This window comes from Oryctolagus cuniculus, chromosome 6 (assembly GCF_964237555.1).
Source record: "Oryctolagus cuniculus chromosome 6, mOryCun1.1, whole genome shotgun sequence".
Taxonomy (NCBI): domain Eukaryota; kingdom Metazoa; phylum Chordata; class Mammalia; order Lagomorpha; family Leporidae; genus Oryctolagus; species Oryctolagus cuniculus.
In genome coordinates, this window is record NC_091437.1 from 163,187,279 (window position 1) to 163,475,636 (window position 288,358).

The 288,358-nt window shown below is 40.0% G+C and overlaps 1 pseudogene; it reads right to left on the reverse strand.

Annotated features, from left to right (window-relative positions):
• Positions 1–29,818: 29,818 nt before the first annotated feature.
• LOC100359027 (transcription factor E2F4 pseudogene) lies at positions 29,819–221,317 on the reverse strand (annotated as a pseudogene).
• Positions 221,318–288,358: the final 67,041 nt, after the last annotated feature.

Genomic DNA, 288,358 nt, shown 5'->3' on the forward strand with positions numbered 1-288,358 from the left:
CCACTGTTAAAAGCATGGAAACAGATAAGAATAGATTTGCAGGAATTTGGTTGCTGGATAAATCATTCAGTACATAGCACCACCCTGTGGAGCACATTTCTGTAACATCTGAGAAAACCCACATCAATCTTGTCAGGAGAGATGATGAGAAAGATGCACTGGGGACATGAAGTGACTCTTAGAAGCACAGAGAAGGGAGTGCAGTCCCTTACCTAAGGACATAGCATTCAGGGAAGTTTCCAACGCAAGAGGCATCTGAAATCTGTTTTGTAGGGCAAGGGAGAAACTGCTTCTCTGCTGGCTAAGAACTCCCACACATCCCACATTTATTGTGCTGCACACTTGGCTCAGAGTATCCATGTGCTTAATTTTCTGACAGTCAGCTGTAGCCTTTACTATCCCAAGATGTGAATTTCAGAGAGTTTAAGTGAACTGTCCAACATCACTCACCTTATAGCGTGTAGAGTTACTCAACCATTCAGGTCTGGATGATTCCCAAGCTAAGGGTCTTTGGCTATGGTCTTTCTAGGGCCTGCTAAGGTTTACAAGCTATAGGAAAGTCAGGTTATGGGCTATAGACCGTGGATGAGCAGGGTCTTTGTTGGGTCACTGAGTGTTCAAGTGGTGATGACAATGTGAGGCTTCAAGTGTTCTTCTGATCTTGTCACTGTCTCACCTTTATATCAGTGGCAATTACTTCAATAAAATAGTTCCAATGCTACCAACCAACTTCTCAGAATCTTCAGATGCTTAGGAACTGGTAGGTTGGAATAGGACTGCTGGAGAGGAATTCCTTGGGGTGGCAGTGAAGCCCATTAACTACACCGTTTTCACAAATGGATTCCTTCAGTTTTTCATTGGTCATTGTCTTGAATCTTGTCACTCTAGATGTGCCCTAAGATTCCCCCTCACTGACATATTTCCTTTCCCACAATTACCTTTCTTTCCTCCAACATCCTCTTGATATTGACGTGTGTCTGCTCTTTGCAGCCTGAGCTCAGGTGTCTGTCCCATTCAGATGCCTTTCCCTAATCTCTTGGGAGTTAGTGTGGTGCTAAGGCAACAAGCAGAGAGAAAAGGCAGAGGCCTACAGCAGTGAAATTTTCAAGACTAATAAAGTCTCTGGAGTGTTCCTGCACAAATATGTGGGCCTGAGGGTATGGAGACACGGTAGCTTCAACTTCAAAGTGTTTCTGAGTCAGCAAAGCAAGTTCAGGACTGAGACTTCCTGTCCACAGCACCTTGCATCTCTTTCTCTTTTATACCTGGCTGTTCCTTTCATCCCAGATTGACTTATACATGGAGATGCATTAAATTAGAACACCACGTTCATTATCTGAACTCAATTCTTTTTCTCTCTTGGTCTCTCCCTCATGCTCTTTCTGCCCATGTCCCATAAATCAGAACTTTTTCCTCACCATCTCAGGATTCTGAATTACAGAATACAGAAAATAAGGTAATCATCTTTTACTAGGAAACTCCTGGAGAAAGCAATCTCTGTGCTTAGAGAAGCCCATTTTTAGTACACCAGAAATGTCCTTCACTAAGCTAATGCTGAAGAATTTCGCAGTTCTGCACTCCAGGCACGATGATAGATATTGTCTCTCCATGTTACCTCTTCTGAGAACTGAGACAATGCAGTATGTATCCCAATACCTGGGACTTGATGGATTCCAGAAATATTTATTTACCTGATAACCCAGTAATCGTATACCATACTAACCTTTACAACCAGTCTTTGAGCCGAGGGTTACCGTCCTCTTTTCACAGGTTTCAAAACAGAAATGTAAAGAGAGAAGATAACAAACACATCAGCTTGGAGATTGTATCTTATGATTTCATATCTGGCACTCTTTGCACTACTCTTTGGTCCCTTCTCTAATGTACGGAAGTTCTAATAGTTTTAGTTTAAACAAAAGAAAAGAAGAACTCTATTTCCAAGTTTCTCTCAAACAGGATACTTCAATTTTATGAGTGTGGTTCTAGTCCCCTCTCCATGAGAAGGATCTTTAATTCCTCATCAAGTACTGTAGGGATAGACACTCAATAAAAATGCACAGGAGTCTGGGCAGTATGGATTATCTTGTTGCATCTATGAATGTGAGATGGAAAGGTTTGACCTATTAGATTTTCTTCACACTGATGAAATTTTGTATGGCAGCTTCACTTAGAAACTAAATTAACTAAAAATCTCGATCCTGTTCAGGAATAATTTGGGTTCTGAATGGACTACTTACTTTTCTGCCTAGTCAGACATTTGGCATCAGGAAGTGATTGGAAGAAGATCTGCTGGTCATCAGTTTTGGAATACTTTTGAACTAAGTATCAAAGTCTTGTTTCACTCCTGTAGTGTGGAAAATTCAGTCATTCATCAGAGACTCTGTTTACTAATTTATCGATCTAATCACTTGAAGATTATTTGTAGGATGAAATTCAGAGTTTAAAATCCAGGGAATTCTTGTTTCCTTTATTCAATATTAATTTTTCAGAATAAGAGAAAAAATGGGACCTGTGGACTCTTCTTCCTTTTTTTAAAGAGTTATTTATTTCATTTGAAAGGCAGAGTTAGAGACAAAGAGAGAGAAAGAGAGAGGTCTTCCATCTACTGGTTCACTCTCCAGATGGTTGCAACAGCCAGAGCTGTGTCAATCCGAAGCTAAGAGCCAGGAGCTTCCTTGGGGTATCCCATGCAAGTCGTTGGGCTATCTTCTACTGCTTTCCTAGGCCATAGCAGAGAGCCAGACCAATGCCCATATGAGATGCCACTGCAGGTGGTGGCTCTACCCACTGTCCCCGGGACCTGTGCAATCTAAAAGCCCATTGATTGAGGCAGTTTACACTTCCAAAGAAAACTCAATCCAAATTTTCAAGAAAGCAGGATACATGGGTCAATGAACATGTGATGAACACACATGCACTAAGGATAAATTAGAGACAACTTAAAAAGCTCTTGTCCCATAGTTTTTCAGGACCTGCATAGACAACTTTAGATTAAAGGCACTAGGGTCATGCAACCTACATCAGACCCCTGTTTCTTTTCCTCCTGCTGCAGTGGGAAGCTGAAGGGCTAATGGCACTTGCTGCCTGAAAGGTATTTCCAGAATTTGAATACAAAGAGGAAATAATTTGGGATTGATGAAAGACATTATGAAAGACATTATAATATTAAATGGAAGTGATATATATTTGGGATTTCTTTAATTAAACATTTAATTTTATTTATTATTAAAATATCACAAGAAATAATAAACATATCAGTTAGTGCTAAAGGCTTTTAACACAGTGGATTCAAGAAGCCATGCTTTTTCTTTGTTCTTACCCCATCCTATTCCCAGGGGGCAAGCTCTTTCTCTACTGTAATTTGTAAACAGAAAATGAAAGAGATAACAGACATTTGCTTAGACTTATTTAAAAAAAATTCTGCTTCAGTTGATCTGCTACCTATCACTTCTCCAGTCTTAGTTCATTTATACTGTATCTGATGCATCCCATATTCCCATATCAATGGCCTTAATTACATGTCTGCTGCTTTCAGTATTTGACTCAAAAAAATACTCACTTCTGAGTCATTAGTGTACTCTTATCAAATGCCTTTTATTTAATTATGCATTATCCCTGCAGAAAATAATTTGCTTTTTTTGGTCTGATATTTATTTGATGTTTAAGTCTTTCTTTTCTCTCTAAGAATCTGCAAAACATCTCTCCAATTCTTTCTTTACCTAATCTAAACTGTCAGATGGTTTAAGTCCCATTTTTCCCCATGTAGATAGGATTTTGGAACCATCTAACTTGTCTGAATGGTTTATCTTGAGATCTCCTTAGCTGTTATAATTCAGAAAATTATTTTTCAATACTGTCTCAAGCAAACTCACTTTGCTTCTATACTTTTGACATTCAGTGTTTTGACTCCTGTGCGTCCATCTCATTACCATCTGTTTTTGTTATAAACCTCACACTGAAAATATGGCTAACATTATTGACTTAAAATTCTTTGTTGAATATATGTGAGGAGTCTTCAAAACTGAATGGAAAATGCATATTATAAAAATGTGCATGTTGGGCCTGAATTGTTGTGCAGTGTCTGCTACTCTTGAAACAGGCATTCCAAATCCAGAGTCCCTGTTGTCTACTTCCTTTTCAGGTTCCTGATAATGCTCCTGGGAAGACAGTAGAAGAAAACTCAAGTACCTGGACCCAGAACCCATGTTGGAGTTGCAGATGGATCTTCTGGCTCCTGGCTTCAGTCTGGACCTGACTGAGTGTTGAGGATATTTGGGGAGTGAACCAGTGGATGGAAGGATCTCTCTCTCTCTCTCTCTCTCTCTCTCTCTCTCTCTCTCTTTCTCTGTTGCTCTGCTTTTCAAATAAATATTTTGAAATATGTTTGGATTTCAGAACATTTTTGCATCAACATAGCATCTTTTAATTGCACTGTCCATGAAATTTTTGTACTCCCTTCATGTTTAGAATTTGGATAAAAGAAGAGGATTTACTAATGTAACTAAGAAAAAAATGACCAGAAAGGCATGAGGAAATGTTGACAGGATGAGACTGATGAAGATAGTGTTTCATGGGGAAGAATGGTGGTCATTTTTGTTGAATGCTCCCCCAAAATTAGCTAAAATGAGAACCTCTAATTTCTACTAGATTTTGCAAAAGGAAATTTCACTGGAATTCCTTTTTTGTCCCAGAAACCTTTTATTTAAGATATGCAAACTTCATGCATTTCATAAATACAATTTTAGGAACATAGTGATTCTTCCCACTGTACATGCCCTCCCACCCGTACTGCCACCCTACTTCCCTCTCCCTCTCCTATTTCCATTCTTATTGTTTACTATGATCTATTTTCAATTAAATTTATACCCATAAGTATACTAAGTAAAGAGCTCAACAAATAGTATGAGAAAAAAAAAAAACTGTTCCTCATATTGATGGTTTCGCAGGAAATGATGGTGAATGCTGGATGAGAATAGTCAAGGAAGAAGTGTGCAGTGGGTAAGTGGAAATGGGGGTAGAGGACCCTTCAGGGGAATCTACACAATGTGAGAAGAACATAATTTACATGGTTCTAACAACTGGAAGTGGTACATTTGCTTGTTTGTATGCTGGACTAAGTAGAGAAGCCAAAAATAAAAACAAGAATGATTCAAGAGGGAAGATATAACACCAGAAACAAATCCACAGAGTGCGTAAGAAGCTATGAAAACCAGAAGTCAAGTAGAGGGTAAGTAGAAACATAGGTAGAAATAAGACTGTTATCACTTTTAAGGGGAAGGGAAGGAGACACAGATGCGGCTCAATATAGATAGAGGCAGGAGTAAAGATTACTTCAAATAGAGTTCTCTGATAGTGGTGATTACAAGCATGATTTTTGAAGCCACTTTAGAAAGAGAGGTCACTTACCAATTGGGATATAATCCAAAAACAGAGAATGTGGAAGATTCCTCCTATCCTCATTAGACATTCTGTTGTACAGAATGCTAGGGGACCATGACTCCAGCATTAACAATATAAAGACACACAGTGGTTTCAAAAATCATACAACATGAGAGTCTGATCACATAGCCAACAATAGCAGCAGCAACAACAAAAACCTATGAGTACATCCTCAAATATCTATTAAACACCTCTTCTATCCCAGGTAAATTCTTTGAACTGGGTGAAAACTAAACACACACACACACACACATACATTTCAACTTTCTGAAAATAATAATGTAGAAAAATGGAGTTTGCACTGGTTTTGTTTTAGTTACAATGGAAGAGAAAGCTTTCAAAGTAAGCAGTATGAGAATAAGATCTGAATAATATGAACATTCAAATATCAGAAGAGAAGACAGCCTAAAAGGAAAACCCAGCAAGCTGAAAGGACTGGAGATGAGAACGGCTTTGGAGAAGTGTTGCGTGTTGGCAGGACAGATACTAAGCTCTTTATGCATTTGATTCCAAGGCTCTCTCACAGGGCCAGATTCCTTCTGTACTTGTCGCTCCCCCTCTTCGTGGAGGAGCAACACTAAACCCTGCGTTGTTCTTTTGTCTGCTCGGCCCTCCCCGGGTTTGCTGCTGGTTCTTCCCGGGTTGGCTACTGTCCCTTCCACCTCCGTGGAAGGGCGGTTCCCCCTAGCCACTTTCCCCACTTCCGCAGGGGAGCGGCACACCGCCGGCCAGCTCTCTCGGGGGCTGCACAGGTGTTCCCCTTAGATGTTCCCTTTAGATGTTCCCCTTAGATGTTCCCGGTGCATGCCGTCTCTCTCCTCCTTTATAGTCCTCCTCTGCCAATCCCAACTCTGCTACCCACACACCGAGTACGCTGCTCTCCTCCAATCAGGAGCAGCTCCTACAGTTTATTGGCTGAACTGGAGGCAGCTGTGTAGAAGCTGTTTTCTCCTCTCCCAGCGCCATATTGTGGGAGAGCAGATGCATGGAATAAGTCTTAATTCCAGTAACTTAGTCTAGTCCAAGTTGCTCCCAGTTGCTCCCCACAGTACTCACTGCACTTACTGTTATATATTAATGTCAGCCATCGCAAAACACACCGGACACCGGAGTAAGGGAAAGGGTTTATTGGGAAACACCCTACAGACCGGAGTGAAGGGCCGGTGAAGGAAAAAGAGAGAAAGAGAATGTAAGAGAGAAACAGAAAGGAGAGGAGCTAGCAAGGAAAGAAGAGAGCAGAGAGGAGCCGAGAGAGAGAGCCAAGAGACCAGAGGAGGAGGCTAGAGAGAGGAACCGAGAGAGAAGAGTCAAGAGAGAAGGACCAAGAGCCAAGAGAGCACGTGGTCAGGAACAGGCCCTTTTAAAACTTCGCCTGAGGGCAGGCAGGGAAGCAGGAGCAGGGAATTCCATTAGGATGGGGGTGGAGCCTGGCTCAGATAGCTGGGCCATGCGGCCACCTGGCTAAAACTGCGCCAGTTTCCTAACACTCTAGAGACAGTCACATAATCTGAATGTCCAAGTGTGCAGTGTGGCTTCCAACATACTAAAACAACCATGCCCTGCGTTAATGCCAAGACACCATCCAGACCATGATTAGAGTCACAATATCACTTTATCCTCAATAAGTCCTATCTTATAACATCAACCAACAACCCCATCACAAATTCCCTCTTGCCTTCACTGGATGCTGGATGTGGAAAATGAACATGCTATACTTCCACCTGACTGTACAGCCTCTCAGCTGGATCCACACTTCTATAACATTTGTAGTCTTTTCCACATCCTCAAGATTAGTAATAATTAATCTTTCTTCAGTGTTTCCTTTTTAATTTTTTAATTTATATGCAGGGAACACATTTCATGAATTTCTTATATACAGTTTTAAGAGCATAATGATACTTCCCAACCTTCACTCCACCCTCCCTCACCCTTGTTTCTTTTAAGTTTTATAATGACATATTTTCAATTTTATTTTATTTTTTTAAGATTTTTATTTATTTATTTGAGAGTTAGAGTTAGAGACAGTGAGAAAGAGAAACAGAAAGGTCTTCCGTCCACTGGTTCACTCCCTAAATGGCCGCCATGTCCGGAGCTGCCCTGATCCGAAGCCAGGAGCCAGGAGTTTCCTCCGGTCTCCCACACAGGTGCAGAGGCCCAAGGACTTGGGCCATCTTCTACTGCTTTCCCAGGCCACAGCAGAGAGCTGGATTGGAAGAGAAGCTGCCGGGACTAGAACCAGCACTCATATGGGATGCTGACACTTCAGGCCAAGGCATTAACCCACTCTGCCACAGCACCGGCCCCCATATTTCAATTTTATTTATAATCACAAGATTAACCCTCCGCTAAATATGAATTAACTTATTTGAGAGGAAGGGAGAGTGAGGGAGTTAGAGATCCTCATCCATCAGCTCAGTCCCAAACACCCACAGAGAGAGCTGGGAACTCAGTCCAGGTCTCCCACATAGAGGGCAAGAACCCAATCACTTGAGCAAATGCCTCCCAGCATTTGCATCTGCAGGAAGCTGGAGTCAGGGACAGAGTGGAGGGGCACTGGACCAGGCAGGATGGGATGGGATGCAGGCATCCTAACCAGTGCTTTAATCTCCAGAGCAAACACCTGCTCTTCTTTCTTTATTATTAATATGTTGCGGTGATTTTTTTGTGGCCACCAAAACTCATTTAAAGTTAATCCCCATTGTGAGTTATTAAGAGGTGTGACCTAATGGGACTTTCAGGAAGTGATTTTAGAACATGAGAGCTCTGACCTTGGAGATGGCTGTAGCATCCATTCATAACTTACTAGATTCATGAGTTAATAAGGGTTATCTGGGAAGTGACTCTGTTATAAAAGCCAGATTGGCCCAGTCTCTTGCAAGTACCTTTTTCACCATTTGATGACCCTGTTGCAGGGACACAAAGAGTTGCCACTAGAAATAAGGTCTTCTCCATGGAGGACCCTTAGACTTTGAAATTTCCAGGCTTGAATAGTGAGTTGAATAAGCCTGTATTCTTTATAATTGACTGTGGTATTTGGCTGTAACAACAGAAAATAGACCATATTTTCACTATTCATCTTTATTCATTTAATTCCACATGCACAATCAAGGTGTTCTACATCACAGGGAGATTTCCTATTAACTATGTTAAAAGAAATAATGAGCACACCATGTCCCATTGTTGGCTGAAGCAAGGAGATAAAAGGCAAGTAGAAACTCCTCCTATAAATGTGCCTTGATATTCTAAAAGGAGAGAAAGAGGGGCCAGCATTGTGGTGTTTTGAGTAAAGCCACTGCCTGCAAAGTCAGTATCCTATATGGACACCATTTCATATCCTGGCTACTCCACTTCTAATCCTGCTCCCTGCTAATGGCCTTGGAAAAGCAGCCTTGGAAGATGGCCCACGTGCTTAGTCCCTGTTACCCACATAGGAGACCCAGATAAAGCTCCTGGCTCCTGGCTTTGGCCTGGCCCAGCCCTGGACCTTGTGGCCATCTAGGGAGCAAACCAACAGGTGGAAGATCCCTCTGGGTTTCTTCCTCTCTTTCTGTAACTCAGAATTTCAAATAAATAGATAAGTATATCATTAAAAACAAAAACAGAGATGAAGAGCAATGGATAATCTTTGTATGCAGGGGGCAGTGTCCCACTACCTTCCAGCAAAGAGAAACAAAACAATACAACTTTTACTCTGTTGAGACATGATGGAAAGGACCCCAGTTTCTCAACCAAATGTTCTGGAATGTAAATGTGTCTTCAACAAGAACCAGTTACACCTGGGGGTCTGTCTTTTAAGACCTGAAGGCACCTCCAAGGTCTGAGCTTCACACCCTTTTGAAACAAACAGCTGGAGCAGTGACTCCCAAATCTTCTTAGCAACTCAGGGCTTGACCTCGAGACCTAGTCAGGGCTGTAACTGTTTAGCTCTCTGGGATCAGAGGAATTAATTAGAAAAACTACTGCAGAGCTACTTCACAAGGCAAGAAGTAAAATGCTTCTAAGGGATGAAAGTAAATTACTCTATCTTTAAATTATATGAATTCCTTATCTCAGGCGGCTGGCTAGTTCTTTTTAAAAGAAAACTAATGCAAAGAAATTTTGTTTGGCCATAATACAGTTGTCAACAGCTTCAAAGGCAGTTAATTTCATCTTTAATATGTTCTTGTTGAAAATAGTGAGTATAGCAATCGTCTTAAGCAGCATCAGAGGTCAGTCAGTCACTCATGGGAAGGGATATGCAGGAATGTTTCACGTACAGGTGATTCTCACCACAACCCTGGGGAATAGAGACCACTATACCCTATTGTGAATACACATAAACTGAGATTCAGATAGAATTTCGCTGAGAATCTACAGCCAGTAGGTACTTGAACTGTCTTCTCCCTGAAGAAGTGACGCCACTCTAAGTGAATGTTTGCAGTATCCTCTAGTTGCTGGCCTAATGCAGACCCCCGCATTGCACAGACACTTTCTTCCTGCAACTCTGTCTCATCCAATATACAGGACTTTCCTTCTTATGACGCGTGTTCTGTCAGATCTTCTATAAGTCTTATCACTGTCCTCTAGATGCACTCCTGTTTTTCAAAGCCCTTTTTAAAATGAAGTGCTCTGAATTGAATCCAACTACCTTTGTGTGAAGATAAGGAGCTGACTTTTCTTCTTAGAGGTGATTGAGAGGCATTGCAGGGGAGTACAATAAGCAGATTTGCATTGTAGAAGGTCACTTTCACTACACAATGGAGAATGACCTGGCAGAGATCCAGTCAGTGGAAGAAAGGGATAAGGTAAGTTTGATGGTCACTGCATCAGAGGGGGACTCAGAGGCTAGCCTTCGCAGAGAGGAATGCCCCCTGTGTTAACTGGAAACCATTATGCTTAGTGAAATCAGCCAGACCCCAAAACGTAAATGTCGTGTTTGTCCTGATTTGTGGCAACAAATATATTGAATACAAAAAAACTTTAATGTACATGGGTGAAACTGATATCTTGTGATTTGACTTGTGTTCATCACCCTTGTCTATATTCCTGCGGTACAGTGGTCTTCCTACTTTTTTACTTATAGAACTCTTCGTTTAGAGAAATACTAAGATTGTGATTAACGTAAATTGAAAACATGTTATCTCAAAAAGCTTAAAGAAGGAAGGAGCAGTGAGGGAAAGAAGGAGGAAAGCATAATTATGTTCTTAAAATTACATCTATGAAGGGGGGCTGGCGCCGTGGCTCACTTGGTTAATCCTCCACCTGCAGCGCCGGCATCCCATATGGGCACGGGGTTCTGTCCCGGTTGCTCCTCTTCCAGTCCAGCTCTCTGCTGTGGCCCGGGAAGGCAGTGGAGGATGGCCCAAGTGCTTGGGCCCCTGCACCTGCATGGGAGACCAGGAGAAGCACCTGGCTCCTGGCTTCAGATTGGCACAGTGCCAGCTGTAGCGGCCATTTGGGGGGTAAACCAACAGAAAGAAGACCTTTCTCTCTGTCTCTCTCTCTCACTGTCTATCTGTCAAATAAAAAAAATTAAAAAAAGAATTACATCTATGAAATATAGGAAATCTGTTCTGTTTATATTAATAAATTAAAACCATAAAAATGAGGTAAGGCTTCTTCTGGCCTATGTAAATCTTATGTTAACATGTTTTTCTTTTTTTTAAGATTTATTTATTTGTTTGAAGGCAGAGTTACAGAGAAGCAGAGATGAGAGATAGAGAGAAAGAAATCTTTCATCTGCTAGTTCACTCGCCAATGGCCGCAACTGCCACAGCTGTGTAGATCCAAAGCCAGGAGCCAGGAGCTTCTTCTGGGTCTCCCATGTGGGTGCAGGAGCCCAAGGACTTGGGCCAATTTCTACTTCTTTCCCAGGCCATAGCAGAGAGCTGGATGGGATGTGGAGCAGCTGGGGCTTGAATTGGCGCCCATGGGGATGCCGGCACTGCAGGTAGTGGCTTTACCTGCTATGCCACTGAGCTGGTCCCTGTTAACATGTTTTTAGAGGTTTAATTATTTATTTGAAAGTTACAGCTACAGAGAGGAAGAGATGAGAGAGGAGAGAGAAAGCGAAGGTAGGGGGAGAGAGAGAGAGAGAGAGAGAGAGAGAGAGAGAGAGAGATTTTCCATCTGCTGGTTCACTCTCCAAATAGACACAAAGGCTAGAGATGGACCAGGCTGAAATTCATCCAGGTCTCCTATGTGGGTGTAGGATCCCGAGAACTTGGAATATCTTCCTCTGCTTTCCCAGGTGCATTAGCAGAGATTTAGATGGGAAATGGAGCAACTGGTACTTGAACTGCCATATGGGATGCCCATATGGGATGCCAGCACCACAGGTGGCACTGTTACTCACTACATAATAATGTCAGCCTCAGATGCTAACCTTTGAGATACGCATTGTATACATCTCTCTACCTGTCAATATTGCAAAATAGCCCAAGCAATCCAGTAGTAAGATAATTAAAAAGGGAAGATTCCCATGCAAATCTCTAATGAAAAATCATGCACATGCATTCAGGCAACACATAACTTATGGAGTCATGTGTACACACATAAATAAACTGCTGATGTCTGCTCAGATTTGTCTCTACATACAAACACACAGGCACACTGATATACAGAGAGATGAATGTCACACATTGTGATCTTCATGGATAACTGAGAGACATGCACCAGGACTTTCACTACAGCCCAAGAGAGAGGAGCACTTTAATGACTACAGAGCAAGACCACATAGAAGTCAGGTTCTCAAATAGAGTTTAAAGAGCCTGGCCTCCAGTTTGAGATTTGTTCCTTTGTTTGTATCCTCCATCTTCAGGAACTGTGAGATTAAAGCAATAATGTATATCTGAGCTGACCCTCGCCTCTGAGGACATTACTGACATCAAGGTGGAATTGAGATGGGGTAAGGACGGAGCCATGATGGAGCCAGCTGAGAGCTGCCTGGTTGTTTTTCCTGCAGGGGAAATGAAGTTTTCCACTTCAGTGTGGCCCCTAAGCTGGGCCACATAACATTTTAGCAGGTTGTCTCCCAGGATGGGGGCAGTCACTTGATATTTGAGGATTTGCCCATCTTCACTTCTCTTGTTCTCTACTTCCCCTCACTTCATTTTCATTCAGTTGCAGTTGTCTTAGTCCCCTGCCCACACCTCATTTCTGGGCTCAGATGACATTGCCTATTAAACCCTGGGCCACAGTACTGGTCTTGCTTCTCTTTAGTATTGCAACTAGATTAGCATATATATTGATCAATTCAGGCACACACTGAAAGATCTTTCAATTACTGAAGAGACATAGGAGAAACAGCTAAATCACGGACTAATAAAAAGTTGTTATTGATTTATTCTAAAAGAAAAGGTATTCCTAGGTATTTCCTGTTGTAACTACAGATTTAATTATAAAAAGCCAATAACATCAGAATTATATTTGTAGCACTTGATGGGCTAGGGAAAATGAAGTTATGTAAGTAGATTTTACCAAAGAAAACAGGAGATGTGATTCAGATATGTTGGAGAGTTTAAAACAATCAAAATTCACATTGAATATTATTTTATACTCAGCCTTTTGCTAAAAATGTGGTTCCTAGTTAGGAAAAATAGTTTAAAGGAAGAAACATTTTGAAATTCAATTCATATGGCAGTCACTTGTCTTCAAATAATTCCTTGAAATATGCCAACACTTTTGAGATTATAGATTTTTTAGTTATAATAATGAAACATAATAATATAAAGTATATTAAAATCTCAATATGTTGGAGCTGGTGTGTGGTGTGGCAGGTCAAGCCTGGTCAAGGGGCTCCTAGCTCCTGGTTTCAGATCGGCTTAACTCTGGTTGCTGCGGCCAGTTGGGGAGTGGGCCAGCTGATGGAGGACCTCTCTCTCTCTCTCTCTCTCTCTCTCTACCTCTCCTCTCTCTGTGCAACTCTGACTTTCAAATAAATCTCAACATGTTAAACCTGTATTGACTGTATGTGAATTAGAAAGACAACATTCCATATTTTAGGTTGATATAATGATATCATTTTCCTATTGAGAGTAAGCCTCGATAACATGAGGTAATGCCAACTTGGACTGTAGTGAATTGTAACTATTATTACCCAAATAACCTGATCTATTAAGAAGCTACAGATGAACTTGTGGCACTCACATGGATGTATGGCATGAAAAAAACATTCATTCTGCTTTTGAAGGCAAACAACACCCATTTGGTCCATGTTATCATTTTGATTTAGGTTTAAATAAGTATAGAGGTCTTCATTTAAAGATAAATGTGTGCTTTAAAGGATAGTACGTAATATGAATGCTCTTTGAACTCAACTCTCAGTATATGCCTTATTTTCCCTGTTTCCTTTCTTTTCTTGGGTCATAAAAAGAATGTGGCTGGGGTGCCACCTCTTGTGACATCAGCATTCCATATGGGCACCAGTTCAAATCCTGATGGCTCCATTTCTGATCCAGCTCATTGCTAGTGTGCCTGGGAATGCAGCAGAAGATGGCCCAAGTCCTTTGACCACTGTACCCATGTGGGAGGCCCAGAAGAAGCTCTTGGCTCCTGGCTTCAGCCTGGTCCAGCCCTATCCATTGTGGCCATCAGGAGAGTGAATCAGCAGATGGAAGATACTCGCCCCCACCCTCACTGTGCCTTTCAAGTAAATAAAAAAAAAAATGTAGCTTTTTCATATGCATGGTGACAGATTTAGAGAAAAATATCTCTTGAAACATATTTTCAATACTTGTAATAAATGAACTTTTTAATATTGATTTAATGGAAAGAGAGGGGGCAGCGAAAGAGAGTTCTCATCTACTGGTTCACTCCCCAGATGGCCACAGTGGTGGATGCTGGACCAAAGCTATAGTCAGGATCTGCAAAACCAACATTGTTCTTCCTTGTGGCAAGAACTGAACTACAGGAGCTTCCCAGTGTTAGGTAGGAAGTCAGCTATGAGCTTATGTGTGTGTGACATAAAGGCCTAAAGAGAAGACGTCTATGTCCAGCATATGCATCTGCTGACAATGTTTCCGGGGCAGCCCGGTATTCGCATCCTGCCCTGCCCCCTTCTACCTGATAACCTGCCAGGTGGGGGTCCCCGCCCCTTCTGCCTGACAAATCTTCCACAATCTTCCAGATGCAGCCCAGTATCTGCATCTCAAACACCCTGCTCCGGATCCCCATTCTCTAGGGGGTCCTGCTCGCCCTTCCTCTGAACCCAGGATGACACCAGCTAGGCTTCCTCCTGTCTGATACCTTCAAGGGAAAACTCAGATAGGAGCTTCTTAATATTTACAGCCATAAAATCCTTTGCTTCAGGAGGAGATGTGTGAAGACAAAGACCCATCTCCTTAAAAACCCCCGGCCTCAATCGGACTGCGTGCTCAGCCCTCTGCCTCTCTGCTAAGCCGCCCACCTGGCCTGCCCAGGTGTAATCTCTCCACTCAACCATGTAACCTCCACCACCCCCCAGTCTCTCAGGCTCTGTCTGGAGAGGTGCCCATCATCCTTAAGGATGTCCCTTCCCTAATAAACCTTGCTATTTTACCTCCCACTACTCTCTGTCTCACGCCTGAATTCTTTCTTACGCGAAGACAAGAACCCTGCAGTTTCTCCACTAACACCAGGATGTGCATTATCAGGAAACAGGACCAGGAGAAGGAGTCAAAATTCAAAAAAAAAGGCACTCCAGTATGGAATGAGGGCATCTTTAACTGGTGTCTCAGCCACTAAATGATCAACCTGAATTTTCTATACAGTTTGGGTACTAAGCCCTTATCAGATGTACAATTTGCAAATGTTTTTCTCCCATTCTTTATGTTATTCTTTCATTCTGTTGGTTGTGTCCTTGGATATGCAAAATTTTTAGTTTCATTTAATCCTATTTGTCTATTTTTAATTTCATTGCCTATACTTTAGGGGTCATATCAAAAAATATATATTCCCAGATCAGTATTGTGCGGCACCTTCTCTATGCCTTCTTCTAGTGATTTCATTGGTTTGTATCTTTAAATCATTTACCCGTTTTGAGTTAAATTTTGTATATAGTATAAGATAGGGGTCTTATTTAATTCTTCTGTATATGAATATCCAGTTTTTCCAACATCATTTAATGAAGAGACTGTCCCTTCTCCAATACATGTTATATTGGCAACTTTGTTGAAAATCAAATGCATGGATTTATTTCTTGGCTTTATATTTTGTTATGTTTACCTATGTTTCTCTGTTTATGCTAATACTAGTCTATTTTGTTTACCATAGGTTTGTATATTTTGAAGTCAGATGGTGTTCTGCCTCCAGATGTGTTCTTTTTGTTCTAGATAGCTTTGACCATCCAGGGGAAATTCTGGTTTCATATGAATTTTGGAATTTTTTTCTATTTCTGTGAAGAACATTATTGACATTTTTGAAAGAAATGACATTGCATCTACTGAACTCTTCGGGTAGTATTGTAATGGTGCAAATTAACTATTTCAAATCATGAACACAGGACATTTTTCCATTTATTCCTGCTTTCTTTGATTACTTTCATCAATATATTATATGTGTTACCAGTGTAGAGATATTTTACCTCCTTGACTAAATTTATTTTCCTGAGTATCTTTTAGTAGTTGTTTATAAGTGAATTGCTTCTTGATTTATATTTTTCAATACTTTAGTGTTGAAAATGTATAAAAAATTTTGATGTGTTATGATTTTGTATCCAGCAACAAGATTTGTTTATTAATTCTAACAGATTTTTGGTGGCCTCTTTAGGGTTTCCACATGTAACATGATGTCTGTAAATGGAGACCATTTAAGTTCTTCTATTCTAATGTGAATGCCTTTTATTTCTTTTTCCTGCCTAATTGCTCTGGCTAGAAATTCCAGTCACAAAGTGACTGGAAGTGCAAAAAATGGGCATCCCTGTCTTGTTCCAGATGTTGGAGGGAAAGTATAGGTTTTCCTTGTTCAATACAACTATAGCTGTGGGTTTGTGACCTTTACTGTGTTGAGGTTACTTCATACCACTTATTATATTTACTCTAGCTTTGACATCTGATTGTAGCAAGCTTTCCTCATTTGTCCTTTTACTTTTAGTACAACTTTATATTTTCAAGTTAAACATTTAAAAGGAAACCTAACTAGTTCCGGTCGGGGCGCCGGATTCTGTCCCGGTTGCCCCTCTTCCAGGCCAGCTCTCTGCTGTGGCCCTGGAGTGCAGTGGAGGATGGCCCAAGTGCTTGGGCCCTGCACCCCGTGGGAGACCAGGAGAAGCACCTGGCTGCTGGCTTCAGATCAGCACGACGCGCCGGCTACAGCGTGCCGGCCTTGGCAGCCATTGGAGGGTGAACCAATGGCAAAAGGAAGACCTTTTTCTCTGTCTCTCTCTCACTGTCCACTCTGCCTATCAAAAATAATTAAAAAAAAAAAAAGAAACCTAAGAGAGTAATTGATTGGCCCCTTTTGTAGTTAGGTATAATTGCACAACTGTAAATGCTGCATAATGCTCTGATTCCATCTGGTTCTTTGTGTTTTTCTATAACAGCCAAAGCATCCATCAAACCAGCTTCCTCCTTTGTGTGATTCTAAGAGTTGGGAGAACTTAATAAACCCACCACTGTCATAAAAAGGAACAATTTTGAAATTATAATTTACTCACATAAACAAAAAAACAATGCAAGAGAACATTGAGATTTCCAAATAGCTATTCTTAGAGTAGCTTATCTTCTATAAAAGTGATTAAAAGTAATCCAATTCTACATTTTTTTCTTAGTTTATTAGATACCATTGCATTATAAACCTATTAAATGGCAAGGAAATTTTATCTCAAACTAAAATATGGTTAAAGTAATATGAGCTTAAATAGGATTTAAAATTGAAATTATTCTTAGAAAGGCTACTAGGCTAGTTTCTAAAGAAATGTTTAACGATATACCCTGTCACTTTAGAAGATTTAATTTTCCATTGTTCCTAACTTTTGTGTGTCTATTAGTCACTCACCTGTATAAGAAGCAACTTTAATACATGCTTATGATTTATTTTACTTCTTATCAATTCAACATTAATTGGAAGTATTTCAGCTTTGATACATTGCTACTGAGAGTATGAAAGTGGGAACATACAATTCTTGCCACAGTGGAGTTGTACACCATCTGCAAAATCAATTTTTTAAAGATTGCTGTGAGAAAGGAAACAGTCACTATGGAAAAGGATGTGGAAGAAAGGAGACTTGCATTTTGGAAGAATTGTAGAAGGCTCTGTGGGGAAGATTGTACATCAAGTATGTCTTAAAGATAGCTTGTGCAGAGGACAGGGTAGACACAGTATTCAAGAAAAAAAAATTAGCTCCTAAAACAAATACACCTTAATCCTAGGGATCTGCCATAACCAAAGTGAATCTCTGGCTGTCTCTACAGCTAATGTTTCACTGCTTTCACAGGCCAGTTGGAGAGGGTAAGGCTGTGGATCAGCCTCATGCAGTAACCCAGGGACCAGACTCTCTCCAGTCGTTGATTGCCCTTTGAAACCATCACCCTGTCACCTTGGATCCACCCATTGCTCAGTGGCATTAGAATCTGGTCCTGAAATTGTATCCCTCGTTTCCATTTCCATCTAATTGCTGCAACCTCCTCCCCCCTCCCCCCCCCCCCCCCCCCCGCAGAATATCCAGAAGCAAAAGCTTGGGCACTGTAGCTTGGGGTTGGGCCAAGGGAGGAATGGGGTATTGGCCATTGGTAAGTGTAGACCGTGCCTCCAGAATGGACAAGGTGGGTCCAAGATGAGGGAACTGGGCTTGGAAATGCACAGAGAGAAGGAGAATACTGCGTGGTAAAAGAGGAGTGATGGGGTGGCTGCAAAGGGAGCCAGTACTTAGAACATAGTATTCACACCAGCCTTATAAAAGAGCTTTGATTTTATTATGAAAGCATCAAAAGCCTGTTAAAATTTAAATAGAAGAATGATAGGATCAAATTTACATTTATAGAAAGAATATCTGATGGATACATGGAAGATAGATTGAAAAATAATAAAATTAAATAGTTTGTGGTAGATATTTTAAAAAAACATCATTAAGGAATGTGTAATTCTTGTCTCCCTATGAACTGAAGAGTCACATAGTCCAAAATGTGAGTTTTTTTTTTTAACTTTTATTTAATGAATATAAATTTCCAAAGTACGATTTATGGATTACAATGGCTTCCCCCCCCGATACCGTCCCTCCCAGCCACAACCCTCCCCTTTCCCACTCCCTCTCCCCTTCCATTCACATCAAGATTCATTTTCGATTATCTTAATATACAGAAGATCAGCTTAGTATACATTAAGTAAGGATTTCAACAGTTTGCTCCCACACAGAAACATAAAGTGAAAAATAATAGATGATTTTTTTTTAATGATGATGAAATCAGATCAGACCTATTGTCATCTTTAATCCCAGTGAGAGTCAAGTTGGGAATTGATAATTTCTTTTTTTCTTTCTTTTTTTTTTTTTTTTTTTTTTACAGAGGATCAGTTTAGTATACATTAAGTAAGGATTTCAACAGTTTGCACCCCCATAGAAACACAAAGTGAAATATATTGTTTGAGTACTCGTTATAGCATTAAATCTCAATGCACAGCACATTAAGGACAGTGATCCTACATGAGGGGTAAGTGCACAGTGACTCCTGTTGTTCACTTTACCAATTGACACTCCTGTCTATGGCATCAGTAATCTCCCTATGCTCCAGTCATGAGTTTCCAAGGCTATGGAAGCCCTCTGAGTTCTCCGATTCTTATCTTGCTTAGACAAGGTCATAGTCAGAGTGGAGGTTCTCTCCTCCCTTCAGAGAAAGGTACCTCCTTCTTTGATGACCTGTTCTTTCCACTGGGATCTCACTCACAGAGATCTTTTGCCAGAGTGTCTTGGCTTTCCATGCCTGAAATACTCTCATGGGCTTTTCAGCCAGATCCGAATGGCTTTAGGGCTGATTCTGAGGCCAGAGTGCTATTTAGGACATCTGCCATTCTATGAGTCTGCTGAGTATCTCACTTCCCATGTTGGATCACTCTCCCTTTTATTTATTCTATCGGTTAGTGTTAGCAGGTACTAGACTTGTTTATGTGCTCCCTTTGACTCTTAGTCCTTTCATTATGATCAATTGTGAACTGAAATTGATCACTTGGACTAGTGAGATGGCATTGGTACATGCCACCTTGATGGGATTGAATTGGAATCCCCTGGTATGTTTCTAACTCTACCATTTGGGGCAAGTCAGCTTGAGCATGTCCCAAATTATACATCTCTTCCCTCTCTTATTCCCACTCTTATGTTTAACAGGGATCACATTTCAGTTAATTTTTAACACTTAAGAATAACTGTGTATTAATTACAGAATTAAACCAGTCATATTAAGTAGAACAGACAAAAAAACTACTAAGAGGGATAATGTATTAAGTTGTTCATTAACAGTCAGGGCTATGCTGATCAAGTCACCGTTTCCCATAGTGTCCATTTCACTTCAGGAGGTTTCCTTTTTGGTGTTCAGTCTGTTGTCACCGATCAGGGAGAACATATGGTATTTGTCCCTTTGGGATTGGCTTATTTCACTCAGCATGATGTGTTCCAGATTCCTCCATTTTGTTGCAAATGACTGGATTTTGTTGTTTCTTACTGCGGTATAGTATTCTAAAGAGTACATATCCCATAATTTCTTTATCCAGAATTTTCCCCATGGTTGCATTTTATCTTCAGATTAAGAGAATGAGACAAAAAGTGAATTGTTCTCTTTACATGGAAGAGTATGTTCATTTTCTGTAGGAGTGAGACTGTTCTGACTTAACTCACCTAAGAGAGGTCAGAGAAGACATAAAACAGTCATTTTTTCTTACATTCATCAATTTAAGATACTCTTTTTTTAAAAAAAGATGTATTTATTTATTTGAAAGTCAGAGTTACACAGTTGAGAGGAGAGGCAGAGAGAGAGAGGTCTTCCCTCTGCTGGTTCACTCCCCACATGGCCGCAACAGCCAGAGTTGCGCTGATCAGAAGCGATGAACCAGGAGCTTCTTCTGGGTCTCCCACAAGGGTGCAGGGGCTCAAGGACTTGGGCTGTATTCTACTGAATAGCAGAGAGCTAGATCGGAAGTAGAGCAGCTGGGACTTGAACCGACACCCATATGGGAATCCGGCACTGCAGGCAGAGGCTTTACCAGATACACCATCGTGCCAGCCCCCAATTTAAGATACTTTTTAGGCAAAATCTTCTCAGGAAAACTATGAATAGTTTCACACATGCTAGGCTGAGTGATGCCAGGTCTGTGCCTAACAAATATTTGGTGTTTGTGAAAGAAAGAACAAGCATCCATTTAAGGACCCACAAAGTACATTATTTCTTAGGAGATCAAAGCCTTATATAGAACTACACAGGGGCATTTCCACGGGAATCCTCAAATTCTTAATTCTCTATCAACTTTTTAAAAATTTACTTATCACTTTAAACGCATGGTGAGTGGGAGAGAGAAAGAAAAAGAGGGAGAGCAAGTGATAGTGACGGATAATCTTCCATCTACTGGTCCACCCACCAGATGCCTGCAAAACCAGGAATAGGCCAGCTTGAACCCAGTAGCCAAGAGCGCAAGTACTTGGGTCATTATCCATCGCCTCTCAGATGCATTATCAGGGAGATGGATGGGAAGTGTGGAGTAACTAAGACTTGATGTGAGCACTCTGATGTGGGTTGTGGGCATCATAAGTGGCAGCATAACCTCTGCACCTCTCTATCCAACAGTTTTAATCGCTTATCTAAGAATGAACCACAAATCGCCTGTGGACACACTAGTCATAAATGTAATAGTAGGAAAACATAAAAGCCGTAGTCAAATGGATATTAAAAATTTTCAGTCTAGGCATCAGAAGAGTCAAAAAGTAATTAATGATTAAGTTCAGAAGAAACAAAATGCATCTCTGATTCCACTACAGACGCCTTGTCTTTCCTGTTTCCTATATCTCTTATGGCGTCTGGGGAAGGCCTTGATAGTCCACAGGCTCCATTATAGACTCTCCCTAAACCCTGTATGGAGGAGGGTGGTGAACTCCCTGGAGAATGTGGTATGAAACCATTAGGAATTTTTCCAAGAGTTGTCCTTAAACCAACCAGAGACAAAAAGGTTGACATTGGAACATATGGAGTAGGAAGCACTTCCTTTGAAAAGAATATAAGCCTTCTACGTTTCTGCTGTTTATTATAGCACTAGAGAATGTGATAAATACAATCTGAAATAGAAAATAAATAAACGATCTTTAAAAAGCAATTGGTGTGAGGCCTGCATTGTGGCAGAGGGAGTAAAGCCGCCACCTGCAATGCTATCATCCTATACAGATGCTGGTTCTAGTCCCATCTGTACCACTGAAATCCAGATCCTTGCTAATGCACCCGAGAAAGCAGCAGAAGACGGCCCAAGTCCTTGGGCTCCTGCACCCATGTGGGAGACCTGGAAGCAGCTCCTGGCTCCTGGATTCAGTCTGTCCCATCTCTGTCCATCAAAGGAGTGGACCAGCAGATGGACAATCTTTCTCTCTCTCTCTCTCTCTCTCTCTCTCTCTCTCTCTCTCTCTCTCTGCCTCTTTGTAACTCTGCTTTAAAATAAATAAAATTTAATCTTTTTAAAAAGGGTTGGTGAAACAATCACAATTTGAGAATGACATAATTATAATAATAAAACACTTGACAACAAATTGAGGAGTTATCTCAAACAATGAAGGTGATTCATTGAGATAGCTGGATACAAATTAATATTCAGAAAACTAGCCTTCTCACATATAAACATGTGAGCAAAGATACAGGCTTTACAAATAGAACTGCTCATTCGTAACGGCAAAAATTTATTGCAGTAAATTCTAGTAGATAGATAAAATGCTTTAAAAATTCATGAGGAAAATTTGAAAATAGTACAGAAGAACACACAAAAGGTCTTGAAGATATGTATAGACATGCCATGCTGTTCAGTAGTAAGGAGGTGTGCTTAGAAGAATCCTATGTTCCTTGTGGAAATCACAGAGATGGAATCGATCTTTCCAACTTTCTTTACTGAAAGGTCGAGCAGTCATCTGCAGGGTTCAGTGACCTAACAACATCTAGCTGAGCATCTTCAGGATCTAGAGCAATGTTTTAGTCAACCTACCCTCTCCTCAGACAACTGGAAGAGGTTGAGGCACATAACATTGTATTTATTATCCATTACTATGTAATAAATTATCCCAAAACATACCAGCTTAAAACAAGAAACAGCTATTGACATAGTGAAGGTGAAATTTGGGTATGGCTTTGCTGTGTGATCTGACCCATGAGTTTCTCATGAGGCTGTTTTTGTTTGTTTTTAAGGATTTATTTATGTATTTCAGAGGCAGAGTTACAGATGCAGAGTGGTAGAGACGGGGCGGGTAGAGAAAGAGAGAGAGGTCTTCCATCTACTGGTTCACTCCCCAAATGGCTACAACTGCTGGAGCTGAGCTGAAATAAAGCCAGGAGCCAGGAGCTTCTTCCAGGTCTCCAACATGGGTGCAGGGGCCCAAGCATTTGGGCCATCTTCCACTGTCTTCCCAGGCTTTAGCAGAGAGCTGGACTGGAAGTGAAGCAGCCGGGACTCAAACTGGCACCCATATGGGATCCTGGCATCGCAGTTGGGTGCTTAACCTACTATACCACAGCACCAGCCCCAAGCTGTTTTCATCACAATATGTCTAGCAGTGAAAGTCACCAGATGGTCCCTGGGTCTGGATGTCAACCTGTTGTCAAATGTCTCAACCACTTAATTGTTGGAAAATATCTCCTGGGAGTAGGAGTTCTCAGAGATGCTTGAATGTGTCAGAAACACATGGCCTGTGGCTGTCTTCCTCCTTCATAGATCTCCTTCGCTCCAAGACAGAATGCTCTCAGCTGTGTAACTGTCTGAGGCTCTTATAACACCCCTTCCATCTCATCGGGGACTCCTCGCCCTCCCTGCCTATGCTTGTCCACCCCCTCCCTTCCTTCCCAGCCAGACTCGCCTAAGCATCTTTCACAAATCTTTGTTTTGGTGTCTGTTTCTTAGATGACTGAACTGAAATACTCCATAATTTAATCTATACATGTTCCATGATCCCAGTAAAAAACATCAAACGTATCAAAGGGGCTCAGAGTGCCTGGTGGAGGAACAAGTGAGAACATGGAGGAAGGAGGAGCAGTCAAGCCAGCAGGAGAAGGTGGGAGATGAGTCCCAGGCACACCCATGTGTTTCAAAGAACCCTGCTAATTAGAGGAACCACACAAATCTTGTTGGGTTTAAACTTGAAAAAGTCAATTCCAGGGTCCACTGATGACGAGATGCATCTACTAAGTTAAATGGCTTAGAAACACCAGAACTAGGAACCTGAACAGTCATGTAAACCAGGAAAGGAGTAGAATCATGTTGGATTCTAGAAAGTTGTGTTAGGTAAGAAAAAACTTGGTTTGGAGCAGAAAATATAGTGAGACTTACAAGCATCTAAAAATAAAAAAAAAGCTTCGAAAAGTCATGAAACGGAGTGAGCCATCTCTGCATTGTGAGACAAGGAACCCAGCTGGTCTGTATGCAGTATCATCTGTGGCAATCCTCCAGGAGACGGGCTGAGCTCATGACCAATCGACGGTGTCTGAGTCTGTTCATTCATTGACCTTCCCCACGCTACCTCACAGACCATACTGCAAATGTCGCTTCATTTGCTTTCAACTGCATTTCCCCCACCTTAATCAGTGGCCATGCAGCAATTTTAAGAAAATGGAAAACCTTTCATGTCTAACTTCATGCCTGTGTGAATTTTTTAGAATGCTTTTTATTGGAGAAACTCATTTGGCTGAAAGAGGAAAGATGAGATACGATAAAATGTAGTATTGAGATAAGTAAATTGAAGCTATTATATTTTCTATTCCTTTAGTATTACCCCAGCATTAATAAAGACCTGACCTCGGAAATTGGGGACCCCATTACTTTATTATGCTCCACACTATCGTGAACACTTCCCCATCAATCATATTTAGTTGGTGAGGAACCTTGAAAATGCTTTCTAATCAGCCTTCATGGCAATATTTTTGTGTATGTTAATTCATTTTCCTATGTCCTTTGTTGCAGTGAGATTTCTATTTTTGGTTTAAAGTAGAAAGTCATCATGCATTGCTGAGCTACTTTTTCTTAAAGCAGACACTAGCTATTTCTGGTCTTAGTATTTCGTTTTGTTTGTTTTTATTTTATCTAGACTGATTTATCTACATTCCCTATAGATAAAAGTTGAGGAAGTCAACAATTAATATGCCTACATTAAAATTTATTTTGTATATTTTTGATTATTGGATAATATGTTCAAAGTTTATTTTACTATTTTCTAACTGTAAGTAATTTTTTTTTAAATTTAGAGATTCAGAAAATAGGAATTTAGGAATTTCTTAAGAAAAAAAGTGGAGAAGGATGGGGAGAGGATGGAAGTGAAGTGAACAGCTAACCCTATTCTCACAGAGATGAAATGACTTAACGTCTTGGATCACACGCTCATAACATGTGTTAAGATTGGTGCCGTAAGTAAAAATGCAAGTCCATATACCATACATCTAGCTACCTAAAAGTCATATGCAAAACAAACACACCAAAATGAATTAATTTTCCTCTTATCATGAAAAATAGATCTAAAGAATGATCTATTTAAAGTTCAGGCTCAAAATACTGCGATCTGTGGGTCCTGGGATTTTTCTCTTCGAACATGGCAGTGTGCTGATCCAGGCAGCGGCCCATTCCACAGGAGACTTCACACAAGCCTGTGTCCATTCTATCCAATCCAACCAGCAACCAAATCCTGCCCTTAGCCTCCAAAACAATCATTTCTATGTCCCTTCTTCATTGCGTGATTTATTTTTGAGACGACAGATTTAGGAAGAAGGCTAACCATTTATACAGTGATCTCTGGATCACCTGGTAACTAAAGCACTATTGGGAAGGAGGTACGTCTCCTTGTCCCCATCACCCTTACATGCGAGGGCAAGGTCTGAGGAAAGCCCAGGGCAGGTTCCCTTTTCCAAGAGTTTGATGTTTGTTTATGTGTATTGCACCTGGTAAGTTTCTTTCCTGATTGTTTAAGCACATTATTACATAACTGTGTTCACATTAGACTTGCAAATCTGTATTTTGATTTGCTAAAAATAATTTCTTATCATATTACATATTTATTAAATTGTATTAAGCATTTATATCATTCCAAAAACCATGGTGTAAAATACTGTAAGTATCCAAACTCCTATTGTAGAAGATTTAAATTATGTATGTATTTGTGTGGCATAACACATACAAATAACATATATATGGTGCACAACGTTCCCCCTATTTAAAAGAACATGTATTTGGCATAGGATAGTTGACTTTAGGACTTTGTGGAAAACAGGAAATTGAGAGGAGTTAGACAATTCTGTCTAGAATTAGGGCTGTGAGAGATTAGGGAAGGAATGAATGATATTAGGGATGAACTTGGGGTTCAGATGTATGAGGCTTTTTCTTTGTATGTGTGTGTGTGTGTATGTGTGTGTGAGAGACAGAGAGAGATAGAGAAGAAAGACAAATTATTTTATGCTAATGAAAAGACACTACTAAAATGGAAAATGGAAGTTCTTGTAGATGGGGGAGGGTAAATGATGAAGCCATGTGAGGTCATTGGAAGAATAAAATTAGATGGTACCAGAGATAGTAAGTAATGGTAGGATGAAAAGCAGGGAGAGTCAGTCATGCCACCATTCCAAACATGGATGGTGAAATATAGGACGTGGATCCTAATGTGCTTTCATATTGATCTCAGAAGTTAAAGCAAGATCCAAGCACAGAGGCAATTGCCAATAAGAAGTTATGTGGTTGTTCAACTACAGTTTTATTTCTTTAAGGAATCCCCTCTGGGTTATACTGACATGTTCATGGTGAAATCATTTACCTTTATTTCAAAATTATTAATTATTTTAATATTAATGTCTTGAGGGTCCTTGTTGTCTATTTAGATAAGAATTCTCTGCTGTTTCTAAATGAAAGATCTCTGCAAGTTAGATCCCAGTGGAAAGAACGGGGCCATCAAAGAAGGAGCTACCTTTCTCTGAAGGGAGGAGAGGACTTCCACTTTGACTATGACCCTGTCGGAATAAGATCGAAATCGGTGAACTCAAAAGGCTTCCATAGCCTTCGCAACTCATGACTAGAGCCTAGGGAGATTACTGACGCCATAAACAAGAGTGTCAAATTGTTAAGTCAACAACAGGAGCCACTGTGTACTTACTCCTCATGTGGAATCTGTCCTTAATGTGTTGTCCAATGTGAAGTAATGCTATAACTAGTACTGAAACAGTATTTTACACTTTGTGTTTCTGTGTGGGTGCAAACTGATGAAATCTTTACTTAATATATACTAAATCGATCTGTATATAAAGATAATTGAAAATGAATCTTGATGTGAATGGAATGGGAGAGGGAGCGGGAGATGGGAGGTGTGCGAGTGGGAGGCAAATTATGGGGGGAGGAAGGCCATCGTAATCCATAAACTGTACTTTGGAAATTTATATTTACTAAATAAAAATTAAAAAAAGAATTCTCAATATTGACTGTTTATAATTGAATTAGCATGGTATGGTTTAGCATCTATTTTAGAGAGTGAGAGAAATACACAGGAAGGTGAGGGCTTTATAAAAGGGAGAATGGGTTTAGAAAAGTGAGCAGGGAATTCCGTACCAGGCAGAGAACAGACTAGGAGCCACGTGCGAGAAATCCACGGGCCAGAATAGCCACAGGTAGCTCAGAGTCCATAGGAAAAAACAGAAGGAGAAGCGGCCAAAGGCTGTGTGCCCTCTCGGGCTCAGGAGAGCGAGAGTAAGGCCTGAGCATTCCATGCCTTTTATTCACTTCCAAAAGGGAGTGGTTAGGTAGTCTGATTGGCAAGTGGGCATATACAGGTAAGATCAGGCAAGGTGAGATCACACAGGGCACAGGGGTGCTTTGTTTTCCAGCTCATGAATCTAATTTAATCCTTTCTGCCTACCATATCAGTGGTTCCACTCAATGTGCAACCAAACAGTAGGCATACAGCTGTGATTATTTTCCCTAGTAAACTCAGCAATTGAAAGTAGCTATGGGTCCTACAGACATGGACATAGGGTAAGTTTCATGTATGGGCCAGTGAGAAATCAAACAAAAAATCAAGAAGGTTTAAGGTATGAACAAAGGAAGGTAAAGCAATAGACCATGAATGTTAACCAATAAGTAAGAGAAGACAGGCGGCATTTTATAAATGCAAGATAAAATGCTTTACACTTGGATCCACAGCCCTAGCATTCTGAGCAACTTTTGTTGCTGTTCTGAGGAATCTCTTCAGTTTTCAATCTCATTGTGACCTCCCAACATTCTTTTTAGTTTTCTATGAGGTTCCTACCCCTCTTCCAACTCTATCAATCATTTTATAAAATCTCTGCAGACCCTGTCTAGGATTAAATTTTGTTCTCTCTTGAAGACCATGTGCCACCTGTCACTTCAGCAAGTGAATGGTAACTACTCTTCTAATTTCCTAAAAACCATTCATTCAAGAGATGACAGATATTTGTTCCCTATAATCACAAAAACAAAGGCCAAAACATTTGCTCAACCTGCACCTTCCCATAAGCAAAGACACTACCTAAAGAAGAAAAAGAACATTGGTGCAATTAAAAAGGTATCCTATAAATTAGCTGACCCGTCTTTATTCCCTGCCCATCTCATAGGACATGAGTCATCTGGGTAATTATTAAACAATGAATGTGACATTAGCGGATCCTCATCCTCCACAACAGTACCTTGCATGTAATCATTTCTTGGTCCTTGAAAGTGGCTTTTGAGCAATCTTTGAACCTTGCGCTGTGGGGATGGCTTAAATATCAGTAAATCACAGGCAAGTTTCCACGCATTATTGATTTTCTATTGTCATTTACTCCTTTGTTATGTTTGGGGAGTTTATTATTTATAATCACAACCAAGCAAATCAACAAGGTTGCCACAAATCAACCCAGTGGCTCTCCAAATAGTTGCCACAAATTTTTCTGACCAGCTCAAGAGCTTACATGATTATATTTCATTTCTAACTTAATTTTGAAGTACACCACAGATAAACTGCTGTGATGTCAGAGATACAAAGTACTTCACTTTGAATGTACGCCTGCAGGCATTACAATAATGCATTATGAAACTACAGTGTGCCAATATTCTGTTCTCTAAGTGGTTAGTCCATAAAGGCCTTAGGTTACATTAGGCTGCATTTCTTCCAAGGTACAATGCAAGTTATCTTGTTAAGAAGAATGCATTAGAACTCTGCTAAAATATTCAATTAAGGGTCCACAAAAGTTAAGGATCTAGTGATATTAAATATGAAGAATAAATGACATATGAGGAACAGAAAGTCTCTTCTAAGATTTTTGAAGGATTATCATGAAAAGAAAAAGAAAAAAATGTAGACTTACTCTTTTATATTCCAGAAAGAGGCACCAAAACCATTAGATGGAACTTAGTAGAACACGGCATTTTAGTCAGCATAATGAGAGGAGTTTCTAGGTAATAGAAACATACAATGAGTGAGCTTTCTTAGAAGATATTGAGTTCCCTGAAATGCTTATTCTTGGAACAAACCATGAACATTCACCTTTGTTTTTAACCTTAGGCATGGTCCTTTTTTCCCTTGGACACCATACAAATATCACAATTTCCTTTTGCTGCAAAAGTATAAAATAATCTTTATATAGGAATCCATTCGTTACTGTAGATCTTTCTAAATCTCTGCAAATGGCTCTAAATGAAGGCACATGAATAAACGGAAATCAAGGGGAGACTATGGGACACCAGGAGATGGGGCCCATCCTTAGGGACCTACCCACTCAGACTCCTAACAAGAGACCTCTGTTCCTTCTTGCTAGCACCCCCACCCACACCTGCAGGTTCTCAGGGCTCGGGGCCAAGCCGAAGAAGGCACGTGAGAGGTCGACGAGGAGCTGGAGCATGGGGTCAGGAAGCAGCAAAGGAAGCTGGGAGCGGTGCTGGCAAGTATCCAGCTCCACTTGTGGTTCCCTCCTGGGGCAGAGGGGCTGGACAAGGTGCCCTGGGCGGAGGAGGGGAAGGCAGGCCTGTGCCACTGGATGGCAGTGGAGCCTGGGTTGGGGAAGTCCCCAGGAAAAGAGAGGTGAACAGTTTGGCTCCTTGGTGGAGGGGGTGGAGCCACTTTCTCCTGCACAAGTGCCAATACAGGAGTGGGAGTTGTGCACAAAACTGCAGTGAGGGAGGGTTGGGGAAGCCAGGAGTCTGTGGTTCTCAAGCTATGGGGGTGGGGGTGGGGAGAGGGGGTCCCCAGGTGAGCCAGTTGGGTTCCAGTCACACAGAGCGAGTCCCTTGTCAGTCAGAGGTTGAGAACAGGCACATCAAAGAGGTCACAGATACCTTCAGTCTTGTCCAAGTTGTGTGTGCAATTGTGGTCTCCAGGGGGTGGAGAAAGACAGAAGAGGAGGGCAAACACTTTTGAGGACATCAACTCCTCCCGCAGTTCTGAGTTCATGCACTCTACTGTGGGATTGAAGATCTCTGGCAGCTCTTAGGGAGTTCCAGAACACCTGTGGGGTCTGTCTTGATAGGATCAAAGGAGGTAGAAGGGTTGAATGCAGACGAACTGCTGGTGCTGCTGCTGCTGCTACTGTCCAACAGGGCAGAAGGCTATAGTGGCTGAGAGTCCAGTATGGTCAGGCCCTGCGGGAGGGAGCTGAGCTCACCACTGTCCTTGCTCTCAGTTCCAGGTCCACCGCTCACTGTATCTCAGCTGATGGATCGGCCACCCCCAAATGTCAGTGCTCTCCAAGACAGGGACAAGGGAGGTCAGCTGAGGACTGCTTGGCCGGGAGGCTTTCAGGGTCTGGGCTGGGGCAGGCTTGGGCAGAGGCAGAGGGGTAGAAAGAGCAGGTAGACTCTGGAGCAGACCTTCAGGTGGTGACATGGACACCATCACTGATGGGGAGCCCCACACCTGCTTATTCCCCAGAAGCACCTCTGTGGGGCCATTCACATGCTTCAAGTGAAGCCAGTACTTCTGCTTAGTGAGACCCTCTGGGATGGGCACCTCCAGGCTGGTGCCCGATGGGGCTCGGGTGGCCAGGAGCGTGTCTCCAGCAAAGCATCTGTAGATGTCCTCGTAAGTCACGTGGGCCAAGCAGCCGTTCTGAACGTCTTCTGTGACGTTCTGGGTGCTCTGCTGCACCCACACCTTCTTCTAATCCAGTTCCTGCTCCCACTGCTGCAGCTCCTCAGTCTCTGCCTGGAGCTCCATCAGCTCGTCGCAATCTCTCGATTTTTTCTGGATTTTTTGGATTTTTTTCTCAATCAGCCCAATACCTTCCAGCACGTTGGTAATATAATAAATCTGCCACTTCCGGAGCACAGCTAGGATGTTAGCTGCCAGCCTGAGGTCAAGCACACTGACCTTGGCCTCCTGCAGAAGTGACACAAACTTGGTGGTAAGAAGCCCCGGGCTTCATCCACTGCATTAGATCCTTGACTACTCACCCAGAGGAGAGAGGGCAAACATCTGCCTTCACTCTAAAAACTGCAGCTTCTGTCTGATGTGGTCAAGCTTCCCCAGCAGGGGTTCAGGGCTGTGATGTAGTAGGCTAAGCCCCGCCTATGATACCAGCATCCCGTATGGGCACTGGTTCGGGTCCCAGCTGCTTCTCTTCCCATCTAGCTCCCTGATGATGGCCTGGGAAATCAGTGGAAGATGGCTCAAGTGCTTGGGCCCCTGCACCCATGTGGCAGACCTGGAGGAAGCTCCTGGCTCCTGGCTTCAGGTCAGCCCAGCTCCTGCCATTTTGGCCATTTAGGGAGTGAGTCAGCAGATGAAATATCTTTCTCTCTGTCTCTCCCTCTCTCTGTCTTTGCTCTACCTCTTAAATAAATTAATTAAAATTCTTTTAAAAAATAAAAATAAAGATTCCTAATTGTTCACCTACCCTTTGTGCTCCCAACCAGTGCCCTTTCATAATTTCCATTTTTATTTCTCAGTTTATTCACAAACACATTGAGTGTGTATCATGCATTAAGTAATCAGAGCACTTAGTGATGGAAAGGTAAATGAATATTTATAAAAATTGTTAAGACATTAAATACAAGTCTATTTTATAAGATTTAAGACAAGTTCAGAAAAAAACTTACTGGTGGTGGCAAGGATGGAGTTAATGAATCAGAGACGGCTTTCCAGTGAATTTTATTTATTTAAGTAAAAGTTATGCATTTATTTTATTTGAAGAGAAAGAGAAAGAGCGAGACAAAGAGAGAGAGAGAGAGAGAGAGAGAGAAACTCCCATCCTCCCACCCACTAGTTAACTCCCCAAATATCTGCATTAGCCAGAAGTATACCAGGCTAAAGGTAGAAACTGGAAACTCAGGGGTCTATCACAATGGTGTCAATAACCCAACTACTTGAGCTGTCACTGCGGCCTCCTAAGGTATACATTAGCAAGAAGCTGGAATCAGGACCAGAACAAGGACTTGGGTCCATGCACTCTGATATGGGATGTGAGAGTTCCAAGTAGTGTCTTCCTGCATCAAACAGTGGCCCCAAAGTGTCATGGGAGCTGAGATTGTAATGGAAGATAAGATTAGAATCTTGACAAATGCAGATTTTTAGGCAAATCCATAAAATATGAGATAAGAAGGAACATTCAGATTAACAGAGGAGAATAAAGTAAAAATACTTAAAAATCTTTGGGTGATTATTATTTAAAGAGTATTCTAAGTCCATACATGTACCAATTAACATAAGCCAGAATCCTGTATTTTATCATTAGTTTTATCATATTCCTATTACAGATGAGAAAACCATGTTACATAACATTTAAGAAAGGCTTAAAGGTCCTATCTAGAATACGCATCCATATTCCTTTACTAGAACTTGAGCTCTTGACCACTGTATTCAACTTTTTGTTCTTGTGTGTTCAAAGAGGAATGCAAATAGGATCATAGGTTCTGTGATATCAATAGGTCTTGAGTTTCTACCTTGAGAGTAAATATCTAAGCAATTTTAAGTACTGGAAAGATGATATCAGATTTTAATTTCTACATTTTGCCCCTAGACAGGAATGAAAATTATAAAAAAAATTTCTTTATTTATTTTTAATTTATTTTATTTGAGAGGTTGAAGGTGAGAGAGTGAGCTTTCTGTCCACTGTTTCACTCCCCAAATGCCCTAAATAGCCAGGGTTGGGCCAATCTCAAGCCAGGATCCAGAAACTCAAACTGGGTCTCACACATGCATGGCAAAGACCCAAGTACATGAGTCATTACTTGATGCCTCCCCATGTGTGTCTTAGCAGGAAGCTGCAATCAGAAGTAGAGCTAGGACTTGAAAAGGGGCTCCAATATGGGATGTGAGTACCTCTGCAGCATCTTAGCCACTGCCCCAAAGGCCTGCTTCAGGAAGAGGGTGGAGTGGAGAAGACCAGGGATCTCAGAGAAGAGAATGTCATCATTGAAACACAGCAATGCATGAGTCACTATGAGAATGACCATGGAAGAAAGGGTTAAGTGCTGTTCAGAAGAAAGGATGAATAGAATCATTGGAGACTGAGGAATAAGCAGACAACTTGGTACCTCACACCAGAGACCAGGTGGGAAGACAACAAATGTGGACTAGGAAAAAAGAACATTAATTTGTTTATGGATGTGTTGACATTGGGTTTCCTGTAGTGCGGATGAAGCCACATGGAGTAATCCTGTACATAGTAAAAACTGTCACAAACAAAGGTCAGGAAAATGGCTTTTTTCGAATGAGATGATTCCAGTTTGCTGATGGTGAAGCATTTCCTTATGACCACAATTGTTGACTTCATTTTACTCTGTGACCTTGTCTTTTATGCTATAAGTGGAAAACCTTGTCAAATTCTACAAAGGCCATTTTCAGCTCTGCCTAAGCACCCCTCATGCAGAGTAAAACTCATGAGTGTAAACATCACACTGTCAGTACACAAATGAGCCCTATACAGGAATCCAGTCTGCCATTTGTTCTCTTGAGAAATTCATTGAGAGTGAAGAAGTACAAAGCTATTAAAGTTATATAAAAACACATAATTATTCACTACTCCCATCTTCCATAATTCAGTTAAATGTCTCAGTTCTCCACTCACTATACTTGGATTGTGTGGGAATTTTTATTTATGTAGTTATGAAAGTATTTCTCTTCATTGACCAGATCTTTCTTGTATGCATGCTTCAGATCATTTCCTTCCTTCCTTCCTTCCTTCCTTCCTTCCTTCCTTCCTTCCTTCCTTCCTTCCTTCCTTCTCTCTCTCTCTCTCTCTCTCTCTCTCTCTCTCTTCATCTGTGGTAACTTGGCTTAATGAGGAAGTTCATTCTTCTCAACAGTTTTGATGTGATTCTTTGTGTTGCTCAAGGAGTAGAGTGTTATTATATAGCCACCCTGAATTATACTTACAGCAAAATATATTTAAAATAAGTTTCTATTACTTAATTGATGACTGTATATCAGAATTCCAGGGAGATGCAAAAAAAAAAAAAAAAATGTGTTCCCGGTTTTGTAATCCTATCCCTTTATAAAATGCCACTTAGGTGTTCTAATTATAATACGTTTGGGAAACCATTAGTTTATGATTATATTTCCTCATTTAATAAAATTATTACATTTCAAAAATATAATGAAGACATTGTTAGCTTCTTAGTTCCCTTGCTAACCCTTTAAATGGCTACTCTTCCACAAACCACTGAGAATATTTTCCCTATCTCCTTTGCTGGCACTATTTCCTACACTTCTTTAGATGTAAGAATTCTTCGTGATGCTGACCTTGGTTCTATATTTTTTCCTCTTTGCTGAATAGCTGTAGATACTTTTGTGATTTCACCTGTCACCTCTAGGCTGATGGTTTGGAAATTGAAACCTCACGATAGTCAAACAGAATGGTGGTGAAGAGTATCAAACATTCATGTATAAGGGCAGAGTGCTTTAAGGAGAGGACACTTTAAAAATCTCTTTCTTCTGAATTCTTCTATTTTATTTCCTTCTGGAAAGAGAAAATTCTCTTTTAAAATCCCTGGAATCTTTTCTTGCAGAACATTTGACAATTTATACTTTTGAATTTGTTTGCAAATGAGATTATAGGATAACATAGTGTTTGAAGAACTTACATAACATTGAATTATTATTTTTAGACAGAAAAGGAAACTGTATTTATCTCTGATTAACTTGGTGGCAATATATTTGAATTACTAGATGGATTTTGAAATACACAGGGTCAGGGGAAATTGATGATTGCCTCAAGGTTCTATTTTCCTCAAACAGAAAATGAGATAATAGAAGGAGATCTCAAGGTGGAAATGCATCCCTACAGTGATGAGAACTCTTAATGACATCTACATGGTGTGTCCCTAAAATGCAGATTTAAGAATGTCATTCCAATGAGATGTATGCACTACAGGGCAGGGAAATTCACTTTACATTCACCAGTGTACCCCAAGCACAATTAGCAGTTCCTAGCATGAAGTAGACTCACAGAAAACATTTGCTGAAATGGAATAAATGCCCTTTCTTTAAAAATCTCCTTGCAAGGCATAAATCCAACACTGAGTAGTCTAGCATGCAAGATGCCTTTGACTGCCTCCAACTATTTTGACAGTCTCATTTTAATGCACATCTTTACAAATTTCAACCAAACTTCAGAAACTGCTCACATTTCCCCGAAGTTGCCTTCTTTTTAATGAAAATTAAACTTCATACTTTTTGTGTTAAAAACATACTGTGTTTCATTCACCTGTACTTTCTGAGTACAAAACAGTTAAGGTGGCATCACCCTTGACTTTAAAGGATGGATAGTCTAGAAGAGATTGGAGACATAGAGATCAAAAACAATCATAAGGAAAGGAACACAGACCTCATGAAAGGGGCCTACAGGGACTCAGGAAAGAAAACAGATTTGGATGCCTACGAAAGGCTTTCTCGAGGAAGGGTACTTCAGCTGACACCTGAAAATTTTGAAAGCTTTTTATAAATCTTTTATAAATAGACCAGGGGAAGGGCCATCTATTGAATTTCTGAGGTCTGAGGCAAAATGAGAATCCAGGATCCTTCGTTCAAAAAACAGGAAAGCATGCCTCCTGATAAAGGTACTAATACGTTAATCTCTTCCTTGTCATCCATAGTTTCTCTCTCAACTGATTACAGTGCTTTTATTTGCTATTTGATGCCACTATATCTAAAAGAAATTTAAAAATTTAATAATTAGCATTAACATATCCCTTTTTCTCATTGTACAACATCAAACTTGATTGCAAATACAAGAACATTTAACTCATATGAAAATCATTGAGGGGACCGGGGCTGTGGCGTAGCAGATAAAGCCACTGCCTGCAGTGCCAGAATCCCATATGGGCACCAGTTTGAGTCCCAGCTGCTCTACTTCTGATCCAACTCTCCGCTATGGACTGGGAAAGCAGTGGAAGGTGGTCCAACTCCTTGGGCCCCTGCACCCAGCTGGGAGACCTGGAAGAAGCTCCTGACTCCTGGCTTCAGATAGGCAGAGCTCTGGTTGTTGCAGCCAACTGGGGAGTGAATGAGAAGATGGAGGACCTCTCTCTCTCTCTCTCTGCCTCTCTTTCTCTGACTGTGTAACTCTGACTTTCAAGTAAATAAATAAATCATTTTTTTAAAAAAGAAAATCATTGAAGTTGAAAAATTGGTTTCCAAATGTTTGTTCATGTATGTGTATTTTGTTTTTTCACCAAAAACTGGAAATGTTTCAGACAGCAAACTAACGCTACCATTTTTACTTCATGTCTTGAAAAATGTCTATTTTACCAACACTCTACTTCTAGCTTACTGATGGGTAAAAAATGATTTAAGATAAAAAGAGCTATCTTATTTTTTCCCTGTCCTTCTACTTCATTGTTTTCAGCAATTTCTGGCTCCCAATGAATTGTATCCTTTAAGGGACCCCAATCTTCCTGCTTACTCAATCACAAATGTACTTCTCTTGACATATTTTCCATCTTGCTGGGTTCCCATGCATTCTGCAAACCAGAATTCTGTGTACAGAAGGTGTCAGGAACTATCTACGCACATGGGTCAGTGAGGAGCAGTGAACAAGACTATTACTCCTTGTCTCCTGTGCTCAAATGCACGCTTCTTTTTTCCTTCAACCTTCACTTACAGAATATAAGTTCAAAGATAAAATTATTAAAAAACATCAATGTGGTAGAAGCAGAGCATTAAACAGAGTTTAATTTCCTCATGAGTGTGGACCCACCACTAATGCACAAATGAAATAATCTGAAGCCAGATCAAGCCAGAGACAAGAGAGAACAGAGCATGTTGGGAACTTTGCTTTATTTAGAATGGTTGTGAAGTGGGATTCGTAGGGTCCAGTTTTTTTTTATATTATTTATTTATTTTCATCGTACTGCCTTCCATGAGAAGAAGCACAGATACAAATATGGTGCGCAAAGTGATAGTGTTTATTTAACGGATGAGACAGCAGAGACACAAACACACGTGTGCATAGTGAAGGAGTAGAGTGAACCAGAGGGAGAAAAGGAGTGAGAGAGGAGAAGGCAGAGAGGGCAGAGAGAAGGGGAGGAGTTCAGAATCTCCTTTAGTCTTGGTCTTCAAAACAAGAGGAAAGAACCCCTCCAAGCACCTCCTTTTATGAGGTAATGTGGTCGCTTGCAAATTTTATGACACCTCCATAAAATTCCACATGGAGCTTAATGCACATATTTACATGGCGACTTTCCCCCAGATCCCAGATGAAAATACAGCATCCCAGGAAAGAAAGTATTCTGACTGACAAGTAGGATGGAATTACATGAGCTGGGTGTGATGGGGGTGGCTTGTTGCTTGTAGTTTGTGGGCAGTGTAAGGAGATCTCCATGAGGATGGAGATTTTGAACACAAGTCACTGAGTCACTACTGACTTCTGTGATGTGAAATAGACTTTTCAGCACAAGTCATCTGAAGATTTTAGCTGAATCTGCAAATTTCCATGACTGGCCTTGCTTTCCATTGTTCACCCTCCTCATTTCCCTCCCCACTTGGGGGGTGATTACTGACCTATCTTCTTCCTGCTGGTTCTGAGACATTGTAAGGGTGTGTGCTAGACTGCCTTCTGTCTCCATACATCCTCCCCAGGGAATCTCATTCATCTCAGAGACATCTGGCTCAGACTTCTTACCAGAGCACTGAGGCAATTCAGCAGGTGCCCACTGGATGTTTTTCACAAATGTCTCAAATTGTTTGTCTCCTCCTGACCACCCCTTTCCCAGGGCGATCTTTATCAGCATCCAGTTCTTTACTCTCTAAAACTTGGCATACTTTTTAATTCCAATCTGTTGAATTAACACTTTAATCTTTAAAAGTCTGCATATGTCATGCAGGTTTCGTTTCCACCTTTCCAGATTAAGCCTGTCATATGATCTCTTATTTCCATCTGTCCCCTTGTTCCTTGCTTTAATTCATATTTTACACAAGGATTAGAGGGCCATTAAAAAACAGAATCTGATAACATCACTCACCTGTTTAAGATGTCTTCAATGCTTTGCAAGCTCCTAAGATAAAATACAAGTTTTGCAAGCTGGTTTAAAAAAAAACAGCATTACTCAGCCTTGAGTGGCAATTTCCTGACCTTGATGATTTGGAATCTAGATTCTTCTTCTGTGTGATTTCAACAAGCCATTTAATTATTTGTACCTTAGCTTCATTCTCTCTAAAATGGAGATAATTTATATGTCCTTCATAGTATTGTTGGAAAATTCAAAGAGCTAATATACGTCAATACAAAACATTACGTAATTTATTGTAAGGTTGTTTAATTAGTCAACTAATTCTGGGTAATAAACAAACTCAAAATCCTGATAAGAAGCAGCACTCAGAGGTATGAAGGTTGGCAGATGGTTCGATTTGGTTATGAGTCTCTGTCTGTTGGATTCAGACTGCAGACCCACCTCGTGTATGCACTCTGGAACTCAGACTGAAGATGCATTTGTCAGCTGAACATGTAGAAGATGCTACTAAATACCAGGCTTAAGATTTCCACTGTGTCCTGTCTAGGCCTTTCAGTGACCAAAGCAGGTCCAGGGCCAAGACACAATGGTGAGGGAGGAAGTGGGGGGACTTATATCCTTCTTTTGAAGTTGCCACAATTGATATAATTAGTAGTTTCTGAATAATAAACTAATTTATTATAAAAATAAATTATTATTATAATAATAATTTTAATGTTCATATATCCCTAAGCATCTATAAGCTGTTGGTAGAATCAAAGAATTAGTGAGTGGTATCCAATGGTATTTATTGGTGACATTGTTTGTGAGTTTCAGAGATTTCATATAATGTAAAGTCAGGCCCTCCTGAGATAGTAGCTGAGTAATAAATGAAAGGCCCCAGAGAACAAAGTAGAGTATTAGTAGGAACTGTGGGGCAATTTAAAGCCTCAAGTCAATGGCTGACATTTAAGACAAGTGTCCAAATCAGAGGTCAATCTGAGTTCTCTTTTTAAGGCTGACACCAATCAGCATGAGAAACAGACACTAAGAAGATAATGAAGGCATTTGAGCTGATGATAGCCTGGCCAAATCAGGACTGACTTTCATTATGGAAGTTATATAGTAAAAATCATAACTAAGAAGGGTTCAATATAGTCAAGCCCAAAACTGGTGATAGAAATGGTCTATTAGGAGAACAAAAAGATTAAGGTCAAAGAAGGTCATAATCAGTTCAGGATATTAATGTAAGAGAAACTACATCACTTAAGAGTAAGTATGTGAACAGTGAGCATGCTAAAAGTCAAGACCTTTCCACCAATGGATGTAATATTATTGAATGGAATAGAACCAGGAGAGGACCTAAAGGACAGATGTGAATTAATAAGGGTAACGTTTTCATAAAATTATCTTTGATGTGCCAGGCAATGATGCAAGAACTTTGCACAAATTATACTACATTTTCTTCATAGCATCCCTACAATGTGCAATTTTTTACCACTTTACCCATGAGATATACAAGGCTCAAGTTCCAAACCATTACCATGGTAATATTGCTGGTAGTGTGCTGCTAAGATAAAACAGAAAACCAGGGTCTGTCTGTACCAATGCCATCTAATGATCCAACGACACTTACCCTGGCAATGACTTTGACAGGGCAATTAATGTCCATATGTGTACCCAAGGCTTAGGAGTGCAATAATTCTCCTTATTTTTGGCTTAACCCTAGGGAATATTCTATCAATTGCTATGTCTCCCTGCTAGCTTCGGGAAGGGTACCCTGAACCAGCTGACAGAAAATAACAGAAGTCTATAGTTAAAAGACACTGAGTAAAAGTAACTTCCAATTTTTGATACAGGACTTCTTATCTACTAGATCAATTACATGCTTAACCCATCAGGGACAATCAAATACCACTTTGTCACTGCAGGTGGCTTCAGTGGGATTTGAAAGGGACATATATTTGATTTTCATAGAAAATTGTACAGGTTTACTGATGTGCTCCCTAATGAAATCATCAAGAGAAATATTTGGTTTATTAATGGATATATGTTCAATTCCCTTGAATTCATTTATATTATCAGAATCTTACATTATCAAACTACCTGATATAATATTCTCAATATGATCTTTCAGGATAATTAATCTCTGTATTTGTCCAACAACTGTGCTCTAATAGGAAAAATCTTGGGTTTTAAAAACACAAAAGTTTAAAACATAAATGGCAAATCATCTACAAAAGCTAAACAGTGGAGTGAAATTGTAATGAAGGATTATCCATATTGGGTATAGCTATCACTTTGCAGCTCAGAATCTTTGATTTTTTTCTTCTTCAGACAATTCTAGTTGAAGTGAGTGGTGATAATATTAATAATGATCATAATAATCATAATAATAGCATAATAAATAAAACATCAACTCATAATTATAAAATACTTGCTATAGACTAGTATTTGAAAGTACCTGTCCCAGAGTTCCTAAGTAATTTAACTTGGATACTGCTGGTATTATAAATTTTCCCTTTTCAAACTAATGATTGACAACTTGATCCTAGATTATATAATATTTATGGATTCTACTATAAATTGTGTTACTTCAATTTTCCAACAGTCAGGAGACAAGAAAGTAAGGTCTCCAATTTTGTGCGCAATAGAGAATAAAAATTTCATTTTCTATGTCTCTCAGTCTAAAAGGAAGTGAATCTTCCACATAACTTAAGCCCTGTCTCTGTGTTGTGTCAGTGAGGGAGTATGATTGTCTCTAGGGTTTACACAGCTTCTAGAGTGCATGGGACTGAAAATGCTTTCCTTAATATTTCCAGCTTTGGAAATCATTGAGAATTTACCCAATATGTCTTTTTGATGAAATTTTTCATATTAAGCTAAGTTACATATAAACTTTTTATTCTCTACAAATCTTTTGTATCAACTATATATTGCTGCAAGCATCAGTTAGGATTCAGTGAGACTAGCAAAATGAGTAAGACATATTAAAGAGTTTTGATACAAGGAGATGGCTTATACAATTATGGAGCAAGAAAGTCTCCGTTCAGCAGTGTCTCCATGCATGATGATGGACTTTGAAGTCTGTGGAGCAGGAAGTCAGAAACAGTGGGCACCAGAAGAGGACTGTAACTAGGACAGATGGAAACCTGTGACTGTACTTGTTATCTCTGACTCTGGTGATGTGGAAACCCTACCAAAGCTAGGACTCCTTGACATAGAGCTAAACATATATATATGACTCAGCATCCTTAAAAATCAAAGGAGAAGCCTGGCAATATAGAGAAAGTTTAGCCTCAGAGGCTGTTTCATGCCAAAGAGGTAAATCAGCAGATATGGAAAAATGTGTGTCAGTGTCAAGTTGTTAATTATTTCCATTTTATCTTCCTAATACTGCATTATTCTCTCCTGTGGCCAGTGCTAGTAGGGGGCGTGGAGGAAGGGCAATGCCTTAATGTTTAAATCAATTTGGCGAGGCTGACACATTGCAGAGCCACTCTGTTAGATGAGTACCCTTTAATACACAATGGATTAAAATTGTAAGGTAACTATAGTAATTAAAACCATTACCATTTCTCTTGATTCAGTGGGATTATGTGTTCAATTATCTGGCCTGGGATAACTTGGCTGCAGCTTTATGATCTAGAATGATCTTACCTGTTTTGGGTCTGAACTAGATGGCTGCTCGATGGGACTTAAAGCACTATGAAAGTTTGAAGTTTGATATTAGCATTATAGTTGATAGTGATGTTTCGGAAGTGAATCTGGAGGATAAAGAAAATGAGAAAATGTATAGGTGCTCTGTGAACCACACTTCTAACTCTGAGAAAACAGTTACATAAGAATGGTAAGGAAAACTGTGGCTGGCACCACAGCTCAATAGGCTAATCCTCCGCCTGCGGCGCCGGCACCCCGGGTTCTAGTCCTGGTCGGGGAGCCGAATTCTGTCCCGGTTGCCCCTCTTCCAGCCCAGCTCTCTGCTATGGCTCAGGAGGGCAGTGGAGGATGGCCCAAGTGCTTGGGCCCTGCACCCGCAAGGGAGACAAGGAGAAGCACCTGGTTCCTGGCTTCGGATCAGCACAGCACACTGGCCACAGCGGCCATTGGGGGGTGAACCAACGGAAAAAGGAAGACCTTTCTCTATGTCTCTCTCTCTCACTGTCCACTCTTCCTGTCAAAAAAAAAATGAAAAAAAAAAAAAAGAATGGTAAGGAAAACTGTGAGGAAGATTGAAGTGATTTAGATTTGAGCAGCAGATACTAAGAATTCCCAGTAGTGATAAGCCTACTGAGCTCCAGGTTTTAATTTTTTAATATTAAATAAATGAGAGCTCCTTAGAAAAATTACTGATTGCAGATCTCTGGCTGGAAAAATGAGTATAAAGCAAGAGTAGGACATCTTTTTCCAGAAAGCATAGAAACTATTGAATTCTGATGGGAGCATGTCAAGTAGATAGAAGTTACTTTGAGGTTTAAACTCTAGCTAAATACCGAACAACTTGAAAATTAACAATTATTATCAGCAAAAAATTACAACAAAACATTATAATATGTGGAAGTTAAAAATCTAGAAGTCCACATACATACATAAACAGTGGGATGGGGTGCTGGGAGGAGAAGGTAAATTTCATCTTCATTAAGATGACCGCCTACAAATGTGAAAGGAGTCAGAATCGGAAGGGCATCTCACCTTGATTATATATCAATATCATTTGATTACACACCCTTTATTATTTCCATCAACTGATTTACTAAGAGATATGAATGGCATAAACATATTGTATTTTGACTGTGGAGCAAGGGACAGTTTTCCAAATTATTGCACCAACATGTTTACCTTGGGAAGACAATTCCTTTGAGCTCATATCTTTGTCATATCTACCTTTAATACCTGGTAACACATCTCAGAATTACTAGTATTTTAAATGAGATGGTATATGTAAAAGTTTTATATGATACCAGGCAAATATAAACTATTATCTATGAGGACCACAACATCAAGTTAAGAAGTATAAGTGAAACATTTGTCCATGAATAAACTTCATAATGATCTGAGCACCCAGAAGAGACCATCATGAATATTTAAAAGTTTGTCATGTCTTTAGTCTTTCTTTATAACCCCTTTCTTGATTTTTTTCTCTTATATTCTCCTTCACATATAGACAATACTGAGTTGGGCACCATTACAGAATGTACATCAATAGAAAGAAATTAATCTGAGAACATAAGAAGAATTCTTTCTTTCCCTTTCCACCCTGGCAATTTCTACTTTGGTGTTGTGCAATGCATTACAGGGGAAGATTCTGCTGAGCTCAGGCAGTTCACACAGGCAAAGAGTAACCTGCAAATCAGTAGTCTCTTGCAGCCACCCAGAAGTTCCTGATTGCTAGTGATGATAGATGAACCTATATCAAACCTTCCATGTTCATTTCAAAGTGTTGAGTAGTTCTATTTCTGTTTTGCTTGACCAGTGTTTTGTTCCTGGTCAAGAAATGCAGTGGCAGGAGGTTTCTTGATCTGCTATGTACTTTCTCTTATAATTTCTTTATTTCTGATACTTGCTTGTGGTGCAAAAATATATATATATATAGTCACTTCCACATCAATATTTGAAATTTCAGAAATCAACAATGTGCCAGCAACTAGAAAACATGTAATTGGGTGGAACGTCTTTGTTGTGCTTCGATATTTCAATAATAAAGGAAAGAATAAAATAATTGAGTGCAGTCAGTTCCCCTCCAGTGGTAAGACAGAAAATTGTATTTCAGAGGAAAGCATTATAACCATACACACTGAGTCGTCAAAATTTAATCTTCTTATTGCTGGAACTATTTGCAATGAACAAAGAATCCTTACGCTCTAATATGCTATTTGAACTCTTAGCTTGATTTTATCAAAACTGATCTATACATGAGCTCTTATGAAAGATGAATCAAGGAGATACCCATGACAGTTTTGTACACTTTGATTGGCTTGGCAAGTCAGAGATAGTTTTCTGTCTCAGATGCATTTTCTGCATATACTCTTGAGGGATTAATCTTTTATAAAAGACTTCTTTTATCCTACTCTTGTGATTCGATCTTTTCAGCTGGCCATTCTTGTCTTCGTATTTGAAGCTAAAGTAACCTACCTCTTGCTCAGGCTTGGTTATCCAAATGTATTATGGCTCTCAAGCTGAGCTAATCACTTCAGGCTCTACTTCTCTTGCTTTTTCCCTGAGATGTCAATTCAATTCTTCCTTTTATAGCTTCTATGTATAAAGCCTGGTTGACCATAGGCTGGCGCCGCGGCTCACTAGGCTAATCCTCTGCCTTGCGGAGCCGGCACACCGGGTTCTAGTCCCGGTCGGGGCGCCGGATTCTGTCCCAGTTGCCCCTCTTCCAAGCCAGCTCTCTGCTGTGGCCAGGGAGTGCAGTGGAGGATGGCCCAGGTACTTGGGCCCTGCACCCCATGGGAGACCAGGAGAAGCACCTGGCTCCTGCCATCAGATCAGCGTGGTGTGCCGGCCACAGCACGCCGGCTGCGGCAGCCATGGAGGGTGAACCAACGGCAAAGGAAGACCTTTTTCTCTGTCTCTCTCTCTCTCTCACTGTCCAGTCTACCTGTCAAAAAAAAAAAAAAAAAAAAAAAAAGCAAAAAGCCTGGCTGACCAACATATGGTAAAACAAACTTGCTTACAATTTGGTATATTATCCTCCAAGAATTTCCATGGCAATAACTGCTCTAGATGTATTATTACCATTCTGTAAGGATGCATAAGCATAACTACTGCATGATAGAGCTGAGATTCAAACCAGACTGGCTATCTTGCACAAGTGGAGCTGCAGTCCTAGGCTCCACCAATTAACCATGAAGGATTTCTCCAAAATTGGTGTCAACAGAGATCAAGTGGAAAATTTATACACATATCCTATCTAGCAGCAGCACCCAGCACTTTCTCTGCTGGAAGGGTGTCAGAGGAGGGCAGCTAAGACAAGGTTTAAATTAAATCCAGAGTCTCCTAACAAAATCCTCAAAATAGGCTCATTTCACTCTCCTTACCAAGAATCAGGAAAATCTCAAATTGGGTTTAAAAAGGCAATCAACAGAATGGTACTCCAGCATGACAGATATTTAGAATTACATGTCAAGAATCTTAAAGAAGAGTTGGGAGCACAGAAATATAGCAAATTTGAATTAAAAACAATAGAAAACCAGAACAACAGAGAGAAAAGATAGAAAAGAAGCATGAAGTCTCAGAGATCTGTGGGATTACAGCAAATGATCTTATGTTCATGTCTTCAGAGAACAAGCAGTAAAAGAAGGAGCCTTAAAAAGCATCTCAATGAAACAATAACTGATTTAGTGAAGACACACATCATCAGACTTATGAAACTAGTCAAATCCCAAATTGAAAAAGTCCAAAGAAATCTACTTCAGGTTTTACCATAGACAAACTTTTGTAAGTTAAAAACACAGGTGAAATGGCAGAATCAGTCAGCAGTAAGTGGCGGTTTACCTAGAGGGAAATACATTTCTAGAAAAAAAAAAAAGACATAACATTGAGGATATTGAAGACATTAAAGGGATAGTGAGATGACAGAGGTAAAACTACTGAAGTGTCAGCTCAGTTGTCTGAAATACAGTCGGTACAATATGCAATAAGAACATATCCCTTAAAAGTTTAAACTCTAATCAGATGAGTCCTGCTTATTGTGTATCAGGTGCTGCTTTATGCACGTTCACGTGTAAGCAGTCACTTAACCTTCACACAATCCATTCGTTATTGTTCTGGTGTCTCCTGATGAGGAAGTGTGTGGCTAAATACAGGTAAGTAATATAGTCCAAGATCACATGTCTAGGCCGGCGCCGCGGCTCACTAGGCTAATCCTCCACCTAGCGGCGCTGGCACACCGGGTTCTAGTCCCAGTCGGGGCGCCGGATTCTGTCCCGGTTGCCCCTCTTCCAGGCCAGCTCTCTGCTGTGGCCCGGGAAGGCAGTGGAGGATGGCTTGGGCCCTGCACCCCATGGGAGACCAGGAGAAGCACCTGGCTCCTGCCTTCGGATCAGCGTGGTGCACCGGCCACAGCGCACCAGCCGTGGCGGCCATTGGAGGGTGAACCAACGGCAAAGGAAGACCTTTCTCTCTGTCTCTCTCTCACTATCCACACTGCCTGTCCAAAAAAAAAAAAAAAAATCAGACGTCTAGAAAATGTCCACCTCAGGGTGTATGAGTCTGTTTAGTTCTGGGATTTATTATTGGAGTTCTGTATCACATTGTTCCTCTGTCATCTTGCATTCAACAGAGACTTCCATCAATCCTAAGTGAGAGCTGAGTGATGTGCCTGCTAAGGGTCCTGACGCGTACATGGTCTACAGGCACAGTGGAGGTTGGGAGAGGGAGAGAAATCTTCTAAGCTCTGAAATCTGGAGTCCACAGAAATAGCCATGAGTAACTCCCATAGATTGAAATAGCTGCTGAAATGAGGGGGTACAGGCAGTGGAAGAGGTAGCACTAAGCATCAAGCTGCATTAAGAATGCACTGGAGGGTGCATGGTATCTTACATTGCAGGAAGCCAGAAAAATACATAGATATTCCTAGCTCTGGAATCGCATAAATGGGTTGAAAATTGGCAATTATTGTGCTGTGAGGTCAGATTCAAAATTAAGGATTGAGAGATAAGAGAAAGCAATGTAGAATTTTGGAATGAGGTATGTGCTTCATCATAACTTATTTTTTATTTTTTAATTTTTTTTATTTTTAACTTTTATTTAATGAATATAAATTTCCAAAGTACAGCTTATGGATTACAATGGCTTCCCCTCCCCCATAATGTCCCTCCCACCCACAATCCTCCCCTTTCCCACTCCCTCTCCCCTTCCATTCACATCAAGATTCATATTTTTTATTAAAAAAAAAAAAAAGCCATTGCTGGGGCCAGCACTGTGGTATAGAAGGTAAAGCCATCACCTGTGATGTCAGCATCCCATACATGTGTCTATTCAAATCCTGGCTGCTCTACTTCTTTTTTTTTAAAGATTCATTTATTTTATTTGAAAGGCAGAGTTACAGAGAGGCAGAGAGAGAGAGAGAGAGAGATCTTCTATCTGCCAGTTCATTCCCTAGTTGGCCGCAATGGTTGGAGCTGTGCTGATCTGAAGCCCGAAGGCAGAAGCTTCTCCTGTCTCCCACATCTGTGCAGGGGCCCAAGGACTTGGGCCATCTTCCACTGCTTTCTCTGGTCGTAGCAGAGAACTGGATCAGAAGTGGAACAGCCCGGTCTCGAACCAGCACCCATATGGAATGCCAGCACTTCAGGTGGTGGGTTCACCCACTATGCCACAGCGCCGGCCCTGACTGCCCCACTTCTCATCTAGCTCCCTGCTAATGTGCCTGAGAAAGCAGCAGAGGACGGCCCAAGTGCCTGTGTCCCTGCAACCATAAGGGAGACACAGGAAATCTCCTGGCTCCTGGCTTTGACCTGATCCAGCCCTGGCCAATGAGTTCATTTTAAAGTCAACCAGTGGATGAAAGATTCTCTCTCTCTCTCTCTCTCTTTCTCTAACTTGGCTTTTTAAATATATCAGGTATGTCTTAAAATATAAGCCATTGCTGTTGAATTTATTTCTCATTTTGCATTATACACCTTCCTAGAGTAGGCACTGTGTTAAGTCTGTGGCTACAGCTATCATAACAAGACAGACACATGAGTGCCTTCACAAGACTTTCAGTCTAATCAAGATGAAGACTATTAAACAGACATTTTATCAGATATAAACATCTAATCATGCATACTAACCATATGAATTGTGTGTATTTATTGTATGTCAAAAATATAACCTATATTCTGCAGCTATGGCCAGACCTCCCATACTTCATTACAACTCCCCTATAAGTTAAAGGCTAAAAAAGGTCTAGGTAGCTTTACACCTTCAGACCAGCATAAATGATCTGAACAGTAAAAGGTCTAGAACAGATAAAAGGATCCCAGGGGTCCAGTACTGTGACATAGCAGGTTAACTTGCCTTCTGCAGCTCTGACATCCCATATGGGCACCAGTTTTAATCCGTTACTCCACTCTGATCCAGCTCCTTGCTAATGCGCCTGGGAAAGCAGTGGAAGATGGCACAAATGTGTGGACTCGTCCACCCATGTGGGAAACCTGGAAGAAGCTCCTGGTCCCCAGCTTCAGGTAGGCTCAGCTCTGGCCAATATGGTCATTTGGTGAGTGAGGCAGCTGATGGAAGATCTCTCTCTCTCTCTCTCTCTCTCAGTCTTTCTCTCCTTCTCCCTCTGTAACTCTGCCTTTCAAATAAATAAATAAATCTAAAAAAAAAAAAAGAATAAGACCCCAGTAAAAAAACATTTCAATGTCTTTTCTGTGGAGCACTCCCCACCATTAGCCATGGGTTCCTCACTTTTGCCCTCAGGAAGAACTGAGAGTTGGTGATGGATCCATACTGGATGAGGATGGGAGCAGCAGGGAGAGGTGCCTGATAGCAACATAATCTGGAGGATCTTGGTAGCCTAACAGTTTTATAGAAGTTTGAAAATAAATTAATCTGACATGAAGGAGTAGTTGGCATTTATATCAAGCCTAGATTTGTATTTTCTGGTGAGTCCAGGTGGAAAATTGTGTAAAATGTAAGACTTCATTGAGCAGCCAGATGCTGCATCTGAACTGAGATTCTGTGGGTCAATAAATAACCCAGACCCATAAAGTATGTGGTGGTAATGGGAAACACTATAATTTTTTAGCAGATCAGAAAACAGCTGGTTGGTTTTCCCTTTAAGAAAAAATCTTTTTGTATTTCTTTTGCAGAAAAAGTCAAATATCAACATGTCAGCATGGTTGGAAATATTGAGCTTATTATTCTTTTCAATCAACTGTCAAAATCACAGACATCTGACTTTCCAGATCATTGATCTAATGGGGATGCACAGTGAGCTTGCTTTTTGAGGGGCATTTTGAATCTTTACAGGGTCTATTTGTTTAACGAGGATTTGGGGTTAATGTGAGTGTATGTGGGAGGAATGGCCATTAGGCTCTCAGATGGATGGAAAAGATTTGGTGAATATTTTTACTTTTCTTCTCATGTTCATGGTAGAAAGTCATCCCCCTCTACCACTTTTCCTTTGGCTAGCCGCAATTCAATCTACACAAGTCTCCTTCATTATTAGTTTACAAAACACTACCAGATATGTCTCAAATATTTAAGTCCAGGTTGGAAGGAGTATGTAAGCAGAAGGGTGAATGAGAGGCAGATGAGATAACAATGGTCATAGTAGAAGTAGTAACACAAAGAGGACTTTGTTTTTTAATAGGAACAGCTTTTCAGCTTTTTTCAAAATCCAGTATTCTCAATTCTAGTTTGTGTGAGCTGGGATAAATCACATCCCTTACCCTTAAAAATATTGTGTACTTATCTGAATAAAATAAAACAAGAAAAATCTCATAGAGACATCTTTAAAATTGGGAGAATGAGAAGAAAATTGTTATTGGAAACTGATAAATCAAACCTCATGATGAGAAGTTGAAGTTTGGTGACATTTTTACCTGTGGTCTCCAGCTAAAGAGGAAGTTATTTAGTGTGAATTGTTTTTGCAGTGTTCATTTGTTTTGTTTTGCATTGTTTTTTGGAAAATAAATATCATTTTTCCCTCCAGCTTACTAAAAACTCTAAAAGTAATAAATTCTTGAAAGTCTATGATAATCTAAAGTAAACATTTGCAAACTTCTTTCTATAAAATGTCAAAGTGAATATTTTAGGCTTTCTGGGCAGATGCTCTTTGTTGTAACTAATCAGTTCTGAAATTTTGATGTGAAAGCAGCTAAAACAACAGAAAATTGAATGAACATGTGTGTATTAATAAAAATTTTATTTATAAAAGCATAAGTCAGGTTGAATTGGGCCCGTGAGTTATAGTTTACCAGCCTCAATGGGAAGTCCGCAGTTATCAAATCTCCTACCAAATTTCAGAAAGATTTGAAGGTGTGCTCTCAACAAGACACGTAGATTTTTAACACTCTTGAATGCATTGTTTTCAGGAATCTAATTTTCAACTAAGCCATACAGTAGCCCAGCACAAAATTTCTGAGTATGGCTTTTGTCTAATAAAGTGAATCTCAGTAACATTCAGAGGAAAACCACAACAGACTCTCTGTAGAATAAGGTATTGCAGAAGCATGATCAGCTTGGACTAAAGTAGATAGAAACTGTCCACAGTTAAATAAAACAACACACACACACACATTCAAGGGTCTCCAAGCCATGTTAGTTGGGATATAAGTTAAAGCGCCTTAGCTTGGAACATGGACCATTTCTTATGTGGATAGAGGAAAGGCACAGTGTTGACTCAGGACCCTAAAGAGCTGATTCAAAACCTGCAGAATCAAATCCAAGTAATAGGACTGTATTTTAATGCAGAAACTAGCAATATATGTCAATCAAATGTCAGAATTGCTATAGTAGTACTTATGTGTTTTACTTTTTCTCACATTTTGAATGGCATGGCCTATTGGGATTCCATCTTTGAATAATTTTTGCATATTAGTTATGTTGGCAATATATGCATGTCTCCTCAGTTTTTGAAATTCAAAATGAAGGTATGCTAATCTCATTGATAGGTAAAACCTAATCCCCTCTCATTTACACTGGCCTGGTACTGGTAACCTGCTTGACCAAGAATACAACAAAACAGGGTTCTGAGACTTCCAAAGCTAAAGACTTGCTTCTTTTTCCAAGGGTATTTCTGAGCTTCCTAAACTATATTGTGAGGAACTGAAGGAACCTGAGACCACACATGTAGAAGAGGCCTCATGTAGGTGTTCTGTTCAATCAGCTGGAGCCAGTCCTTTCAATATATCTCCCAATGTGCCAGATTTATGATGTAAGATGTCTTAGATCCTCCAGGCATTTGCATAGTGGACATGACTGGATACTGGAAGGTGTCCAGTGTATAACAAATCGTCCCAGTCAGATGAATCAATTAATTCACAGGCTTTTATTGGGATTCCACTCCCAGGCAAGGTTCACCAGCCCCAACAGAGCTGGGGAAGTCTCTTGTCAGAGGTTGGGAGGCCTCCTTTTATAGATACAGGGCGTGTGGGTTAAAGGTCGAGGCAGGTCTGATACAATGCGATTATACAATGATTATTATTATTATTATCATAAAGCAATGTATTTCCTGGGACTTTAATACATAACCAGCACAAAGTGTTTCTTGTAATTTATTTTGCAAAGTATTGGTATACTTTTCTGTGTAAATATTTCTATGTTACTATATAGGGTGATATTCTAGCCCACATTGCATGGGTTACCCAAAGTATGTTATATAATCTTTCTGAACCCTGGAAATTCTTCATTACAAAACCCATTTTGGGTTATGTTATGTTATGTTATGTTTTGAGTTATGAATTTTGGGTAAGGAATTTTGGAAATGCATAATTTTCATCAGGTCAACTTACCCTGTATCTGAAAACAGGAGGAGAGGCTGGTTTGCAGAGCTCACATTATGAATAAATCTCCAAGATGGACAAAAGTGTGTATAGTAATCAGAAGTTTCCTTTTCTTTCCAACAAAGAAACTTTCCAATTGGATGATTGAGAGTCCATCGATCTATGGTTTCCATCCTCAGAGGGTCCATTATACCATGGTATTACCTTGTCCACCCAAAACAAAGTGCTCTGTTTCTTTCTGGCAAAACAGTTCGATTCTCATCAGCAAACTTCCTCAACTACATTTCCCTTTTTCACATGCTTTAAGACTATAGCTCCTAAAGACAAAAAGCAGCCCCATGATCTCAAGTTTATCTGTTATCACCCGAAATGGTTCATTTTGGGTGAGTAATCAAGTAATCTTATCTACCCCTAAATAATGCATTGAGGTTCTGTATAGTTTCTAATAGTATTAATATGAATCATTTGGGCTCATTGGCAGAGTCATTTTGGGATTATGCTAACGTAATGCTCCATTTTAACATTTTCTCCCACCAGACCCTCTGTTTTCATTTGTCATATGATCTGAGCAGTTTCAACTGCCTGAATATTATTAATCATGTCTAAATTGATACATTGTTATATTTGTGGTCTGTGCATGTAACATCTGTAGAATGTAACTGACTAGGTTTGTCATGAATACATTCATTTTGGCTCTACAGTGTCCTTGGGCAGACCATGTTTGCGTAAGGAAAATTCAAATTAACTGAAAATTCTGAATGGTGGCCCAAATATGCTTTTCTGAAATGTCTACTGGCTGTCACTAGGCTTAACTTTTTGAGCTGCAATGAACAAAACCAACTCTTCTCTTCACAAGACCATCCTTTGTTTATTTAAGACAGCTTTCCAGTATTCTCTGATTGATGTCTGGTTATTTTCCTCCCTTGGGTGCACTCTCCTGTGAGAGTGGTGTTTCACACAAGAATTGCAATTGGTAAAGGAAGATGCCTCCTGTAACATAGCTTGCTTTCCCTAGCCTCTTTCCTTGGTTGTTATGTAGGTGTAGAGACACTACTTTGCCTTAGTGCTGTGCCTGCATTTCTGCAGGGTAATCTCAACAATAGAACTCCACAGGGAACTGGATGAGTTCTTATTACTAGTAGATCATGACTCAACTTTTCTCTGTGTTCATTTCTACTTTATTCACTTCTACAGAGCTATTAATCCTGACAGCACTCTCCAAGGAACCTCCTACTTCCAAATCTCCATCTCTATTTTTTCCTGGGGAACACACTTAAAACACCCTTGATCCTGGTCTGTCACAGCAAGTTTCATGGGGCCTAGAAACTTGAATTCTCTTGTTCAGGGTGAACAGTGATCTCTTTCTATCATCGCCTCTAGTCATGTGACACAATCACCCTTAGAACACAGTTAGGAACAAAGGATGAAAACTACAGGTGGCTATAGTAGAAATTTCACATAATATCAAATAGCATTGATCAGGGTGACAGAACAAAAGTATATGCTTGAGTTCTATCCATGGCAAAGAAGGTCAGCCTTCAAGAATATTTTAAGCTGTACTCTAAACCAGCCAAGCATGCATTCATTTGCTCTCTCTTTCTAATGCACTCTCACACACATACATACAAACACACCTTTGCAACTATTATGCATTTCTTTTTTTCTCAGATATATTATAGAGTCTGTGATACATAATATAATATGTTATATTTTATATATATTATATAGAATCCAAGTATGTAAGCCATCATCCATTGCCTCCTAGAGTATGCATTAGGACTTAGAGGCAGGACTAGATGCCAGGTGTTCTAATATGGGATGTAGGCATCACAGGTATTGTCTTAATCCCCTGCACCACAACAGCCACCCCGTGAATCCTATTGACAATGATGGGATTCATGCATTGGCTCCAATTCTACATGGCTGTTTGACAAGGCAGTGAGCTATAGACCGCACTTCCATCATGGTGTCCTACTGATAAGGAGGCTCTGCCATCATCCTGGAATCTAAAGTATGTTTTGCATGTCAGTGTATACATTGTGATCCTATCCACCTTTCCTCCATGGAGAGCACTCACCAGAAAGTAACTAACAAGGCGTCTCACAAAGATTGCCCTAAGGGAGTCATACCAGAGAAATACTAGTAGCAGCTGGCTTCTATGCGATGCAGGTTCACTATGCACAGACAAAGCATCTTTGAAAATGGAACACAGCCCTGTGAGGTACATGGCATTATTATAAAGCATGTTTTGCAAGTAATAAAACTTAGAACATTGACAGCTCTGGGCAGTGTTCACTTCAAGCTCTCAGTCATCTCAGCCCTGGGAGTCTTTTCTTCACGTATTGTATTCATTTCACGCGGCTGCTCTGACTAATTGCCTCAGATGTAATGGATTTAAACAATACTAAATTACTCCCTCCATTCTCAAAATCTGGCTTCTGAAATCTGTTTTACCAGGCTGAGGTGGAGTCAGAAAGATCAGTTCCTTCTAGAGACTCTCTGAGAGACTTCCTTTCCTTGCTTATCATCTTCTGAAAGATACTGAATAGCGTGGCTCTGTTCCTGCTTCTCTCCCTACATCACACCCATTTTCCTCTGACTTTAACTCCTCCTCCATCCTCCTTCTAGAGACAGTTATTATCCCATCAGGCTCCCTAGATAACCCATGTCAACATCCTTAACTTTATAACATCTCTTAAATTTTCTTCTGGATATGATATAGTATTCATAGATTCCTGTGAACAGGATGTGGGCATATTTGGAGGAGACCTTATTTAACCTGACACACAGGTATAGTGACGCATTTGTTCAGCTTAGGGGGAAAAAACCCAGAATTTGCAAAGATCATGAAAGTGGAAGGATATTCAGGAAAGTGTGCTGCTGTGCTATGGCTTCTGGAGTTCTTGCCTCCCCTGCAGCCTGATTCATGTCAGGTTACCTGAGCTGAAAACTGCTTTAGAGCAGTGTATTTTTAAACTTTCTCTCTCCATATGGTTGGCCACAGCTCATCTCTATATTATCAAAGACACCCAATAAAAAGGAATCAGCACTAGATTCAGCCCTCTTGAAAGAAATTGCCTTTCTATGAGTCTTCCAGGCACTCTGGTGAAATTTTATCTTGCTAAACATTAGGCACACATATGGAAAGAGAAAAACTTTTTAAAAATATTTTTATATGAAAGAATATATATATATAGAGAGAGAGAGAAAGAGAGAGAGAGAGAGAGAGATGAAGAGACAGAGAGAGAGATCTTCCATCTGCTGGTTCATTCCCAAAATCACTACAATGGCCAGCACTGGGCCAGGCTTAAGCCAAGAATGTCAGGGGCCTAGGCACTTGGGCCATCTTCTGCTGCTTTCCCAGGCATGTTAGCAAGGAGCTGGATTAGAAGTGGAGCAGCCAGGACACAAACCAGTACCTACATGGGATGCTTGCAACATGACAGAAACCCCACAAAGACCCTTTGATTGCAGTCAACAGACAATACTGTTTCATCTCCCCTTGCATGCAGAGTTGGACTAGGACAGAAGTGGGGCGAAGGCTGAAGGAGAGTGAAGTTGACAGGCACTGTACTTGGGTTCTGAAAACCCAGGCTTGAGTTGAGCTATCTCAACAGCTATGTATTTGACCATCCCTTCATGACTTTACTGTTAATGGTTTTATAATGAGAACTCAATACACGAGCAAATTATCACCTACATCATTTAATGCAATTCTAGGAGAGTGGCAAAGAATAAAATGAAGCCTCACTTATAAAAAAGGAAAAGAAGGTGGAAAGTAAATCATATGTCCTACTCCATTATATGCTGCTATAACAAAATATCATACACTGGGTGATTTAGAAAAATTAGACATTTATTTCTCTAATTTACCAAATATATAAATATATTACCTCCAAAACTCAGATGCTTTCATTTATTGTTTCAGAAAGGCTGTCTTCTGTAGAGAGAATAGACAGTGTTCTCACGTGGACGATGACATAGGGCAAGAGAGATGCACACCCTCCATCCTTACTGAATGGCACTAACTCAATTCATGAGGCAGGAGCCCTCATAACCTCATCTCCTCTCACAAGCCCACTAGACGTAAGCACAGTGACAATACTTGAATGTTGTAGGAGTCATTGAAACCATAGCATAGGGATCGTATGGGAAGGTGGGGAAGTTAAGTTCCTTCATCCCGACAGAATTGGAATTCAAGTTCATGCCCAAGACTTTTCTTTTCTTTCTTTTTTCTTTTCTTTTTTTTTTATTTTTTGGCAGGCAGAGTGGACAGTGAGAGAGAGAGACAGAGAGAAAGGTCATCCTTTGCCGTTGGTTCACCCTCCAATGGCCGCCACGGCCGGCTCGCTGCGCTGATCTGAAGCCAGGAGCCAGGTGCTTCCTCCTGGTCTCCCATGCGGGTGCAGGGCCCAAGCACTTGGGCCATCCTCCACTGCACTCCCGGGCCACAGCAGAGAGCTGGCCTGGAAGAGGGGCAACCGGGACAGAATCCGGCACCCCAACTGGGACTAGAACAGGTGTGCCGGTGCCACAGGCAGAGGATTGGCCTATTGAGCTGTGGCGCCGGCCCTCCCCAAGACTTTTCATACTGCTATCCTTTGACCTTCAGGTCATTCTGGGTAGCTGGTGGTCACTATGCAGATGCTGCATTGCAGAGATCTGTAGTGGGTGGTGTGAGAGTAGTTTTCAGTATCTGCAGTCATAGCCAAGCAGTTGGTAACAAAGTTGAAAAACAGAATCCTCAAGAATGGTTTCAGAGGAAACAGATTTGATAATCCCTCATTAATTTTTATTAATCCACTTCTGAACTGTGGAAGTAAAGGAGGGAGAGAAAAGTAAAAACGGCCCTAAGGATATCAGTTATAAAATTTAGTGTTTGGATTTTCTTTCCCTACCAATATTATTTTACATTTATATTATACAATACTTTTGAGACAGCCAAGGCTTTAGGATTTCCCTTTTTTCGTTTTTTTGTTATTATAAATGTTCAGCTTTATATCTGAAGCCTCTGGTGAGATGACATTATAATATACTATCTTTACTCTGCTTGTCAATACTGTTAATATCTCACGTTTATATAACATTTTTTCTCCTAGGAAGTTTTCACTGGAGGACTGACTTGTCCTTCTGAGGTAAAGACTTGATGGCAATATTACCTCACTTGTATCCTGCTTGGAAATAGAGGATAATTGGTGTTAGTTCCACTGCTTCAGAGCAGAAGCACCAGGGCATTTACCACTATGGAGTCTCCTTCCCCATTTCCACCCTCGCCCCACCCTTTCCCTCCAGAGTGTGCAATTGCCCTTCTCACCTTCCCACCTCTGTGTCTTTCCAACATCCCTTCCTGGAAAAAGTTCCTTTTCATCCCATTTTGGTGAACTTCCAGTCATCTTCTCATATCATCTTTCATACTGTAGGATAACACTCATCAGATTGATTTACATCGTTTTACTTGTTTTGTTGTAAATATGGTCCATTCTCTCTATCTCTGTGTCCCATAGACACCCACTGATCAAACCAAACCCAAAGTTAACATGTTTAATTTTTATTGTCATTTGTGAGTGTGTGTATTTGAAAGGCAGGGAGTCAGAGAGATAAAGAGATATTATTCATCCTCTGGTTCATGCCCCAAATGCTTGAAACACATGGGGCTGGGTCAGGCTGAAATCGGAGATTGGAACTCAACCCGGGGTTTCTCATCTGGGTGTCAAGAATCCAACTCTCTGAGCCATCACTTACTGCCTCTCATGCTGTGCATTAGCAGGAAGCTGGGATTGGTAACAGAGCTGGGGCACCAAATGCACACATGAGAGTAAAAATATTCAAAAACAAATGCATTTGTAGTGAACATGCACAGATTTTTTTTGTCTTTAGTGTCTAAACAATACAATATAGCAATCAAACAGCATTCATGTTGTGTTGGATATTACAAAATGTCTAGAGATGATTTAAAGTCAATGAAATATTAAGAGGTTATGTGAAAATATAATAAAGAATATGATGGGATTATGTGAAAATATAATGCCCTATCATATAAGAGACTTGAGCATCCACAGATTTTTGCAACCTGAGAAAGAGCATCCTGAAACCAACCCTTTGAGGTTACTGAAGGATGATTGTAATTCGTCCCATTGTATCTGACTAAATTTTATACTCATTTTTACAATAGAGTATCCCTTTTCCTAATGCATGTTGTAAAATTAGTCCATAAATAGACATGTGCACTGAAATAGCATTATTAATGGAATTATGTTTTATGAAAATTTTTGGGTCTAAACTTGAGTCTTTAGATTACAAGTGCAATTATTTTACAAGTGTATCACACTGATATAAAACCTGTAGTGATATTACTCATTTAAAATAAGCACCTGGCTCCTGGCTTCAGATCAGCGCAGTGCACTGGCTGCAGCGGCCATTGGAGGGTGAACCAATGGCAAAAGGAAAACCTTTCTCTCTCTCTCTCTCTCTCTCTCACTGTCCACTTTTCCTGTCAAAAAAAAGAACTATTTCCCAAGAAATTACACAATCGAACATTTTTTTAACTTTTATTTAATAAATATAAATTTTCAAAATACAACTTTTGAATTTTAGCGGCTTTTCCCCCCATAACCTCCCTCCCACCAGCAACCATCCCATCTCCCACTCCCTTTTCCATCCCATTCTTCATCACCATTCATTTTCGATTATCTTTATATACAGATTAACTTAGTATATACTAAGTAAAGATTTCAACAGACTGTACCCACAAAGACACACAAAGTATAGAGTTCTGTTTGGATAGTAGTTTTACCATTAATTCACATAGTACAACACATTCAGGACAGAGGTCCTACATGGGGAGCAGGTGCACAGTGACTCCCGTTGTTGATTTAACAATTGACACTCTTATTTATGACGTCAGTAATCATCCAAGGCTCTTCTCATGAGCTGCCAAAGCTATGGAAGCCTTTTGAGTTCACAAATTCTGATCTTGTTTAGACAAGGCCATAGTCAAAGTGGAAGTTCTCTCCTCCCTTCAGAGAAAGGTAGAGAAAGGTACTGCCTTCTTTGATGGCCTGTTCTTCCCTCTAGGATCTCACTCACAGAAATCTTTCATTTAGGTTATTTTTTTTTTTTTTTTTTTTTGCCACAGTGTCTTGGTTTTCCATGCCTGTGAAACTCTCATGGGCTTTTTTTTTTTTTTTTTTTTTTTTTTTTTTTTTCAGGCAGAGTGGACAGTGAGAGAGAGAGAGACAGAGAGAAAGGTCTTCCTTTTGCCGTTGGTTCACTCTCCAATGGCTGCCACGGCCGGTGCCCCGCGCTGATCCAATGGCAGGAGCCAGGTACTTATCCCGGTCTCCCATGGGGTGCAGGGCCCAAGGACTTGGGCCATCCTCCACTGCACTCCCTGGCCACAGCAGAGAGCTAGCCTGGAAGAGGGGCAACCGGGACAGAATCCGGCACCCCAACCGGGACTAGAACCCGGTGTGCCAGCACTGCAAGGCGGAGGATTAGCCTAGTGTCCTGCGGCGCCGGCCCTCATGGGCTTTTTAACCAGATCCATATGCCTTAAGGGCTGATTCTGAGGCCACAGTGCTATGTAGGGCACTTGCCATTCTACGTGTCTGCTGCACATCCTGCTTCCCATGTAGGATCATTCTCTCCTTTTTAATTCTATCAATTATTATTTGCAGACACTGGTCTTATGTAATCCCTTTGGCACTTAATCCTATCTTTTTGATCAATTATGAAGTTAAACTGATCACTTTAACAAGTAAGATGGCATTGGTACATGCCACCTTGATGGGATTGAATTGGAATGCCCTGGCACACTTCTAGCTCTACCATTAGGGGTAAGTCCGAGTGAGCATGTTCCGAACTATACATCTCTTCCTTTTCTTATTCCCACTCTTATACACAATCCCACAATTAATGATATCCTCCACAAATGGATCAGACAAGCCCAAGAGTGACTTTTTCAAAGGATGCTCAGACTCCAGTCAGGGTCCATGACAGCTAGACCTGTTTTCCTATCTTGCTTCCTTTCTTCCTTCGATTCATCATTCCCTTGCTTCTCACTCAATCTTCCCCTTTCTTGCTAACGTCCTTCACCTTCAAGCTATATGTTGAGCACCTGTGCCTTTGTGGCATAAAATGATGTCTAAAGTGTTGGTCGAATTAAAAGAGGTTTTAAATATAACTCTGGACTTGGGTGGACCAGCAATTACATTCCCCACATCGCACTTCAGGGTGACTGAGTTCAATTCCTGGCTCCAGCTCCTTACTCCAGCTTCCTGGTAATATTAACACTGGGAAAAATGGATGATGGCTCAAGAAATCATCTTCCTGAAACTCAGTTGGAGTTAGTTTCCAGCTTTTGGCTTCAGCCTAGTCCCAGCCCCAACTCAACCCAAGCCATTGCAGGCATTTGAGTAGTTAGCAGATGGGAGCTGTCTCTGTCTAGATCTCTTTCTTAAAATAAATAAATAAAAATTACCCTGAGTCACAAAATATAAAATCTGTCAATGTGGTTGTGAAAAGCATGACAATATTTTAATACATGTCTCTCTTCACAAGGAATATTAAAAAATCTACTTCAGTGTACTTAATAAGCTTCTGATTATTACAATAAAAATGATATGACCAGAGATAGAAAAATGTCCTATTGGGGAGCATTAGATCAGACTGAAAAAGGCATTTTATTTGGGCTTTGTTGGATGAGGGTGAATTTAACAAATAGAACTGGGGAAATTACCATTCAGGTATCTGGTAGACTGATTAAAAACTAACAAGATTGAATGAATATTTGGCACAGCAATTAAGAGGTGGCTTGAGACTTTGTCATCCCATATTGGTGTGCCTGGAATTGAGTACTGACACCATCCCATCCATCTTCCATCTAATGTGCTCCTGGGATTAAGCAGATGATGGTTCGTGTATTCGGATCCCTGACACTCACACTGGAGAATTCCAAGCTCCTGGCTTTAGAATGGCTCAGCCTCAGCTATTATAGGCACATAGAAATTGAACAAGTTCTATCTTTTTCTTTGTCTCTTTTTCTCTGCCTTTTAAACAAAATTAATTAGTAAGAACATGGAGAAATCCAACTGTGCAGCTATTTTCCTTTCCATTCAAGAGATAGCACAAGGAGTAGAGTATTGAACCCTAGAGGTACTAAAAAGAGAGATAGTTGAGACCAAAGTATCATCATCTCCCAAAGGTTGCGCTATGAGATGCTCAAGGCAGATGGGCTGGTTGTCATAGTGAACCAACTTTCAGTTTTATGCTTTGCAGGAGTTTTTGTCCTTTGCATATTTTCCCTACTCTCCTTGTGTTTCCTCAGTTTGTCTGCCTGGTATACACTACCCAAAAGTGGACCCATCAGCTCCAGGAGTCAGATTTCTTCTGTTATTTCCTTGGGGTTTCCCACTATGTTAAATTCTAGAATGTGGAGAAGACGCAAAACTTTCCATCTTGTGTCTTCACTTCCCAGCAATCACAGAACCAGGAATATTCATTGAATTTACAAAGCCCACTCCACCCTATTGGAATTAGTAGCAAAAGAATTAAGGACTGGAGAATCACAAATTCTGTCTTCCACATCTGCTTGCCTACATCAAGTTTCTTCCTTTTCCGGTGAGTTTTCTTAGCCTCTTATTTAGTTTTTCTGCCTTTATGGTGTGGATATATCATAGAAATTAAGGTGAAGAGGTGTAGTTTTAATTTGAGGATTGCTTTATTATGTGATTATTCATAGGTACACATTTCTAAGATTTCTTGTTAAAATATGTGTTATATATCCACCGAACAGCACAGTGTATTGGAGGCAAATCCAGCCACCCACATTTACAGGGGTGGATAGATTGTCCAAAGCTCGTATCAAGTACAGTGTGAGTCATGAGAACCCTGATGCATTTTCATTTCCTACTTGTTTTTTGAAATCCAAATGGAACACTTCAGGCCTCTCTTGATTTATCACCAAAAACAAAGCAAAGCAGCCAACCAAAAAACAACAAACATTAGTCAATAAAACAAGAGATAGGCATGGAGTAATTTTTAATTTTTAGAAATATTGTAACTAATACAAAATAGTATATATCAATTGGATACCAGGGGCATTTTATGCAATGCTTCAAAACCTATATCCATTGCATAATGTCCAGCCAAAGAAAACATATCTATCTCCTCAAACGTTTATCATTTCATTTCTATAAAATACTTTTAACTCTATAGGTTCTCCAGTAAAGTGCTTTTCTTAATGAAGGAACTTTACTTCAATGATTGCACATCCCCATACCTAGCATGGTGGAGGCATTCTATAAATATTTTCTAAGTGAATGAGCATCTTTTGTTTGTGCTCACATAACCTAACTATATCAATAAGGACATTAAAAACATGTCAACAAATTTACAAATTTCAAATGCAAATTGAAATTAACTCATCAGTAGATTATAGCCATCATAGAACAAAGCCTCACTTGGGTTCTTACAGCAACCAAAAAAAAAAAAAAGCATGGGTATCCCACTCTAAACTCAATTGCTTATAGCACAACTGGCATTTAGTTATAGTTACATAGTCAGTAAATTTTTATGAAGCATTGATTGCTTGTGGAACATATGCCATGTCCTGTGATGACTAAAGTAAATGATAGATAATAACCCAAGAGTTCAAGAGGCATACATTTTACTGGAATTTAAACTTTTTAAATGTTGCAAAATAAATTGAAATAAAACTACTTTTGAATTTGATAAATCTATTTAATAGAAAATATTCAAATAATACCAAGGTAACCATTCTACCCATGGATTTAATATTCTAAGAGATCATTATTTAATTAAAAGTGTACAAGTTAGTATGGAAAAAAAGATCTTGATGCCTCCAATACCAAACAAAGTGCTTTACCTAAATTGTGAAGTGATATTTGAGGTCGTGGGCAGAATTATCTGTGAGAAAGGAGAGAGAAAAACATTTTAAGTAGGGAAAAGAATATATAAGGCATGCTTAAGAAAAGTTAAGCTTGATGATAGCAAAGAGAGGAAACAACGAACCAAAGGTCCTGGAGAAACTTGAGGCACATAATTTATTCTAAAGAGTCAGCATATTGCTGGCATTTACCAAACCAAAAACATTTATATGAGGGCATAAGGCTGTATGAAGGATAATGTAATTTTATGCATGGGTGAAGAGTCCAAAAATGTTAAATCTGATTAAGAAAAGTCACCAGAAAATCATAAGTCATGTCATAATTTGTGTTTTCCTAACTACTTGGAATTGAGCAACTTTTCTTATTTATAGTTTTGTTCTAAATATACTCTTTTTCATCTTTTTTGCTAGACTTTTTGCTTTCTTCATATCAATATAGAGTAATTTGTACTACGGAAAATGTGACTTTTTCATAATCACCTTGAGGTGAGAATATCAATTGTAAAGTCAGAAAGTTAGTGACTTTTGAACTCAGAATGTTGATATCTATTAGAATAGATCTGAAAATTATCAAATTAAAGACATAGAATAGAATCTGCCCCAGAGAAAGCATATACTTTAAGTAGTATCAGCACACGAGTGGAATAATGGAAAGTAAAATAAAACAGATTTTTCTTAAGACATGAATGTTTTTGGTGCTGAATTTTTTATAGGGGGAATATAATATTACCCATAAATATTGATAAATACACTTGTTTTCACAGATGACATATAGATGTATGTATGTATGTATGTATAGATAGATAGATAGAGGTTTTTTACATGCTTACTTTCCACAGAGAAGCACTCATAGTAATACCTTGAACAAAAACACATTAAAAGTAAAAGAATTCTGTAATTAATACACAGTTATTCTTAAGTGTTGAAACTTAACTGAAAAGTGATCCCTGTTAAATATAAGAGTGGGAATAAGAGAGGGAGGAGATGTACAATTTAGGACATGCTCAATCGGACTTGCCCCAAACGGCAGAGTTAGAAACATACCAGGGAATTCCAATTCAATCCCATCAAGGTGGCATGTACCAATGCCATCTCACTAGTCCCAGTGATCAATTTCTGTTCACAATTGATGATAATGATAGGACTAAGAGCCAAAGGGAGCACATAAACAAGACTAGTGTCTGCAAATACTAGCTGATAGAATAAAAAAGGGAGGGAACGATCCAAGATGGGAAGCGAGATACTCAGCAGACCCATAGAATGGAGGATGTCCTAAACAGCACTCTGGCCTCAGAATCAGCCCTTAAGGCATTCAGATCTGGCTGAAAAGCCCATGAGAGTATTTCAGGCATGGAAAGCCAAGACTCTGGCAAAAAAGAAAAAATGACCTAAATGAAAGATCTCTGCGAGTGAGATCCCAGTGGAAGAACAGGTCATCAAAGAAGGAGGTACCTTTCTCTATCTTTCTCTGAAGGGAGGAGAGAACTTCCACTTTGACCATGGCCTTGTCTAAATATGATCAGAGTCGGTGAATTCAAAAGGCTTCCATAGCCTTGGCAGCTCATGACAAGAGCCTAGGGTGATTTCTGACGCCATAAACAAGAGTGTCAATTTGTTAAGTCAACAACAAGAGTCACTGTGCACTTACTCCTCATGTATGATCTCTGTCCTTAATGAGCTGTACATTGTGATTTAATGCTATAACTATTGTTCAAACGGCATTTTTCACTTTATGTTTCTGTGTGGGAGCAAACTGTTGAAATCTTTACTTAATATATGCTAAACTGATCTTCTGTATATAAAGAGAATTGAAAATGAATCTTGATGTGAATGGAAGGGGAGAGGGAGCAGGAAATGGGAGGGTTGCAGGTGGGAGGGAAGTTATGGGGGGGGAGCCATTGTAATCCATAAACTGTACTTTGGAAATTTATATTCATTAAATAAAAGTTTAAAAAAAGTAAAAGAAAATGGCAAGAGGCAGATGCTGCAAGCTCTTGGGACCAAGACTATCAGGAATAAGAGATTCTTGCATCAACATCATAGCAAATGAAACCTACATGATGCCACATGCCAGTGATACATTAACTGTCTCCTACATCTGTTGGATATCAAAGCTATTGATCCTCAGAGAGTTGTCTAGTGGGAATTCAACTATGAAAAATACTTTCTGATGAACAAGTGTTTGCAGAAGTGACAATTCTAATGGAGCTGGAATGTAGTATAAATTTCCCATGCATATAGTATCCAGTGATGGCAGAAATGAAGTCATTTATTAATGTTCATTACTATAAACATGTGAACATCTCACAGCCTTTATTTGACCTGTTACACACATCTAAGAATTCTAGGATTTACAAGCATACATATGAAATAAAAAGAAATGACAGATGGATATACAATAATAAAGTTAAAAACTTACAACTTTGGAAACCAATAATGGTAAGCTGAAACAAAATAAATATAACTTTCATCACTGTTGATATGTGAGCATTCTTTTTCGTTCCTTGATTGTAAGTTTATAATAAGTTACAATTTTGCAAATAATTTTTCCATTTCTTTAACTTTTATTTTTTTCTGAAGCATAGTATTAGAAGAAAAAATTTAAATATTGATAAAGTACAATTATCACCTTGTGGCTGTGTGTAAAATATGCAGTTGGATTTAAGAAAGTTTTAGTTATTTATTTACACAAATACAATGAAAATTATTCTGCTATAAAAGTAATGAAATTCTATCATTTGCAGCAAAATGATTATATCTGGGGAATGATCATATCTGGGGAATATCATTGAATGCAATAAACCAGACACAGAAATACAAACATTGCATGTTCTCCCTTCTATATGGGAGTTGAAATAAAAAGAGAAAAGAAAATGAAGAAAAAAGAAATGTCCACGTGCATCAGTTTTGCTGCAAGTAAAATGTATTATAAAACTTTGTTTTTGTGTTTACAAACAAATTGGTAGGAATTATTTACTACATGGTATTAATTATTTTTGTAACTATTTGAAAATTCACTTTATTTGAATAAAATTGAGTATCCTTCATTTGATTACTATTTTTTTCCATTTTTCTTTTTTTAATTATCTGATTTGTATATGAAGAGAACAGATTTCAAATATGACATATAAACAATTTTAAGCCCATAAATTATCACCTGTACTTCCATCCTTCCTCTCTCCTCCTTCCTTCCTTTCTTTTTTCTCTTTATATTTACAGTAACATAATTTCAATTTACTTTGCAGTCCCAAGCTTAATCCTCCGCTAAATAAAGAACTCAACAAGTAGAAAGGAGGAAGATCACTGTTCTACAGAATAGAGCTGTGAATAATAATCAAATCTCAAGATGTCAGTTTCACTCACATACACTACATTTTTGTACTCTATATATTATCTACAAATCAAAGAAAACATGTGATATTTGTATTTTTGGGACTGGCTTTTTGCACCAAGCCTAATGGCCTCCGGCTGCATTTAATTAATATTTAAAGATGTTCATAATTTTCCTGCTGTGTCATGGTCTTTAAGCCTTTGACTTTAATTTATAAAGTAAATTAAAATATATTATCTAAAAATCAAAATTAAATTTGAAATAACTGAATAGCATGTATTGAATTATAAATTCAAAGGGTTATTTTTGTGGTATGCCAATTATATAACAACAAAGATATCAGAAACATTATATGAGAAGTACAGTAAAAATTACATTGAAGTTTGAAAAAATAAAACCATGACTATTTCACCAAATTTTTCCAGGAAACATATATTTATTATATTTCCACTATAATATATAAATATATAATGTATAAATATATTAAAATTATATTTTTTCATATTATATTTCATTCTATATTCTATTTCCCACTATTTTTAATATAATGTGAGTTACAGATCCAACCTGATTTTAAAATATGGAAATACAGTTAATTATTCCACCAACATTTGTTGAAAAGACTGTGTTCTCTACAATGACAAGGATTTACTCCCTCATCAAAAAATGTTTGAATAATTGAGGGACTCTTCCTCACTGTAGTTAAAACACAGAATTGTGATCCAGAATTAATAAATTTTACACCTAGCTCTAATATTTATTTTTGTGAATATGACCATAAGCAAGTCAACTACATTTCTGTTCCTGTTATCTTTTAGTTCATATAAATAAGTGTTATCAAACCTTCTTCTAGATGATGATATTTTCTCTCAACATCAATATTTTTAATTATTGTTGGCCTTGGGTCTCACCCAAAATTCTGAGACAGGGATAAGTTTGCTAGAAACCAGCAACTCTCTTTTCATGTTTCAGCTAGATATGCTTGGGTCATCATTTTGACAATATTAACCATAAAAATTTAGGTTCACTACATGGGGTTTTAAACTGGATAAAATAGAATGACTGTCTTTATGTGATGGAGAAGACAGAAAAAGATGCCTGGAAATAACTTAAATCTTGAGGGAAAAAAATGTTTCTTTCGTTTATCTTCGAATGTATAAATCCCAAAGGGATGGATGTTCTACCAGAAAAGGCAACAGGGCAGTGGAAATCAGCAAGATTTCAGCTATTTAACCTACAGCATATTCAGAAGTTTCAGTACAGATGTGTGAGGGTCCCTCTAAAGGAACACCTCAGTGGCTTGTGCTATTATTCCTTTGATTAGGGATGAATAAAAGAGTAAAGAGGTGTTGGAAATAATTTGAAGCAAGATAACCGTCATTATATTGCAACACAGACTATAATTTATCTATTGTACCTTTTCTCTAGGTTTAGGAAGAGGAAAATAATTCTTGTAACATACGGTGACCATGACATGTGTTCCATGACCCATGGAAAGGAAGGGTTTCCTTTATTTGATAGAAACTGTTGCTCATGAGCTTTGAACCCCAATGATGAAAACAAAACACGTGGGTGTGCTCAGGCAGCTTGGGCTTTCCACAAGCTCTGAAATAAGAGCAGAAAGCTTGGGTAGTGTGTCATAGTGAAAATATTAGGGATTGGAAACCCAACAATCTTGAGTTTTGGTATAATTACCTACCATTGTGTGCCGCAGGACATTCACGGCCATTGCTTAACCATCGTCTCACTATGTGCAAAACAGATTAAATGATGTCTAAGAGGATTTGAAATGATTTTTTTGTAAAACAACTGACACTAAATTTATACTAAAAATTTAGCTATTAATCTATCAAATGTTTTGAAATAGCCAATGTCATTTTCAAAGGAAAACCATGGCTCTGCCTTCAGATGTGCCCTTAGATCAAGTTTGTGTGGAGGTGAGATGTGAGTACTACTGTTCCCTTCTTACAAGGCAAAACTGGGGTAAAACTCTCTACTGCCCCCAGTGTGTGTCAAAATTTATGTTTGTGCAAACGTCTGTTGAGGCAGGTGAATGCTGTGTTTAGGTAACCTCACCAAATAGCTGCTCACCATATTTTTATGGAGGAGTATAATATTTATCTTAGCTGAAAACCTCATACAAGAAAAACAACAGTTGCCAACGATCATGTCTTAGGATTGTGGTTCTTGGTCATTATTGCAAATAGTTTTGAGTACAAAACTTACTGCTGAAGCTGGTGCCGTGGCTCACTAGGCCAATCCTCCGCCTAGCGGCGCCAGCACACTGGGTTCTAGTCCCGGTCAGGGCGCCGGATTCTGTCCCGGTTGCCCCTCTTCCAGGCCAGCTCTCTGCTGTGGCCAGGGAGTGCAGTGGAGGATGGCCCAGGTGCTTGGGCCCTGCACCCCATGGGAGACCAGGAAAAGCACCTGGCTCCTGGCTCCTGCCATCGGATCAGTGCGGTGCGCAGGCCGCAGCGCGCCGGCCGCGGCGGCCATTGGAGGGTGAACCAACGGCAAAGGAAGACCTTTCTCTCTGTCTCTCTCTCTCTCACTGTCCACTCTGCCTGTCAAAAAAATAAAAATAAAAAAATAAAAAATAAAAAAAAATTACTGCTGAAACAAGTCAAAAGAGTACTAGAACACTGACTTTCATAGTTTTATCGTTGAAATCTTTACTTAGTATAGAGTTGATCTTCTGTGTATAAAGATAATTAAAAATGAATCTTTTTATGTAAAACATTAATTTTAAAGAAGTATACTCTTAAGTATTAGGAATATTTTAACATTTTTAATATTCATGATAAAATCTGACATTTTCCTGTCAAGGCATACATACTGTCTGTTTCCATCTATGCAAAAAGCATAATATGATAGAAATACATTTAAAAATAGCATTTTGAGATTGAATTTCTATATAGACTATAATTTTAAAAACAAGTAAGCTTTCATGACCCAATTTTTGAAATCCTTTCATTTTTCCCCCACAAAACCAATAATTTTTAAAATTGGTCATTTTCTAAACAAATGAGATAGGTTTTTTAATCAATTAAGTAGGTAAATTTCCACAAAAATATGCATTTCAGGTTTTAAGTGACAGCAAATTGAAAAAAAAAACCACTGGATTTAATACAATGATCTATAAGAGTACTTCAAAAAGCTCACAGATAAATGGAACTAAAAAGTTTACTTTGGTGCAAAAAATATGAAATTATGCATTTTCATTACAAAAATTCATGAAAAACATGAATTATGAGAAAACTACGCATGGATTTCAATTTTTTTGTGCCAAAATAAACATTTAATTCCATTTTCCAAAACCTTTTTGAAGTGCTTTTGCACATCCTTAATACTGATTATTTTATTATTAAAGAGGCAGAGAGACAGAGGGACAAGACAGAGCTCCCACGTGGTGGTTAATTCTCCAAATGCCAACAACACTTAGGGGGGAGTTGAAGCTGGGAACCAGGAACTCAACTGATTCATCACCTGTTACTTCCCCAAGTAGGAAGCTGCAATCGAGAATGGAGCTAGGACTAGAACCAAAGCACTCCAACATGGGATGCAGATGTCCCCAGCATCAGTTTAACCACTAGGCCAAATGCCCGCCAACACTCATTTCTGTAGGACTAGACACAACCTGGTTTTCAAGCAGCACTTTGACCAAGTAAATAGAATTCCTGGAATGCAAGATTGTGAAGGGAAATTTTACTGAATTATTATTTTAAGCTCTTCAGTGATGTCTTGCATTTCAGCATTGTGGTTCTCAATGTTTCTGCTAAATTCAGTGGTCTCCAAACTTTGCCGCCTATTAGAATCTGGGAACTTTTAAAAAATGCCAATACTCAGTCCACAGACCACAATGCCTGGGGATGGCAGCCTGGCATCCATACTCTTCAAAGGTCCCTGAGTGATAGAGTGTGCAGAGAAGTTTGGGAAACACTGATGAATCCCATTGCTTATTGTGGGCATTAAAGACAAGACCAGGAACAATTAGAGCAATTATAACCGGGTAACAGTCCCAAACCATCAAAGCATCTTCGTGGCATTCAGTTAAATTGTAAGTAGTAAAAACCAGGATGACTGGGTCACTAGCCCACTCATCTGATCTCCACCTTCAGATGTGCAAGAGGTTCACAAAGCTGCTTCTTTTAAAAGGGGAAAAGTGACATTTCATTTCTATTATTGGCTTAAAAACAGAAAAAATTGGAAGCACTATTATTTCTAATGAGATGACTCAAGGTCTCCTTTCAAAACTACAGCTATTTATACCAAATCCATCGGAGGCAGAGTATTTGAGTCAACAGTGCCATCTTGCACTGTCCTCTAATCAGTGAAGTGCTTTTGCTCTTCCAAGTTCACCTGAAGACCTAAAGCAGAGCAGGACTTGAAAAAATTGGGAGAACAAAACTGAGAGTTCAAGGTGTTACAAGTCAGTTCCGGGTAGAATTGGGATTAGAACTAGGTAAACACTCTTCTTACAAAATACTGCTCTTCCGAGATCTCTAAGATCCACTCCTTGTGCCTCAGCACTCTCCCAGGTGATTTTCCTCTGGGGGAAAAAGCACTCTTACTGTGTTTCCCTTACAGGTGAGTTCTGCAGAACAAGGGTAGTGTGCTGCAAAGCACAGAAGGGGTGGGAGCACGGAGTGTAGGAGGGCCTTGCGGGGGGGAAGAACACAGGAGCTCACCAAGTGCTCCCAGCAGTGGAGAAAGGGGCAAATGTTAACTAGGTGAGGTTAAAGAGTCAAGGAGACAATAGAAAGCCACTCAGAGCTTTTCCTTGGGTATTTGCTTACCTAATTTTTGAAGAAAGAAGAGATGATATGGATAGAATGTGACTTAGGAAGATTTCGAATGAGTTGGATGGATAGATGAGGGGGTAGGGATGTGGAAGACTAATGAAAGCTAAGTATACAGGCCCGAGATAAAGAGGAAACAGATCATAGCAGTAACAGTGAAAATAAGAGACTGACAAGAGTACTTGAAACCAAGGGAGAAATATCTGCAGCAAACAGAAAACACAGTTGACAGCATTTCAACAAGGTATCATCTACTTTCGACTTGATAGGTATTTATGTGTGGAGTGATGGAACACTTAATTAGGTGACCCATGATTTGTTGAATGATTGCATTAAATATCATCCTGGTATTGGTTTTGAAAAGTGAGGCAAAGGGTTGTTGTCTTTGCCTCACTTGTTGTTTATTGGAACAACTTGTTCATGGCAAACCTTAAAAATGAACCTTAATGAAGAATGGGATGGGAGAAGAAGTAGGAGATGGGATGGTTTACAGGTGGGAGGGTGGTTATAGGGGGAAGAACCACTATAATCCAACAGTTGTACTTTCAAAATTTATATTTATTAAACAAAAGGTTTCTATTTAAATGCATTTTGCCATTGCTTTTTCCAAGATTCCAGGCAGAGTTCCTAACATCTGAGAATTTCCTCAGTGATGGATTTGTGTGTGTTACTCGTCATAAGTCACTTTGTGTTACATAATCTAAGCTAATGTGAATGAGCTAATTTAGGAAGGAGCTCCTGGAGAGTTTCAGGGTGGAACTAGTCACAGAAGCCTGAGGGATGACAGAGTTGGAAAGGGGAGCCCTACTGAACAACTTCTAGAGCGAGGGTGGTGGAGGGGAAGCTGCAGATTGATCCCAGAAATGACATTCACATGGCTTCCGAGCTGGTAAGTGAGCCCATGTGCAGGGATGATGCTGGGCCCCATATCTACAGGATAGAGCCCCTGAACACAAAGCCCCTCCAGCCCTCACCCTGCACATTCACATCCTTTATAATGACTGGCACAATAAGCAGTATGCCATCCCGAATTCTGGGAGCCGTTCTGGCAAATCCGTAAACCTGAGGAAGGATTTGGGAGGATTCCCAGTTTGTAGCTGATGAGTGAGCAGAATGGGTCTGCCCAGATTTGCATGTGGAGTCCAAAGCAGGGGAAGTCTGGTACAGTGTAGCCTTGGACTTGTGGATTCTGACTCTTCAGGTAGCTGAATTTGCTTAAACTGTAGGACACCTAAGTGATGTTTGGAGAATTAGTCATTGGTATCAGAAAACATCCCAATTCTCTGTCCCCTTTTCCTATTAATAGTCTTTTTAATGAATTCTATGTTAGGGTTAAATGCCATTTCTAATGGGGACCCAATTCTTACAAGTAGCAGTTGAAAGAACTGGGGATGTTTAGTTGGAAAAGTGGTGGGCCCTTGATATTCCCTTACAATATCTGGTCGTCTTATGCACTTCAGAGAATGAGATTTTATTTTTTTCATTTTTTAAAAAAGATTTTGTTTATTTGAAAGGCAGAGTTACACATAGAAAGAGGGAGAGACAGAGGGAAAGGACTTTCATTCACTGGTTCACTCTCCAAATGGCCACAATGGCCACAGCTAGACTGATCCAAAGCCAGGAGACAGGAGCTTCTTCCGGGTCTACCAGGTGGTTGCAGGGGCCCAAGTATTCAGGCCACCTTCCACTGCTTTCCATGGCCATAAGCAGAGAGCTAAATCAGAAGAGAATCAGCCAGGATACCAACTGGCACCCATATGGGGTGCCAGTGCCATAGGCAGAGACTTAGCCTACTATGTCACAGTGCCAGCCCCAAGAGATTTTATTTTTAATAAGCTGAAGAAAAAGACAATAAGATACCTGGAGACAAAATAATACAAATGAATAAAATGTCCTCTACTGATTTTGAGTACTAAGTGATGGAATGAATTTCTCTAAGAATTTTCTCATCAGAGTATGAAAAATGTCTCTAAAATGCTAAGAGAATATACAAGAGATCTTTAGAAAGTTAATGGTAAATATATATAATGAAAAAATAAGCTTGGATTTAAAACATATTTCTAATTGCATTTTTATTATTATTATTCTTTTACTATAGAGGACAAGAACTAGAAACTGAAGGACATAGAAAGAGAGAAAGACAGGACAATGCCAGATTTATGTCCGGGGCCAGATCCAGAAGACCAGAACTCAATCCAGGTCTTTTGTGTAGGTGGCAGGCACACAACTACTTGGACCATCATTGCTGCTCCCCAGGACGCGCGTTAGCAGGAAGTGGGAATCAGGAGTCACAGCTGGGAACCTAGGCACTCGGATGTGAGACATGGGCATCTTAACTGATAGGTGAAATCACACCCACACACACTTTTTGATGTACCCTCAGACTCAGATTGTGAATTGTCTAAATTCTCAGTCAACCTATAATCCTATAGTTAGCATTAGCAGTTATCATTTCCTTATGACTGGCTGTTTACAAAGTGTTTTCACATTATATTTCAAATCAGATTCACAGAGCTTTGATGCCAATTGTGCAGTGATTCATTCTTGACATTCAGTAGTAGGTGGTAGATACAGATTCCCAATTCAAGCTTTTTAATTGAAATTCTTTGTTATGTCAGTTACATAAAATTATTTCCTGGTGGTTGAATTCACATGATTTCTGAAACCAATTCTGTGATATCATCTAGAAACATTGAAAGTACTGACTACTTTATTATAACAAAGTAGCATTATTGACTACAGCCAATACATTTTAGCAACACATAGTAGGAATAATCTCTGCTCTGGTAGTCAGTGTTCATTCCATACTGCAGTAGTCACTCTGAGAGTGAACTAGAGGTGATGCTTCTCTTGTGTCCATGTTTCAAGCCTAAAGCTTGCAGCCCTGTTTGAGAGAATATCCAGTGTGAGTAGAAAGCCTTGTTTCTTCTAACCCACGTTGACTATTCCTGGAACCACTTACTTCTCAGTATGACCACAAATTATTTGATGTGAAGACATATATGATACTTTCCTCCTTGCTAAGGGAAGATGTGAAGTAACAGCTACTTTCCATAGCTTGGCCACCATGCTAAGGCAAGAAGGTCAAGATAGAGCAAAAGCAAAATTCCGTTTTTTATGCAATAGCTAGTTGAACAGTCATTTTGTTGTCAGCAAGGTCCAAGTTAAAAACAGCTCAAATAAAAATCACAGAAGAAAATAACAGAATAACTTACATTAAAGAAGCATTAAGTAGCAAAGACTGAGTAAATAAAAGTGTGCTTTGCTTTCAATAACAGTTTATTATTCATGGTCACACTGGTATAGAACTCTACAAATATCTGTCTTATAGGTTTAGCACTTAGAGATAATCTATGCAAGTGCTTAAGGATAGAGACTATATACATTTTCATGTTGAAAGAACCCACAGATAGTTACAAACATATTCTTTGTAGCATCTTTCATGTAAAAAGACTATTATCAATTTGGGATGGTAGAAAATTAATAGTATCCAATAGTTACTGGCACTTTGGAAATGTTTTCTAAGAGGCTGACAAATGAATGAACAAATTAATAAATGTATTCACACAAAGTTTATATTCGTGAAATTTAAAGTAATATGAGAGAATTCTGATATGGGATTGGATTAACCCGTTGTCCAACAATTAGGGATGGGTGGTATTGTGGTACAGCAGGGTAAACTGTTTGTTTGTTTGTTTTTTTAAGATTTATTTATTTATTTGAAAGTGAGAGCTACACAGAGAGAGGAGAGGCAGAGAGAGAAGTCTTCCATCTGATGGCTCACTCCCCAGATGGCCACAACAGCCAGAGCTGTGCCAATCTGAAGCCAGGAGCCAGGAGCTTCTTCCGGGTCTCCCACACGGGTACAGGGGCCCAAGGACTTGGGCCATCTTCTAATGATTTCCCAGGCCATAGCAGAGAGCTGGATTGGAAGAGGAGCAGCTAGGACTAGAACCGGCATCCATATAGGATGCCGGCGCTTCAGGCCAGGGCATTAACCCACTGGGCCAGAGTGCCGGCTCCAAGGGTAAACTGTTAATTGTGACCCCTGCATCCCATATCAGTTCAAGTCCTGGTTTCTCTGCTTCTGATAGAGCACTCTGCTAATGAGCCTGGGAAGCAGCGGATGATGGCTCAAATACTTGAATCCCTTTCATCCACATGGAAGACATTCATGGAGTTTCACACTCCTGGCTTCAGCCTGGCAAGTCAGCTGTTGTGACCATTAGGACAGTGAACCAGCAGATGGAATCTTTCTCTGTGCATTTCAAATAAATAAGTAAATCTGTTTAAAATAGAAAAATATTGGATAGTCACAGAAATGTTCTTACAGATAATAGACACAGCAGTAACTCTAGTCTCATACCTGTGACTATATGATTTCCTCTGATGTGACTTCTCTGCTCAATAGTAAAGTGAAATATCACTCTGGGTTTCCAGTAATTGGGATTTTTTTCCTTAATTGAATTATAATTGACATACAATACAATGAACAGATTTAAAGTGTGAGAGTTGGTGTGTTCTGATATGTACTGATTTCCTGCGAAACCATAACCACAAGCAAGATTTTGAATGTAATCATCCTTCCCAAAAGGTTTCTGTGCAGCTCTGGAATTTCTTCGCATCTCAAGACCCCTCCCACAAGACTGATCACTCTTTTTCCTTACATCTAACTTCTCAGTTTTCAAGAGTTTTGTATGAATGGAATCAGACACTATAATTTGTCTCTCTTCTTTCACATGCCATGACTATTTGGGGATTTATTCATGTTGTCACAAGCAAATAGCTAACTCCTTTTCACTGCTGAGTGGTATTCCGTGACATGGATACACTGTAGTTTAAAGATTCAGCCACCCGTTGATGGATATTTGTGATTTCTATATAGTAGCTCTATCAAATGAAATTTCTATAAATATTCCTGTAGGGAATTTTGATAACATATGAATTGATTTTCATGGGATAAATTTTTAGGATTGAAATGGAGAGGTCATGTATTAATAGTAGGTTTAGGTTTTTAAGAAACTTGTAAATAACTATGTGTTATCAAAAGTGGTTGCCTACCAATGAATTAGATTCTGTCCTTTCACATCCCTGGCAACACTTGGCATAGTGAGTTTTTTGTTTTATTTGTTTTGTTTTTACTTTTTTACCTACTAAATTGATGCATAGTTGTAATTCAGTGAGCTTTACTTCCATTTTTCTAATGACTAATGACATTGATGAACTTTTCATGTGCTTATTTGACATACATATACCTTCTTTTGGCAAATGTATTTAAATTTTTCCTACTTTTATTGATTTTGCTTTTGAATTATTACTTTTTAGAGGAATTCATTATGTAGTTTGCATAGAAGTCATTTATCAGATGACTTTTTTGCAAAAAATGTCTAATCTGTGGTTTTATTTTCACTATTTTTAGAGAAGAAATCTGCACATGATCCAAGGTCACCAATGTTTTCTCCTATGTTTTCTTCAAGAAGTTACACTTCTAACTTACAGGTTTTGAATTAATTATTCTGAATCATTATGCGCTAATTCCTTTGTGTGATGTGAAGCATGGTTGAAAGCTCTTTATTTGCAGATGGATATGCAATCTCTCTGGCATCATAAGAAAAAAAGAGTATGCTTTCTTGATTGCAATCCTCTCAAGCTTTTGGGTAAAATCAATTGGCCACATATGATGAATCTTCAGATTCATGGAAAATGCATATTATGAAAACAATTTTACATGGATATCAAAGAAAATTACATCCAAATAAACTTACTTTTTATTTCTAATTTCTGCGAGCTTTTGAAATTCCCTCCTATATACAGTCTAGGTTCCAATAGCTGGCTGCACAATAGTAAATGGTGGTTTCAGATTTCATCATTTTCCTCTCTAACCCTGGACATTTTAATATTTAGAACCCTCCTTCAAAACTGATACTTTATTAAATCTACATAAAGCCATCACTGAAGAACTTAATATTTTGGTCTGCCTCATTCCTGGAAAGATCAGAAAAAATAGCATACTTTATTCAATCACAGTTTCAGTACAAATCTCCAAATGTCTTTCACCTTAACTTGTGTAAAAGTGTTTCCTTTAACCCCATTCAAATGGAAAGCTTAGTGCTGCTACCACACTGTTGACTGAGAACCCGTTCACTCTCTCAGGCTTCATGGTTAGCAACTCAGAGCCCAGCAGGCTGAATCAGATGAGTGAAAGACCTAAATGAAGGCAGCAGAATGGGTCTTACAAGGGCATCAACTAACATTGCAGGAAACTATGTCTACCTTCTGGCTCAATGCAAAGGGGAAAGGCTGCATAGCACCTTATGAATTAAATAGAGTTGTATAATTTATTCCTCTAACATTGCAGGGGAAAGAGCTCTAGCATTGAGAATTCATAATATGGAAAGAGTATGCTGAATACTTTAAAAATGTGAAAAGACATTTTTCCTATCTTGGATTTACATAAAAGAAAAACACATGTAAATCATTCAGCACCAAACTTGCAATCATTGCAGGAGGATTGATCCAAGTAACAATGACTGCACATCGACAAATGGACTTTTTATTTTTATTATCAAATTATGCAGCCTAAATTATACATCCCTGCCCAGCTAGCAGCACACTTCAAAAGAAAGATTTTTATAGCTGTCAAGAAAACACACAAAGAACAGCCAAATGTGAAATAGTCTTTGCTTGTACTTACTTTTTAAGCAGGGAAAAAGAAATAACAGAATCAGTAACTGATTAGGGTAATGGACTCTGGTATTTATTTAAATATTAAGGGGAAAATGCTTACATGTCAAAGAAGAAATGTTAGACTCCTTGGTTTTCAGTTGGAAAGATTAAAGAGCCATTGACTTAGTTATGTGTTATTCTCCTTTGTTAATTATTTCTGAAAACTATGGAGAAAATCTGGGCTGGTAGCTCCTCTCTCTGTACAGTAGGAGTTGAATAAGGTCAAAATAAAAAAAAATGTTTTAAATTTATTTCCAGAGATACCCAAAGATTAAGTCGTCTATACCAATTAAATGTGAGTTCTTAGACATATGAAAGTAGAATCCTGATGGTCATATTTTATAAAGCAAAATAAAAATAAGAAACATAAGATAGTCTAAAATTTTCTTTGCTTATTGTATAAGAGAGGATTCTCAAAAGAAAAAAGAATCAAAGGAGATATAGATGGATAGATAGATAGATGATAATAGATGATAGACAACCAGATAAAGACAGATTAGAAATATAGATGGATGATAGATACAGATATAGATAGATTATATAGACAATATAGAAAAAGATGTATTAGAGAATTTGGCTTATGCATTAATAGAGACCAAGAAGTCACATGACCTATCAGCTGGTGTAATCCAGTATAAACCAAAAGGCATGCAAACCAGGAAACCCAACAGTACAACTCCTAGTCCAAGCCCTGAGAACCAGGGTGGGACTAGGATGGGGATTTTCCCTTTCTCCACTGTTTCACTCAATCTTAGTTGTCCGTGACTTGGACAATGCACACTCATATTACTGAGAATGAATCTATTTTACTCACCTACTAACAGTATTAATCTCTTCTGGGAACACCACCACATATGCCCATTAATCTTGTTTTACCAGCTATCTGGGAATTCCTTAGCCCAATCAAGTTGACACAAATAGTTAACCGTCATACCTATGCTTACTACATTTTTGGACACAGAGACAATAAGGAGAGAGAAAAGGAGAGGAGAAGAGAGATAAAACAGAAATATGGTGAAATGTATTTGGGCCATGATATACTTTGGAAAATGCACATTACAATATACCCTTCCAATGACAGTTATTTTGTTTTACAAAACTAGGGATACTGATAATGAGGCTAAAATTTGGAAAATTTAGAATAACTTAACATACATAGGACTATAAAAATTTTGTCTTATAGATTTTAAACTGAGAAATAAAGGGAAGAGAGTAGGAAGGAAAGGGAGGAGGGAAGGAAAGAGGAAGGGAATGTCATTATGTTCTAAGAATTTTATCTACAAATCACATTGAATCTGTTAAAAACTATCAAAACCTAAAATATATTTTTTTAAAATTATAAAACCAGGAACAATAAATAACATCTATGTGTTTGAAAGCATAATCAAACATTTTGAAATAGATTTTAATTAGTGACAAATAAATAAGTGTTTTTTCTGATAAGCATGATTTTTATTTATAAAATAAATATTCATAATTTAATCTACAATGAAAACTTTCTCCAAAATCAATAGGGAATAGAATTACTGAATGAGGAGAAATAATGTGAAAAGCATGGGTACAAATGTTGGCTACACGGGAGAGTAGAAGAAATTAATTCATATTCTTTCCTGATCCAAACTCACTCTGCACAAATCTCTCACATATTCTATGCAATGACTTAATAATCCTCATGTTCATGGCAGTATGCACTTCTATCCAAGGGCTCTCTGTCTCATTGAAAATGGGGCATTTTAGACTACATTTTGTTTTCTTAATACTCATCCAATCAACAATCTGCTACAGCACTGAAAAGAATCCAGGCCATTCTGGTTACAGCCACAACAACAACAAAAAAGTGTTGAAAGGACAGCATGGAGTCCAGCCTAGTGTGCGCACAGATGTGTGACCCCCAATCAGCCACACTTGTGTTGTACCCATCCACCTTAACTAACAGCTCCATTGACACTCTAATTACACCTGTCACAGTGAGGAACCAGACCTCCTTCTTTTAGTTGTTCATGAAACAGAATGCACCTTCATGAAAGAGCTTTGGAGAACATTACCAAATCACTAAATGAAATCAAATGCTGAAGGTGAAGATCTGAGTGCATGCGGGTGTGTGTGCCTGTGTGAAACAGATCAAGAGGAAGAATTTGTGGGGTGAGGCAAAGACATCTTTTTTTTTTTTTTTTTTTTTGACAGGCAGAGTGGACAGTGAGAGAGAGACAGAGAGAAAGGTCTTCCTTTGCTGTTGGTTCACCCTTCAATGGCCGCCGCGGCCGGCACGCTGCGGCCAGCGCATCATGCTGATCCGAAGGCAGGAGCCAGGTGCTTCTCCTGGTCTCCCATGCGGGTGCAGGGCCCAAGGACTTGGGCCATCCTCCTTAGTTGTTCCAGGGTATTTGTAGGAAGTTGTATGTGAAGCAGAGCAGCTGGGACTCGAACGAGTGCTCTGATATGGGATGCTGGCATTGCAGATTATAGCTTATCTGACTGCACCACAACATCAGCCCCTGAAGTTGTATGTTCAATGTAAGCATTTTAAGCCAGATGACTCCACTTGCACTCTGATTCCTACCATCTATTGTCAACACAGCAGATACTTTTAAATGAACGTCATGTATTGCCAACCCTCTCACACACACACTCCTATGATAACATAACAATTACCATGTTTAAAATATGTCGATGACCCTCCATGATGTATAGAGGAAGGACTAAAACCTTCTTTCTAATGTTCTTAACATTCTCTCTAATGTTCTCTCTAAGTTCTTACATATATCGGGACTGTTCTTCAAATTCAATTCTCTTATCCCAATACCTGATGTATTACAACTATGTATTTTCTGTGGCTGAATCTCACAAGCCTTGTCTTTGTTCTAGCTTTAGAGCCTTCGAACACATTCACATTCCTTCTGCCAAGAAAACTCTTTGTTTTCATACATGGTTTTACCCAGTGTTCAAGTGTTGCCTCAAGCACAACCTCCTGATGTCCATTTCTGAACACACACACACACACACACACACGTTTATGTGTTTCAAGATGCCCTCACTATATATACCTACATTTCTCACTTGCATTCCATGTATAGCATTTAACACTATGCTAAGTAGTGGTTTTTGCCTGTGTATTACTTCAGCCATTCATTTATTATTTATAATCATCTAAAATTGACAGGCTAAATTGCAATTTTGCAATGAAAAATTTGCTATGCTGAATATGTAATGAATCTTGTGTTGCATGTGTACTGAAATCGATCTAGGTTTCTTTCAATAAGTGCCAAAATTTTGGTCATCCAAAAATCAACAAAAAAAAATAATAAATGCTGGTGAAGATGTGGGGGAAAGGTACATTAGTACTCCATTGGTGAGAATATAAACTAGTGCAACCATTATGGAAGATAATATAGAGATTCCTCAGAAATCTGACAATAGATCTGCCACTGGACCCAGCCATCCCACTCCTAGGAGTTTACCCAAACAAAATGAAATCAGCATAGGAAAGAGTTGTTTGTACCCTTATGCTGATTATAGCTCAATTCAGAATAGTTAAGATATGGAATCAATCCAGATGTCCATCTACTGATGACTGGATAGAGAAACTGTGGTGTATATACTCTGTGGAATACTACTCAGTCATAAAAAAGAATGAAAACCTTTCTTTTGCAACAAAATGAATGCAAACGTAAACCATTATGCTTAGTGAAATAAGCCAGTTCCAAGAATACAAATATATATTTTCTCTGATATGTAGTTTTTAATATAGAACACAAAAATGTATAGGAATAAAATGGTCTTCTTGTGATTTGATTGTTGTTTTTAAGCCACTGCTTATACTCTGTGAAGCTGATCTTTCTAATTTCACTTGTTGAACATTATGGTTAGTGATGTATTAAGCCTGTGATTATAGAGTGGACTGAAATTATATATTTTTCAAAAATTAAACAAAAAAAGAAAAGAAGGAAAATGGGGATTGAGGGAGGGAAAGAGGAAAGGAGGGAAGTATGGTTATCATTTTAGAATTGCACCCATGAAATACAAGAAATCTGTTTTCTCACTCTATTACTCTTCATAAAGTTAAAAATTTCTACATCCTTATTTATGTTTTGTTTTTTACTCAACCTGTCAGATGCTGTGAAGATTTTTCAGTGTAATTGAGGATTTTATATTTATTACTCCAAATCTATATTTTTCTTATATTATTAAGTTACATTTCAGGTAGAAAATTTCAAATATTGTGTGGTTTATTAGTGGAATCTTACTCTAATCAGGATTGTAGGTTTTTGTTTAAATTCTTTAAGATCTTTTTATTTATTTTTGGAAAAGTTTACAGAGAGGTAGAGACACATAGAAAGACATCTTCCATCTGTTGGTTCACTCCTCAGATGGCTGAAAGGCCAGAGCTGAGCTAGGATGAAGCCAGGAGCAAGAGCTTCATCTGGGTCTCCCAGTTTGATCATCTTCTACTGTTTTTCCCAGGCCATCAGCAGCTGGATCAGAAGTTGAGCAACAAGGACATGAACTGGCGCCCATATAGGATGCTGGTGGTGCAGGCAGTAGCTTTATCCCTAAGTCACAGCACTCTTCCCTTCTTTTTATCTTTCTTTTTAAAAAAATTTTTATTTTATTTATTTATTTTTTAACTTTTATTTAGTAAATATAAATTTCCAAAGTACAGTTTATGGATTACAGTGCCCCCCCCAAAACTTCCCTCCCACCCACAAACCTCCCATCTCCCGCTCCCTCTCCCATTCCATTCACATCAAAAGTTCATTTTCAATTATCTTTATATACAGAAGATAGATTTAGTATATATTAAGTAAAGATTTCATCAGTTTGCACCCACACAGAACATAAAGTGTAAAATACTGTTTCAGTACTAGTTATAGCATTACTTCACATTGGACAACACATTAAGGACAGATCCCACATGAGGAGTAAGTACACAGTGACTCCTGTTGTTGACTTAACAAATTGACACTCTTGTTTATGGCATCAGTAATCTCCCTAGGCTCTAGTCATGAGTTGGCAAGGCTATGGAAGCCTTTTGAGTTCACCGACTTAGATCTTATTCAGACAAGGTCATAGTCAAAGTGGAAGTTCTCTCCTCCCTTCAGAGAAAGGCACCTCCTTCTTTGATGCCCCCCCCCCTTTTTTTTTTTTTGCCAGAGTGTCTTGGCTTTCCATGCCTGAAATACTCTCATGGGCATTTCAGCCAGATCTGAATGACTTAAGGGCTGATTCTGAGGCCAGAGTGCTGTTTAGGACATCTGCCATTCTATGAGTCTGCTGTGTATCCAGCTTCCCATGATGGATCGTTCTCTCCCTTTTTGATTCTATCAGTTAGTATTAGCAGACACAAGTCTTGTTTGTGTGATCCCTTTGACTCTTAGACCTATCAGTGTGATCAATTGTGACCTGAAATTGATCACTTGGACTAGTGAGGTGGCATTGGTACATGCCACCTTCTTTTTATCTTTCTATTGCTTTACAAGTTAGCTTTATGTTAATTATGAGACATTGTTATATTAACTTTGTTTAGCAATATTTCCTTGGTTTGTCTCTAGTAGATTGATATTCATGTTTTGATGTCATTTTCCCTTAAATATTTTAATCACTTAAACAGAGAATGACTAGATATACTCTATGCTATAAAAATCTTAGATTTCACATCCTTTAATTTACAAAGATAAACTCAAGATGCTGGGTTTCATTTAATCACTAATCTTACTAGACTCAGTGCTGCCAGACTGTCTTACTTTCTACGCATCATCCTTTCACTTTTGTACTTTCTTAATTTCTCCAATTCACTATTTATTGTCTCTTATTGGAAGGATTCATTTTCTGCTTCTTTTATTTAACATGCCTTTGTTGAGGTTGAAAATCATCACATACTACAGAAAAATGACCAATATTAAAGAAACTTTTTCCTTGACCTACTGATGAATAAAATATAAACCATATCTCTGTTTCTCTTGAGTAGATTAATGCAGGAAAATTCTCTTGTATTTCCACATTATCATCAAAAGAATCAGAATGCTGACATTGACACAGTGCTGTTTTCTAACTGTCAAAACTATTCATAATTCCTAAGCCTCCTCTAGAGTCATTTATAACAAAAGGACAAAGTTTAAGATTAAATATGGCATTTATTTGGATTATTTCTTTAGTTTCCACTAGTCCTACATTTTTGTTTCATTTTTATAGTTTTGATATTTTGAATATTTTGTACAATGTTTCTTTTTGTTTCATTTTTATAGTTTTGATATTTTGAATATTTTGTACAATGTTTCTTAGTGTGGCATTATCTAGGTTTCCTCCTGGTTTGATTTGTTTAGGCAAATGTCTCAGGTATTATGTATCTTTGGGGCAAATTCTTCCCTTACTCATTTGATTATTTTCGTCTGTGATTTCACATTCTGTTAGAATCATAATCCGTGTTTTCTCCCATACATGCCCTGAGTTATGAAGCACCTTATAAAGGTTTTAATAGATCATTTGTTTGAATTTTCTCCTTTAAACAAGTACTTGGCCAACATAAACTATGCTTCACAAGGAGGCATTTGGCACAGTGGTTAAGTAGAGAGCATCTCATTTCAGGACGCCTGGGTGAGGATACCAGCTTCACTCACAAAGCCAGTTTCCTGCTATTTTGCATCCTGGAAGGCAGCAAATAATGTCTCAAGCAGTTTTTGGGTTCCTGCAATCCATTTGAGAGATTTGAAGTGAGTTTCCAGCTATTACCTTCATCCTGCACTGGTCCTGGCCATTGGGAATATTTGAGGTGTTCATCAGAGAATGTGAGATCTCTCTCTCTCTCTGTCTCTCAAATAGCTAAATAAAAATTATATGTAATATATAGGAATATGTATTTATATTCCTAGATTATGGGAAGGACATTTTATAATTATTTTCAAAAGCCTCTCATAAAAAACAACAACTTTTCACCTATGTACATCATATCACAGAATATGAAAATATGTGGAGTAAAAACTGAGAGTTTGACAGATGTACAATATAACTTTAATAGTTGAGGACCTCAGTACTCTATATCCAATAATTAAAAGAACAACTAGGGCCGGCGCCGCGGCTCACTAGGCTAATCCTCCGCCTTGCGGCGCCGGCACACCGGATTCTAGTCCCGGTCGGGGCGTTGGATTCTGTCCCGGTTGCCCCTCTTCCAGGCCAGCCCTCTGCTGTGGCCAGGGAGTGCAGTGGAGGATGGCCCAGGTGCTTGGGCCCTGCACCCCATGGGAGACCAGGAAAAGCACCTGGCTCCTGGCTCCTGCCATCGGATCAGCACAGTGCGCCAGCTGCGGCGGCCATTGGAGGGTGAACCAACGGCAAAGGAAGACCTTTCTCTCTGTCTCTCTCTCTCACTGTCCACTCTGCCTGTCAAAAAAAAAAAAAAAAAAAAAAAAAAAAACAACAACTAGATTGGTTTAAAAAAGGCAAAAGAAAGCACTGCTACACATTTACTAAAATACAGGCATACCAATACCTAGAATTCACTGTACATACACTGTAGAATACACAATTTTCATTGAACATGGAACATTCTTCAGGAGAGACCAAATATTAGGCCATAAATTAATTTCAAATAATTTTAGATTTATTGCAATATACAAAGTATGCTATCTAACTGGTGTACTGAGATTAGAAATCGTGATTTTTCACATGCATAGTTTTTAAATATTTTGTCACTTTCCAAAGGTTGTCTCTCCAGTGTTTTATTTCCTTCATTGTGCAAAATCTCCCTTATTTTTGTATGCTTTTATCATTATCTATGCTCCTGAGGTCTTAAACAAAAGCTCCACACGCAGACCAAAGTTGTGAAGCATTTCCTGTTTCCTTCTGTTCCTATTATAGTCAGGTGTTAGTCTTTAATGTATTTTTTGTATAGTTGGTGAAAGAAAATGTTCCAGTTGCATTTTTCCATATGTGGTAAGCCAGTTTAATGGATGGGCCTGGAAGACATTGTAGAAAACCAAGTAACTCTGGCACAGAAAGACAAATTCCGAATGGCCTCACTCCTTTGTGGAAGCTAAAATAAGCTGATTTCATAGAAGTAGAAAGTGAGCTGCTAGAGGCTGTGAAAGGGGGAGGAGAAGCGAAGCTGCACAACAGGTGCAAGATTGCAGGTGGCAGGGACAACTTCTGGTGTTTTGTTGCACAATTCAGTGACTATCACAACACTGCATTTTATATTTCAAAATAGCTAGAGGCCAGCATCGCGGCTCAATAGGCTAATCCTCCACCTGTGGCACCGGCACCCCAGATTCCAGTCCCGGTCGGGTTGCGGATTCTGTCCTGAATGCCCCTCTTCCAGGCCAGCTCTCTGCTGTGGTCCAGGAGTGCAGTGGAAGATGGCCCAGGTGCTTGGACCCTGCACCCCATGGGAGACCAGGAGAATCACCTGGCTCCTGCCATCGGATCAGCGAAGTGCACCGGCCGCAGTGGCCACTGGGGGGTGAACCAACTAAAAAAGGAAGACCTTTCTCTCTCTCTCTCTCTCTCTCTCTCTCACTGTCCACTCTGTCTGTCAAAAAAATAGCTAGAAAGATGGACTTTGAGTATTTTTATCAAAATAATTGATGCTGGAAGTTATGGATATGGTAAATACTCTCATTTGTTCACTGTAAATTGTATATAAGTATTGAAACACCACGCTGTGTATATGTACCCCAAACTATAGATAGTTATTACATGTAAATGAAAAATAAACTCTCCTTAGGAAAAAGTAAAAAATAGAGGAAATCTATAGATAGGTAGTCATTAAATCTGATTTCACTAGTCAACAGATTAAAGAAATCACAAAGAAATTTAGAAAAAAAATCAACATGAATGAATTCTAAACATAACAGTGTTTATGGAATCCAGAAAAACAAGACCCAGAAGAAAATTTTTTTGTGAATGTTGATGTTCAAAAAAAAAAAAAAAAGCTCTCACTTTCTCATTTCCATGATCTAACTCTCCACCTTAAGAAGCAGTACTGGCCAGTGCCGCGGCTCACTAGGCTAATCCTCCGCCGCCTTGCAGCACCGGCACACCAGGTTCTAGTCCCAGTGGGGGCACCGGATTCTGTCCCGGTTGCCCCTCTTCCAGGCCAGCTCTCTGCTGTGGCCAGGATGTGCAGTGGAGGATGGCCCAGGTGCTTGGGCCCTGCACCCCATGGGAGACCAGGATAAGTACCTGGCTCCTGCCATCGGATCAGCACAGTGCGCCAGCCGCAGCGGCCATTGGAGGGTGAACCAACGGCAAAGGAAGACCTTTCTCTCTGTCTCTCTCTCTCACTGTCCACTCTGCCTGTCAAAAAGAAAAATTAAAAAAAAAAGAAGCAGTACTAACAAAATCAATTAAACTCAATTCAAAAAGAAGATGGGAGGAAATAATAGAAGGTTAGTGTGGAATTTGAAAAAAAAAAAAACAAGAAAATTACATTAGAAAAAAATCAACAAAACCAAGAGTTGATTCATTGAAACAGATAAAATTGGCAAGCCTTTATTAGACTAAGCAATAAAAGTGAAATAACCATCAATGCATCATAATCAGAAACAAAATAGGGTGCATTATTACCAGCTTTACTTAAGTACAAAATATTATGAGGAAGTACTCTGAAAAATGTTATGAGTATAAGCTCAATAACACTGATATAACAAGAAAACTATAAGGACACAAACTATTAAAACTGACTCAAGAAGATATTTTAAAATCTGGGTAGAATTTTAGCAAGTAAGAGTTGAAACTTCTTGTGCCGGTGCTGTGGTCTAGTAGGTAAAGTCGTGGCCTGTAGTGCTGGCATCCAATATGGATTCCGGTTCGAGGCCCAGCTGTTCCACTTCTGATCAAGCTCTCTGCTATGGCCTGGGAAAGCAGTAGAAGACAGCCCAAGTCCTTGGGTCCCTGCACCCATGTGGGAGTCCTGGAAGAAGCTCCTGGCTCCTGGCTTCGGATCAGTGCAACTCTGGCAGTTGTGGCCAATTGGGGAGTGAATCATTGGATGGATGACCTCTCTCTCTCTCTCTCTCTCTCTCTCTCTCTCTTCCTCTCCTTCCTCTGTGTAACTCTGACTTTGAAATAATAAATAAATCTTTAAAAATAAAACTTGCGATGAGACAGCCTTTTGGGGCAGCTATTGAGACACTAGTTTGGATGTCTGCAACCTGTGTCAGAGTCCTGGCTTCACACCCAATTCCAGCATCTTACTAATACTCACTCTGAGAGGCAGGAGGTACAGACTCAAGTAGTTGGTTCCCTGCTACCCATGTAAGGGATGCAGATGCAGATCTTGGATCCAGCCCTGATTGTTGCCAGTATTTGGGAGATGAATTTAAGGATGAGATTTCTGTCTCTCTTATCTGTCTCTTTTCCTTCCAGATAAATAGACAATAATAATAAAAAAAAAAAAAAAAACTTCTAAAAAAGGAAAGTTCAGGACCAGATGCCTATTCTATATATTTTTACCAAATATTTACAAAACAATTAGTTTCAAATAGTCAAATAAATTTAACATCACAATTTCTTCCAAAAACACAATGAGGAATATATCTTAACTAATTTAATCATGCCATGTTTACTTTTTACCAAAATCAGGCAAAACATCACAAGAAAATTGTAAAGAAATATTTGTGTGACATAAGCACAGTAATCCTCAACAAAGTATTGGCTGAATATTGTGGGGAGCAACTCGGGACTAGACTAAGTTACTGGAATTAAGACTTATTCTATGCATCTGCTCTCCCACAATATGGCGCTGAGAAGGGAGAAACAGCTTCTACACAGCTGCCTCCAGTTCAACCAATAAACTGTAGGACCTGCTCCTGATTGGAGGAGAGCAGCGTACTCGGTGTGTGGGTAGCAGAGTTGGGATTGGCGGAAGAGGACTATAAAGGAGGAGAGAGACAACATGCACCAGGAACATCTATTTGAAGGAACACCTGTGCAGCCCCCGAGAGAGCCGGCCGGCAGTGTGCCGCTCCCCCGCGGAAGTGGGGAATGTGGCAGGGGGAACCGCCCTTCCACAGAGGTGGAAGGGACGGTAGCCAACCCGGGAAGAACCAGCAGCAAACCTGGGAAGGGCCGAGCAGGCGAAAGAACAGCGCAGGGTCCTGTGTCGTTCCTCCACGAAGACGGGGAGCGACAAATATATATATATATATATATATATATATATATATACACACACACACATATATGTATATATGATACTTATCCAAGAAATGCAAATTGATTCAATACAGGAAGATCAATCAATGCAATTACCACTTTGATTAAATAAGAACCCCCTAAAAAGTACATGCTTATTTTAATAAATATAATAAAACATTTTTTAAAAATCCAAGACTCTATCAGAGTAAAATAAAAACATACAAAAACAGCAACAACAAAAACTCAGCAAACTCAGAATGAAAAGAAAAATCCTCAGCCAAATAATAGCACATACGAACCATCTACAGCTATTTCCATGATTATGGGTGGTAGAAAAAGAAAATTTTCCTCTCATCTCAGGAATAAGAGATGAATATAACAAAAGAATTGTGAAGTCACTTTGGGAATCCATTTGGCCAGTACCTCAGTAAGTGAAACGCACATTTCTATGTGATCCAGAAATTCCAGTCCTAGGTATGCACCATAGACAACTGAAAGTATACATTCTCTAAAAACTTACACATAAATATCCAGTGTTATTCAAAATAGCCCCTGAATGGACACAAACCAAATAGAAATCAACAGATAAATTAAAATATGTGGTATAAACATAAAATGTAATATTAATTAGTTGTAGGAAGATTGAAGTGTCATGTATTATTGATACAGAGGAAAATTAACTACATTATGTTGAGTCAAAGAAGACTTACAAACAAGTCATGGATTATTCAATTCCAGTTGTAAGAAATGCCCACAACCATCAAAGTTAGGAAGGGAATCCAACTTCAAACATGCCTTTGTGTGTATGAGTGTGTGTTTGTGTGTGTGTGTGTGTGTTTGTGTAGGGAGTGATGGGAAAATTCTGGAATCAGGAATGGTGGTGGTGTAACCTGATAAATACATTAAAACCCACTAGGGGCTGGCTCTGTGGCATAGCAGTTAAAGCAACCACCTGTAGTGCTGGCATCCCATATGGGGGCCAGTTTGAATCCTGGCTGCTCCACTTCCAATCCAGCTCTCTGGTGTGGCTTGGGAAAGCAGAGGGAGGAAGGGGGAGAGGAAAAGAGGATAGAGCTTCTGTCCCAGCCCATCAGGACTATCCATAACGGCTAGAGGGAACAGCATTCTAGCTTTATTGAAAATGAGAAATAGATGTTAGGGAAGGGGATAGTATAGTAGAAAACAGTTCCAAACACTGCATTGAAAGTATCAAGATACAGATTGCTTATTACTGAAGAATCTTTGTGGATGCCATGCACATACACTTGAGTATAAGCCATGTACCCAATTACTCCCCATACATCAATGAAAGTGAATACAAATTAGCCTCTGAAACCCTTAAGATAGAAGGAGTTCTCTGCTTCCCTGGCTATTGTACTAGTTGGAGGAATGTACATCTGGATCTAACCTGGTTAATCAATGTTCTCACTTCTTGGAAACAACAAATGTTTTGAGGAAAGGATATGTGACTCAAGCTTGATTCATCTCTTTTCTTCTGCACAATTATCCTACTTGTATGTTACGATAAGAAGTTTCATTGTTTGCTAGCTAAGAAACTAAAAGAAGAGGCGGGCGCTGTGGGACAGCAGGTTAAAGCCCTGGCCTGAAGTGCCAGCATCATATATGGGCACTGGTTCGAGTCCCGGCTGCTCCACTTCTGATCCAGCTCTCTGCTATGGCTTCGGAAAGCAGTAGAAGATGGCCCAAGTCCTTGGGCCCCTGCACCTGCATGCATACCTGGAAGAAGCTCCTGGCTCCTGGCTTCGGATCGGTGCAGTTCCGGCCATTGCGGCCATCTGGGAAGTGAACCAGAGGATGGAAGACCTCTCTCTGTCTCTACCTCTTTGTAACTCTGTCTTTCAAACAAATAAAATAAATCTTAAAAAAAAAGATCCTTACACCGTACAAGTTATTTTTTGTTGTTCTAAATTATTCATCACAAGAAGCTTCCAACATGGCATGACATTGTCCAGTATTTAGGTGATAGAATTGAAGGTTACAAAAAATAAGAATCTCATTACCACCAAAAGAGCTGTTAAACAAATCTAGTTGTAATTGTGAAATGTTTGAAGTTTGTATCTGTAAAACTGTATAGTTATGCATATATTCCTTTGGAATTACTTCTAAGGATACAGTTTAAAAACTTGCCATGGGATCTCAAATCTCCTTAAACTGGGTGGTAAAAATAGCATTTTAAGGATTAAAGTGGCATATGCATAGGATTAAGTGTTAAAGTGATCATTTAAATAAGATCAAGTGTTTGGTAATAATAATAGGTAGAATTGAAAAGAGTGAATGCTCCAATATGGGAAGCAGTCTCACAGAATGACCATCATTTCAAGTAGCAGTCTGACCTCAGAAACAGCCCTTAAGGCATTCTTGTCTGGATGAAAAGCCCATGAGAGCATTTCAGGCATTGAAAGCCAAAACATTGTTGCAAAAAGTGTCCTACATGAAAGACCTCTGTGGGTGAGACCCCAGTGGAAAAAAGTGGTCATCAGTGGCACTTTTCTCTGAAGGGAGGAGAGAACTTCAGCTTTGCTTATGGGCTTATCTAAATACAGGAGTTTGTGGATTCAAAAGGCTTCCACAGCCTAGGCAGCTCATGTCAAGAGCCATGGGTGATTGCTAACATCATACATAAGAGTGTTAATTGTTAAAAATAACAACAGGAGTCACTGTGCACTAGCTTCCCATGTAGGACCTCTATCCTCAAAGAGTTGGATTATGAGAGTTAATAGTAAAAGGTGTTCTCAAAGATTTACTTTAATGTATTAAGTGGAGGATATTCGTATGTCTCATAAGCTAGAGTTACGTCTAAGTGCCCACACAAGATGTATCATTCTTTGTTTTTTTTTTTCAAATTTAATTAAGTTTACAAAAAATATAAATCAAACCTCAGAAAATTTTGCTTTCACTGAATCAAAAAGTAGTTTATTTTCCTTATTGTAAAAATAATCCTTCTGGTGTTCAATTGCACATTAGGGTAACAATAGTTAACAAGAACATATTACATTTTTTCTAAATAGCAAGAATAAAGACTTTTGAATGTTTATACCACAAAGAAATCTTGAATATATAAAGTGATGCATGCTGATTATTCTAATTCAATCATTAAAATGTATGTATGTATCAAAATATTACATTGTATCCCATATAAAATTAAAAAGAAACATGATCCAGCAATCCCTTAACTGGGTATATATCCAAGGCTTGAACACAACATATCAAAGAAATACCTGCACCAAAATGATGATAAGCACTGTTACAAAGAGATCAAGAAACTCCACAACAAGAAAACAAACAACCCACTTAAGAGATGGGCCAAGGACCTCACTAGACATTTTTCAAAAGAGGAAATCCAAATGGCCAACAGACACATGAAACAAGGTTCAGGATCACTAGCAATCAAGGAAATGCAAATCAAAACCACAATGAGGTTTCACCTCACCCCGGTTAGAATGGCTCACATACAGAAATCTACCAACAATAGATGCTGACGAGGATGTGGGGGAAAAGGGACACTAACCCACTGTTGGTGGGAATGCAAACTGGTAAATCCACTATGGAAGTCAGTCTGGAAATACCTCAGAAACCTTAATATAACCCTACCATACAACCCAGCCATCCCACTCCTTGGAATTTACCCAAAGGAAATTGAATTGGCAAACAAAAGAGCGGTCTGCACCTTAATGTTTATTGCAGCTCAATTCACAATAGCTAAGACCCGCAATCAACCTAAATGCCCATCAACACTAGACTAGATAAAGAAATTATGGGATAAATACTCTATAGAATACCATACAGCAGTAAAAACCAATGAAATCTGGTCATTTGTAACAAATTAGAGGAATCTGGAAAACATCATGCTGAGTGAAATAAGCCAGTCCCAAAGGGACAAATATCGTATGTTCTCCCTGATCGGTGAGAACTGACTGAACACCCAAAAGGAAACCTGTTGAAGTGAAACTGACACTATGACACTATGAGAAACAATGACTTGACCAGCCCTTGCCCTGAATGTTGAGGAACAACTTACTACTTTATTCTTTTTAGTATTTTTTGTTCTACTTGATACTATTGGTTGAAGTCTTTAATTAACACACAATTATTCTTAGGTGTATAAATTTAACTGAAAAGTAATCTTTGGTAAATATAAGAGTTGGAATACGAGAGGGAGGAGATGTACAATTCAGCACATGCTCAATTGGACTTGCCCCGAATGGTAGAGTTAGAAACATGCCAGGGAATTCCAATTCAATCCCATCAAGGTGGCATGTACCAATGCCATCTCACTAGTCAAAGTGTCCAGTTTCAGTTTATAATTGATCATAATGATAGGATTAAGAGTCAGAGGGGTCACATAAACAAGACTAGTGTCTGCTAATACTAACTGATATAATTAAAAAGGAGAGAATGATCCAACATGGGAAGCGGGATACACAGCAGACTCATAGAATGGCAGATGTCCTAAACAGCACTCTGGCCTCAGAATCAGCCCTTAAGTCATTCAGATCTGGCTGAAGTGCCCATGAGAGTATTTCAGGCATGGAAAGCCAAGACACTCTGGAAAAAAAAAAAAAAAACACCACCTAAATGAAAGAAAGATCTCTGCGAGTCAGATCCCAGTGGAAAGAATGGGTCATCAAAGAAGGAGGTACCTTTCTCTGAAGGGAGGAGAGAACTTCCACTTTGACTATGACCTTGTCTAAATATGATCAGAGTCGGTGAACTCAAAAGGCTTCCATAGCCTTGGCAACTCATGACAAGAGTCTAGGGTGATTAATGATGCCATAAACAAGAGTGTTAATTGTTAAATCAACAACAGGAGTCACTGTGTACTTACTCCCCATGTAGGATCTCTGTCCTTAATGTGTTGTACTCTGTGAATCAATGGTATAATTAGTAATCAAATAGTACTTTACACTTTGTGTTTCTGTGTGCTTGCAAACTGTTGAAATCTTTACTTAATATATACTAAATCTATCTTCTGTATATAAAGATAATTGAAAATGAATCTTGATGTAAATGGGATGGGAGATGGAGTGGGAGATGGGAGGGTTGTGGGTGAGAGGGAAGTTATGGGGGGGAGACACTGTGATCCAAAAGCTGTACTTTGGAAATTTATATTTATTGATTAAAAGTTATAAAAACAATAGGCAAAATATGGAACCTACCAAGGTATCCAACATCAGATTAAAGGATAAAAAATTGTGGTATATATACACAATGGAATATTCTATATAAAATAAAAAAAAGGAATGAAATTCTTCTATTGCAGTCAAATGGAAGCAACCGCAGGACATCATGTTGAATGAAATAAACTGGACACAGAATGACAAATACCACATGTTCTTCCTTATATGGGGAGCTAAATTTAAAACCAAATAAGAGAAGAAAGAAGAAAAGAAAAGAAATGTTTGAATATATCAATATTGTTGCAAATAAAGTTTTGTAAAACTTTGTTTTATTTGTTTATCAAACCAATGGCTTAGAATATTTTATTACTATAGAGTTAATGATCTATGGTTACCTTAAAATTTACTGGATATTGGTGAAAAAAAATCTATGCACAAATATAAACACTCCCTTTCTTAACTCTAAGTATTTAAGAGATATGCATAAGATGTGAGATATTTATTTGAATTGCTGAAATTTAAGGAGGTACTAGATGTTAAAATGTTTTTTGCTACAACATGGGCATAATAGAATTCGACTTTAGTTAGAAAATGAAGCAAATGCCATATTTTTTGTTAACATAACTCTCTCCTTACGTGTCCATGCCTTTAGTTTTAGAAGTGCATCATAGAGAACCTACTCCAGTCATTTTAACTTATAGATAAAAACTCGGGACTCAGAAAAATAGTGTTCTTCCAAGATTAAATGAAATGTTAAGTTAGGGTCTCTAATTTTGCCTCCTTGGAATTGTCTGCTTGCTATATGGAAGTGTAAATTCTATTTCTGGTGGCAAATCATGATTCCTCTTTGTACTCTTCAGTGAAATTTCTTGGACTAATCATTTTGGTCAATTTATTTTAAACATTAATATGCACTTTTGTACATTATTTATATATTCCATAAAACTTTGAATTAAGAAAGTCATGTTCCTTTCATTAGTTTTCATTAACAAATGTTTGATTAAGTTATGACCTTACAGAAACTTGACCCTGATGGAGCCTCACAGGGAAGCTTAATGTTCTTTTGACAAGGCAAAAGCTAACAGAACAATTTTCGATGTTAAAAAAATCTTCAAAATATGCAGTTTCAGGGGGCCGGCGCTGTGGTGCAGCCAGTTAATGCCCTGGCTTGAAGCGCCGGCATCCCATATGGGTGCCGGTTCTAGTCCCGGCTGCTCCTCTTCCAATCCAGATCCCTGCTATGGCCTGGGAAAGCAATGGAAGATGGTTCAAGTCCTTGGGCCTCTGCACCCACGTGGGAGACCTGGAAGAAGCGCCTGGCTCCTGGCTTTGGATCAGCGCAGCTCTGGTCATTGCGGCCATCTCGGGGGTGAACCAGCGGATGGAAGATCTACCTCTCCGTCTCTACTCTGTAACTCTGTCTTTCAAATTAATAAAATAAATCTTTAAAAAAAAAAAAAATAAAAATAAAAAAAAAAAATAAAAAAAAAAAAAATATGCAGTTTCAGTTTAATGGTTGTGAATAGCATGTTATATAATTTTAATGGTTCAATTATAACATCCATTTCTAAAATGAATCAGAGTTATTATCATTTAAGGTATGGCATAAATTCTATATTGCAATTACTTAGAGACTTTCCTAAAACAATGGTATATCCACATCATATCTGGAGTATGCTCTTGAGTTAATAAACTGAGAGAAGAGTTATCACAAACCCAAAATAAAAATGAAAGATTAAATGAAATAGGAAGAATACTGTAAGGATCTCATATTTATACAAAGTAAAATTTAAACTGAAATTAAAATAAAGCATTGAAAATAGAACTAATTTCCAACTTCAAACTCATAATCTTTACTGTGAATTGATGGATCTGTGAACATTTTTAGTGTAGAAAAGATGTTGGAAATTGTTTAGACTAATGAATTACAAATATGCATTTAGCTATGGAGCAGCCATTTACAAGTTATCCATAGTTCAATGTAAAAAATAGTTAACATGGATTTTAGGAGATTAAATCAAGAGTAAAGCTTTCAGAAGTTTTGCCTTTGAATCCTATTCTGCCTCACCATCTCATTCCAATTAAATATACTCAAGTCACCAATGTACAGTGAAAACTCCTCAGCTCTCTTCTACTGACCCAACCAAAACTATTAGAACAAGAAAATGGGTATGCATTTCCCTATAATTTAAACTTAATTAGTAGAAAATTTAGGACAAGAAGGCAGGTGTTCTGGATGCTTGAGAGAGAAATTTCATTAGATTAGTTATTGTTCAGCATCCTTTGGATTTCTCCTATCTGTACATAATGTCTTTGAACTTGTAAACTTCTGTCTTTGTTAATGAGCATTTGGAAGCCCAGTTATCACCTGCCAAATATATAGACATATGAAGAGTCTACCAGTGAATCTGACAATAACTAGGAAATCATTTTAAAAAGATAAATTAAAATTGTTTATGCACCATAAATGAACAAATCAAGGAAATTTAATATTTGAAATTGAAATAACAAGAGTTTTTGAAATATTTTCATATGCCTTTGAGTCAGTATTTTTTTTTTTTTTTGACAAGCAGAGTAGACAGTGAGAGAGAGAGAGAGAGACAGAGAGAAAGGTCTTCCTTTTCCGTTGGTTCACCCTCCAATGGCTGCTGCAGCCGGCGATCTGTGGCCAGCGCACCATGCTGATCCGAAACCAGGAGCCAGGTGCTTCTCCTGGTCTCCCATGCGGGTGTAGGGCCCAAGCACTTGGGCCATCCTCCACTGCACTCCCTGGCCACAACAGAGAGCTGGCCTGGAAGAGGAGCAACCGGGACAGAATCCGGCGCCCCGACTGGGACTAGAACCTGGTGTGCTGGCACCGCAGGCAGAGGATTAGGCTATTGAACCGCGGTGCCGGCCAAGTCAGTATTTTTTAAAACCAATTAATAATTTTCATATAACCAATTCAAATTAATGACCTGCATACTTGTGCAATATTTTATATATCAAATTAGTTCACTACTTGCTATATTGATCAGAGAGATTTCTGTTATACCACCTTACATTAATCTTAGTGGGCTACAACAACAAATACTTATTAAATCTTCATAGATTTGCAAGTCATTTAGGGCAGGTAAGTTTCAGTCTGGAAGTTTTGTTACTCACATGTCTCTCTTAGGCAAAGCCCAAGAACTCAGTACCCTTGGACTTTGAAGGAAAGTCTCAATTTAGATCATACCCACCAACATCCAATTGACCAATGTAAATCACATTGGCAAGCCCAAAGTCAATGAAGCGATGAAGGATCACTATCAACTTAACCTGATGGATATTCTCCCAACTCTCCATAAAGACTTTATAGCCACCTCTCACTCCCTGTGTTTACACTTATCCTAGTTGGGATGGATTCCACTGTTTCTATGTTCTTAAACATAGAAACATAGTGTTTGGAGCACTGGTTTATCCAATATTTGGGATACCCAGAAGTTTGAGTTTGAATCCTGGTTTGAATCCTGGGTTTGAATCCTGGTTCTGCTTCTGATTCTAGTTGCTTGCTAGTGTGCACCTTCAGAGGCGACAGGTAATGTCTAATGTTTCACAAGGGAGATCTGGATTGAGTTTTGTGCTCCGGCTTCTGTGTTTCCCTGCCCTATTGTTACAGGCATTGAGGGATAAAACAGTGGTTGGAAAATTTCTGTCTCTCTGCCTTTCAAACAAATGGTCATTTAAAAATAAAATAATAAAAATAACTCTATTTTTTAAACAGTTAATGAAGTGAGAGAGGTATATACACTGCCTATTCTATTAGAAGAATTTTCAAACCACTTTGAAAACAGTGGATATATAGTCCTTTTATAGGGAATGAATGAAGAATTGGGGACAATCTTCTAATGTAACAAAATCTTCTCCTACCCTGGTCTGTTGATGCTGGTTATGTATCAATAAGCAACAATAGTGCAGCTTGCCTTTATGTAATTCATAGTCCAGTGAAGACAATATGTGAGTAAAACAAACTGTTATAAAAATAATTTAAAATTATAAAATACGCTGAGATATTTGTAGTAAACAATGGAGTGCTACTGAAATATGTAACAGGATTTCTACTCTGCATTAGGGTTTCAGCTGAGCTGTGACTCTAAGCAACTCTGAGCTTAGAATCAACTTCAAAATACTTCACGTTCGTAGCACAGATGAATCTCTTAAGAGCTCCTTGAACTATGTAGCAGCTTCCTTCACACTCTTGAATATCACTTGCTTGGATGTTAGCTGAAAGGATCAGTATCAACTTAACCTGATGGATATTCTCCCAACTCTCCATAAAGACTTTATAACCACCTCTCACCCCCTGTGTTTACACTTATCCTAGTTGGGATGGATGTCACTGTTTCTATGTTCTTAAACAAACCTCTGCTAATAAAAAAGAAGTCCAAGACACCCACACGACATGCTTATACAATTATGCATTGAGAAAAATCTTCCTAAAGACCAAAACATTGAGTCAGATATTGTGTGTGTATAAAAAATCTTAACAAATGGAACTTGAATTATCTCAAGGATAAGGTGGGCTTCACTTAGAATTTTCCTTTTAAATTCTAATCTTCTTGAGTGAATAATAAATTTGCAGCATGATTCTACACATTCAATGGCTTTTGATATATGAAGATCAATATAGGGTCATAGTGCATTCAAGAAATTTTCTTCTGTTTTTATTGAACAATTTCCACCAACCAGCTTTTCAGTTTGTACCACATCCTGACTCTTAGCATGCCAGTCTTGCATTGTCAATCATCCTCCAGAGAAAATTTCTCTTACCTCACAAATATATCTTTCTGTGTTTTTCTTTCATTCAATAGCCTACTTTGTCCTATGCCTAAAAACACTTCTAGAGGTTTATGTTTATCATCAGTATTTACCTGACAGCATGTTATTGATTTTTGTTCTCTGAAAGAATACAAACCTCATGAGGATTTAAAAAAATATATCTATCTTGCTGGCTATTTTATTGCTAGGATATAGATTATAATACCTGGTAAGTTGTAAGTAATATGCAGGATATCCTGTGCAAACCAAGATACTTATTCCCTTTTCTGAAATCTGCATTTTAGCACCTGGTCCTGATGTAACTGATTAGCTACTACTTGTACTTCTTGCTTCGCTTATTAATTCCTAAACTCTCTGTATCTGACTCCTTTAAGTGGCTGTGAAACCTTGGAGTTCAAACCCTGTCTCCTTTTCTGTCTTTTCTTGTCTGAGCATGAAGCTCCTAGTCTAAAAATCAACACTACATGTGTTCAAAATGTAATTGCAACCTACCTACAGGTTCTTTCTCTAGCATAGTCAAGCTCTGTTGGTTCTTTATAGATTCTTCTGCTTCTATGGAGATAGATGGATGTAGCTATTACTATGTAGGGCCAAGGATTATAGGAACAGAGGAAGTAGGAATTAACTTGGACACTCTCGGCACAATTAGCATCTAATGAATCTATCCTCAATATAGACCTGCTACAACCCCATTAGTCCAGAGTCATAGCTGCTCATACTTCACATAATAAGATGTCAAATGATAACTCACAGCAGGGACTCTAAAAAGAGCTCCTGGGGATGAAATGTTTACTGAATAAATAGTCTGGTCACCAGGGAGAGAATGACTCATTTGTGATTCCTGTTTTAATGTGTGAAAATGTTTTCTGATCGAAAGGGACTGCATTAAGGAGCTTGGAGGCATTTTGCCAGACTCATTTGTGAGTGGTTTAGGATATGAATAAGATTATAGAATTGCACATTGGGCATGAAGAGGAGCCTGGGTTATGTGTGCACTTCCTCTCCACTTTCAATGAAAACCCATGTTACAAGGCTTAATTTTCACTCTGAAAGGGCAGAGTCTAAGGATGTCTTCCTTTAAAAAAATGGGGGTGGGGGGAATGAAGTTTCTAAAGGCAAGGGGTTAGATCAAGGTTACAGAGTGAGCAAGTGAGTAAGCCGAATATTGAATGTTCTATTTCCTGACATTTCTCAAGGTCTTGTGCCGCCTCTCATTTACCCAAAACCCTCATACAATTAGAGAAAACTAACTTACATAACATGATAGAGTTTGGCAGCTTCTTGACTATTCATGAAAAGCACAAGACCCACCAGCAAGGAATGGAGAGTATGATGGAATACATGGCCAGGAAGTAATTTCTAATTTGATCACCTTCTGTCCTCACAAACAAGCAAACCAACAATAACAAAACGCAGAAAGGATAAAGAAAGAACCATTCTCCCATTTGGTATGACTTCTTTGTTGTTTTTTAAACTTTGATCCCAACTTAATTCTTTTGGTTCAAAATGTGTTGCTTCTTCCATTAAATCACACTGCTTTGGGGAAGAATGTGTATGCCTTATCAAACTGCAGTTGGAATATATTATATCCTATCTCACAATCTCATCATCATCCTTTCTAGTAAAGCCATTGTGGTATCAGCCATATATATGTTCCATGTTGTCTGTAAGCTCCTGGTGTCAGTGATACTGGTCCTATCTTGCCCTAATCTGTGGCCTCTTTGGTGCAATAGCAGCACCAGGTCAAGAGAGGGGATTAGCACTCTTGGAGAGTGATATTGACAAACAGGGCATGAGAGTCAGTGGGAAAAGGATCCCTCCTCCATATGTAGATCACCCTCAGGCATATTCTCAGTGAAATTTCACACTAACTTCTCTGATCATAACCAGCTCTTTCATTCACCCTTGTATGGGATTTCCCTGTTAGCTTCTTTCATTCTTCCCAGTCCATCCTTATATTTTTTCTGTGCAATTACTTTCTAAAACAAACCACCTGCATGTATATGTTTACATTCCATTCATGGCCAACTCAGGCTGCAAAGGGCAGTGTCTTCTTTTTTTTTTTCTTTTTTTATTTTTGACAGGCAGAGTGGACAGTGAGAGAGAGAGAGACAGAGAGAAAGGTCTTCCTTTTCCGTTGGTTCACCCTCCAATGGCCGCCGAGGCTAGCGCACTGCAGCCGGCGCATCGCGCTGATCCGAAGCCAGGAGCCAGGTGCTTTTCCTGGTCTCCCATGCGGGTGCAGGGCCCAAGGACTTGGGCCATGCTCCACTGCACTCCAGGGCCATAGCAGAGAGCTGGCCTGGAAGAGGGGCAACCGGGACAGAATCTGGCGCCCCCACCGGGACTAGAACCCGGTGCGCCGGCGCCGCAAGGTGGAGGATTAGGCTATTGAGCCACAGCGCCGGCCTGGGCAGTGTCTTTTATACTTAGTGGATATATCTGCCAGGGTCCTTCAGAGGAAAAAGAAACAAGATCTATATATCATCTATCTGTCTGTCTATCTGTCTATCTATCTATCTATCTATCTTATATTGATTTACTAGACAAAATCAGCTCATGCAGTTATAGAGGTGGAGAGATCCTAAGATGTGTAATTAGTAAGGTTGGAAGTCCAGGAGGGTTGAAGGTGTAATCCAATCGAAGGCTTCAGGAGATCTGAGTTATGTAAGTTCCAATCTATGTTTGATTCCAAAAACAGAACAAAGTCCCACCTCAGGAAGTCAGAGTTCCTTCTCATTAGCCTTTTTGTTGTATTTTAATTTCAAACTGACTAGATGAGACTCACATTGAAGAGAGAAATCCCGTTAGTCTACCAATCTAAACACTAATTTCATCCAAATTATCTTTACAGGCATTCCCAGAATAATGTTTCACCAAATGTCTGGGTACCTCATGATCCATTCAAGTTGACACTTGAAATTAAATATTGCACTAACCATACAATCAAAAAATTGCTCTGTTTGACAATGTTTATATGCTTTACATTAAGAACTTCCCAACAACTAGATAGCCATTTTATTTTATTTCATAGTGAAAAAATTACTAAGGAAAAGATGGATTGGATAAACTATGTAAAGTCACACAGCTGTTTACTGATAGTAAAAGGATTCAAACCCAGATCGATATTGGATATTTTCCAATAATTAATGCTATCTTTCCAGTGAGGTCAAAGATATGTCTCAAGTATCTTAAATTATATAATTTTTTCAGTCAATATATAACCACTTCATGGTACCAAGATTCATTATGTTGGGTATAATGCCTACTCATCGTTATTTATTTACTTTGCTCATTCCAGTATCACACACATATACGCTTGTTTGAAGTCTCTCTACCTAGAGAAAAGCCTCATAATTGTCTAAGCAGACCAATTTTATTTTCTACTTTTCATACTCAAAACCATTGGTTATGGGGGGGAAGCCATTGTAATCCATAAGCTGTACTTTGGAAATTTATATTCATTAAATAAAAGTTAAAGAAAAAAACATTTGGCAGGGCCCAGCATTGTGGTGTAACAGGTCAATCTGCTGCCTTCAATGCCAACATTCCATATTACAGTGCTGGTTCCAGTGCCAGCTGCTATGCTTCTTAACCAACTCCTAGCTAATGTACCAGAAAAAAATAGGGGAAGATGGCACAATTATTTGGGTCCCTGCCACCCACATGGGAGATCCAGATGGCTTCTAGACTCCTGAGTTTGGCTTTGGTCATCCTTGGTCATCCTTGGTCTCTCTCTCTCTCTCTCTCTTTTTTTCTCTCCCTCCCTCCCTCTCTCCATCACCCTCTCCTTCACCCTTTCCTTCTCTCTTTGTGTTTCTCCCTCTGCCTCTCCTTCTCCCTATCCGTCTCTCCCTCTGTCACTTCACTATCAAGAAATTAAAATAAATGTCTTGTTTTTTTTTTTTTTTTTAAAGAACTTGAAATATCCCCTCCCAGAGAGGGGCTATCTTGCCTTGGTGTAGCTGTAGGGCCTTCCTCCTTCCTCAAGTGTCACTCAGTGTGATACCTTCTTAGATCCTGCTTTCCACACTATCTCTCCTAATACTACCAGCATGGCAATTATCACATCATGTAGTTAAACCCTTCCTGTCCTTCTTCACCTTGAAATAAAGACTGCACATCTCAAGAAAGGGAAAAGAACATTTAACTCAGCATTTCCCATGACTAAACAAAGACCCAACATATTGTAGAGTATGTATCAAATTCTATAGGCAATGTCAAGAAAGTTTAAGGTGACTCAATTTTTCATTTATCATTGGAGAATTCCATAACAACATCTCTACCAAGCTGTTCTGAACTATGCCAAGCTACATTCTAATGCATTTGTACTTAATCTAGTAGATCACAACTTCTAAGCTTGTGTAGTCCAGCTTTTCAGTCATCTTCTCTTCTCACCACCCATGGATTCCACCACATATCATGTAGATCCAACAAAGAGGGTCTACTCTATCCTTTCCCATTGACCAACTACCACAGATTCCTTTCTCTTCTCCTACTCTGGTAGTTGAACCTACTTCTCTGAATACAGACTTCAGAACCTCAAATGTCACATCTGTTTCTTTTTATCTGAATAAACTTGGAAAGGTTTCTTTCATTTCTGCTGTAATTTCCTCATTGGTATATTGAGAGGAAAGATTATAAGGTCTATGTCAGAAGATTGCTGTCAGAAACTAATATGATAATTTATGTAAAGTACTGGAAACACAGTACACACATTTTATAAGGATTGTTTTTCTATCTCTTAGTTTTGCTTTCTTTTAGTCAAGAGTGATTGACATTTGATGTATCTCCAATATTGTGAGGAGTATTGTGAGGTTTTGAATTGACAGACATAAACAAGACTTACTATCATTGATGTAAGACAAGGATTTTCGGATAGAACTTAAACATGAAAAAATGGACTGGAAAATATTGTAAATAGTATAAGTTTCTGTAGGTTATTGAACTTATGGCATCAGAAGTGTCTGTGTTACCTGATATCCTGTCCTCTCAGTCCACCCTGGCTTCAGCTTTGATAGACAGTTCCTTGTACAGTGAAATCCTCCAAACTCAAGAACCCGTGATCACCTCAGATTCTTTGAAAACCTTGGAGGGCATGGATCTGAGGCTTAGCAGGATTTTTAACTATCAGGATCAATTTTCCTCAAGAAAAAACTTCAGAGACTCAATCAATCAGTAAATGTCCTAATCTCTCATTTTTGAAGCAAATTTTGAAGCTTCTTCACGTTAATCACATGAGGCCTGCAGTGAAAATGAACCCTAGTTGTTCATAGCATTAGGTAGTCCAGCAACATCTCATTTATTGGATTTCTCTCCTTCTCTATGAGACAGACTCACTCAAACTTGAAGGGATCACCTTTCAAACAAGCCATCATAGTCCATACCCTGTTGTGAGTGGTTCCAACATGAAGACAGCAATAGCAAGAGAAGCATTATTTGTATGAGAGGGAGTATTGATGTATCATAGCAGGAAAGATCCATGTGCTAAATTTTTGAGAACTGTGTTTCCTTGAAAAACAGAGTGCTAAAGAAATCTGAGATAATATTATTTCATGAACAGAGACAGAAAGCTTGGCAAGGGCTTGATTTTATCACAGAATTGTTAATGATCCAGGATCAAGTTAAGGTAATAATTGGTTGAGGGAATTGTTGATTATGGAGTTTTAGCAGAGAAATCTCATGGTCTCATTAGCAATTAGCTCATCTTGGCTTTGTGGGGAAGGAGCATAGGCAAGGAGGAAGATGCTCATATAAGCTTAGGTCAGAGATATTTGTGAAAAGATAAGACCTAACAGAGGGGACAGAAAAATCAGAAATTACTAAGGTTTCAATTCCATGAAAATTTGTAGCTGAACATATGTGGTGATAAAGATAAGAAAAATATAAAGAAAGCCCCTAGACTTACAGTTTGACTAAAGGGATGATTGAAACCAAACACTACCAAATTCCATCAGTTTTTTCATCCCACCCAGAATCTATTAACTGCTCCATAGAACCTTTACAGACACACACACACACACACACCGAGACCTATTCACACACACAGACACATACACACAGACACACAGACCTATTCACACACAGACACACACACAGACCTATTCACACACACACACACAGACCTATTCACACACACACACACAGACCTATTCACACACAGACACACACACAGACACACACACAGACCTATTCACAGACTATTCACACACAGACACACACACAGACCTATTCACACACACACACACAGAGACCTATTCTCATGCTGAAGCCTCCTCAAGAATTCATCTCTATTTTGTCCTCTATTCTGAAACTTATCCACTTAAAAGCCTAAAATGCAGCACTCTGCATGTGTATAAATCACCAGTCATGGAGAATCAAGAAAGTTTGTTCATCTTGTAGTCCTCTGGTCTTCTCCAGAAACTGCAGTAACTGCGTCTATCCCTGCTGAATTCCAGGGTACACAATAGCAGGAAGCTGGAATTTTGAACAGATTCAGGACTTGAACCCTGACACTGTGAGGGTCTTAACTACACTAAATGCCTGTTCTTTGACTTGCAATTTTTATTCACAATATATTATGTGCAATTTGGTTCAAAAATGAGAAACCATAAATTTCTGTACATATCTATTCACAGGAAATAATGGATAAAATAAAATATATAATAAGTGGCCAACTCATGAAAATTATAAGTTACTGCCTATGATAGTTTATATTTCACAAATAGCATTATCAATAGTTATAAGAACATAAGTTGACCATAATGACTAATTTCAGTGTTCCCTTTCTCTGCTGTTGGTAGTTCTTCCTCTGAGACTGGGGAATGGGATATGGAGTGGTATTGAAGGAAGATTTTTGAGTTTATTTTCCTTTATTTTCAAATATATTTTCTCTTAAAATTTTTAATTGTAAAAAGGGAACAAATTTCATGTATTTTGTATATGCAGTTATGAGCATAACACTTTCCATCTTACCCTCCCTTCTTCACTCACTCCTACTCTCCCTCCTTCTTATTTTTCTTTTAGTTTTTACAATGATGTGCTTTCAATTTTCTTTATAATCACAAGCTTACCCCTCCATTAAATAAATAATTCAACAAGTAGAAAAGCCACTGTTCCTCAAGAGTACAGTCAAAGGTTATAAATAATAATCAAATCTCAAAATGTCAATTTTGCTCATATACATTACCTTTTTGTGCTCCATATATTAGTTACCACAAATCATAGAAAACATTGATTTTGTCTTTTTGAAACTGGTGTATTTCACTAAGTATATGGTCTCCAGTTTCATCACCTCTTACTTCTCCACTGTCCCCCATGTGGCCCATGTGGAGGTACTCCTCATCAATTTCATGCCCCAAATAACTATTTTTATGTGCCAAAAACTTAGGGAAGAAAGTGCTCTGGCAGATCCAGGATAACTCATTCAAGCATGGTTATATCCCGTGAAAGCAACCAGTCTTGCCAAGGACAATAAGAAAAGTTCCTCCATGATTAGGAGAAAGGTGACATGTGGTAAGTGCAGTGACAGACACGGGGTGCGTTTCAGAGAGGTGTCATTCCCAGCTGAGATGAACCAGGCAAGGCTGGAGGGCTGAAGGGTTGCTCTGTGGACCTGAATATAAGTAAGATCTTAAATGATAAGGGGAGAATATTCAAGGCAAACGTGAGTAAAAGCCACTCCTTATGGTTATTGTGAATACACCACACAACTGCAGAGTGAATTAATGGGACCTGGAGTATGAAAATCGGGAAATACATATTGTGCCATATTGAAAAGTGTATTGAGTAGCATTTTAAATATTTTATGTTTTATTCTATTGACATAATTTCTGAGGGATTTTCAATTTTTTAAAATTTTTATTTTTTTTAAAAGACTATGTATTTGAGAGGCAGAGCTACACAGAGAGGAAGAGACATAGAATAAAGTCTTCCATCCACTGGTTCACTCCCCAAATGCTGGGCTGATCCGAAGCCAGGAGCTTCTTCTGGGTCTTCCATGTGGGTGCAGAGGCCCAAGGACTTGGGCCATCTTCCACTGCTTTCCCAGGCCATAAGCAGATAGGTGGATTGGCAATGGAGCAGCTTGGACATGAACCAGTGCCCATCTGGGATGCAGGCGCTGCAGATGGAGGCTTAACCTACTATGCCACAGCACTGGCCCCCTCTGAGGGCTTTTAATGCAGGAGCATTTATGATAGTCAAATATGCAGTTTGTAAATTTCTGGCCTTTGGTGTGGTGACTTAGCTTAAAATTAGTCTTCTTAGGATATGTTATTAAATACACCTATTTGTTTACCAACTCTTTAAGCTCCTTCAGTAAGCAAGTTCAGCTGATCTAAACTGAAATCCCTCTAAGATGTTTGCTGTGAGACTTGAGGCACGAGTGTTACAAAGAATGTTGGACATCAGCCACCTCCACAGGCAGGCATCCCCATCCCTGAAATGTATAAGGAAATGCCTTGTGGGGTCACCAGCTAAAGGGTGAGCCCTGCCAGGAGCAGGTCCTTCTGCGTCCTGAGCTGCAGTTCCTTGTCTGAAGAGCAAACTCACAGCAGGTTAGCAATGAGAGGTAGAAAATCAGGTGCTTGGCAGATGTTTCATCCCTCTAGGCTCCATGCCTCCTCCTCTTTTCTCACCATTTTGCATTTAAGTAATGGGGAGCAAAGGAATGCTGACCTAGTGCTGCCAATCGTACACACAGAGTGAAAGATTTCATCTCCATCTTTAATATGTTCCCAAACTCCAGACCCAAGTGTACAACTCTATGAAATATTTAACTATCTCACTATTTCATATCACACTCAAACCAGGTATGTCTCAAGCTGCCAAAGCACACCCCCAGCCTGTCCATAAGTGGACTATGTATCCAGGCATTCGATTCAAAGCCCTTCACATTCTTCTCCTTCTAAAATAGCATTCTTAGTCCTATGCTTCTATTTGCAGTTTCTTTATCCTCTGGAAGAAAAATTGATTTCCAATTACCTGCATGCAGCTGCTAGCAAAGTATCAGACATAGAGGAAGTGTATTCAAGTTTGTTCACTTGAATAAAACTTTGATTTTTACAGCTTAGTATTAAAGGGATCTGTGGGCTAACCATAAAAGAAATAAATCAAGATTTGTTGCTAGCATCCAACGACAGAAAGTCAGACTGATAGAGAACCATTCAGAGAGTGGGGTCAAATAATCCGTTTATTTTCCCCAAGGGTAATGTTTCCAAAAGAAGTCATAAAAGGCGTAATGCTCATTTGCATCTCCAGTGGCTGCTTTAAAGAGAACTAACTACACAGAGAGTGTGGTTTCTCTCCCAACAGGACTTACATAGAGATTTTAATGAATTCTTTAATTCCAATCATTCAACCTTAAAACAGGTCTAACTTACTTGCCTTGTAACAGCACATTTAGTGCTCTAGGACGTATATTTCCCCAGATGATACTAAAATTTTTTATTGCACTAAAACTAGAGAATAGAAATGAGCAAGACAGAATGCTCTAGAATGTCAAAGAGCTCCTTGACTTCCTGAGTACATTTTAGATCCGCCAGTCTTAAGAACGTCTCTTTCACAGTTTCTATAGAGAATACAGAGGGCAGAAATCAGATTTTTTGCATGTGGTCTTCATTGTTGGACTCTAGTAATGAAACACTTAGTCATTCTTCAGGATTCTTTGATTTAGAAAAGAGGGCGTAGTATAGGAGACCTGTAAAGGTGGGTATAACCATGAACAGGCATTACCCTACCTTCCAGCTACTGATATTTGAAAGCCTATAACGAAAGAGGCAGCCTATTAACTGTTGGGTATGCACAGAAGGTATAGGAGTCAGGGCAAGAACACCAAGCTTGGGCTTAATGTCATGAGGGCCTGAGAAAAACTGCAGATGGGTAGAAGCTGTATGTCATCAGGAACAGAGGATGGCCAGGCACTGTGCGTCATCCGGAAAGGAAGAGGTGCAAACTCTGTATGTGGTCAAAATCTGCTGCCTGTGGACCTCTGCTGAGTTCTTGACCCATGGAACCCCCAGTTCACTACTCTCTTCTTTAGCAACCTCATCCTTTCTCAAGTTGTAAAATTTGGCGATAGTTCAAAAAGTTAGTGGAAAATTGAAGATAAATTTATTTGCAAAAATACTTTTGAAATCGATGCATGATATATCTTCAAAGCTCATGAAAAATGCATACTATGAAAAAACTGCATGGATTTCAAATTTTTCTTGCACCAAAATAAACTTATCTTTCAATTCCATTTTTTCACAAACTTTTTGAAGTACTTATACATTCTAATATTCACAATTCCTATATTTATACCTTCTTCTTAAACTTCTTACTAAATTTCAAACTCTTATGCCCAGATCTCCACCTGCTGTCTGTACTAGAACATGCCTCATGAGTGACTTAAACTCAACACGTCCACAACTAATCTCTCATCTTGAAATCTCATCTTCCTATCACAACTTTTTTTTTCTTATTTCCAGTCAAAGAAATGGTATCACTTTGACACACGTGACCATGCTACAAAAAGCTGAAAATCATTCTAAACTCTCTTCTTTGTCAGATCGCATATGCAACTTTCACTTCACTGTTTATTTTACCTCCAAAATCTGTTTTGAATGTGTCCATTGTTCTCTATGTTCACTGTCACTTCACTTAGTGGATGCCACTGGCGTCTCTCATTTTACTGCAGCGTTTTATTTTATTTTTCTGATCATCCACTTTACTGCCTTATAAACAGTGCTATGTTCAGCCACCTAAGTGATATTTTAAAATACCAAACCCTCTTTAAAGTCCTTCAAAGGATAAATAAGCATCTTTGCACTTAAACCGAATCCTAAAATCCTCATATGACCTTCGCGGTCCACAAGATTATCTCTTGCCTATTTTTTCAATCAACAATTTTTCAGTTCTTTGTGTTTAAGCCACAGGGGCTTCCTTTCTCCAATCTCTTTCCAATTTTAAGAGTGTCTAGCAATCCATTGACCTCAGATCCTCTTCCCTGGTTGTGGGGCTGCTTCCTTCTTCTCTATCATATCTCAGCTTACATAGTACTTACTCCAAGGGGTCATTCAAGACCACCTAATATGAATAGGCAAGGAATAAGACATAGAAGCATCTCTCACTTTTTCCCTTCTACTCTTTGCAAGGTACATGCATACTTTAATTCTCCTTATTATTTCCCATCCTCAGTAAATTCATAAGCTTCATGGCAGTAGATAAAAATAAATATTTACCACAGTATATAACTTGCTAGTCTCTGTAAAATAGTGGGCATACAGCACTTATTTGAGCAACTATTTATTGCCTTACTGAATAGATGATTGAATGAATTAGGGAATATTTATCTTCCTTTAGTCTGGAAGTCAGTGGCTTTAATAAATAGAGTCTTTGTTCAATCCATGCTTTTATTGTAGGGTAGGTGTCCCAGGTCACAAGATTCTCCTAGAAGACTTTCTTTCAGCCATGACTTGACATCTTTATCTTGTCATTCTCCCATTTTTAGATTCCAAGGGTCCTCTCCTTTCAGCCCATGGACAAGGAAAGTGAACTGGAGTTTAGTGTGAGAGGGCATGATAGTGAAATCCTGGAATGTATCACCACGACTCTCACTCTTCTGGATACATCTGTCACATGACCCATTTCATGTCCCTGTCAAACTGAAGGGAAGATTAGAAACACAGTCAAGCTCTGTGCCTGGAAGGTAAAGAGCTTAAGAGACAGTCTGTCCATTTTGACATAAAATCTTAATCTTAGGTTTGTGAAGCCCTATGCTACACCTTGGTTGTTTCTTACATACTTACCAGCGTATGTATGAACTCAAAGTACAAAGGGAAACTAATAGTTAATCACTTGCATATTTCTCCTATATATTTTCAAACATTGAGTTTGTTTTAAAGTATATGCAGAAAGATCATCCAAGTATCAAACCTCTGAGTGGCAAAATAAATACTTTAACTTTTATATACATTTTACGTTTTGCTGAACAAAACACAAAAAATGAGATGAATTCCAGAGTTCTCATGCTCTCAAATTGGACCTAAATGATTTACTACCTGCCATTATATCAGTCATTAAATATCAAATTCTCCCACATGCAAGAATTTCTGATATTAATATAAGATGTTATGGTAAAAAATAAATTTGGCATCAGAGGTAGGAGTGATCAAATTATTTCATGCATTCTTTTTGGTAAAGGCAATGATTCTGTACATGAAAAATGTAATAGAGATAGCCCCTTATAATTTCCAAGTGACATGAGAGAAATAAAAGACCACAGGGCAGGGAAAATAATTAAAAAAGTCCATTCACAAAGCTCTGAAAAATGTGTACAGCAAAGGAGATGTGAGTGACAAATTAAGGACTACTTGGTAGCAGAATAAAAGGTAAAAGGAAAATGTATGCTGGGGCAGATACTCATGCCGTTAAGAGAATTGTAAAAAAATGTACTTACTCCTGAGACCCTCACTTCAGGTTACTGAGTGGAGGATGCAGAGGGAGAGGAAGGAGGAAGTCTCCATGCTCCCTGATGTAGGGGTGGGGAAGGCAGAGTGTGGCCCCTTAATTCCTCGGAGTCCTCTAACATCTCAGGCTGTTTTGGAACAAGGTCACCACAGCCCTGAGACCAGGGTCCACACTCCAGGAATAAAGTAGGATAGAAGCATTGACAGCCTCAAAAATATCCGCTCAGTGCAGCTATAAACAACATTCTGTTTTCACCTTAAGCACTGTCAGGACAAGGTTGTGGTGAGAGCTCTGAGCTCCGAGCAGATCATCACAGCCCAGACAAGCAGGAGCTAGAGTAAGGCTGCCAAATGGTGAAATGACACCATGAAGCTTTAATTCAAGATCAATAGTATTTTAGTACCTCAAAATTTTATTAAGCACACTTTACTAAGTAATGCCTATTTACCTATGTATTGTACACATACATATACACAGAGATACTTCAAAAATTATTGGGAAAATAACAGATTAGTTTGTTTTGGTGCAAAGATTTCAAAATCCATACATCCAATGATAGTTCAAAAAGTCTGTGGAGGGGACAACATTGTGGCTCAGTGGGTTAAACTACAACCAATAGCACTAGCATCCAATATTGGAGTGCTCGTTCAAGTCCTGACTATTCCACTTCTGATCCAGTTCCTTACTAATGGGCTTGTGGAGGCACAGTAAGATGGTCCAGGTGCTTTGGTCCCTGCTGCCCACAAGGAAGACCAGGATGGATTTCCTGGTTCTTAGATTCAGCTAGGCCTAGACCTGGCCATTATGGTCTCTCTCTCTCTCTCTCTCTCTCTCTCTCTCCTTCATCTCCATTCTCTCTCACACTGCCTATGAGGTAAATAAATATTTTTAAATTTTCTGTAAAATGTGTAAATAAACTTTGTGTCTTTTAAAAGGAACATTTTGTTTCACTTTTCCATGAACCTTTTTTTAAATGTTTAATATAAAGAGAATAGATTTCATGTATCTCATAGATATAACTCTAAGATTTCCATAATTCCCTCCCTCCCTCAATTCTCCTTCCCTTCTTTCTTTCTTTTTTTTTAATTTTTACGTTAACATGCTTTAATTTTTCTTTATAATCAGAGGATTAATATTTCATTAATTTTCATGTTCAGCAAGTAGAAAGACCACTGTCTCACAGGTAAAAAGACAGGGCTATAAATAATTATAAAATCATACAATGCCAGCTTCATTCTTGTACATTGATTTTTTATTTTATGTCATCTACCACATATCAAAGAAAACATGATATTTGTATTTTGAGGACTGTCTTTTTTCACTAAGCATGATAGTCTTCAGTTGCATTCATTTTGTTGCAAAAGCCAGGGTTTCATTTTCTTTTCTGGCTGAGTACTATTTCATTGTGTATATAAACCACATTTTCTTTATCCAGTTATCAGTTGATAGACATCTAAGTTGATTCCATATCTTAGCTATTTGAAGCAACTTTGCATATTGCGTGTTTGTGTGTGAGTGTGTGTGTTTCTATGTATGTATGTGCTTATGTACATATTCTTTTGAGGATACTTCAAAAAGTTCATGAAGAATAGAAGTAAAAGATATTTTTACTTTGGTGAAAGTTTTTAAACACATGCGCACAAGTTTCATTAGAAAGTTCATGAAAAGCACTTATTATTAAAAAAAGGCATAGATCTCAAAAAATTTCAGTCCCTACCAGACTTACACATTAATGTAATTTCCCACAATCCTTTTACAGTGTCCTCATATTTATGTGAAATTCCATTCTGGGAGTACACCAGCACCTTGTGTTATATTTGCTAAATCTGACAACCCTGAGTGAAGAGATGTGGAGGTTGAAGACCAAACCAGAGCCTTAGAGAATCCTCCTCGTGTCAACTCCCCCTGGGTTCAGTGACACACATGTACTTAGCAGGCTTCCAGACCAGGAAAGCTAGAGGCAAATCCATGACTTAAAGTCTGGCCCACAGAAGTCAGCCAAAGTGCATTTAGGAGACAGCATCCTCTCTTTTTCCATCCCTGTCCAGTAGGTTGAAGTGGCCCCTCCAGGAGTGACTAGGTGTGGTTTCTGCCATTTCTTACTAAACTAAAATTATCACTGCCATACAACTATCTTGGTAACTCTAATTATAGCATTTGTGACCCAGTGGAACCCCAACTACAGATGTTTGAGGTAATTGATATAAACTGTGTGATTTCATAGGTAATTCAGGTTCTGACTTAATCCCTTTGATAAATATAGTTCATAACGGACTTTCTCCAAGAGCTGAATTATAGGCATGCAATTTTAAAATTCACAAAACATTTTGTCTCAGAAATTAATCCCAGGATTTTAAATTATATGCATTCTTTGATGAATCACTAATATTTTTATTTTCATGATTTCTCACTGGGATTTAAAAATAATCTATTTTGCTCTTTCATATGATATTATTTTAGTTTCTTTCCCTGCTGTGAATTCCTTTACAATAAGATTGTCTGCTGAAATCCATTAGCAATTCGTTGATGGATGATGTTGGACTCCTGTGTGTTTGAACAAATATGCAACAATGGGGTTGAAGAGGAAATATGGGAGGGAGAACAAGAAGATTTTTTTTGTTTGTAGATTCATTGAAAAATAGCATTGTTTGTCTCTGCTTGTCAGGAGACTAACCATGGAGAAGGTAATCGTAGCTAGAGGCCTAAGTGGAAATTTAGAAACTTACAAGTGTAGTATGCAATTAGATGTGGTCAGAATAAAAATAGAGAAAAAACCCAAGACTGTATAGACCTTGAATTTCAGTACATACTCATACACAGCAAAACTGTCATGGTAGAATCTTTCTATATTTATGTATGTATGGGACAAACTGCTGACAACATCTCTCTAATATACCTTCAACAAATATCATCCCATCCACCTATAGGCTTTCTATTACCCTAAACTGGACAGTCTTGGAGTACCAGGGAAGAAGCTCCTAAGGCAGCCCTCTGCAATCCCTAACAAGGTAACATCACCAGTGGCACACCTACCACAGTCTTCTCTCATCTCAGTCTTAGATGCTGGTGTGTTCTCCAGTGGGAGTCGTGTGTGGTGTCCCTGTTTGCTGCTGCGTGTCCACACTTCAATGCCGCTCCACAGTGTCCCTCTTCCTTCTGTAGAATTTCCTTTGCAAACTGTTCTCCAACTCTCCCCTGGAAATATACTTCCTCCACTTTTCTTCTGTTGTTTTCCCCTAGTCAAAAGCAGCAAGTCTTTTCCCTGTTCAGCCATCTTGGAATCAGCCAGGAAATTGCCTTTGGGAACTTAATCAAAGCCAGTAAAACCAGCTTAAAAACTTCTCTTTCTGGTATGGGGGGGAAGCCATTGTAATCCATAATTTATATTCATTAAATAAAAGTTAAAAAAAAAAACTTCTCTTTCTATCCATCCTTTCTTTCTCCCTCCTAGGTATCTGTATAAGAGCCAAAGTTTTAAATTTTAATATACCTTGAGGTATATTATTCTCATTTATATTCACCTGCTCCAATCACTCTAACTCTAGGTAATTTTATAGAAAAGACAGTACTTGACATTAAACCACTCTTTTGAGCCCAGATCCACAAAATCTAATGCATTTGTATATTGCCTGTGGGATATGAGCTGCCAGATTTAGCAAATAAAAATATAGAATATCAATTAAATTTGAATTTTAGATAAAGATTTTTGTATAAGTATTTCTCATTTGATATTTGGGAGAAATTTTACCTGGAATTCAAATATTACTGGACATCCTGTATTTTATCTGATAATCTTAACTGGGGTGAGTTTTAGAAATTCAGTAACAATTTCTAATACAAATTCTCATCAGCCAAAATAGTCTTACTCATGATCCACTTAAGTTTCTTAATTATACCAGCATCTACTTCATCTCCCATTTTGGAAATTTTAATGTCCTCTGCCTTGCCTGGTCAAGTCTTCCACATACGGCCATCATGATTCCCTAATCTGTGGTTCTCTAGTCCAGGTCCTGTGATTTTGCATACAAAGTAAGTTCAGCACATCGTACTTTATTCCATATCAATATTTTGGTCCCTATCCTAACAAGCATTCCTTCCCTGCTGAGCTGAACTAAATCACATTTTAGTGACTAGGAAATTTGGAATCTTAGTTTCCAAGACATTTTCCCCTAACTTCTACTCTCCTTTCTGATTGATGGCTTACAAAATAAGGCAAAAACCATGTTTCCAAGCCAGAAGTCCCAGGCCTATCTAACTACATGTGTTCTAAAGATAATGCAAATTTAGTTGAAGAGAAAATTATTATAATAAAGGATCACATAATACAGCAACTTCGTCAGTAGTGTAAGTACAATCCGTGGAAGAGCTAATTGCCAGGTATGATTAGTTTTCTCTCTCTCTCTCTCTCTATATATATATATATATGTGTGTGTGTGTGTGTGTGTGTGTTAAAACATTGCACTATACTCCATAAAATGTACAAGTATATTATTTTAATGTATAATTTTAAAAATAAATTAATAAATAATTATATACATATATATATATAATTCTGATGCCTAAAAAAAGTCATATTTTTAATCATGAAAAATAATAGATTTGAGCTCCAAGACAGTGGAGTAGGGAGGGAGCTTACTACTCAAGCATAGGAGAAGATAGTTTTAAAAAAGTGGAAAGAGTGAAGACTCAGGGAAAAAATAGGGAGAAAATGGCAGAGGAAAGTCTACACAAATTAGAGGGAGACGGTGGACCTAAGTGGAGGGTGTGGATGCCCACAGCTCAGGACTCCAGCAGCCAAGAGTCTATGTACCAGTGTTGGAAAGTAAGGTAAGACCAGACTGCAACAACCCAAACCACGGGCAATAAAGCTATAGGAAGAGCCTAGAGGGGACCTGGCTTGGAGCCTCACAGGGAATAGTGTACCTGCCAAACTAGAACAGAAAAGAAAAGAAAAAAGGAGGGGTACATTTACCTCTCCTGATCATTTTACAACAGCATCCTGTAACAAGCCAATAGAATGGGTGCCATTTTAGACAACATAACAGCTGCACCAGCTGGTGTCCATGCCCAGCAACCAGCCGAGTGGAGACTCCTGACTTTGGTGGGGAGAACTAACTGGGGGCTGGGAGTTTGTGACTGTGAGAGGTTTGTATGCCAGGACTGTGAAAAAAAAAAAAAAAAAAACTGAGGCTGTGTGGGAGGACTCACAGTTGGCTGAGACTTTGGCAGTCACCATGGGAGATTCCATATGCTCAGTGCTTCCTGGTTACCGGGTGAGGGACATTGCTGGGAATCTGAGCTTTCTCTGAGGACCATACAGATCCTTTGTGTGGTCCTTGGGGGCAGAACAGATGAATATTATATCCACTGGGCTAGCACTAAGGCACTTTGAGGAGAGGAGCTCAGCTAAGCAGAATGAACTTCCCTTCTGATTAAAAAAAAGAGATATTTACCATGCTAAACCTGTGTATGTAACCGTAGACACACCCTTCACTCTGGAGAACTGAACAGAGCTCCCCAGTCACACCCACTACAAGCCTCTAGATATTCACTGAAAGCAGACACTCCACTTATCTACAGAGGGTTAGTACAAAGATAAAAGACACTAAAGCAAAAAAACAAAGAAGAAACCAAAGAGTATATCCACAAATGCCAAACAGCAAACTACAAATTCAATAAACAAGAACAAGGAATAATGCGGACTTGACCCAGAAGGCCTGCACTCTGTTGGTAAGAATGGGGCGATGGCACTGTTTGCCAAGAAGCACCGCATACAAGTTTTGGTAAACATGTCCACTTTATTAATGACCATGCACACTTTTTAAAGAGTAGGCAAAATGGGTGTAACTAATTCAGGGAAACACTAATTCTATAGGATGAAGCCATTATTGGCACCGCTATGCTTCTCCAATCAGCTTGAAGATCATTTAGGCTGCAGTAACTTTCCTGATGGGCCTGGGCCACACCCAGGAGCACTTTACCTGATTGGTGGGGGTGAGGGGAAAATGTGCCCAGGGCTCCCACTGCCTACCAGAAGCCAGGCTGTGGGGTTCCGCCCAGGAGGCATGGCTTCCCATGTCCTCTCATCCTCCTGCATGGACAGGGCAGGCAGACTCCCATCTAGGTACAGGATCACCCACAGAACACAATATGTCACCCTCAAAGGAACACAACTCTTCAATGCTAGCTCGTGAAGAGATGAGATGCAAGAAATGCAAGAAATGGAATTCAAAAAAAGATCATAAAATTACATAGAACTAATCAGAAGCAAATGCAGGAACTACTAAATCCATAAAAAAGGACATGAAAGAAAAATCCTCCTGTGAATTTGAGATCTTAAAGAGAAATCAAATTGAAATGAATAATTCAAGAGAACAAATAAAACTGCAATGGAAAGCCTTAACAACAGAATCAGTGAAGCAGAAGAAACAATATCTGACTTAGAAGACAAAGAACAGGAAATTATACAGTCAAACCAAAAATAAGAGGACATTATAAAACTAAGAATCACTGTTGGAAATCTACAGGGTACTATAAAATGACCCAACATATGGGTTCTATGAGTTCCTGAAGGCAGAAAAAGAGAGAAAGGATTAGAAGGCCTGTTTAGTGAAATGATAGCAAAAGACATCCCTAACTTTGAAAAAAGGGACATCCATGTACAGGAAGCACATAGAACTCTTAATAGACATGACCAGAAAATATTTTCATTATGACACATTGTAATCAAACTCATTACAGTGAAACATAAAGAAAAGATTCTAAAATGTTCATGAAGGAAATGCCAGATCACTTTCAATGGATCTCCAATTAGACTCATAGCAGACTTTTCATCAAAAATCTTACAGGCTAGGAGAGAATGCTGAGATATATTTCAAGTCTTAAAAGAACTGTCAACCTGGAATACTATACCCTGTAAAGTTCTCATTTACTATTGAAGGTGAAATAAAGACCTTCCATAACAAAGAGAAATTGAAAGAATTTGTCACCACCTGTCCAGCCCTGCAGAAGATGCATAAGGATGTGCTGCAAACAGAAACATGGTCATCACTAAGAAAGAAGATAAAGGAAGAAAATCTCTCAGTAAAAGTTCAAAGGAAATTCAAAGTAAAAAAATGGGAATATTTTTGGGAAAAAAGCAGGTCAAATTCGTTATTTATCAATAGTCACACTTCAAGAAGGGATGACTTGAGCCACCATTATCTTGACTGTCAAGGAACAGTTTTGTTTGTTTTTTTAATGCGTTTTTCTTCATACTATTTTTTGAACGCTTTACTAAGCATAGAGATAATCATTTGTGTATAAAGTCAATTGAAAATAGATCTCAGTAAAAAAAATGAGAGTGAGAATAAGAGAGGGAGGACAAAGTTTGTAACTGTAAAGCTGTATAGTTCTGTATATATTCCTATAGCCTTATTCCTAAGGGTACAATTTAAAAATTTATCATAGGACTCCAATTTCCATTAAGTTTGGTGGTAAAAATGTCATCTTCATTTTTAAAGTGATCATATTAAGTTTTAAAGCAAACATATAGATAGAATTAAGTGTTAAAGTGCTCATATAAATAGGATCAAGTGTCTGGTAGTAATAATAGAAAGAATTAAAAAGGAAGGAATGTTCCAATATATGGGAAGCAGTCCTCACAGTCCATTCATAGGATGACAATCGCTGTAACACTCTGACCTCAGAATCAGCCCTCAAGTTTTCCTCTTCTTGCTGAAAAGCCTGTGAGAGCATTTCAGGTTCAGAAAGCCAAGACACTGTGGCAAAAAATGTCCTACATGAAGGATCTCTATGAGTGAGACACCAGCAGAAAGAAGTGGCCATCAAAGAAGGATGTACTTTTCTTTAAAGGGAGGAGAGAACTTCCATTTGGCTTATGGCCTTGTCCAAATACTGATGGATTTTGTGGACTCAAAAGGCTTCCATAGCCTAAAGCAGCTCATGTCAAGAGCCTATGGTGGTCACTGACTCCATGCACAAGAGTTTTAATTGTTAAATTAACAGCAGAATTCACTGTGCGCTAATTCCCCATGCAGGACCCCTGTCCTCAATGAGTTATATTATGAGAGTTAACTGTAAAACTAGTTCTCAGTTTTGTGTATGTGTGTGCAAATTGCTGAATTCTTTACTTAGTATAGAGTTGGTCTTCTGTGTAAAAACTTCATTGAAAATTAATCTTAATGGTGACTGGGACTTGCATGGGGAGAGGGAAGAGGTGAAGGGGTGGGTGCATGGGTGTGAAGGTGGGTATGGTGGGAAGAATAATTATATTCCTAAAGTTGTACTTATGACATTTGTATCCCTTAAAAATTTTTTAAAAATAAAATTAAAAATAATATAAAATCTGATATTGATTGCTTCATTACTTGATGGCATTGACATTTTATACATTTCATTCTAGCTGAGAGTACATCCAAATATATCTCATTATTTAGACCTTGCAGAAATATTCTGGCTGTTTTATTGTGTACACAGAGATAAAATGCCAAGGTTATAGTAATTGATTGAACTCCAATTTGTCCAGAAGTGGAATTATATAGTGAGTTTAGTCAGATAAAATTTAATTGGATACAAATTTAAGGACTCTTGACTATTCTCTTTTTGAAGGTTCAGAAACATTAATAATTTTTATGTGGGAAGAATGTCTTGTTTTGCAAAAATAAACAATTAACTAAAAGAAAAAGAAATAAAGAATGAAAAATAATGGTGGGAATTGGAGGGTAAAACAGATGATTCTCTTTTCCAGAAGTTAAAGTGGTAGTATCATTTTTGTTTCTCTTTCATCTTCACAGCCAAGGTTATAAAAGCCTTATATTTGTCTGTAAAAGAGTAAATCAAACTCATTCACTATCATATCACATGGGTTGCTTGCAGAAAAAAGGGAGATGAGTAAATGATAGCTCAAGAAGTCTGTTCCACCCTGGTCACTAACTCTGAGAGGAGAATGGGGCAGCTCAGCAGTCTCCAGGGGAAATCAATCAGCCTACTGAACAGACTAGACACAGTGCCAAGTGATGCTCTGAGGATACTTAGCTTGGAAAAGAAAAGACAGAAGGAGACACAAAGGTTATGATCAGATATTTTAAAAGTGATCATCTATCAAAGGAATTAACCTTTTCCCCATTACAAGTGTTAATAAATAAAAAAGCAAAGGTTGAATATATGATATAATGATTAATTCAACAAATAGTTGAACTTTGATTGGTCATATGGGCTTGCAAGCATGAGGTTTCCAACATTAATATATTTCTGGGCCAGTGCTGTTGTGTAGTGGGTAAAGCCACCACCTGCAGTGCCAGAATCCCATATGGTGCCAGTACAAGTTCTGGCTGCTCTACTTCCAATCCAGCTCTCCAGTACGGCCTGGGAAAGCAGTGGAAGATGGCCCAAGTCCCTGGGCCCCAGCACCCATGTGGAAGACCCAGAAGAAGCTCCTGGCTCCTGGCTTCTGATTGGTACAGCCAACTGAGGAGTGAACCAGCGGATGGAAGACTTTCTCTCTCTCTCTCTCTCTCTCTCTCTCTCTCTCTGCGCCTCTCCTCTCTCTTTGTAACTCTGACTTTCAAATGAATAAATAAATAAGTAAATCTTAAAAAAATGATATTTACCATCAGACTTTTCAAAACAGAGAAGATAGAAAACTTTTAATACAGTTACTGAATTCAAGAATTAAAGAAAATCATAGAGACATTGGGGTTTAGTGCTCATTTCATTATACCAGACTATCAATTATAGGCTAAAAGGCAAGCACATGAATCAGTCGGTTTTTCTAAGAATATGCTTAATTATTGCGATATCCATGATCCTCGTTTAATGAGCAACACCCAGTACTACGTCCCGTGACGTATATATAACCTCTCACTTCGTATTTATAACCTCTCGCTTCAAGGGTGAAGACAGTTGGGAAGCTATTATGTGTGTTAAACAAGAGGCCTCTTATGCAGGTATTATTGGAAGAAAATATAGGATAGCATGTAGGATGTTTGATCCCTAATAGTACAAAGAAATGGGATATGTACTACTGTTTAGAAAATTTAGGCTTGACCGCCCAGAACAGAGTAAATTTTATTATTTGGAAGGAAGGTGACAGAGGCCTTAAGGTATGAAATCAGAAATCTAAAGCACTCCATGCCTCATGGTATAAATCAGATGAAATAGAGGGTGCATCTGGAATGAAAAGAGGTATGTGAGGCCATGAAAACCCACTGTCCCCTTAACAAGATCTTTGTGTTAAGCTTGTCAGGTTCAGGCAGAAGGGAATGGTAGTGAAGAGCATTTATAGAAGGTAGGGGTAATGAGCACACTGGCTACCATACACAACAAAATTATGTGTGTCAGGTTGTATACAATTACATGCAAATCCATTATAGTATGTATACACACATATTTGTGTATATGTAATTTAATAAAGATATACAAAATTGACAACAGAAACATGATCTATATATTTTATATATAGAAACATTACACATTGACATAATACTTTCATATATTAATATTTACATCCACATAGTAGTAGATATATAATTTGAGCATGGAAGGCATGTGGCCTAGCCCAAGTGGGCTCTTTAAATGAGTAGAGATTTCATTCTGCTGCTAAAACTTCCCAGGGGGCTGGGGTGGTTGTTCCTCTCTGATGGCTGCACAGCTGTCCTGGGTTGATGATCTGATAACCTTCTCCCTCTTCAAGTGCAAAGTAGTATGGGACACACACAGGATCAGATAGGAGAAAATGGATTTTGATGAGGCCTTTCTGGGTTTTCAAAAGACAGATCTTAATTCTGACCTGTTTCATCTGGATTTATAATCTTCCCATTATGAGAAAATCAAAAGAGGTCATTGGGGGCAGTTTTATCTCCTCCTTATTCTATGAAGTGCTTATGAAAGATTTCTGAGTTTTCTGATGACATCAAACCTTGCTTTCTTTGCCATTCTTTCTTCCTAAGATATGCCCTTCAGAGGTGCCAGTTGGTACCGAGTGCAGAGACACTGTCTGAGGATTAACTCATTAATGGTGATAGTTTGTCTTCTGCAAAAGACCTAACCCCTACCCCTGGCAACCTTCTGAAATAACGAGTGCTGAATTTATCACATGTAATGATTAAACACGGATCTTAATTTTCTATGGCAATTGCCTATTTTGCAGTTAACCTTAAATATGAGGTTGATGCAAGCACTGGAATGTAAATTAGGTTGTAAATGAGATTCTCTCTTTTACTAGTTGCATGATCTGAGCCAGGATACAACATTTGATAGCTTCTGTTTCTTCATCTGTACACGCAAGTTAAAGTCAAAACTCACAGTTCCATGCTGTATGGAAACCAAAGCTTTTGCAAGTAGTTTATGAATATTTAAAAGCTAGTTGAATATGAAAGAAATTATCAACATTATTAACTTAGTTTTTCAAGTATTTATTATTGCTATATGTCAGACTCCTTACATCTGCTGTGGTTTTGTTACAAACAAGATGTTTTTACAAACACTTAAGATCTCAGAAATGAAGTACACAGACAATGTGTTATATAATAAAATAATTCAGAGGTGCAAATTTCAGCAGAAAACTATTGACAGAATGGTGTAACAGGGAAGAAAATAACTCAAAAAATATTGAGCATTTACTTTGTACCAGGAAATTGAAATATTGTTTCAATTATTTCATATAATCATTCAGTCCAGTAGATCATGTCATTTCCATTTTATTGGTTAAAAAGATTTGATATTCAAGCCGGCGCCGCAGCTCACTAGGCTAATCCTCTGCCTAGCGGCGCTGGCACACCGGGTTCTAGTCCCGGTTGGGGCGCCGGATTCTGTCCCGGTTGCCCCTCTTCCAGGCCAGCTCTCTGCTGTGGCCAGGGAGTGCAGTGGAGGATGTCCCAGGTGCTTGGGCCCTGCACCCCATGGGAGACCAGGAAAAGCACCTGGCTCCTGGCTCCTGCCATCGGATCAGCGCGGTGCGCCGGCCGCAGCGCGCCGGCCGCGGCGGCCATTGGAGGGTGAACCAACGGCAAAGGAAGACCTTTCTCTCTGTCTCTCTCTCTCACTGTCCACTCTGCCTGTCAAAAAAAAAAAAAAAAAAGATTTGATATTCATAAGGATTAAAGAACCTGCCTGAGGTATAAGAGCAACTTTTATAAATATATAATATATATAATATTAATATATAATATATAAATATATATTCTTTACCTGTTATAATGTAGTTCTAGGTTATGTTTACCAGTTTTATGTAATATAGCACGATAAGAAATAAGGACTCTCTCTCTCTCTCTCTCTCTCTCTCTCACACACACACACACACACATTCTCAGCTGGTCTTCTCAGCATCAGCCAGCAATAATCTCCAACCCAGCTCGTTCATGAAGCGTCTTGGAAATGAAGACCTCAGCGATGTGCCCCAAGTGACACAGAGTCAAGCCACCTCCATTAATCATTCTCCACTTATACTGCAGGTTGGCAAACTAAATGCTCTTTTGTTATTTAAGTTATTACATTTGAGGTGGTTTTTTGTATGGCAAAGGGTAACTCATTCTTTCTAAAAGAAGTGTTTTGCAGATACTTTATTTATGCTAACTACAGCAAGATCAATTGAGCTTTATTCACTGTCAGCTAGCTATTTGATATGGTTTCCAAGCTGAAGTTTCCAAGGCAGACTTGAGGGGTGTTCTTGTATCCTCAAGTTCTAGGAAGGGGCTTTGTGATTGCATCCAACGTCATCCTCATAGCAAGCCTGGTACACGTGCACTTTGCCAAATCATGTATCGGGAAACAAGACTTCAGGAACAAAAGGTTCAGTTGTCTCCTAGTTTTTGAAAGGCTTGGAGCCTCAAAGACACATTTTCTAGTTCTGGAAGAAAGAAATTTAGTTAACATTTACTTTTATTTAATGCTTAAGCACGTATTTTGATCAACAAATTTTATATCTATCATATGGACTTTTAAAAGATTTATTGAGGCATAGTGGATATACAATAAGCCATAGACATTTGAATAGTGTAATTTTGTTGGTGTTATTATAAAAGGCATCTAGAGGATACCATCACAAACTAGATAATTAGCATATCTGTCACCACCCACTACTTTCTCCTAACCCTACATGATCATGCCTTTTCTTTCAAATCTTTTGTAAGTTCTTTTCCACCTGTCACCAGACCCCCTACCACAGGCAACCACAACTGCAAGAAAAGAAGAGAAATGACATCATGGGAAGGCATAGCATTATCTATGCTGAGTCAGTGCCAAACATTTAACTGAATGTAATCATGGGAAGCATTCAGACAAAATAGCAAGTGTGGGAAACTACAAGACAGGTATCTTAGACTCTTCAGAAATAGTAATATACTAGAAAAACAAAAAAGAAAAAGATGGAGACACTGTCTTTCATGAAGGAGCACTAAAGACACATGATAGCAAATTAGCATACACGATAGAGGGTTGAATTTTGGACAAAAAGTAAATGGAATTTTTTAAATGCATTAATAATATCAGGCATTGACAACAATATGGAGCAAATAGAACTCATATATTGATAGGGGTATAAATTAGTAAAACCACTTTATAAATTGTCTTCCTCTATCTACTAAACTAAAAATATGCCTTACCTGTTACTTATAAATTATACTCTCAAATATGTATGCAACAGAATTCAAAATACTCAAAGCGCTTTTGTTCAAAATGCTTTCAGTAGTACTATTTGTCATAGCTAAAATTAAGAATTGTCCAAAATGCCCATTAACAATAAAATGAATAAACCGAAACATTAGAGAACAACTGAGCCACAACACACACAGCAAAATGGCTGAATCTTACCAACATCGTTATGAGCACAGAATTCACATTCTGGAAGAGAACTGTGTGGTCCCATTTATATGACGAACCAAAACAACCAAGACCACTTTGGTCAGAACGATGGGTGCCCATAACCCCTGCAAGGAGGCACAAAAGGGTGGAAGAGTCAAGGACAGAGCCTTCCGGGTACTCAATGTTCTCTTTCTTGAGTTGGGTCCTGAATTCCTGTGTCTTTCCTTTATGTAAAATAATTGAGCTGAACTCTTATCATGTGTATACAATTCAGAAGGCATATAGAACTTTAAAATAAACGATTTGGGGGGGTTCTTTTTATCCCATTTTATTTTTAAAAGAGGGTGTGCATTTACCCTAGCAGTTCCAACCTCTAGTAGGGGGTGATGTTGCAATGCATCAGGTTAAGCTGCTGTTTAGATGCCCACATTCCAAATTGCTGAGCCACTTCTTGCCGCAGCTCCTCTGCTTCCAATCCAGCTGCTTGCTAATGCCCCTGGGAAGGGTACAGATAATGGCCCAAGCATTTGAATCACTAACACCCACATGGGGGACCCAGTTGGACTTCCAGGGGCCAAACTTTGGCCTGGCTTTTCCTGGCTTTTGTGGGCATTTGGACAAATGAAGCAGCAGATGGACAATCTCTCTCTCTCTCTCTCTCTCTCTCTCTCTCTCTCTCTTTCTCTCTCCTCATCTCTGTCACCCTGCCTTTCAAACAAATCAATAATTCTTTTTAAAATTACTTTTATAAAGGACTTTAATTAAGATGCTGGCATCCACATAGTTATACCTAGGTTTGATATCTAGCCCTGGCTCCTGGCTCCAGCTTCCAGCTAATGAAAACCCTAGGAGATAACGAGAATGGCTCAAGCAGTTGGATTCCTGCCACCCACATGGGAGACTTGGATGGAATTCTGGGCTCCTGGCTTCAACCCAGCCCAGTCCTGGGTGTTGTGGGCATTTGAGGAATGAATCAGTAAATAAGAGCTGTCTCCCTCTCTATATCTTTTTGTTTGTATCTTTCTGCCTCTAAAAAATAGGGAAAAGATAAAAAAAAGACATTTGAATATGAATATGAATTCTATTTTAGATAACATTGTTTTGATATAAAATTCCTCATGTATGTAAATGATTGAATAAAAAAACATCATTACTTCTAAAAGAGCATTTAAACATATTTAGGATGAAATATCACCATGTCAGAAATTTTCCTTTTCAAATCAAGGGCAAATGCATCAAAATGTTAAACTTAACTGAATATGTAAATTTTTTGGGATATTTGCTATATATTTAATTTTCTATACATTGAATTTTTTTAAATAAAAAATGCTTAAGTAGTTGCTATGTATCGGTCATCTTTGTTGCAAGTAGCTGAAGCCTACTTTGGCTAATTAATGCAGAGCATGATATATTAGAAGTTACTGAGTAGTTCATTGAAGTGCTAAGCAGGTCAGATCATTTGTTACACAAATACAGCTCTAGGAACAAGGCCAGTGTGCTGGTGCCATATAGATTATCACTGCTTCTGCTAGCCAATGGGAGGGCAGCTATATCCTGACACCAGGATGCGGGAAGAGGGACCTTATAGCAGAATCCACCTCGCCCACTACAATGGCAGGAACCTCCTATCTCACCAGAAAGGAATCTGCAGATTTGCCAAGCTCTGAGTCAAAGTACAGCTGAGGTACCAATGACTGGTCAGGCCTCATCAGGTCCCCGGGAGCTCAAGAAAGCAGAAATCAGGCTTCTTACCTAGTTGGAGAGAGTTTCTGCCTTACACTGAAATTCACAACATTTGGAGTTCTATGTAGGAAGAACACAGGTTGGCACACTGGACAGACGCCAAGTGACAAAGGCCCAGATGGCAATAGTTCACCAGGAGCTTCAAAGTGAGAGTCAGGTAGCAGGGGTCTATGTTAAGATACGCTCTTTGCAGAGTGAAGAGTCAAACTGATCCCTGAGGTTTCCACATGGCTCAGCACAGCTAACTAGAGCAGGAGGCAAAATAGGAACCAGGGTCTGGCAGCTCTGCAGTAAATTGAGCATGCATTGGCCTGGGGAGTGCTGTCGGCATGAGTGCTAAATATAGAACTCAAACTCCAGCTAATCCGCAATGGGCTATTGCACTTGGGTTAGAACTGGTTGAAAAGTCCAGTCCCCAGATTCCGGCTGTCTGTGTTTCAGGTGGATAAGGCGAACACATTCAAACCAGGCAGGGTTTCCACAAGCTACCTTAGAATCCCTTGGAACGTATCACTCTCTCTTCCCTGGCACAAACCCCCTTCTCTTTGGTCCTCTGGTCTGTCAGTCTCTGGAGACTGGAGGCTGTATGTGTTCAAGGCTCAATTCTCACACCCATCCAAACAAGCCTTTGCCTTGCCTAATAGCAAATCTGTGACGCTTCCACCAGCCTCTGCTTCCCACTGCGTCTTCATGCCCACCCACTTCTACCAAAAATTCAGGTTGCTGAGCATCCGCCTCCCTTAAGTCTAGAACTCACCAGACTTTCCCTATCTTCACTTTGTGGGTGTCTACTCTAAGCCTGGTTTTAAAACATGCACCTACACATAATTATAATTTTTATTAAAAAGAGGGGTATGTGTTTATTTTATTTTTTGTCTCATGCTCTTGTTATATCGAAGACAAGTAAGTAAAAAATATTTGTGGACTAAAACAACAATGAAACATAAAATATATTTTTTCTTTTACTTTTATAAGATTTTATTTAAGGTACACACATTTAATATATTTCAAGATTGATTTTACCACCCTTTTCTCTACTGATGAGGAACAGTGTTTTTTTCTTCTTACAAGTTTTTGAACTCTTTACTTAGTTTAGGGTTAATCTTATGAGTATAAGGTAAACTGAAAGTAGATCATTGTAAAAGTTAAGAGAGGAAGAGGGAGGAAGATTGGAAGTGTGGGCAGGAGGGAGGTGAGGGTGGGAAGTATCACTATGTTCCTGAATCTGTATATATGAAATAAAACATTATCTTTTATGATATTTTCACATTCATATGTAAAGAGTAAAGCCAATAGAAAATTCCCCTGGTTTCATCACAAGTTCTTAGAGCTTAAATGGTTCTTGGAGAGTTTCATTCTCACAGTCAATTCAGCAGGTTTTTCTCTTCAGCCTGTTGTGTACAAGGTTGTTGCACTGTGTAGGACATGACATCCTATGCATGAAAAATAAGAGAGATTTTCCTTTCCAGGACACAAAAGATTCTGGGGAAAATATGTTTGCTGAAGTAATATATTTATATTTCTTTCATTTTTATTTTTTACAGATTTAATTATTTGAAAGAATGACAGAGAGGAGAGACAAAAAGAGAGAGAGGTCATCCATCCACAAGTTCACTCCCTAAATGCATACAACAAGAAGTGCTGGGCAAGGCTGAGGCCAGTGGCCAGGAATTCCAACCACATCCTTGACATGAGCACCAGGGACCCAACATTTAGGCCATCTTCTTCTGCCTCCCAGGAGCACTAGCAGGAATCCAGGCACTCAGATACGGGAAGCACATATCACAGGCAATGACTCAGTCTGCAACTCCACAATGCTGGCCCCTATTTTTATCTTTAATTCCTATCAGAAACTATCTTGATACACACTATCGCACACTCATTTAACTCTCACAATAACCATGTGAGGTGATACTATTATTTTCATATTCTAATCTGTGATGAGAAAAATGAAGTAAGAGACATGAATAATAATCTAAGAATTTTAATAAAAGAACTCAAGCAGTATAGCATCAAATTGGAAAAGAAGAAGGTCATTAGGAAAAACTAAGGAAATCTAAGCAAAACATAAACTTTAATTCATGATAATGTAAAGAAAATGGGTCATTAATTGTGGTTAGTGTGCTGTGCAATGTGCTAACAGTAGGAGAATCTGGGTGTGGGATATTTGGGGACCATCTGCTATCTTTACACTTTTTTCTATACACCTAAAATTCTTCTTAAAAAAAACTTCCCAAATTAAAAAAGGAGAAAAGGCAATGAGGAGAATAACTTACATAATATAATTTATGCATAAATAATTATGTGTGTCTGGGATATATATGAATGTGTGTACAAGTGACAAAAGGCCTAAAAGTGAACGCACCTATGAGTTTAATAATGCTTAACTTGAGAAGGAGTTATATACACTTCTACAATTAATGTAGAATATTTCCTTGCATATCACATTTGTCTTTCATCAGATAAAGTGATAAAGAAATTTTTAAAAATTAATCACATTTAAAATGAACATATTGAAATATGGAGGAATATTCCAGACTGTGAGAGCATTGTAAGCCAAAAGTTAAAAATACGTGTAACTTACATAAGTTCTGGAAAATATGTAGATATAAAAGTCACGTCTTGGTTTATGCCTACAACGAATGCCAACTGCAGTTTCACCTCCACCAGCTTTTACCATCAATTCAGGTCAACTCATTTGTTCTTTAGAATGCACCTGCTCAAGGGTTGAAAATGAGAAGCATCTGTCACCCTGTCCAGCGGCAAGCAGTCCTTTTTTATTTTTAAATGTATTTATTTGAGAGGCAGAGAGGGAAGGAGACAGAGAACGAGAGCTCCCATTCACCGATGCACTCCCTGGATGCCCACAATATCTGGGGCTGGGCTGGGGCTGGGCCGGGGCTGAAGCATGTGGCAGAGGTGTTCTATCCAGGTCTCCCACGTGGGTGGCAGGAACCCAATTATGTGAGCCACCACCTCTTCCCTCCAGGATCTGTATTAACTGGTAGCTATCATCAGGAGCCTGAGATAGAAACTGAAACCAGGTACTCTGATGTGAGATATGGGCATCTAAGCTGGTGACTTAATATCTGGGCTAAATACCCACTTTGGCAAGCAGCCTTGGATATGGTATCAATGGAGAAGCCTCTTCTACCAGGGGCCTTTTCTAGAGTCTCCAATTATATCTGAGATATTGGCATAAAATCTCGCATTTGAGCAATTAACAAGTCTTTGCAACTCTCTCTTTGGTACTGAAGATTCATGAATTATGCATGGATATGCAGATTGTTCACCTGGGACTGGTGTAGTATGGCGATTTATATTAAGAAAACCAGCTATACTTCCAGTAAAGGATATAATGAGAGATTCCTGTGAATTTATTTAACTCTTTCACAACACCCTGTGGTGGGAGAGTGCTGTGTGTGGAAATCAGTTAAGGGTGGGAGTTCTGCAGATGGCAGCTCCTGAAAATGATGTTCTTGCTGAAAATATGGACAGGTTGCTGCTGGTTTGTTTTCTCATTTACGTATTTGTTATGCTCACCCATACCACCTGAGGCACGCCACATCCCACCTGAAACACCGGCTGGCAAGCTATGTGGAGCATTTCCCTGAGGGACCACAGAGATGTCAACAAGGGGAGAAAAATTATCTGTGGCCAGAAGCTGCTCTGCATGCAACACTGGGTGTTGTGTAAACACCTGGATCTCAGGCATCTGGCTCCCGTAATCGCCCAGGCCAAGGCTCCGCATTCTCAGTGATCAGTATGACCTGGGAAAGTCCTAAGAAAATCATATTTACGGAAATTGGATGCTGCTTCTAGTAACTCACATGAACTTGCGAGCTGCAAATTAAGGCGATAGTTTCACAGTGAGTGCCTCTAGACCTGGAAGTTAAAGCTCCCATTTTTTACCATGGTTCTGGAGCTGGCAGGCCACTTGCCTCCCTGGGACATGCTTCACCTTTCTAGGTCCTACTTGCCTTATCTGAATGTAAAGCAGTAAGTTTTAATGATTGTTGAGTTGTGTTCCACCGTTAGGATACCCAGAGCCATTCTTTGACCACTGTGGAAAGGTTGACTTCCAAGACTCTGGAGCAACTTGAAATGCATTCTGTTGAAAAGTTGTTGGCTGTGTTTCCTTTCAAATGACAAAATTCCCAATAGTCTCAGTTATTCCCGAGGGATAGTCATAGCTAGTCGCATTGCTGCATTTTCTGTCTTTTTCTTCCCTCAGCATTGTACCCTTTGTATTTCATATTCTGTCTCAGGTCACATCGCCAACAAACTTGCACAGGGAGCCAGTGTCCTATTATGTTCCAGAATAATCCATGGACAGTAGGGACCACATCATGCACTCACTGCACTGCAGCTTCTCAGCCCAGTCCACTCACTGCACTGTAGCTTTTTCTCATCCACTCCCCAATCCACTCTCCTGGATCTCTTTCAGTGTGTACACCACGCCTATAACTTGCCCAAACCCAAGGATTTGCCACTTAGCGTCCCAGCAACACTGGTCCTTGAAAACCCATCATCCTGACTCCTTCATCTTTCATGAGTAGAGAATCACCCTGCGTCTCTCTGTCTCTGCTATGTTGACCCATAGTGTCAACAGAAGCTTCTCCATCTTAGTGTACAGGGAAAATCACTTAAGGGCACCCAGTTAGTCCCTTTCCCTGTATCAAAAAATAAGCCAAAAGAAGTTGAATTCTTAAATGATCACACTGTGAAAAATAGCAGAATGTGCTTTCACATTTAGGTATTTAGGATATAATGCTTTCACAATAGGCACTTAGGATAGAAAAAAAAAAAAACTTTGCTTGAAATGATCATGAAGCAAAATGCAAAAGATGATGACATTTGGCCGGCGCCGAGGCTCACTAGGCTAATCCTCCGCCTGCAGTGCCTGCACACCTGGTTCTAGTCCTGATCAGGGCGCCGGATTCTGTCACGGTTGCCCCTCTTCCAGTCCAGCTCTCTGCTGTGGCCCGGGAGTGCAGTGGAGTATGGCCCAAGTGCTTGGGCCCTGCACCCCATGGGAGACCAGGAGAAGCACCTGGCTCCTGGCTTCAGATCAGCACAGTGCACCGGCCGCAGTGCATCAGCCGCAGCAACCATGGGTGAATGAACCAGCAGAAAAGGAAGACCTTTCTCTCTGTCTCTCTCTCTCTCACTGTCCACTCTGCCTGTCAAAAAAAAAGAAAAAAAGATGATGACATTTGAGATGAAGTGTGAAGAATTCTCATCTATTGTGAGCATCTTAGAAGCAGACATCATAGTTTGGTTTGGATTGATTTGGTTTTAATTGTTTCTCAAAAGTCATAAGAATTTTCTGAAAGTTGAAAGTAAGGATACACATTTGTGTTTACCATAAAGGACTTTGATGAGGTTCAGCCTATATTCTTTGAACAACTCTCATAGCATACCAGGTCTCTATAAAAGGAAACCCTCTTCCTTAGGTGATAAAACGAATGCTCAGGATGGAGTGACCTGCCCAATACTGTGCAGCTGACATACAACAGGGCCAGATCTCCTAGCTGCCAGCCTAGGTCATGCCCTGCAGATAACTACCCACTTCTCTTGCAAAGACCTTATGAGGTCTCCCAGTTTTGACTGCCTTGGACAAGCTTCAGAGGCTTCTCATTGTGGTTACAAGAGGAAACTGAAATAGATCCTAATGTGGCTCTGGGGAGAAACTTCAATGTGAAAATTCATAAACTATGTGGATTAACTTGGCTATTGAATATGCAGAAGGTGGTATTTAATAGAACACAAATCAGCCATGCGACTTGTGATAGATTAGTTTTTCTAAATACTGTTGCAAAGAGACTTGAGAATGACCACTCGCATGTAGAAGGACGCGAGGAACTTCCTTAAGAACGTGCACCAACCTCCTGGCTTGAACCTTTAGTAATCTTTTGGGCAAGTCACATGGCCTTGCTCATGGCAAACTCATCTCCGATGATTTAGGGAGTGAAAGAAACAGCCTCTTATGAGAGGAGAAGTCCAGGGAAGATACTTGTGCATACAGTCTCAGATGAAATAATAATAAAATTTATAGGATCTATTAAGTACCAGCTACCCTTCTAAATGCTTAATGGATACTCAGTCACATAAACCTCTTAATCCATAAGAGATCAAAATAATCCCCAATTTACTCATGCAGGATATGAGAATCTGAGGGAAGACATGACTGCTCAAATTTGCATGTCTAACATCTGACAAAGTCAGAATATTACCCCAGATCAGGTAAAGGTAAGAGCAAAACAAATAAATGCAAAGGCTATGGACTGAATCCACATTTTTCTGAAATTGAACTGAAGTAGTGGGATGAGTGAGAGGATTTAGCTGGAAGTTGCCCTATTTCATGAGAGAGCTACTCTGAGCAGAGTTGAATCTCTTTGTGCTGTGTTTTACATAGTGGGGAGAGGTCGAGCTCACTGGTGGCTTCTCTCACCTATGATGCATTCCACTGTTCAGAGCAAACCATCTTAAAATCTCTGTGACGAAAGACTCCCTAACCCTGATACAGCTCTTGTGCACAAAAAGGCAGCGTGGCAGACCAGCCCAGAGTGGACTCAAGCTGGGTCCCACGCCTGCTTTTCTCTTTCCAGGTGTGCAGCTTTGTGAGAATCAATTACCTTTCCTCCAATTGAGCTTGCTCATCTTCAAATGCTTGTGAGAATGTGTCAATCATTTTGGATCATTATAAAGATTAAATGAATATGTTAAAAGAGTTTAAATATGTATTAGACATTAAATATTTATATATCTGATATAAATACATAATAAATATAAATTATATGAGATTACAAGAGTATGTGAAAGAGTATAAATACATGGTTATTATATATTTATATATACTATATACATGCTTAATATGTGCAATATATGTTATGTAATATATGATGCACGTATTCTTAGAACCATGCCTGGGCATAGTAAATGCTTTAAAGTATTAGCGGTTATCATTTTTACCTATGTTCTTTCCTTAAACATAGCAGAATCCTTTCTGAGTATAGCAAGAAACAATATGTGGAAATAAGGCTAGACTTAAATAGAAATAATGGGAATTTATACTCAAGTGACTTGGTTGTATAATTATGCTTTCCAGCTCACGACATGTAAGACACTGAATAGTTTGCTCAAACCTGCTGCACCCTGGTTTCCTTCATTCTACAACATGGACCCTAATATGGAACTGTAATATTTCTACAAGAAAAATTTTCTGGCACAGAGTAGGTGGCCTGGATAATTGAGACTTCTCTTTCCTTGTGTGGAAATGTAGGCTGGAGCTCCCACTTCATGGTTCATTAAATTATTGGTGTATAAAAGGCCTAAGATGATATCTGTCTCTATGGTGTTGAGAAACAAGTTTAATTAATTAACAAGCAGAGGCTTTGAAAAACACATGTACCATAAAAACTGTGAAGAGTTTACCTGACTATACATTGGTAACTGCCACTTTCTCTAAATGACTATTTACAAAAAAGTACAATGTATATTTGCTGTTAACCATCAAAATTAATATACATTAAAAGTCTGACAAGTCCTCACAGTCCTGACCCCACCTGAGAAAATCCCATCAAACCACTCACTCCTTTCATGTTCATTTGTAACACTTCCTCTGTCAAGTCAGGACTGTGGTTTGTGAATGCTGTTCCTCTGCCTAAATTCAGACTCCACCATCATGGAGAAGTCCCTTGCTCTGGGAACAGGATCATCTTCTAAACATATGAGTCTTAGTGCATTATTAGCTTAGTTATGATGTCTCCCTGCCTTTAAACTCAAACATTACTACATCGGTATGACCTTTCAAGCTCTGACCCCTGATTCCTCTATTTATTTTTTTTAAAGATTATTTATTTATTTATTTGACAGGTAGAGTTACAGACAATGAGAGAGAGAGACAGAGAGAAAGGTCTTCTTTCCATTGGTTCACTCCCAAATGGCCGCTATGGCCGGAACTGCGCCGATCTGAAGCCAGGAGCCAGGTGCTTCCTCCTGGTCTCCCATGCAGGTGCAGGCTCCCAAGCACCTGGGCCATCATCCACTGCCCTCCCGGGCCACAGCAGAGAGCTAGACTGGAAGAGGAGCAACCAGGACTAGAACCCGGCGCCCATATGGAATGCCAGCATAGCAGGCGGAGGATTAACCAAGTGAGCCACCGAGCCAGGCCCCTGATTCCTCTGTTTCTAAGTTACCGGACATATTTTGTTTCCCCTGCATTACCTCATTCCTCTTCTCCCCGAAACCAAACTCCTATTCATCCATCAAGACACCAGTTAGTGTCCTCTGGTCTTTGTTCGGGGTAAGGTTGATAAATCTGATAGGTGGTTGCATTTCCTAACAGCGCATTACCCCAAACCTAATTTTCTTTTTGCTTCTTGAAATGTACTTCACAGTATCTGATTGTTCACATCTCTATTAAGACCATAAGTACTATGAGGTTGCAAGCAAAAGTTTGGTCACTGTGTGTCATCAAAGTCTAGCACCCAGGAGATTCTGGTCAAACACTTGCTGAATTTTATGAAATATGAATACGCCCTGAGCCCATTAGTCATGCTATGTTATTATTGTATTATTAGCAATTCCAGCAGCAAGCCTACTTCCTTAGCACCATGGCATGCTTCAACAGTGAATTCTGAAAGAGACATTTCTTCTTTGTGATGATATCTTATTTTTGCCTACATTCCCTGTGTGTGCAGTTCCCTCTCACATACATGAACCTTCACCTTTATGAATTAATGCACCATTGTCCTGTAGTCAAGGACACCTGAGTACAAAGTACACCTTTCTTTCTCTCTGGTCTAATTTGATTTTGCAATTCCTATCTAATACTTTTCACAGGGAAATATTAACCTTATTGAATTCCTACCAAGGCATTTTTGTGCTTCTTTTTCAAAGTTTTTTTTTTTTTTGCATGTGATATTCAAATATGCGCTTGCAGTTCTGAAATATTTTCAAAAAAGAAAAAAAAATGGAAATTGACTAAGAATGGCAAGAACACCAAAGAACCAATTTTGTACTTTCATAAAAGTTTTTTATTTAATAATTTTCTTATGTAAATTATAGTCTAATCACTGAAGCCATATGGAATTAACCAGGCCTTCCTTATAAGGATTTGCTTGTTTCTCACTAAATACTACCATTAAAACAGCCTTCTGCTCAGGAATCAGTAATTGCTGGAGAGTGCTGCCCACCGTTTAGAGCCCTCCTTGGCTGTGAAACCTCAGAAGCAGAAGGAAGCCCTTAACCGTCGATGATACACTCTGCTTTTGGATCCTCCTTTTTCCTTTGCTCCTCAAGCTTAGAGGAGACAAAATCTCTTGTAGAAGATGAAAAGAAATCTGCAGAGTTCTCCCACCTGCCCCTTCCCTCCCTTCTTCTCTAAAGAAAGTATAGGCAAGGAACAAACCATCCTAGGTTCCCAGATGGAAGGAGTCTTATTACAAGACAGATTAACAAGAAAAGCAGTGAGAAAATTATTAATATCTGCATATTTCCCAGACACACCCAGAGAATGAGCATTTGAATCAGGAAACTTTAACCTGGAGGTGATCTAGACTTGAATGGCATCTTCAGAGCCAAGAAACTGCAGGGATCAGGCGGAGGGAAGGGTCCCCCAAGCCCAGTTTTTGTTGAAGCTCATACAGATGGCTGATAGAGCTTCGTGAGTTCTCTAGGACATTGTGACCACAATTCCCATAAATACAGCGCGGATATTTAGCTGGAGTAATTGTACACTGCTTCTGAAAGTAAAGTGTGGTTTTCTGGGCAACACAGCAGGCAACACTGACTGATAGGAACCCAAGAAGCAAATGATAAGCCCTTGTAGGGAAAGAATAGAAGAGAGTCTAGGAAAAGGAGAGGGAAGTCATTTCTCTGAGGGCAGCTTACTTTAGCCTTGAAAGAAGGGCCTTAAAAGATCATCGCCTCTGTGGCTGGCATTGTGGTATAATGAGTTAGGTCATTGCCTGGGATGCAGGTTGGAGTTCCAGGTATTCCACTTCTGATCCAGATTCCTGATAACGCACCTGGGAAGCAGCAGATGATGGATCAAGTACTTGAGTTCCTACCACTCATGTGAGAGACCCAGGTGGAGTTCCTGGCTCTTGGCTTCAGCCCAGTCCAGCCTGAACTATTACAGCCGTTTGGGTAGTGAATCAGCACAGGGAAAATCTCTCTCTTTGTCACTCTGCATTTCAGGTCAATAAATAAGTCTTTTAAAAATATTATCATAGTTTCTGCATAAAGAATTTATGAACTTAGGAGCATAAAAAGCTTAAAACAAAATATCGTGTACATAAAGTATTGATGAAGGTACAATGAGGCAAGAGACTTAAAAATTTAAATACATGCTAAATGTGCTCTTAAAACAATTTAAGTCACAATATTAAAATCAATAGTATACAAAATTCATAATAGGATATACATTTATGTATTTAACATAAATTAATATATTATTTACTTAATAATTTATTTTATTTATTCAATTACATGTATAGAGAGAGCGAGTGAGAGAGAGAGAAACTACATACCACTGATAAACTCAAATTGCTTCCACAAAACAGACTTTTCTTTGAAGTCATTTTCTTATTCAAGAGGCACACTTCCTCTTGCTATTGAATAGATTCAATTCCTGTGGGTTTCTGCCACATCAAACACCGGGTTGTACAAGAACAATTTCTAAGCCTTATAATGCAGCTTGACGACAAGCCACTCTGTGGAAAGCAGAAAACCCCTGGGAATCCGCTGGGGTGTTTCCTCTGTGCTCAGTGCACTTTCTTCCATATAACTGCACTTACCATATAGATGCTTCAGCAAAACCTCAAGACTGAAACTAAACGTGCTCCACCACACCCATCTTCCTTCTCTTAAACTTCATACCATGCTCCTCCTGGCACGTTTCCCATGCCAGAAACCAAGAGGTCGTCATCCTTTCTTTATCACACCTGCTCCATTAACCTCCCTGTCAAGTCAATCACAAAGTCTTGTTCACCTTAAATATCTTTCAAGTATAATTTGACATATGTCCAGGGCAATTGTTTTGACAGGATCTCACCTGATGTATGAACTCCTCTCCCTCAATGTTTTCTTTGTTTTTACCAATACTCCCTCTCTTTCAACACAGATACATTTCCTGAACTGAAGTCACCAATTTCACCATGGCAAAAGAACTGCCCATGGATTCCCGAACCTTTTAGAAACAAATGTGAAATACCCAGTGTTTTCTGGGATCTCCTGCTGGCTTTAACTCTCCATATTTCCAAGTGATAAGAGAGAGCCTTCTGTTTTCAGTTTCTCTTGGATTCTTCTCTTTTTGGGTCCTTGACTACTCACGGGCTTTGGACAGAGTCCCTCAGGAAACAATTCAGTGAGATCTTTTTGTTGGGGCTGGCACTGCGGTGTAGTGGGTAAAGCCGCTGCCTGCAGTGCCGACATCCCCCATGGATGCTGGTTGGAGACCTGGCTGTTCCACTTCCAATCAAGCTCTCTGCTATGACTTGGGAAAGCAGTACAAGATAGCCCAAATGCTTGGGCCCCTGCACCTGTGTGGGAGGAAGCTCCTGGCTCCTGGCTTCAGATTGGCCCAGCTCTGGCCGTTGCAGTCATTTGGGAAGTGAATCAGCAGATGAAAGACTTCTCTCTCTCTGCCTCTGCGTCTGTCTCTCTGTAACTCTCCCTTTCAAATAAATAAATAAACCTTTTTAAAAAAAGATATCCTTAAGATCTCAAGTTACACACCTTTCCCAGAGTGTTTGAGTTATGCTTAACATTTCACAAGTACCTTGTAGTTATAACTCCTGGTACCTATCACTAGATTAGTAACTTCAATAAATATATTCTCAATGGCCAACTTCAATTGAAGTTCTTTGGGTACAGAACCTACAGTCTTTTTTTGAGAAGTTTTTACAATAAATTTTAAAAGAAATCACATATCATTAAAAGTATAGTTGTAAAACATTCTTACAGGGCCGGCGCCGCGGCTCACTAGGCTAATCCTCCGCCTAGCGGTGCCGGCACACCGGGTTCTAGTCCCGGTCGGGGCACCGGATTCTGTCCCGGTTGCCCCTCTTCCAGGCCAGCTCTCTGCTGTGGCCAGGGAGTGCAGTGGAGGATGGCCCAGGTGCTTGGGCCCTGCACCCCATGGGAGACCAGGAAAAGCACCTGGCTCCTGGCTCCTGCCATCGGATCAGCGCGGTGCGCTGGCCGCAGCGCGCTGGCCGCGGCAGCCATTGGAGGGTGAACCAACGGCAAAGGAAGACCTTTCTCTCTGTCTCTCTCTCTCACTGTCCACTCTGCCTGTCAAAAAAAAAAAAAAAAAATTCTTACAATGATTTGAGAAAGGTATAAAACAAAATTTTAGAAAACTATATTTGCAGCAGTGGATAAATGCAGGCATTTCTTTATTTTGTGTTCTTGCTTTTTAAAAATTTTTAACATATTTTGCTTTTTCTTTTAAATTTTAGCTTTCATATATAAGGAAGAACATGTGGTATTTGTCTTTCTCTATACAGTTATTTCACCCAACATGATGTACTTCAGTTACATCACTTTGAGGCAAGACATAAAATTTCATTCTATTTTATACCTGAATAATATTCCACTCTGTATTAAATATATATGTACATATAATACACACATATATAATATTGTCTTTATCCATTCATCTGATGATGGACACTTTGGTTGATTCCAAATTTTGGTTATTGTGAATATTACTGCTATAAACATGGTGGTGCAGGTATCTCTTTGACACATGTGTTCATGTCTTTTGGATATATACCCAGTAGTGGAATTGCTGGGTCATATGGAAAGTCTTATCTAATTTTTATGTATTCTCCATATTGTTTTCTACAGTGGATGCACTAATTTACATTCCGCCCAACAGTGTGTAAATGTCCACCTTTGTCCACATCCTCACCAATATTTGTTACTATGCCTTTTGGACTTTAGTCATTATGGCAGCAATGAAGTGATATTTCATCATGGATTTGACTGGCAATTCCCTGACAGCTAGTGGTGTTGAACAATTTTTCATGTATTTGTTCTACATTTGTATTTCTTCTTTTGATAACTGTCTATTGAGGTGCTTTCCCATTTCTTAACTGGATTGGTTGTTTCTTTGTTGTTGATTTTTTTTTTTTTTTTTGACAGGCAGAGTGGACAGTGAGAGAGAGAGAGACAGAGAGAAAGGTCTTCCTTTGCCATTGGTTCACCCTCCAATGGCCGCCGCAGCTGGCGTGCTGCGGCCGGCGCACCGCACTGATCCGATGGCAGGAGCCAGGTACTTCTCCTGGTCTCCCATGGGGTGCAGGGCCCAAGCACTTGGGCCACCCTCCACTGCACTCCCTGGCCACAGCAGAGAGCTGGCCTGGAAGAGGAGCAACCGGGACAGAATCCGGCGCCCCGACCGGGACTAGAACCCGGTGTGCCGGCGCCGCTAGGTGGAGGATTAGCCTAGTGAGCCACGGCGCCAGCCTGTTGTTAAATTTTTAAGTTGTTCATATATTCTGGACACTATCCCTTTGTAGTATTGGTAGCTTGCGAATATTTTTGCCCATTCTGTTGGATGTCTCTTCACTCTATGGATCATTTCCTTTGTTGTGCAGAAGTTTCTGAGTTTGCTATAGTCCCATTTGTTCAGTTTTGCTTTTGTTGCCTGTGCTTTGGAGGTCTCATCGAGTAAGTAATTTTCTACACCAATTTCTCGGAATGTTTCCACTAAATTCTTTTCCAACAACTCCATAGTCTCATGTCGTAAATTTAGGTCTTCAATCCATCTTGAATTTATTTTTGTATGTGGTGAGAGGTATGGATATAATTTCATTCTTCTGCATATAAACATCTGCTATTGTCAGCACCATTTATTGAAGATATTATCCTTACTCTAGTGTACGGTCTGAGCACTTTTGTCAAAAATCAGTTGGCTGTATGTACGTGGATGAATTTCTGGGATCTAGGTTCTGTTCCAGTGATCTACACAGCAGTTTTTATGCCAGTACCATGCTGCTTTAATTACTATAGCTTTAAAGAAAGATTTATTATTTTATTTATGAGTCAGAATTACAGAAAGAGACAGAGGGGAAGAGGGAGAGAGATATCTTCCATCCGCTGGTTCATTCCCTAAATGATTGCAATGGCTGGGGCTGAGCTAGTCCACAGCTAGGAGTTACTTCCAGGTCTCCCACCAGGGTGAAGGGGCCCAAGCACTTGAGCCATCCTCCACTGCTTTTCCAGGCACATTAGCAGGGAGCTAGATCAGAAGTGGAGCAGCTGAGAGATAAACCAGCGCCTATATGGGATGCCGGTACTGCAAAAGTAAGCTTGAACTGCTGCACCACAGCGTCAGTCCCATTATTACAGCTTTTAGTCTGCTATTTGAAGTCAGGTATCATGATGTCGCCAGCTCAGTTTTTCTTTTTCAAGACACCCCTGACTATTTTGGATCTGTTGTGATGTTATAAATTTGGGGATTGTTTTTTCTAATACTTTAAAGAACCTCATTGGTATTTTGATAGGAATCACAATGAACTTGTAGATTGCTTTAGGTAGTGTAGATATTTTAATAAAATTGAATTTTTATATGCATGTGCAAGGAATATCTTTCAATTTTTTGTATTCTTGATTATGTCTTTCATCCATGTTTGATAACTTTCATTGTACAGATCTTTCCCTTCTTTGTTTAAATCTATTCCTAAATATTTGTGTGTGTGTAAGTTTGTGAGTGTGTGTGTTTATCATTAGTGTATAAAAACCTTTTAATGTTTATTGTATAACCTGCAACTTTACTGAATTGGTTTATCAAATCTTTTTTTAAGGTTTTATTTATTTATTTTATAGGTAGAGTTAAAGACAGAGAGAGGGATAGACAGAGAGAAAGGTCTTCCAACTGCTGGTTCACTCCCCAGATGGCCACAAGGGCTGGCACTGGGCCAATCCAAAGCCAGGAGCCAGGAGCTTCTTCTCATTCTCCCACATGGGTGCAGGAGTTCAAGGACTTGGGCCATCTTCTACTACTTTCTTGGGCCATAGCATATAACTGAATTGGAAGAGGAGCAGCCAGGTCATGAAGCAGCACCCATATTGGACGCCACTACTGAAGGTGGGTGCCTAGTCTATTATGCCACTGTGCCGCCCCCTAGAAAATCTAAATAGAACCAAAATAAGCAACGATATTGAAGCAATAATCAAAAGTCTTTCATCACGGAAAAGCCCATGGCATCAAGGCTTTACTACTGAATTCTACAAAACATTTAAAAAACATTCAATACTTTTCTAACTATTCCAAAATACTGAACAAGATGGAACTCTGCCCAACTCTTTTTATGAAGCCATCATCACTTGGACAGCAAAACTAAAATAAGACACAGCACAAAAGATAACTACATACCTATATTCTTAATCAACATAGATGCAAAGATTCTTAACATAATCCTAGCAAATTGAGTCTGAAAGAACATTAAAAAGGGTGTACATCATGACAAGTGGAATTTATTTTAGGAATGTAAGGGTGGGTTAACATTCACAATCCATAAACATCATAAATCACATTAGCAGGATGAATAACAAAAACTATATGATCACCATCATAATAGGTGCAGGGAAAGCATTTGATAAGACTCAACACCTCTTCATGATAAAAATCCTCCACAATTTGGGTATAGAAGGAACATTCTTCTGAATTATAAAGGCTATCTCTGACAGAAAAGCAGCCGATATAAGACTGAATGGGGAAGAGCTGAAAGCATTTCCCCTCTGATCTGGAACAAGACAAGAAAGTCCACTTTCACTACTCTTATTCAATATACTATTGGAAGTATTAGCAGCAGCAATCAGGGAGGAATCAAAATTGGATAAGAGGAAATTTGATTGTCAATGTTTTCAGACAAAATGATGTTGTACATGGAAAAACCTAAATAGTCCACCAAAAAGCTGTTAGTGTTTATAAACATATCTCTGTGTGTAACTCTACCTCTCAAATAAATAAAATCTTTAAAAAAATAGGTTGTCTATACCTTCCGATTTTTTTAAAGATTTTATTTATTTGAGAGGTAGAGTTACAGACAGTGAGAGGGAGAAACAGAAAGGTCTTCTGTCCATTGATTCACTCCCTAGGTGACTGCAATGGCCGTAGCTGCACTGATCCGAAGCCAGGAGCCAGGTGCCTCTTCCTGGTCTCCCATGTGGGTGCAGGGGCCCAAGGACTTTGGCCATCCTCTACTGCTTTCCCAGTCCATAACAGAGAGCTGGATTGGAAGAGCAGCCAGGACTGGAACCAGTGCACATATGGGATGCCGGTGCCACAGGCTGAGGATTAACCTACTGCACCACAGCGCCAACCCCTATACCTTCTGATTTAATCTTGGTAGATTATATGTATCTAGGGATTTATCCATTTCTTTAAGGTTTTCCAGTTTATTAGCATATAGTTCTTCCTAGTTGTTTTTTATAATCCTTTGTATGACAGTGATGTCAGTTGTAATGTCTCCTTTTCACGTGTAATTTTATTTGAGGTTTTTTCTCCTTTTTTCTTTGTTGGTCTGGCTAGAGCTTTAGCTATTTTGTTTACCTTCTCAAAGAATCAACTTCTTGTTTTGTTGATCCTTTGTAGCTTTTTTTAGTTTAAATTTCACTTCTTTCTGCTCTGATCCTTATTATTACTTGCCTCCTGCTGATTTGGGGTTTGGTTTATTCTTGTTTTTCTAAGTCTTTGAGATGCATTATTGGAACCTTTAATTTAGATATTTCCCTGTTTTAATGTAAACACTCAATACTATAAACTTCCCTTTTAATACTACTTTTGTTGTATCCAAAAGATTTTTTTTAAGATTTATTTATTTATATGAAAGGCAGAGTTACAGAGAGGTAGAGGCAGAGACTGAGACAGAGAAGTCTTCCATCCACTGGTTCACTCCCCAAATGGCCACAAAGGCCAGAACTGAGCCGATCATAAGCCAGGAGCCAGGAGCTTCAGCCAAGTCTCCCATGCAGGTGCAGAGGCCTAAGGACTTGGGCCATCTACTACTGCTTTCCCAAGCCACAACAGAGAGCTGGATCATAAGTGAAGCAGCCAGGATTTGATCTGGCGTCCATATGGGTAGCCAGCACTACAGGCTGCAGCTTTACCCACTACACCATGTAAGCCCCCCAAAAAGGTTCTGATATGTTGTGTTTTCATTTTCACTTATTACAAGAAAGCTTTTTATTTCTGTTTGAATTTCTTCAATGACCCATTGATCTCAGTAGCATACTGTTTAATTTCCAAGTCCTTAGGAGTATTCTGGTGTTCTTCCTCTTACTGATTTGTAGTTGTCCTCTTCCATGGTCTGAAAAGATATGTGGTATGATTTCGATCCATTTAAATTTACTGAGACTTGATTGTGGCCTAATAAATGGTCTAATCTAGAAATTGTTTGCTGGTGACAAGAATGGGTTTTCTGTAGCTACTGAGTGAACTGTTCTGTAGACGTCTGTTAGCTCCATTTGCTTGATAGTATGGTTCAACTCCTATGTATCTTTCTTGATTTTTCTGTCAGGATTTTCTGTCCACTGCTGAGAGTGGGGTGCTGAAGTCCCCCACTATTATTGTACTGGAGTTTATCTCTCCCTCTAATAGCATTTGCTGTGTATATATGGATGGTCTTGTGATATATTTAGAATTGCCATGTCTTTTTACTAAATCAAAACTTTTATCAAAATGTAATGTCTTGTTTCTCTTTTTTTTATTTAAAGTCTGTTTTATCTGATATCAGGATAGCTACTCCTACTCATTTCTGGTTTCCATTTTCCTGGCTTTTTTTTTTTCATTATGTACATATATTCGTTTTTAAATTGAATTTGGGAGCCGGTACTATGGCATACCAGGCAAGGCCACCGCCTGCAGTGCTGGGATCTCATATGGGCACCAGTTTGAGACCCTTCTGCTCCACTTCTGATCCAGCTCTCTGCTGTGGCCTGGGAAAGCAGTAGAAGATGGCCTAAGTCCTTGGGCCCCTAAATCTGCATGGGAGACCTGAAAGAAGGTCTTGGCTCCTGGCTTCGGCTCAGCACAGCTCCAGCCATTGCGGCCAATTGGGAAGTGAACCAGTGGATAAAAGACCTCTCTCTCTCTCTCTCTCTCTCTCTCTCTCTGCCTTCTCTCTGTGTGTAACTCTGACTTTCAAATAAATAAATCTTAAAAAAAATAAAGTGAATTTCTTGTAGGTTTCATATAGCGATAGGCTCATATAGTGAGGTCTCCGTTATTAATCCATTCAGCCAACTTAAGGCTTTTGGCTAGAGAACTGAACCATTGCACATGAAGGTTGGTACTGATAGATACCATTTAGCATTGCCATTTTGCTGTGTAGATGCTGATTACACTTGTTCTGTTAAAGAATTTTGTGGTGTCATGTGTTTTCATGATATTTAGTTCCAATGGATGATCCTCTTCAGGATTTCTTCTAAGGTTGTTCTAGAGGTGATGAATTCTCTGTTTCTGCTTAACTGGAGAATACCTTACTTCCTCTTCACTTTTAAAGGATAGCTTCACTAGTTACAGTATACTTCATTTGTAGGGTTTTGTTTTTGTTTTTGTTTTTTGTTGTTGTTGTTTGTTTGTTTTTTGACCTTGAGTATATCATCCCACTCTTTTCTGGTCTGTGGGGTTACTGCTGAGAAGTCTGATATTAACCTAATTGGTTTTCCATTACATGTGATTTGATGCTTTTCTTTCACTGTCTTTAGGATTCTCTCCTTGCCCTTAACTTTTACAAATTTGACTGCAATATACCTTGGAGATTTTTTTTTTGGTTGAGTCTGCAACTCACACAGTTGCAGATGCAGGAAACCTGTGCTTTGCCTCACAAGTTGCTCTGATTTTGCTCTGACTCTGAAGCTGGTAAGAGGGGAGCAGAGGCCTGCTGTGAACTTTTGCTGCAGAGTCCAGAGCTCTGCCGTGGTGCAGGAAGGGAGAGGAGCAATGCAGCTTCCCTTTTCTAACCCTGGCAGTTGTTCAGACCACAGTCAGCTCCTCAGGCTGAAGCAAGCCAGTGGGCCATGGGAGACCCAGAAGAAGCTCCTGGCTCCTGGCTTCAGATTGGCTCAGCTCTGGCCTTTGCGGCCATTTGGGGAGTGAATCAGTGGATGGAGACCTTTATCACTCTCTCTGTCTCTAACTCTCTCTGTAACTCTGTCTTTCAAATAAATAAAATAGGTCTTTTAAAAATGAAATAAAAGTCAGTGGGCGACTGCAGAATTCTTTCTCAGCAAAAACTGCATATGGTAGATCATGCAGCACTTCCTTTCTACCTGACTTTGCAATATGGTGGCTCACAGATGGCAACTGGTGGAGCTGTACAGCTGGCTGCAACAGCATCTTTGTCTTCTCTCATCCAAAAGTCATTGTTTTTCTACTTCTCTGCTAAAATTTTGCTCAGTCAGACCCCTAGCTATGTGGTCCTTCTTTGGTTCCTTTTGTACCTCAAGGAACTAAAGTTAGCATGGTTATACCATGATCCTCTGTGGGTCTTATTTACCAGTATTATCTCCAGTAGTTAGATACCATCTAGTAAATGTTGATTAAATGAATTAATGAAACAAGAGAAAGCAGTATGCCAACATATACCTTCTAATAGAGTCATGTGTATGTAGGTTTGTAGTCTTGGAGTAGTGTGGAAAAGGAAACCAGGAAGTGCATATGTATTAAGAGAAATCTGTGAAGTTCTGAGAATATGGGAAACTGGAAATTGAATTATAGGAGTTGAATGTGGTAGTGTTTTTGAAGTAGCCCCTTGACAGTAGGGACTCCATTTTGGAGCACTTGAGACTCCATTCTGGGAAAGCACCCCCCCACACCCTGAGACTCTGGTTTGAAACTATGATCTCAAATAGTCGGACAATAGCAGTGCACTACATAACCCTTGGCAATGCACAAAAACCCCCTAGCATGATCACTCAAGCTTGAAAGTAGAAAGGTTGCACCTGGGTTACCTGGGCTAATAATGAAGATGTGATTTGTCTATGTCTTAAGATCATAATTGCTGATTGTAAGATTTTAGCAACCGCTTAGCAACCGTGTATTATCTCCCTCCTCCCGATTTTGTGTTTTTTGCCTTTATAAACCCTATGCTGTAGTTCCTCACTGCTCCTCTGTCCTTGTCAGAGGGCCCCAACATGTTGGATCAATAAATTTAACCCCTTGCTGGTTGCATGAGAGAAAAAGTCTCTTGGAGTCGTTCCTCGGGTGGTGGGCTTTTTCAGAACCTAACATTTTAAGTTGGAAGGTAAATACAACAAACTCTAAAGAGAGGATACACCACTAAGCTAAATCATCCCACGAGTGCCTAATTAGTACTTGCTGATGTGTACTGCAGAGAGATGAATAGATACAAGGCAGGCTTTGGGTGAGTGGAGGCACAAAGCTCTGAAGCTGAGAAGCTGTGGGTAGCCACTCAGAAACACTTTTTCGGGAGCTTCTGTGTCAATGAGAAATACTAATTACACTCATTTCCTGAAGACCACGTGGAGTGCTCATGATGGAAAGCTAGGGGCTTCAACAAATGTTAGTGGAGCTCCCTGAGACTCTCAAAGAACTTTAAAATGCAGTTTCTGCTTTCGTTTTGATGACCAAAAATGTTTAGTGCATTATTAGCATTTTATCTAAGTGTAAATCCCTGGAAAGAAAGTGAACATCAAGTATAAAACCATCTAAAAAGAGGAGCACCTCCCCCAGCCTACTCACTACCGTATTTTCTGGAAAATAGCTCAAAGGACCTGGAGAGTTGATTGCTGGAACTTTAGTACCCACCATCTTTCTCATTTACCAGGTGGTCCCAACATGATCTGATTTTTGATATTTGAAAAGTCAATCTGTGCTTAAATCAAACTTAAATCCATTCATACTGCCTCAGGGAAAAAGAAACTTATTGTGTCAGTATTCATGATATGAAAATTATAAGGAGAAACGAAAGATGTATTACAATACTATATTCTAGCAGTTGATCAGCAAAAAGTTCTAGGTAACTGCTACCAGGGTTGGATCCACTACATTTTTATTTTTTATTCAAGGCTCTATATGTATTTACATTTTTAATCCTCAACACATTAAATATCAGAGCTGGACAAGGCAGTCAAGTTCATCTGAAGTTAATTAATTTATTTTTTATTACTTTACAAATACAGAAACTAAGACACATAACAGAGGCTTTGATAGTATTTGCTCACCCTTAGTGAACATTTACTATGTGAAAGGCAGTGAACTAAGTGACTTTAAAAAAAAAAAAAAGAATTTATTTATTTATTTATTTGAAAGGCAGAGTTACCAGCAGGGGATGGGGGAGAGAGAGATCTTTCATCCACTGATTCACTCCCCAGATGGTTACAGCAGCCAGGGCTGGCCAGACCAAAGCCAGAAGCCAGAAGCCAGGAGCTTCATCTGGATCTCCCATGTGGGTTCAGGGGAACAAGGACTTGGGTCATGCTCCTTTGCTTTCCCAGGTGTATTGGCAAGGAGCTGGATCAGAAGTGGAGTATCAGGGAATTGAACCAACACCCATATGGGTTGGGGGCACCAAAGGTGGCAGCTTTACCAATTAAGCCACAGTGCTGGCCCCACTAATTGACTTTTGAGTTAAACAGTTTCATCTTCATAGAAGTCCTGTGAGATAGACACTGGTTTTGGCTTTCCTTTATAGGTAAAAACACTAAGATTGGGGCCAACGCTGTGGCATAGCAGGAAAAGCTGCAGCCTGCAGTGCTGGCATCCTGTGTGGGCACAGGTTCAAATACTGGCTGCTCCACTTCTGATCCAGATCTCTGCTATGACCTGGGAGGGCAGTAGAAGATGGCCCAAGTCCTTGGGCCCTTGCACCCACCTGGGAGACCTGGAAGAAGCTCCTGGCTCCTGGCTTTGGATTGGTGCAGCTCCAGCCATTGTGGCTATGGGGGGAGTGAACCAGCAGACGGAAGACTGCTGTCTCTCTTCCTCTCCTTCTCTCCCTGTGTAACTAACTCTAACCTTCAAATAAATAAATAAATCTTAAAAAAAACACTAAAGCTAACAGATATTAAATAACTTTAACAAGGTCATTGAAAACTGAGTGTCAGAGCAAGGATTCGAACTCTATCCTCTATGCATTGTCTTGCTAGAGCCTAGATCAACACCATGTTCTTTCCCCCAAAGTATGTTTTCATTGCTTCCAAGTGGCTCTATAATCAAAACATAAATAGAGACTTTGAGTTCAATTTAAAATAAAAAAGGGCTTCACAAATCCATAGTGAATAAGTTTTCCTTAAAAATTTCAACTACTCCTAGAACACCCCTAAGCTTACTTTTGAGTTGCAGAGAAGATGGTATAAATATCTATAATCAATAAAGTTAACTGGGAACCAATTCTAGAACTTATCTTTTCATAACCTCTAGTGGCTCTTATCCAAAATACGGCTGAATGTATCTGTAGTATTTGATGCAATTCACATGTTCATTCTTCTTGTGCTAACTCTTCTGTTCTAGATAACCTGCTATGGTGATTTGACCTTAGCAAAGTTTAGGAATCTGGTGATGATCCATTCAGTCTACCTTCTCCTTGTCATGACCCAGTCTTTGCTGTGGAAGTGTCTCTAACCTCACTTAGTCCATTTTCTGTTGCTGTAACTGAATACTTCAAACTGGGCATTATATAAAGGGAGGAGGTTTATTTATCATACAATTCTGGAAATCCATAGCATCATGCTAGAATGAGGGCCTCAGTTTACAATGAGAGTCTCACAGGGGAAAGAGAAAGGAAACCAGCCTGTGTGAAAGGGAAGAATGTGTGCAAAAAAAAAAGAAAGAAAGAGAAAGCTGGGACGAAAAACACACTTTATAGAAACCTGCTCTTGCATTAACTAATCCAGTCCTGCAAAGTGAAAGCTCACTTTCTCAAAAAATGTGTTATCCCCACTCAATGATCTAATCACCTCTTAGATGCCCCATCACCTGTACACACTTATACATTGGGGATGACATTTCAGCATGAGTTTTGGAGGGAACAAACCTCACCAAATCATAGAACTGAACATCCAAATATCCAGGTTCCCAAGCACCATGTGTGTCTGTTGTTGAATAAGTATGTGAAGTGATGAAGGCTTGGATGTCCTCTGCTCTTGGGAGGTTTATAATCCAAGTTCCTCTTACACTCCTGAGTATTGCAAACTGATTATTTCTTCTTTCACATTTCTAAAATTTCTTCTTCTGAGAAAATAGGGACAGTAACTTACCAACAGCTAAACTTAGTGTCAGAAATTGTCTCAGATATTAAAAAATACTAAGCTGTTTAATTATGCCAGTGATGATATTATTTAGGAACCTCAGCTATGCTATCAATCAAGAAAATTGACACACCAAGAACTCAGGCTAATTAAGATACTCAGGTGGATTTTTGTCTGTCCCTCTCTTTCTGTCATGCTATCTTTCAAATAAGTAAAGTAAATCTTTTTTAGAAAGTAATTGGCCAATATTGTGGCATAAAACATTAAACTGCCACCTGAAATGCTGGTACCACATCTCAAAGTGCTGGTTCAAGTCTCAGATGCTCTGCCTCTGATCCAGCTCCATCATAATGTGCCTGGGAAAGCAGTGGAAGACGTTCCAAGTACTTGGTCACCACCACTCAATTAGAGACCTGAATGAAATTCCAGACTTTTGGTTTTGGCTTTGCTCAGTGCTGCCACTAGGCCATTTGATCAGTGAGACAGAAGATTGAATACCTCTGTCTCTCTCTCTCTCTGTCACTCTGCCTTTCAAATAAATAAAATAAATACTATTTAAAATAATATGATCAAATGAGGAAAATTTCTGATAACACTGGAGGGTGAAACACATCAGCCAACTTCCTCTTCCCTTGCTAAAGCAACACTGGTGTTTGAGTCTATTACCATGTGGTCAGTTATTAAGGCTACAAACATTCACTGGTGTAGTCATGTGTCTCAGACATGAAGAGAAGTCTGCAGGGTGACAGTGGCACTTTGGAAAGATTTTACTTCCTTGATAAAAACATAGGATCTTACAAGGAATCAATGTCTTTCATACGCCCATTTCCTGTTTTGGAGGCTTTTGGAGGATATAAGTCAACAAACCTGACATACAGAATAATAGAGACTATTTTTAAGTATAATGTAAGAGGCACACAGCAAATTGAATGTCTTGGAAGAATAAATAAAAATGGATAGTAATTGTGTGTGTGATTCCATTATTGCATTACTGAATTAACACGAATACCACCAAACCTTAGAAACCTTTGGATCTAGGATGGGCAATTCATTGAATGCTTAAGTCGATACTATTTGAATAATATGTTACTTGTCACAGAAGAAATCTTGAGTCTGAATTTCACGCTCAAAGTAAGTGAGGCACTGGAAGTAAAAGATCCAAAGACAAGGATTAGGCTACACGGCTGGCGCTGCGGCTCAATAGGCTAATCCTCTGCCTGTGGCGCTGGCACCCCAGATTCTAGTCCCGGTTGGGGCGCCGGAATCTGTCCCGGTTGCTCCTCTTCCAGTCTAGCTCTCTGCTGTGCCCTGTGAGTGCAGTGGAGGATGACCCAAGTGCTTGGGCCCTGCACCCACATGGGAAACCAGGAGAAAGCACCTGGCTCCTGGGTTCAGATCGGCGCGGTGTGGCAGACATTTGGTGTGTGTGTGGGGGGGTGAACCAATGGAAGGAAGACCTTTCTCTTTCTCTCTCTCTCTCTCTCTCTCTCTCTCTGTCTAACTCTGCCTGTTCAAAAAAAAAAAAAAAGAATTAGGTTACATAGGAGAGTAAGATAGAGAAGAAAAATCAAATAATTCCAAGTTTCCAAGTCTAGAAGGAAGAATTGTAGAATGGGCCCAAGATTCATGCCTTGGCATTCTCAACCCACTGCCAGTTGTTCAACCCAGGTAGTGATCTGAAGAAATTGTTCAGATTTTATTAAGTTCCTAAGTCAGAGAACCTTAAAAGAGAGAAAGTATCTGCAGGTGACTGGCCTGCTCACATGAGCCTGCGAAGAGCAGAGTTTTTCTTGATGGAAACAGAAGATGAGGTCAGAGAGCTGTACCTATAAGAAAACACACATGCATGTCACGAAGTACTATGAAGGCCACACATCGGGAACAGTCCTCAGCATCTGGGATAGTCCCTGCCATCGGCTAGAAGTATACGGGGGACCTTGAGGATATCATCTTTATCAGCAATTAGTGTTCCAGAGACTTGACCTTGGGACTCAGATGATAACCGCAGCCTCGTGAGATGGCAAGCAGAGAACCCCGCCATGCCACGCTGGACTCTCAGTGAGATGATTGATGTGCACTATTTTCAGCTGCTGAAACATGAAACTATTTCAGAATAATAGAAAATGTATACACTAGGCTACACTGGTTATGTAGTTGTGAAGGATTTAATTAAAATGTCTCCTACTGTACCCTGAGACTAAAAGCCATTTGAGACTGTAATGTTAGGGAAAGGTGAAATAAATTCACAACGAGGGATATCAGCAATGCTTTCCAATAGAGATACCAGGTTAAGCATGTGGTAGGACATCTAGAAACAGAGCAAAAAGAGAAAATATGGCTTTCTGAGTTGGGCTTTTGCAGCCTCAGCCTACAACTTCGGTCAACTCACAATTTCCTAACTTGCAAGAATTTTTGTAACAGAAAAGTTAACTCTGTAACCCAAACTAAAAGAAGCAGTGCAACACAAAGCATGATTTTATCAGGAGAAACGATCCATGAGGTTAAGTCTGTGACTTTCTACAACCATTTCCATCTGCTTTCTTAGTACAGCAATTAATATCTGTTGGCAAAGTCGTGCCAAAGTTAGTGGCTCTGCACCAGACACTGTTGATTCAAAATCATGGCTCAGAAGCCACCACACTGAGTCAGGAGAATGCCCAGGGCAGCTCCTCCCAGCATCACTGGGAGAAAGACAGTGTCTCCAGTGCCACATAAGGAAATGGTCACTGCGTTTGCTTGGTTCTCCCCATCACATATCCATTAAGAGGAGGAGCTTGAAAAGCATCACAGATCCCAGAGGAATTTTTGGTGCTACACATAAGGTAAAAATCTCCACTCGACTTTAAAGTGTGCTTTTCATAATTAACACCAACGGATCTGTGTGGAAGAAATAGTTGACATGCTTTGGTTGGACAAAAGTGCATTTCATCACAACTCTACCACCATTATTCAAATTATGTCACACTGACTTGCCCTGTCTGCTGAGCCATTAATTATAAGTAGTTGATGAATGAGTGAGTGATCTACCCCTACTTCTGTAGAGGCTTAAAATGTATTTAGATTAAAGACATACTGACTGCCACTATTTCCCCCAAAGCTTAATAAAGTAGTTCCTGCTTCAAAAATTTAGAAGGTTAAGCAGCCGCCTGTGATACTGGTATCCTATCTGGGCACCAGTTCAAGTCCCAGCTGCTCTACTTCTGATCCACCTCTCTGCTAACACATCTCAGAAAGCAGTGGAAAATGGCCCAAATGCTTTGGCCCCGGACCCATATGGGAGACAAAGAAGCAGCACCTGGCTCCTGGCTTTGGATATGCCCAGCTCCAGCCATTGTGGCCATTTGAGAAGTGAACTAGCAGATGAAAGATGTCTTTGTCTCTCTCTCTCTCTCTGTCACTCTCTCTGTCTCTCTCTGTAACTCTACCTTTCAAATAAATAAATAAATCTAATTTAAAAAAAAACTCTGTTTCTTCAGCCTCATCTTCTTGTGGAGGGGATGACATCAAGAGACTGCTTTAGAGTGTCATGTATGTTGTCCACTACTCCAGAACTAGGGAATACTATTTCACAAGCCCAGGTCAAATGCCCAATGCAGAGTCAAGGGAAGTAGATGTTCATAGCTGCCCCCAACATTCCTTACAAGGTTTCTATCTCTAAGAGCAGTTTCATGTTTTTCCCATTTTTGGAAATTTATTATTTTGACATTTAAAAGTCTTTTTATGGGTGCTGGTGGTAGGGAGAATATAGGCTCAGGGACAAAATTAAAAATGTTCATTTTGTAATAATGATGATGACAGATGGTGATGCCATGCCCAAGATCCAGTCAACACTGCCTGTGGTCTAGCACTGCTGCTACACAGCTGACTCTCTACTGTCTGTACGGAGGGGATAGGAAAACATTCCACACAGTTTACTGTGTTGCCTGCTCACAATATTTAATGTTTAGTTTTTGATGATTATATTTATATTTGAGTTCCTCAATTCCCATATATCTGAAACAATGGATTGTTACTAACTGGTTAAATATTATTGATAATTTCAATCACATTTTTAAATAAAATTTTAAATCCATATTCCACAAACTTGTTTTAAAAGATTGATTGATTGATTGATTTGAAAGGTAGAGATACAGAGGAGAGAGAGAATATTTCACCTGCTGGTTCACTCCCCAAATGGCCACAAGAGCCAGGGATGGATCGAGCTGAAGCCAGGAGCCAGGAGCTTCTTCCCAGGCTCCCATGTTGGTGAAGGGGCCCAAGTTTATGGGCCATCTTCCATTGCTTTCCCAAGCACATTAGCAGAGAGCTGGATGAGAAGTGGAGCTGCCAGGACTGCTCCATATGGAATGCCAACACTGCTGGTGGAGGCTTTGCCTTCTATACCACAGTGCTGGGCCCAATTTTAATCACATTTAATGTATTTATCCTCTTATGAGAGTCAGAGTTCCTCCAATTCAAACCTTCTTTGGTTTCTATAAGTTATGTGAGTCGGTAGGGACTGATTTATTTAAGCAGCGGGAGTTGACTAGTTTAGCTCAGAGAAGGTCCATTTCTCACCAATAGCATGGAGACACCCTCTGTGCTCTGAGGGAGGCAAAGGGATCTGTGCATCTCCCATCCAGTAACGCTGCCATCTTAGGATGATGGTTCTCAGAAGTACAAACCTAGAGGAGAACATGAGGGAGTTTGCAGGGATATTTTAGGTCCTGATATGGAAGCAGAGATTATCATTTCCACCCACGTTCCATCAGATGAGCTAGGCTACTGGCCTCACACAAGAAGCTAGGAAATATGAATTTCACGAGTGCTCAAAAAGAGAAACAGTTGTTGAAGATCAGGGGCGAGGCCGGCGCTGCGGCTCACTAGGCTAATCCTCCGCCTTGCGGCGCCGGCACACCGGGTTCTAGTCCCAGTCGGGGCGCTGGATTCTGTCTCGGTTGCCCCTCTTCCAGGCCAGCTCTCTGCTGTGTCCAGGGAGTGCAGTGGAGGATGGCCCAGGTGCTTGGGCCCTGCACCCCATGGGAGACCAGGAAAAGCACCTGGCTCCTGGCTCCTGCCATCGGATCAGCGCGGTGCACCGGCCGCAGCATGCTGGCCGCGGCGGCCATTGGAGGGTGAACCAACGGAAAAGGAAGACCTTTCTCTCTGTCTCTCTCTCTCACTGTCCACTCTGCCTGTCAAAAAAAAAAAAAAAAAAAAAGATCAGGGGCGAAAAAAAAATGACCAAAGATCTACTATAATTAAGGGTACCACACAGTGGCTCTTCCATCCCTGCCCCAGCACACAGCCCTGGTCAAAAGTGTTTTCCAACTAAATAATGATATTAAGTCATAGATACTAAGTCAGTCTTTGCCATTCACAATTTTTTTCATTGGAAGCTTACTATGTAATCTCAGTGAGACTAATTCTTTAACTATAAAAAAGACATTGTTTGAAATAAGTTATTGCTCTTAAAACCAAGAATGACAGGGTGTTCTAGGTGTCAAATAGCCTGCTAGGCTTTTAGGCAATAATGACAAACAAAAACAGATATCCCTCATGAAAGTGACACCATAGGGAGGAAAAAACAGTCAGTAACCAACTCATCAATAATCACAAAAATAGTGGAAAACTATTAGTTATGAATGTTAAGAAGTGTGTGCACCTGATAACATTGGAGGTAGCAGAGGGAATTTTTGATAAGAAATTAGTCAAGAGTTTCCTCTCATGACTGTGATGCTGTGAGTGCTGATGGAATTAAGTGTAAAATGAAGGGTACATGCTAAAGAGGGATATTTTTAGAGGAAGTAGACGACTTGGGCAACATATTGGAGGTAAGATAAACAATTTTTTGCTTTCAATGCAATACAGTGAAATATGAGTTTCTTCCTTCTCCCTCTGCTATTAACTCTTAAGTTTTACAAAGATGTATTTCAGTTTGCTTAATGACAGTAAGTAAAGAGTTCAACAAATAATATGAAGAAAAATACACTGCTCCTCAACAGAAGACACAAGGGCTCTAAACAGCCATCAAATCTCAATAACCAATTCACTTCAATATATTATATTTTGTGTACTCTATTATTTAACCCAGATCAAGGAAAACATATGACATCTGTCTTTTTAGGACTGGCTTATTTGTTATTATAATGGTCTGCAATTGCATCAATTTTGTTGCAAAAGACAGGATTTCATTTTTTCTTTTACAACTGAGTACTACTCCATAGTATATATATAACATAATTTCTTTATCCAGTCATCAGCTGATGGCCATTTAGGTTGATTCCATATCTTAGCTTTTGTGAATTGAACTGCGATGAACATGGAGGTACAGATAACTCTTTCATATGACAATTTCTTCTTGTATGAATAAATTACCACGAGTGGGATGGCTGGATCATATGGTAGTCTTTATTAATATTTCTGAAGAGTCTCCATTTCCTTGATGGCTGGTGATCCCGAGTATTTTTTCAAGTGTCTTTTGGCACATAGAGATCCAGTTTTTCCAGTACCATTTGTTTAAAAGGCTGTCCTTGCTCCAAGAAATAATTTTAGCTCATTTGTCAAAAATAAGTTGGTTATAGATGAATGTATTGATTTCTAGAGTTTCTGTTGTGTTCCATTTGTCTACATGTCTGTTTTTTTCACAGTACCAGGCTGTTGTGATTATAACTACCCTGTAGTTTGCCTTGAAATCAGATATTGTGATGCCTTTGGCTTTGTTTTTGTTGTTTAAGATTGTTGTAGCTATTCAGGGTTCCTTGTGTTTCCATATTTCTAGATGTGAGAAGGACGTTGTTGGTATTTTGACTGGGATCACATTGAATGTGTAAATTGCTTTTGGTAGCAAGGACATTTTGGTATTATTGATTCTTCCAATTCATGAACATGGAAGATTTTACCATTTTCCACTTTTAATGTCTTTTTTTTATTTCTTTCTTTAATGTTTTATAATTTTCATGGTAGGGATATTTGATATTCTTAGTTAACTTTATTCTAAGGTATTTAATTTATTTTGTAGCTATCACGAATGGAATTGTTCTTGTAAGTTCTTTCTCAATCATGGCGTGTGTATATACAAAAGCTATTAATTTTTATTTGTTAACTTTATATCCTGCCACTTTATTGAAATCTTTTATGAGTTCCAATGGTCTCTCAGTGGAGTCTTTTGGATCCCCTATGTGTAGAGTCAGGTCATGGTTGGGGCTGTGGCACAGTAAGCCTCCGTCTGCAGCACCAGCATCCTGTGTGGGCACCGTTTAGATTCCTGGCTGTTCCACACCCGATCCAGCTTCTATTGCTTTCCCAAGCAATATAAGATGGCCCAAGAGCTTAGGCCCCTGAACCCATGGGGGAGACCCAGAAGAAGCTTCTGGTTTCTGGCTCCTGGTTTCAGATCAGCCCAGCCCTGGCCATTGTGGCTTTGGGGAGTGAACCAGTGAAGGACAGCCTTGCAATCCATAAGCTGTACTTTGGAAATTTATATTCATTAAATAAAAGTTTAAAAAAAGAATCAATAGGACAGGAAGATAGATAGGAGGTTAGTGTGTAGGGCCTTGGAGTTTATTTTTTACACAGTAACACAGTAACAATGAAAAGGACACATTACTTTGAATGAGAGGCACTTACAGTGTGGCTGAAACCACAAACCACAAACACTATGACAGAGAAACACTTGGCACTGACACAAGCTACAGTTCACTCCCTTCTACTACCTTGGTTTAATCTTCTGAGGGTCATCATAAGAGAACTCAATCCCTCGCTTTTCAGGAACAGTCCCCCAGTCGGCACATCTCCTAAAACTAAGGTGCTGTGATCATTTTTTAAATTGTGTTTTGATTATGATAGTTATCTAAAAATAAAATCTAAAAATAAAATCAGTAGGAGCATGTAGAAAATATAAATAAATAGAATCATATCATCTGCAAATAGGGATATTTTTACTTCCTCTTTTCCAATTTCTATCCCTCTAATTTCTATTTCTTCCCTAATGGCTCTGGATAAAGCTTCCAGGACTACATTGAATAGAAGTGGTGAGAGTGAGCATCCTTGTCTGGTTCCAAATTTTAGGGGAAATGTTGACCATGGGTTTGTCATAAATTGCCTTGATTGTGTTGAGAAATATTCCTTCTACACTCAATTTTGCTTAAGGCTTTCATCATGAAAAGGTGTTATATTTTATCAAATGCCTTCTCTGTTTCTTGAGATAATCATATGGCTTTTGATCTTCAATGTGTTAATGTCATGTATCACATTTGTTGATTTGCAAATGTTGAACCATCCTTGCATACCAGGGATAAATTTGACATGATCTGGGTGAATGATTTTGCTGATGTGTTTTTGAATTTGATTAGCTAGTATTTTTTGAGGATTTTGCTTGCTATGTTCATTGGGGTTTCAGCTTATAGTTCTCTTTCTCTGTTGAATTTTTTTCTGGCTTAGGAATTATGGTGATTCTGGCCTCATAGAAGGAAGTTTGGAAGATTCCCTCAGTTTCAATTGTTTTGAATAACATGATAAGAATTAGAATTAGTTCTTCTTTAAATGTCTTATAGAATTCAGAGTAAAGCTATCTGGTCCTAAGATTTTCTTTGTTGGGAGAGTCTTTATTACTGATTGAATCTGCCTTGGTTATTGGTCTGTTTAGGTATTCTGTCTTCATGACCCAATTTTGGTAGATTGTATGTGTCCAGGAATCTATACATTTTTCTAGGTTTCCCAATTTATTGGCATTTATTGCAGTAATTTCTGATGATTCTATTTATTTCTGTGGTATCAATTACCTTTCCTATTTTATCTCTGATTTTATCGATTTGTGTCTTCTCCTTCTTTTTCTGGTTAGTTGGGCCAATTGTGTATCAATTTTGTTTACTTTTTTTGAAAAAACAGTTCTTTGTTTCACTGATATTTTATATTTTTTATTTCAATTTTCTTTACTTCTTTAATTTTAATTACTTCTTCCTACTAAGTTTGGGTGTGCTTTGTTGTTGTTATTCTAGGTCCTTGATATACATTGATAACTCATTTATTTGGTACAATTTCAATTTCTTTATGTGGGCACCAATTACTATAAACTTCTCTCTGAACACTGCTTTTGCTGTATCCCATAAGTTTTGATATGATGTATTATAATCTGCATTCGTTTCCAGAAATTTTTTTTTAGTTCTCTTTTGATTTCTTCCATGGCTGTTCATTCATGAGCATGTTGTTCAGTCTCCATGTGTTTGCATATGTTCTAAAGATTTTTGAGTTGTTGATTTCCAGTTTCATTCCACTGTGGTCAGTGTAGATGCATGTTATGATTTTGATTTTTTTTAATTTGCTAAGACTTATTTTATGGCCTAGCATATGTTCTATTCTAGATAAAATATCATCCACTGATGAGGACAATGTGTATTCCGCAACTGTGAGGTGAAAAGTTCTGTAGATATTGCTTAGGTCAATTTGATCCATAGTGTTGATTAGCTCTGTTGTTTCTTCGTCTCTTTTCTTACTAGTTGATCTGTTCACTAATGAAAGAGGGGTGTTGAAGTCCTGAGTTACTATTTTATTTGAGTCTATGTATACCTTTGATCCATTAACATTTCTTTTAAGCAGCAGTGTACCTTGTAATTTGATGCATATACATTTATTATAGTCATATCTTCTTGTTGAATTGGCCCTTATTAATTACATAGTTCCATTCTTTATCTCTTTTAACATTTTTGTGTTAAAGTTTATTTTGTCTGATATTAGGATGGTGACATCTGCCCATTTTTGCTTTTGGTTAGCATGGCATATCATTTTCCATCCTTTCAGTCTGCATGTTTCTTTGTTGGTGAGATATATTTATTGTATGCAGTGAATATGTTGTTTTTTGTGTTTTTTTTTGTTTTTTTTTTGTTTGTTTTTTGACAGGCAGAGTGGACAGTGAGAGAGAGAGAGACAGAGAGAAAGGTCTTCCTTTGCCATTGGTTCACCCTCCAATGGCCACCGCGGCTGGCGCTGCAAGGCAGAGGATTAGCCTACTGAGCCATAGCTCTGGTTTTGTTTTTTAATCCATTCGGCCAGTCTGTATCTTTTAACTGGAGAGTTTAGGTCATTTAAATTGAAAGTGGGCCAGCTCCAAGGCTCAATAGGTTAATCCTCTGGCCTGCAGTGCCTGCACACCAGGTTTTAGTTCTGGCTAATCCTCCAGCCTGCAGCGCCTGCACACCAGGTTCTAGTCCTGGTCGGGGCGCCGGATTCTGTCCCGGTTGCTCCTCTTCCAGTCCATCTCTCTGCTGTGGCCTGGGAGTACAGTGGAGGATAGCCCAAGTGCTTGGGCCCTGCACCCACATGGGAGACCAGGAGGAAGCACCTGGCTCCTGACTTCGGATCAGCTTGGTGCACTGGCTGCAGTGCGCTGGCTGCAGTGCGCTGGCCGCAGTGGCCTTTGGGGGGTGAACCAATGGAAAAGGAAGACCTTTCTCTTTGTCTCTCTCTCACTGTCTACTCTGCCTGTCAAAAAAAAAAAATTCAAAGTGACTAATGATAAGTAATGACTTGGCTCATCTATTTTTCCATAAATATTCCTATTGCATACTTTGGATATCCTTTGTACTTTTACTGGGAGAATTTTCTGCATTCACATTCAATGACTGTCTTTCTATGTTTCTGTGGAGCACATCCTTAAACATCTTTTGTAAGGCGGGATGAGTGGTGACAATTTCTTTCTATTTCTGTTTTTTATGGAAAGTTTTTATTATATCTTCATTCATAAATGAGAGCTTTGCAGTATTCTGTGTTGACAGTGTTTTTACTCTTAGGATTTGCACTATGTCTCTCCATTCTCTCCTAGCCTATAGAGTTTCTGATGAAAAATAAGCTGTGAGTCTAATTGGAGATCCTTTTAAAATAAACTGGTACTTCTCTCATGCAAATTTTAGAAACTTTCTTTATGTTTTACTGTTGAAAATTTGACTAAAATGTGTCTTCATGAAACTCTTTTCTGGTCATGTCTATTTGGGTTCTATGTGCTTCCTGTTCTTGCATGTCCCAGTCTTTCTCCAAACTGGGGAAATTTCCTGTAATGGTTCTTTTGTCTTTTTGTCTCTTTCCACACCTCAAGAACTCCTAAGACATATATGTTGGGTTGTTTGATAGTATCCCAATCTACAACACAGTTTTTTTTTTAAGATTTTTAAAATTTATTTATTTTACTTGAAAGGCAGAGTATCAGAGAGACAGAGGCATAGAGAGAGAGAGAAGAGAGGAGAGAGAGAGAACTGGGCCTATCTGAAGCCAGGAGCTTCTTCCAGGTCTCCCATGCAGGTTCAGGGACCCAAGAATCTCATTCATATTCTGCTTTCTCCGGCCAGAGAGCTGGATCAGAAGTGGAGCAGCCAGCCAGATCTTGAACACACACCCCCATGGGATGCTGGCACTGCAAATGGTGGCTTTACCCACAATGCCACAGTCCCAACCACAGCACAGTTTTTTTTTTTAACTTTTATTTAATGAATATAAATTTCCAAAGCACAGTTTATGGATTACAATGGCTGCCCCCCATAACTTCCCTCCCACCCGCAACCCTCCCCTTTCCCGCTCCCTCTCCCCTTCCATTCACATCAAGATTCATTTTTCAATTCTCTTTATATACAAATCAGTTTGGCATATATTAAGTAAAGGTTTCAACAGTTTGCACCCACATAGAAACACAGAGTGAAAAATACTGTTTGAGTGCTAGTTATAGCATTAAATCACAATGTACAGCACATTAAGGACAGAGATCCTACATGAGGAGTAAGTACACAGTGAATCCTGTTGTTGACTTAACAAATTGACACTCTTGTTTACAGCACAGTTTTTAATTTTTTGAATTTCTTCTTGCTCTTCTTCTCCTTCTCATTCTCCTTCTCCTTTTTTTCCTTCAGTATCACTTAAAAATTTCCAAATATTTGTCTTTTATCTTGTATATTCTTTCTTCTGCCTCATCAAGTCTGTTGTTAAGGATTTCACCTATATTTTTTATTTGATCTATTGAATTCTTCATTTATATCATTTCATTTTTTTTCTCTTTAAAGTTTCAATTTCATGGGAAAATTTTCATTCATGTCATATGTGAATTTATTTAATTTGTGGATTTGCTTCTAATTAGTTTTGAGGAATGCTATGCTTCATCTTTTAAATTCAATTTCAGGGATTTCATCAAATGCTTCATCTTCACATTCTAGTATTGAAATGCTATTGTGTTACTTTAGCGGTGGGTAATGTTCTCTTCCTGATTCTTGCTTCTTGAATTTCTGCATTTATTTTTAGGCTTTTGTGGAGATCATTGTTAGTCTTTTTCCTCTGATGACTTTTATCATTGAACTATTCCTATGTGGTTTAGTGGAAAGTCTGCACTTTTGGTTAATACTTGGAGGTGTGTTCTGAGTGTGAGAGTATCAAGAGTAATACCCAAGTTGGGTATGGTAGATCTCCTCTCACAAACAGAAGGTGGGGTATTGTCACCTCTGTTGATGTGGTTACATACTCACCTCCTATCCTTCAAGGTGATCAATGCCTGGGTGTTGGCCCTCAGTGAGTACAAAACTCATCCATACCATCATATGAAACAAATGATCTGCTTGGTCCTCACTCCAAGCATGTATGTATCCCACTTCAATGAGCTGCCCCAGGCAACCAGGGAGCTCCAAATATGTGGAACCATATACAGAGATTTTCCAGACACCTCTCATGCAGCCAGTCACCACAGCCTCAGCACACAAGACTCCCACAATTGCTGGGTGCAGAGGGTATGCTCTGCCCCTAACAGCCTGTCAAGTCCACAGAGAGACAGACTCCCCAAGTCAGCTGCCTGTGGCGCTTCACCAAAATCACCTGGAGCCCTGGAGCCTGTGGTATGTTGGTTGGCTGGGGGTGCTCCACAGTCTCATGTGAATGCCCAGTTCCCTGTCAATCCTCCTAGCCAGACTCAAAATCTGCTAGAATCTCTGGATCACACGTGTACTCAAGAGCCACTGGATGAATATTGCCCTCTCCCCGCTGCTGCCACCAGTATGACTGAGAAGATGGCATTCTGTCTCAGCCGGCTGCTGTGTGCACGCACACAAGGGCTTCCACAGCTGCTGCTTGTGCCCAAAATGCGGCCCACCCTCTGTCAGCTGGTTGCCACAGTGGGGTGACAGAAATGTTCCCCTTTGCTTCCACTGGGTCCGTGGGTACCCTCTAGCCGCTAGGTCTCCAGGTTGGACTCATTCCACAATCTCCCTCCAGCTATATCACCATGGGTCTCTGCAGTCTGATCTCACTTCTGTCTCCAAGCCGGCACCCCTCCGGCTCTTAGCTGCTGAGCCATGTGTTCTGTCTGTGTTTGTGCTAAATGCCCACATCTTCTGCATAGGTCCACCATGTTTCCCTTCATTCCATATAATTTCTACAGCAGTTTTCTCTCTAATTCTCCCCCTGAAAGTGCACATCCTATACTTTATTTATTTATTTATTTACTATTTATCCCTGGCCTAGCGCAGTACATCACTCCCTACTTTGCCATCTTAGAATCACCATGTGTTTATTTTCTTACACTGTATGCATTGTAAGATCTTCCTCCACAAGGCAAATAATACAATGTGAAGCAAGGAAGCAAAAACATAAAAACAGTGAGAGCTGCTTATTATACAAGCAAAGATGTCTGTGCCTCACATTGAAGTGCCTGGGTTCAAGTCTTGGCTCTATTCCTAATCTAAGCTTCCTGCTAATGTGCACCTTGGGATACAGTTGATAATGGCTCAATTAATTATGCTCCTGCCACCCACATAGAAAACCTAGATTAAGTTCTCAGCTCCCAGCTTTATCCCTGGCCTACCCTCTGCCATCGCAGGCATTTGGGAAGTGAATCAGCAGATGGGAGCTCTCTCTGTTTCTCTGCCTCTAAAAACACCAAGTAAGAAAACAAAAGGGCAAACACTCAAAAGCTTCTCTCACCAAAGTGTAATAAACACTCTATGATCAGCAGACTGTGTCCAGGGTGGTTACTGACTGGTCAGTCTCTGTTGCTGTTCTCTGTAAGTAAGTGCAGTGCAGACATCTTAGACTGGAGTGCAACTTTAAGTCTTGGAAATAAGTGGTATTAGAGTTGTATAAGTGTGGATTCTGTTAAACCCATCTGTCCTTTGTCCCTCAGAGCTGAATTACACCCTATCTGCTCTTTGTACTAAGGTATTGTTACAGTGCATGACATACATCCAGCACTCATATTTATTTCTTTCCCTTGAGCTCCACAGCCCTACAGACTGAGACAGGTATAGATAGAGTTGCTATCCCCATGCAACCTGTGAACTTCCACCAAGAGAATATTTCCGTGAGGCTATCTTCAACAAGCCTCTGAGCATCTCTAGGTCATGTGTCCTTGATGGCTTTCTGAGTGTGTGAGGGTAACATGCTGTTTTGGGCTATATTGATGTGATTCTTGTTACCATCTAAAATTTCCTGGAGCTTAGCTTAGAGAATCATAATGGCTCATATTTAAAACCCTAAATCCCATTTACAGCAACCAATACGAGTAATAAGAATCATGCAAATTAAGTAATTATATAAAGATAATAGTTTGATTTGTTCCTCAATAATTCAAATTTGGGGGATGGTTATACACTAAGGTTGAGTGTGCCTTTTCATATTAAATGAAATTCCCTATTCCTCAAGACAGTTATCAACACAGGTTTCCAGAAAGCAAACAATACCAAGCTGCATCCTAGCCATTTTTTCATGAAGCAACGTTGGATTCAAAGAAAAGTAGTTGCAAATTCTGGTTATTTCAACTACTTAAACGTTATTAGGCTTAAATAAACTACCCAGACAATACCAAACAAATTGTGAATTTTGGGAGCTGTGTTGGGGCTCAGCAGAGAAATGCCATGATGAATTAGTGATGTCTACAAGGGGCATGGGGCGGAGATGTGATGAGGGGGCAGGTGGCAGCCTAAGTGTGTCATTCCCATGGAAAACAATCACTGTGACTTCTCATATTCCATAATGTCCCTTGGCATCAGTGGGCTCATCAGTCTAATGGGTAGAGTCATATTTACCATATGTGCAGCCCAGGAAGGTGGGAGTTTTGGCTGAGTTGATGTCTATGAAAACTCATAGAAAGTAATGAATTCAGAAAAACAAGAATGAGTAATGATCATTGCATTACTTTATTATTCAGGGACTGTAGGGAAGGTGGTTTTCAATACTTCACAATTTTATTGCTTCACTAAAACTCAAGTAGGTCATTAAAAATTAGAACAACATTCTTAGAAATCCAATAAGTGGGGGACAGCTCTATGGAATAGCAGGTAAAGCCGCCTCAGCCTGCAGTGCAGGCATCCCATATAGGCACCAGTTCGAGTCCCACTTCCGATCCACTTCCGATCCAACCCTCTGTTATGGCCTGGGAAAGCAGTAGAAGATGGCTCAAGTCCTTGGGCCCCTGCACCTTTGTAGGACAGCCATTAGAAGCTCCTGGCTTTGGATCAGAGCAACTCTGGCCATCATAGCCAGTTGGGGAGTAAACCAGTGGATGGAAGACCTCTGTCTCTCCCTCTCTCTTTCTTTCTTTCTCTCTCTCTCTCTCTCTCTCTCTCTCTCTCTCTGCGTAACTCTGACTTTCAAATAATCTTTTTTTAAAAAGGAAATCCAATGAGTGTGTTGACTTTGAAGTGGAGCACAATCTCACCCTGAGTGACACCTAGGGGATTCCAATACAATCCCATCAAGGTGGCAAGTACCAATGCCATCTCACTAGTCCAAGTGATCCATTTCAGTTCACAATGATCACACTGATAGGTCTAAGAGTCAAAGGGATCACACAAACAAGACTAGTGTCTGCTAATACTAACTGATAGAATCAAAAAGGGAGAGAACAATCCAACATGGGAAGTGGGATACACAGCAGACTCATGGAATGGCAGATGTCCTAAACAGCACTCTGGCCTCAGAATCAGCCCTTAAGGCATTCGGATCTGGCTGAAGAGCCCATGAGAGTATTTTAGGCATGGAAAGCCAAGACACTCCGGAAAAAAAAAAAAAAAAGAAGACCTAAATGAAAGATCTCTGCGAGTGAGATCCCAGTGGAAAGAATGGGCCATCAAAGAAGGAGGTACCTTTCTCTGAAGGGAGGAGAGAACTTCCACTTTGACTATGACCCTGTCTAAATAAGATCGAAGTTGGCGAACTCAAAAGGCTTCCACAGCCTTGGCAACTCATGACTAGAGCCTAGGGAGATTACTGACGCCATAAACAAGAGTGTCCAATTGTTAAGTCAACAACAGGAATCACTGTGTACTTACTCCTCATGTAGGATCTGTCCTTAGTGTGTTGTGCAATGTGAAGTAGTGCTATAACTAGTACTGAAACAGTATTTTACACTTTGTGTTTCTGTGTGGGTGCAAACTGATGAAATCTTCACTTAATATATACTAAATTGATCTTCTGTATATAAAGATAATTGAAAATGAATCTTGATGTGAATGGAATGGGAGAGGGAGTGGGAGATGGGAGATGTGCAAGTGGGAGGGAAGTTATGGGGGGGCAGGAAGCCATTGTAGTCCATAAACTGTACTTTGGCTAAATAAAGGTTAAAAAAAATAAAGTGAGAGATGTTGTATGGTTATTACCATTAGTTGACTTACTGTGAAAAGTCCACATTTGGGGCCAGAATACTTGTGCTCTGTTATTTGTTATCTTTGCTATCTTGAGCAACATACCCACTTGAAGGCTTGGTTTCCTCATTCATAAAATTGTAACATTACTAGTATCTCACTCATGGAATGGTGAAGAGAATTATATAGGCCTGACATCAGTACATAGCTGACAACTATTATTTATCAAATGAATCTCAAAGGTAAGTGAGTCTGGAACTATCACAGGAGTACTTTGAGAGGGAAGGAGATATCCCCGATTAGATGTGATAAGGATTAAAAATCCAGGTTGACTGGGAACTATAAACCTGATCAGGAGAACCAGTACTCATTCTGCCATTGTAAGATTCAGGATTGGTTGTTATGCATGGAATCTGTTCATGATCCAGCATCCTCGAATCATTCACCAGACAAGTATCATGTCCAGATTTTCTTCAGGGAAATAAACGTAACTAAAATTTTAGCTATAATCTCTGTATTTGATACTAAAATGCTATGTACCTAAACTATCTTTCAGTAAAAACTGAACCTGATAAACCCATAAGTCCATAAGCACACGCAATTTCTGATCATGTTCCTTTGGAAACTGCCACCTGATATTAGATAAAATGAGCTGATCGATGGTAAGAAGCAATGTTGCATAATAACTGGAATGGAACTAGTCTATCCCATTTCTTTCTTAAAAAACAAACAAGATGATGGCATCCCGTAAAGGAGTGCTGATTGGAGCCCCAGCTACTCTACTTCCAATCCAGCTTCAGGTTAATGCTGAAGAACAATACTGGGAAGGAAGTAGAAGATGGCCCAAGTACTTGGGAATGGTACTCATCTAGGAGCTCAGGATGGAGTTTCTAGCTCCTGGTTTTGGCTTGGTCCAGACCACGTTGTTGCAGCCATTTGGGGAGTGACCAGTAGATGGATGATTCTCTCTCTCTCTCTCTCTCTCTCTCTCTCTCTCTCCTGTTATTTTGCCTTTCAAATCCATAAATATTTTTTAAGGGCAGGATACTTAGTAATGGAGCTCAGTGGAGAAGTAACAAATCTGAAATTCAGACTTTAAAAGAAAGTGAATTAGAGAACCCTGCTTATTTCCAGAGACCTCACTCAGTAAAGATGCTATTTTCATTCCTTTGGTCAAGTGTTCAGACTACTATGACAAAATACCATACACCAGATGAACTAGTTAACACACATTTATCTGTCGCAATTCTGGAGATTCCAAGTCTTAGTTCACAGTGCTTGTAGATTAGGATCCTGATGAGGGGTCACTTTCAGGCATATTAAAAGCCATCCTCTTGCTCAGGGAGGGAAGGAAAGAGAACACTGATGTCTCTTCTTCTTCCAATCACAGGAATCCCTCAGGGGGCCCCATCCTCAGGATCATCTAAACCTAATTATCTCTCCCAAATGCCACCTCCTAATGCCATCACAACTGAGGTTAAGGATCAACATATGGATTTTGTAGGGCTCTGAACATTCAATTCCTAACAACGTCTCAAATCTCTTTACCAATCAGCTACATGAGAGAGAGACTCTGTTAATCCTATGCAAATAGCCTTTAACTTCTTGGACTGAATCACTTCCTCTGACTTTGTTCTTTATACTACCTTATTTATTTTCATCCACAAATTGTCCTTGTATTGGAAAAAAATCATTATTGATAAAACAACCATCTCTAAACTCTCCACTACAAGATCTCATCTTCTACATTGGACATATGCCGTTTCATTTTCCCACCATGGTGAACTTGTTCCAATAATTCTTTGAACACACTGAGACCTAATGAGTAATAATAGTATCATTTGTTCACTGTCCATTGCTCCCTTAAGTTCCCACTCACTTTCTTACCCAGCTTAGATTTTATGATGGACAGATTCTATAAATATCCCTTTGCCCACAGCCTCAATCTCACATCCTGTTCTTTCACCAATTTCTTGTCAAAATGTAGCCTCACTTAAATGCAGCTCTGTCCAATTCCTTTTCTATACTCAAGAATCTTAACAGGACTGAGAAAATCATACAGGTTCGAGTATGCAGTAAATTGTCCACAAAACTTCATTTACTGAACCGAAGGATAAATGTATGTTCCCGCTTTTGATTGTGTCAAGTAAGACAAATCAAGACCTCATTAGTCAAGTAAATCAAGTACAACCCCATTGGTTTCTAGAATACTTAAAATAGTTTCACATATATATATATATACACACACACATAAAATTACACATATCTACATGTGTGCATCTGTATGTATACATATACGTACAAAAACATGTCTAAAAGCTAATGAGGAATTATAATACAAATTTATTTTGGTACAAATTTTTATAACCATGCATGCTTTCTTCACACTACTCATTTTCCATGAACTTTTGAAAATGCTTCATATTTTATAACTTTCTATTTCTTCCAAAGTCTCCACGTTCCCTCTCCACATTTTCTTTCAAAGATGATTGACTTCCCTGTTAGGTTTCCATTACTTCTGTAGCAATTTGGTGACTTGAAATAATACCAATTTGATGGATTGAAACAACACATATGTATTACCCTTTCAATTCTGAACATGAGAAATCCAAAATCAGCTTCAGTGGACTCAAGTCAAGGTCAGGTTACCAACAGGGTTGCATTCCTTCTCAAAGCTCTAGGGGCGAATTGGTTTCTTTCTTTTCCAACTTCTCAAGACCTGTACATTCTTTGCTTCATTTACAAAGCCAGTAATGATTGGTCATGGTTCTCTAACACTGTATTTATGTGACAGACTTCAGCCTCTCACTTCCCACATTTAAAGGATCCTGTGTCTACACAGACCCACTCAAATAATACAAAATACTTTCCTTATTTTAAGGTTAGCTAGTTAGCATTTCTAATTCCATCTTGTTGTGTGCCTAATATATTTCCAGGTTCCAGTCATTATGACATGGGTAAAACCTGTTGATGGAAAAGGACCATTATTCTGCCCACCACAGCTTCTTGTAAGCACTCAGAAAGGAAATCCCTTACCCTCCATGGCCAAGCTGCAAATGCAGGACACCTGAACTCCATAATCCTGCCTTCCTCACATGCAGTGGATGGACAAATGACCCAAATACAGCTAGTTCTTCTCCTGGGGCATTGGATTCTTTTCTTCTACAGCCTTCAAGAACTTCACTTCTGCAGTTATCTGTTGATTCTCCTGCATCATCAATTTCCCCCTCTGTGCAATTCTTCTGCATCAACATTCATACATTTTGTATCTCTTGTTTTTTTGCAGTTCTAGTTAGAGCCCAGGATCTTCTTCAACTGAAACTCCATTTCCGTCCTTCCCTGTGGAGTCAGATTCCATCAGAGATCGTGTCTGCTCCATTTCTTTGCTTTCTCTTCTCTATTTAACCTCTCTATCTAACTACATTTTACCCCACCCCTTTGGCAAAACCATCAATGTGCTCATTTCCATATCCAAAGTCAGTGGTGTGCCTAGACCTTATCTAGCTGCACGCTGCTGACCAATACCCATTTCAAGAAACTCTTCCTCTCCTTTGTTCCCAGGACACAAGTTATTGTTTCCTCCCATGTGTGTGATCAGACCCTCTCATCTTTTTGCCCAATTATTTTAGCAGGCTCTAATCCTGAGAGTACCCTGTAAATTGGTTCTTAATCCATTGCTGTATCTATGCTGACTTCTTATGTGGAAATCGTTTACTCTCATAATGTTAAATACCATCGTCTGAAATATGTGTTCCAACCTAGACCACTCCCTGGAATTCCAAGTTCTTATCCACCTGCTCACATGTACTCTGCTTCTAGATATCTAATTAGCTCCTTAAACTTAATAAAACTGAAACCAACTGTGGGTCCACTAGCCGCCTTCCTCATCTAAAAGGAAGTGCCTGAGTTCATTTGTTCTAGTTTAATTAAATGCCATAGACTGAGTAATTTGTAAATAGCAGGAATGCATTTCTCAAGTTCCAGAAGCTGAGCTGTCCAAGATCAAGGTGCTGCATTCAATGACTGGTGAAAGCTCTCTTCTCCACATGATGGAATATTGAATGACTGAATGGGCCTATGCTAGTTTTTCCAGAACTTGTATAGTGCATTAATCCATTCATGAGAGCTAAATCTTTGTAATCTAATCATTTCTCAAAAGGGAGATTAAGTTTCAACACATGAATTTGGAGATTCTTGTCATAGCTGCCATCCTCCTACTTTGACGCTATTAGCCTACTTTTAGGACAAAACCTGAGTTATTCATGGCTCCCATCCTCTCATTCTCCAGATGCAATATGTCAGTTAATCATGCTGCAGCAACCATCAATCCATAACCCTAGATACATAGCCATTCCTGCCTTCAACACTACTACAATAGTTCAATACATCATCATCTTCTACATGACTATTGAAGAATCTCCTAGGTAGTGTCTCTGCTTTGATGTGTGCATGCGCACAGACCATTCCTTACAGCCAGAGTATTCTCTAGGCCGCAAGAGTAATCTTTTCAAAATGGAAATCATATCACCTGGCTGCCTCAACAGACTCCAGTGACTTCCCATCAAACTGAAAATTAATCCAGCCTCTGTGGCAGAAATTCTGACGTTGCCTGGCAGGACTCCATATCTCCAGACACGTCTCCCAGAACTCTATTTCTGCATCATTCTCAGACCCTTTCTGCTCTTAGAACCTGTCAATCTTGTTTCAGTTGCAGGTCCTTTGCACCCGCTATTCCTTAGCAGTGTTCTTCTTTTGGACTGTCAAACAGTCCTCTGCACACTTCACCTCCTCCAAAAAGGGTTCCTCACCTCTCTATCTGAAACAACGCCACCATTGCACTCACCATCAACATTTGTTTCTTTGTTCTTTGTAATAAATGCATTTTTTGTTAACAAACATGATAGTTTCCCAAACAGGGAAATTTTTTCTGATTTATACTTGGCAGCATCTCTAGGGCCTTTAGTGCCTGGCATACAGTAGGCAATAGGAAATAGTCATTGAATGAATCAGTGAGTATAATTAATGGGAAAGAATAGTGCCTGGTCCCTACTTTTAAGGCATATTAACTTGATGCATTAATCAAACATGAACTTTTAAGCTAATACACTGGCAATAGTTACTCCATTATGAAGGAGATAGAAGAAAGGACAAACTGTGGAATGGAATAGAGGAAGACAAGTTATAAACAAAATGCTTTCTCATCTCTCTATGTAGGAGGATAGATGTTCTGACAGTATGTAGTTTTGCTGTAAGCTCAAGGCTTCTTCCCCTTCATTTATTCAACTGACACTAGAAATGAGATCCAAGAAGACTGAAATTTTATAATATTTTTTATGATTTACTCCAAGTGTCTAGAACAGTGCTGGACACATAGAAGGTATTCACGTATCACTTAGAAAACAGAATAATTCTAATGTGGGCTAGATATAACCTGTCAGTAATGTGTATAAATCTAGGTGGCACATCTAGAATATTCTTGTGTCTGAGTTTAAATCTATGCCTTTTCATTGCTGTCCTGAAAAAAGAGCACAATTTAGATCACTGTGGCATTTTCTTTTTTTATTTTAAATTTTTTATTTTAAATATAAATTTTCAAAGTACAGTTAATGGATTACAATGGCTTCCCCCTCCCCATAATTTCCCTCCTACTCACATCCCTCCCATCTCCCCCTCCCTCTCCCATTCCATTCACATCAAGATTCATTTTCAATTATCTTTATATACAGAAGATCAATTCAGTATATATTAAGTAAATATTTCATCAGTTTGCACCCACACAGAAACACAAAGTGTAAAATACTGTTTCAGTACTAGTTATAGCATTAATTCACATTGGACAACACACTAAGGACAGATCCCACATGAGAAGTAAGTACACAGTGACTCCTGTTGTTGACTTAACAATTTGACACTCTTGTTTATGGCGTCAGTAATCTCCCTAGGCTCTAGTCATGAGTTGCCAAGGCTATGGAAGCCTTTTGAGTTCGCCGACTTCGATCTTATTCAGACAGGGTCATAGTCAAAGTGGAAGTTCTCTTCTCCCTTCAGAGAAAGGTACCTCCTTCACTGTGGCATTTTCATTCTCTACCCCGTTCAGTTGTGGTTGTTAGGGGAGTTAGAAATTCAAAATTAACTAAAAAGGTTTCTATCCACATACTTCATGAAAGACAAGCAGAACCAAACATTGTACTTAGGAAAAGGAAGCACTATTTCATCCCCCAACAGGCAGCTTCACTTCCACTAACCAAGTTAGAGGTTCATATATAGAAGTTGAGACCAGAGGCCTTCTGGAATAAACTGTATGCTTTTGACCTAACCGTTTCTCTGTGTTGTTCTCTTGGGAGTCAGCACTACAGATGAACAGCTTCTCAAAGACATAAAGAGTTTGCTTCCCCAACAACACAGTTCTGTTTCATCACCATGTGCACACAGGTAGGGGAAACTTTGGCAATGGGAAAGTCCATAAGGGAGTGGGGATGTAGCCAAGGAGACTTGAGCCTTCTCTGCTGTCTTCTGGTCAGTATGTGTCCAACAGCACTGTTTCCCATGGTTGGAGATGGGAAGCCAGACCCAGCCTCCCCACATCAGGGAAACGCTGTAGTTCATGCGTCGCAATACTAGAGGGAAACTATTTCAAAGTAGAAACATAATCCCAGAAGGATTAGCTTCTGAGGATTCTTTCAGTTTTGGGAACTCTACCATGGTACGGATTGACATTCAACTTTCCCTTTGCTTGGGGTGTGCTTCCCCTACTCTGCATGTTGCTGGATCACTTTCATCATATTTAAATATTATTCACTCCCAACATCCTATCTAAGTAAACTCTATGCTAGTCTCTATTATTGTCCCCTATTTGTGTTTCTGTCTTACACATATAAACAATTGAATTATACATTCATCACTTTGATCACATTTGTTGTCTGTCACCCATACTAGGCTGAGAACTTAATGAAGACAAAGACCATGTTTTTTTGTTTTTTGTTGTCCTCTTGATACAGGTATCTTCAATAGAACTTTGACTGAATCGTGATTGACTTTACTTAGTAGGACTTAACAAAAATCTACAGAAGGAAGTGTAAGAAGAAAGGGGAGGGGGTGGGAAGGAAGGATGAAAGGAGAGAAGGAAGAGAGGGAGGGAGGGAGGTCAACCCTGTTGTCTTTAGCTCTGTGTCTTTTGCTTGCATGTCATATTGCCTAGGAAATTAGTGTTAGGCTGAACTTATTATGGTGCTTCCTGTCCTGATTCCCACATGTCTTTTATACAAAATACCAGGTGATCTTTTTAGAAGAAAAATTCTAATATAACATATCTGTGGTGGGGCTCAAGATTTGTGTTTCCAAGTTCATCAAAAAGATGCTGATGTTGACAATCCTCACAATTCCAAAGCTCGAGTCTCCATCATGCATAGGAATCAAGACAACCAACCTCAGAGTGCTGTGTCAGCCTCCAGAGGAAGTTGATATTCCATTGGCAGAATCCCTCCAGTCAGCCTAAAGTCATAACTCAATGTCAAAACTAATTTCAGCAAAATTGAAAGTTAATGGAAATCACATAAACCACTGGCCATTGCTTGTCCATGTGTAACACAGGATTAGTATTGCGTTTAGTCACTGATGGCTCTTGAGGCAAACTACCTGGGTTCTTTTAAAAAAATTTTTCATTTTGTTTGAAATACAGATCATCTATTTACTGATTCACTGTCCAAATACCTGCAACAGCCTGAACTGGGCCAGACAGAAGCCAGGAGGCAAGGATTCAGTTCAGGTCTCCCACATGACTAGCTATGACCCAAGGACTTGAGGCATTATCTGCTACTTTCCAAGCTGCACAATAGTGGAACCTGGAATCAGAAGCAAAGCTGAGACTCAAATGAGACATTTTAATATGGGATATAGGCATCTCAAGTGACATCCTAACCACTGAGCCAAATGCCTGACCCCTTGATTCTTAACTTTCTGTGCCACTGGCTTGTTTGGGATCCTGGTAAATTATAAACCACACTAAATCTCCAATTTTCCTTATTGTTATGACAGTAATAATGCTTTTCTACCAGAGGTTAAGAAGGAAGCAAGAAACAACCTGGATTGTTCTTATCAAATGCTAGTTAATTTAAGTATAGTATAAATATGTAAGTAGCTAATTTTTATTGACATTATTTTTCAGTTTCTGGGAAGTCATTACAATTGCTTCCAAACAGAATGAACTATCCTTAGCTCCGTGTTGCTGTAGAGTAATGGTTAATGATGGTCAGCTCCTGTTGTGTTTTCAGCGAGACATCAACATGTCTCCATCACTGGTAGCTACAACTTTCTGGGTGATGAAAGATCTTTGTCATCCCAGTAAGAACAATGCATTCTGGGTTTGATTACTTGTCTTTTGGGATAATTCAAAGTAGCCCTTCCACCTTTATCTTTGGAAGAGTATATTTTCAGAAGTTTCCTATTACCAAAATCTCTCTTTGTAATGCATCCCTGTTGTTGAAGCCCAGCTATGCTGCGTTCATCAGGGGAGCACTCCCTGACATTCCAGGGGGAGCACTCCCTGACATTCCAACCTAGGGCCCACTTCAGTCTTAGTGTCAAAGACAATCACTGAGAACGTCCTTAGGGCTCAGCAGAGATGATTTCCTTGCGAGAATACTTTCCCTTTGTCTATATACTTCTCCTTTCATTGTAATGTAAACTTGGTTTACATTAAATAAAACAACTTGCTTGAATAAGGAATATGCTAATAAGTATCTGCTAGATCATTTCTCTATTGACAAGACTCTACCATGCAAAGACTTTGGAAGTGTGGGGAGCAACCTGGACTGGACTGAGTTACTGGAATTAAGACTTATTCTATGCATCTGCTCTCCCACAATATGGCGCTGGGAGAGGAGGCAACAGCTTCTACCCAGCTGCCTCTCACCAACTTGACAAGCTGCAGGACCTGCTCCTGATTGGAGGAGAGCAGCGTACTCGGCGTGTGGGCAGCCGAGTTAGGATTGGCGGAGGAGGACTATAAAGGAGGAGAGAGACGGCATGCACCAGGAACATCTAAGGGGAACATCTAAGGGGAACACCTGTGCAGCCCCCGAGAGAGCCGGCCTGCGGTGTGCTGCTCCCCCACGGAAGTGGGGAAAGTGGCAGGGGGAACCGCCCTTCCACGGAGGTGGAAGGGACAGTAGCCAACCCGGGAAGAACCAGCAGCAAACCCGGGGAGGGCCGAGCAGACGAAAGAACAGCGCAGGGTCCAGTGTCGTTCCCCCACGAAGACGGGGAGCGACATAATGGTGCCGTGACTCGGATATGAAGCCTAGGCAGGGTTCAGTGTCGTTCCTCCACGAAGAGGGGGAGCGACAGGAAGTCATATAGACTCAAAGAAAAACATACAGAATCAAGCAGTAAGAGCTTTGAAGTGATTCGGAATCATGTTGTATAATAAATAGAAGAATGAACAGGGGTGTGGAAAACACGATTGACACAATAACTGAATAATCCCCTGTGAAAGAGTAAATAGAGCTCTTATAGTACTCCAATGAAAATGATAAACTCAAACAAAGCACAGTGTATTGCAAAATATATGTTTTCTTGATTTTTTAAGGTTAGACTGATTTAAAGGTAACAAGTTCTCCATCACTTGAGATGTCCAGTTCCAGGCTCCAATATGAGAAGTGGGCATCCCAAATTGTGTCTACAGCTCATCCATTAAATGAGATTGTTGGGTTTCCTACTCAAAATTTTTGGTGAGGGGCTGAACTAAATGCCTTTCGATATTAGCTCCGATTTTGAGAATCTATGATTTTCTCTGAAAGCTACTTGAAGTAGACACTATGTATTCAAGTCTCAGAATGGAACCTAGAACATAGCTTTATACTCAAGGAGTACACATTGAATGAAAGGATTAGGTTTCTGTTTTGCATCGAGATACAGGGAACTAAAGTGTCTGGAGATGACCCAAATTCACATGTCAACTAATGGATACAAAAACAAAGCTTTAGGAGTCTTCTGGGCATTGAATTGGCATAAAAAGCCAGAAAAGTTTGAGCTAAGGCCAATTTTTTATCCTAAATTTCCCATTCTAATTGTGAGAACACAAGCAATAAATGTAATCACCTTGTATTCACATTCATGTCATAGCTATTTCTTACCCAGTGCCTGTAACTATCTCAATTATCAGAAATGGCTTAATACCACATTCAGAAATAGGCTAGAGTTAGCAATAACAATACAGTTAAAAAGGGTCTTGGCTACTTTATGACTCTGTGGAACTATTATGTTACTCAGTATTCAAGTGAGATAGATAACAAGAGGGCATTAAAATTTTAGCATCCTCAAACAACAGTATGGTTATTGCTTATTAATTATACCAAAGGAATACATCTAATTAGCTTAATAGGTATCATTGTGTATGCCAGCGACAGATTGGAAAAAGGCAGTGGCTTGTATAAAATTCTTTACAGAAACAACTGACACCATTTATTTACAGTTGCTCAGCACACCTAAGACAAATGGAAATAAACCTAAATTATGAGAAGAGCTTGATTTACAGCCCCTTCATTTTGAGTATGCATTACAGCTTGTGCATCATAACAGTCATTTCCAAAGATTACGTTTATTTCCAAATAAAGTTGTAAAAACGTTTCAATTTTCTTTCAGATTCTCCCTCCCACCATGAGAATAAGGAGAGTGGGAGTGGAAAGAATTATGAAAAGGAATTTGTGGATTAAAAATGTAAGTGCATTTTGCGTTTATTTATTCATTTTTCTTTTTAAATTTTTATTAATAAAAAGAAAACAGATTTGATGCATTCCATAGGTACAGCTCCAAGAAGATAACCACAGTTCCCTCACATTGCTGTATAGAAGAGTAGCAGAAATTTACATTCCTTTTTTTTAAACTTTTCTTTAGTAAATATAATTTCCCAAGAACAGTTTATGGATTACAATGACTTCCCCCCCCCCCATAACTTCCCTCCCACCTGCAACCCTCCCGTCTCCCACACCCTCTCCCATTCCATTCACATCAAGATTCATTTTCAATTATCTTTATATACAGAAGATAGATTTAGTGTATATTAAGTAAAGATTTCATCAGTTTGCACCCACACAGAACATAAAGTGTAAAATACTGTTTGAGTACTAGTTATAGCATTACTTCACATTAGACAACACACTAAGGACAGATCCTACATGAGGAGTAAGTACACAGTGACTCCTGTTGTTGACTTAACAATTTGACACTCTTGTTTATGGCGTCAGTAATCTCCCTAGGCTCTAGTCATGAGTTGCCAAGGCTATGGAAGCCTTTTGAGTTCACCGACTTTGATCTTATTCAGACAGGGTCATAGCCAAAGTGGAAGTTCTCTCCTCCCTTCAGAGAAAGGTACCTCCTTCTTTGATGGCCCATTCTTTCCACTGGGATCTCACTCGCAGAGATCTTTCATGTAGGTCTGTTTTGTTTTTTTTTTTTTTTTTTTCAGAGTGTCTTGGCTTTCCATGCCTGAAATACACTCACGGGCTCTTCAGCCAGATCCGAATGCCTTAAGGGCTGATTCTGAGGCCAGAGTGCTGTTTAGGACATCTGCCATTCTATGGGTCTGCTGTGTATCTCACTTCCCATGTTGGATTGTTCTCTCCCTTTTTGATTCTATCAGTTAGTATTAGCAGACACTAGTCTTGTTTGTGTGATCCCTTTGACTCTTAGACCTATCAGTGTTTTGATCATTGTGAACTGAAATGGATCACTTGGACTAGTGAGATGGCATTGGTACATGCCACCTTGATGGGATTGTATTGGAATCCCCTGGCACGTTTCTAACTCAACCATTTGGGGCAAGTCTAATTGAGCATGTCCCAAACTGTACATCTCCTCCCTCTCTTATTCCCACTCTTATATTTAACAGGGATCACTTTTCAGTTAAAATTTCAACACCTAAGAATAATTGTGTGTTAATTACAGAGTTCAACCAATAGTGTGCAATACTAGAACAAAAAAAAAATACTAAAAGGGATAAAGTATTACATTGTACATCAACAGTCAGGACAAGGGCTGATCAAGTCACTGTTTCTCATAGTGTCCCTTTCATTTCAACAGGTTTCCTTTAGTTTATACTCTATCTTAATGTACTAGTGATTATATTTCTTCACCAAAATGTGATATTTTTCCTCATTCATTTTTACACCCTATTTTCTTATGGATTGAGCATTTATTTATTAGCCACCTGAATTTGATTGCCCTTGATTTCTAGTGTAGGTTTCATTATGTCAAGTGTCTGCCATTTATACTTTTGTAAGTCACCTATTTTATCATTAGCAACTATTTTATTAAATTGTTTTCCCCCTTGAGAGCTTGTTTGGAGGTTCTAGCAGGGGAGTGCAGCTACTCGTATACCCTTGACCGAAGACCGGTCCTCCTCTAGCGGGGAAGGTCGTCCTCTTCAACTGAGCACACAGCTTCAGGAGGGATGCACATGGTGTGGTGAGGGAGGAAGGGGACACCTGCCTAGCCAGCCAGATCAGCTGAATCAACCCTGGTGATCAATGGGGTGCAAGATGTTGCAGCCAGTTCACCCTCACAGTGACTTGATCAGCCCTTGTCCTGACTGTTGATGTACAATGTAATACTTTATCCCTTATAGTATTTTTTTTTGTTCTAGTTAATACTATTGGTTGAACTCTGTAATTAACACACAATTATTCTTAGGTGTTGAAATTTTAACTGAAAAGTGATCCCTGTTAAATATAAGAGTGGGAATAAGAGAGGGAGGAGATGTAAAGTTTGGCACATGCTCAATCGGACTTGCCCCAAATGGTTGAGTTAGAAACGTGCCAGGGGATTCCAATACAATCCCATCAAGGTGGCATGTACCAGTGCCATCTCACTAGTCCAAGTGATCCATTTCAGTTCACAATGATCACACTGATAGGTCTAAGAGTCAAAGGGATCACACAAACAAGACTAGTGTCTGCTAATACTAACTGAAAGAATAAAAAAGGGAGAGAACGATCCAACATGGGAAGCAGGATACACAGCAGACTCATGGAATGGCAGATGTCCTAAACAGCACTCTGGCCTCAGAATTAGCCCTTAAGGCATTCGGATCTGGCTGAAGAGCCCGTGAGAGTATTTCAGGCATGGAAAGCCAAGACACTCTGGAAAAAAAAAAAAAAAAGACCTACATGAAAGATCTCTGCGAGTGAGATCCCAGTGGAAAGAATGGGCCATCAAAGAAGGAGGTACCTTTCCCTGAAGGGAGGAGAGAACTTCCACTTTGGCTATGACCCTGTCTGAATAAGATCAAAGTTGGTGAACTCAAAAGGCTTCCATAGCCTTGGCAACTCATGACTAGAGCCTAGGGAGATTACTGACGCCATAAACAAGAGTGTCAAATTGTTAAGTCAACAACAGGAGTCACTGTGTACTTACTCCTCATGTAGGATCTGTCCTTAGTGTGTTGTCTAATGTGAAGTAATGCTATAACTAGTACTCAAACAGTATTTTACACTTTATGTTCTGTGTGGGTGCAAACTGATGAAATCTTTACTTAATATACACTAAATCTATCTTCTGTATATAAAGATAATTGAAAATGAATCTTGATGTGAATGGAATGGGAGAGGGTGTGGGAGACGGGAGGGTTGCAGGTGGGAGGGAAGTTATGGGGCGGGGGGAAGTCATTGTAATCCATAAACTGTACTTGGGAAATTATATACTAAATAAAAGTTAAAAAAATTGTTTTCCCCCTTAATTTAGACACCATTTGTATATTCTGGGGCAATCAAACAGGAATGTTATAACCCCAATAACAAACATAACAAATTTTTAATAGTGTAGATCAAATATTGTCAATAGGAGTAAATAGAAGAAAAATGTCAAAGCAAATGGAAATTTTCAAAAGAAAATATTTTTTAGAACTCTTAAATATAATACCTGAAATGAAATTCACTGGACTGGATTAATGACAGGTTGGAGACAGCAGAGTAAATTTAAAAAGTAGAGGTGTAAAAATCATGATAAAACATAGATTTTGCATTATATAGATACATATGGTGTACAATGCATTGGGGGTTTCTTTGGATTCTGCATCTGAGGATTCATCCAATCATTGTTTAGAAATACTGGAAGAATATAAGCATACATGTGTGTACTGAACATGTGCACATGTTTTTCTTGTCACCATTCCCTAAATAATACAATATAACAACTATTACACTTCTTACCCAAAAGGCTGAGAAGCGATATGCATAACAATTATTTACACAATATTGACTTATTAGTTACTGTAAGTCAATAACAGACTTGAAATAACTTTAAGAATATAGGAGGATGTTCATAGCTTATTTGTATGCTACACCATTTTTATACTAAGGATTGAACATCTGTAGATGTTCCTATCTGGGGGGTGGGGAGTGGACATAGAGGAGATCATTGTATATACACACACAAGAATTATATAAATTAAGTTTCATTGACCTGTGGAACAAGTGTAAAGTAACCTAAAAATATAAATATAATTTAGACACTAAAAATGAGAAGATAAAGATAATTAACAACTATTTGAGGATAACATTTGAATCTGAATGTTTTCTATCACCCCACTCAGAGATGAGGGTGATTTCAGGAACAACTCTCTCCACTTTTGTAATTCTGCACTCAATTCAGTTGATCTGTTTATCCCGAGAGCCATCCCTAGGTCTTATCATCATAGAATTTTGGCATCAATTAGGCAATCTCTGTTTTAATCTCTAGGTTTCTCATCCTATCCTGCCACCATGACTACCTCTTGGAAAACAACAGCAGGAATTTTGGACTTTGAGACTCTCAGTTTATGGACACAGTCAATGCTTTATTACTCTGCTTTCTACCATGTCTATGCTTCTCTCAAAGGTGTAAAAGTCCATTATACAAAATAAATCCTCCCAAAACTCTGTCCTCTTGCTCTTCTGTTACTTTTGCTGTCTTGCCCTTCTGTGCTGCAGCTCAGATGTCTGTCTTTCCTAACTAAAGCTGCACTTTTTCTTGCCCAGAACTCCTTTTCTTTTTCATTCTAATAAAACATGTTAACCACATTAGCCAGTCATTGCTCCCAGAAACCCTCCATTATTCAATGTAGACATATTGAGTTCAATGTTTAAAAAATCTCTACATTACATAATATTCTTCAGCATATTAATTTTAACACCAAATTCATTAATTTAGCTCATTTCGGCCCACCTTTTTACACATATCATTTAATTGGAGGGAAAAAAGAATGAAGACAATGTGACAACATATGTTATACATTTTCAATTATGTTGAAAATGGTGAATACAAGATGTGAATCTGGACAAGATTGGGCTCTCCTTAAATATTTACTGTGCTTCACTAACATGAGGGGCACCTTGGGTTGAGATAGCATAGCCAGCTAGTGAGCAGCTTCAGATGTTATATAAGCTCAATGCAACTTGACCTCACAACAGTTTTGTGTGCTTTTCAATATTCAGAAATGTCAAAAACAAGAGAAAAGTGATCATTTTTAAAATCACCTCACATGCATATCATACATTTCCTCTCATTATAAAAATATCTGTTTTCATCATCTCCCTGAAACTGGGATGCACACATCATCACTATCTGTGATGCACAGAGATCCAGGAGTACGATGTGACTTGCTGAAGGTCGTGTCTCGAATAAAGACAAAGGTATTTTTGAACACAGGTTTTCTAACTTCTGGTTAAATATACTTCCTCTCTCCTACGGCAGTCCTGTCAATATTTGAAAATAATTAACATTTCCGCTATCTTCTCTATTGCACAGTTAAATCCCTTGGCTGATGTCAGCTGATTAATGTGATTAGTGTCCCAAACACAGAACTGGTTGTTACCCCCTTTATTTACTTTCTGATTTGGGTTTTGAGCTTAATTTGAGATTTCTTGACAAGTGTAAATCTGAGACTACTGATGTTTTGCGAAGGAATTTGAAAATTATCTATGAGGTATGATTCAAAATCTGCAGATATTTCACCTATCACCTATAACCTACTCATACCCATATAGGTAGCTCATTCATTGATCTCTTTCAGTTATCCTTGATGAATATGCCATGTTTTTATTTCCTGGCATCTACTACATAAATTTCGAGAAGTCATTCCAAGGGCTAGTGATGAGGATAAACTTGATGAATCTGAGAACCTTTAGGTCCTTTATGTGGGTGGACCACACAGAGAGATGAGGAGTGGGAAACTGAAATCAGAGAGCAGGCAGCAGACAATTACGGCGCCCTCCTTAACAAGTCTGGATTTTAGTCCTTGGACTAAATAATGGAAAACCAATTAAAACCAATTGTGAGACTTTAGTGATGATGTGATCATATATGGGGGAAGAAAATAGGCCTTAGAAAATCAGACTGCCTGGGTTTAAATCTGGCTCTGATTGCCATTTGCTTTGTAAACTTGCTCAGTCTAATTAATCCCATGATATTAATTTCATGTGTCAATGTGGCTAGATCATGGTGTTTTAGAATAAAATATATATGGATAGAGCGAGAGCAAGAGAGGGAGAGAGAGAGAGAGAGAGAAAGAGAGAGAGAGAGATCCTACTCATCCTATGCCTTTAGAAAATCTTGGCTAATATATTCCCTTTGTGCCTTATTTTTGTATTGCAAATAGGAGACAGTAATAGCATCTGCCTCACAAAATAGCTATAAAAGTAAGAATTAATACTTAAAAATGTTTAAGACAGAGCACCAGTGCTCAGTTCACTATAAGCCATCCACAAATTTAGCTATCATAATTATGTTATAAGAAAGAATTACCCCCATCTGCCCTATTGAGAATTGATACCTGGAGGGCAAAAACAGAACTAGGGAGACAGCTACAAACACCACCCACGGTGCAGGAAGTCAAGATAGCCACATGCCATCAGCTAGGCAGCCACACCCTAGCAATTCTGAGACCTGTCACAAAGTCACAAACATAACTCATGGTCAGCCCTTCCTTGGAAGATAAACCTACCTGCCCTACTCTTTCTAAGTGTCAGAAAGATGAACCATCTGTTTATGAAGTTCTGAAGAAACAGAGTTTAACTTGCACTCCATTTTCTCATAAGTACTTGCCCAGCTCCAATAATGACAGCATCCCTTTAGGAGTCAATACTTAGCCTCTCAAATGTCCACCAACAATCTGAAATCATACTTACTCCAAGTAACTGTTAGAAACATGTCAGCTCTACAGGTAAATCTTCTCTACGTTTATTTTAATTTAATTCTATTGATGAATGTTGAGGCTAATCACTTGGAATTGATTTCTATTGATTTGTGTCTAATTGAATTCAATTAAGCCCCAGTGATTTGCATTGAACAAATTAAATTGCACACACTAATTGGATTGAAAGCATTCTCACTGAGGTGGAGAACATTCATGAAGATGCACCCACTGAGATGTGGCTTTAATATAGGCCCCTGGAGTGACAGCTATTGGAAAATTATTAAAACTCAGCAAATGTGTTGATTATTAAGAACACATTTTAAAGAAAGATAAACTGCATAGGACTAGTAATTAAATTGAACTCTTGGGCTCATCTGTTAGTAGTTGAGGATTTGTTTTAAGGGTAGCTCTTCTAATGGAATTTGACCTTATTATAAGGAATGAGGAATGCTTGTGGGGAAAAAGGAGGAGACCGTTGAGAAGGGAGTGGCAACTATTCAGCACTAGTTATCCTTTTGTAACTGTGGTTTTCAAAACTGATGCTCAGAATAACCGTCTCATGGGTGCTTCCTAGTGACATCTTGCATGGCAGTTCATATCTCACACCCTTTCCTGTCTCTTCTTTCAGTCACACCTGCAGTGACTTGTTCTACAAGAAGCATCCTGCCAGTCTCCCACCCCAGATCCTCACTACCACAGCACAGGAACCCAATGGGGGCATCTCCACATAAAATTGTACACATATGAAAAAGGGAGTATCACAAAAAGTAAACCTTTGCATAAGGGTGAATGGGAGCCATTAAGGATTGAATATTTATGTACCCCAAACGCATACATTGAAGTCTTTTGGGGGGGGGCAGGCAGAGTTAGATAGTGAGAGAGACAGAGAGAAAGGTCTTCCTTCTGTTGGTTCACTCCCCCAAAATGGCCGCTGCAGACGGCGCGCTGCGTCAATCCAAAGTCAGGAGCCAGGTGCTTCCTCCTGGTCTCCCATGTGGGTGCAGGGCCCAAGCACTTGGGCCATCCTCCACTGCCTTCCCGGGCAGAGAGCTAGACTGGGTGAGGAGCATCCGAGACAGAACCAGTACCCCAACCAGGACTAGAACCTGGAGTGCCAGCGCCACAGGTGGAGGATTAGCCTAGTGAGCCGCGGCGCCAGCCTATGTTGAAGTCTGAATCTCAATGTGAGGGTATTTAGATGTTGGGTCTTCATAAGTAGTTAGATTTTGATAAGGTTGTGAGGAAGGTGTCTTCATGATGGAATGGGATATGTACTCTTTAGAATACTATACCGCAGTAAGAAACAACGAAATCCAGTCATTTGCAACAAAATGGAGGAATCTGGAACACATCATGCTGAGTGAAATAAGCCAGTCCCAAAGGGACAAATACCATATGTTCTCCCTGATTGGTGACGACTGACTGAACACCAAGAGGGAAACCTGTTGGAGTGAGGTGGACACTATGGGAAACGGTGGCTTGATCAGCATAGCCCTGACTGTTAATGAACAACTTAATACATTATCCCTCTTAGTAGTTTTTTTATCTGTTCTACTTAATATGACTGGTTTAGTTCTGTAATTGATGCACAGTTATTCTTAAGTGTTGACAATTAACTGAAATGTGATCCCTGTTGAACATGGGAGTGGGAATGAGAGAGGGAAGAGATGTATAATTTGGGACATGCTCAGGCTGACTTGCCCCAAGTGGTGGAGTTGGAAGCATACCAGGGGATTCCAATTCAATCCCATCGAGGTGGCATGTACCAATGCCATCTCACTGTTCCAGGTGATCAATTTCAGTTCACAGTTGGTCATGGTGGAGGGACTGGGAGTCAAAGGGAGCACATAGACAAGTCTAGTACCTGCTAACGCTAACCGATGGAGTAAATAAAGGGGAGAGTGATCCAACATGGGAAGTGAGATACTCAACAGACTCATAGAATGGCAGATGTCCTAAATAGCACTCTGGCCTCAGAATCAGCCCTAAAGGCATTCAGATCTGGCTGAAAAGCCCATGAGAGTATTTCAGGCATGGAAAGCCAAGACACTCTGGCAAAAGATCTCTGCGAGTGAGATCCCAGTGGAAAGAACAGGTCATCAAAGAAGGAGGTACCTTTCTCTGAAGGGAGGAGAGAACCTCCACTTTGACTATGACCTTGTCTAAACAAGATAAGAATCGGAGAACTCAGAGGGCTTCCATAGCTTTGGAAACTCATGACTGGAGCATAGGGAGATTACTGATGCCATAGACAGGAGTGTCAATTGGTAAAGTCAACAACAGGAGTCACTGTGCACTTACTCCTCATGTAGGATCTCTATCCTTAATGTACTGTACATTGAGATTTAATGCTATAACGAGTACTCAAACAATATATTTCACTTTGTGTTTCTATGGGGGTGCAAACTGTTGAAATCCTTACTTAATGCATACTAAACTGATCCTCTGTAAAAAAAAAAAAAAAAAAAAAAAGAAATTATCAACTCCCAACTTGACTCTCACTGGGATTAAACATGACAATAGGTCTGATCTGATTTCATCATCATTTAAAAAAATCATCTATTATTTTTCACTTCATGTTTCTGTGTGGGAGCAAACTGTTGAAATCCATACTTAATGTATACTAAGCTGATCTTCTGTATATTAAGATAATCGAAAATGAATCTTGATGTGAATGGAAGGGGAGAGGGAGTGGGAAAGGGGAGGGTTGTGGGTGGGAAGGACGGTATGTGGGGGAAGCCATTGTAATCCATAAGTCGTACTTTGGAAATTTATATTCATTAAATAAAAGTTTTAAAAAAAAAAACTAAATGATAGGGGCCGGGACCATGGCTCACTTGGTTAATCCTCTGCCTGCGGCACTGGCATCCCTTATGGGTGCCGGGTTCTAGTCATGGTTGCTCCTCTTCCAGTCCAGCTCTCTGCTGTGACCCGGGAGGGCAATGAAGGGTGTCCTAAGTCCTTGGTCCCCTTCACCCACAAGGGAGACCAGGAAGAAGCACCTAGCTCCTGGCTTCGGATCAGCGCTGTATGCTGGCTGCAACAGCCATTTAGGGAGTGAACCAACTCAAGGAAGACCTTTCTCTCTGTCTCTCCCTCTGTCTATAACTCTACCTGTCCAAAAAAAAAAAAAAAAACTAAATGATAAATTAAATGAAATGGGGTGACCAATTTAGTGTGCGGTGATGGTTCTTCACCTTGCAGTTGGTTATGTTCTTGCTGTATCCTCTCTTGCTCTCATAAAAGGATACAGCAAGAAGATAACTGGCTTCAAGGAAACCATCACCACACACCAAACTCGTCAGCCCCTGGTCTTGAAATTTTCAACCTCAAGAGCAGTGAGATATAAAATGTCACTTCTTCAAGCCACACAGTCTATAGTGTTTTGTTATAACAGCCTGTCTTAATATAGCCCTGCTGCTATAATGAAAAACCTTAGGCTGTATAATTTGCAACAAAAAAACCAGAAATGTATTGCTCATACATTGAGAACTTAGGAAGTTTGAGAACAAAGAACCAACATATTGGGGTCTTCCCAAGCATATTCCTCATAGATGTTGCCCTGGGTGTGATCTCATACATTGAAAGGGGGCAAAAAGTCACCTTCAAGCTTCTTCTATAAGGACATTAGTCTCATACATGAGGGTTCCAGGTTCACGAACTAATCAACTCCAAAGGAATTTTGGAAAGACGCAAACATTCAGCCCATGGTCAGCCTGAGCAAACTAAGAGCCACTGGAGGAATACTTCCCCATTATTTCCCTTGAAAGGAAATCCTGAGATGTTTTCCTAAGAGGTTACATGGGCTCAGTCAGTCAGCGCCACATGCATCTGTGCACTGGCTCCCTGCACATCCCCCTCCCTGGCAGCTTTGCTTCTGCCCTAAACCCTGCTTACAAAAGAAAATATGTGTGAATTGAATTTTGCTTCAAGTTCTGGACAAGTCACCCTCAGTTTACATATGAAATATCTAAAGCATAGACTATCCAGAAAACACTCCACAGACTATTTGTTAGGACCCAAATCAAGATCTATGGTACATGGCCTCACGAGAGGAGGAGTCAATCAGTCAATCTCATCACATGCCGCATGTGTTTGTGATCTCTAACTCAGTCTTGGAACTGTTGCACCATCTCCTGGCACTGCTTTGCAGCTTCCAAAACCTGGACTGACAGCTGCATACCTGACCAAATTCTAGTCCAGTCAAAAGTGGTTCAAGATATTCCAGAATCATCAATTTTATAATCAGCTTCTGGCGCTTAGCACGCCAAGTGATTCTTTTATAAAGAATGTGAGTCAGATGCCTTTATATTTTTGCTGCTGTGTGGCCTACTCCAAACTCTTGATGTGGGGTTCTTTCTAGATTCCCCACTGACTGAATTCCTGTGACTAATTGACTGCAAGGAAACCAATATACTTAGCGAAGTAAACCAGTCCTGAAAAGACATACACCACATGTTTTCCCTGATCTGTGGTAACTAATAAAATACCTAAAATGTAATGCATTGGAGTAAAATGGACATTTTCCATTTTGAGATTTGATGATTATTTACAGCCTTTGTCTAGACTGTTCAGGAAAAGTGTTTTTTTTTTTTCATACTATTTGTTGACCTCTTAATGTGGGGTTAATCTTAAGAGTTTAAAGTAAACTGAAAATAAATTTTTGCAAAAATGAAGAGTGGGAACAGGAGAGGGAGGGGGAAGAAGGGTGGGGGTATGGGCAAGAAGGAAGGTGGAGTGGGAAGTATAACTGTGTTCCTAAATCTGTATATATGAAATACATGAAATTGTGTATATTAAATAATTTTAAAAAGATCACTATAGTCCCTGGCCCTTGTCATTGAGGTTGCAACATGCCTTCTGCCCCAGCAGATCCTTTAGAACAATTTCCTAACTTGGAATAGTTCCTAACACATTATAGGCTTCCAATAGTTATGAGAAGAAAAGGATGAAGAGAGATAACCAAAGCCAGATACCAGACAGACCCTAGATACTTTATTCAGTGAACGTCAAACTCCATATGCTTTCCCATTCTTGTAGGAAACATGGTTCTAGAGCTAGCAAATACACCCCCAGTACTTTCCCTTGGAGATTTTGTGATGACACCCATCTTCCCACTCAGAAGCTCATGTCACACCTGCCTGTTATTATTCACGGACATAGGTCTTTCCAATGCTTGGCTGGGGGCATTAAATGATCATTTTTGTGCTCTGAGATTAAGGGCCCAATACCATCATTTTGCACTGGACCTAGCCAGTTTTATAGCCATTTTATGCTTGACCCTATAGATTATTTAAGAAGCAAATAAAACTGAAACTCTAGGTTGTCTCATCTTCAAGTGCATATTCCAAGGACTTGAAAGAGCCTTAAAAATGTGTTCACATTGCTCATATGTTTTGTGAAATTTTGTGAAAATGATTAAGACTTGTCCCCCATCACTCATTTTATAACATTTCCATACACATGGAAACCATGGGAGTTTCTGGAGGCAAACATTTTAAGCTCCAGACTGGTCAAAAGCCAGTTAGAATACTCATGGAATTAGGCTGACCATTCTCTTGCCACTTAGCTTTCCAGTTTGCTGCCATGCCTCTTCCATAGCACATCACAAGCTCTTAAGGGATAAAACCCATGTTTATAAGACTCTCCACCTGACTGCCTAGCCTGGAGTTGGTTACCCAGAAGATGATCTCCAATGTTTTTTGATCTGAACTCTCTACCTTTTCAAGATGTTCCAGAGAATACTATTTAAGGCGGCATTATTTTCTTGCCCCTCCCCTTCAACTTTTATCCTGCCTGCACTGAAGATTTAAGGACACAGGAATCAAAGTAGAAACAAAGCAAATACTTTGAAATGCTTCTAAGAAATTGTGACCCAAATAATTTGCCTAATGAAGACTTGAGGCATCTGCAAAACCCTAGGTAATGAGCTCATTCTGTCTGGTAGCTAAGGAGACAGCTCATATTCCAGCAGGTAAGAAATGCATCCATATGTTCACATTTTTCATAGCATCTGGGAACTTCTACTGGAATTTCAGAGACAGAAAGAAACTGGAGAGCAGGTGATGCAGAGTTTCATTTCATGTTCAGCAAATTGGGATCCAGCAAAGAGTCAGAGATGTGCCCAAGATCACAAATCAGGGTTAAAATTAGAGTTAGTACAGAAAAGCATCACCCTTATGGGGAACAGTCTCCCTCTCCCATATTTTAGATCCTTACTTAGGATTTGCTATTTGTTTCATTCCTTTCTGCTAAAAATAATATGAAATAATTAAAAGAAATATATACCCAATGTTCCTGCCTGGATGTGGGACTGAAACAAAGTCTGTTAAGTCCTTCACACTGTGGAGACGCCGCTGTCTCTACTTTGCTATTCAAGTCAGACATGTCCATAAAGCTTCAAGAAATATGATTAAGATGTTAAAGTTCCCCACTCAGAGATGAAACTATGATGGAATTTCCCTATAGTACTTGCTCTGCTCCTTGTGACACCAGTAGATCAATAGATCCAATTTGGGTTTTTGAGTCATTACAATGAAGAGCACCTTCCCATCTTCATTCCTTTTAAATCCTTAAGGAAGGAACTTGTTGACCGTCTGACTCCCTGGAGACGTGCCTAGTAGTAGAAGAGAAATTTTGATGGATTTCAAAGCTTTGACCTAGATAAATTCTGTGCCACACCTATCTCACTTGTCTCTTCTCTCCTGTTCGTGGTCTCCCACTTTCTCTTACCTATCTTCTTTTAACATATGCTTGGGTTAGTTACATCATCATATCATGTACTCTTCTGCCATCATTCCCTGTTCTTGAATTAGCCTGCTGATTTATTCACCTCATTGTAACTGGCCTCCGACGAGGACAGTTTTGTGATAAAGCTTCAGATACAATAAGAAGCTTGCAGTTCTACACCTTTGTCTACCTCCCTCTCATATCTAGAACTCAGCACATGCTGTTCCCCGGAATAAGCTGTGCCCCTGGAACAACACAGCACCATCTCTAAAACTCACCATCATCCTAGAGTCTCGACTTTGATGTAACTTTTCCCTGGAAACTTGCCTAGCATTTCCAGAACTGGATGATCTCTGCTGTTCCTGTCACACCTTTGTTTCTGCTGCTGAGGTTAGCAAACTGGATTTTATGGACCTATGCACCTGGATCTGCTTGTAATACATCCCCAGCACTTTGTCGTCACCACGACCATAATAAATGTTAAATACTCAAATGGCATAGTTTGAATTCCTCTAGGCCCTCAATTTCATTGCTGAGATTTTTACTCTGAGATCCCAGCCCACACACAAGCAGGTAAGAATCCTCTACCATGGAACTCATGCATAGCAAGATAAGGGCATGAAATAGAGAAAGAAAAAAAATGAACAACAAAGAAATAAAGATTTGAACTGCTAAAGGGGTGCTATGTTACTGTTATAAAATAGAGTAGCATGACAGATTGATGGGGAGAGGCAGGAAAAGATGCACCCGGCTGTTTCATGGGACCACTGGAGAGACCTGATATATCCCATATGGCAATCCAGGAGGAACAACTTAAAGACCAGAAATTCACAGTAAAAAGCACTTGGCCAGAAACCTCACACATTGTCCTATTCAAAATATAGAAGCAAGGCCAGAGAAATGCAATGTAGTCATCAGGGACATTTGGAAAAAACAAGAGCAATGAGATGAATCACTCAATAAGCAATGAGTTGCTTAAAGTTACTACGAGTTAAATTGGAAGCTACTGAATTGTTTTAATTAGGGATATGGCATAATCAAAACAAAGAGTGGTCTTCAAAAAGATAATAGACACGTATTTCAAAATATGTTGTACCAAATAAACTTATCTTTTAATTCCATTTTGCATTAACTGTTTTAAATATCCTCATATCTTCTGAACAATTCCCCTGACTTATGAATGGAACATAAGAACTAAAGTAGCTCTGGTGAGATGATGCTGACTTGGACAAGTATGTTAACAATGGCCATGGAATGAAATGACAAATTACAAATGGGACTTGCTGGCAGATTTGTATCACAAAATACAACGAAGCAAATGGTGGAGAAAATCCCCCTTTGCTTTGTTGTTTGGTAACAGAGTGGACGGTGTGGAACAAAGGGAAAAGAAGCTTTAGGGAGAAATCAATAATTCTGTACTGAGGTGTGTTTATACATTATGTGCAACCGTCATGCAAGAGATTGTATGTGATCCTGAATTCAGGAGCTGATGCTGTAGAGTGAGGTCTGGGAGTCTTCAGTAGGAGCTAACTCAGCTTTGAGGCACAGGACTGGGTCATCCAGATTTATCAAGACTGGAGGTTACTGGTTCTATTTCTACCACAGTGACATTATACCTTGTTTTTCTGACGTCTAAACCTTGGAGTATTTGTTGTTTATTGCTCTGATTTTCTCCTCCTTCATGCTCTATCTATTGCAGAATTTTAATACCCTCTAGAACATGAGAACTTTCCCATTGAAACAAACTCGCCCTGACTCCACCAAAGAGCTGTCAGACAGCAGCTCTATTTGGATTTTTAATACTTATTCAAGCTCAACATGTCCAGATCAAGATTCTAGTTTTAGAGATAGATATTACATGTCACTAATGAGGTGGAAGCTTAAGTGTTTTTTGACCACATTGATTCCTTTCAATTCTCAAGAACTACATGGAAATTCATACTTTTTTATTTTTATTTTTTAATTGTATTTTGACAGGCAGAGTGGACAGTGAGAGAGAGAGACAGAGAGAAAGGTCTTGCTTTTCCGTTGGTTCACCCTCCAATGGCCACCATGGCAGGTGCACTGCAGCCGGTGCACCGTGCTGATCCAATGGCAGGAGCCAGGTGCTACTCCTGGTCTCCCATGGGGTGCAGGGCCCAAGCACTTGGGCCATCCTCCACTGCACTCCCGGGCCACAGCAGAGAGCTGGCCTGGAAGAGGGGCAATTGGGACAGAATCCGGTGCCCCAACAGGAACTAGAACCTGGTGTGCCGGCACAGCAGGCGGAGGATTAGCCTATTGAGCCGTGAGGACGCTGGCCCATACTTTTTTATTTTAAAATTTTAATGTATTTTTATTTATTTTAATAACAGAGAGAGAGAGAGAGAGAGATATCTTCCATCCACCAGTTTATCCCCCCAAGTGCCTGAAACAGCTGAAAGGCCGGGCCTGACCAAATTTAGAAGCCTGGAATTCTGGAATTCAATCCTGATCTCCCACATGGATGTCAGAAACCCAAGTAGTTGAGCCATCACCTGCTGCCTCCTGGGTCTGTCTTCACAGAAAGCTGAACTGGGAAGTGGACCTGGGCAGTCTGATATGGAATGCAAACATTCCAAGTAGCAGCTCAGTCCTTGCATCAACCACTCAACCTCTGTGATATTTTTCAGGAGAGTTGCCAATTGTACAAACTGGAGGTGTCACGACATCTAGACCTATTTCTCTTTGATTTCTCTGCTCTAACTCATTTATCATTTCAACTAATAGGAGCACAATTTGCTTGGGTCAAAAACCTCATGTTGGTTTTTGGGTCAAAATCATGCCGGTTTCCTTTCTTTCTTCTGTATCTCGTTTCTTATCCAATCCACCAGCATATCTTGCCACCTCTGCCTTCAAATTGCACCTAAAATCTAATTCTCAATTCTGTTCTTACAGCAGCCCTCATCTTTGTTTCAACCGGTATTTCTCACCAAGACATCCAACAGCTTCTTATTGGGACTCAGGCTTCTTCTTTTCCCTCCCACCTTGATTCCATCCCCAGTAGCACCTAGAACATTTCCTCTTTATTTGAATATCACATCATAGCATGGTTATGCCCAAAGCTTTCTAGTAATGTTTGCATCTCTGAGCAACAACTGAAGTTATCATTATGGATTCAAGGCTGTGTGGTCAGCTCCAGGCATTCTCTGCACTTCTTGTCCTCAACTCCCTCATGTTCTCACTACACTCAGCAACACCAATCTCTTGCTGGTTTGGATTACTGTCATAAGGCCCTCAGCCTTGCTCCCTAAGCCTTGCAATGCCTCCTTCCTCTTCTACAACAGACACACAAGAATGGACCAGTCCCTTTAACCCTCAGCCTGTGTCCCAATGCCACCTTACCTGAAAGCTCCTCTGGCTGCCCCACAGGGAAAGGACACACAGCCTCTGTCTATTGCCGGACACACTATCGACAATCTGTTGTTCCTCATTGCCATCAGATTTTCATCCTGTGACAAATTAGCATCCCATTGTTTTGTTCTCTTATGCCTTGCTATACTGTAACTCTATGAGGACAGGACCTTGTCTTCCCTTTTTAGCTTTTTCTTCATTACTACTGAATTCTGCAAATGATGTTCTTGAAAAGCTTAGTTAAAGGAGACACAGGGATTAATCAATCTTAATGCATTAAATAGAATATGTGTTGATGTTCTGTGTCAATGTTTAAGGCCTCAGTGTGCAAAAGCGGCCATTGCCCAAAGTGAGCCCCACCTGCCTCTCACAATCTCCAGACGGGAGTGCTGTTGGTCTCTGGATTTCGGGTTCCTATCCTGTGCTCATCAAAGGGCTTTCTGTGTCTTCCAGATTCTAAGCCACTAAGCTTCCTGCCATCTTCCCTGAACATCCAGCTCTCAGAAATGGATATGATGATCATTTGTTCACCCCTGGTGTGCATTTATGTCAGTGAGTCACCTGCCTGTCTCAGGGATGAACACATTATGCACCTCAGGTTCAGTGTGAAATAAAATGCCTGTCTTCTGATAAAAAGATTTTCTTTTTTTTATCTCTTTCTTTTTTTCCCGGTAGCAGCACCAGTTTTGAGAGATTTATTTAACACAAGGCAGAATTCCCTACTCTGTGAAAACTTCCACTTGGAAAGCAGTGGGGTGAACGAGAAGAGCCAGGCCTGGGGCTGAGGGGCTGCAGGTCTATTCTGACTCTTCCTCTCCAAGGAGGAAGGATAACCTGGACCTATCCAGGCTCCCCTCTCCCTCTGCAGCTTGGTTACGTTCAGGTGGTGTCTGCACACAACATAGAGAGGAGGCAACACTCTTCTTCCAGCATCTACAGTTGGCAGCCTGTGTGTCTGAAGAGGATGAAGCCTTGTTCTTAAGATGCCTCACCTGGTGTTGTGAGGCAGCCGTAGAGCAATGCAGAGATGGACACATGGCCCAGGGATTCCAGATGCAGTTTCACTCCTGTATCCCATATCAAGTATCTGGGTTCAATTCCCATCCCTGCTCCCTATTCCAGTGTCCTGTTAATGCTCACCCTGCAAAGCAACAAACTCAAATATTTGGGTTCTTGCCATCCATGTGGGGGACCTGGATTGACTTCTCAGCTTCTGGCTTTGTCTCTGGTCCATCTCTCTCTCTCTAAGCTTCTCAAATAAAGTTTTAAAATACAATTTTTGCAATGGAAAAACAGGTAAAATATGGTGTAAGAATTAATAATCAAATTTTGGATAATACTCATAGAAGATTAAGAAAAAATTATGCTGAATAAAACTTTAATAATATGGAAAAGTTGAAGATATATAAATTTTCCTGTATATATCTGAAAATTAAAGTAAAAGAATGACTGCATAAATTAAATAAGCTAGGAGAAAGGGAAGTATGTCAAGCTGAGATCAAATTTAAAATTATAAACTATCTATGAGAAGTTAAAGTCTAAACAGAAAGTAAACACAAAAATAATGTAGAAATGAAGTGTACAATAGGAAACTCACCTTAAGACAGAACAGGAGGGTCTGGCACTGTGGGCTGATGGGTTGAGCTGCCACCTACAGTGTTGACAGCCTACATGGGCCCCATTGAGGGTCCTGGCTGCATCACTTGTCATCCAGCTCCCTGCCAATGGCCTGGGAAAGCAGCTGAAGATGGCCCATGTGCTTGGGCTCCTGTATCCACATGGGAGACCCAGAAGGAACTCCTAGTTCTTGGCTTCAGATTGGCCCAGCTTCAGCTGTTGTGGCCATTTTGGGAAGTGAACCAGTGAATGGAAGATCTCTCTCTCTCTCTCTCTCTCTCTCTCTCTGTCGCTATGTGTGTGTGTGTGTATGTGTGTGTGTGTAACTCTATCTTTCAAATAAGTAAATAAATAAATCTTGAAAAAAATGAAAGAACAGGACAAGGAGAGGACGAATGAGAGAAAACAGGAGGAAGTTCCAAGTCAGTGGGATGCACAGAGTGGAGGGAAAGGAAGTCAGCCAAATCAGCAGAGGAGGAAGTGCTCAGCAAGAGAAACAGGAAGCAAAAATCCTGCTAGGAAAGAAAAGGAGGATGGTAAGAAATGAAGCAGCAAAACTATAATCGTGGAAAGTCATAAAAGACACAAGTAAAATTAAAAACATAAACATAGGAAAATGGAAATAGGAAAAGTGAATGGAAGGCTAAAAGGTTAAACACATTAAAGAAAATCAAAGTTTGATTAAGACTAGAAAATAATGTCAAGAAATCAAAGAAGTCAATGAAGAAAGGGTGAAATGGACACTTGGGCTCAGGCCCCTCCCCCAGGAGGGAACAAGGAGCTGTCTCCTCCCTTGTGCCACAAGGAAACCACTTGAGGCAAAGCTGCTGAGCACAGTGGAGAAAACGTTGTGTCTGATGAGCAAACATGACTCCCTGGGCCTGTGCAGGTGGACTTCCTGAGGGGAGGGCCAGTCTCACTTCCATCCAAATCTATAGAGTCCACACCTGGGACAGATGAGGGTTAGGGCAGTTCCCTGTGGAGGAAAGTTATACAGAGAAAAATTAGAAATTGTATGATAAAAATCATAACTTTAGAGCTAGCAGACTTAACAAAGGGAAAAAAGACATGAAACAATACACTGAAAAAAAACAGCTCAAAGCACATGCATGTATGAGTAAGAAGAAAGAAGGCAAGTAGGAGGCAGAGCAGAGGAAGAAAAAGAAAGAACAACATAATGAATAAAAATGAAACAAAAAGGATGGCTATTTAGTGCAATGGTTAAGATGCCCCTTGGGAGGGGTTTGAAGCCTGCTTCCACTTCCAACTCCAATCTCCTGACAACGCACACCCTAGGAGGCAGTAAGCGATGCTTCAAGGACTTGAGTCCCTGTCACTCACATTCCATACTATTTATACTATGTATATATTTATACTATATATACAGTATATAGTATATATTAATATAATATAATATCTAACTACAATACAATATTATAGAATATATAATAGTATATGATATATATAATATGTAATAATGAGGTATATATGATATATATCTTAATGAATGCCTTTCAAATATAAATTAAGTAAATGATTCCAACATAAAGAAAAACTGGTGTATTGAAATGCATCTATTTCATGAAACACCTCTGCTGTGAGTGAGGAACTGATAGCATGGCCAGGAAGACAGATGGTGTTTCTGGTCAAAATTACTAGTTCTCCATGTTTTATCAAGGTAGGAAGCATCTGTAAAATATTCTGGGCCATGTCAAGAGGGAGCTGACTTTCTGAGTCAGCATTTGTTTGTAATTCTACACTCCTTCCACCAAATAACACAGTTATGGAGATGAATAAGATAACCAACCTGAGAAAATTAATCAGCAATACTAGGAATAGAATTGAATGATATTCCAACCTAATGAATCTTTAATTGGATATAGGGGAATTAGGTTGTTTTGATGGCTTTTAATTTCCCTAATTGAGCTATTCCTCTTACACTGCAGGATGATTGATATGAGTTATTTTATGAGCTTTAGTAAAAGGGCATGTGGGAGTATCTATGCCTGCCCATTACAGACAACTATAGAATTCCCACTTTCAACTCTTTAAAAATACAAGTAGGTTGATTGCACCAACTTTTGCATTGCCTGCCACATTCTAGAAGGTATTGCATTGATACGTGGTGTGTGCAATCCATCCAAGTCCATAATCCCTCTGCAGCTCACAACTACCATTTCATGGCAACTTGTGCGTGGACAGCGCAGAAGTGTGAGTTTATCTTTCCTGATCTCTGAAGAGCATCAACTAACACCACAGAGACACTCCCAGAATAAGACATTTAAGGGCATCAGTAGGAGCATTTCCACCACACAGGAAAGCCATGGGCCTCTTACGTACCTCACCTCCCTAAATGCACTATCAGAATGACATATGAAAAAGACATGGAGATCAAAGTGCCACTCTGAAGTATCTCTGGACAACACCAGCACTGTGCAGAAACACCTGCAGTGGAAGAGTTTACGCACAAACAGTGCAGGGGTCAGCTGTGTCTACCCTGGTCATGTATTATTAGAAATTTTGGTGTTTTTTTTTAACTTCTGTTTAATGAATATAAATTTCCAAAGTACAGCTTACAATGGCTTCCCCCCCATTACTTCCCTCCCACCTGCACCCCTCCCCTTTCCCTCCCCCTCTCCCATTCCATTCACATCAAGATTCAGTTTCAATTCTCTTTATATACAGAGGATCAGTTTAGCATACATTAAGTAAAGATTTCAACGGTTTGCACCCACACAGAAACACAAAGTGAAAAATACTGTTTGAGTACTAGCTATAGCATTAAATCACAATGTACAGCACATTAAGGACAGAGATCCTAAAAAAAAAAAAAGAAAGAAATTTTGGTGGTTGTTTTAAATAAACAATTTTTTTAACTTTTATTTAATGAATATAAATTTCCAAAGTACGATTTATGGATTACAATGGCTTCCGCCACATACCGTCCCTCCCACCCACTACCCTCCCCTTTCCCACTCCCTCTCCCCTTCCATTCACATCAAGATTCATTTCGATTATCTTAATATACAGAAGATCAGCTTAGTATACATTAAGTAAGGATTTCAACAGTTTGCTCTCACACAGAAACATAAAGTGAAAAATAATAGATGATTTTTTTTAAATGATGATGAAATCAGATCAGACCTATTGTCATGTTTAATCCCAGTGAGAGTCAAGTTGGGAGTTGATAATTTCTTTTTTTTTTTTTTTTTTTTTTTTTTTTTACAGAGGATCAGTTTAGTATACATTAAGTAAAGATTTCAACAGTTTGCACCCCCATAAAAACACAAAGTGAAATATATTGTTTGGGTACTCGTTATAGCATTAAATCTCAATACACAGCACATTAAGGACAGAGATCCTACATGAGGAGTAAGTGCACAGTGACTCCTGTTGTTGACTTTACCAATTGACACTCCTGTCTATGGCATCAGTAGTCTCCCTATGCTCCGGTCATGAGTTTCCAAGGCTATGGAAGCCCTCTGAGTTCTCCGATTCTTATCTTGTTTAGACAAGCTCATAGTCAAAGTGGAGGTTCTCTCCTCCCTTCAGAGAAAGGTACCTCCTTTTTGAAGACCTGTTCTTTCCACTGGGATCTCACTCGCAGAGATCTTTTGCCAGAATGTCTTGGCTTTCCATGCCTGAAATACTCTCATGGGCTTATCAGCCAGATCCGAATGCCTTTAGGGCTGATTCTGAGGCCAGAGTGCTATTTAGGACATCTGCCATTCTATGAGTCTGCTGAGTATCTCATTTCCCATGTTGGATCACTCTCCCCTTTATTTATTCCATCGGTTAGTGTTAGCAGGTACTAGACTTGTTTATGTGCTCCCTTTGACTCTTAGTCCTTTCATTATGATCAATTGTGAACTGAAATTGATCACTTGGAATAGTGAGATGGCATTGGTACATGCCACCTTGATGGGATTGAATTGGAATCTCCTGGTATGTTTTTAACTCTACCATTTGGGGCAAGTCAGCTTGAGCATGTCCCAAATTATACATCTCTTCCCTCTCTTATTCCCACTCTTATGTTTAACAGGGATCACATTTCAGTTAATTTTTAACACTTAAGAATAACTGTGTATTAATTACAGAATTAAACCAGTCATATTAAGTAGAACAGACAAAAAACTACTAAGAGGGATAATGTATTAAGTTGTTCATTAACAGTCAGGGCTATGCTGATCAAGTCACCGTTTCCCATAGTGTCCGTTTCACTTCAACAGGTTTCCTTTTTGGTGTTCAGTCAGTTGTCACCGATCAGGGAGAACATATGGTATTTGTCCCTTTGGGACTGGCTTATTTCACTCAGCATGATGTGTTCCAGATTCCTCCATTTTGTTGCAAATGACTGAATTTCATTGTTTCTTACTGCGATATAGTATTCTAAAGAGTACATATCCCATAATTTCTTTATCCAGTCTACCGTTGATGGGCATTTAGGTCGGTTCCAGGTCTTAGCTATTGTGAATTGAGCTGCAATAAACATTAGGCTGCAGACCGCTTTTTTGTTTGCCAATTTAAATTCCTTTGGGTAAATTCCAAGGAGTGGGATGGCTGGGTCGAACGGTAGGGTTATCTTCAGGTTTCTGAGGAATCTCCAGACTGACTTCCATAGTGGCTTGACCAGTTTGCATTCCCACCAACAGTGGGTTAGTGTCCCTTTTTCCCCACATCCTCGCCAGCATCTGTTGTTGGTAGATTTCTGAATGTTAAATAAACAATTTTTTACATTTGTTTTCCCTAAATTGTTCATTGTGCATATTCTTCTGTTTATCCATTTACTTAACATCAATTTATGATTTACTGGACATGTACTCTGTGCTGGAATTCAAGACCAAAGAGATGCAAACTTGAGATAAATGTCTTTTATCAGTTTTTTTTTCATTTTTTATTTAATAAATATAAATTTCCAAAGTATAATTTTTGAATTGTAGCGGCTTTTCCCCCCATAACCTCTCTCCCACCCACAACCATCCCATCTCCCACTCCCTCTCCCATCCCATTCTTCATCACCATTCATTTTCAATCATCTTTATATACAGATCAACTTAGTATATACTAAGTAAATATTTCAACACATTGCACCCACAAAGACACAGAAAGTATAGAGTACTGTTTGAATAGTAGATTTACTGTTAATTTGCATAGTACAACACATTAAGGACAGAGGTCCTACATGGGGAGCAGGTGCACAGTGACTCCCGTTGTAGATTTAACAATTGACACTCTTATTTATGACGTCAGCAATCACCCGAGGCTCTTGTTTTTAAAGCCAGGGGATGGGGTTGGCATTGTCACTCAGCAGTAAAGCCGCCATATGTGGTGTTGACATCCCATACAGCTCTGGTTTGAGTTCCAGCTGCTCCATTTTCTATCCAGCTCCGTGATAATGCGCCTGGGAAAGCAGCAGAACACAGTCCAAGTGATTCAGCTCCTGGCTCCTGGCTTTGGTATGGCCCAGTCTCTCTCTCTCTCCTCTTTCTCCTTCTCTGTAATTCTGCCTTTAAAATATAAATAGATAGATAAGTGGCAATGCTTTGGAGCAGCAGGTTAAAGCCCTGGCCTGCAGTGCTGGCATCCCATATGGGCCCTGGTTCTAGTCCCGGCTGCCCATTTCCAATACAGCTCCCTGCTAATGCTCCTGGGTAAGCAGCAAAGTATGGCCCAAGACTATTAGCCCCTTCAACCATGTGGGAGACCCAGAGGAAGCTCCTGGCTCCTGGCTTGGCATCAGCCCAGCTTCGGCTATTGCAACCATTTGGGGAGTGAACCAGTGAATGGAAGACCACTTTTTTCTTTGTCTCTACCTCTCTCTCTGTAACTCTGTCTTTCAAGTAAATAAAATGAATCTTTTGAAAAAGTAAAATAATAAAATAAATTAATTAAAACAATAAAATACAGAGGCAGAATGAGGCCATTTTGAGAGTATGTTAAAGCAGTGACTGGTAAAGTGTATTGCGAGATGAGATTTTAACTACTAGACACTATGTCCTACTTCATATTTGCTTCTAACAAGGACATATATTTTAACTGAGGTGTTGCTAGATGTCTACCAGTATTTTAAGAAACTAGCTATTGAGTAAGTAGAGGAAGAAATGGGAGTTTATGGTTGAAGGGTAAAATATAAACAAGCAAATATACACATCTGGGTCAGTCCTACATTTTTAGAACAACTTCACCAATTTCAGATAGTTGTTTTGCACACATCTGCTGAGTTCCAGGAACACCACTGTTAAGGGTCAGTCATAGCTCATCACAAGTAGGAATAACTAGGAACAATCTGGAGTGGCAGAGACAGACACAGACATTTTCATGTTTCAGAAGATATGAAGCATCAGGAATATGGTAATAGTGCTTCCAAAATCACAAACTCTCAAAAGAGAAAACACCATCTGACAAGATGAGCATCAAACACATTACTTTTTGGTAATGTAATTTATAATTGAAATGTGATATTATTTAGATGAGAGATAATTAGAGACTTGCCATTATATAAGATATAAAACATCTTTGTGAAAAGGTGTCCCCTGAATTCCTTCTTTAAAAAAATTATGCATTTATTTATTTGAACGAGCAAGCTACACAGAGATAGAGAGACAGAAAAGGAGAGAAGGAGGGAGAGAGGAGGGAGGGTGAGAGAGAAGGAGAGGAAGAGGAGGAGGGAGGGTGAGAGAGAAGGAGAGGAAGAGGGAGAGAGAGAGAGATCTTCCATCCACTGGTTCACTTCTCAAATGGCACAATGGCTGGAACTGGGCCAGGCCAAAGCCAGAAGCTTGGATCCTGGTGCTCCATCCGAAACTCCCGCATGGGTGTTTAGGCCCAACGCCTTGGGCCATCTTCCACTGGTTTTCCAGAGGCATTAGCTTGGAACTGGATTGGAACTGGGCCCCAGAAAGGTTTCCTAACCCATTTAACCTGCAGTGTCACAATGCCAGCCCCACCCCTAACTATTTCATGAGCCTGGCTATCACTTAATTCCTGAAACATCACAGCAAATAAGAGGTCAACAACATATTTTTTAAATTCTTCAAGTTAATTCTAAGTTTGTTCAAATACCTAAACTACCCTCATCATTTCTTACTGTCAATAACTTATTCCAATCAAATCCCTACACAACAGTTTTGCTTTGGCTTCCAGTACCCCAAACCAGATTTCTTTTTTTTTTAAATATTTTATTTATTTATTTGAGAGGTGGAGTTACAGAGAGGGGTAGAGACAGATAGAAAGGTCTTCCATCTGCTGGTTTACTCCCCAAATGGTCACAATAGCCAGAGCTGGGAAGATCTCAAGCCAGGAGCCAGGAGCTTCTTTTGGGTCTCCCATGCAGATACAGGAGTCCAAGCCTTTGGACCATCTCCAACTGCTTTCCGAGGCCACTAGCAGAGACCTGGATTGGAAGAGGGGCAGCCGGGACATGAACTGGTACCCATATGGAATGCAGGCACAGCAGGTGGAGGCTTAGCCCACTATGCCACAGCACCAGCCCCACCAGATGTTCTAAATCACCATGAACTTCAGCCTTTGCAAAATGAAACTCCAACTTTTATCAGGAAAACCCTTAGCCTGCTTTCTGATGCCAATCCATACAGGAAGAGAAAGAGGTAGGAAGAGCTAGAGACGTTCATTGGGATTCTGTTTTACTTCCTTCCTTGTATCAAAGGAAAAAATTCAACTTGAGAAAGACCACAGATAGCGAATTAGAAGAATTACATTCCAGTCCACAGATTCTCTTCTAGATCTTCTTTTCCATGTTTGGATGCTATCCCTTACTCTTTAACATAATTCACACATGTGACAGACGTAAGTTCCAAAGGAGTGTGAGAGTTTAAATGCTCCCTGGAATAGACTTCAAAGCAAGCATTCAAGTGCATGCAGTGTATTGATAAACTGTTAGGATGCGGGCAGTGGGAACAGGAGGAGTCAGATAACAAAGTATAAATTGTCAAGTCAATGGGTAAGCTCTGGAAAACACTGTGGAATTATTCCATTTGAGAGACAAGCAACTGGATGTGCACCTACTCTTTTTTTTTGAGATTTATTTATTTATTGGAAAGGCAGAATTATAGAGAGGCAGAGAGAGGGAGAGAGAGAGAAAGAGGAACGAGAGAGAGAGAGAGAGAGTCTTCCATCTACTGGTTCACTCCCCAAATGGCTACAATGGCTGCAGCTGGGCTGATCCGAAAACAGGAGCCAGGAGCTTCTTCTGGGTCTCCCACGTGGGTGCAGGGACCCAAGCACCTGAGTCATCTTCTATTGCTTTCCCAGGCCATAGGAGAGAACTGGATTGGAAGTGGAGCATCCGGGACTTGAACCGGCACCCATATGGGATGCCAGCACTGCACAGGGCTTCTTTGTCTGCTACACCACAGCACAGGCCCCGATTTGTACCAGCTCTTACTAGGTGTTATTTGAGGGCTCTGGAAAGCTGCCACAGTATGGGCAGAACGTGAAGCTCTGGAGAAATCTCTCAGTCCAAGAAAGTCAGTTGCTGGTACTTGGAAGTCAGAGTACACTGAAGTGGAAAGCTCTGAGTAATAAGGACAGGGCAGGGACACCATCTGAGTAAGGGACCCAGTGAAAACAACCACATCAACACAAACCTGTCAAGGACTTGGAGTGTGCCCAAAGGAGGATTTTTCATGCAGTATCTAATTACCCTTTGGTTAAGTATTATTTTCCTCGATTTCAGATAAGTAAATAGTCTTGGAGGGTTTGGGTGACTTTTCTGGAGTCAGTAGCTGCCAGGTGACAGAACTAGGTCCGAGTCAACAATTATACCACCAATTTCCTTGACCTGTAGATCAGTAAGAAACTGAAGATGGAGTTATCTACAGAGAAAGCACGAGAAGTAAAAGTTTATGTTCTCTCTCTGCAGGTGAACACCATAACCAGCGAATCTTGTCCTGACACAGGGAGGTAATATAGAAACTTCCCCAAAATCATCACTGTAAATATGAATAGAAAACAGAGCCCGCCCCTGTAGATACCATAGCCACCTTCACATCCAATCCACAACTTGGCAAGGCAAATTACATTCTTTGGAAAAAAATGGCAGAAAGTTACCCTCCATCAAGTCCTACTCACATAATATTGATTTTGTGATTTTATTTATGCTCACAGAGTTAGCCTATTACTGCTTCATGAATGATGGCAGAAGACATGAGACAACCGGGTCAGAGAAAAAAGAGTTTATTTCTCATGGTAAAGCAAGCAACATCATCAGCATATTAGCATTGATTCCCCCTCCTTGCAACTTCCAAGGAGGAGGGAAGTGTAATTTGGCCCAGCTGAATGCTACACGTGCATTGGGCTTTCTCTGTACCTGAAGAACACTGAGTTTGCTGAAACTTCTACATTTATACCAGGAAGGAAATTCGCCAATTATTTGTCCAGGAGGGACCATGTCATCAGCTGCATGAGAAACACTGAGATATAACTTAGGTTAAAAGCTCTCAGAGGGGCCAGCATTGTGGCACAGTGGGTTAAAGCCTGAGCTGCAGAGCCAGCATCCTACGTGGGTGCTGGCTTGCATCCCAGCTGCTCCAATTCTGATCCATCTCCCTCATAGTACACCCTGGAAAGCAGTGGAGGATGGCCCAAGTCCTTGGGGCCCTGTACCTGCATGGGAGACCCAGAATAAGCTCCTGGTTCCTGGCTTTGGATCTGCTCAGCTCTGGCCATTGCGGTCATCTGGGGAGTGAACCAATGGATAGAAGATCTCTCTCTCTCTCTCTCTCTCTCTCTCTCTCTGTCTCTCTTTGTAACTCTGACTTTCCAATAAATAAAATAAATCTTAGAAAGAAGCCTCTCAAAGTACTAGAATCTTGGTAGAATAGCAACACCTGTAAGAATGCAACAAGTCCTAAGATATTGACTTTCCCAGTATAGAGATCCTTTTTCAAGTAAAATTAAAATTCTTTCTTTATACCACAAAATAAAATATACACTCTCTATACAGTAAATAAAGGCAAAAATCTTTACTTACAGTAGCATCACACAAAATATTTACATTAGTTATATACAAAATAATTACATTAGTGACATAAAAATTCAAACAGCAGTTTTAATAACCGCTGACTGTGGGGAGCAACTCGGACTAGACTAAGTTACTGGAATTAAGACTTATTCTATGCATCTGCTCTCCCACAATATGGCGCTGGGAGAGGAGGAAACAACTTTTACACAGCTGCCTCCAGTTCGACCAGTAACCTGCAGGAGCTGATCTTGCTCCTGATTGAAGGAGAGCAGCGTACTCGGCGTGTGGGTAGCAGAGTTGGGATTGGTGGAAGAGGACTATAAAGGAGGAGAGAGACAACATGCACCAGGAACATCTAAGGGGAACATCTATCTGAAGGAACACCTGTGCAGCCCCCGAGAGAGCCGGCCGGCGGTGTGCCGCTCCCCCGCGGAAGTGGGGAAAGTGGCAGGGGGAACTGCCCTTCCACGGAGGTGGAAGGGATGGTAGCCAACCCGGGAAAAACCAGCAGCAAACCCGGGAAGGGCTGAGCAGACAAAAGAACAGCACAGGGTCCTGTGTCGTTCCTCCACGAAGAGGGGGAGCGACATAATGGTGCCGTGACTCGGATATGAAACCTAGGAGGCAAGAAGCGGGAAAATACCAGAGAGAGAGACTAGAAGAGCCTAGGGAAAAGCAAGACAGAAAAAGTGCCGGAAGAAGTTAGGATTGAAAGTGAAAGTGAAAGCTGGAAGAAACATAGATTCGGATACGGACTATGGAGGGGAAGTTAGGAGAAATCTATGGTTGAAAGTGAAAGTGAAACCTAGAAGAAACTTAGACTCGGATACGGACTGTGGGGAGAAGCCAGGAGAAATGAGAGGGGAATATTGTTGGAAGAAAAGTTAGGAAACATACCGGGTAGAGAAAAATATGTTAGGGAGGATGAAGCCGCGGGGGCAGGCCAAAGCGGAGATGTAAGCTAGGTTGGAATTCGTCAAGTCAGCCTGGGGAACAAAAGGCGAAAGTTAAAACCAGAGGCAGAGATGTAAGCTAGGTTGGAATCCGTCAGATTAGCCCGGGGAGCAAAAGACGGGAAGCCAAACCGAAAGGCGGAGACGTAAGCTAGGTTGAATTTGCCAGGTTAGCCCAGGGAACTTAGACTGAATACCGTTGGCGGAAACGGGAGCTAGGCTGTGATTCGCGGAACCCGCCGAGGGCAGAGAAAAGCGCGCAGGGCACAAGTGGAGAGAGCGCACAGGGCACGAGTAGATAGGAAGTGTGGGGCTGGCATGGAGGCCATGGTGCGGGCGGGAAGGGCGCGGAGACCACGGAGCGTGCACAAAACCGGGAAGCTGTGCAGAGCTGGGAAGCCGCCGAGGGGCGAGGCGCCGAGAAGCTGCCTCGGGGCAGGTGCCGGGAAGCTGTGGGGATAAGAGAAATAGAAGTATAGAAGTAAAATGAGAGAAATAGGAATGCTGGCAGATAGAAGTAAAATAAGAGAAATAGGAATGCCCGGAGATAGAGAAATAGAGAAAAATAAGGCCTCCCCACAACACAGCAATGAGAGGGCTTGGATTTGGTCTGCCTGATTAGTAAGACGATAAGCACCTGCAGGCAGTATGCGCCGCAGGTCACCGAAGACAGGCACGAATCAACATCAATAAGTCTCCCCACAATATGGCAATGAGAAGGCTCGGATTCAGTTTGCCTGATTGGTAGGGCTTGTAAGCACCTGCAGGCAGTTCTAGCAGAGCAGAGCATGCACTGCAGGGCACCGAACACAGGCATGCATCAGCGCCTAAAAACTTCACAACATGGTGAAGAGAGGGCCCGGATTCGGTTTACCTGATTGGTAGGGCTTGTAAGCACCTGTGGACAACTCCAGCAAGCAGAGCAGAGTGTGTGCCACGGGGCACTGAAGACAGGCGTGTATCAACGCCAAAAAATAAAAAGAAAGGGGGAACTGTGGGGAGCAACTCGGACTAGACTAAGTTACTGGAATTAAGACTTATTCTATGCATCTGCTCTCCCACAATATGGCGCTGGGAGAGGAGGAAACAACTTTTACACAGCTGCCTCCAGTTCGACCAGTAACCTGCAGGAGCTGATCCTGCTCCTGATTGGAGGAGAGCAGCATACTCGGTGTGTGGGTAGCAGAGTTGGGATTGGTGGAAGAGGACTATAAAGGAGGAGAGAGACAACATGCACCAGGAACATCTAAGGGGAACATCCGAATAACATCTGAGCAGCCCCCAAGAGAGCTGGCCGGCGGTGTGCTGCTCCCCCGCAGAAGTGGGGAAAGTGGCCAGGGGGAACCGCCCTTCCACGGAGGTGGAAGGGATGGTAGCCAACCCGGGAAGAACCAGCAGCAAACCCGGGAAGGGCTGAGCAGACAAAAGAACAGCGCAGGGTCCTGTGTCGTTCCTCCATGAAGAGGGGGAGAGACAGCTGACCATCACTTACTTTATTGGCAGAATTCACTGCAGACCACATATAACATTTTCCTAATGGGTGCTATCTGCATTGCAGGGTACTGGCATATTAATGATGTGTTCGTCTTTCACCCAGGTAGCTAGGAAGCTACAGCCATATACATCCCACCCCAAAAAAGTGAACAAAAAAAAATCAAACAAAGGTTTTATTGTTATTTTAGCAAAGTCAAAAAATTTTAACCTAAGTGTTCAATGCCTTTGTTTTTCACATTCACTCAATCACTCATTAAACAAAAGTGCATTAAGAACCTGAAATATCCTTGCATAAGCAGAGTGTAATTCATTCTACTTGGTGCAGTGACAAATATTCAAGAAGTCTTCACAAATAAAAAATGACTTTGAACTGGGATGTTGAACCACTGGAAGCACAAATACCTTCAGAGTGTGACAAAGGGCTACCTACAAAATATCAAGTGTCAGGAAGATAACAGAAATGAGAGATGATGCTGTGTGTCAGACTTCTCATCATGAGATGAGAAAACAAGTGTTTAGGGGAGAATTTTATGCACTCATTCCTGGCACTCTGCACTCCAGCAGGCACACTCATTAACTTCCTGCCTGCATCCATTACATGAATTACCTTTAAGGGAGGAAATTTGCTCCAGGAAAAATCAGGTTAGGATTCAGATGGGACAAACGGCTACTTCAGAGCCTTTTGTAGATTTATGCCTCTTTATATTCACAGCAGTAGGTGAGAGTACACAAGAAACATATGTGCTTGCTCTTGGTGGTAGAGGACCTGTACAGAGGCCCATGGACAACTGCATCCCCAAACTCTTGTATAAGATTATAGACAATAGTGGTACACAGCCAAGCAATTATACAACAGTTATATAACAGAAGTTATTATTATATACAAACAATTATATAACAGAAGTTCTGGGTCTGCTGGTTGTCATGACTGAAGGACCCTGATTGATTTCACTTTCTTAATACTACCTCATCAACTCTCCACCTTTATAGTAAAGACAGCCAAGTGACATGCAGAATCCTGATAGATCCTTCACCGACGATGAGAGACTTTCCTTGTCATCGAAAGCTGAGGTGAAGTGGGTCATGCAAGGAAGTAGAAAACATATCTGAAATTTGGTTGTTTTTAGTTCTTGCCAATAGCAACAGTAAACATTGACACAGTAAATAGCTGACTTAGCACATACTGTCTCACTTGGAAACCCCAATAATGTTGTGAGCTAGGTATTAACAGGTGATCCAAATATATATCAGGAAACTGTGGCTCAGAGATGTGGCTTGACTTCTCCAGATCCTTGGGTGGTGATGGGGGCAGCAGGAATAGGGCTCAGGTGTTCCTCTTCACTAAAATGAGAGGCTTGAATTCAGGCTGGAAGCGTCCCATACTGAGACAGGGTCTGATGTTAGCCTGAGTGGAAGCCATGCTTTCCACGTGATAAGAGTAGTAACTAACTACAATAATCATCATCCTCATTTCTTGTCTTTTTTTGAATTGTTTTAACTGGATAATTTTTTTCAAATTTTATTTAATAAATATAAATTTACAAAGTACAAACTTTGAATTATAGTGGTTTTCCCCCATAATCTCCCTCCCACCAACAACCATCACATCTCCCATCCCATTCTTCATCACCATTCATTTTCAATTATCTTTATATACAGAAGATCAACTTAATATATACTAAGTAAAGATTTCAACAGACTGCACCCACACAGACACACAAAGTATAGAGTACTATTTTATTAGTTGTTTTACCATTAATTCCCATAGTACAACACGTTAAGGACAGAGGTTCTACATAGGGAGTAAGTACACAGTGACTCCCGTTGTTGATTTAACAATTGACACTCTTATTTATGGCATCAGTAATCACCCAAGACTCTTGTCATGAGCTGCCAAGGCTATGGGAGCCTCTTGAGTTCACAAACTCTGATCTTATTTAGACAAGACCATATTCAAAGTGGAAGTTCTCACCTCCCTTCAGAGTAAGGTACCTCCTTCTTTGATGGCCCGTTCTTTTTGCTGGGATCTCACTCACAGATATCTTTCATTTAAGTCTTTTTTTTTGCCACAGTGTCTTGACTTTCCATGCTGCAAAACTCTCATGGGCTTTTTAGCAAGATCCTAATGCCTTAAGAGTTAATTCTGAGGCCAGAGTGCTGTTCAGGGCATTTGCCATTCTATGAGTCTGCTGTGTGTCCCGTTTCCCATGTAGGATCATTCTCTCCTTTTTAATTTTTTTAAATTTTTTTCCTTGCTTTTTTACTCTTATTTATTTATGTATTTGACAGGTAGTGTTATAGACAGTGAGAGAGAGAGAGACAGAGAGAAAGGTTTTCCTTCTGTTGGTTCACTCCCCAAATGGCCACAATGGCCGAAGCTATGCCGATCCAAAGCCAGGAGCTAGGAGCTTCTTCCTGGTCTCCCATGCGGGTGCAGGGGCCCAAGCACTTGGGCCATCCTCCACTGCCTTCCCAGGGCACAGTAGAGAGCTGGAATGGAAGAGGAGCAACTGGTACTAGAACCCGACGCCCATTTGGGATGCCAGTGTTGCAGGCGGAGGATTAACCTAGTGCGCCACGGCGCCGGCCTCATGGTCATTCTCTCCTTTTTAATTCTATCAATTATTATTTGCAGACACTGGACTTATTTATGTGATCCTTTGACATTTAATCCTATCTTTTTATCAATTATGAAGTTAAACTGATCACTTTAACAAGTAAGATGGCATTGGTACATGCCACCTTGATGGGATTGAATTGGAATCTCTGGCACGTTTCTAACTCTACGATTAGGGATAAGTTTGAGTGAGCATGTGCCGAACTGTACATCTCCTCCCTCTCTTATTCCCACTCTTATCATCATCATCCTCATTTCTATACAATGTACATGTGAGGGGCTAAAACACTTTTACATTTACTCAGTTTCTTGGCATTCGTAATCGTTCAGTAGGGCAAAGATAAGTCATTACCTCACTTTACAAAACTGGCAAAGAGGTGTATTTGACATAAGGCCACCCAGCTGAGAAACACCGTGAATGGAAGACTTTGGAATTCAGCCTGGGAGATGCATTCTCCCCATCTCTGTTCCTCCATTCTGCCTCTGCCTTCTTCCTTTCTTTCTTCCCCTTTTCCTCCTCCTCTTCCTTTTTTTTCCTCCTCCCTCCACTCAGACACCCACAGACACACCTCACAGGAGGAAACCAGAGAAGACACCCGTATTTCAAGCAATTATTCTAGCATCTATTTTACTTAAAGAGGGCTCATCCCAGCAGCTTGAATTCTGAAATATCCCTGTTCTTCCCTCATGGCTTCACCTTTCTTAGCATTTCTTGATTTCATGGCTATCTCTTGCCCTTGGTGGGAAATGAGTTTCAGAAGAGTGGAGGTGAGCTTGTGATTATATTTGCAGTGATTTGATCTGATTTTTAAATTTTATTTTATGCATATAAGCTTCATGTATTTCAAAGTTAGGAGCATAGGGATACTTCTCACCCGCACCACAGCCCTTCTTCCTCCTGTCTCCTATTCCCACTATTAATTTTTACAAAGATCTATTTACAGTTTACTTAATACTTGTAAGATTAACCCTACACTAAGTAAAGAGCTCAAAAAATAGTATGAAGGAAAAAAAAAAAAAAAACACTGTTCCTTAATAGAAGAGACAAGGGCTGTAAAGAATCATTAAATCTCAAAATGTCCATTTATTTATTTTTTTTTTTGACAGCAGAGTTAGACAGTGAGAGAGTCAGAGAAAGGTCTTCCTTCTGTTGGTTCACCCCCAAAATGGCCGCTAAGGCCAGCATGCTGCTGCTGGTGCACTTCGCCAAACCGAAGCCAGGAGCCAGGTGCTTCCTCCTGGTCCCATGCGGGTGCAGGGCCCAAGCACTTGGTCCATCCTCCACTGTCTTCCAGGGCCACAGGAGAGAGCTGGAATGGAAGAGGAGCAACCAGGACAGAACCAGTGCTCCAACCGGGACTAGAACCCAGAGTACCATTGTTGCAGGCAGAGGATTAGCCTAGAGAGACGGTCGAAATGTCCATTTCACTTAATCTATTTTTTTAAAAATGAAAACAACACTTCATGTGGGCTAGACCAGTCTCCGTCCAGAGGTGGAGTCATGCAATCATTTTCCTTGCAGAGTTATTTTGGTGTATTAGTTCATGTCTAATTTTAAATAGTCTCTGGGTTGAAATAAATACTCGTGTCTTCCAAATAGAGTCTGCTGCATCAAGTGCAGAATTGCATGACTTCAAACACCCAGTGCTGAAACTTAAATTTTAAGATAAGGTGGAGGAAAAACAGGAAAGAGCTGTGGGTCATGTATCCCGTAGAATTGTGAAACATTAAAGCTTGTGCGTCAAAGACCCTGGCAGGAGCTCACAAGCCTGGCCTGAGGCAGGAGGTCATTTTTCTTCCATAACAAACAAGTGATGAAAGCATAATTGAGCAGAGCATAACTCACTTTTAACTCATTTTGACTTATGTTCTAAGGCACTAAGAAACTAGCAGGAACACAGCTGAAGGTGGAGTGAGGAGGCCCTGGTGGGAGGAGTTAGGAGTCCTCTGCTCTCCAGCTCCCCCTGTGGTGGGACACATGTCTTGTACAGTGACACTCTGAGACTGAGGTTAATGCTACATGATAAGTAGGGGCTCTGGGAGAAACAGAGGGAGTAAGAAACAATCTGAACTTGAGATGGGAAAAATCGGGATATTAGAAGAGATAATTCTGCATCCTAAATGTCTCTCAAATCTAGACCTTCCTCTTCCCCACTGCACTGATTTGCTTAAAGAGATCTGAGTCTTTGGCCTGGACCTCATCAGTTGCTGGTCTCCCTGATAATCAGCTTTTCTGTTCCACATTTGTTAGTCGTATGGGCAAAGGACTGATCTTAGTAAAAGAGAAGATGAGGTCACAGACCCCTGTACAATAATAATCTTAAACATCATGCTTTTTTTGAAAATTTTAGGGCTCAGAAAATGCTACCTAAAGTATTTTTACTGTAGATATAGAGTGGGCTCAGAAATAGGATAATCGCCCTGACACCCCCTCCTTTCTGTGCGAAAGTTGGGCATAAAGGAATTCCCTGTCCCTCCTTGCCTTTAGATCCTCTCCTGAATCCAAGGGAAGGGATGCTACAGAGAGAGCTGAAGAAGAATCTGCACAGATGAATCTTGTTGGCTTTCCCCTGTCCACTGTTTTATAGAAATGTCCAATCACTTTTCTGCATGTCTCCCATTCTTTAAATAAGTGGGTTATGCTTTCTTCTTCTTAACCTGCATTTTGTTACAGGAGCGGGGCCAGGAGCTTCATGATGGATAAACAAAGATGTCACACCTGCCTAGCTCTACAGAGGCTTTCCTGCTCTCAAGGCAGCAGTGTGGTGCTTGTTCACAGGTGACACTATGTTCCACCAGTGAGCCTTCCCTCTGCAAATAAACCACCCTCACAAGGAATATTTTTAAAGGCAGTGATTTTATTTAGCTCGACATTTGACAAATTGGTTGTACTTCTTCTCACCTGGGCTCTCAATTCCTCCCTTCAGTAACAGTTAAATAAAAATAGTATAACATTCATTTTAAAAAGTGTAGTGCAGTGGCTGGTGCTGCGGCTTAGTAGTTTAACCCTCTGCCTGTGACGCCACCATCAAATACGGGCACTGGTTTGTGTCCCAGCTGCTCCTCTTCTGACCCAGCTCTCTGCTTATGGCCTGGAAAAGCAGTAGAATATGGCCTAAGTGCTTGGGCACCTACTGCATGCAAGACCCAGAAGAAGCTCTTAACTCCAGGCTTTGGATCTTTCCAACCCCAGCTGCTGTGGCCGTTTGATTAGTGAACCAGCAGATAGTTCACTTTCTCTGTCTATCCCTCTCTCTGTCTGTAACTCTATTTCTCAAACAAATAAAATCTTTTTTTAAAAAGGTATATACAAACCATCAGACCTACCACGGGTTAGACTAAGGAAAGAAAACTAAAAACCACCCCCACTGAAGAAATTTTTCTGCAGAAACAATGGAGGCTTGAACTGGTCCCAGCGATCAAGTTCCAGGAACCGTGGATAACTGTCTCCCACATTCAGCTGAGAAAGTCACATGAGTTAATATATTCCTAGTAAATCCCCAATACAGGCATTGCTCACTTGTTCTGTGGCTTGAAAACCAAATTCAAAAGCTGAGAATTGATTAGGATCACACCTTTTAAAGGACAAAGTAGGCACTTGTCTCAAGGCCTGACTCTGCCCTTCCAGGATTAGAGAAACAGACAGTTACAGGAATCTCTTTAAATCTATAAAAGTTCCCAATCCTTTTATTAGATATAAACTGAGTGAATGATTTCTAAGCTCATTTCTACCACAAGCATAACAGAATAACTTACTGATAAAGGAACAGAGTCAGAATAAGGCCAAACAGTTCCAAAGAACTTCAGCATTGACTCGTAGGACTGACGGCCATGGGGAGCCCACCTAACATTTTTAGCACCTCAGATAATACTTACTTGATTGTGCATGATTTTAATACTCTGGTTTCCTCACATCAAAGAGTAACTTTGACACTTCATATTTCTGTGACTTTCAATAACCTGTATACCTTGTATTTGTATCAATTTCATCATCTGTAAAATGAAGACAATACTGGAATCTTAGTCATAGTTTATCATAGTGAAGAGACGAAATACATGCTGAATTCAACAAAATACTAGGTGTATAAACAATTTTAATAGATGTTGGTTATAAGCATTATCATAGTACTTCCTAAAGATTGACTTTTTAAGAAAAATGAGTCATAGTTTTCAGAAATATTTATAAACCTATGGGGAAATATACATCATTTGATTAGATCATTTTATTATAAATTTTAGCACCATTAGCATTAACATTATTATTACCATTATGGTAAGTCATTAATCATATTAATTGAGGTAAGAAGTTTAACTGTGCTGATATTAGTTATGTAAGAGGCATTATACCACTGAGCTACAAATCTTAACGTTTTATTGTTCCCAGAAAGACAGAGAGGTACCAAATCCTATGCTAAGTAATTTATATGAATTGATTGATTTAATCCTCACAGCAATACTTCAATCTGGCTAATAGCAATGCCACTTTACACATGACATTGGCACAGAAGTTAAAATTTTGCCTAAATTACTAACTGACATCTGGACCAGAACTCAGGCTTCACTAAATACAAAGTTCTGATCCTTGGTATTATGGTGACCTATTTGGAAACTGATGGATCATAGTTTTCTACTTAACTCGTCAACACTGTGTTGTAGAAAGGTGAGCAATGCATCAAACTATGTGCCTTGAACTGTGAGCAATGTCACTAACAATGAACTTGAGTAAGATTATACATCTTTGAATATCTGTTTCCTTATCTGTAAAATGAGCATAAATACTCTCTTACGATTGATCATCAGGCTCACATAAGAGATAGCAGAGTGTTTTGTTCTTTTCAAAACCCGGAAGGGCAGTGAGTAGTCTCACAGTGTCAGCGAATTTACAATTGTCTCATTATCACAAGTATCAGGAATTGTACCATAGCTTGAACTGCGGTTACTGAAGAGTCACCCTCTTCAATGCTGACCTCGATTACAATTTACAACCCCCAACCCAGCTAGCACTTACTGCATCAGCACGCCATGCAGGCTGTTTCGAAAATGCACTGCAGAAGTGTCCCTTCCTTTCATGATCACTGCTAACATCTTCTCTATCCCACCTTCAGCTATGACCAAGTGATTGCATCAGTTTTTATGGCAAACCAAACATTTGCCTGTTACTATTTTTGTTCCACTACAGTCCATTTTTTGTAGTTCCTGTAGCCATCAGGGTGATCTACATAAGGTAGAGCATTTGAATACATAAGGTACTCATTCTACTTAATAGCAAATAATAATAATAATCCAATTTTAAAAATGGGCTGTAGGTGTAGACATTTCTCAAAGGAATACATACCAATGAGCAAGAAATACATTGAAAAATGTACAAAATCCCTAATTATCAGAGAGGTATAAGTTGAAGCAATAATGAGATGTCACCTTACTCCAGGTAAATTGGCTTCTACCAAAAACACAAGAAGTAACAAATGCTGTGGAGGATGTGAAGAGAAGAGAACCCTTGGACATTATGGTAAAGCCACTGTGCAAAACTGCATGAAATTCCCTCAGAAAAAGAACAGACTCAAAATGGAGCAGCCATATGATCCAAGAGTTCCACTAGCTGGTAAATATCCAAGGGAAATGAAATCACTCTTTCAGAGACATCTGCATTCTCATTAAAAAAAGATTTATAACTTATTCAAAACACAGAGTTACAGAGAATAAATAAAAGAGGAAGAGAGAGAGACAGAGACAGAGAGAGACAGAGAGAGAGATGTCTTCCATCCGCTGCTTAACTTCCCAAATGATAGTGCTGGGTTTCTTCCAGGTCCCCTGCTTGGGTAACAGGGCTCCAAACATTTGAGCCACCTTTCGCTATTTTCCCAGGTCATCATTAGGGAACTGGACTAGCAGAGAGCATCCAGGACAACAACAGGGGCCCATATGGGATGCCAGCATCACAGGTGTCAGACTAACCCACTACACTTCAGTGCTGGCCCCTGCACTCCCATCTCTACTGTAGCACTATTTACAAGTAGCGAAGAAGTGGGAACAAAGTAAGTGTCCATCTTCTGATGAATGGATAAAGACAATGTGGTGCAAATACTCCATGGTATACATTCTACCATAAAAACAAAACAGGAGGTTATTATGCTAACGGAAATAAACGCAGAAAAACAATTATCACATGATCTCATGCATATTTGAAGTTTAGATAAAAGATCTCATGGAAGTTAAGAATATAATCATGGTGGGGCCAGTGCCATGGCGCAGGTTAATCCTCTGTGTGCAGCGCTGGCATCCCATATAGGCGCCAGTTCTAGTCCCAGCTGCTCCTCTTCCAATCCACCTCTCTGCTGTGGCCTGGGAAAGCAGTAGAAGATGGCCCAAGTGCTTGGGCCCCTGCAGCCCTGTAGGAGACCAGGAAAAAGCACCTAGCTCCTGGCCTTGGTTTGGTGCAACTCCGGCCATTGTGGCCATTTGGGGAGTGAACCAACGGAAGGAAGACTTCGCTCTGTCTCTCCCTCTGTCTGTGACTCTACCTCTCAAATAAATAAATAAAATCTTAAATAAAAGAATATAATAGTGGTTATCAGAGGCTTCAAAGGAGTCAATTAAGGTTGATTAATAAGTACTAAATTGTTGTAAGAAGGGAGTAAAAATTTCTGTAGTGGGGCTGGCATCCAATAGGGGTTCCAGTTCACATTCCAGATACTTCTCTTTCAGTTCAGCTCCCTGCTAATGGAATGGCCTGGGAATGAGCAAGGAAGCTGATCCAAGTGTTTGGGTCCCCATCACTCCTGTGAGAGCCCAGAACGAAGCCCCTGGTAACCCTGAGAGAGTTAAGCAGCAGATGGAAAATTTTCTCTCTCTATCCTTTCTCTCTCCCCATCTCTCTCTGTAATTCTTTCAAATAAATAAATAAATATTTTTAGAAAGAAAATAAATTCTGCAGTTCTATAGCACAATAGAGTGACTTTAGATGACATTAAAGTTTTGTATATTTATCTCTAAAAACCCTAGAATATAGAATTGTGAATTTGTACCATAAAATATCTTAAACATTTGCAGAAATATATTTACCCTTATTGGACATTGCACAATATACACATATGTCAAAATACAATTGGTACCCCATAAATATATATAATTTTGTGTGTCAAAGTGTTTAATAAATGTTAAGAAGAGTAAAATATTTTTAACAAGGAAAAAACATGCCTGTGTATATCAGTATTGCAGCAAATATAGCTTTGTGAAACTTTGTTTTATACCTTTGTCAAGCCAATAGTTAAAGATGTTATGCTACTATAGTTTTTGTGGTTTTTTTTAAGAATTATTTTATTTTATTTAAAAGACAGAGTTACAGAGAGAAGTAGAGCCATAGAGATAGAGAGAGAGGTCTTCTATTCCATTGGTTCACTCCCCAAATGACCACAATGGCCAGAGCTGAGGTGATCCAAAGCCAGGAGCCAGGAGCTTCTTCCAGGTCTCCCATGCGGGTGCAGGGCCATTTTCTACTACTTTCCCAGGCCATAGCAGAGAACTGGATCAGAAATGAAGCAGCCGGGACTTGAACCAGCGCCCATATGGGATGTCGTCATTGCAGACTGGGGCTTTAACCCACTGCTCCACAGTGTCAGCCCCTATAGTACTATAGTTTTAATGATCGGTGTTTACTATAAAATTTACTGTATATTGGTGAGATAGTCATTTTTCCATTGAATTATTGTTTATAGCTGTTGTCTACATTCCCACTAAGTAGGGTCTTTTTAATTTTCTCTTGTTAAACTTATTCTGTGAAGTATTAAGCCATTTTACTATCATGTAAATTTAAAAACTAAAGCAAGACAGAAAGGAGAGGGAAGGAGCATGAGGGGAAGAAAAAGAGAGGGAGGGAGGGAAGAAAGGAATATCATTATATCCTTAGAATTTTGTCTACAAACTATAATCAATCTTTTAAAAAACTAATTAAAAATGGGGGGCAGGCACCGTGGTTCACTTGGTTAATCCTCCGCTGTGGCGCCGGCATCCCATATGGGTGCTGAGTTCTAGTCCCGGTTGCTCCTCTTCCAGTCCAGCTCTCTGCTGTGGCCCAGGAGGGCAGTGGAGGATGGCCCAGGTGATTAGGGCTCTGCACCCACATGGGAGACCAGGAAGAAGCACCTGGCTCCTGGCTTTGGATAGGCGCGGCGCCAGCCGTAGCGGCCATTTGGGGAGTGAATTAAGGGAAGACCTTTTTCTTTGTCTCTCTCTCTCTCTCTCACTGTTTAACTCTGCCTGTCAAATAAAAAAATAAATAAAAAAATAACTAATTAAAAATTAATATAAAAATTTTAAAAGTATGATGCTAATGCTTATATTATTGATGTGAGAAATAGGTTCTGCTTTCTAATTTTGTATTTTGAATTTTGTTTCTCATTATTTTCATTTTATCATCTGTGGTTTACTTGCTCTGTAGCATGCACAAGTATGTTTGTAGCTATATTCATATATTATCACTACAGATAATTTGGAATGCATATAGTATGATTTCAGTACTTTTACTGGATCCTTTTAGAGCTTTTAAAAATATAATATATTACATTCATATGACAGTTCAATGTGATGTTCAGTCTTACAAAATTATTGTTCTCCTATCCCTCTGATCCTTAATGCTATATTTTGTAATTTGGATGGTCAACACTAGATTATAATATTCTGTATGGGCAATGCCTCTGGTATCTATTAGGCTTACAATGTATTCTTGATTAATGAGAGCCTAGTAGCATATGTAATGTAAAACAAATACTAAGTGAAGCAATCGTTAATATTAGTTTCAATTCTACTTCCAGCATCAAATAATTGTTCAATCATGTTTCCTGTTGGAGCCTCAGTTGGCTCTTTGATAGCAAAAAGGTTTTTAGACTGGGAACTGTTGAAGATTTATTCTAGGATTCTAGCTCTTGCTTTTCCTTCAAGTTTCTATATCGAAATAAGAAATTCTAAGTAATCGCCTTAAAAAAATAGTCACTGCTCTCCATGATACAAAAAATGAAACCCACACTGTGTCTTGACCCTAAATGACTGATGAGACCCAGCTCTCATCAACCACTCCCTCTCAGGCCCTACACTCCCCACTCCCAAGCACACTGGACTTCCTGTGGCTCCCCCATCACGCTGTTTGTCTGATCCTTGAACTCCTGCACTCTGTCAAGGGCACTTCAACATCCGCTTTCCACAGGACTCTTCCTTCATATCATTCTGCTCTCAACTCCAAGGCCCTTCAGACAAGGATTTCCCTGTCTGCTCTATCTAAACAAGAGGCCCTCTGCCACTGAATTCACACTCCTATCATGCTAGTGCCTAAACGCAGAGGAACCTTGAAATAATATTCTTTACTCATTCACCTCTTTAGTGTCCATTGGTCCAATGAGGTTTACTAGAGCCTGTCCCCATTGCTCATCACTTATGCCTAGAACAGTGTCTAGATAGGCAGTGAATACACACAGGATAAGTTTAGAAACGGAATCTCCCTTATGATCCTGCGGTCACTACTACACAGTATTTGCCTTCGTCCAATGCCTGGTGAATCAACCTCACACTGCCCAGCTACAAGTTTCTCTGTGCAGCCAGGTGCAGAAAACAAACGAAAACCTCCTGCTCTGGTGCCCAGTGTCCCCTTGACTGTCCCAGCCTGTGTAGCCTCCTTTCTCACTGCCTGTTCCTCATGCCCCTTTATCCAGACAGAGACCTGCATATTTCTTGGGTTGTTCCTTCCACATAAGATACTCCCACATTCTCCTTCATCGTTAATTCTTCCTTGTGACTAGTTTTGCCGGGCTGAGATGCTATTTTTTTTCTATGTGAGGCTTTCCCTCGCTGTGCCACTAGGAATAACTCTGTATACTCTCACTGTTTTACTTCCTTTGAGCACTTAGCTGTGTCTCCTTTTATTATTCATTTTGTTTTTGCTTTTTCATCTGTGAATGTGTCTCCCCATGGTCTGTCTCTTTAAGAGTGAAAGGAGAGGGTAAAACAGCATTTAATGTGTTAGCAGTGAGCCAATTGTATTCCTATGTATTAACTGCTTGAAATTTGACTTCAGTGCTTCCATTTTCCCCATGTCCTGGGTGAAGGAAGACATTCAAGTTGAGTAGGTTACTTAAATGGCTGATGGTTGCAACATATGTATGTGCCTAAATTCAGAGCAAATCCAGGTATAGCATTCAAATAAATGACATCTCTTGCTTTACTCTTCTCTGTTTCTGCCTACCAGGTCTACTCCAGGATAGCTTCCAGTTTAATTGAAGGGATGGAATGGAATAGGACAGTAACAAGGGCTGTACTGAAGATCACGTCTGTCTATTCTTGTGCATGTCCCTTATTGGCTTTGTCTGATCCCATTGCCATGCTGAAAACTCTCATACAGCAAAGAAAAGAGAACCAGTTGCTGGGCAGCACTGACCCCTTCTGATCATGCCATTGACTGTGTATTTCTGAACCAGGAAGTTCATTGTTCTTTGGCCTTTTTCAAGATTTTATTTATTTACTTGAGAAGTAGAGTTACAGAGAGAGGGAGAGACAGAGAGAAAGGTCTTCCATCCACTGTTTCACTCCCCAAATGGCCGCAAAGCTGGAGCTGGGCCAATCTGAAGCCCAGAGCCAGGAGCTTCCTCCAGGTCTCCCACGTGAGCGCAGAGGACCAAGCACTTGGTCCATCTTTCTCTGTCTTCCCAGGCCCTCAGCAGGGAGCCGGATCAGAAGTGGAGCAGCTGGGACTAGAACCAGAGCCCATTTGGGATGCCAGCACCACAGGTAGAAGCTGAGCCCACAATACCACAGCACAGGGCCCTGGTCTTTGTTTTAATGATCAGAATGAATGAATTGTGACTGTTGATGAAACTGGAAATTAGATTTATTTGGAGATGAACTGATCTCAAATTGCTAAAACTGTCATCTCAGGAGGCAAATATTCAATTCATGCTTAAAAAGAAAAGAAAATATAGCATCTTCTCCCCAGTGATCCACCTAAGAAAACTTGAAAACCCACCAAATTAGAATTGCATTATTCTCTCTGGCACTCGGCCACTTTCCTGCAATATTCAAAAGAGTCATTTCATTTCAACAGCTCAGGGAAAATATATTGTACTTAGCCTTAACAACTTAGATTAAAACTTCACATTTAAAATAATATCAAGACCAGCCAAGTTCACAAAGGCAGCCTGTCTGGGAAAGGTATGTCCCAGGGACACAACGTGGCTTGAGTGTGATGGACTATTCAGTGGTTTGGACAAAGAATGGGGGGAGGAGTCAGAACACTACCTTCGAGTTCCAATTTTGGCCCCAATTTGCTGACAATGCCCTGAGCAAGCTGCTTAATTCCCCCTAAGTTGCCCATTTTTTATACTGTTGCACTGAGTACCTATTACTCATCCCAGAAAGCTGAGAAGCACTGTGGTGCCTAAAAATGAAATACAACATCCCTAAGATCCACTCAATCTTACTGGGGGAGCTTGTTCAAGTTTCCTATCTGTGAATCTCATTTTCTTCATTAGTAAAAAGTGAAAAGCAAGGCCTTTTTCACAGGGCTCTCTGTGAGAGTTAAGTGCTATAATGCACAAGGAAAGGACAAAGAAACTGGCTCAGGGTTGAAGAGGGGCCAAGATGTTCAGCTGTGTGCTTGGTAAGTATGTAGGGATCAGCAAACTACAACCTACAGACAAGCTGCCTGTTTTGTACACAAACACGTAGTTGGAATGAATTCGTGTCCACACATTTCCTTATTGTCTACAGCAACAGTGGAGTTGTGTAGTTGCTTCAGAGACCATATTCCTCAAAATCGATATTACAGAATATCTTGTAACCAGAGATGTGATGCTTTGCGAGGATCCTTCCAGATCTGACTTAGGAGATGGTTCTTCTCTAGCTCAGAAAATTCTTCTTGTTCTTCTCTTCTTTCACTTCTGATTTCTCTCCTCTCTCCTGCCCCCATATTTCTGTGTTTTTTTTTTTTTCATTTCCGTTCCTCCTTTCTTCCTTCTTTACTCTGTTCTTTTTTCACCATGTGCAAATGCCTGGGTAAGCAACTGAGCCATCTGTTAGGTGCAATCAGTGCTGAGACCGTACCATGGTCTGGGTAACTGAACCTGGGTTTGTATTTGTGTGCTTATGAGAAAATGGTTTATTGAACGCAAGAACTGACACTCTAGTCCATATCACCCAGAGTGGATGGATAAATGAAGAAAACTTTCAGAATGTTCACAATTGAAGGTTTTTGTTCATGAAACAAGAAATGGTAAATGCCCTTCCCTGATGCCCTTGCATTCTGGAATGTTCTGTCAGTAAGCAAAAGCCCAGAAACAGCCAATCCATAGACCATCCTCTACTCATTACCCAAATGTGATCAAATCCACCTGTGAGACACAAGACATATTTCCATGATCTGTTCATCAGTTTAAAGTTGGTCCAATTAGAGCCTCATTTACAGGAAACTAATCATATTTTCCTGCAAATTGGAGGAAATGCTGTTCCAATCAACTGCATAATTCTGCTCCTCTTATGAGTTAAGTTTCCTGGTGTTTTGTGACATTTAGAAGTTGGCATCATCCTCAAAATTATGCCTTTTGGGAAGAAACATTTGCATCAGAAAAAAAAAAAATTTCTAACTTGCTTGGTTGGGATAGAACTTATTTTCTCTGACCAGATTCTCACAACCTTAGACTAGTGAATTTATAAATTCTGATGTTAGTTCAACCATTTTCTGATTATTGTACTCCTAGGATATGAATGTGGGTAACAGCGGCCTCCATCTTTCATTTAGCATGCTTTGTTGATATACACAAGAGTACTTCAAAAAGTTCACAGAAAATGGAATTAAGAGAAAAGTTTAGGTCAGTGCAAAGTTTTTGAAATCCATGGTTAGTTTTTTTAATGATACACTTTCCATGAACTTTTTAGATCCTATCATTTTTTCCAAAGACTTTAACCATATAATCATATTTAAATTCTCAGAGTAACCCCCAGAGTTTTGCAGTGTTGCTACATTTAGTATTAGAATAGCAATAAAAAATAGAATTTGAAGTGAGTAAATTGTTCAAAAGTGCATAATTAATCATAACTAATAAAGCTGGTTTATTAGTAAGTTTGCTTAGTTGCTTAGTCTATTCTCATGATCTTTTTTAAGATTTATTTTTGTTTATTTGAAAGGCAGAGTTACACCGTGAGAGAGAGGGAGAGACAGAGAGAGAGAGAGAGAGAGAGAGATAGATCCTCCCTGTGTTGGCCCACTTCCCAAATGACCTCAATGACCAGGACTGCACCAGACAAAAACCAGGAGCCAGTTACTTTCTCCAGACCTCTCACGTGGGTGCAGGAGCCCAGGGACTTTACCCATCCTCTGCTGCTTTTCCCAGGCACATTAGCAAGGAGCTGGATTAGAAGTGGAGCTGCTGGAACTTGAACCAGCACTGACTCCTGTACTGGTAATTTTTAAGCTCTGTTGATTAGCAGGCCCATTGAAAGTTGAACAAGTTCAGGATAATGGGCAGTCATCACATCATCACTTAACATTGCTGCAACAGCTACTATTCACAGGCTGGGTGTTTGTGCATTTGTAAGAACTAGAGGGTATTGCTCAGATGACTGTTTGCTCTTGGCTATGCCAAACATGAGAATTCATTTAAGGAAGAAGTTGACGTTTATTTTTGTGTTGTCTATAGCCACTTTTTTAAAATTTATTTGACAGGTATAGTTACAGACAGTGAGAGAGAGAGACAGAGAGAAAGGTCTTTCCTCTGCTGGTTCACTCCCCAAATGGCTGCCACGGCTGGCACTGTGCCAATCCAAAGCCAGGAGTCAGGTGCCTCCTCCTGGTTTCCCATGTGAGTGAAGGGGCCCAAGTATTTGGGCCATCCTCCTCTGCCTTCCCGGGCCACAGCAGAGAGCTGGCCTAGAAGGGGAGCAACCAGGACTAGAACCCGGTGCCAAGATGGGATGCCAGCACCGCAGGTGGAGGACCAACCAAGTGAGCCACAGTGCCAGCTCCCTATAGCCACTTTTGTTCTATGACAGAAGAGCTGGTAGAATAAAGGCCATGTGGATCACGCAGTCTTAAGTATTTAATATCTGTCCCTTAGTTTGCAGTTATCTATTTGGAGACATAGTCCCAATACCAATCCCTGCATGGAGCCTTGCTCTATGGTATTGTTTCTCTTCCCCGCTTCTGAATGTAAATAGTGGGTATGGCATGCAACCATAGGTAAACTATTTTTTGTATATTGCTAGCACTGAAAGGTTTTAATTATATCTCATTCAATTATGATTGCTGCTTGAGATCCTCCTTAACAACCCTTCCCAAAAATATTTTTAAAAACCCTCTCCAAAAATATTTTTGTGATGTTGTAATAGTTCTGTAGTTGTGCTGTCATTTATGGTGTGTGTGGCCATATGTGTTTCCTGAGCTATTGAGATATGGCCAATGTGACTGAATAATTTTACTTTTGAATTTAAGCTAATTTAAATTTAAATTTAAATTGCCAGATTGGACACTGAGGGTCAGGAAGTTCCCTGGTGATCCATTGCACAGCCTCAACTTGGGTGATTTGGTGCCAAGAAATTCAAGCCCTTTCCAGAATTCTATCTCATCTTTGGGCAATACTTGCTATGTGAAAGCTTTCCCTTTCATTGAGAATAATTCCCCAATAAATTCCTCTACCATATTTTCAGTTCTACTACTTACAGCCAAGTACAAGATTAAGCCTAAACTCCCTGACCCTGTCAATACTTCTCATGTCTAACTTAAGTGAGAGTGTGTGTTAACCCACACAGGTGTGTTGGGGAGGCATGCTTAGTCTTCTAAGGTTGAACTGGAAGCAGTTCAGACCTAATTATACCAAGTTGAGCCAAAGTCATTTTATCGTCACTTGCTGGGTATTTAGTGGGTGGCAGGGAGTCCAGCATAGAGAATTTGATATTTCTTCCCCATGTCTACTGACTCAGGTGCATGATCAATAAATGGACCCTCACTATAATTTTAACTTAAAAATAATGAGCAAAATGGATGGACAAAGAATAGGGATATTTTATGGCAGAGTGGTAGAATCCATCAACAGCAGTTCACCCCCTGGATATGGACCTTGGTTATATTCTTGGTTTCCTCAATTCTTAAATTCTTGGTCCTTTATATAAGCCTAATCCACCCCCCAACCCGTTTTTGGTTCTCTCAGTTCATCTTTATGATATGCTTTCAGAAATTTGCCGGCGCCGTGGCTCAATAGGCTAATCCTCCACCTTGCGGCGCCGGCACACCGGGTTCTAGTCCCGGTTGGGGCGCCGGATTCTGTCCCGGTTGCCCCTCTTCCAGGCCAGCTCTCTGCTATGGCCAGGGAGTGCAGTGGAGGATGGCCCAGGTGCTTGGGCCCTGCACCCCATGGGAGACCAGGAAAAGCACCTGGCTCCTGGCTCCTGCCAGGATCAGCGCGGTGCGCCGGCTGCAGCGGCGGCCATTGGAGGGTGAACCAACGGCAAAGGAAGACCTTTCTCTCTCTGTCTCTCTCTCTCACTGTCCACTCTGCCTGTCAAAAAAAAAAAAAAAAAGAAATTCCATTTTTATTAAGTTAGCCAACCAGCTTTTTTTATAACCTGAAATTCAGATTAGTATAGCTATATAAATTTTTCTGAGGGATTATATTTGATTTTGAGGTTACTACTCAATGTCCAGGGAACTGAAAGAGTTCTAAGAAAAGTGACTGATGTTGGTTGGCCCTAGTCACATGCAATGAACAAGTAGCTGGACTGAGCCTGGAACAGGGCAGGGTTGTGTCAGCAGGCATCACCTAGTGTGTAAACAGGCAGGTGATGGTCATTATCACAACACCACTAAGATCTAATGATGATGAGGAAGGAATATAAAATGGGATCACAATGAGTCCTAATGTTGAGAATTATATTTTCTCTTTTCTGCCTTGACTTTCAAAAAGTTCAGAATCAAAGCCTGAAGACAGAAGCCTTACCAACTGCACAACTGTGGCATTTGTTTTATCTAGTCCCCATTTCTTGGTATTGCTGTTGGATTTTATATTTTTGTATGTCTTTTTGAGCAATTTTTACTTTATATTTGTTCTAGACATCAATAAGCTATAAATTTAAACAGTCCATCTTCGTTCAAAAGAACAAACCTTTCCTGAGCACACTCAATGGTTAGGTATGGGTAATAAAGACCTATTGTCGGCCTGCGCCGCGGCTCACTCAGCTAACCCTCCACCTGCGGCGTCAGCACACCGGGTTCTAGTCCCGGTCGGGGCACCAGATTCTGCCCCAGTTGCTCCTCTTCCAGTCCAGCTCTCTGCTGTGGCCCGGGAGTGCAGTGGAGGATGGCCCAAGTCTTTGGGCCCTGTACCCACATGGGAGACTGGGAAGAAGCACCTAGCTCCTGGCTTTGAATCAGCGCAGCGTGCCAGCCATAGTGACCATTTGGGGGGTGAACCAATGGAAAAAGGAAGACCTTTCTCCTTGTCTAACTCTGCCTGGCAAAAAACAAAACAAAACAAAACAAAACAAAAACTGTTGTCCTTCCATTAAAAGCGTAAACAGCTCATTGTTTGGGGAAGTAAATTCAATGGTCAAAGACTTCAGGAAGGAAATACAGAGCAACATGAGGGTGGATGTGAGGGGACTCAGGAAACAGTACACACAGACTGTCTTGTTGGCAGGCAGGAGGTTGTCCTGATAGGTGGTCAGGATTTGCATAAGTGTGCAGCAGGGGCTTCTGGGAAAACACACTGAGAAAGTGTAACATAAGACTGAATAAAGGGCCAAGTCATTTCTGAAAAGAAAGTGATTAGATTGGTTTGGAAGAATAAAAAAGCGTTTCAAAGAGGAAATGCAAGAAGATAATGATTGAATTTGATGAGAACAAGGATGATACTCAAAGAATATGTTGGTTTTCTTTGTGTGAATGTTAGTCCTATTCTTTGACCCCAAACTGGAGGGTTTTGGGATTATTGGTTAGGAAAATCAGCTTTGGGTATGTAGAGAATATCTTCTATCCCAAGGGTACATTTAAGGCAACACTAAAATTACTCTGCATTTATGATCACTTATTGAATCAGTAGATATTTAAACCCAGAAGGAATTTCCCATTATAAGCCTACTTCTTACCTGAGAAGTCTGCTTCCCCCAGGTAGAGTAGATATTGCTTTGACTCTGGAGTGAGATAAATCTTAGTTCAAGGCGTGTGATCTGTGGCCTTGGATAAGTCATTGAATCTCTGTTGAGTCTCAGTGGCATCACCTATGAACAGAGATAACAGAGATTGTGCAGAGCTTTACCATGGCTGTTAAAAAATAATGAACTTACACATTCTGGCATATTGAAGGTTTTCAATAAATGATGGTACCCACTCACGTCCCTAATGTCTATGCTCTCCCAGCTAGGTTTCCTTTCACATGCCTCTGTTGCCTGGAACAGGCATCCACCCAATGAGTATCCTATATCAGAATCCAATTATTTAAGTCCAAGTTCACCTGCCTCCATCTCCACATGTCCTTTTGACAGTTTCTCATCAGAGGCACTATCAACAACTGCTGTCTTTTGTCATTTGGGGGAATTAGCCCATCATTTTCTTCTATAGGCTCACTCAATAGAAATATCACAGAGATTCAGTCCCCTCAAGGAAGTGTAATTGCATGAAAGGCAGGGTCCAGGTCTTGGTCCAGCCACATCCAGCTTAAGTTCATTACATCAAACCCTTACACAATGTCTGCTATGTGGCAGGCTCTATGCCAGAAACAGGAAATACGAGGATAAATCAGAAATTTCCTCTCTGAAGAGAAATTGCCATGGGCACTACAATCCCAAGGCAGACTTGATCTCACTGGACTTATTTCCATAGAATATTAACAGAGAAATGCAGAAAAGTGTTGTCCAACATAGGAGAGTCAAGAAGAAACTGGCATTTGGTAAACATTTTTTAAAAGATTTATTTCTTTATTTGAAAGAGTTACACAGAGGGAGAAGAAGAGGGGGGGGGGAGAGAGAGAGAGAGAGAGAGAGAGAGAGAGAGATGCTTTCCATCCACTCATTCACTCCACAATTGGCCACAATGGCCGGAGTTGTGTGGATTTGAAGCCAGGAGCCAGGAGATTCCCCTGGGTCTCCCACGTGGATGCAGGGGCCCAAGGACTTGGGCCATCTTCCACTGCTTTTCCAGGCCATAGCAGAAAGCTGGATTGGAAGTGGAGCAGCTAGGACTTGAACCAGTGCCCATATGGGATGCCAGCACTGCAGGCAGCAGCTTTACCTGCTAAGCCACAGCACTGGCCCAGACATTTGGTAAACTCTTAAAGAAAAAGGGATTGAGAAGAAAGGTGTATGATCCTGAGCATCAGCAGAGGAAAGATGACAGGAACTATAATTTTGTAGTAACTAAAAGTTGATGGGAATAATGACAATAATAATCATGACAATAATAAAAATCAATTAAAAATGAAATATATACTCCTAAATGTTCATTAATTTATTTATTAAATAGCATTTATATCATGTAAACTACATTCCAGGAACTGGACACTCTAGTACTATAGAATGAGTCAGATAATACGTGATCTCAAGAAGCAATGGCAGAGAGAAAAGAATACAGAAAGGCAAGTGCAATTCCATACAATGAAGTTATAATGGAAAGAAGCCCTGCTGATAGACAAAGCGGGGGAAATCAGTTTTGTGGAATCACAAAAGAAAGGGACGTTAATTTTAAGTGCAAGGATGTTAGGTTTAGATAAGGCATTAAGGAGAACACTGAATTGTCCTCAAAGACTACTAGTTGTTGCTCAGGCAGATTGAGCACACTCATGGCAGAGGAGTTGATGAGAGGAAGGGCAGCCTGAACTAGAGTAGGTTAGAAGAAGGCTAAGAGATAGTTTGATGCCACTGAGTGTGGAGACAAAGAGAGAGTGGAGATTGAGCTGGGGGCAACAGTCAGAGCCCAGAGGGCTCCTTGTCCTCTTCTGAGAATCCTAAGTGCTGTTCTGAGGCACAAACAAGGCTTGAAGCATGTGAAGGAGAAGTTGTACAATTAAATCTGCATTTTAGGACAATCAACCAGTAGATCAGATCACATGGTACGGAACTGGCTGCAAGCTGGAGATTATTGCTATTTCCCAGATCAAAGAGGATGAGAATCTGCCTAAGATAACAGAAGCAGCAGCAATTAGAGGAGAGCAGGCACAGAGATAGTAAGAAGATACCAACTTACTGGCCTGGCAACACAGTTAGAAGATGGAGTTGGGATGACTTTGCCGGCTTCATATCTGAGTTTCCAAATGCATGGTAGAAGGTTGGCATGAAAACACTTAAAGACAGCTCCATTGCTGATTGCACTGTTTTTCAGTGACTAGTCAATGATTTCTCTAGTGCCTCCAGTGGAAATCAATAAAATTACTAGCAGTTATCATGTAATAATCTTGAGATTCAATTGCATGATGACAGTTTTAATTTAAATGAAAACCTATGTATATATATTTATACATCCTTATAAACATAGTGTAAGTATATAGATATGTGTACATGTTAATGCATGTACATATCATCACACACATCTGTTTATACATATGCTTTAAAGTAGGCTATGATTGGCAGCATTAGGGCAAATGCAATGATACACATTCTGTGGAAGGAGATGCTGGCATGCTGCATGAAATCAAATTTGTAAATTTCCAAGAGAACAGTAAGTACTATGTGGAGCTCTATCAAAATAGTTTTGCACAACTAAGAGTGAGATTGGCCAATAGATTAAATAATGAAAATTGTGCTAATTTTACTGTTTAAACAATTTTACTGTTTAAACAATAGTGTCAAATTATCAAACTCTTTGTGACATTCATATAATTGATCGCTTTCCTGCATTATCTCAAAATAAATACCTTTACCCCCAATTTAAAGATGAAAGAACTAACTCTGAAAGACTTAGTTCCTGAATAGTGCTTTTTAGGATTCAAACTTAGGGCTCTCTGACTTTGTATCCTCAGTGTACATCATAAAGACACACATTCTCACAAAATGTATTAAAAATTGGAATAAAGGTTCACTTTTCTTCCCAGAATCTCGTTGTGATCCAGCTTTGATAAATCTTCAAATCCTGAATAAAGTATCTTCCTGTTATAATGGGAATTATTTAAAATTAGGACTTAGGGGGCTGGCATTTTGGCACGGTGGGTAAACTGATGCCTGCAATGCTAGTACCATATATAGGCACTGGTTCAAGTCTCAGATGCTCCACTTACCACCCAACTCCATGCTAATGCACCTGCCAAATCAGCAGAAGATGACCCAAGCGATTGGATCCCTTTCACCCACATAGGAGACCTGGCTGAAGTTCCAGGCTCCTGGCCCAGCCCCACCCATTGCAGCCATTTGGAAAGTGAGCTAGTGAATGGAAGATCTCTGTTACTTTCTGTCTCTCCTTCTCTCTCTCTGTAATTCTGCCTTTCAAATAGATATATAAGATCTAAAAAAAAAGAGAGAGAAAAACATTATGAGTCAAAAACAAACATCACATTTCAGAAAAAAAAAGTAAGCATTTACTGAGGATGAGAGTTGAAGCTAGACAAGAGTGATGACTTGGATTGTAGATCTGTCTTGTTAGCCAATTGCTGTAAGACTTAACAAAAATTTCATCATGTTTATTTTGCATTTTCCTAAATGAAATTTCTTAAATATTCCATATTTCTACATTTCAATTCTTTCAATGGTAGGAGATTAGAGATCTTATACAAACAAAATTGGAACCCAAGAGTCCTCAGTAAAAAAGGGAAAAATACACTAAATGACATTATTAGAAAAATTATTGATGTGCTAGAAAAATTATTATTGATACTGATTCTACTTAGCTTTGAAAAACATTTGCATCAGGTTAGACAATTTTTTTTAACTTTTATTTAATGAATATAAATTTCCAAAGTACGATTTATGGATTACAATGGCTTCCCCCCCATACCGTCCCTCCCACCCACTACCCTCCCCTTTCCCATAGCCCTGACTGTTAATGAACAACTTAATACATTATCCCTCTTAGTAGTTTTTTTGTCTGTTCTACGTAATATGACTGGTTTAATTCTGTAATTAATACACAGTTATTCTTAAGTGTTAAAAATTAACTGCAATGGGATCCCTGTTAAACATAAGAGTGGGAATAAGAGAGGGAAGAGATGTATAATTTGGGACATGCTCAAGCTGACTTGCCCCAAATGGTAGAGTTAAAAACATACCAGGGGATTCCAATTCAATCCCATCAAGGTGGCATGTACCAATGCCATCTCACTATTCCAAGTGATCAATTTCAGTTCACAATTGATCATAATGAAAGGACTAAGAGTCAAAGGGAGCACATAAACAAGTCTAGTACCTGCTAACACTAACCGATGGAATAAATAAAGGGGAGAGTGATCCAACATGGGAAGTGAGATACTCAGCAGACTCATAGAATGGCAAATGTCCTAAATAGCACTCTGGCCTCAGAATCAGCCCTAAAGGCATTCCGATCTGGCTGAAAAGCCCATGAGAGTATTTCAGGCATGGAAAACCAAGACACTCTGGCAAAAGATCTCTGTGAGTGAGATCCCAGTGGAAAGAACAGGTCTTCAAAGAAGGAGGTACCTTTCTCTGAAGGGAGGAGAGAACCTCCACTTTGACTATGAGCTTGTCTAAACAAGATAAGAATCGGAGAACTCAGAGGGCTTCCATAGCCTTGGAAACTCATGACTGGTGCATAGGGAGATTACTGATGCCATAAACAGGAGTGTCAATTGGTAAAGTCAACAATAGAAGTCACTGTGCACTTACTCCTCATGTAGGATCTCTGTCCTTAATGTGCTGTGCATTGAGATTTAATGCTATAACGAGTACCCAAACAATATATTTCACTTTGTGTTTCTATGGGGGTGCAAACTGTTGAAATCTTTACTTAATGTATACTAAACTGATCCTCTGTAAAAAAAAAAAAAAAAAAAAAAAAAAAGAAATTATCAACTCCCAACTTGACTCTCACTGGGATTAAACATGACAATAGGTCTGATCTGATTTCATCATCATTTAAAAAAAATCATCTATTATTTTTCACTTTATGTTTCTGTGTGGGAGCAAACTGTTGAAATCCTTACTTAATGTATACTAAACTGATCTTCTGTATAATAAGATAATTTCAAATGAATCCTGATGTGAATGGAAGGGGACAGGTTAGACAAATTAAGACAGATTAATTCAAGCACATTGAACTGAGTGAGTCTGATGGCGCTGGGACTCTCCCAGGAAAGCATCCCCCTCGTGACTCTTGCCACTTCTTGCTCAAGTCTCAGCTTTATGCTTTGCAGTGAAGACATTAAGAACCATGACAGAGACTAGTGTTGAGTGATAGTCATAATAACTTGCCAACTGTGCCCTAGAACCAAAGTCAGCAAAGTGTGGCATGACAACTTTTTTTTCATAAGCAAACTTTTATTGGAAGGCAACCACACATATGGCTCTGTGTGTTGTCCTCGGCTGCATCTGTGCTACAATAGCAAAGTTAAATATTTATGATAGAGCTCCACTAGCCCACAGACCATGAAATATATTCGCGTGTTGCATAATAATGTTTTGGACAATGATAGACCGCATATACAATGGTCTCCCCATAAGATTATAGCAGATCTGAAAAATTCCTATCACCTAGTGATGCTACAGCCATTATAAAATAGAACAATGCATTATTCACATGCTTGTTGTGGTATAGGTAAGAAATCCACTGTGCTGCCAGTTGTACCAAAGGATAGCACATTCAATTATGTCCAGTACCTAATAAGCAACAGTATTAATGATAATGTTAATAAATACACTGCTGGCTTGTATGTTTACTACACTATACTTTTGTCATTATTTTGGAATGTACTCTTGTTCATTAAAAAGAAAAGCTTTCTGTAAACAGCATGCATCCTGCTTGGATTTCTATAATGAAACACCACTTGTTTCAGGCATGGCTGTTGGGGAGCAGAGATGGATCAAATATATAAAAAGAAAGCTCACTTCCACTTGACTATTGCTCTGTATGCTGTATGCTGATGCTCTGAATGCTGACTCTAATTCTGGCAATCGTTTATAGTATAAGGTGAGTTATCATCCTAAGACTTTCTAACTCCTAATCATATGCATTCGGAGATGATCCTGTTCTTACATAGAAGAATAAATGCATAAACACATAATGAAGAGATAAATAAATAAAAAGATAAAATGTTGAGACTGACAACTTTCTGAATGAAGCTGGAATAGAATAGAAACATGGTACCCATGTTTCTCAGAATCCATGGAATGATGATATACATCAATTAGGCAGGAGCCAAAAATGTCACCCTTATTATTAACAACGCATTATTAAAGAATATGGCTGAAGGCTACTAGTCAAGAGGCTATGTAAACAGTGCACCTCTAAATTGACCTCCCCTTCCCTTTCAACGGAGTCCCGAGGACCCACTCCCACTCTTTCATCCTGCAGCCCTGCTATTAAACACCTCACAGAGCAAAGGAAATGCACGCTTTCTGCTATGAGGAGACTTCGTGGAAGGGACTGAGCACGGTTACTAAAATGGGTTGGTCAAAATAGCTGTTTGAAACGACAAAGGAAGAGTTTTCCCTAAAAGTGTCTCTTTACAGGAAACATAAAGCAGATGAAAAAAGGCCCCTTCCAGAAGCTGAGTATTGGGAATTCTATTCTCATTAACATGTGGACCTTGGAGTTATCCTTCTCCCCTCTGCAGCAAAGTCAGGTGTCTATGTGGCCCTAGGAAGCTGCAGGTCCTTAAAAAACATCCGAGGGGTTGGCGCTCTGGCATAGCATCTAAAGCCACTGCTTGCAGTGTCAGCATCCCACTGGTTCAAGTCCTGGCTGCTGCACTTCTGAACCAGCTCTCTGCTATGGCCTGAGAAAGCATTACAAGATGGCCTAAGTGCTTGGGCCCCTGCACCCACGTGGGAGACCTGGAAGAAGCTCCTAGCTCCTAGCTTCGGATGGGTGCAGCTCTGACCATTTTGGCCATCTGGGGAGTGAACCAGCAGATGGAAGACCTCTCTTTCTTTCTCTCTCTCTCTCTCTCTCTCTCTCTCTCTCTCTCTCTCTCTCTCCCTCTCCCCCTCCCTCCCTCCCTCTCTCTGCCTCTCAGTAACTTTTTCAAATAAGTAAATAAAAATCTTTAAAAAATCAAAATTACATCCTGATTCCACAACTAGACTTGGACAATGCTGTGTGCTTCAGGTTAGCATTAAATAGGAGCCAGTTCTGCCCCTACAGGGCTCATGTCTGCTCCATCCTCCAATGTATGGTCTCATCCCTATTCTACCACGTTTTGACAGAGGTCCTGTTTGGACTGGATGAACCATGTTGTCATGAATTTCCTGACCATGAACATGAACTTGGATACTACCCAGAGAAAGCACACCCAAGGGCAGAATGTGCTTGTATTTGCAAAACTATTTCACTAGATTTACCAGGTACAGAATATCCAGAAAGAAAAAAAAAACAGCAATCTAATACCAGCTAACACTATAGAGGAATTCCCCAGTGTGCCTTCTGAAGGCTTGTGTTACAGATGCTGTTCTTTCTCCATCCTATTGTCCTGAGATCTGCACAATTATATTTATCGACTCTGACACTGGCATCACACCATGCATCAAGAATAGATCACAGTAGTTTACCAGGAGAGATTTATTTAAGTCCAACAAGGTGGAAGATTCATTTCTCTGCAGACTGATACCCCCATTTGGGGACAGGTATTTCTCACGTTGGTAGTATCTGGGACTTTCGAAGTTACTTGGCAGTCTTTGTTCATTTTCATTTCCTTTGTCAGACCCACAGATAAATAAATGTAGAGCTCCTGAAAGTGTAAGGTTACATCTTTTTACTGCTCTGATGAGAGAAAGGTATCACATATCATCCTGGGAAGTGGAGCATGTGCAGGTAAGGAGCTCACAGTCTACTGAGCTGGACAAGGACACTGTGAACAGGACTGCAATTCAGTGACTGCTCTCTGAAGCAAGCATCCAAGACATGCAGTGGGAAACTGGGCAGGGTTGGGGGAGGGCACCCTCTTCTATTAGAGAAACATCAGACACAGCTAGCACTGAAGTCGGATCGTAGGAGGATGCGTCCTTCTTCAAGAAGAGATGTCCAGAACGACTAGCAGAGTTCATAAATCATGTGCAGGGGAGTACGTGGCAGGAACGAAGGTCCAGGGCACAGCCAGGACCGAAGAGTCCTGAGAATGCCACCACTCATGTGTTCATGCAGAGAACCCAGCTCAGTGTCTGGCCATTTGAGAGCCTGGCATAGTGCTTATAAAGTGAAACAATAATATGTTCAAAATAAAGAAGTGCCATGCCTTCCAGAGAAGGAGCTCCTTGTTCTACGGGAGATGATATTTGGCATCACATAAACTCATTAGTGACTCTGGCCCTTCACATAGAAAATAGAATGAAAAGGAGGAAGAAGAGGATGGAGAAGAGAAGGAGTAGAATTGGGGGAGATAGAAAGGAACAGGGAGAAGTAGCATGGAAGGAGAGGAGAAGAACAACCCAGAAGCAGAATCCAGTATTCCAAGGAGGAAAGAAAGGGAGAAAGGTGCTTTCAAAATAGGAGGAAGTGAAGAGGTAATTAGAGGAGAAAAAATAGAACAAACTTGCTGTTGACATTTAGCTATTTTGAGAATTATAGAGCTAATTTATGGTGATTGCATTCAAAAGGATATGGATGCTTTTATTGTTTCAAAAACTGATCTACAAACATAACGAACATCAGCTACTGGCAGCATGTGCTGGCTGGGTCAGATACACGGAGGAAGACGGCAGAACCTGCTGAGGAGCTTCTCTGTGCCAGGACATTACCACATTTAATATGCATAACACCTCGTAAAGGAGATTTATTGTCAACATTCCATGAGAATACAAACAGGTGCAAAAAGGGTATGAGTATAGGAAAATAAATTGCCAGGTAGGCTGATGCATAGAACTGATATATATTTGTTTGGGACAGGTGACCCTCAGACAGAAGGGCTACGAGTGTGGGTCACTTGCCGCCCAGGCCTCTATGCAAGCACTATCTCACATGGGGGTCTGTGAACTTTACTCTAGATAATCTGACCTTAATCTGCACATAGTAAGAAGCCATTGAAAGCTGAAATTCAGGAGTACATTCATGCTTTCTAAATTTTTTTTTTAACAGGCAGAGTGGACAGTGAGAGAGAGAGACAGAGAGAAAGGTCTTCCTTTGCCGTTGGTTCACCCTCCAATGGCCGCCTTGGCCGGCGCACTGCGGCCGGCTCATGGCGCTGATCCAATGGCAGGAGCCAGGAGCCAGGTGCTTTTCCTGGTCTCCCATGGGGTGCAGGGCCCAAGCACCTGGGCCATCCTCCACTGCACTCCCTGGCCACAGCAGAGAGCTGGCCTGGAAGAGGGGCAACTGGGACAGAATCTGGCGCCCCGACCGGGACTAGAACCCGGTGTGCCGGCGCCGCAAGGCGGAGGATTAGCCTAGTGAGCCGCGGCGCGGGCGCTTTCTAAATTTCTGAACAATCAATCTAGCAAAAGTGGTCAGGGTACATAGGGTAAGACAAGAAATGAAAAATGAAATCCATAAGTGATAGGAACAGTTCAGACAAGAAATGATAGAGGACAATGAAAACACAGTGAGGATTAAAAGCAGGGGCCAAATTCAAAAATGGAAAAATGACAAAATTATTAAGATGGGATGTTTATTTGAAACGGGGTGCTAGAGGGCAAAAGAGAGTTGGTTGTCTTGTTTGAGTTTAATTCCTGGGTGAATGTCTGTGCAGTATACACACAAGATAAGGTAAAGCTAAGGCCAAGACTCCACTGGGTTGAATAAGAAAAACATGAACAGGTAATTTAAACTAGATAATTTATTACTTACATAGGGAGAGAAAGTAATAAACCACTCTTCCTCGTCTTCCTCTTCTCCTCCTTCTGTTCCTCCTAATCCTACTCCTACCCCTCTTACCGGCTCCCTGTAGCCCTTTTCCTATACAAAAAAAAAAAAAAAAAATGACAAAAATCAAGGGCAGCTGGATGCCTGCAACATAAGTTTTGGGATGCCTTAGGCAGTGGAATGAACTCTGGCACTCAAAGTACATGTCTATCCAGAACCTGAGGATGAGACCTTACTTGGAAATTTGTCATTGTAGATGTAATGATTAAAGAGTCTGAGGGGAAAATTTGCACTTCAGGTGGAACCTATTTCAATGATCAACATCCTTTTAAGAAGAGAAGAGGACACAGAGACACTCAACGGCCATGTGAAGCCAGAAGCAGAGACTGTGGGGGTCAAGGCACCATCCATGGATACCGGGATCCACCAGAAGCTTGAAGATCAGGGGAAGATGCTCCCCAAGCACTCTGGGAATGGGGTTGCGTGATACACCTTCATTTGGGACTTTTGGCCTCCAAAACAACAAGAGACCCCAGTCCTATGGTCATCAAGCACCTTTTTTGAGTCACTTGCTATGGCCGTCCTAGGAAACCAGCTCAGCCCACCTCTAAGGAGCTGATGCTGGGTGGCCACTGAGTGACTTAGCACTCTACAGTGTTATTCTGAGGGTGTAGGGCAGAGCTCTGCCCATCGCGTGACAATCCAGGAGATGGGAAACTGTATCGTGAAATTCTCCTGGGAAAAGGGGGAGGTAAGTGAAGCATAGTCCAATTTAGGTCATCTAAACCCCCATCCTCTCCTCCCTGGGATGACATCAGAGTGCTCTCTGGGAACTCAGAGTAACTGCAGTTCAGGCCATTGTCTATTGGCCTACATGGGGGCATGCAGGGTTGTCAGGTTGCCACAGAGAAGCCATTCCACTGGTGGTGCCAGGCTCTGGTGCAGAGCCTGCCCTAACTTCTGAGCTCATCTACACCTGGAAATTTTTGAACCTAAAATCACCATCACATTCTGATGCTGAAAACAATTGCGCCACTCAGCTTCCACTTAGTATCTTTGCAACAAAATCTTGATTTTATCCTGATTTAATGCAGTGAGGTGATCTTGAATGTATTTGCAAAGTATCTCCTACCTCCTCACTGCCGTAGCCTGCCTGTGGGCTTGGGTCTGCCTGGACCACTCCCTCCACATGGCCTGATAGAAGCCCAACTCACTATTTCCTGAGGACTGACTTCAATCCAGCTCAGTGACTCAGAATGCACCAGCTCACCTCCCCTATGCAGGGTTCTCAATGCTGGTTACTCCACGTATCATCAAAGGTTTATCTTTCTTTGGGTAGGTTCTTGTACTGCCCTGGAGGCCCTTATTGTCTTCCAGTGTTATGGCTTTTTGTTGGATTATTTCCTTGATGCTTTCGCTGCTCTGACCACCCCCCCCAGGAATAAAATTCCATGATGCTGCTAATGTGGAGCCCTGCTGGCAGTCACTGTCTTTGCTTTGTGCTTTAGTCCATCAAGTTGTCATTACCAGCATGAGTGTCAGTGACAAGTGCTTATAATCAACATCCCTTTCTAACCAGGCAGTCTATATTGCCCTGGCTTTTTAATGAACTTTACCTGGTAATGGGAGAGTTAACCCTGAAGACTTCAGGCCAGACTCTCTGGGCTTGATTCCTGAGTGTGCTGCTTTCTTGCTCTGTCTTCTTAGGAAAATGATTTTCGAGCTCTGGGCCTTGGTTTTGGTGGATAACATAAGGATAAAATAAGTTAATACAAATCACCTGAAACACTGTCTACCACACGGAGGTTCCATATTTAGTGGATACTAGCAATGAAGGGGATGGCAGCAATGGCACCAAAAAGGCAAACCTTGACAATGATGGTCATGTCCAGGCTGCTCCTCCATCTCTGACTTTGCATTATCCTTTAGCAAAGCACTTACCATTTCAGAAATATTAAGATTATCTATTTTTAGGAAGCTTTATATTAAACAATTAAATCCCTGGGGGTTAATACCCCATTTTATTCATTCTTCCACCCCCTCAATCAGATATAATGCCTAGTACATAAAGCTGTAGCAAACTTATTATCCTTATTTTCCTATTTAACTGATTAATTTTTAATAAGATCTGCAAATGGGATAGATCAACTTGGAAGAATCAATGCTTTGATAATTTGAATAATTAAGTGACATATATATTATACATTTTAAATATAATGCTTGAATTATATATTGGATAATAATGGTATGATCACTTTGAAAACATAAAACCCATATTGTAAACTTTTTTACTGTGAGAAACTCATTGAGTAGAATTGTACAGTGTTTTTCCTTTCTTTATAGGTTATTTAACTCTATGAATCTTATTTCTAGCTCAATTATGTGACCAACATGTCATACATAATATATATCCAAAAACAAATTTAGTCTTCTGAATATTAATTAACATTGTTTCAAAGAGACGCATGCTGTTTATCATTGATTTAAATTAAATATTGAGAAGGAAATTAAAGAGATTTTTATTTCATTTATTCAGCAGCAACATTACAATTTATACAAATGAAGGCATAATTAAACATTCTGCCATTAAATTACAATCTGCATCTCATGTAAGCAAACATATTAAAATTGAAAATGTTTGTCATGAATATAAAACCAGCTTGCTAGAGTAAAAATTTCTCTGAATGGATGATTCACATTTAAGCAATTTTTTTTTTTTATTTTCCAAACAGGACTGTGGTTTTGATATGACCAGAGTAATAGGTTTTGCTAAATTTAAAGTAAATCATTGATAGAATTCTAAGATTGCTAATTGTAGCAAATGCTCAAGGAATACCTGATAAGCACTTAAATCACAGGAAACAACACATGAAATAATAAGTTAATTCATGAGGTGAGTATCATTATGGCTTCTGAGTGTTTTTGTTGTGTTTGCTTGTTTGATGATTTTGCTTTGTTTGAGGCAGGGACAAAGGAAAGTCCTTGGGAAGCAACAGAGGGGGAAGGAGGGCAGGGACGTCCCCTGTCAGTCATGCTGTGTGGTACCCACCCAAGATGCTGTGGCACAGAACTCAACTCTGAGAGTCGGGTGTAGTCAGAGAGGAAGGAGAAGGCTCCAGGATAAGACTAGTGTTTGGAGTCACTGGGTGGAAGGTGTATACTCAGTTTAGGCATTAGTTAAATATATAGACATATTGAGTTAAATGCAGTTAGCACTAATAAGTTAGTGCATACTCAGTTTAGGCACTAGTTAAATATAGACATATTGAGTTAAATGCAGTTATCATTAATAAGTTAGGATGATACCTTTTCTTTCAATTAGACAGATGCCCTTGAGCTTATTACTTAACCTCTCCAAGTATTCACTTGCTCACCCATTAGAAAAATGTGACAGTTACAGTCTTCTTCAATTCCCAAGACACACACCATGTGATAAATACTGGCTGGTATCTATGTTGTGACCAAGTGTGAGGCTTAATAAATGCTTGGACATTCATACTACAATTTATTTCCTTAAAAATATTTACTTATTTGAAATACAGCATTACAGGGTTGGGGGTGGGAGGAGACAGAGAGAGATAGAGCTTCCATCTGCTGGTTCACTCTCTCAATGGACAGCTGGGGCTATTCCAGGCCCAAGTCAGGAGCACAGAATGCCATCCAGGTCTCCCACATGGGTGGTGAAGAGCCAAGCACTTGAGCTATCTTCTACTGCTTTCTCAGGCACATTATCAAGGAGCTGGCTCAGAAGTGGAGTAACTAGGGCTTGAACTAGCACTCATACGGGATGACCAAATGGCAGGAGGTGGCCTAATCTGCTGTACCACAACACTGGTCCCCAGACTAGAATATTGAACAGCTTGCAAGAGCTATGAACCATTTTACCAAGTGTTGGAAACATGGACACCCAGGGAGTTTCATGGTAGTTATTCCACTCTGTCTTTCCTCTCCACATCCCACCTCCTTGATATCTGGGTAAAAATACATGAGGCAATCAATATAAACTTAAGGAATAAATAAATAAGCAAGGAAGTTTACCCAGGGTCATTGTAGAAACCACCAAACAGTAATAGCAAATTGACGTGATGTGAAGCACAGCGATCCGAACCAGTAAAACAGGATTCAGGTAAAATATGTCTAGGAAAAAAGAAAGACTTTTAATTGTGACAACACATCTTGGAGAGGAAAATAAAGCTTGTCTCCAATGGGTCTGCCAATTGATAATTAAAGATCAGACTGTTAGTAAAATGGAGCAGTCTAATCTATGGCATGATCTACACCCCAGAAACCATCCTAGGCTCTAGCCCCTGCCGACATGGCTGGAAGCCAGGTGACCCCATGGCCCAACCACTGGTGACAGCTCCACCCCCATCCTAATGGGATTCGCTGCTCCTACTTCCCTGCCCACCTCCCAGCAAAGTTTTAAGAGGACCTCTTCCTGAACACATAGCGCTCGCTCTCTCTCTCTCTCTCTGTCTCTTGATCTCTCCCTGTCTTTCTCTCTTTTGATCTCTCTCTCTCTTACTCTCTCTTTTCCTTCTTCACCCCTCCCCTCTGGTCTGTCAGGTTTCCCCAATAAACGCTTTTCCTTACTCTGGCATTTGGTGTGTTTTGTGGCCACCTTACACTGACTTTTTCTCCAGGAGTCAAGTTGAGTACTGATTTGAGCTTCTAGCATCCATTGCTCCTCAGTGTTTTTTTTTTTTTTTTAACTTAGTTATTTGAAAGACATAGAGAGATAGGCATAGAGAGAGATAGACATAGAGAGAGATAGACATAGAGAGAGATTTCCTTCTGCTGGTTCGGCTGAGCTGGGATGAAACCTGGAGCAGAGAAATCAATCTGTCTCCCAAGTGGGTGGCAGAAACCCAAGTACTTGAGCCATCACACACTGAAGAGCATTAATGGGTGGTCTATATTTATCCCCACTGAAGTATCCTTCTTCATAAATAAGCTACTTAATCTTTCTTTCTAATGTTTTTTCCTTTTATAATATCCTCAAACTATTTTTACTTTATAATCATTCATGTATCTATTCCACTTTTTTTTGTTTTTTTTGTTTTTTTTTTTTTTTTTTTTTTTGACAGGCAGAGTGGATAGTGAGAGAGAGAGAGACAGAGAGAAAGATCTTCCTTTTGCCGTTGGTTCACCCTCCAATGGCCGCCGCGGCCGGCGCGCTGCGGCCGGCGCACCGCGCTGATCCGATGGCAGGAGCCAGGAGCCAGGTGCTTTTCCTGGTCTCCCCATGGGGTGCAGGGCCCAAGCACCTGGGCCATCCTCCACTGCACTCCCTGGCCACAGCAGAGGGCTGGCCTGGAAGAGGGGCAACCGGGACAGAATCCGGCGCCCCGACCGGGACTAGAACCCGGTGTGCCGGCGCCGCTAGGCGGAGGATTAGCCTAGTGAGCCACGGCGCCGGCCTCTATTCCACTTTTTGTGCCAGGCACCTAATAGTTCCATCTGGAAATTTAAGTGCTGATCTCATAGCTAAGCTGCCCAGAGCTCACTGTTCACTCTTCCAAGGGAATTGAAAGTATGGATCACATTATTTTTCTCTTCAAATGTCATTGGTTGTGCTTTTAGCCTGTTTTTCAAAGCCACTTCATGAAGGTGTGATTGACATTCATAAGGATGTGGATACTGAATACATACAACCTAATGCATTTGGGAATAAGTATACATTCTGGAACCATCACACAGTCAAGGACATAAACAAGTCCATCACCTCGAGAAGTTTCCTCTTACTCTCTATTATTATTTTTGGGAGTGCGATGACAATACCTGACATAAGATCTGCATTCTTAGTCAATTTTAAGCTTATACACTACTGTTAACTGAAGATATAGCTTATTATTATGATAGGCTCTATAGTAAGATCACTGGGACTTACTTGTCCTGCATAACTAAAACTATGTACCCTTTGACTATTATCTGCTTTTCCGGATTAATAAGCACCTGTTCTAGTGTTATTGGCTTGGTGAGCACATACAGTGAGCGTCAGTCGTTTTGTACACCTTCCCTCACCCAGTGACCTTGTATTGCTCCTTCTCCCAACAGTCCCCCAGTCATAGAAAAAAAAAAAAAAAAACATTGAGTCGGAGAAAAAAGACAAAGAGTCATAGAAAAAAGGACATTGTGACTTTGCCCCTCCTACCCTGCCACCCCATAACAACTGATCTTGGAATGGGGCCCTTAAGACAGTCTGACTTCTCAGTTAAATGATTGGCAGTTGATGTCTCTCTGATTACTGCTTTCTACCATGTTGACTGAAAAACAGTCACAGTTGATCTACAGATCTGAGAGAAAATCTCCCTTCCTAAAGTGGACTTTATTCCCATCCATGCCTAAGGCCCAGATGCAGCCTGGCACTTTTGTACTATAGGACATTGTCTTTGCCAGGGAATGAATTTACCATTTTATTTAGCAAACTGAAGTAAGTTGCTAAAGTATACATTCACCAACTTTTAAATTACCCAGTCACTAAATCTAACTTAAAGTTCATTTGTTTCTTTTTCAATTCCCAGCTTCCCTCAAAGCCTCAATGTAAAGTCCTCTTAATCATACTGGGTCCAAATAGGCAGCGTGAAGGATATGCCCCACGTTTTCCCATTTTACAGCCTGATTTATTGAACCAAAATCATCAACCTCTACTTCTCAACACAGGCTTGAGAAACGTCTGTATACTGTGAACTTGAAGATGTTCAAATCTCATCCCAGGTACCAACACTTCATAGAAGTTAAAAACATGACTAGAACCTAAAATCTTTAATTTTCATCAAACTATCAAGGACTCTCTTTGCCCCTGTTGTAAAATTGCCTCATATCTTATTCCAGAATAACAGAAAAATAGAAGGGATGCTAATAGAAGGCCCTACATCAACTCTGAGGTTTGTGGTTCAGAGTTGACATCCATTTTGTGAGATACAACCCTTAATCATGTATACGCAACTACATGGAGAGTTTTAATTGGAAACACTTTGGATATCACTTGTTTATTTCCTTAACTCAGTGAAAAAGATAAAATTCAGGCCTGCTAGGACCCACTGAAAGCTCCTTTTCTAACATGAAGTTATGCCTCCATTCCAAGATACCCTAGTAGGAAACTCTACCTTCTCCATTCACATCAACAATCTCTTTTCTCCACTAAGAATTCAGTTTAATACCATTGTATTCTGCCTCAACCAGGTTCATCAACTGAATTCTGTCTTTGTTGAGGCTACCATTGTTTATTCAATCCAATATTTTTCCTTTTCTAATTCTAGACCTATTCATTTTTTTCCCTTGGACTCAGATGCATTCTTCCATGGCCCACTCAGGATTACCCATATTAAACACATGTACAATGACCATAATCTTTTCTCTCTTTTCTCTCTTACCCACTGTATTTTTTTTCATAGCATCATACCCTGTTTACCTGATCATCTGTCATCATCACCTTTATTTCTCAAAATCTGGAACCGTGTGGCATTCTTCCATGCCAAGCATTGATGCAGCTCTTTGGAAAATCATTTTCTTCAACAAAAAGCATTCAGTTGAAACTAAACATAGCTGTAAAATGGCTAATGTGTTTTGTCTTGTGAAATGATGGTTATTGATTGGGTTGCTTCAATAGCCATTTGGTGAAATCAGTAATTACTTCTCAAGAGCATGCCCCTGGAAGTTGCTTCTCTTTCAATTCCCTTTCATGCTTCTCCACGCTCCCAGTGACTGAAAATGTAGACCTGGCTGTGATTGCTCCTAATATAACCAGTTGTTACAAAGCAAAATCATTAGCATGATGAAAAATTAATTAGGAAAGTCTGTTGCAATTTATAAATATGCATTTGTGGTTAAATAAATCTGAAGTTTTGGATTTAGCTTGGTGCCCCTCAGGGTGAATATTTTGCATGCTTGTAGAGTACCAAACAAGAAACCTAATCAGATTGGTTCTGCCACAAATGGAAGTCATTTATTTGGCCCTAATTGGAATTTGAAGTTATTAAAGCATATTTTTGGAGTTTGTTCAAATTAATTATTTGTGAAGCAAATGGATTTATAGGCAAGCTACTTTCTCAAAACATTTTTCTGAACAAGCTGTGCCTTGTTTTAACAAATGGAAATTATATGAGTAGAGCAAATATTGTGGAGTATCACAGATGGAAGAAGAGGTGGAGGGGCGTAGGTTTGGGGTACAAGCTTGGGCGGTTATGACATAAAACAGGTGCTTTTACATCCATGCTCTCTGAATTCCATTTTATTTTCCACTAGAAGAAACCAAGCAAGTTTACTTCAAAAAGAGGGAATGATACTCTATATAGTTGATCTTAAGGAACAGAGCTTTATTTTTAGATATAGACTTGTCCTTAATACACAATAAACAGGTGAGTAAAAGTAACTTTAATTTTTAAACTCCTAATTTATATTTGCTAGTAGGCTAAGGCAGGCTATGTTCAAGTTAATACAGCCAGTGTAGAATAAACTTGTAAAAAAAAATGGAGACTAAGTGGTGTCTTAGACTTTTTTGGTGAGAGAGGAGTCAAGATATTTACATTGCTTATTATTTTCTAAACTCTGCATACTAATGGGTTGGAGTTAAGATTTGTAACATGAAACCGTCACCATTCTATTAATAATTATATTCAGTAAAACAAAGGCACCTATCCACATATGTCAGTCTGTTGCCATGTCTAATCCAGCTAATGACCACTATGAGACCCTGACTCTCCATGACCAGGAACCATAGCCTTAACGCTGCTGGGAGCAATTCCTTGATTAATAGAATTGGATTAAGATTAAGAGTCAACCTCAAGTGATCAATTCTCACCTGGGAATGCTGAATTTCTAAGATGCTGTAACATTATATATTATATCCATTGGTTCTATATACATTGGCATGATAGAAGATATTCTATGTCTAGTTGTCTAAGAAGTAACATATGTGTGTGCTTTTTATTTATACATATCTGCTTCACAAAATTCATCCAAATATATCTTGTGTAATAGGTGAACTTTCTATTTATGCTCTGAATTCTTTCCACATGAAGATCTACAAATCTTTCTTATCACCTTCTGATATAAATTGTCTGCCTCAATTCTCTCTTCCTAGTATTGTGCCTCTCACAATAAAAAATTCTCTCTGGGGTGTTTTAACAGCTGTCAGCCTTTTCACAGGTACAACACATTCTGTTTTTCAACCACACCCTCTCCAACTCACTGAAATAAAAAGGAGCAAAATTAGACAATAAAGTAGTAGGTACCATAATATAAACATCACATTGCAAACTTTAAAAGTCAAGGATGATTTCCAAATAAATACAATTTGTTTCAACTATTCAAATATTCAACATTTCTGAGCTCAGGGATAATTAAACAGACATGAAACCACCTTAGGAAGTATGCTAAACTATGCTATGTCTCAGTGAGCCATGAACATACATCTTACATTTTCCAAATGTGAAGAGTGAGGGCTCAAGCTGTGAGAAGTTTCCTGAAATGCAAAAATAAGTTAATAAATAAAATAAGGAGAAGACAGAGAAGAGGAAACCCCATCAGATTCCCTAGCTCCTTCAGCAGAAGTTATTGTTGGTGCCTTACCCCTAATTTGACTTCCAAACATGGAAAATGCAGAAAGTGGAGACAAATAAAATCCTAGGCTTAGAGTCGTTCTTGCAGCTTTTCACAGAAGGCCACATCCCAGAGGGAGAGCAGGTGGGGATTCCGTGACTGCTCTAACCTGTCACTGTGCCAGTGAGCAAGGATCCTGGGGAACCCAGAACAAGCAGAAACTTGGAGGAATTCAGCCTGGAGCAGGAGTGGGGGTTGAGGCTGCCTGTGGCCTGGCCCAAGACTCAGGAATCCCTTAGGGAGAGTAAAACTGTTCCTAAGAAAGCCCTGAGAAATCTCTGGAGGAAAATATCCAAGTTGAGATCTTGGAAATCAGACAGATTAAATTTAACAAAGCATCATTTTAAAAACAACAACTAGGGTCCCGTGCTGTAGTACAGTAGATTAATCCTCCACTTGTGGCACTGGTATCTCATATGGGTGTAGGTTCTAGTCTCAGCTGCTCCTCTTCCATTACAGCTCTCTGCTGTGGCCTGGGAAAGCAGTAGAAGATGACCCAAGTGCTTGGGCCCCTGTACCCACGTGGGAGACCCGGAAGAAGCTCCTGACTCCTGGCTCCTGGCTCCTGGCTTCGGGTCAGCACAGCTCCGGCCGATGTGGTCATCTGGGGAGTGAACAAGAGGATGGAAGACCTTGCTCTCTGTCTCTACTTCTCTCTGTAACTCTTTCAAATAAATAAAATAAATCTTCAAAAAGAAAATGGCCCAAGTGCTTGGGCCCCTGAACTCATGTGGGCCACCTGGGAGAAGCTCCTGACTCCAGGCTTTGCTACCTCTCAAATCTTTTAAAAAAAACTAGCAAACATGCTGGAAAATTGTCAACAGAAATAAAAACAACTTAAAAATGCTCTACCTCCATTTTCTCCATAATTTAAGATATTAGCAATGATAGATACAGGCTATAAAACTACTCATGATATTTTTGAAGAATAAAGGATGCTACAAAAACTATTAAGAACTCAGTTATTGTTTGTTCCCCTCACTCCAAAACATACACTGAAGCCTTGACTACTAGTGTACCTCAGAATACAATCTTACTTGGAAAAACACAGGTTGCAGATGCAAGTAATAAGGCAACACTGGAGGAGTAGAGTTCGTGGTGGTGAATTTTTATGTTGACTGCACCACAGGTGCCTACGCAGTCATGGAGAGTGTGTTTGGAAAAGGTTAACGCTGGAGTTGGTAGACTGAGCAGGGAAGAATGCTCTCCCATTATCCTTGTGCCTTGCCCAATCTGATGCTAAAATCCTGACAGAAACAGAAGTCACAATGAGAGAGTTCTCTCTGCCTGACGGTTTTTGAGGTGTGATGGTGCTCTTCTGCCTTCAAGCTCAGATTGAGCCAGGAGGGCTGAATTACACATGAGGGACAATTCCACACTTATGCGGGTGCACACACCCATGTGCTCTGCAGAACCTGAACTCACACAGGGTTCTTAATCCTAAATGACTGGTATTCTTATAATTAGAGAGAATTTAGAAATAGACTCCTACAGAGAGATAACACTGGGTGAACATGAAGGCAGATATGGGTGCTGCATCTACCAGCCAAGGAACACCAAGGACTGTCAGAAAACAAGTCCTCCCTCATAGCTTCAGAAAGTCCAACCCTGCCCACCTTTGATGGAATCCCCACCCTCTTCTCAAGAGCAAAATTTTTAAAAAACCAAAAAACAGAAAATAACATCATCAAAGAACTAGAACAACCAACAATTGTAGAAATGGGCATTCAAGTAAATTTTGCCTCAAGAATAAAGACATTTTCAACTATATGAAAAAAAATTAGAGTATATCCTTATTAGAATGTTACCAAAATTACAAGTAATTTCTAAAGTGTTTACATGGGGAATTTAAAACAACTATAGAGGGGCTGGCGCAGTGGCGCACTAGGTTAATCCTCCACCTGCAGCACCGGCATCGCATATGGGTGCCAGGTTCTAGTCCCGGTTGCTCCTCTTCCAATCCAGCTCTCTGTTGTGGCCCAGGAAGGCAGTGGAGGATGGCTCAAGTGCTTGGGCCCCTGCACCCACATGGGAGACGGGGAAGAAGTTCCTGGCTCCTGGCTTTGGATTGGTGTAGCTACTTGCCAAATAAATAAATAAATACATCTTTAAAAAAAAAAAAAAAAACAACTGTAGAAAGAAGATCTAAGAAGCAAAAAGAATAGACAATGAAGGAAGTTTAGAAGCATGAGCAAATAAAAACAAACAATATCTGAATAAAATCATAACAATAATCACTATAGTCGGGCTTGTGGCTCATAAAATGAGTCAAAACCAAAACTTTGAAGAAATATGATGTATAAATCATTATGGAGGTAATGAGTCTTGTTGGAAAACTAAGTAAGAATAATTATTCAGTATAAGAATCTTGTAGCAACATTTGAAATAGCATAAATATATAATTTAAAACACAGGATGTTAAAATGAAATAAAAATTGTGGCATAGCAAACAAAGTTGCCACCTGCAATGCTGGCACTTCATAAAGGTCCTGGTTCATGTTCTGGCTGCTCCATTTCTCATCTAGCTCCTTGCTAATGGCAGGGAGCAGAAGATGGCGCAGGTGCATGGGCCCAGGCCACCCACATGGGAGACCCTGAGGAAGCTCCTGGCTCCTGCCTTGAGCCTGGCCCAGAACTGGCTACTGTGGCCATCTGGGAGTGAACCAGATCACTTCTCTCTCTCTCTGTCTCTCCCTCTATGTAAGTATCTCATAATAAATAATAAAAATTTCAGACCAGAGATTCTCTTTTACTTTAAATGTATATAATACCAGGTTTTAATTACCACATAAAATAGTGCATTTAAGTATTGTTTTTTTTTTTTTTACCTTTCTTTTTTTTTTTTTTTTGACTTTGATTTTTTTTTAACTTTTATTTAATGAATATACGTTTCCAAAGTACGAATAATGGATTACTATGGCTTCCCCCCCATACCGTCCCTCCCACCCACAACCCTCCCCTTTCCCACTCCCTCTCCCCTTCCATTCACATCAAGATTCATTTTCGATTATCTTAATATACAGAAGATCAGCTTAGTATACATTAAGTAAGGATTTCAACAGTTTGCTCCCACACAGAAACATAAAGTGAAAAATAATAGATGATTTTTTTTAATGATGATGAAATCAGATCAGACCTATTGTCATGTTTAATCCCAGTGAGAGTCAAGTTGGGAGTTGATAGTTTCTTTTCTTTTCTTTTTTTTTTTTTTTTTTTAACAGAGGATCAGTTTAGTATGCATTAAGTAAAGATTTCAACAGTTTGCACCCCCATAAAAACACAAAGTGAAATATATTGTTTGAGTACTCGTTATAGCATTGAATCTCAATACACAGCACATTAAGGACAGAGATCCTACATGAGGAGTAAGTGCACAGTGACTCCTGTTGTTGACTTTACCAATTGACACTCCTGTCTATGGCATCAGTAATCTCCCTATGCTCCAGTCATGAGTTTCCAAGGCTATGGAAGCCCCTTGAGTTCTCCGACTCTTATCTTGTTTAGACAAGGTCATAGTCAAAGTGGAGGTTCTCTCCTCCCTTCAGAGAAAGGTACCTCCTTCTTTGAAGACCTGTTCTTTCCACTGAGATCTCACTCACAGAGATCTTTTGCCTGAGTGTCTTGGCTTTCCATGCCTGAAATACTCTCATGGGCTTTTCAGCCAGATCCGAGTGCCTTTAGGGCTGATTCTGAGGCCAGAGTGCTATTTAGGGCATCTGCCATTCTATGAGTCTGCTGAGTATCTCACTTCCCATGTTGGATCACTCTCCCCTTTATTTATTCTATCGGTTAGTGTTAGCAGGTACTAGACTTGCTTATGTGCTCCCTTTGACTCTTAGTCCTTTCATTATGATCAATTGCGAACTGAAATTGATCACTTGGACTAGTGAGATGGCATTGGTACATGCCACCTTGATGGGATTAAATTGTTATGGTGGATTTTATAAAAGCAAAAGAAAATGAAAATATGTTCTGATTTTGTATCAAGAATCATATTTTCTTGATATATGATCAATATGTTCTGATACAAAATCAGAACATATTTTCATACGGTCATAATGTTGCTGTGATCCCTTCATAGGGATTAAATGTGGCAACTTAGCAATAGCTGCAGATGTCTCTACTTTGTTCTGAAGTCGTGAGGTGGTTTGATTTACTTTATAGAAGTTGAATTTTGAAGACATAATGAAAATTTTGATAATACAGTAGCACTAGCAACTGATGAAACTGTTTTTTGTGCACTACTCAACTGGTTAAAACCAATGTGATCTGTTATGGTGAGCTCCTAAGAAATAGATGTTTTTGAGGAAACCTGGTGATTTTGATGGAAACTTTTAAAGAGCTGTGCTGACGAGTACTGCTGTAATAAAGCCACCATTATTTTATTATGAAACATCTGACTACATTTTTAAAGATTTTATTTATTTGAGACATATAGAGTTACAGACAGTGAGAAGGAGAGATGGAGAGAAAGGTCTTCCAAATCCTGTGGTTCACAAATGGCCATAGTGACCGGAGCTGAACCAATCCGAAGCCAGGAGCCCAGAGCTTCTTCTGGGTCTCCCATGCAGGTGCAGGGGCCCAGGGACTTGGGCCATTTCTACTGCTTTACCAGGCCATAACAGAGAGCTGGGTTGGAAGAGGAGCAGCTGAGACTAAAACTAGAGCCCATATGGGATGCCGGCCCCACAAGCAGAAGACTAACCTACTGCATTACAGCACCAGCCCCATGACTGCATTTTAAAATGGCTATCATGGGAGCATTATTTTGAGTATCTATTCTGAGGTGATATTAAAAAAAATAACATCACATCAAATTATAAATTAGTTTAAATATATTGTCTTAAGGACCTACTAAAGAATGTGCCACCAAATTTTAAGTGATAGTTGCAATATCCTTGTCTAAAAAACTCAATGCTGACTTAAACATTTTCTTTAACAGCTGTATTTTTTAATTCAGTCTTTTTCCCCCCATTGAGGAATTTTTTACCTCCCCTATTCATTGATAAGTATAGACTTCATGGTACACATTCTAAAAGCATTTATCATTTGAATATTTTTAATATTTTTATCAATTATTAAGCTTTATCTTCTAAAAAATTAAAAAATAAAATAAAATAAAATAAATGAATGGTATTGAAAAGCAATTAGACCAAAAGTAATCAATTCAAAAGGCAACCAGTAAAGATAAGGGGACAGATGACACTTAGCAAAAAGTAGAAAAATTGTTAATAAATTGAAACTTGCAAAATTGATGTAATTAACATTTATTAATATAAATTCAGCCAACTCTTCATTTCAGAGATGTGCAGCAGCAGCTATTTAGCATAGTGGTTAAGATAGCCACATCCCACAGAGTATCCAGGTTTGATTGCTAGCTCCAGCGCCTGACTCCAGCCCCCTGACAGTGCAGAGGTTGAGAGGCCATAGTGAAGTCTCCAATGATTGCATGCCCATCATTGCATTCCAAGCTCTTGGCTCCCTCTATGGCCAGTCCCTGTCATTGCAAACATTGGGGAATGAGCCAATGAGTGATAGCTCTCTCACCCTCTCTCTCTCTCTCTGCATTCTCTCCCCACCACATACACTGCCCTTTGTGTGTGTGTCTGTGCGTGTGTGTGTTTTTCTCAGCCTCTCAAATAAAACAATGAAATTTTTCAAATGGAATTTTAAAAAATAATCACAACTGTGTACTGTTTACAAATGAAAAAACCTGGACACAATAAATGTAAAACTATGGGGAAAGACATACAAGACAAATATTAACTCAAATATGCTGACTTAATTTTTAAATGTCATATAAAATAGATTTTAAGACCAAAAGAAATAGCCATACAGATTGTAAAATTGTAAAAGTTCCATACCTGTAGCCTTCTAGTAAAAAGCTTCAAAACAAGTAACACAGATAATAGAAACTGACAAAATTAAGAAAACCCCACTACTGTGGAAATTGTCAACATGTATTTCTCAATTGTAACCAGATCAAGCAAACAAAAAATTTAATAAGTATGGATAAAATATAAGTGTTACAGCTAAGAAGACTTTAGATCTCTGCCCTAAATACTTGAAATAAAAAAAAAATTATCAGGTACATATGAAATTTTACAAATCAAACAAAAACCCCTCACCAGATTTAATGATTTCAAGTCATTTCAGCCATGCAAAGTTCCTGGAACACAGAACAGCTGTGTGAGAAGCCACATGGCATGACCAGCTCTCAGTCCTGCTTCTGTGTGCTCAGGCCTGTTGATAGTTCTTCGCACAGGCTCTGGACACTGTAACGGACTTGAAGCAAACTCGTGTAAGCAAAAGCCTTAGAACATGCTTGCACATGTCTGCTTTCTCCTTGGGACCACAGAAAAAGTCTAAGTGGCTTACTAGGGCTGTAGAGGACAACCAAATACATTGTAGATCAGCTTATTGCCGGTCTCTGTCCAAGCAGATGACCATGTCCAGTCAGGAGTAGAAAAGATGCATATGTAACCTGCACACAGCACAGTCACATAGATCGCACGCCCAGACAGCCCATACATGCACAAGCAACAGTGAATTATTATGCATTTAAACCATTCTGCTTGGGAGACATTCAGTGCTTTATTTTATGAATAAGATAAGCATATTGTATTCCTAGAGGTGGAATTTCAGGATAAAAGAATAAGTATTATATTAATTATTAATAATAGTAAATTTATATTAATGAATAATTCTATACCTCCAGTACATATGAGAAAAGCCTTTACCTTACAATTCAATCTTTCAAATATAGTAAATAGAAACTATATCTCAAGTTGTCATATTCTGCATTAAAAATATACCTATTGTTTCAGACATATAATGTATCCTAAAAGAGGTAGACAAAAATAAACAGTAAAGAAAAAGAAAAATATGTGTATATATACATGTATATATTGACTCCATTGTCCAATATTTATTGAGTTCCACCCCTGCACCATGGCCCTCGACAAAACCATTTCTTTGAACGTAGGAATTCCAATAGATGGTAGAGCTGACAAAGGCAGCCCTGCCACTGGAGTTCTAGCAAAATTATGCACCAGCCTCTATGATTCTTGAGTGATTTATTTAATAGGTGCACCTGCTCCTGCCAGCTGTGAAACATTTGGTAAGGTGACCCAGAGCTCTTTCCAACTGCTTGGTGTCACCTGAATGGCATATGGAGAGAGAAAGTCAGATGTAGGAGGGAGACATTCTGGTATCTTTGTACTCGGAGTGGTTGCTATGGAAACCCCTCTAGATGGTGCACTGGAGAAAATCTGTCTCCCAAGTTCAAATGATGAGCTTCTGTGACAGGTGTTGGTTCAGAGAGGGGCTTGAAAGAGACACAAACTCTCCAAGTCTGTGTGAGAAATATTACTAACAGAGCAATGCCACCAAAGCGACATTCTTACAAGGAAGATGACTCAATAGGACGCTATAAATGGAATCCCAAAATGCACATTAAACAAGAATTAAGTTTGTTTTTGAGTGATAAAATACCAATCCATTGAATTTATAGCAAGTCAACAAATACTGTGGAATGCTTACACTGACCCAGGTTCTGGGCCCAGAACTGAAGATCCAATAGAAAAGAGCTCCTGCTGTCAAAGACACTCATGGGTCAAGTCACAAGAAAAATGAAGACTGATAATGCGCATGATGTGCACTGTACAAGGGATCTGGGAAGAAGCAGGCAGATGAGGAAAAGCTAACCCAGGACAGGCAATGAGGGAAGGAGTATGTGTTTGGCAAAGACGACCTCCTTAGGAGTAAGATAACACAGCCCAGTGATGCAACTTTGACTTGAAACTGTCTGAATTTTAATCCATCTATGAAATTTAGAAACCATAGGAGAAATTGTTTGTCAAGAAAAGGCGTAATGAGAATTAAGTGAGGAGCACAGTTTGGCATAGAGTAACTTTTCCATGCTGCTTACATTTAATATTCTTCAGCTCATAGCCCAAATTTAGAAAAGAACAATTCAGTGAATAACTATTATATGAGCACTGTTCTTGTATCCATTTTACAGTGGAGTCTATTATGGCTCCATGAGATCAGGAAGAGTCACAGTCACAAAGTTCATAAGTAGCAGAAGGTGTAGTAAAACCCACCCTGACTTCGTGACTCCGGTCCTATTATTATTAATAGATACACTTGGGGCCAGCATCTGGCATAGTGGATTAAGCCACCTCCTGGGATGCTAGAATTCTATATGGGTGTCGATTTATGTCCAATTGCTCCATTTCCGATCCAACCCCCTGCTAATGGGCTGGAAAAAGCAACAAAGATGGCCAAGTTCTTGGGCCTCTGCCACCTATGTGGGAATTCTGAATGAAGCTCCAGGCTCCCGATTCTGGCCTGGCTCATCCCTGGTCGCTGTGACCACTTTGGGAGTGAACCAGCAGATAAATGGTGTCTCTGTCTCTCCCTCTCTGTAACTCTTTCACATAAACAAAATATTTGGAGAAAATATATATACTCTGCAATATAATTAATAATAAGAACACCAATAACAGCAACAGAGGTTAGTTATGTCATACTTGGTGTGCAGCGAGCCCAGTTCTAAATTCTTACTTATATCTCACTTAATTGAAATAATAATCTGAGGCGGCAGATGTTATCAACTCCACTTGGCAGTTAAAAAAAATGAAACACCTAGAGGTCCAATACCTTGTGCTACGCCATTCAGAGCTGAAGTTGGACCCTGGCAATGTGGTTCTAGATCCTGTGAACTTAACAGTTGTTCTAGGTCAGATTCTGTGAGGTGGAGGTTGATGTGCAGGAGATAAATCAGAAAGTGCTCCCAGGATTAATATCTGAGGAATGTAGGAAATTGGGCAAAGGAAGGGTTGAACTGAAGTTTGGTCAAAAGTAGACACAAGGGACCAACACTGTGGCTTAGCAAGTAAAATCACTTCCTGCAGTGCCGGCATCCCATGTGGGCTCCATTTAGAGTCCCAGCTGCTCTACTTCCATCCGGCTTTCTGCTTTGGCCTGGGAAAGCAGTAGAAGATGGTCCAAGGTCTTGGGCCCCTGCACCCATGTTGGAGACCCAGAAGAAGCTCCTGTCTCCTGGCTTCGGATCAGCACAGCTCCGGCTGTTGTGGCCATTTGAGGAGTGAATGAACGGAGGGAAGACTCTCTCTCTCTCTCTCTCTCTCTCTCTCTCTATTTCCACCTATGCCTCTCTGTAACTCCACCTTTTAAATAGTAAATAAATAAATATTTTTTAAAAAGTAGACCCAGATCTGCAAAGATGGGGTCATCCTTCAATGTTTTCTGAACTAAGACAGGGGGCGACGGTTCATTGCACTGCTTTGATTGATTATTTGGTACAAGTTGTCATTGGAGGTCATGTAGCTTAGTAGGTAGCATCTTTAGCTGAAGCTGATTCCCAGGGAAGGAGCTGGCTGTTTGCTGGTAGTAGCCAGTGCTCTCAGCGGTAGCTCCTACATTACACTCTGATGGCTTTTCTTCCCCAACCCTAGTATTTATCCTTTTCCTTCAGTTGGCTCTCAATATACCTGTGGCATGCCCTAATATGACCCAGAATCTGCTCCCTAGAGACTGCATCCACCCCTTTTTGCAAAATGGAAATTTGTTCATGTAATCCACTTGCTACAAAGTGGATGGTTGGTGTATTCAAGGGATGGTACTATGTGGGCATTCAGCATTGATCTCTACCTTTGCAGGTCTGACATCTGTTCATACTGCCTCCTGGTACCCTTACAATCAGAGACAATTCTGTGACATGGAGAATTGTCCCCAAGTAGCCAAACTCTCCTTTATCAAACCTTCCCCTGCTCAAGCCAGCACCTTCAAGATCCTGTCTTGTTTGTGCTTTCTCAGGTCCTGGTAACTCTAACCTACAGTTTCTCTGCAGCTTAGTTTCCCTAACCTCAGAGAACCCAGCATTTTCCCAGAGCATCTGTGCTGCTGGGCTGTCACTCAACTCTTGCTTCTTAAGGACCTCCAGAATAAGAGGTCACACTAAATCCTGATGGTCACACGTATTGTCTTTGCACTGACATCATGCAATAAGGGAGAAATAGCTTTTGGACAGAATAAGGTGGGCCATATCTACAGAGTAAGAGGATTCACAGAAATACATGTGTGGAATTCTTTTCACCTTTTTCGTGTAATTCTCATCACCCCAATCTCAGAGCCCTATTCCTTCCAGAGTCCTGACTTTGCCCTAACTTGCTGAATTTGATCACTTAACCATGCTTAGAGAACAGCCTAACTTACAACAAATTCCTAGGCTTCATCACTTTTCTGTCCTTTGGCTGGAGTGTGTGAAAGTACCTGTATAGATTTCCAAGGAGGTCTTATGAGTTTCAAACTTAGCTTTCTTAATTACTTTTGCCTTGAGCTACACACATTAATTATTTGATTCCATCATCCTTATGGTCACCACAGACCCTAAAGCTCTCCAAAAATCTGAGTTACTGCACCTGCTAGTCCATTCTCCTTCAGCGTTTTCTTACTTCAGCAAGCAGACTGAATCCCTGAGGCTGGTTGCCTTCCTGCCTCCCTCAGTGATGGAATCTGATTGTTCAGACTAGATGCCAGGTCCCACTTTTGGGTCTGCTTTCTGAGATGTCTGGGAATTCCTGAAGTATCTGGGCTTGTGTGAAGGGAATGCACTGTGATGGGATCTCCAGAGCACAACTCACTCAGTGGCAGAGAAGTAGATGTGGGACTGCAATGTGGTGGCCAAGTTCTATTATCTTTTACTACAGACCTGAAATGGTCCCTTGTAGCTAACTGAGGCCAGGAACTGGGCCTTTGTACACCCTTACAACCTATCCTTGTCTATGTGTTGCTTCTGGAAAAGGAGTACAAATTGGGAGAAGCAGTCCCCCTAGACAAAGGACAATTTCCAAGGAAGGACTCAGCTGCCTGCTGTCAGCAGGTGACACCTCACATTGCTGGGAATAAGCACTGTGGAGGGTGCACATGACCACCCTTATGCTGGGTACATAGTACATGCTATGTTTTGCTGTCTTGAGAGGCTGTGGCAAAGCCTGCGTCTGAACAGTGAGCAGACATTAGCTGACTGAGAGGGTGGGGAAGAAAGGGAAAGATATGAGAATCCCAGAAAGAGAAAAAGCTGGTCTCCTACTGCATTCACTTTGTGCTTCACTGCGGGGAGTCTTCTGACATAATGTGACCCTGTCATCCCATTCGCTTTGAACCAAGCACGTTCTTCATTCATGCGAAGTCAGTAGCCTGGAAGCATGGAGAGAAACTCCATGTCATCTTGCAGTGGCAGACAAAGGCAAGGCCAGAAACATCACAAAAGGGGCCAGGGATCCTAGTATGAAGGGCCTACTATGCTCCAGGTGCCTTTGAAACTCTTGAGAGACAGTCAAACAGAAAAGCAGCATGCGGCAGCAGGCGAAGAGAAGGTTTGATAGTGCCGCGGAAGAAGCCGCAAGGAGGCAAAGTCTTTTGAACAACCCGGAGTCTCTTTCAGCTGAACCCAGTTTTTTATCTGTTCTTTTCCTGCTCCCAAATTCCTGATGAATCAAAATTTCCCCATGTGTCACAGTGTAAGGGAGAGAAATAACGCTGATCAGAGACTGAGCTGCCTCTGAGAGGACAAGCAAGGAAGAGGGGCCATGCCTAGCTGTAGAAGTTGAAGCTGGCACTGTCTGCTATGCACTTTCTAGGCCAGTCTTCCCAGGACTCTGTGGAACTGTCAGCACAGTTTACTATACCTGTACAATGCAAGTCTGTCAGTAATGAAGCTTTATGCCTGGACAATCTGCCCAGAGAGAATCCTCTGTCACTGATAAGCATGCACTGATACAACACTAATAGCAAAAACACTGGTGCCCACTGTGTACTTGCTGCTGTTCCAATGTAGGTGAGACGGGAGTACTACAAAGTGGCCACCATTAGCACCCTCACTTCACAGACGAAGCCACTGAGGGATAGAGAACTGAAGAAACTCGTCCAGGGTCCGGAAGCACGTTAGCAAGAGAGGATAGATTAATCAGACACTGATTGATACATTAAGAATGTGGTTATCATGAAAGGCAAGATAGTACTTGAGAGGGGAAGTGAGAAAAGGATTTTGGTAGGAAGAAGAGTGGAGGCTCATTCTTCACATCCTGTTTATTCATTGCTGGTGCTTGATATTGGGGTTCTGAACTTGAGCACTCTTGGCTTGTGGACGAGGTCATTCTGTGTCGTGGGGGCTGTTGTGTTCCTTGCATGAAGTGGAGCAACATGCCTGACCTCTGCTTACTAGATACCAGTAAGCTATCCAGAAACTATGAAAACCTAAACCACCCCTAGTCTTTGCTAAATATCCCTGAAGTTGCACAATATTCCACCCCTCCCATCTGATCACAATTGTGATGAGAAGTTCACATTAACAAGAATTGATTGAGTTTATACTATGAACATTTCCACAATGTTTGCTATATTTATCATTAAAGAAATTCATATCAAAGAATGTAGCATAGTGCTTGGAATGCAGTAGGTGTTAAAAAATGCAACTTATTTTGTATTCCTTTTCCAAATCCCATACTCCCCATTCCTGTGCATATATAGGATGCTTTTTATGGCATTTCCTTGCCTGACACTAGCTCCCAAGACTGTAAATCCTGCTCTAATCCAGGTTGGCATGGCCATGTAGCTCCACACTTACAATATTCTGATCTCATTATTTGGTGACTTTTTCTTCTTAACTCTGAACAACAACAAAAAAAAGAATAAAGATATGATACTTTAATTGACGCTTTTGTACTCACCATGTCAAATTAACAGATGCTGACAAGTTGTCTCATTTGTTTCAGAATTTCCATCAAATAATTAGTATCACAGATGAATTTCCTTTTGCCCCCTCTCCAAACCTATTCCCTGTCTCCATTCTTACAGGAATGGTTATCACGAAGTTTGTGTGTCTCCTACAAATCAGGACTTCTGCCATGTTTGGATGTGCATGTCAGAAACAAATATTAATAACAGTAGTCATTTTAGCTAACATTCCTTGGGTACTGTGTCATAAAGTCAGTCCAATGCCTCACTCACATTATCATGTTTAATATTCATAACTCTTTGAAAATCCTCAATATTATTTTCCCTAATTTGCAGTTAAACAAACTGAGGCAAAAAGGTGCTAAATCAATTTAACAAGCTTACATAGTTGAATTTCACATAAATGTCAAAATTCCGCAAAAGTAATCTTTCAAGCAAACTTTATAATTGTCAATATATCTATATGTTTCCCTGCTAGACTTGGAACCCTTAAGGACAGGTTGTGTGCCCTTTGTCTCAGTGTTCCCAGGGACTACCACAAACACAACATAACAAATGAACATGCAGAGGATAAGTGAATAACTGGACCAAGAAATCAATAGTCCAAGCATCTTCTCCCACATGAACTCCCACTTCCTGTCCAGCTGCAGGATGCCCTTTTCTTTTTTTTTTTTTTTTGTTGTTGTTGTTGGACAGGCAGAGTGGATAGTGAGAGAGAGAGACAGAGAGAAAGGTCTTCCTTTGCCATTGGTTCACCCTCCAATGGCTGCTGCAGCCGGCACGCTGCGGCTGCCGCACCGCGCTGATCCAAAGCCAGGAGCCAGGTACTTATCCTGGTCTCCCATGGGGTACAGGGCCCAAGCACTTGGGCCATCCTCCACTGCACTCCCGGGCCTCAGCAGAGAGCTTGCCTGGAAGAGGGGCAACCGGGACAGAATCCAGCGCCCCGACTGGGACTAGAACCCAGTGTGCTGGCACTGCAGGCAGAGGATTAGCTTATCTAGCCGTGGCGCCAGCCAGGATGCTCTTCTCCACTTCACATTTCTCTCATGGTTATCTCCTTGTATCTCCCATAAATTCATCCTCCCTGTGATCTGTACAGTTAGGCTGCCTGGGATTCTTGCTTAGTATTATCTTTGCAGTCGTAGCATCAGAGGCTGCTTTGAAGATCAGCTGCAAGGTAGCAGTGGGTTATGGGCATTGCAGGGGAGCCTGGAGTGGCCCAGAAAGATCTGGGATGGCATTGTGAAAACTGTGCCTCTGGGAGATGTGTGAGGCAGCGGGCTAAGTTGCTACTCATGATGCCCACGTCCAGTGTCAGAGTGCATGTCCTATGTGAGGACTCCTGGCTTCTATATGAATGTAAGCATCATTTTTTCTAGATCTGAGAAGAATGTCTGATATTTTTATGGGTATCACATTGAATCTGTACAGAAAAATGGACATTTTGATGATATTGATTCTTCCAATCCATGATCATGAAAGATTTTTATAAAAATTTTTTTATCTTCTATGTTTCGTAATTCTCATTGTAGAGATGTTTAACATTCTTGGTTAAATTTAGTCCAAGGTATTTGATTTTTTTTATAGCCGATGAGAGTGAGATTGATCTTAGAAGTTCTTTCTCAGTTGTGGTATTGTCTGTGTATACAAAGATTGTTGTTTTGTTGTGTGTTGATTTTATATCCTACTACTTTACCAAACTCTTCTATGAGTTCCCATAGTCTCTTGGGGGAGTCTTTTGGATACTCTATATATAGAATCATATCATCTGCAAATAGGCATAGTTTGACTTCTTCTTTCTTTGAATTCTTTGATATGTTTTTCTTGCCTAATGCCTCTGGATAAAACTTCCAGGACTCTATTGATTAGTATTGTGAGCTTGGACATCCTTGTCTGATTCCAGATCTCAGGGGAAATGATTCCAACTTTTCTGTCATTCAGTTGGACACTGGGAATGGCTTTGTCATAAATTGCCTTGATTTGTGTTGAAGAATGTTCTTTCTACACCCAATTTCCTTAGAACTTTCATCATGAAACAGTGTTGTATTTTTATCAAATCTTTCTCTGCATCTATTGAGATAATCATATGGTTTTTGTTCAGTAGTTTGTTAATGTGATTTGCGAATGTTGGGCCTTCTTGCATACCAGGGATAAATCCTTCTCTGTCTGGATGAATTACCTTTCTGATGTGTTGTTGGATATGATTGGCCAGAATTTTGTTGAAGATTTTTGTGTCTATGTACATCAAGGTAATGGTCTGTAATTTTGTTTCTCTGTAGCATCTTTTCCAGGCTTAGGGATTAAGATGATGGTGGCCTCACAGAAATAATTTTGTAGGATTCCCTCCATTTCAATGGTTTTCAATAACTTGAGAAGAATTGAAGTTAGTTCTTCTTTAAATGTCTGGTAGAATTCAGTGGTGAAGCCATCTGGCCCTGGGCTTTGTTGGGAAGGTCTTTATTACTGATACAATTTCCATCTTGGTAATGGGTCTGTTAGTTTTCTATGTCTTCATGGCTCTATTTAGGTAGGTTGTATGTGTCCATAAATCTATCCATATCTTCTAGGTTTCCTAGTTCGTTGGCATACAGTTCTTTGTAGTAGTTTCTAATAACAGTTTTTATTTCTGTGGTGTCTGTTGTTACATTTCCTTTTTCATCTCTAATTGTATTGATTTGTGTCTTCTCTCTCCTTTTTCTGGTTAGTTTGGTCAATGATCTGTCAATTTTTTTTTTTTTCAAAAAAAACAGCTCTTCATTTTGTTGAACTTTTGTTCTTATTTTGTTTCAGTTTTGTTGATTTCTTCTCTATTTTAATTATTTCTTTTCTCCTACTAGCTTTGGGTTTGGTTTGCTGTTGTTTTTCTAGATGTTTGATGTACATTGGTAGCTCATTTATTCGGCACCTTTCCAATTTCTTGATGTAGGCACCAATTGCTATAAACTTCCCTCTTAAAACTACTTTTGCTCTATCCCAGAAGTTTGATATGTTATATTGTTGTCTTCATTTGTTTAAATAAATTTTTTGATTTCTCTTTTGACTTCTTCTATGACCCAGTGTGCATTCAGGAGCATGTTGCTCAGTCTCTATGTATTTGTGTATGTTCTAGAGATTCCTGAGTTGATAATTTCCAGCTTAATTACATTGTGGTCTGAGATAATGCATGGTATGATTTTGATTTTTTTAATCTACTGAGACTCGTTTTATGACCTAGAATGTGGTCAATCCTAGAGAAAGTTCTATGCACTGGTGATAAAAATATGTATTCTTTGTAGGGTGGAAGGCTCTGTAGTTATCCGCTAGGTTGATTTGGTCTATAGTGTCAATTAAATCTGTTGGTTCCTTGTTGATATTCTGTCTGGTTGATCTGTCCATTGGAATCCCCCAATACTATTGATCTGAGTCTATATCTCATTTTCAATCCATTCACATTTCTTTTAGATAGTCAGGTGCCCTGTGATTAGGTGCATATACATTTATAATAGTCACATTTGGTTGAATTGATCCTTTAAGAATTATATAGTGTCCTTCTTTGTGCCTTCTAATATTTTTGTGTTAAAGTATATTTTGTCTGATATTAGGATGGCTACACCAGCTCTTTTTTGGTTTCTGTTAGCATGGATTATCTTTTTCCAGCCTTTCAGTTTGAGTCTGTGTGCATCTTTGTTGGTAAGATGCATTTCTTGGCTGGTGCCATGACTCAATAGGCTAATCCTCCGCCTGTGGCACTGGAACACCGGGTTCTATTCCCAGTCGGGGTGCTGGAGTCTGTCCCGGTTGCTCCTCTTCAAGTACAGCTCTCTGCGGTGGCCTGGGAGTGCAGTGGAGGATGGCCCAGGTCCTTGGGCCCTGTATCCGCCTGGGAGACCAGGAGGAAGCACCTGGCTCCTGACTTAGGATCGGCTCAGCACACCAGCCGTTGCGGTCATCTCGGGGGTGAACCAATGGCAAAAGGAAGACCTTTCTCTCTGTGTCTCTCTCTCACTGTCCACTCTGCCTGTCAAAAAAAAATGCATTTCTTGTGTGCAGCATTTAGAAGGCTTTTTTAATCCATTTAGTCTGTGTCTTTTAACTTAGAAGTTGAGACCATTTTCATTCAGGGTGACTATTGTTAAGTACCAACTTTACCCTGCCATGTTTCTGTAAAGAGTCCTAATGTTGTCCTTTGGATTTCCTTTGTACTTTTAGTGGTTGATTTTCTGAATTCATCTTCTTTTGTAGTGATGTTCCTGTTTCTGTGTTTCTGTGTGTAGCACATCTTTGAGCATCTTTTGTAAGGCTGGGTGAGCACCTACAAATTCTTTCAATTTCTGTTTGCTGTGGAAAATCTTTATTTCCTTTCATTCATAAATGAGAGCTTGACAAGGTACAGTATTGTGCCTTGATAGTTTTTTCCTCTTAAGGCTTGGAATATATCTCACCATTCTCTCCTTGCCTGAAGGATTTCTGATGAGAAGTCTGCAATGAGTCTGATTGAACTTTCTCTGAATATGATTTGGAATTTCTCTTGTGCACATTTTAAGATCTTTTCTTTATATTTTACTGTGGAGAGTTTTACCACAATGTGTCGTGGTTAAGATCTTTTCTGGAAGTGTTTATTAGGAGTTCTGTGTATTTCCTGTACTTGGATGTCTCTTTTTATTTCCAGATTAGGGAAGTTTTCTGTTATTATTTCATTAAGAAGGCATATAATCCTTTCTCTCTTTCCATGCCTTCAGGAACTATCCATATGTTGGATAGTTTGATAATATCTTGTAGATCTCCAACAGTGTTTTTTAGTTTTCTAATTTATTCTTTTTTTGTTCTGACTGTAGTATTTCCAGAAATTTGTCTTCTAGTTCTGATAGTCTTTCTTCTGTCTCAACTATTCATTTTTTTAAGATGAAAAGGGGAACATTTATTCCTAGCAAGAAAGAATGATTAACCCCAATTCTTTAAGTGCAGGTGCATTCTCTTTTTTTTAACTTTTATTTAGTAAATATAAATTTCCAAAGTACAGCTTATGGATTACAGTGGCTTTTCCCCCTGATAATTTCCCTTCCACTCACAACCTTCCCAACTCCCGCTCCCTCTCTCATTCCATTCACATCAAGATTCATTTTCAATTCTCTTTATATACAGAAGATCAATTTAGTATATATTAAGTAAAGATTTCAATAGTTTGCACCCACACAGAACACAAAGTGTAAAATACTGTTTGAGTACTAGTTAATTCACATTAATTCACATTGAACAACACATTAAGGACAGAGATCCTGCATGAGGAGTAAGTGCACAGTGACTCCTATTAGTGCACAGTGACTCCTGTTGTTGACTTAACAAATTGACACTCTTGTTTATGGCATCAGTAAGCTCCCTAGGCTTCTGTCATGAGTTGCCAAGGCTATGGATGCCTTTTGAGTTCGTCAACTTTGATCTTATTTAGACAAGTTCATAGTCAATGTGCAGGTTCACTCCTCCCTTCAGAGAAAGGTACCTCCTTCTTTGATGGCCCATTCTTTCTACTGGGATCTCATTCGCAGAGACCTTTCATTTAGGTGTTTTTTGTTTGTTTGTTTTGTTTTTTTTCCAGAGTGTCTTGGCTTTCCATGCCTAAAATACTCTCATGGGCTCTTCAGCCAGATCCGAATGTCTTAAGGGCTGATTCTGAGGCCAGAGTGCTGTTTAGGACATCTGCCATTCTATGAGTCTGCTGAGTATCCCGCTTCCCATGTTGGATCATTCTCTCCATTTTTGATTCTATCAGCTAGTATTAGCAGACACTAGTCTTGTTTATGTGATCCCTCTGACTCTTAATCCTATCGTTATGATCAATTATTGTTAAAGTTTTCCACTGCATTTTTTATTTGAGCTATTGAATTCTTCATTTCTAGTGTTTCTTTCAGACTTCACTTTAATATCTCAATTTCTTGGGAGAACTTTTCATTTAGATCATCAATTTTCTTCTGATTGCTTCTAAGTAATCTGATGATTTATTTTCTGAATTCTGTTTTAGGCATATCCTTGATCTCTTCATGTTCACCTTCTATTATTCAAAAGTTGCAGTGTTCCTTTGGGGGGGGCCTCAAAATATCTTCGTTATTTTTACTTGGGGTTTTTCCTTTGATTTTTGGCATTTGTGGATTTTTTATTTTTTTAATCTGGTTGCTTTTCTCTTTAATTTGTGTCTTTATGACTTAGTGTAACTTTCAGTGAGTTCCAAGAGGTTCATGCTGAATGTGACCTGCATGTTTTGTTCAGTATTCTGGGGTGGGGAAGGCATCCAATGTGAGGCCCCCAGGTGCTTTGTATCTTTCCTGTGGTTCTTTGGGTAGAGGAGGTTGCTCACTTCTGTTGATGTAACCTGCCATTTTCCTTACAGCTGTGGGATTCCCCGGTGTTAATCTCTGATGTGTTCAGGGTTATATCACATTGCTTAACAAACTGCACCTCTAACCTGTGGAGATTTCCTTATGGTGAGGTTTCCCTCTGTTATGAGCGGTTATATGTCTGTGTGTTGCAAGTGAAAGCACAGAGCCAGAGCTCCTCCCTGCCCCCCCCACCTCCACTGGAGCCCAGCTCACTTCTCAATCATGGTGGAAGCATCTGAGCACTGGTGCATGGAGCCCCGCCTACTGGTTCCCAATTTGCTTCTCAATGGTAGATGGAATGGCTCGCATTTTTTATATCCAGGACTCCTCTTTGTTGTACAGCTTGCATAGTGGGAAAGAAATTCCAAAATGTTGTGGTCCTCATTTCTGGGTAGGGGTAGGGTGAGGTGGCCCCATGATTGATGGGCATGTGCATAGGAGGCAAAGGCAGCAGTTCCCTCCCTATGTTAAAAAATATTAGCAAACAATATGGCTTTTCCCAACTGGTTGCAGATCCAGGTGGGGAGAAGTAGGGGAGGGAGATGGTCAGGGGTGTGCCAGACCTCTTTGCTTGTTCCTCTATACATGCTCTTTTATCCTACAGGGAACTTCAAAAGCAGTTCACCAAGATCTCCCTCCTGCTGCTCTTTGTAGTTCCATGGACCCACAATTTCCCTTCTCACCTGGTCTCCTGGGGCTAGCACCAGCTTCCCAGTCCATGCCTCCACTGCACCTCCACCACTTTCCTTATAATTTGCTCTTTCATCATGGACCTGCCCAGTCTCTGTTGGTCTCCTAGGCTTCCCTTCCAGCATGTAGCTTCTCTCCTTTTTAACTATCTATTTTGCCACACGTAACTTGGATCCATCCTGTTGTTATTTTGCTATCTGGGGACCCCTTGCAATTTGTTCTTGCTTATTCTTTCACTCTAGAACGTAATCCCCACTGCGCAGCTTCTCTGGCTGCATAGGCACTGCTACAGAACCAGGACCTGTGTCAAGTCCTCAAGAAATGCCCCTGATTGAGACAGGGCTCCTGCCATGAATGAAGGAGTGAAACCCTGGTTTCAAGCAGCCTTCAGAAACTTTGTCATAGCTATTGTTCTCACCTGTGATCAGAGACTGTGCAGGTGACTATGAAAATCTGTGAAGAACCAGTCATTCAGGAGTCACAAGCCTGTTGGTGGTAAAATGCTCAAGGCCAGGCAGCTAAAAAACAGTGCAGAAAGGCAAAGTTGGACCAGGTGGGTCTTGGTCCTCTAAGTGCGCCCTCTCCCCTAATTTACCCTGCCTCCACCACTAGATCAGCAGGACGAAAGGGAAAGGACTCTGCCAGTGCCCAGAATGTAGAGGGTAAGTGCATGATGAGTGAATAAATGAACAAATAAAACTGGGTATGACCCTTAGAAAACAGACAACATGGAGGTTGAAACAAGGAACGCTGGGATTTCCAGAATGCATCAGACAAATCAGTCTTCCAGTCTGATATCCAGACATCTGCTGGGGCTCAGAAAGATGAGGATGGAGATGATGGGATGGCTTCCAGGCTTCCCACTCAGCAACATGGGCCTTTGCTGCCCCCCTGTGGCTCAGCCTGCTAGAGCTCTCCCGGAGATTTCTATGTGGGATCTCCAATGGCACTTACTGACATTAATTGTTAAAGAATCTTTTCACTCCCAAAGGTTCAACTAATGGAGGGACTTCGGATATCATTCTCTGGAAGTGGGGAAATGAGGACTGCTTTAGCCTGGGGAAGTGCTGGGGAGTCCTTTGTACTTAGAAACTAACCCAAGCAAGGTTACACAAATCCTGTCTCATGTAGACATACAAGAAATGCAGGTACCTTCCTCTCTGCTTGATCCAAAATAACTGCAAGCTGAAAGGAATGCTACCTTTTGGACTGTTCTTTATCAGCACTTAAATCTTGCTATGCTGATCAGCTTATGAGTGGTCAGTTGCCTCAGTACTGAATGTTTGAGTGTTAGGGTGATAAGCACTTGAGAAATGGAGAGCAGTCACATTGACAGGCAGATGGAAATGTCCATGTGGAGACAAAAGGTCACATTTGTAAAGGGTGCCAAACTGCCACATGTGGTAAAGTGGACCTTCATTTTCTATAAACCCTGCTTATAACAAGAAAATGAACTCAGTCTTCAGTATATCACAGAACCATAAGCTTCCTTTGTGTAACAAATTACGCTACTTTTGTTTCAGGGTTACTTGTGCCCTTGAATATGACATTTGCCATGTATCCTGAAAGTGCCCTGGGGAGAATGATATTTGGAAGTCTCACTAAGGGACCTATCAAAGGCAATGGTGAACCTCAGGTGAGTCAGAATTATGTGGCATTTTCATGTTGCAAGGAAGTTGGAGAACTCTGTTCTTATTCTTTGTCTTTCTAGAATGAGAGAATTTCACTGCCTTCAGGCAGAAACTATATACTAAGAGGGAAATGTGAATAATTTCAGGTTCTCCCAATGTAACGCTCAGTTTTATTTCAACTCTACTTAACTGAAAAAGGAAAGAAATCACACTTACTAATTGCTTGCTCTGAGACAGTATTACACCAGGTATATTGCATCCTTTAACTCATTTAATGTCATTAGGATGCAGTGCAACAGTCCTTTCAGTTACCTGTTGCTGTATGACAAACTGTTTCCAAAACTAGTGTTTACACAGCAATCAAAAACTTTTCTCTGACAATCCTGTAAGTTAATTGGGCTGGGGTGGACAATCTTTACCAGGACTCTCTCACGTGGTTTCAGTTTCAGAGTAGCTGCATATGGAGCCCTTCGAAGGCGAATGTGCAAGATGGCTCATTCACATGTCTATGCTTGATGTTGGTTGTGCAGATCTCCAATGGTGCCAACAAGCAGAATGTTCATTCAGGGCCTTCCACCAGGGCTTAGACTTCCCACGGTATGAAGTCTAGAAATAGTGTGTCTCAAAAGAGCATTCCATGGGGAAGAAAGTAGAAGTTCCTTAGCCAGTGAATTTTAGTTATGATTAAAATTGGCAAAATATCATTTCCCCTGAATTCTACTGGCCAAAAGAGTCACAGAAGTAGTCCAGATTCAGCAAAGTAAAAAAAAAAAATTATCTTTACTTTTAAACAGGACACTAGTGAGGTCATATAGAGTATATGAGATGGGAGATATTGCTAAGACCATATTTTAAAAATACGATACTCTCTAACAATTCACATACATCTTACATATTCTTACTACTTCCTATAAACATCTCAGTTCCCAAATCATCCCATTACTGCACCAGCTCAAAGTTCAACCATCAGCCCATCAACTAAACCAGGTCCATACATGGGTCTTCCTCCATAGGATGACTCTTTGGATCAGCATCTCAAGTATAACTTCTCTCAATGTGAGGGACAGGTACAACAAAGCATCCACTCTACACATGTCAACCACACGACAGGGAGAAGTAGTTATTCTAGACTTTCCTGTTAGAAGAAGAAAACAAGACGGAGCACAACAATTATGGGTGCAGAGAACTTCTGAAATCCAGCTGGACACTTGCTGCCAATGTTCTGTTAGGGAATAGTCCCACTCCCCATGCTGCTCTGTACCCCCACTCTCTGAGCCACCCATTCATTTTCCACAAGAAATAACTTGTGTGCATCTTCTTTAGCCTGCTCCCTACCCATATGATGCCTGGAAGCTTTTGTTTCTTTTCTGGAAAATTTCTGTTTATGTTTGCCCAATAAAACAGTTTTATGGAAGAATAATAATAGCAAATGTATAGCTTATAAGCATTATGTGTTTGTAGTAATCTTACTTAAGTTCATGGTATTAGAAAGGGGGCACTTAGAATCAGATTCCTATGGAAAATACCCCAAATTCTTTGGGATAGCTCAAGATTGGAATGGGGAAAGGGTGTACTGCTTTGGGCTAGGGGAAAACAGTAGAAGAAAACATGTAGAGGAAGGGCATCCCAGGGGAGAGTTGGAAAAAAATCTGCAGTGGAAATTCCACAGAAGGAAGAGGAATGCTGTGGATCAGCGTGGATGGTGCAGACAGACAGCAAGAGTGCAGACAGAATTCATCACCCCCACATCCAGCCAAAAGCCAAAGGAAGTTCCAGCTTTGGAGAACAAGGGAACAGCAGAGTGAAGCAGTCCATTTCACTGGCGATACAGCCAAAGAGAGAGCCAGGCACAAGTCTGGTCTACAGTCCTAAGGGGAACAATGGACCCCCCACCAACAACAACCCAGTTAAAATATGGGCACATTTCTCTCTCCAAATTGCCCTACCATTGTGCCTGGCAACACAGGTGGCAGCTGGGGCAGCTCGGGTGTGTGCACCCAGCAACATCATCATGAAATGAGTAGTGGCAGCAGCTGTTCTTTTGCACGTATGTGATACAGGGATTAAACCGGAGGGAAACATCTGCATTTCCCACTGACTTTGAGTCTGGCTATGAGGATTGACAGAGGGCTGAGCACCCATTTAGGACTGTTAGGCATCCCCAGCAGCTCAATATACCACAGGCTCTGGGGTTTAAACCACTAAGGTGGAGCACCCAAAGGCAGCTGGCTGTGGGAATGTTTCTGTCTCTTGGTTAACAGGATAGGCAGGTAGGGAGCAACAGATCCTCTGTAACACATAGCTGGGAATCTTGTGCGCTGAGACTGTGGCAAGCAGAAGTGGGAAACAAGACCCTAACATACTTCTTATACAAAGATCAACTCAAAATGCATCAAAGATAGAAATCCATGACTAGATATCATCAAATTACTAGAGGCGAACTTTGGGGGAATCTCCGCAAGACATTGGATTAGGCAAAGACTTCTTGGATATGACTCCAGAAGCACAGACAGTGGAATCCAAAATAGACAAATGGGATTTCATCAAGCTGAGAAGCTTCTGCACTGAAAAAAAAAAAAAACAGCAAAGTGAAGATGCAACCAATAAAATGGGAGAAAATATTTGTAAAGTATGTAATTGATAAAGGATTAATATCCAGAGTCTATAAAGAGCTCAAGAAACTCAACCACAGTAAAACAATTGAGTTGAAGAAATGAGCAAAGGACTTGAACATGCATTCTGCAAAAAAGGAAATTAAAATGGCCAATAGAGACATGCAAAAATACTCAGGATCACTAGTCAGCAAGGAAATGCAAATCAAAACCACAACGAGTTTTCATCTCACCCCAGTTAGAATGGCTCTCATACAGAAATCTACAAACAATAAATGCTGGCATGGATGTGGGGGAAAACGTACCCTAATCCACTATTGGTGGGAATGTAAACTGTTGCCGCTATTGTAGAAGAGAGTATGGAGAGACCTCAAAAAGCTGAAAATAGAAATGCCATATGAACCTGCCATCCCACTCCTAGGAGTTTACCCATATGGGATGAAATCAGCATATGAAAGAGTTATCTGTGCAGCACAATTTACAATAGCTAAGATATAGAATCAACTCAGATGTCCATCAACTGATGGTGGTGTATATACACCATGGAATACTACTTAGCCATAAAAAAGAATGAAATCCTATCTTTTGCAATAAAATGGATACAACTGGAAATCATTATACTTAATGAAATAAGCCAGTCCCAATATTTTCCCTGGTTTGTAGTAACTAATAGAGCACCAAAAATATAATATAAAGGAGTGAAATTGGCATTTTGAGATTCAATGATTTTTATAACCCTTGTCCCTACTGTTGAGGAATAGTGTTTTCTCATATTATTCATTGAACTCATTACTTAGTATACCATTAATTTATGAGTATAAAGTAAAGTAAATGTAGATAATTGTAAATTAAAGAGAGTTAATAGGAGAGAAAGGAGGAGAAAGGATGGGACATCGGTGGGAAGGAGGGTAGGATGGAAAGTATCACTACGTTCCCAAATCTGTGTACCTGAAATACATGAAATTGGTATACTTTAAATGAACTTTAAAAAAAGGAATCTGAAAAAGAAGGCTTTGTTGTATTGTTGCGAGAAATCATTATGAATAATTTCCATAATTTTTGAAATTCTAACAAGGGTTTCACAAACACAAGTGAGATGATCTTTGTGTCTATTTTTCTTTGTAGTATTTTGCTGTCAAGGAAAGCGGGTTATGACAAACAAGGTTATTTCTGAACCCAGCATGTCCTGGATATTCTATTTAAACTTGTTCTAAATTTCACTTGAAAACTGCACAGCTGCTTTATTTAACTCATTTCTTTATGTCTATACTGAATCACATGTGTTAAAAAAAATTGGTCCTCTCACCATGAAGCCTGATGTTTTTTTTTAGCCAAACATCAGCTTGCTACTTGTATATTTTACTTTTCATGTAACCATTAGCAATGTTTTCTTTTCTCAGATTTCTGTTAGAACATATCACATTTCTCGACCTCCTATGATTTTTGTCACATTCCTTCCAGATTCCACTGTCAGTCCCTGTAAGGGCATTCATTCTGCCCCGTCCTAAATTCAGGGCCACCTATTTTAAGTTTTGGTTGCAATTCTATCCCACATCACTTTCAATACTGATTTTTGTTCTGATTTATGTTCTATCATGTAACAAAACACCCCAAAACCTATTCATTTATGGTCAAATTTCGTGCTTGTCTTTATAATGATTATGTGGACTTTCAGGAAGCTAATGACCTTGTTCACTTGGGTACTTTCATAGCCTTCTGATGGCTCAGATGACTGAACTTCGCACATGACTCATCCCAGCTGGGAGTTGGTATTGGCTCCCTGCTGTTAGCTTGGTAAGGCTGTTGAATGTTATGATTAAAATGTTTGATGTTCTTACAACAAGGAGACTGCATTCTGAGCTGGCACTTTCCAAGAACATATATCTCGAGTGGCAGGGCATAGACATGGCCTATCCAATTAAATGCTATCCTTTACCTTGTAGAGTGTTACTTCTGCTTCTTGCTTGGTCAAAGAAAACACAGAATCACAGTCACCAGCTTTATATCTTGATGGGTTTTATCAAATCACATGCAGAAAAGCCTGTAGGATGGGAGATGTATTAAATCATACAGCAACTTCTGTTCTGTATTTTCAGTGTTTTCCTTTTTTTAAGGTCTGCATTATTGCTCCCACCCCCACCCCATCAACTCAAGGGCATTGCTCAAACAATTATCTTCTACTTCTCATAAATATTTTTCCAGTTTTGAGGGATTTGATGAGTCATTCCCATGAGCTAAAAGCATACTACAATCCCCTTTATCTCAAAGTAAAACCTCTCAACTCCATCTCAACTTTCAACACTCCACCTCACTTTACCCTTACATAAAGAGCCTTGTCTCCTCTTACACTCTGTTAAATATACTTTAAACAGTCTTCTTCTCTCTCTTTCTAGAAATTTGTTCTTTCCAGAATCACCAATAAGCCTAGTAGTTAAGAAATCAGTCCTCACATTATTTGACCTATCAGCAATATGTGATAATTGCAGTATGTGATCATTCACTTTAAAATGTTTTATTTAGGGCCCTAAAATCATATTCACATGACTTACCTTCAACCTTCTGAATCACTCTGTATTTTCCCCTCTTGGCTTCCTTTTATCTCATAACTATAAAGTGTTACAGGCATACAGATTTGTATGCTTGGGCTTTCTCATTGTATTTTAAAAATTATAGTATTATTTCTAATAACATCTTACAATATCATATTTTGAAATTTTTTATACAATGATGTCCCCTAAAACTATATTCTAAATTTTGGTTTTCCATGAATCCCAGCTCATGCATCCAGTCAGTATCTCCACTCTTGGCCAACAGGCATCATACACTTAATACACCCAAAGCTAAACTCTTGCTTTTATACATTAAAGTTGCCTGTCTTAAATTATCAACTAAGTTGGTAAAAATTACACTCTCATATTAACCCAAAAATCATTGCATAATCGTGAGTTTTTCTCCTACTCTGAAACCCCTATCCAATCCATCAACAAATCCTATGTGCTTTGTCTTCAAAATATATCCAGAATAGGAAAATTTCTTTCCATTTCCACTACTGATATCCTGGTCCAAATTTTTAATAAAATTAATTCAATATTTCTCTTTCCTCATCTTTATTCCCTATAATCTACACTCAACAACTCAGCCAGATGTGTCCTTTCAAAATAAGCTGGATTATTACACTTTAATGGCTACACCCTCCAAAGGTTTCCTATCTGACTCAGTATAAAAGTAAAACTCTTTGGGGGCCAGTGCTGTGCTAAGCATCTGCTTGTGGCTCTGGCATCCCAAATGCATGCTGGTTCATCTTCTGGCTGCTCCTCTTCTGATCCAGCTCTCTGCTTATGGCCTGGGAAAGCAATAGAAGGTAGCCCAAGTGCCTGGGCCCCTGAACCCTTGTGGGAGACCTGTAAGAAGCTCCTGGCTCCTGGCTTCAGCCATTGTGGCCATTTGTGGAGTGAACCAGAGGATGGAAGACCTTTCTTTCTGTCTCTCCCTCTCTCTCTGTAAGTCTACCTCCCAAACAAATAAAATATTTTTTTAAAAATTAAAGCTCTTGATTTGGAATCCCCTGGCATGTTTCTAGCTCTACCATTAGGAATAAGTCAGAGTGAGCATGTCCCAAATTGTACATCTCCTCCCTCTCTTATTCCCACTCTTATATTTAACAGGGATCATTTTTCAGTTAATTTTAAACGCCTAAGAAAAATCGTGTGTTAATTAAAGATTTCAACCAATGGTATTAAGTAGAACAAAAAATACTAAAAGGAATAAAATAGTAAGTTGTTCCTCAGCAGTCAGGAAAAGGACTGATTAAGTCATTGTTTCTCATAGTGTCCATTTCACTTCAACAGGTTTTCTTTTAGGTGCTCAGTTGTCACCGATCAGGGAGAACATATGATATTTGTCCCTTTGGGACTGGCTTATTTCACTCAGCATGATGTTTTCCAGATTCCTCTAATTTTGTTACAAAGGACCGGATTTCATTTTTTTTTACTACTGTATAGTATTCTATAGAGCACATACCCCATAATTTCTTTATCCAGTATTCTGTTGATGGACATTTAGGTGAATTCCATGTCTTAGCTATTGTGAATTGAGTTGCAATAAACATTGAGGTGCAGACATCTCTTTTATTTGCCAATTTAATTTCCTTTGGGTAAACTCCAAGGAGTGGGATGGCTAGGTCATGTGGTAGGGCTATATTCAGGTTCCTGAGGAATCTCCAAACTGTCTTCATAGTGGCTTTGCCAGTTTGCATTCCTAACAACAGTGGATTAGTAAGCCTTTTCCCCCACATCCTAGCCAGCATCTGTTGTTAGTTGATTTCTGAATGTGAGCCATTCTAACCGGGGTGAGGTAAAACCTCATTGTGATTTTGATTTGTATTTCCCTGATGGCTAGGGAGCCTGAACATTTTTTTCATGTGTTTGTTATTTCCTCTTGAAAAATGTCTCTTGAGGTCCTTGGCCCATCTCTTTTTTTTTTTTTTTTTTTTTTTGCAAGTAGAGTGGACAGTGAGAGAGAGAGAGAGAGAGAGGCAGAGAGAAAGGTCTTCCTTTACCGTTGATTCACCCTCCAATCGCCGCTGTGGCCTGCACTCTGCGGCCGGTGCACCGCGCTGATCTGAAGCCAGGAGCCAGGTGCTTCTCCTGGTCTCCCATGGACTTGGTCCATTCTCCAATGTACCCCCAGGCCACAGCAGAGAGCTGGTCTGGAAGAGGGGCAACTGGAACAGAATCCAGCGTCCTGACAGGGACTAGAACTCGGTGTGCTGGCGCTGCATGCAGAGGATTAGCCTATTCAGCCACGGTGCCAGCCAGCCCATCTCTTTAGTGGGTTGTTTTGTTGTTGTGGAGTTTCTTGATCTCTTTGTAGATTCTGGTTATTAATCCTTTATCAGTTGCATAATTTGCAAATATTTTTTCCCATTCTGTCAGTAGCCTCTTCACTTTCCTGACTGTTTCTTTTGCAGTACAGAAACTTCTCAATTTGATGCAATCCCAATTGTTAATTTTGGCTTTTATTGCCTGTGCCTCTGAGGTCTTTTCCAAGAAATCTTTGTATCAATGCCATCTTACTAGTCAAAGTGATCAGTTTCAGATCATAATTGATCAAAATGATAGGATTAAGTGTCAAAGTGATCACATAAACAAGACTAGTGTCTGCTATTAATAACTGATAGATTTAAAAAGGACAGAATGATCAAACATGGGAGGCAGGATACACAGCAAACTCATAGAATGGCAGATGTCCTAAACAGCACTCTGGCCTCAGAATCAGCCCTTAAGGCATTCAGAGCTGGCTAAAAAGCCCATGAGAGTTTCGCAGGCATAGAAAGCCAAGACATTGTGGCGAAAAAAAAAAAAAATGACATAATGAAAGATCTCTGTGAGTGAGATCCCAGCAAAAAGAACGGGCCATCAAAGAAGGAAGTACCTTTCTCTGAAGGGAGAAGAGAACTTCCTCTTTGATTATGGCCTTGTCCAAATAAGATCAGAGTTGGTGAACTCAAGAGGCTTCCATAACCTTGGCAGCTCATGACAAGAGCCTCGGGTGATTACTGACATCATAACTAAGAGTTCAATTGTTAAATCAACAATGGGAGTCGCTGTGCACCTGCTCCCCATGAAGGATCTCTGTCCTGAACATGTTGTACTATGCCAATTTAATGGTTAAACTAGTACTCAAACAGTACTTTATACTTTGTATGTCTGTGAGTGTAGTCTGTTAAATCTTTACTTAGTATATATTAAGTAGATCTTCTGTATATAAAGATAATTGAAAATGAATCTAGGGCCGGTGCTGTGCCTCGCTAGGCTAATCCTCCGCCTTGCGGCGCTGGCACACCGGGTTCTAGTCCCAGTTGGGGCGCCGGATTCTGTCCCAGTTGCCCTTCTTCCAGTCCAGCTCTCTGCTGTGGCCAGGGAGTGCAGTGGAGGATGGCCCAGGTGCTTGGGCCCTGCACCCCATGGGAGACCAGGATAAGTACCTGGTTCCTGCCATCAGATCAGCGCGGTGCGCCGGCCGCAGTGCGCCGGCCGCGGCAGCCATTGAAGGGTGAACCAACGGCAAAGGAAGACCTTTCTGTCTGTCTCTCTCTCTCACTGTCCACTCTGCCTGTTTAAAAATTAAAAAAAGAAAAGAAAATGAATCTTGATGTGAATGGAATGGGAGAGGGAGTGGGAGATGGGATGGTTGCTGGTGGGAGGGAGGTTATGGGAGAAACAGCCACTATAATCCAAAAATTGTACTTTGAAAATTTATGTTTATTAAATAAAAATTGAAAATAAATAAATAAATAAATGTAATAAAAATGAATGTTCTTTTTAAAGACCTTAAAAGCCTATATAGTGAGCTTTCTGAAGCTCATTGTATTATATCTTAAGCTCAGGTTTGGTCATGCACACTACACATGAAGGATTTAATAGCCATCGTAGCTGCTTAACCATAGCAAGGGGAGACCTTATGCTACTGGGTTGATACATAGCATCCACTCCTGACACCATGACCCTTCATAACAACTAGGTTCACCAAGAGTAAAAATGGCCAATGTTCTTTAGGGACATGAATCCTGCCATCTAAATGTGTGAGTGTTTTCTGTGGCATATGCCCTCTAGTGGGCATTGATGTGAAACACAGAGATCCACACGCTGTGCCAGCTCCTGTAGCCCTTGCACACTCTTCTTCCCCTAATTTCTGATCTCTTTCTTCTACGATTTGTGTTTTTACTGACTACAATCACTTTCTTCAGTTGTTTAGGGATTGGTATACTAAATATTTATTTACAGAGTGAAGAAATGAGCCAGAATCTGCATTAGGCAAGCTCCTGTGTGTTATGCATCCTCTCAATACTCTTTGACATACATATGATTAATCCAGTTTATCACATATCTCAAAGGGAAAGTAACCACAAGGCTGTTAACTGCAGAGCTGAGATGAGAAAGTAAGTAGCTGTGATCCAGGCCCTGCACTGATTGAATAGCACAGTGTTCAGCATACAGTGAGCTATTAATAAACTCAGAAAGGATAATAATCCACAAGCGTGATAAGGATCTAATAATGATGTTTATGTAGGAGAGATTTGTCAAATATAAAACTCTATATAAATTGCCAGATCCATAGTGCATTAGATTGATTTCTGCTATTCTAATTTTTTTTTTCAGAAATAACCATCAGGAAATCATACTAGAGACTGACTACAAGTTGAGACCTAAAAAGTGAACATGACAAATGCTTTTGATCAGTGGATGAAGGGATTGAAGTACAGGAGGTAAAGTGAGTTGCCTATAGCTACTGACAGACAAAACCTAGGTTTAGTCCAATTGTCTTTCTACTATAACATGCGGCTTCTAATGGAAATTCCACTAATTCTGTTAATTCCTCTCCCAACTCCATATGGACAGAGTTAGTGAAACTAGTACAAGTCTAACCCGATTGGGAAAGCACTGACCAGCCTTCCCTGTTCCTACACCTCATTACACTCCACAGCCTCCTTGTGGATTTGCTTATGGTTCTACCTTCTCAGCCAGCTCTACAAATCTGTGAGTCTTGTACACTGGCATCACATGTCTTTTCTACCTTTTTTTTCTCTATGTTTCATGATTACTTAAAACATAGGAGTAAGTAAAGGGGTAGTAACTCGTAACTGATCAATTTTGATGTATCAGATTAACATTTATCCAGAATTATGTAGTGGTTAGCAATAGGGATGAACTCTGACCAACATAAGAGGAAAATATATATATGTGGAGATTATTGACAGGAGAAGAATTAGATTAAAAAATGGAAAGCAATCAAAATAATCATCATAAAGTTATACATAAAATCACAAAAAATAATCTATCAAAAACTACACCAAAAGTAAGCATATGATGGAAAGCAAGACTCAGAAAGGAAAATATGAAATAAAGATGAAATGTATCAGAATATGTAAGACATTTCAAGCAAAACCTGCATGTGCTGATAGCTTTGGGTGTGCTAGTAAATAAATGATAAGCATTGCCAAGATAAAATAGAATACTTGAGCCAGGGAAGCTCTAGAGTCTACCATATCAGAAGTCAAATAACTTGAGCATGTTGCCACAATTAGGATGCACAAATTGCAATCATCCTTTGTCTTTGTGTTGCTTGAATCAGGATGCATATTACAAGGATAGTCAAATTGTCCCAGATTGGGGCATCAACAAAGTCAAGAATGGGGCATCTTGATTGAAAGTCCTACCAATACAGCATGTCAAATTGTAGAGATGGGTTCTTAGGGAACTATCAAAGTGCTGGTAGCAAACAGAGTTGACATGAGGGGTGAACAGCCCAGAGTTGTATTTCTCATGTTATTCCATTAAATTCGAGTGAAAATATCAAGGATTAGTATTGAGCTTGCAAAGACAACATTCAGAGGTGGGGAATTACATACCTGTAATATTTGAAATGAATCACGTAATTTTCTGTGCTTTGGATTCTCATTTGGAAAGTCAGAGAGCAGTAGAGATTTCCTTGGAGCATTAGAAGAAGATTCCCAAAACAAAAAATGGGTGCTTGGGAAAGTCCTCACATATTGCCGACATTCCATCAATGTTAGGTCCTCGTTGACCTGGGACCTTGGGAAAGCTTCATAATCTTATTGGGCTTCATTTTCTCCCTTCTTAAAATATAGTCAATGATACCAGCTCTCCAGAATTTCTTTTTCTTAAGATTATTTTATTTTATTTGAAAGACAGAGTTAAAGAGGGAGATAGAGCCAGAGAGAGAGGTCTTCCATTCTGCTGGTTCTCTCCTCTAACGACCACAATGGCCAGAGCTGGGCTGATCTGAAGCCAGGAGCCAGGAGCTTCTTCTTAGTCTCCCATGCAGGTACAGGGGCCCAAGGAGTTGGGCCATCTTCTACTGCCTTCCCAGGCTATAGCAAAGAGCTGGATCAGAAGTAGTACAGCCAGTACTTGAACCAGTGCCCATATGAGATGCCAGCGCTACAGGCTGGGGCTTTAACCCACTGCGCCACAGCACTGACCCATCTCCAGAATTTCAATAAGGGTATTAGATGAACTAGGTAACCAGTTTGGAACAGATATGTGTTAATAAATTTTAGAAAAGTGCTTTATTATTATAATTATCCTTGAAGGAAAAAGGTCCAAATCATTCAAGTTTATTACTTTTTTTAAAACTAAAACCATGGCTATGATGTTGGTTATAATTCAGCCCAGGCACAGATGTGATTCTCCTTTTCTCATTCTACAAATTTTTGGTGTTCTTCTTTAAACTACCTTTTATTCTATTAGATGGAAGAAGTTGCCATCACACCAGATAGCTCAGAAGCCCTCCAGGACACAGGATAATGGGATGTGTTTCCATAAGCAAATCTTGATAAGAGCCGAGTTTCTAGATTCCTAGACTCTTATAATGAAGGGCACTGTGAAGGAGTCATAATTTTCCCACAAGTAAACTGTATTTTTCAAATTCCACCACTAGAGAATCAGTAAAACTTGAAGGACCCGCGGGAATTTGCAGCAGGTGTGGAAATTCAGACAGCTATAAATTATCACTAAATTTGGCACCAAACAGAGCAGTATTTCTGAATAATTCTTTTATGCCTGTCATAAGAATTTGGCATGCAATTCTGTGCTGCAATGCACGTCATAAATACAATAATTGATGGTTTGTTTCTCCCCAGTAATGTGCAATGTCGTACTAAACTTGGGAACATGCACAATTACAACTATAATCAGTTGTGACATTTTTTGAGATGTTTCTCTTTAATTATTTTTTTTGCTGCAGACTGACATTAATAGCTCTTTTTTGAGATGAGAAATCATAATAATTACTTCAGTGAGAATGACAAAGATAAATGATATTCACATAAGAAGCATTGATCAAGAGACTTATTTTTAGTTGGCTACATGAAAAGGAAGATAAAAGTTCTGCTACTTTGATTTGGTCCACCTATTAATATCATCTAAAGAACAGACAGGAAGTGGCCAATGTTAGCCTACATCTCTTCTCATTTGCAAGGAATAGTTCTGATTCAAACCATCATAGACTAGGTGCTCACTCTTTAGGCCCAAAAGCTGTTTGGTACTGACTCTTTCTCTCCTTATGTGCGAGTTATTTGCAATCCTCTGTTCACCCCTAAAGCTGATGGTCTCTCAGCCAAAGTTCCTTGGCATAAGACAACATACTCTACATTGGTGGTGATGGATGACCTCCTCCTGAAATCCAAGTAATGTTGTGGTCCAACCCTAACTCCTCCCATGAAGACCCTTCCTCTCAACTCTGTTGGACAGGGTATAGGTGGTTTTCTCACAATGATGGCCTACAGAATCCTTGCATTCATAAACTCCTAAAGCAACATCTGATCCGGATATGGCTGTAAATCTCCTCTATATTCTCATCAACACAGCCTTTGTCCTTTTGATTTTTCAGATAAGAGTCAAACAGTGGTCCACTCCATCCCTCTAGCTAGAGGGCACACACAGAAAGCTTTCCAATGATTCTGACGAGACCTCTCTCAGTCGACTTGAGGGAAGCAGCCGGATCTAAATCTTTCACTCCTGAAGCAGAGCAAGAATTTCTTGCAAAGTAATGCTCTTATAAAATGTTCTTCCTGTCTTTAGTATCTCAGCCCTGTTTCAAAGATGCTAGCAATCAGTTTGATGCTAAATCATGTTACTAATGAACTCTTCACCATTTCATTTGGCACCAAATGTGTGGCACCCCCTTGCCTGGGGCTCATGTGACACAGCAGATTGTCTCTTTTGACAGGCACTTGGTTAATGCAGTTTCTGGAAAGCCATCAGCCTCCTCTTTCCTTCCTGAGTCTTCGCTTCTCTCTTCATCTCTGCTTTATTCTTATCTCCCTGAAGGGCACCTGGAGATTGGGGTGGCTGTAGCTGTATCCCAATCCTCTGAAATATCCCTGCTTTAATTCCAGGTACCCTCCAAGATCAGCTTGATTTTCTCTGGTCCACACAATTGTATTTTCCAGAAGGTGAAAGTGAAGTTCATGGCTCAGACCAGGTACAGAATTCTGACTCATTACTCTGACAACCAGGGACCAATTCTGTTGGCTGGGGTGATTCCAAAATAAACAATAAAGGATTCCTAGGCTAGGTGTGCATTCCAAAGCTTCTCACAGGAGGGAAGTTAAGACAAGGCCTCATGCAGTGATGAGAATATGCAGACCTCAGGCTGTATAAGACCCATGAAATCATTTGGTCTGGCTCTGCCAAGGGAACTGCAAGCATGACTGGAAATTCAATAACTCTGTAGCAGAATAATTTTTAAGTTGATAATTTTGTAAGGCTGTGACAGACATTATAAATATCCAGATGACATTGGCAGAAAAAAAAAGTTTACACCTGAAAGGATCAGACTGGAATGTAGCCTTGAAATCCAAGATATATAGCTTGTATAGAAACTGAAATTTCAGAAAAGCTTAATACCCAGGTTTTAATAGACATAGGGAAAAGCTCAATTAGGTGACTTATGTGCCTAGTAACAAAATACAATGGTTTTTAGGCACTGAAAACACATTGGGTAATAAAATGTTAGTTGCTATTTCTAAGAAATCAACACCATTCATTTATAAAATACCTTTGAGTACCTACGAAGTCCTAGACACTCCTAGAGGGACTGGAAAAATACAGATGTGTGCATTTTCCTCCAAGAAGTGGACAGTGACCAAATAATAATTTGCCGATTAAGAAGATGCAAAATAATGAGTGGTCAGGAGCAGACAGCTGCTTCCTTTAGAATTGCAAACAAATGCCTTTCAAAAAGGTAGCCTTTCAGAGAAAAGTGAGAACAGTGAGGAAAGAGTGGGAGAAATCTTGGACAAGAGCAATCAGGCAGAGGGATATGCAAACACAAGAAAGAAGCTGGAGTCACGGGGAACTACTCAGAACACAGATGTAGCCAGGTCCATGGAAAGAAGATAGCTGATGAGAAGATGCACAGAAAACTGCAAAAGAGGAGGGAATTCAGGGAACAGAGAGCATCCTCATCCTTCTGTTAGTAACAGAGGCAGCAGCTGGGGACGGAACTTTGAAGTCCTTTGAAGTGAGGCAATCATGCCTGCAGCATGAGTGTGTGCCACGGACACAAAACCCAAGGAGTAGAAGCCTCTGTCGAGTCATTTAATCTCCATTAAAGAGGCCACAGAGCCCTATTGATTTTTCTGTTTAGAGCAATAAGAAGAAAACATGAACTTAATTAGGCTCACTGTCCCTAATCACAACTCGTAACTGCTGGCTTTTACTTTTCCGGTGTCCGGATTGGACTTGGTGCTCTGGGGGTTGGGAATGTCTGTGTCTGAAAGGCAGGGACTTGGGAAATGAATGAATCTGAAAACAAGAGAAAAGAAAAAAAAAAAAAAAAGCGGGAAGCAGGCTGATGGAAATGATGGGCCCGACAGAGATTTGCTAATGCTCACTCCTACACACATAGCTGACTCTGCTTGTTGTCAGAGACCTGTCTGATAGGAGTCAACACGAGCCTGACAGGACAAGCCACTCTGGCAGATGAGCTCGCTTTGAGAAAGGGGTGCCTGATTATGACGCATCTACAGCCCATAAGGGGCATCCACCCATGGGGCCCCACTGCAGTCAGTCCTCTGACTGGAAACAGAGAACGCACAGAAAGGTCTTCTTCCTCTATCCTCAACACTTCCTTTGGACCCTGAAGCTCTATACCTAGTTTAAGAATCAGGAAATTGGCCGGCGCCGCAGCTCACTAGGCTAATCCTCCACCTTGCGGCGTCAGCACACCGGGTTCTAGTCCCGGTCGGGGCGCCGGATTCTGTCCCGGTTGCCCCTCTTCCAGGCCAGCTCTCTGCTGTGGCCCGGGAGTGCAGTGGAGGATGGCCCAAGTGCTTGGGCCCTACACCCCATGGGAGACCAGGAGAAGCACCTGGCTCCTGGCTCCTGCCATCGGATCAGCGCGGTGTGCCGGCCGCGGTGGCCACTGGAGGGTGAACCAACGGAAAAAGGAAGATCTTTCTCTCTGTCTCTCTCTCTCACTGTCCACTCTGCCTGTCAAAAAAAAAATCAGGAAATTAAGGCTTCAGAGGAAACTTGAGCAACATTCCAGAAATCACAGGTAGTGGTGGAGCTAGGATTGCCACATGGCGTGTAATTGCAGAACACAGACAGAGCATCGAAAATAGGTCTCTAACTCTTGTGCACACAATGCATGACCACACTGTGACTGAAAACAGAACGTATGCAACATTTACTACTTACTAGCACTTCACATTTTTTTTTTTTAAATCCAGAGGACAATGAAAGATATTATTAGTCCCCAGTTTTTAAAACTTCTAATGGAATCTCTGGGACATAAACACACATGTACAGCTACAAATCTGAGGTGTAAGGAAGCAGCTGCACTTCACTGTGAACCCCGGAAAAGACCAGGTGAGAGATCTGTTGAGAGAAAGAGATCTCGGCCAGCGCCATGGCTCAATAGGCTAATCCTCCGCCTGTGGCGCTGGCACCCCGGGTTCTAGTCCCAGTTGGGGGGCCAGATTCTGTCTCAGTTGTTCCTCTTCCAGTCCAGCTCTCTGCTGTGGCCCGGGAAGGCAGTGGAGGATGGCACAAGTACTTGGGCCCTGCACCCTCATGGGAGACCAGGAGGAAGCACCTGGCTCCTGGCTCCTGGCTTCGGATCGACGCAGCACATTGGCCGTAGTGGCCATCTGGGGAGGGAACCAATGGAAGGGAGACCTTTCTCTGTCTCTCTCTCACTGTCTAACTCTGCCTGTCAAAAAAAAAAAAAAAAAAAAGGAGAGATCTCAAAACAGTATTAAGATTTCTTGTTAAGATGCCATCTAAAATTGATAATCCTCTCTTCTGCATCTTAATGCAAAAGTTAGTTCATCAATTGTTTTCATCTTTAGGTAAACATCAGTAGCACTTCTTGAAAACATAAGAAGGCCTGAGTGGATTAACAGTAGAAGGAAAATTCCTGAGTGCTGATGGACAGCAAACCCTTGCAGCTGAGAGAAAGCAGAGCGTGGACACTGACAGCGGTCAGGCCTGAAAAGCTATGCAGGGAAACAAGCCAAACAGGATACCCACATCGGTCAATAGGACACAAAATACGAAAGAGCAGCCCCATGAATAGCAACATCCTCTGAGTTTCACCTGGACAATACAGTATTACTGTTGAGAATAGCGACACCCAACATCCATCAAAGACACAAATCCTCCCATGTAAAAAGTAGGACTGTGCAAGGTAGCAGGTCAGTCTATGCAGCTGCAGAACCACTGGAGGCAGGGGAAGCATGGTGGGAATGTGACCCCCATATTGATGCTGCCTAATACATATATGTAGGCAAGTTTGTGCACATGTGAGTTTATATGTGTGCATATGGGTACATATGGGTTTATACATGTACATATTTATCTAAAAACACACGGATTACAATGAAAATAACAACTAGAAAAAATCAAGCTGATTAAAATAGAACTTGTGAGGCAAATCTAATTTTTTTTAAATAAGTGCACTTAGAATTATGAAAGATTTAGAAGGAATAACAATTTGGCAGTTTAAAAAGTGTCAAGCAAATAAGGAAAAATAGCATCAATAATAAAGCTAGCTAAATGTAAACGGTGGAATTGAGAGATAAAGCCACTTTGAGTTCATAGCCTTGGCAACTCATGACAAGAGCCTAGGGTGATTACTGACCCCATAAACAAGAGTGCCAATTTGTTAAGTCAACAACAGGAGTCACTGTACTTACTCCTCATGTAGGATCTCTGTCCTTAATGTGTTGTTCAATGTGAACTAATGCTATAACTGGTACTCAAACAGTATTTTACACTTTGTGTTTCGGTGTGGGTACAAACTGTTGAAATCTTTACTTAATATGTACTAAATTGATCTTCTGTATATAAAGAGAATTGAAAATGAATCTTGATGCAAATGGAATGGGAGAGAGAGCGGGAGATGGGAGAGTTGCAGGTGGGAGGGAAGTTATGGGGGGGAAAGCCATTGTAATCCATAAACTGTATTTTGTAAATTTATATTTATTAAATAAAAGTTAAAAAAACAGAGATAAAGCCACTGAAATCAGTATAAAATCTATAGACAGCATAATTTGGCATTAAATTTCATTAAAGATTTAGTAAATTGGAATTTAAAATTCAAAATATACCCCTATATATGTTTGTACGTACATATATAATACACACACCCACATACAAACATGTATAGCATGGTTTATACATCTATTACATGGTATATATACCATATATACAGTATTCTGCACTGTATAATTTAAATGCAAAGTATTATACATACTAAATATAGTATAACAGTATCGTATAACTTTAAATTATAGTATTACACATCAGTAAATATTGCTAGTTTATTAATGTATCACTATATACAGTATTACACATAGTATTCACAGGGGTAAATAGAATGGAAAGAAAATAGAATGGAAAGAGAACTGTGTTTGTCCTACCTGTTAAGCCACTTGTTGGGATGCCTGCATGCCATATCAGACTGCCTGGGTTTGAATCCCACCTCTGGATCCCAATTCTAGCTTCCTGCCGCCTTTCTGAGAGGAAGCAGGTGATAGATAAAGTAATTGGGTTCCTGCCACTCACATGGAACAGCTGAGCTCCCAGCTCCCAGTGGATAAGGTAATTGGGATTAAATCAGCAGATGGATTCACTGTCCTACTCTCTCTCCCTCTCTCCTTCTCTCCCTCTCTCCCTCTCTCCCTCTCTCCCTCTCCCTCTCTTTCTGCTTCTTTGTTTTTCTGTCCCTAAAACAAAAAAAATAAATGAGTTGTTCTTGGTGCAAACAAAATTGAAATCCATGCATACAAATGTCTTCAAAAAGTACTTAGAAACATATATTGTTAAAAACAGACATGGTTTTATTTATTTATTTTTTTTTTGCACAGACATATTTTGAGTATGTTTCTCTAGACTTTTTGAAGAACATTCATCCATCTAATACATGTGATATGGTACAGGGAAATAATGATGAAAATGCCAGAAAAAATAATTAAAAAGGAACTGGCTGGAGAATATGTTCCGAATTAAAGAGTTCATGTGACAGATGCCAGGCCCCACAGTGCTAGTCCACTCTTCCCACGCACCCCCACCTTGCTCCTTTCCTCCAGCCCTGGGTATGGTTGTAGATGCCATTCATTCTGGTCATGCAGCCTTCCCAGCTTCCTTCTCCAGAATCTCATTATGCCATTCTTGGCTGTGTTGCTCACCTGCAGCTGAGCACATCTCATCCAGACCCTGAGTACCATCCTCACCGTGCATCAGATCACACCCACAGGTGGCAAGCTGGGCCGAGCCTATCTGTTAGACCTATGCTAGATCCAACATTGAAGGAATCTCCGACAGCACACCCTGTCTGCTAGTCTGATAAGTAATGCACCCGCTTAATAGATTCTGTTCCTTTCTTCCTCTTACCTCTGTTAATCCTTTTGCCAGAGACAGTTACTATTGGATAACTTTCTGGCTTTAATGAGGATTTGGTATAAATGTAAAATTCACAGGAGGTATTTTTTCTGACCTCAGTCATCATTGAGCACAGCCCAATTTTAGCGCTGTGGGCTCTGGAACTTCTAATCCTTTACATATTCATTTTTGACTTTGGAGACACGTTAAAAAAAAGTGTTAGAAAAAGTTAAATAAGTTGGAGCACAGGTTCCTATTGCCGGTTAATCCACAATGGGATTTTTCCTATGGCGACACTTACACGACTCTAAAAGGTGAGATGGCTGATATATGTAAAACTACTTCTGTGGCATTTGGGATTTTCAAACTAGGACAGCATTGTGCTAACAAAATACTTGGCAGATATTTTTTACTCCTCCTTTATTTTTTTTTCCTCTCTCTCTCCCTAGGAAACAGAGTGCTTATTTTTTCCACTAAAAAGGCCATTCTTTTGTTGCCTCTCCAATGCTGAAAATAGGTCACATCCTAGTTGGGATCCCAGCTACTCAGAGAAGGCAACATTGGCAACATTTTTTGGTTTGTTTTCCTGAGTCTCTTTTTATTCCCAGAATCAATGTTTGTAGATGCGTATTTATTTCAATTCTGTTTCCAATTCATGACCCCTGACACTTTTTATAAATGTTAAATTTCTAATTTTAAAAATTTACCACAAGAAAAAACTAATGTGTGAATGAGAGAGAGCAAACAAGGCAGGAGCAGAATATCAATTAAATTTTTATGATTTCCAATAAATGATTTAAACAATTTTAAATTTAAGTAATTTTAACAACATAAAACACAAAAAGAACTCAAAAAGTGTAAGAATAAAAGTAATACCTCACAGTATCCCATAGTCCAGTCAACCCCCAATGCAAATAGTGGTGTAACTACAATGTCCAGAGCATGAGACCAAGCAAAAAATGCCCAAAGGAACTGAAAAACTGTACCTAAACATCATCCACTCTTCTTTCTCTGCAGTCCCAATAAAAAAGGGAGGGACAGAGAAATTATTGCTGCAGAAAAATAAAACTAAATTCCTCCATTTTTTGGTCCTTCCAGTACTAGCCATGATTGACCTTAACACACTTTCCTTCTTCTGCCTTTCTTTTTTTTAAACTTTTATTTAATAAATAGAAATTTCCAAAGTACAACTTTTGAATTATAGTGGCTTTTCCCCCCATAACCTCCCTCCCATCCGCAACCACCCCATCTCCCACTCCTTCTCCCATCCCCTTCTTCATCACCATTCATTTTCAATTATCTTTATATACAGATCAACTTAGTATAAACTAAGTAAAGATTTCAACAGACTGCACCCACAAAGACACACAACGTATAGAGTACTTTTTGAGTAGTAGTCTTACCGTTAATT